Source organism: Balaenoptera acutorostrata, chromosome 15 (assembly GCF_949987535.1).
Source record: "Balaenoptera acutorostrata chromosome 15, mBalAcu1.1, whole genome shotgun sequence".
NCBI classification, from domain to species: Eukaryota; Metazoa; Chordata; class Mammalia; order Artiodactyla; family Balaenopteridae; genus Balaenoptera; species Balaenoptera acutorostrata.
Window position 1 is genome coordinate 75,392,370 of NC_080078.1, and position 285,253 is coordinate 75,677,622.

The 285,253-nt window shown below is 49.7% G+C and overlaps 4 protein-coding genes and 1 pseudogene across 14 annotated transcripts in view; all 5 read right to left on the bottom strand.

Annotated features, from left to right (window-relative positions):
• Positions 1 to 4,205: 4,205 nt before the first annotated feature.
• Positions 4,206 to 128,256, bottom strand: CDH22 (cadherin 22). Of its 3 annotated transcripts, none has more exons than XM_057530117.1 (12): positions 128,006 to 128,256; positions 74,295 to 74,922; positions 64,303 to 64,597; positions 51,432 to 51,551; positions 41,853 to 42,020; positions 37,230 to 37,423; positions 34,414 to 34,667; positions 25,503 to 25,639; positions 14,103 to 14,224; positions 13,867 to 13,984; positions 7,815 to 8,066; positions 4,206 to 4,889 (listed from the first exon to the last, which is right to left on the bottom strand). In XM_057530117.1, exons 2-12 carry the CDS (start codon positions 74,544 to 74,546, stop codon positions 4,333 to 4,335), a joined length of 2,469 nt encoding a protein of 822 aa, XP_057386100.1. In that variant the 5' UTR covers positions 74,547 to 74,922; positions 128,006 to 128,256; the 3' UTR covers positions 4,206 to 4,332. The 3 variants fall into 3 exon arrangements, with proteins under 3 accessions (XP_057386100.1, XP_057386099.1, XP_057386101.1); XM_057530116.1 differs by having other exon boundaries at positions 7,815 to 8,069; XM_057530118.1 differs by lacking the exon at positions 4,206 to 4,889 and adding an exon at positions 5,032 to 5,117 and having other exon boundaries at positions 7,815 to 8,069.
• Positions 128,257 to 167,837: 39,581 nt separating this feature from the next.
• SLC35C2 (solute carrier family 35 member C2) lies at positions 167,838 to 180,126 on the bottom strand. 6 transcript variants are annotated; one of them, XM_057529553.1, is made up of 10 exons: positions 180,048 to 180,126; positions 175,988 to 176,369; positions 175,456 to 175,606; positions 174,440 to 174,503; positions 173,714 to 173,786; positions 173,014 to 173,182; positions 172,854 to 172,937; positions 170,363 to 170,538; positions 169,111 to 169,240; positions 167,838 to 168,782 (listed from the first exon to the last, which is right to left on the bottom strand). In XM_057529553.1, the coding sequence occupies exons 2-10, from the start codon at positions 176,105 to 176,107 to the stop codon at positions 168,649 to 168,651; spliced, it is 1,101 nt and encodes a 366-aa protein (XP_057385536.1). In that variant the 5' UTR covers positions 176,108 to 176,369; positions 180,048 to 180,126; the 3' UTR covers positions 167,838 to 168,648. The 6 variants fall into 6 exon arrangements, with proteins under 6 accessions (XP_057385536.1, XP_057385537.1, XP_057385535.1 ...); XM_057529554.1 differs by lacking the exon at positions 174,440 to 174,503 and having other exon boundaries at positions 175,456 to 175,535; XM_057529552.1 differs by lacking the exon at positions 174,440 to 174,503 and having other exon boundaries at positions 173,714 to 173,907.
• Positions 180,127 to 181,751: 1,625 nt separating this feature from the next.
• Positions 181,752 to 220,485, bottom strand: ELMO2 (engulfment and cell motility 2). 2 transcript variants are annotated; one of them, XM_007185358.3, is made up of 22 exons: positions 220,360 to 220,485; positions 209,075 to 209,198; positions 208,717 to 208,757; positions 208,179 to 208,251; positions 207,754 to 207,804; positions 203,789 to 203,970; positions 202,132 to 202,231; positions 200,872 to 201,023; positions 198,252 to 198,330; positions 197,047 to 197,082; positions 195,049 to 195,099; positions 190,936 to 191,058; positions 190,485 to 190,619; positions 189,784 to 189,888; positions 189,581 to 189,689; positions 189,103 to 189,239; positions 187,519 to 187,682; positions 187,294 to 187,406; positions 186,990 to 187,097; positions 186,152 to 186,234; positions 184,453 to 184,530; positions 181,752 to 183,277 (listed from the first exon to the last, which is right to left on the bottom strand). In XM_007185358.3, exons 2-22 carry the CDS (start codon positions 209,150 to 209,152, stop codon positions 183,077 to 183,079), a joined length of 2,199 nt encoding a protein of 732 aa, XP_007185420.1. In that variant the 5' UTR covers positions 209,153 to 209,198; positions 220,360 to 220,485; the 3' UTR covers positions 181,752 to 183,076. The 2 variants fall into 2 exon arrangements, with proteins under 2 accessions (XP_007185420.1, XP_057384844.1); XM_057528861.1 differs by lacking the exon at positions 197,047 to 197,082 and adding an exon at positions 213,030 to 213,119 and having other exon boundaries at positions 220,360 to 220,396.
• Positions 220,486 to 228,720: 8,235 nt separating this feature from the next.
• ZNF334 (zinc finger protein 334) overlaps positions 228,721 to 285,253 on the bottom strand; it is a 57,477-nt gene continuing 944 nt past the window's right edge. The window contains exons 2-9 of one of the 3 annotated variants that reach the window (XM_028167298.2): positions 284,740 to 285,076; positions 282,878 to 283,004; positions 282,486 to 282,579; positions 260,054 to 260,272; positions 256,065 to 256,123; positions 248,771 to 248,897; positions 248,417 to 248,509; positions 242,952 to 245,791 (exon numbers count right to left, since the gene is read on the bottom strand). In XM_028167298.2, the coding sequence (XP_028023099.2) occupies positions 244,014 to 245,791; positions 248,417 to 248,509; positions 248,771 to 248,897; positions 256,065 to 256,123; positions 260,054 to 260,272; positions 282,486 to 282,579; positions 282,878 to 282,916 (2,409 nt within the window). In that variant the 5' untranslated portion in view covers positions 282,917 to 283,004; positions 284,740 to 285,076 and the 3' untranslated portion in view covers positions 242,952 to 244,013. The other 2 variants (XM_057530179.1, XM_057530180.1) reach the window with 2 other exon arrangements.
• LOC103012418 (methylsterol monooxygenase 1-like) lies at positions 229,691 to 230,868 on the bottom strand (annotated as a pseudogene).

Here is a 285,253-nt window from a genome sequence, read left to right on the forward strand (position 1 = left end):
GGGGTGGGCAGTCATGACGGCTGGTTGACAGATGCAGCGCTTAGCCGCCCCCACGACAGCAGCCAGCTCTCCGAGCCGCCTGAAGCAGGAGGTGGGAGGTTAGTTCTTGACCTGTGTGCTCGGCGCTGCCTTCCCACTTCTCCGGTGCGTGCCCACATCCACGTGCAGACACACACAGCTTGGGACATAGCAGTGACGCAGACCCGGGCTTGGACTCCACCTTGCTGCCCAGCTCTGCCATCTGTCTCAAGTGCCTCCCCTTCTCACCACCTGCTTCTCTCCCCGCCCCACACCCTCCCAGAAACTGCACTCAGAATCCGAGCTGTCCTGGTTCTGCTCAGAATCGTGGTGGGGTGCGTGCGAAACGGTCCCAGCCCTTATAAGCCCTGTATCCCAGAGCTAGCCCCTCCCCAACTGTGAGCCCTGGGTTCCTCATCTATAAAACGGGGCTAATGACGTACCTGTTTAAAATTAAACAAGGCCACTTAAATAAAGCGCTAAACACAGTAAACAAAGAGTCCACCCTCCATGGGTTTTACCTGTATTCGTAATAATTACATACAGGGCTTAGAACAGTGCCTGGCATGCAGCAAGCGCCATGTACGGGTGCTGTCGTCATCCTCATTACCATCATTGTCATTGTCATTAATATCCCTGGTTCTAAAACTCTTGGCCAATTATATATCAATTCTTGCTCATGACCCTGACTGCTCTTTTATCCCGTGCTGACGACAGTGACGGAGATGATGACGATAAAAGGGAAATTTTTTTCTTTTCATTTTCTCAGATGCCTTGAAAGGGGGGCAGACATGGGAAAGGGAAGGCCCTTTGTTTTCTGAGCTCCGTGATAGAGTCGGGTGTGCCCAATTAGAGCCTGGAGCTGGGGTGGCTGTGCTCTCTGCGTAACACAGGGAGAGGAAATGGAGCTCGTGGGGGAAATTGGTGGCAACCAATGAGGGCGACGGTTAAAGGCTGTGTACGCCACAACCAGGCCCTTGTCTGTGACCCCAAACCATCAGAAAAGTGTACAAAGCTCACGAAATGCTTGGCGTTAGTGGACACCTTGTGGAACCCAGAGAAGGGGCCGGACTCACGTATTTCACTCCTGGGTTGGCTCAGGGCCCAGTGGAGAAGGCAAATGCAGGTGCAGGAGCTGGAAGCAGAGGGGATTAAGGGAACGTGATCTATCCCTCCATCCCCACCCCAGTATTAGCAGAAATCACGGGGAGGCCTGAGGACTCCCACAGGCTGTAGAATGTGGCGGTGAGTGAAGTTCTCCCAGGGCACAGACGGGGGCATCGGATACTCCCAGGCCACACGCCCAATGCTTCCTGTGCGCCAGGCACTGTGAGTGCTGCAGATGGTGTAGGTTCTGGGGGCCAGAGCGCTTCCATTAAATCTTGGCATCTCCACTTATTAGCTGTTTGATCTTGGCAAGTTACTTAACCTCTCTGTGCCTCACTTTCTGACCTATAAAATGAGGGCTACCTCACTGGGCTGGTGAGGGATTAAAAGAGTTAATTCACGTGAAGTGCTTAGAGCAGTGCCTGGCGTGTGGGAAATGCTCGGTAAGTGTCAGTGGTTATTTCTGCATTTTATCTTCGCTGCAACCCTATGGAGTAGGTGTTCTAGTGGGTGCACTTTTTGGATAAGAAAACGGAGGCACAGAGAGGGTAAAACGCTTGTCCAAAGTCACACAGCTGGAAAACGGAAGAGCCAGAGGCTCAGAAGGTGACTCTGGATGAATAATGTTTTTTATTTCTGTAAGCTCTTTAACCCTGTGTGACCTTTAGAAAGTCATTCCCCACGTATGGGGTTTGGACAAGATGTTCAGGGGTTTTTGTGACTCTGTATTTGTTCGTCCCTCTGGACACATAACCTGCCTGTAATCTCCCTCTCAGCAGGGTCAGAGTCTGTCAAGGCAACGGTCATATGTGGAAGGAACAGAGACTTGGAATCAGAGGTCCTGTGTTGTCCCAGCTCTGTCCCCTACCAGCTGAGTGACCTTGAGCGCATCACTTTATTCCTCTGGGTCTGGGTCTCAGTTTCCCTCTCTACAATGGAGATGGCAATAACCAACCTGAGAATAGTTGGGATTCTGTACGTGAGAGCTGGGCACACATGGGTGAGAGAGGGGATCACACATCACCCCAGTGGTCCCCAAATTACAATACCCATTCATCTCATGAGCTACAGGAACCGTGGGTTAAGGCTCCTATATGGATGAGGGTCCTGAAATGTCCCCACTTGGGCTAACCACACTAACCCCCTATCCCTCAGTGGACTTTAGGAGACATGGTCAAGTTGAACAAAGCATCCTTTCTTAGCCTGGCCTTAAAGGTCTTTTCGCAACCCGCCTCCAACCAGCCTTCCCTGCTCACATCTCACTATTCCTCCTCCCAGTTGTCCAGCTCTGGGGACCACACACCACTCCTGAAGCTGCCACATGCTTCCTGATGCCCCCCTGCCCCCAGCCTTTGAGGATGCTCTTCTTCTTTCTGCCTGGAATGTCTTGCTTGCTTGGCCATCTCGTACCTCTCATACTCATTCTTCAAGATTCAGTTGGAGTCACCTCCTCTGAAAATTATTCAATCTTTCTTCGGTGTTTCCAGGATCTTTTTCTGTTAATTCTGCTACAACTCTTACCCAGTGCATTGTTACTGGCTGCTTCTGGTCCCCTGCCTCCTGCCCCTACCCAGGTTGGAAGTTACTGGAAGGCAGAACTACTCATGCTCTGTGTAACCTTGCACAGGTTACTAGTTTCTGAACCTCAGTTTCCTCACCTGTGAACTGGGGCTGACAGTATCTAACTTAGGTGAGATAATACAGGCAAGGCACTCAGGACATAATGACTATCTCCGGATCTGTCACACTGGACCTTGGCAAATGTGGAGGGAATGAATGAATGCTCCCTGGGAGGGTAAAAGAATAAGGCAAATGAGCATTTATTTATTGAGCACTTTCAATGTGGCAGGAAGGCACTGGGATCAGAGCTTAACATTCTTTATCCCCTTTAAGCCTCTTAACATCCTTTAAGGTAGGGGCTATCATTAACCCCATTTTACAGATGAGGAAACTGAGACTTCAGCAGTTGAGAACCTTGATGAAGGATGCCCACCTAGCAGGAGCTGGAATTCACAGCCAGTCAATGTAGAATGAATTAATCACTTGGGTGTGGGGCAGGAGGACAAATAACCTATATCTTATAATCAAATGCTTTCAGAGCCGGAGGCTCTTAGAGGTGACTTAGCCCGGGGGTTCTTAACTTGGGTCCATGGATGGGGAAACTGCTGGGTTCCCAGAACAAACAGATAAGGTCCCCATCACACTCAGTGGCTTCTGACCCTTCCATCTCCCATCAACCCTCCCACTTCATCCAAGTCCTGGAGCTGCCCACCTTGTCCTCTTTTGGCACGCCTGCCAGGTGTCCTATTCCAGTGTCGCCTGAGACACCGGAAGGCTCTCCAATTTCTGGGAACGTCCCTATCCCCGACTCAGAGCAGGAGCAACACCAACAGTCAGGTTTTCTATTTCCTTGGAGATGTTGGGAAAAGGCGGAGAGAGCTCAGATCTGCGAGGCAGACACGCTGGGCTTCTAATAACGACAAAGATAATAACAGTATCAAAGGCTAACATTTATTGAACACCTACTATGTGCCAGGCACTGTCCCAACCACTTGACACATATGACGCCTTTTAATCCTCAAGACTCTTCGAGGTAGGTTCTGCTATTTGCCTCGTTTGACACAGGAGGAAACAGGCCCAGAGAAGAGAGGTAACTTGCCCAAGGCCAGGTAGCCAGTAAGGTGTCCTTGGACAGTTCCCAGCCACTTCTCTGGCTGCCTTTCTCCAACTGTTACCTGCAGGGCCCCACCTCGAGGTTTGTGTGATGACTAAGATGGTCTTTGTACAGGCCCAGCACACAGTAGGTGCTTAGTAAATGAACAGCCCTTCTTTCCTCTTAACTCTGATGGGGCATTCCTGGGGGGGCACTTCTGCAGCGTCCTCCCCCCAGCTTCTCCCCTAAGCCAGGAGGGATCCACACCACCCTCTCTTCCTGTCTAACCCCAGAGCCACGCAGTGCCCGTTCTCGCTGCAGTTTTAATGATGTTGGTCATAATTCCCGCACTTCTGGGCAAAAGCTGCCTAACCCCCCCCCGCCCCCCTGCCCCCCCTCCCCCCGCCCAGGGGAGGGATGCCGTCGGGGAGTCCGCTGCCCGAACAAGGTCCCCCTCCTGTCCGGCCGCCCTGGGAGGGTTGGGGGAAGGGGGTGAGCAGGGGACGTGCCTTGTCCTGGGGTCCAGTTGGGTCCTGGGCTGCAGGGAGGGCGGGCTAGGAGGCCGGGGCCTCGCCTTCTGGGCGGTGGCCGGCGTAGAGGGCGGCCAGGGGCCGGAACCGGGGGCCCCAGCTGCTGAGATAGGCAAAGTCCTGCTCGGAGCCCGACGAGCCGCTGTGCAGCGAGCTGAGCGAGGCGGCTGGCGAGTCCGCGCCCTCGAAGGCGTAGGTCTGGAAGGCGTCGTAGGGCGGCACCGACAGGTCCCCGTCCGCCAGCGCCACCTTGCGGCTGATGAAGTCCCTGAACACCGAGAAGTCCGGCTCGGGGCTCGGCGGCCCCTGCGGCAGCGAGTGGCGCTCCGAAGGCAGGCGGGCCTGCGGGGGGCTCCCCGCGCCTCCGCCAGGGCCCACGCCGCCGCTGCCGTCGCCGCCGCCCTTGAGCTCGCCGAAGTCGTAGAGGCTTCGCAGCGCCGACATGTCGTAGGCTTCGGTGTCCTGCTCGCCGCCCCCCTCGTCGTTGTATTTGATGACGTTGTCGCGCATATCCTCGTCCTCGTCCGAGCTCAGGTGGCTCTTGTGGTGGCGCCTGAGGGTGAGGATCAGCAACACCAGCACTGCGCAGGAGACAGAAGGGGGCGCGTGAGGGCCGAGCCCCACCCAGGGCAGTCCGGGGACCACCCCTCCCCTCCTCCCCAGCAGAGCTGGCTCAGCCTAAATGCTCATGCAAATTTCCTAGATTTCTGTGCAACAGTACCTTTCTCACAGTCAGACCGTAGCTGGCTATCTGGATAGGTAGTGAGCTGCCCGTCTTGGGAGGTGTGCAAATCAAGCCTATGCCACCACTGGGGGTGGGGTGGGGACAGAGAGCAGTGTTAAGAGATTTCATGGGTGTTGAGGGCTGGACCCAACCTCTGAGGTCTCCATCCTTAACTCTATGAAGAGATACATCCCCCTGAGGTCTCTGGGTGCTGGGGTGGGGGTGGGGCGATGGGAATGGGGCAGCTGAGGTCTGGGGGGAGTGAAATGTCCTTGACCCTGACCTCTCTTTCACCCTTGCCCTCCTCTGTCCACTCCAGAAGCCCTGATCACCCTATTCGCCATTTGGGTCTCTGGTCCAGATAGCTCCTGCAGGAGCCCTTCCCTGAGAGCTTAAGGCCGGGTTCAGGATATCACCTCCAAGCTCCCCTGATGAGGGGTTGCTCTCTATCACCCTGGTTCGGACCCTGGACCAGCATCAGCATCTCCTGGGAACTTGTTAGAAATGCAGATTCTCAGGTCCTGTCCTAGATCTACTGGGTGGGGCCCAGCAGTCTGTTTCAATAAGGCCTGCAGGTAATGCCCAGGCAGCTCAGGTTTGAAAGTCACTGCTCATTCATAGCACAGACCCTGCCATGTTAACATGTCAGTCTCACCCCACCTCAAAATACACACTCTGAACTGCCCTCGAGGACCTGGGGAACTTTCCCCTAGAGTGGTGCCTGGCATGCAGTAAGCAAGAGAACCATGCTTGTTGAATGAATGACTGAATGAAGAATTGGATGGAGACCTAGGTGATTCAAGGATGAGATTTTTTTGGCTTTCTTCACTTGCCTTCCAGGACTCTGCATACTCTTCCTCCTCCCACCTCACTGATAACTCGTTCTCAACCTTATAAGCAAGCTTCTCTTCTCCTCTCCTCTCTGACTTCTTAACATCAGATGTCCCAGGACTCAGTCCTTGGTCTTTTTTCCACACCCCCTCTATTGTCGCTTTCCTTGTCTCGTGGCTTTAAATTCCATTTAGAGGCTGACAACTCCCATATTGCAGCCTCCAGCCTGGACTTCTCCCCTGAAATCTAGATTGTACATCCAGTTTCCTCTCCAGCAAGTCCTTGGGGTTGACCAGGAGAATCGCAAACTTAATGTGTCCAAATGTGAAAGAATAATCTTTCCCCCTTCCCACCCTCAGTCTCCCAGTCTCAGCGATGGCAACCCCAACTTTCCAGTTACTCAGGGCTTTTTGTCTCTTTCATTCACTGATGAATCCCAGTGCCTAGAATAATTCAGCACATGGGTGGGGGTACTCACTGGATGGATAAATTAGGAACCGATGAGCAAATGAGAGGATTAAATGGATAGGTGGGTTGATGGATGGACAGACATATGTTGGGTAGGTATCCTATCAGGCACTGGATTCTTCTTGCAGCTCCAAACAGCTCAGGCCAGGCCAGTGGCCAGAACCAGCTGTGAGGGCCATGGGGCAGGGTGCTGGCTCACGACCTAACAAGGTGGATCATGACAGGGAAGGAGGTGGGATCCAGGGACAGGTTGGGAGGGAGGAAAGGTGTCAGGAGAGAAGTGGGAAAGATGGATGGACGGCTTCTGAAGCTGGAGGCCGGGAGCTGCGGAGGGGGATGCCCGTGAGAGCAGATGGTGGGGAGCGCGGGCAGCAGGCGACAGATGTGCCAGGCCTGATCAGTGATTCCGCCCGTCACCTTTAGAGCACTGATGTGCACTTCATTCGTTTGTGGGCAATTAGGCAGAAATTTGTTTGCACTGCCTTGGAAAATGAAACCGCTGTAAAGTGCATCCTCTGGAAAAAGGGTTTCTGAGCCATGGGCTGGGGAGCGGAGAGGAGGGGGGGCCTCCCAGCTAGGAGGGGCCTGCCCAGGACCTCTTCAGGTCCCGGGGGTGGGCGGTGAGGCGTGGGAGGCAGCTGAATCTCCCAGGGAACTGAGCAAACCTGGGATCTGCCATCTGGCCCTTCCTTGAGTTCCTCCAGCTCTGGCTGTTCCGTGAAGTCCAGTAGTCAGGACTGAGGTGAGGCCTTTCTGCTTTAACAGTGAGAGGTGGCATTGTGGCCACCTGAATCCAGTTTAGCTCCTGAAAATTGACCTCTTCCCTGGGGACACTTTGGGGGTTCAACTGGCTGCTGGTGGAACTGATACCCGAGTAGACTTTGCCCCCTCCCCAAGTGTCTTGAGATTTTACTCCAGCTGCCCCAAAGTTTTGCCCCCAGTTTAGATTCCTAGCAGGTGGGGTAGTTAAAGGAGCAGGGAACACAGGGTGAAAAGACCTGATTTCAAGTCAGAAGATTAACTGGGTCCCCTTTTGCAAGCCACTTAACGACTCTGAGCCTCAGTTTTGTCATCTCAAAAATGGGGATGATACATCTGGCTGAGGGGTTGTGAGGTTCACAAGAGCCCTTTTTTTTACTAAAAGTACTACATAAAGACTAACATAGGACAATAGACATGAGAGAATTTTTAAAAATAGGCTTGGTTTTTAAAAATTAGAGAGACTTTGGGCCATGTAGAGGGTGGGCCAGCATGAACTTAGTCTCAGCTGGGGGCTGACACCTTCTGGAGTTGGTGGTAGGGCTGGTCTGTACTTAGGAGACTTCTCGTAGGAGCTGCAGCTTAGAACTTGGACATCAATCAAGCCAGCCCTTCCTAGGATGGGGAGGGCAAGTGAGACCCCCATGGGGCCACCTCAGGAAGGAAATCCAGGGCCCAAGGATGGGGGCCAGTCGGGCAGGGGGCTGGCTTTTGGCGGACTCACCGATCAGGATGAGGACACAGACCAAGAGGGCGATGAGGGCTCCGGGGCTGAGGGAGGCGGCCACGACAAAGGCCGTGGTGTTGCAGGACTGGATGGTGCCGGAGCTGTCGCAGCCACAGATGCGGATGGTGAGCGTCCCCGTGCTGCTCAGTGTGGGCGGCCCGCTGTCCACCACCAGGATGGGCAGGAAGAACACGTCCTGCTCCTGCCGGTTGAAGCCCATGTGCTGCGTGTGCACCGCGGCTGTATTGTCTGCTTCGAAGAGAGGGAGTGGTGTGTGACTTGGGTTCAGCCTCCCCCGTCCCAGCCACCTCCCGATTCCACCTCGGGATTTGCCTCGCTCTGCCCCCAGCTGCTGTCTCCCGGCTGACCCATGGGTCTATTCCCTGATCTCCCAAAATTCTGTTACCGGCTCTCCCCAAATTCTGCCCCCAGCTGCCTGAAGGTCCTGTCCCCAGCCGTAGAGCCCTCAGTTCTGTCCTTAGCTGTCCTAAGCTTCTATTCCCAGCTGTCTCAAAATTCTGTTTTCAGCTATTCCAAGATTTTGTCCCCAGTGGTGCCAAGGTCCTGTCCCCAGCTCTTCCAAGATTCTGTCCCCAGCTGGGCCAAGGTCCTGTCCCTGGCTATGTCAAAAAAATATTTTTTTTGTCTTTTGTCTCAACAGCCTTTTTTTCTTTCGGATTCCACCCCAGCTGTCCAATGCATCCTGACCCTGGGGTCCTGTGGTCCTTGGGTTGTGGCTTCCTGGGCACTGACAAGTTCTGGGTCATCAGAGAAGACTGGGAACAGGGGCTGGCACCTGCCTTTGGCTGAGGCATCTTTCTGTCAGGAGTCTCTTTAAGAGCTGAGCCTGGAGGGCTGGGGGCATGACCCTTGGGGCCTGATGAGGACACCCCAGGGTACCAAGGTCACCTCACCCGTCTCCTTCCTTTTGATGCATAATGGCCAGAGGGGACAGTGAACTCACATGAGTCATACTCATCGCACTGCTTCGGCCTCGTGCTGGGAGTGCCAGTCAGGACTCGGGGGGTGGGTGTAGAACACGGGCTGAGGTGTAGGCGAGCCCACTTCCCCCGCCCTCGTGACTCCTCCACACCACCTCTCCTGCAGGGGCCAGGCCATCACTGACCCTCTGTCATTTTGGTGGCTGCTGATGTGGTGGTCGAGAAGTACTCAGAGCCCAGCTGCCTGCTCTCCCATCCTTGACAGCCAGCTCCACAAAAGGGGTCCTGCTTCCTGCTGGGGGCCCAGGCCTCCCTCCTGAGTCCTTCTCTCTGCCCTCGCAGGCTTCAGGCTGGTCTCCCTGACCTCAGACTTTGACAGCCTGGGTCCCTTCCCCAGCTTTGCGGTCCCAGTTAACTCAGCCTCTTCCCCACAGACCCCAATTCAGTGCGCCTGCCTGGCCTTCCCCATCATGAACACAATGCAGGAAAAAGAGCCCTTGGAAGGGCCGACTTGTGACCTTGGGCACACCTGAGAAGTGGACCGGAGGTCCAGCTGAAACAAGACTGGTCACGGGTTAAAGCTCATGTGATGGGCACATATGAGTTCATTGTGTTATTTTATCTACTTTTATACATCTTTGAAAATTTCCATTAAAATGTTAATAACTAATGCTGAGTTGGTCATTTACTAGCTTGGGAAACTCATTTAGCTTCCCTGGATCTCAGTTTCCTCATCCGAAACGGAGGAAAATAGCATCACGTAGGTTTGAGGATTAAACAGTGTAATTCGCACATAACCCTTAGAACAGTTCCTAACACGGAGAAATGCTCCATGAATGCTGGTTGTTAATTTTTTCATGCCCCACCCCCACGTGCTACACCCCGCGCCCGCTCTCTGTCTAGGCTGCCCTGCCTTTATTCACTAAGTTCCCGCTAGCTGGAACACCCTCTCCACTTTCTTGCCTGGGCAAATTCCTCATCCGTCATGCTCCAGCTAAATGTCACCTCTTTTCTGTGGCCTCCTTTCTACGCTTCCCTGGGAAGGAAGGATTTATGGCTTCCCCCTCCCTGCTCTGACTGTGCGGGCGCCATGCATACTTCTGTTACAGCACTTGTCATGCTGTGTTAAGGTAGCGTGTGCCTGTCTCTTCCCTGGCACTGAGCCAGCCTTGAAGAATGATGCTTGAGTGAACCACATCTTTTAGGGTAACTGGTGGTCCTGGGTCAGCTCCTCAAGCTCTGGATTGAACGCTAGCCCTCCTGCCAAAGGGTAAGTCAACCCCAGCTGTGACAACATCTGCCTTCCCCTGGGAAGGAAAGAAAGGCTCAAGAGCAAGATGAGGAAAAGAAGGAATGGTGTGGGACTCCTTTGCATTGGCTGCATACTTCTTATGTATCAAGGACTGGGTAGATACTTTAAATACATAGAAATGTTTAATCCTCACAACCACCAAGAGTTGTAACATTATTCCCATTTTATATACGTGGAAGTTGAGGCTCAGAGAGAAGGGACTTGTCTGAATTTATCCTGTGAATTGGTGGCATAGCTACCTTTTCCAACCATCCATCGAATCATCCATCCATCCATCCATCCAATAAATCTTTATTGAGTAACTACTCTGTGCTTGGCACCATGCTAGTCATGGGGGGTGGGGAATAATGGGGAGCTAAATCAACCATAGTCCTGGATCTGGCCTTATATTCTGATGCGAGAGACAAAGGTTAATCAAATAAACTCACAATTTAGTCTACAATTGCAAACCATGGTGAGTGCTAAGAAGGAAAAGTGTAGGAAGAGCATCTAACAGAGGATCTGACCAGTCTGAGAGATCAGGGAGAACTTTTTGGAAGAAATGATATTATTGTGAGCCCTGAACAATGAATTCTAGGAGAGGGAATAGTCCATGCAAAGGTCCTGAGGTTAGAAGAGGCATAGGAACTCAAGGAACTGAGAGCAGTCCTTGGCGGCTGGAGGGATGAGGGTGATGAGTAGAGCGAGTCAAGAAGAGGCTGTAGGGGGAGGCAGAGGTTCATAATAGAAAGTCTTAGAGGCCATGGTAAGGAATTGGGTTATTTTCTTAAAGGCAATAGGAGGCCATCGATTGATGGGCAAAGAAGCGACCTAGTGACATATCATCCATCTATTCAATAGCAAATACTAATTAAACACCCTCTATAGGTCAGGATTATTCTAGCCCCTGAGGATACAGCAATGAACAAGACAGACATGGTCCCTTTCTTTGCTAAGCCTACCTTCTAAGCAAGGGAGCCTCTAATCTAAAATACAGCAGTGGATGTGGAAGACCAGTTAGGAAGCTATTGTGTGTTTTAGATGTGAAATAGCAGTGGTAGTGGAGGCACAGAGAAGTGGACAGATTTGAAAAATGAGTGGCTGGCTCTGACTCAGCCTCTAATTCCCAAAAGCAAGAACAGAGGAGAGGAGAGGACATATTTGTTTCTCAGGGTTGCTGTCTTTGGACATGGAACCATATGTTTGGAGAGCTCTGGTCCCTGCTACTCTTTCACCCCAGAAGAGGAAATCCGTCAGCATCATGCCTTTACCTCTTAGCTGCCCTCCTGGGCAGCAGCTGGCTTCATTTGGGGAAGCCAGTGGCTACCCCAGGCCCCTACCCCACCCTTCTAGGCAGGATCTGCGCCCAGCACTGCATCCATCCATCTGGCCTGACATACATCAGTGTCAATCCTGGCTGCAAAAGCAATATTTATAAATCACGTTTCCAAACTGGCTACAAATTTGTACAAAGAAACAGATGGCTTGGGGTAGCCGTTTGTCAACTGGGATATTTATATGGTGAGGAGGAGGGGGCTTGGCACACCGTGGGAAGGGGCCGGGGGACTGGAGGAGGAGCCCTTTCCGGGCTGTGCTGGCCTCAGCACGCTGCTGCCAGCCTTGCTCCCAGGGCTCGTATGCAGGTGGTCACACTGGATGGGAGCCCTGGTGGCCAACCCAGCCCCCAGCCCCCAGCCCCCGTCAAAGAGAGGCAGTTGGGGCAGAACCTCAGGCCCCTTGGGTTGGAAAGATTGTGAACTTGGCGAGGTCAATCCAGGGCTATTTGTGTCTCCTGCGCTCAGCTCGGGGTACCACTACCATAATGAGCAATCAGGGCAGCACTAGTTGTTAAAGTTGTTAAAATATTGAACTACTTCCAAAAAGGTTTAAATAGGCATGACTCTGAGTCCCCCAAGTCCTTCCCTGCTGCCTCAGCCTCTCCCTCAAGCACACCCCCAACTTTAACACGATCAAGTCACTAAGGGGTTAAAGCCTGGCTCAGCAGAGGCTCCATGGTCCTACTCCAGATTACTTATGATCAGGGTCCTTTCTGATTGATTATCTGAGCTGCACTGGTTGTTAAATATTTTTAATATTACTCCTGGAAATACAGATGGGTCTGGCTTCAGCAGCCACTGAGGGAAGGGGTGTCAAGGTCTTGGGGGTGATCCCAGACCTGGAACAGGATCAGAAGGAACCCACATGATCTGGCCCCTAGTACCTCTCTGACTACATCTCCTCCAGTACCATCACTCACTCACCCCAACTATGCAGGTCTTGAACATCCCAAGCCTGTTCCCACCTCAGGGTCTTTGCACTTGCTGTTTCTTGCACTTGGATCATTCCTTGCCCAGCTATCTGCATGGCTCACCCCCTTACTTCCTTTAGATCCCTACTCACTATTGATTCCTTCAGATCCCTACTCACTATTGATTCCTTCAGAGAGGCCTTCCTAGATCACCTTATTTAAAATAGCTTCTACTCTTGCCTTGCTTTATTTCCTCCTGTTTTGTCTAACACATGTTCTTGTTTTTATGTTTTTCTTTGGCCACGCCGCGTGGCTTGCGGGATCTTAGTTCCCCAATCAGGGATCAAACCTGTGCCCCCTGCAGTGGAAGCTTGGAGTCCTAACCACTGGACTGCCAGGGAATTCCCTAACACATATTTTTGAATACCTACTATGTGCCAGGCACCCAGGGTCCAGCACTGAATAGAACAAAGTCCAGACTCGTGAAGATTGCATTATTCCTCCCTGCCAGCCACTTATCAACCCCATCATAATATTTATTTGTTTAATTTCTGTTTCCCCTCTCTAGAATATAAACTCCACGAAGGCAGGGATTTTGTCTTGCATGCCGCTGCATTTTCAGGACCTAGAACAGTGCCTGACATGTAGGGACTGTGTTTCAATAAATGGTCAACAAATAATTACTGAATGAAGGAAATGCCATGTTCTAGGTACTGACAATATACCTCAGTAACCCACATCTCACTGGGACCACCTAGCTGCCTGGCTGGCATCTTCAGCCCCATTTTACAGATGATGAAACTGAGGCAGGCATTAGGGTTGCATAGAAAGCTTTCAACTGAGCCTGGGCTGGGACCCAGGTCCCTCACTCCCAGTCCATTGACCACCCCGTCCCCCAGTCTACTCCTCAAAGGTTCAGACTTCAACTTCTCACTGAAGGGGAACTTGCAGGGGTGGGTCTCACAATGGGATCAGCTCAGGATGGGAGGGGCAGTTTGCTTTCAAGGTAGCGAGCAGGAAGCACATTGGAACTGAGATAGGTGTCGGTTTGAGTCCCAGACTCACCACTGATTCCCTATATGACCCTGGGTAGGTCCCTTATCCTCTTAGAGTCTCATCACCTGCAAAATGGGGGGAGGGGTAAGAAAACCACCTCCCAAGGTGACCGTGAGGATGCAAAGAGAAATGCGAGTGGGATAAAGCACTTTTTAAACGGAGGGGTGGGAGTGTGTGCGTGTGGCTTATTCCAATCCTCACTTAGATCAGGGGCTCTTTCCACCCTGGATGCTGGGCCACCCCCCCACTCCTCATGTATTCCCTCTCTATATCTTTCCATCTACCATTCTCTATCCTTGGGCAGCCCTCCTCCACTCAGCCAACCCATCTCCTGCTTGTTCTTCAGGGTCTGGCTAGCAGGCTGGGTAACATCCCCAGCTTGGCTCAGACTTTCTGTGTGATCTTGGACCCACCACTGGCCCTCTGGGCGCCTCTATAGCATGGGAAGGGGTTGAGGAGGCTAAGCCCCTCCCTCCATGCATCCTAGGATTTGGTTGTTCTGAGATAACTCACCTTGGATGTTGAGCAGAGAGAAATGAGGGTTGCTGGGAGCTTCAGGCACCAGGCGGAAATAGAAGCGGTGCCCGCTCTGGGGCTCGTCTCTGTCTACCACACTGATGGTCTGGATGAGCTGAAGGGTGAGGAGGGGGCAGGGAGCTGATGTGAGGCCAAGCCCACTCTGGGCTTGAGTAGAGGGTGTCCTGGCCAGTCCTGGCAGCGACCCCCAGTCCCCAACCCTTCTGTGCTACCTGGCCTGGCTCGGCATCCTCACACACGGCTGCCTCGTAGGGTGTGGCCAGCTCTGGGGGATTGTCGTTCACATCCAGGATTCGGATCCTCAGGGATGCCCGGGATAGCTGGGCATGATTGTCTGTAACAAGAGCACAGCGTAGGGTGGGAGGCATCAAGCGTGAGATTTAGACAACCCCCCCCATCTACTGCTAGGACAAGAGTAGGCAGTGAGGTCACACTGAGAGATCTGTGGGTTGATCAAGCTCATATTAGGACCAGGACCAAGGATGTCTGGCTAACTGGGTCATCACCACCACCACCATTGCTATCATCATCACCACCATTAGATCATCACTGTAACCATCGCCATTACTGTCACTATTGCCACCACCACCACTGCCATTAGCACTGGTACCACTGGCATCATCACCACAACCTCCATCACCATAATCACCAGAACCACCCCATCACCACCACCATCACTGTCACCATCTCCACCATTACTACCTTCACCATCACCATCACCATCACTAGTACCACTACCACCATTAAACCATCAACACCATTAGCATTATTATTGCCACCTCTACCAACATGACTATCAGTACCACCATCACCATCCTCACCACTATCACCATCACCAATGCCATCACCACTCTTTTGTTACCTTCACCATTAGATTATCAATACCATCACCATTAGAATTATCGCTGCCGCCATCACCACTGCATTGACTAATACCACCTTCCTCATCTCTACCATCATCACAAACACTAAGGCCATCACTCTCACCGCCCTTACCACCACCATCACCCCCCTGTGGCCACCATCATCAATATTACCACCATCATCATCACCAATCATTCACTATCTCCACCATCTCCACCACAACTTCCATTACCAGCCCCACCAATACTACCATGACCCCCGCCATCATCACCCACATCACTATCACATCACCACCCACCACTCCCACCTCCAACAACACTACAATCAACATTGCCATCTCCATTCCATCACTGTGGAGTGCACAGATTTCTCCTGGAGTATCCATATCCGTTATTTCAGGTATCCTTGCAGAAATCCTATGGTTTGGTACAATTTCTATCCCCATATTGCATAAGGGAAACTAAAACATGTGAAAGTTTAAAGAATTGGTCAGCTGACAACTGAAGTCCCAAACCTCTGCTCTTTTAAGACCCGATCATGAGAGGGCAAGACAAGTCCACTGGAGGGGGGTCTTCGCCAATGTCCTCAGGAAAGCCACGAAGTCCCCACTCCTCCAACTGCAATGTCTTGAGGTCAAGGCCTCTGTTGTATTAATCCCTGGGTCCCCAGCATTGTGGGATGTGGCACAGAGTTGGTTCTAATAGATTTGTTGAATGAATGAATGAAGCCTGGAAACATTCAGACAGAAAGAGTCTTGAATTTCAGGCATGGCTCTGTCTCTGACATAGTGTTTGACCTTGGGTAAAACTTTTCCCGCTCTGGTCTCAGTTTCCACACCTGGAAAATGAACAGAGCATAGTGATTAAGAGAAAGGACTTGGGAGCCAAGTGGTTCCAATCTCAACTCTGTCACTTAGTAGCTGTGTGATCCATGCCATGGCACTTGACCTCTCTGTGCCTCAGTTTTCTTACCTACAAAATGGGGCTACTAGTAACAAGTTGGTTAAGAGGAAAAATTGAGTTAATAGGTGCAAAGCACTTAAAACTGTGTACATAGCACATAAGTGTTACATAAGGATTTGTTAAATCAGCAGATATCCTTGAAGGCTCCTTTCAGCAATGACATTCAGTGACTCTAGGCTGTTGGGATACCTCATCCGAGCCTGTCCTCTCCGAGAAGCACCCTGAATGTTGGCCCTTTATAGCCCCCAACCCAGACCCCTGAGTGCTCACTGGTGCCCTGTCCTAGCTATCTCAGCCATGAGTTCATTACTGACACGTTCTACCCGCCGGTGAAATCAAGGACATCCCCTGGGAGAGGAAACTACCCCCTTCCGAGCAGTGACTTGATGGCTGGGTCTCTGACCCGGCTGACAGGGAGCTATTTTGGGGGCAGCCTGGAAGCTTCCAGGCATCCAGGAACCCCATGAATTTTGGGGGCAAGTGGGGGCTGGTTGGCTGCTTCCTTCTCTGAACTCAGGGCCCCACTGGATGCCGACTGCAGCTGCTCCTGTGTTGATAAGAAGAGAAATGGAGATTGGAGGCAGGTGCGGCCACCTCCTGGGGGGGGGCGGTCAGGGAAAGGAAGCGGGGGGAGGGGGGAGTCCTTAATTAACTCAGACCCCGACTCCTCTCTGGAGCTCCCCTTAGGCAGGGGTGCCTTATCTTCTCAGCTCACCCAGATCTGCTGCTTCAGCGATTAGAGGGGGCCCTTCCGGGGGCGGGAGATGGGAGTCGTGACTGGGAATGTCGGGTGAGGTGTTATTTTTAAGAGTGTTTTGCCAGAGAACTTAAACAGCCAGCCGGTGGGTGCTTAGGAGGGGAGGAGGGGAGGAGGGGAGGAGGGGAGGAGGGGAGGTTGAGGGCCGCTGCCTGGATCAGGCACCTCTCTCCCCACTGAGGCAGAAGGAGGGTACGGGGTGGCCAGGGCCCCCTCCCCTGCAGTGGGTGGGGTGTGCAGGGCTGGAGGGAGAGACAGGGTCCTATGGGGCCATGCAGAAGGGGGACCTCAGAGTAGGATAAGATCCTCAGCGGGCAGACACCCTGCTGGAGGGCTGGATCCACTGCTGGTGAGACCCCCATTATTGTACCATTCCTCTGGGTTCTGCTGGGCCTCTCCTACCTCTTTTTTCCCCCAGCTTTATTGAGATGTAATTGACATATAACATTGTGTAAGTTTAAGGTGTAAAATACACGTAGATATTGCAATGTTTGTCACAATAAGATTAGTTAGAACATCCTTACCTTACCGTCTTGTTGTTGTCCTATCTCCTCCTTTCAAATGTCATGGGTCACCTCTTGGGAAGGCCCTGAATCCTTTTTGGCATGAGGATTTGGCAGATCTGAGAGGCAGGGCAGCCGAGAGGTGTGCCTCTACGCCTCCAAAGTTGCCACCCACAGAGCTTATCCCAGAGACCCCTGAATTGGGGGCTTGCCTGGACCCCTCAGAGCTTGTGGTCCAGCCCTAAGTCAGCATCCTGTGCTCTTGACATGGCAGTCTTCAGCTTGGCTATTAGAATCACCTGGGAAGCCTTTAAAACGTTCTAAGCCCAAGGCTTGGTCATTGATGGTTTTTTAACAGCTCCAGGTGAATCTAATATGTATCAATAGCAAGTGTTGCAAACTACTGCCTGGGGGTGACTGGCAGGTGCTGGGGGAGGTCCAACCTGGCATCTCGCCTCTGATTGGCTTCCTCCAAACCCCTCCCCATCACAGGTAGCATCATTTGTAATAACTGATGATAATGCATAATTTTTACCAACTTAAATGTTTCTGGTATAAAATAAGAAATCCATCAATTAATTAACCTTCCTCTTTGTGCAGGACTTTCCAATTTATAACAAACTTTCTTATCTATGACATCATTGGATCCTCAAAACAACCCATAATGGAGGTCTTGTTAAACCCATTTTTTTTTTAAATTTAATTTTTGGCCATGCCACATGGCTTGCAGGATCTTAGTTCCCCAACCAGGGATCGAACCTGGGCCCCGGCAGTGAAAGCACTGAGTCCTAACCACTGGACTGCCAGGGAATTCCCTAAACCCATTTTGTAGATGGAGAAACTGAGGCCCAGAAAGGAGCAAGACTTTGTCCAAAGCCACAGGCAAGTCAGTGGCAGAACTGAGGTTGGGTCCTATGTCTCCTGACTCTAAGTCCAGTGCATGGTCTAGATGCAATTCCAGTGGGCCCTCCTGCTGCCTGAATATTTGTCCATCCAGACGCAGCTACGGCTCAGACTGAGGCCCAGGCTGACCTCACCCAATGCCCAGTGGCAGGTGCTGTCTCTGGGGGCTGGATCCCCCATGGAGCCCACGCCCCTCCCTTGGCATTTCAGTTCAGCTGACTGACATGCAAATTAGTTTAATTATTTCTTCTTCTGAAATAAATTATATTTTGCAGTAGCTGCAATATGTTGTGTCAGGCAAAATTACATTCAATATTTTTAAACTAATTGATGCAGCCTTGAGGAAGGCTGATTGACAACCCAGAGCTGAGCAGGCCCGCAGTCTTAACCGATTCCTAAATTAAAATTAAACGTGCTTCAGCCTGGTGCTTCCTCTCTGAGCTGGCTCACCATTAATCCGAGGAGGTGTCAGGTATAGCACTGGGGGGCCGAGGGGCAGAGGAGGGTGGGCAATTCCTTGGGTGCCTTGGGAAGAGAGCAGGCTTGGGCGGGAGAGCTGCTGTGCAGTGTGGGCAGGCCCCTTACCTTCTTTGGGCCTCAGCGTCCCTTATGTATAACAGACGGGGGATTGGATCAGGCAATTTGAAACTGAGACTTCTGGTTTTTGCTGACTATTACAGTTTGAGCACCTCCTTTGTAACAAGAACACAACATTAAACAAGACCAACACGGCCTCTTGGTCTAGTGGCAGGGACAGATATCACTCTAGACTGTGATAAAAGTAGAGAGAAAAAAGTCCAGGACTGTGAGTGTATGAGGCAGGGGTTCCTAGGTTCCTACCCTGGTGGGGTGCAGGGATATTTGCCCTGGCGTAGGTGACATTTAGGCTGAGATCCAACTAGGAAGTAATCAGATGAAGGGGATGGGAAGGAAAGTGTGCTCCAGGCAGTAGGAACAGCATGTGCAAAGGTCCTGGGGTGGGAGGGGAGGCTGTAGATAGTAAGATTCTGGATTCCTTCTAAGGAAGACCCCCACCCCCTAGCAGTTCCTAACCTGGTGTCTGGACCAAACTGGACCTGGAGGGCTAGAGGCCAGTAGGAAGTGTAGGGGTGATGGGGCCTGGCCTGGTGACCCTGTTAGGGAACTCCTAGGGATATGCTCCTGCCAGAAGGACACAAGCAAACACATATCGAGCACCTGCCATGGGCCAGGGGCTGTGCTGCCTCATTTCATCCTGTCAACCATCGTGGGAGGTAGGGATTTGAATTATTGCCGTTTTGCTGATGAGGAAACTGGCTCAGAGAGGGTAAAGAACTTGCCCGAAGTCTCACAGGGAACCATCAACGGAACCTGGGTCTGGGTCCAAAAGGGGAGTCTTAACCATCAAATGGTACTGCCTTTCTGACCATCTTCAGCTGCCAGAATCCGACTTGCCTCAAGGCCCCAAACAAATGTCTCTGCCTGCTCCAGGAAGCTTTCCTTGACTGCCCTAGTCCTGGGCAATCAGACTATAAGCCCAAGACCTACATGCCCATAAGGCCCTTGTGATCTTCCTCCCTGGCCTCGTCCCTCACCTGGCTCCGCCTTTTCCTCTGCTCCAGGTTTCCTCCTTTCCCTCCTTCAGATCTTTGCCCAGATGTCTTCCCAGAGAGACCTCCCCTGATGACCTTATTTAAATTTGTTCCTTGTCATCCCACCAGCTACCCACTTCCCTGCTCTACTTTTCTCCACAGCACTTACCCAACACCCGCTATATTTTTACTCACTTAACTTGCCCATCATCTATCTCCCTCACCAGAAAGTAAGCAGAATTTTGGTCTCTTGTGTTTGCTGCTGTATCCCCAGCCCCTCTGCGCATGGCACACAGTAGGTGCTTAATAAAGACTTAGCGAATGAATGGATTTCACCGTCTGTGGCATCCCTGACTATGCTGGGGTGCTGTGGAGGTGACAGGGAGAGATGAGACCTCTGGATGGACTAATTCTGTGAGGGTTTCACGCCCCCCCACCACCCAGATCCCACCATCTAGGGAGCAGTCAAGCTGTGTGACCCTCTTCCTGCCTCTCTCTCTGGACCAAGCTTTTCTCATCCGTAAAGCAAATGGAGCTGGACTCTGAAGTTCTCCTTGGCTGTCACAGAGAAAGTCAGAAGCCCACAGAGAAAGAGAGAAGTGGGGTCGCAAGAGTGGGAGTGGGAAGGAGAGTGAGAAGTGGGGAGAAGGGGGAGGAAGGGGGGCAGAGGGGTGGGGGGCAGCTGGAAGGTACCTCCTTGCAGTGCTGCAAGGGTGGGAGGAGCAGAGCCTGGACCCTCTTCTCCACCGTCCCCTCAGCGCCTCCCTCCTCTCGAGGGAATTAAATTGCATCCAAACACCAGGCTCTGATTAGCGCTGGCCAGCTGGGCAGGAAGATTTATCATCCCAATTACAAGCTGGCCAAGACAAGCAGGCAGGACGGCGAGGGGGGCTGGGTGAGCAGGCGGGAGTGCTCCAGGGGAGGGGTGTCAGGGCTGCCAGGGGCGGTCGCCTCGCACTCCCTGCCCCGTCCCCACTCACATCCAGTGGGAGCATGAGGTTAGGGTGCCCTTCTCTGTTTCTTTGATTATCTGTTTGGCTTCCACGTGGAGATTGGAGGTTTGACCTTGTTGGGGTGGGGATGTTTGGTCCTCCGAAGGGTGCGGGAGGACTTCTGGGTAAAAAAGGGGCCCTGGAATTGGGGGGTGGGGTGGGAGAAAGTTTTCGTCCCTAGGGCTGAGTTGGTCCTGATACTCTGGGCTGTCTTATGAGACTCCATGGACATCACAAAAATCTTTGTTCCTGGTGGCATCTGTTAAGTACCTAGGTGGCACAGGATCTCGGGAGTTACCCAATCCAAGAGGAACCCAGGCCTCATTTACACACCTCTGGTGACGGGGAGCTCACTGCCTTCTGAAGCAACCCCTTCCATGCAGGGCTGTGCCAGGCCTCTTCCCAGATGGCACCACAGTCAGCCTCCCTGGCACTTCCTCCTGCCCGTCCCCACCCTGCCCTGCGCTCTCAGCACATGTCCAAGCCCGAGTCTTCCTGACAGCCTCCCATCTGTTGCCTGCTCCGGGCTGCCCCGCTCCCGTCCGCCCTCCCCCACCAACCCGAGTGAACGCTGGGGACTGCACATCTGACCATCTTCCTCTTCTGCTCTAAAGCCTGCACTGGCTCCCTGTCGTCTCCAGGAGATGTCCGGCTGCTCACAGGACATCCGAGGTCCTTCCTGTAGAGGCCCAGTGAGCTTCTGCACACTCACCTCACCCCACCTACTCCAGCCATTCTCTGGCTCCAGCCTCTGGCCACACCAGACTCTCCATTCTCAGAATGGACAGGGGTCTTTCTGCCGGCCAAGGCTCCAGGCCTGAGCATGTGGGGCTCTTTCTGCTGGGAGCTCCCAAACCCCCTTTCCTTAGCCTTTGAGACCCAACTCAGATGTCCCCTCCTCTGGGAAAGTCTCTTGCCTTCTCCTCTAGGGGGGCAAGTCCCTGGCTACACCTCCTGAGTGCCCACCGCCCCCTTCCTTGCACTCTGCGTTGCCACTGACAGTTGATGTGTCTCTCTCTGCCCAACTGTGAACTCCTGAGGTCAGTGGCCAAGACTTTTTATCACCAGATCCCAGTGCCCGGAGCAGGTGGGTGACAAGAGGCCCTCAGCAGACACTTTATATAAAGCATTCAGCACAATATCTGGTATATTGTGAGCTTCAAATAAATAGAAGCCACTGTTATTAATAGTTAACAATAGAGTTATTATCCTTATAGCTATCCAATACGGTACCATTTAATAGATGAGAAAACTAAAGCAAGAAGAGGGGAAACGGCTGCCCAAACTCACAGCTGGGAGCCATGCCACTAGAAGCAGTTTTTCTCCATCATGTCGCCCTGCCTTCCTAACTGGGTGGGCAAGCCCATTTATCCATCCATTCAGGAAATGTTTATACACACTTACTAAGTGCCAGGCCCGGTGTGAATGCTACAGATACAGATGAGACCCTGCCCTCATGGAAGGTATTGTTTCCCGGGGAAGAGAGATTAACTAAGCACGCACACGAATGCATATATAAATCATAAAGCGTGCTCTGTGGTATGAAGGAAAAAATCAGGGGGCTGTAAAACCGTGACTTGGCCTGGGGTGACCCAGATGGGGAAGCTCTAGCTAATCTGGTTAACTCTTTGCTGTCCGGGACAGCTAGAGACCACCCCTCCAGACCTGGAAGAGGGGGCCGGATGCAGCCCCCTGGCACCGCCCACTCCAGCACTGGCTTTCCAAGTCTCCCCCCTCCACCCCGCCATCTCTTTGAAGACTGTCCCTTTACAACTGCCCTTTCCACTGAAGGATTCAGACACAAATTGTACTTTAAATTCAATATCGGTCATTAATATTTCATGATTACAAAACGTTAAAGATAATGTCAGTGGAAGGAGCGTCTGCATGGGCAGAATGGATGACTCAGAAGTTTGGGGAGGGGGGAGCCGGCATTCTAAGTGGTTCGGGAGTCTTTGAGGTAATCCGGTGTGACAGGTGGCTGCTCCCGGCTGAGTGCCGCATCCTCCGAGGTGCTGGCAAAGCTCAGCTGCTGTGTATAAATATTTCCCCTCTGATTCTTGTCACCTCATGTTTGTTACACCCGGAGCAGGCGGGGCACCGTGACCCCACCACCATCCCCTGTTTCTGAGGAAGCCAAATGGATGCTTCAGCAGGAAGGCACGGGTGTTGCACTTGGGGTCCCGGCTGGCTGCTGGGAGCCCTGACCCTGCATGGACTTCCTCTGTGACTTCGGGGCCATCGCTGTTCCTTCCTGAGCCTCTATTTCCTTGGCTGTAAAGTGGGGATAATAATTTGTCCTTGTCTCACAGAGATGGCAAGAAGCCGGAGTGGGTGGATTATTTGTGACACTCCTGGCTTCGTGCCTGGCATCAAAGACATATGACTTGAGGGGCATCTGGGTGACAGCGGGCTGTGCAGTCAGACAGGCTTGCGCCGGGAATTTGGACAAATGACTTCACCTCTCTGAGTCTTAGTTTCCTCATCCACACACTGGGGATAACGGCAGAATCAACACCTGATAGGTGGGACGATTCAATGAGCACAGCATTGTAAAGTGCCTGGCACAGAGCTGGTGCTTAAGCCAAGTGCACAGAGTCAAGATCGATAGATACCATTAACTGAGAGCTAAGTACTAGGCTAAGTTCTTTCCATGTATTATCCTATTTAATCCTCCCACCAGCACTGTGAAGTGGGAACCTTTCATTTTCCCATTGATTAATATCCTCGGTGAGGGTTGGGCAGGGGTTGTGAATTGCAGCTCAGAGGGGAGTGATCTCTAGCCCAGCGACCAGTCCCTTCCTTGCAGAGACTCATCTCCTTCCCCAGCTCAGTTGCTGGGGAGGGTTGGGGCTTGGGGTGGGGTCCCGAGAGCAGAGTACCAGGAAAAGGGAGGCCACGTAGCAAAGCTGTGGAGGAAACCAGGAACACTTGGTCCAAATCCCAGTTCTGCCACCGCACGTCCTTGGACAAATCTCCTAATGATCTGAGCCTCGATTTTCCCATCAGTAAAATGGGTGCTGCTCTGTAACAGATCATGATCAATAAAGTACGTGCTAGAAAGCATGGAGCTCAGTAGCTATTAGGTAAACATTGTAAAATGTTTGTGGGGGACAGTCCCCCGGACACGCTCTCTCCTGTGAAACGGCAGCACTGCAGACTTCGTATGTGGCTCTAGCTGCTTTCTGAAAGAGACTCGCTGGGTAGAAGCACAAGGCTTAACCCCAGAACGGCCTTGCTAGTGGTGGGCCTTTGGGCGGTGTGACAGCTGGTAGAGGAGATGTATCTGGGGGTAGGGAGGGGAGGCATCTCTGCCCAGCAGCTGGGCCAGTCCCCATGGTTGCCCAAGAGGCAGGTTCAGGGAGGTAAGGAGGGGGAGCTGTCTTCTTTCCAGTCCAGCCGCCACTTCCTCTCCAGCCACCTTTGTTATCTCCCTTTCATGCGGTGGAGAAGTGGATTCAAAGGCTCGGGAGCTGCAGGCCCTGAGGTTTGAGCCAGCTTTGTATTTTCTTTTAAACCGAATTTGAAAGAGACGAAGGGAACTTCAGCCTAGGGACTTCCTTGGCTGGAATGGGCTGGTGGGGCCTGGGAAGTGGGAGGCACCAGCAGGAGGAGGAGGAGGAGGAGGAGGAGGAGGAGGAAGGCCACCAGGAGGCCTCGAAGGGGCAGGAGGGGCTTGGGGCCGAGGTATGCAGAGGGGAGTTTGAATGGCGCCCACCCCACCCAAGGCTCAGAGACTCTGAGTATTCCTGTTGTCACCACTGCTTCCTGGAGGCTTTGCTGGCTCCTGAGACCTGGAGAGCTGACAGGGCGGGGGAGCTTGCAGAGCAGGTTCAGGCAGGGGCAGCGGCAGCATTGCTTTGGTTGTGGAGGAGGTCTAGAACTGCCCTCTCCCCACTCCCGGGGTGCCGTGACCCTCCACGCTCTTAGCTCCTCACCTCCACGGCCTGACTTGTCTGGACCCCATGTCCCAGGGCCCCCTCTTTCTCTCTCAGCTCACACTCCTCCTCAGCTGCGCCAAATTGCATGTCTCTCACACACACACACTTCCAGAAACTCAGGCCAAGCACCTTGGAGTCATCCTTGACCCCTCTCTATCTCTCCTCTGTACCATCCCATCAGCAGGTCCTGTGGGCTCTGTCTTCAGCCTGTCTCCCAAAGCTGACCACGTCTCACCATTAACATGGCTAATCATCCTGGGCCAGGCCACTGTCTCATCTTCTGGGCACTGTCGCATGTAACTTCTGGCTGAGCCCCTGTTCCCCCTCCACGCCCCCACCCCCTCCTCGGAGCTCCCAGTCTATTCGCAATGCAGCAGCCAGAGGTATCATGTCAAGCAACCTCCCTCCTCTACTCAACACCCCCCAGTGACTCCCACCTCATTTGGAGTCAAGTCCAAAAACCTTGCAATGGCTGACCACTTTGCCCCTCACCAACCACACTGTCCTCCTTGCTGTTCCTCCAATGCTAGGCAAACTACTACCTCAGGCCCTTTGCACTGGCTGTTCCCTCTCCTTGGAACACTCTTCCCTCTGACGGCGGCATGACTCCCTCACTTTACTGAGCTCTCTGTTGAAATGTCTCCTTTTCAGAGAGGCCTTCCCCTAAGAGAAACAATCCCCTCCCGATCCCCTTCCTCTGCTTTCTTCTTTCCCAGTTTCTTGTTAGCACTTAGCATCAGCTGACATGCGTACACCCTTTCTCTCAGTTTGTTGATGGTCTAGCTCTACCCCATGGAGAAAGGAGTTTTTCTATCTTGTTCGGGGCTGTATCCCCAGCCTCTAAAAAAGGGATTGGTGTGTAGCAGGTGCTCAATAAATGCTGAGGTAAGAAAGCCAGACCCGAGACTGGCCCTGATTTTTTGGCTTGGGAACCTTCCCAGATCTTTGTTCCTGCGGGTCAGCTTCTGCTGACCACTGCCCCACCCCAGCTTTGCCCAGTTTCTTACTCTTTGTCCCGCCCCCAGCCTTTGGCCCCTCCTCCCTGGGCTTTGCCCCGCCCCAGCTCCACCCCTCAGTCATCGCCCCTCCCTCCCATATTCGCCCCGCCCCCTGGCTCACCCGCCTCCATGGCCAGCACAGTGATGTTGTGCCAGCCGGCAGTCTCTCGGTCCAGCCCCTTGCCGGTTACGATGGCGCCCGTGTCCGCATCGATATCAAAAATCTGGTCCAAATCTGAGTCGCGGTCAATGGCGTACCTGAGGGAGGCAGGGCGGGGCTGATTGAAGGTGCCCTGGCGCCAGTGGAGCCTGTGCCCATGTCCCTCCACCCTACCCCCAAAGAGGAACCACCTGCCTGGGAGACACAAGAAGCAGAGGAGTGGAAACGGATCTGAGTTTGCATCTCAGCTGCACTGGGTACCTGCCATGTGACCATGGGCAGCCCTCAAGCTTTCTGAGCCTCAGTTTCCTCAGCTGGGTAATGGGGCTAATGATTTGCGTCCCACGGTCGTTGTGAGGGCTGGAAGAAGGCAAAGGGCCCAGCATAGAGTTAGCACTCGCGGGGTATTTGATTCCTATCTTTCCGTAAGAGGTGACCCTAGAGCTGGGCTTGAGAAAGGGACAGGACGGCATTCCAGGAAGGGGGAACAGAAGCTGCAAAAGGCGGGTGAGAACTGTACGGGTGAGAATTACTTAGGGAATGGCAAATGGTGCAAAAACGGCCAGGACTGGGAAGTGGGGAGGAGGAGGCATCAGAACAGGCAGAGTGCAGAATTCAGGGGGCTGAGTGTCCTGGGGCGCCAAGGGGGATTTTGAGCTGGAGAGAGTGGGTCGGCTCTGTAGCTCTGAGGCTCTCCGGAGGCCCCAGACAGGGCACACGGGCTGAGCGGAGGCGGCGGGAAGGGATCTGGGGGGATGGCCGCCGGCCCCTCCCCGCCAGTGTAGCACGCCCGTGCTAATCTGCGGCTTTTTAGTTGCCGCGTGAAAAAGCCCTTTGTTCCGCCTTCTCCCCCGGCCTTTGTGCGGCTGCTCCAGGCCTGAAAGGCCCGTGTCCAACACATGTCTCAGGCGGCGGCGGCCCAGAAAGGCCCCGCCACCTCTGTCCGCCGCTTCCCGGCGCTGATAATGCGGGAGGGGGCGCCGCCAGGCTGCGCGGCCGACGAAGGCCCCTAATGCCTAGCAAGGGCTCTTTGTGAAGCGGGGACAAAGGAGCGTGGTGGGGTGGGGCTCCGCCCCAGCGGGGCGCCCCTCCCCGCTTCCACCAGCAGAAGGAAAGGGGCCCTTCCCCCATCTTCCAGAGCAGGGAAACTGAGGATACCAGAAACACCCTCTGTGGGAACCCGAAGCCCTGAGATGACCCTTCAGTGGGGCCTTGGCTGCATTACCAAACCTCTCTGGGCCTCAGTTTCCTCATCTGTTGAATGGGGATAATGATGTCCAGTGGGACTGCACAGATCTGGGAGCAGCTGGAGCTGGCTTTGAATCCTCTGCTTCTTATTCCACCTGTGTGACCTTGGACAAGTCACTGGACCTCTTTGGCCTCTGTTTGGTTGTCTGGAAAATAGGGTGATTCATACTCACCTCACACTGGTGTGGGTTAGAGGAGGTAATTCATGGAACTGGGCAGAGGTGACAGCCCTTATTCTTTTCATATTCACTGTTGTAGTGGAAGTGGAGGCTCGTGTCAAACTGAAAAGGCCTGGGCACGTGGGTGTAGTGGGCATTACAGCTCATCTCCTGAGTCCCTAGTTTATTGCCCCTTCCTGTCCCTAAGCTGCTAAGCCTATATTCTCCTTGGCCCTGATCAGCCTGGGTCCTCCTGACCTGGGTGAAAGTGTGGGGAGGTTCAGATCTAAGATGACAATTCCTCTCACCGGTATAGCACTTAGCAGTTTGTAGCTTACTTTTCCTCCAGCCATCCCTCCCTTCGTTCCTTTATGCCTAAACATTAACTGAGTGCCTTCTCTGTGCTGCTATGTGCTAAGCCCTGGGGATAAAATGGCAAACAAGACAGACAACGTCCCTCCCTGCCTGGCATCTTGTGAGGCTGATGTGATCTCACCCCATTTTGCAGATGGAGACACTGAGGCTCAGAGAGGAAACCTGCCAATCTTAGGGCTGCCAAGTATGGTTGTGCAGGTTGTGTCCTGCACAGAGTTACCAGGCTGAAGAGGGGAAGTGGGGGTGAAGTCCAGCCAGTGTTCTGCTTGCCCAGCCATGTGTCCTAGCCCAGGGAGCATCTTCTCAAAAGGCAACTTTTTTCTTATTTACGAAAGGTGCCGTACGGGCTAGTGATAACCCTGCCCAAGGTTGCACAGGGACTGTCACAGAATTGGAATCTGTACCCCAATATGGGCCTCTACACCCAGAGTTCTTTCTAGCGCATTGAACCATCCAAAGTGGCAATGCATGGAGTCTCAGGTTGCCTTTGCCCCAAGCCTGGCCTGTCGGATGTTTGGGTCCAAAGGAGGTAGAACCAGACTCTGAGTAGTGTCAGCTCAGCTGGAAGGAACCGTGGAGACCTCCTCCTGATTTTACAGGTGGGAGAAGTGAGTCCAGAAGAGACCCAGGGGCATGACATAGCCTGGGGCTCCTGATCACCTGGTCAGGGCTGGGCGTGAGGCCGGGCTGGTGGGAGGATGCCCACCGCCTTCTTGTTTCTCCTCCCCTCTCGGCTCAGACCTGTTTGCTCTCTTCTCCCTCCTCCTCGTCCTCCTCCCACTTATTCTTTTTTGTTCCCTCCTGGAGGGGAAGGGGGTGCTGGAATCTAAGTGGAGGCAGCTGTTCCCAAGGCCATGGGGCGGGAACTGCGGGGAGCCTCCATTAACCAGCTAAAGACTTGGGGCTGCAGGTCAGTGTGGCTGCCGAGCCCAGGTGGCTTTGTTCCAGCTCAGGGAGCCAGTGAGTGACTGGGAGGGAGGGGTAGAGGGCGTGGTGTGTGGCAAGGAGTGTGGCCTGGCAGACGTGGGGGCAGCGGGGGATGCTCGTGTACCCCTCACGTGTAGGTGCAAGAGTTGTGTGTCTGTGTTGTGGGTGGAAACTGTGTGTGACGCTGTGTTGCAGTTGGAAGGTACAACAGGCAGCCGCTCAGCCCTGGGTCTGGCTCCTCGATGTCCCCGGACAAGTCACTTCATTTTTGAGCCTTAATTTTCAGCAAAATGGAACCGATTTTACTCCCACCTTGCAAGTGGTTGGGAGGATTAAGTGCCTAACTAGGGGATAGGTGCCTAGTTGGGTTCCAGGAAAATGACTCCCTGAGTGAGAACTATTGTTATTCTAATGAGCGTTCCGAAATGTCTGGTAAGGGGGACACAGGTGACCCTTCAACCCAGTGTGTGGTCTGCGTGCCTGGGGGTGGGAGGCACCATGTATGGACATGGCAGCATTGCCAGCGGTCTGAGAAGGACAGGAGGCATCTGTGGTCTAGAAGGTTCTGCTCAGTTCTCACTGTCCTACTTCTCATTTGGTCAGCCAGGATCTGGAGGGCAGGAAGGGGAACAGCAGCAGGTGTGGGTAGAAGAGTGCAGTGACAGAGTGTGGGTATGTGTCTGCTAGTGTGTGTGTGCGTGTGCACATGTGCAAAGAAAGCCCGGGAATGACAGTCAGCAGTGCAGATCTGGTGGCCATCTGGCTAGGTTTGAAACCTAGCTGTGTGACCCTGAGCAAGTCACTCAACCTCTCTGGTCTTTGGTTCCCTCTTAGAAATGGCGCTAATAATAATACCTACCTCACAGGGTGGTTGTGAGGATTAGACAAGTACTACCAATAAAACACTTTTAACAGCGCTGGGCACCTACCACATGACGTGGATTAGCTCTTATTTTCATTTGCTCAGCAAGACTTTGTGACAGGCCTGTGTAAGGGCTTCACATGCACGAGCTCCTCCAGTCCTTGCAGATAACAGTCATCACTGCCGCTGCCATTTTACACATGAGGAAACTGAGGCTCAGAGAAGCCAGGTGCCTTGCCCTGGGTCAAAAGGGCTGGTTAGTGGCAGAGCCAAATTCCCAAGCCACGTCTGTCTGTCCAGATTCCCAGATCTAACTAAGAGCACCCTCCTCAGGACAAGCCAGGTATACCTGTGGGTGTTCCCACATCCTGGGAACAGCACAAAACACTGCTGTTGTCAAGGTCAGGGTGAGAGAAGTGGGGAGGGTACTTCTTCCTGCCTTGAGTGCGCATGTGGGTTTTCTCCACATAAATATGTGCATATATAGCTCACACAGGCATGATAAATATGAAAGTCTGCAGATTCATGTGTGTCCAGGCTGCCCGGTGCTCCTGTGTCCGGGCTCGTGTACATACACGTGTACACGCAGCAGGCTGAATGATGCGGCCCCCACCTGAGCTACTAGTGGGGGAAACTCTTCAGATGCAAAAGGGGCTGCTCCCCTGACCCGGGGATTCTTCTCTGCTCACCCCATTCTATCTTCGACTCCTTCCCCTCCCCCTAACCCTTTTAAAGCACACACTCAAAGCCTGCACATGACACCTAGAAATTTGTGTGTGGTTAGTTCTGGTTGCAGAATGAAGGGGAGAAACAGGTGTACAGAGCACCGAGGAAAATGGTAATGTTCATTTCCTGAGGACCTGTTATGTACCAAACACTTAATCCTCCCTCCAATCCCAGGACCACCGAGCATAGAACCTGGTCCATGATAGACATTTAGTACCTATTTTTTTGAATAAATGAATGAGGCAAGAACTACCATGACACCCATTTTAGAGATGGGAAAACTGAGGCTTGGAGTGGGTGCAGTGATTTTCCCACAATTCTACAACTGAGGTAGGATTCATGATTCTAAAGCACATGTACTTTCTGCTGCACCCCACTGTGGACTGCTGGGAGGAAATGAAGTGTTCGCTCTCTCTCTGGTCCGGTGTGGGCTTTCCTGTTTTTGGCATTCAAGGAAGACTCACGAGGGGGCTGGGGCTGGGGCTGGTAGGGCTGGGGCTGGGCTGATAAACAGCCGGTCTATCTGCAAGGCTGCCTAATCCAGACATGGGCCCATCTGAGCCCTCTCCTCCTCCTCTCAAAAGCCTTCCAAGACTTCCCACTGCCTAGGGATAAAGTCCCACACCTTCATCTGACATTCAAGGCCCTTCACAGCTTGTCCCCAAGTGCCCCCCTGACCTCATCTCCAGCCCACCCCCCTCACGTGAGCTCATCCAACTGACCTCCCTGCCCCTGAACTTAACCTCCTGGCTCCAGGATTCTGTTCCTGCCACCAGGCCCTCACTATCACTCCACCCTGGAGTGCTGTCCTCCCATTCCAACCTCGTCCTCTTCATCCTTGCTCGGGGGCCATCCCTCCTTGGTGCCCAGAGTCCTTGCCCCTGCTTGGAGCTCCTTAGTCCTTAGCCCCTGCCTCAGCCCACTCAGGCTTAGGTCTGTCACTAGATTCACTCACACGGGGCCCCAGCCTTCCCATCGCCCCCATCTGACTCTCTGGGCCTCACGCACAGGGAAGGGCACAGTGTAAGGTTGGAAATAGTTCTAACTAAAAAGAGAGTCAGAAGCGGGAGTGAAATGGCAGGAGGCTGGACTCAAGAAGCAGACAATCATGGGTTAAATCTCATCCCTTCCCCTTTCAGGCCGAGTGACACTGGGAGAGTCACTTCTCCTCTCAGACCCTCAGTTTCTTCATCTGTAGAATGAGTTAACATTCTGAGGGCCAAACGCCACAGTATGAGGCATCTTCCACTCTCTCCAGTGCAGCGACTCAGAAGAATCACTCTGTACATCTGTATTTCTGTATTTCCCAGGTGCCTACTGTGCTAGGCAAAATCTCCCAGGATACCACTTCATTTCCAGGAACGCACTAAGCTTGTTCCTGCCTCTGGACCTTTGCACTTGCTGTTCCTTCTACCTGGAAAGCGCTTCCCCACATCTTTGTTTGGTTGGCTCTCTCCTGATCATTCTGATGTGAACTCATTTGCCAGCTCCTTGACAACGTAAGCCAAAGCAGGCCCCTGTGGCCCCAATCCTCCTTATCCCATTACACAGTAGTCTATTTTCTTCATAGCTCTTATCAGCAATGATCCCTTTTAACCATTTGCTGATGTGTCTCAACAGCTACTTGTTGACTGTCTGACCCTCCCAACTGCCCGCAAACTCCATGAGGGGAGGGACTGGGTCTTATCACCGTTTCCCCATTTCCTGGATCAGTGGCTGACATGACATGACTCAATGCGTAGGTGCTGACTGAGTCTAGGACCTTTGGAACTGGGGGAGCTGGAATATAAGCCGGGCTCTGGGCCGCACATGTGGCCTGTGAGGACCCCTTCTCTGGCCTCCCATTTCCATGTCTGTCCCCTATGGGCTGGGCGCTCCTCTCCAGCTCTGCCCTTGGCTGAGTCATCTCAGGCCTGGCTCAGGGCTGGGCATGGAGGAGGAGTTGGGTAAATGTTTGTCGTATGAAATTGGACCTGTCTCAAGCTCCTCACCGCCCCCACATCTGAGGGGCCCCAGGGAAGAGGCAGCAAGGAGAGATGAAAGGAGGTGAGAGCAGGTTTCCAAGTTGGCCCTTTCAGTGCAGATAAAAGCAGGGGGGGAAAGGAAGTCAACGGAGGGCGGGAGGGAGAGGACTGAGAGGGGGTGTGGAGAGCGGTACTGGAGAGGAGGGGGCCAGGCAGACTGAAGCAGGGACCTGGGAGGCAAGGGTGAGGCTCCTACTGCTGGTTCTTAACTCCTCCCCTCCCTGGGCCTGAGTTTCCTGCCAAACATGGGTGATAATGCCCTCCTGGGAGAGGTCTGGGCTGAGCCAAAGGCTGATGGGGATGTTTAAAGACTGTACCTACCAATAGCAGGGATGGGAGGGCAGTGGAGGAGTTCAGAGGCAGTGGAGGGCAGTTTTGGCCTTGAGAAGGGTGGAGGCAGCCCAGGAGGCATTCTGGACCTCTGGACCAGTCTGAGCCCCTTGGCCTACCTTTGAGGCCTGCCAGACTTCTCTCACTAGCTCATCTCCCTCCGCCTCCTGTAGCTATCACAGTCTACTCTTTTCCAGGCACACCTACCACTCCCCTGCCTCCATACGCCTGCACCCGGGAATGGCCTTCTCTTCATAGTTATACCTGACCAGGCTCAGGTACCCAGCTTAGTTCAATTCCTGCCTCCTCTAAGAAGTCTTTCTAGACTCCTGAGGGTAGCTCCTAGTCTGGAAGCGCATGGGTAGTTAAGCAGGATGGCATCTTTGTGTCCTCACCTCGGGTTGCCATGTAAGGTTGCACAGCCTGTGCACTGTACAAATCTGAGCCATTCACACGGATGATGGTGGGAATGTTACGCATCTGGAGTTATGTGATGCAGAGATCCTCAATGTAACTTCCCTTCCCTCTTTCTCCAATGCTCAGCACAGAGCTAGGTACATAGTTGCCTGAGGGATCATTCACTGACTATATAACAGGGGTTTTAGGGAATAAGCAGGAAGCTCCAGGCTCTTTTTCCCATCCATCCAACAATGCCATCCGCCCCACCCCGACCTTCTCCTCTGGATCACTTTTTATCTGACATTCTTCCAACTTGGGCCATGGTCGGGGACTCCCTAACCGCTGTAGCTCTCAAACCCTTCCTGGGACACCGACAGTACCGCAGCACCCCCTCCCCTCCATCCACCTGCCCCGCTCCCTGCTCTGCCTCTCTCTCTGTGTCTGATTCTATTTCTTCCCCTTTCTGGCTTTCTCTCTAAGTCTCCTCTCTCTGTTCCTACAGTGCCAGGTAGGTCCCTCTGTCCTTTAGTTACTCCTGCCCTCTTTCCACCGGCTCTCCTCCTTCTCTGGTCACTTCCTCTCATTGTTGGTCTCGCTACCCCTCCATGAGTCTCTCTCTTTTCTCAGTCTTTCTCTGATTTTACATGTCATTCATTTACCATGCGTCAGGGAGTGTCCACCGAGCGCTAGGCAGTGGGTGAGGTGCTGAGGATACAGCCATGAACACAGACATGCATCCCTACCCTCCTGGTGTTTATCTTTTAGGGGGAGGGACAAACGAAGTCATCAGGAAAATGGGTAGCAGGTTAGCTGGTGATGAAGGACAAAGGAAAATGGATACGAAGTGTGGGGACAGGTTGGGGTGGGGTTGACATTTTAGAAAGAGTGGTTGGGAAGGTTGCACTGAGAAGGTGATACTTGAGGAAAGTCCTGGAGGAAGTGAGAGGACCAACCATGGGGATATTAAGGGGGAGAACATTCCAGGCAAAGCGATCAGGAGCTGCAAAGGCCCTGGGGTAGAGGCGGGCTGGGTGTACCTGTGGAGCTGGGCGGAGGCCAGTGTGGCTTAGCAGAGTGAACCAGGGAAGGAGGGTAGTGGGAGGTGGTGTCTGAGAGGTTACAGTGAGGCCACACCGCATAGGGTCTGGTGGGCATTGTGAGGGTCTGGGCTTTTATCCTGAGCCCGAGAGGTGCCTTTGGAGAGCTTTGAGCAGAGGAGGGCCACGCTCTGATTTACATTTGGATGGGATCAGTCTAGCTCCTGTGCCCATTCTAGATTGAAGAGGGGTGAGGACAGAAGCAGGGAGTCCAGCGAGGAGGCAGTAATCCAGGCAGGAGAAAGAGGTGGCTTGGACCAGGGCGGCGGAGGAGGTGAGAAATGGCCCGATTCTGCTGATGTTTTTAAAGCAGAGATGACAGGGGTTGCTGATGGAGGGAGATGTGAGAGAAAAACAGAACTCGAGGATGGTTTTCAACATTTTTGACCTGAAAAGCTGAAAGGATGAAATTATCTTTTTTTTTTTTTTTGGTGGAGGACTGAGCTTGAGCCCAGGTCACTGTGCTGTGTCTGTCACACCTGGTTCTCTCTCCTTATCCTGGGTCCCTTGTCTCTCTGCGACTGTTCTTTAACCTGTTTGCTTTGTCTCCTTGGCTCCCGGCCTGTTTCTCTCCATCTCTGTGTCCATCTCTCTCTCTCCCCTCCCCCCACACCATCTTTTCCCCCTCCCCTCCCCGCCCTGCCCCCTCCCCCTCTGCCCGCCGTCTGTCCGAGGGCGCTGGCGGGGTAGCAGGCAGCAGGCGTCGGCCCCGGGCGGGGGTCTCACCGGACGGGCCGGTTGGCGGCGTCGGGGTCCCGCGCCGTCACCACGCCGACCAGGGAGCCCACCTGCGCGTCCTCCTGTACCTCCAGGAGACCGGAGGGCTGCTGGAACTCGGGGGGCTCGTCCACATCGGTCACAGCCACGCGCACGATCGCCTGGTCGCGGAACGTGCCCAGGTCAGCGAAGCGGGGGTCCACGAACTTGTTGAGCGCCTCCAGGACCACGGTGTGCACGGGCTGGGACTCGAAGTCCAGGCGCTGGTGGGGAGGAAGCAGAGGGCCGGTGACTGGGTTGGGGTCTGCTCAACACCTCCAGGCGGACAGATCCCAAGTCAGGGGGGATGGGCCCCGAGAGGGCGGAGCTGGCCCAAGGTGACAGTTGACTCAGCAGGGGCTCCGGAGTATCAGGCTGCGCTGCGGAACCGGCTGTCCAAGACCCAGACCAACCCTCTCTGGTTACAGGTGGAGAAAGTAAGGCCCAGCTGGGGACAGTCTTGTCCAGGGACACAGGGTCAAGTACTGACACCCAGACTTCCTGCTACAGGGCACAGTAGGTTGGGGCATTAATTTATTAATTTACAAAGCACTATGTGCCAGTGTTCTAAACATAGTGGCTCATCTATTTTACAACATCCCAAAGAGGCTTGTATTATTATTATCATCACATTTTACATATAAGGAAATCGAGGCCCAGAAGGCTCTGTAACTTGCCCAAGGTCGGCTCCCAAGTCCCAGGCCCATGAGAGGAAAGGCACTGGATCTGCTGCTGACTGGCTCTGTGTCTGCGGGCAATCTATTTGGCCTCTCTGGGCCTCAGGTGGGAGGGTTAAATGACACGTTCCTGGTATATACCGGTGGCAGCTGCTAATGTGAGTTGAGCCTGATAAGCCTGGCTGCCTTAGAGCTTGCCTCAGAGATCTGGCTAAAGCCATGCTGAGCCCTGCTTCTCATCAGAGAGTGCTGGTGGGTGACCCGCTGATGGACAAGCTCCATGGCTGTATGGGCGCTGGCCTCCTAAGGACAATGCCTTAGAGCAAAGAGAAATCGCACTGGTGGGACCACAGGCACCTCCGTTACATGGTGGGGGAGCTATCTGAGCAGCAGGGGCCACCTTCCTGGAGACCTGCCCTGTGTGTAGGGACCCTCCTTTCCTCTCAGAACCTCCCATCCCCTGCCCCCTTCTCCAGCAGCAAAAAAAAAAAAAGGGCTACCTCCTACCTCCTTCCTCCATCCTGTTGCCTGGGAAATCAGGATGCAGGGAGGCAGGCACAGGCCTGGCCTGGGAGTGAGCGATGGGCTCTGGAGCCAGGTCATCAATCAGGCGGGGGCTCTGCTCCCTGAGCCAGCACTGACTCCACAGAGGCACCTCGGGCGCCACTGCTGGAGCAGGCAGGAGAGGGGCCCAAGAGCCAGGGAGGAGAGGCGGGGGCAGGATAGGGGCAGCATTGTGGATGAGAGCAAATGCTGTGCTGGGGTCCCCAGACTGGGCTTGGGGCCTGATTCTGTTGCTGTGTGATGCTGGGCTTCTCTGGGCCTCCAGTTCCCCATCTGTGAAATGGGCTCATCTTACAGTGAGGACAAATGGACGTCAGAAGACTGAAAACCACTTATTGCTTAAAAGGTTGGATCCTGGAGCCAGACTGCCCGGACCCATAGCCCTACAACTGCTCTGTAAGATGCATGACCTCGGATGCAAATGTCTGAAGTTCTCAGGGCCTCAGTTTCTCATCTATAAAATGGGCAATAATAGTACTTCAGAGGGTCGTTGTAGGGATTAAATGAGTTAATACACGGAAAGCAGTGGAAGGACTCCTGGCACACTGTAAACACTCATTATAAGTATTAGTATTATATTATTATCCTTGTTGAAGAAACTGGGAGTTTTCTCTATCCTCAAGCCCTCAGGCCAGGTAGAGAGTTTGCTTATTGAGTGAATGAAGGGCCGTCGGGGGGCAGATGTTTCTCTGGGTCCCAGAGGGCAGAACCTGGGCTGATAGGAGCAGATTTAAGGAGACAGATTCTGGCTGAGTGGGAGGAGGAAGAGCTGGACAACAGTAGGGAGTGAGCATTCCATCCCCGGGCATGTACAAAGGCCTGTGACCATTTGTGGGCCAGGGCAGGGGACTTAGACCTCCCATGGGACAGCAGGGTTGGGGCAGACAGGCTCAAAGGCCTGCGCAGCCCTGAGTTGCCAAGCCCATGACCAAGTCCTGGAAGATGGATTTTTGCTTTTTTATTTGACCTCCGTCCGCTTTCCCTAGGGGTTGCTGACTTTGCTGTTTTAGCTTCTGGTTCCCAGGCTGGCCAGTGGCGGAGGAGGCTGTTAGACGCAGAAAGGAAAGCACTCTGGGCTCACCAGACCTGGGTTCAAATCCCACTCTACCCTTTACAGGTGTGCTCCGGGGCAAGCCCTTTTACCTCTCTGAGCCTCTGTTTTCTCACTTGTAAAAATGGGCATAATATATTTCCTTCAGAGGGGAACATGAGGATTAAAGGAAACAATGAGTGTGAAGGGCCTGGTATGAACTTGAAGTAGCTCAGCCTAGTGTTGAAGAGCACAGATTCAAATCTGGATTGAATCCTGGCTCTTGACAACTAGCTGTGCAACCTTGGACAAGTCACTTAACCTCTCTGTGCTTCATTTTCCCATTTGTAAAATGGGAATGACACCATCAGCGTCTTCCCAGGTTGGTCCAGAGTTTCCGGAGAGACTTAATCCCTGGAGTGGAGTGGGGTGGGGATATTTGGCCACTCAACGGCCCCCCTGACCCTGCTGCCCTGGGGCCTGCCTCCCCCGTCCCTCCTGGGGCAGCCCCGCACCTTCTGCACTACGATGATGGCCTCCTGAGTGTCGCTGTCTGTGGTGACCTTGAACACATGGCCGCCGCTGCCGCTCTCCTCCCTGAGGTGGTAAGTCATGTCTGTGTTTTCACCCACGTCCGAGTCCTCGGCCTTCACGCGTCCCACGGCTGTGCCGATGGGGGCCGACTCCTGAATGCTGAACTGGTACATCTCTGTAGGGGATACAGCTGTGAGCAGGGATGGAGTGGCAGCCCCTCCCCCAGCTCCCACCAGCTCTAGGGGAGAGGAGGGGGTGTCTCAGATGGGCTCCTTGGAGGGCAGTGTCTTAAAGGCGCTCCCTGCTTGGCCAGGACTGATGCTGGGAGAGGCGCGTCCTCTGCAGAAATGTGGGACACTGTGCAAAGAGGAGGGTTTTAATTCTCACCCTGGCTTTATTCTCTGATTGATTTGGGAAAATGCCTGCAGTTCTTTGGGACTCAGTGTCCCCATCTGCCCAGTGAAGGGACAGAGGAGCACAGTGATCAAGGCTAAGGCTCTAGAGTCAGTCCCAGCTGTGTAATCCCAAGCTTTGGTTTTCCTCATCTGTAGAATGGAAATAATAACAGTGCCTTCCTAACAGCACTGTTCATCCTGCAATTAACTCAGATGATGATGCATGTCAGTTGCTTAGCATAGGGCCTAGCACCTGGTAGCTACCCAATAAATGGAACAAATTGCATTAGAACAGTGGGGCTTCGTGCTGATTTTTTGTTGCTGTTGATGTTAATGATATTGGTTCCTTCATTTCCACATATTTATTTAGTATCTATGATGTCCCAGATGCACCTCTATGCACTGGGGTTCCAGCAACAAGCAAAACAGACCCAAATCCCAGGGCTCACAGTGCTTTCCTCTTAATGGAAGGAGAAAGACACTAAACAATCACATCAGTAAAACAGTACGTCAAATGGTACTTTGGAGAAAAATAAAGCTGGGAAGGGAAATGGGAGTAATGATGAATGTGTGTGGAGTTTTAAATAGGGCAATCGAGGAAAAGATGACATTTCTGCAAAAGTCTGAGGGAGGTGAGGGAGTGAGTCAAGCAGATATTTCAGAAGGAGCATTCTAGAGAGAGGGAACAGCAGGTGCAAAGGCCCTGAGGTGCGTACAATGCCTGGCATGTTTGAAGAATGGCAAGATGACCATTGTGGCCAGAGGAGGTGGGGAAGCAGGGGGAAACCAGAAGGAATGAGGGTCAGGTGGGACACAAACAGTTCCCTGCTCTCCTCCCAGAGCCGAGATGAAGGTGAGGGTGATTTGCTAAATGATGGGCCAGCAGGGCTTGTGGAGATGGGGATGTGTCTCTTGGGACCCCCTCTGGTCTGGATACCCTTGTGTGGAGTGGCTGCCTCTGATTCACTGTCACATAAACAGCCGGGGTGGGGGTGGGGCTTTAACACAAGCTGACCCCCCCGCTCCCCTGCGTTAATCCTTGCCGTAGCTCCCCGCTGCCCTTGGGATGGAGTTGTACAAGCCCCTTGGCCTGCCCTGCAAGATGCTTGCTGCCTGGCCCCTGCTGACTTCTGCAGCCTCATGCCCCCAACCGCCTACCCTAACTTGAGCTTCAATCCGGCTGAAGTTCTTGTAATTCCTTAAGGATGACTTGCTCTGTCCCACCTCTAGACATTCCCTCTCTTTATTCTCCTCTCTGCCTTCACCTCCCCTGTTCCCACTCTTTTTTAGTCTCACTGAATATTACCTCCAACAGGGAAGCTTCCCAGACCTCCAGGCTCTGCTCCTGTGTGTCCAGGGCCCCCAGGCTCATCCCGTTGTAAGGATTACTGCATTTCCCTATCATTTTCTGTTTATTCTCTCTCTCTCTCTCTCTCTCCTCCTCCCTCCCTCAGGGGTGTGAGCTCCTGCAAGGCAGGGACCACATCCCTTATTCATCAGGCATTCACGGTGCCTGGCAGAACACCAGGCTGTCACATAAATGAAATGTGTGAGTGACTAGTGAGTGAATGAATGAAAAGCAGCATGAGATACTAGTATACACTCACCAGATTAACACAAATGAAAGAATCTGACAGTACCAACTGTTGGTGAGGATATGGTACGATGGACACATGCCTTTCTTCGTGGGGGAAAACAATTTGGCTTTATTTAGTAAAATTGAAGATGAGTTTACTCTGCTCCTCTGTACACTAGAGAAATGTATGCAAAATGGCACTAGGGCAGATGCAACAATGTTCAAAGCAGTATCCTCCATAACAGCCTCAAACTGGAAACAACCCAAATGTCCACTGACAGGAGAGTAGATAAATCATGGAATACTATACAGCAGTGAAAATGAATAAATTATAGCTACAAGCAACAACATGTGAATTCACAAACATAATTTTGAGAGACGAAAAAGCAAGACACAAATCATTTGTATTGTGTGGCTCCACTTAGATAAGGTTAAAAAACATGAAATTAAACTATAATGTTAGGCGATGCCTACATGGGCGAATCAACCCTAAAGGAATGGATAAAGAAGCTGTGGTATATATATACACAATGAAATACTACTCAGCCATAAAAAAGAATGAAATTTTGCCATCTGCAGCAACATGGATGGACTTACAGGGCATTATGCTAAGTGAAATAAGTCAGACAGAAAAAGAAAAATACTGTATGATATCGCTTATATGTGGAATCTAAAAAATATAATGAACTAGTGAATATAACAAAAAAGAAGCAGACTCACAGATATAGAGAACAAACCAGTGGTTACCAGGGGGGAGAGGGAAGGAGGAAGGGGCAAGATACGAGGAGGGGATTAAGAGGTACACATTATTAGGTTTAAAATAAGCTACACGGATATATTGTACAACACCGGGAATATAGCAAATAATTTGTAATAACTATAAATGGAGTATAACCTTTAAAAATTGCAAATCACCATATTGTGCACCTATGATTTATATAATATTATACATCAACTATACTTCAAGAAAAAAGAAAAGACAAAAGAAAAGCAAGGAGGTGATCACAAAAGCAGATGGAAGTTAACTCCGGAGGAGGGTTTGGGGGGAGAAGTTATGATCAAGAAAGGGCTTGAGAGTGGCATGGACATATATACACTACCAAATGTAAAATAGATGGCTAGTGGGAAGCAGCCGCATAGCACAGGGAGATCAGCTCGGTGCTTTGCGACCACCTAGAGGGGTGGGATAGGGAGGGTGGGAGGGAGACGCAAGAGGGAGGGGATGTGAGGATATATGTATAGGTATAGCTGATTCACTTTGTGATACAGCAGAAACTAACACACCATTGTAAAGCAATTGTACTCCAATAAAGATGTCAAAAAAATAAAAAAAAAATAAAATAAAGGAATAGCTGGATGGGGAAAAAAAAAAAAGAAAGGGCTTTTGGGGGCTTCTGGGGTCCTGGTTGGTGGTTACAGGAGTGTTTGCTTTGTAATTATTTGTCGAACTGGACATTTCTATTTTACATACTTCTGTTTGTGTGTGTATTTCACAATAAAGAAAGAAAGAAGGAGTACATGAATGAATAAACAGGAGTCTTCTGGGGGACCCTGGCCCCTCTGCTCTGCCCTACCCCTTCCGGCTCAGGGCTGGCACAGAGCATCACACAACTGGGCAGAAGACTGGGTGGTCACCGCCCCTCCACACAGTGCTTTGAAGCTTCCCATCGGTGAGTGGGGCTGGGCTGGAGGAGTGGCTGGGGGCGACTGCGGTACCAGGCTCCCTGGCAACGACGTGGAGCTGGCTGGCGGGCTCTGCCCACCCCGCTGTGCGTCTGGACTGAGGCGCTTAGGCTGCGATGTGTTCTCAGCTAAGGGATTGGATTTCCTTATCTCTCGGGGGTCAGTCCCCTGTGGCGAGACCTAATGTGAGAGCAGCAGACCTCAAGTAATGACTCGCCCGACAGGAATCAGCCCAGCTCCCCACCGCATTTAGTCTCTGCCAGCTTCGGCGGCTTCTCCCGCGCGGCTCAGCCTGAACCTGGGACAGAGGGGCTGGCTGGGCTGATGGGGAGGTGGGGGACTGAGTGAGAGAAGCCGCCTCCACCCTGTTGTGCCTGGGGAGGCAGAGAGTGGAAAGGCCTCTTAATTCAGGAGCACGGAATCCTGCCCTCCAGGCTCAGAGGAAAAGGGTAAGACCTGTCACTCCAGACCTTGGCACCTCCGTGCACAATTATAGGTGTCACTCGGCTTGGGCATGGCTGCAGCCTCTGTCTATATCCCTAAGATATCCTTGTATCTGTCCTCCCACCTCCAATGTCCCTTTGCAAGCTTGGGTCAGTAGCAGATCACACACACAATAAGCAGGACAGGGGTGTGTGCAAGGGCCAGTAGGGGTGGGTGGACAGACAGGGGCTCACTCTTGGCAGGAAGCAAGGTGAGAGGTGGGAAGGTAACCGCGTTACTTGGATGTACGGAAAATCAGACAACTTTGAGGCCGTCCCCTGCAAGAAGCGTGGCTGGAGAGGGGGGCAGGGGGTAAGTGCGGGACTTGGATGGATGGACACAGACAGATGCGGGAGTCCCTCTATGGCGGGAAGCCTACAAGGCAGCTCGGGGTCAGTGGGTGGCTTGGAGGGATGATCAGACAGACACACGGATCTGCCTCCTCCCTCTGGGGAGGCCTCACTCACTCTGCGGGAACCGGGGCGGGTTGTCGTTGACGTCGGTGACCACGATGGTGACGGTTGTGGAGCCGGAGAGGCCGCCCAGCTGGCCCGCCATGTCGGTGGCCTGGATCACCACCTCGTAGCGCTCCTGGCTCTCGCGGTCAAGGTCAGGCACGGCCGTCCGGATCACGCCTGTGGATGAGGGAGGGTGAGGCCAGGGATGCCCCCCTGCCAGCTGCCAGCTGATATGGAGACCCCTCCCCAGGCAGAGGCCGGGCTCGTTCAAGTTCAGGAGGGGAGCGGCTGATGCAGAAGACACGGATATGGCCACTGTGCAGGTGTGGGGCCCAGCAGCCACGACACACAGACACACCCACCCCACACACACACGTGCTTCTATAGATATGCTCACAGATAACTCAGATTCTATGGTACACACACACACACACACACACACACACACGTGCTTCTATAGATATGCTCACAGATAACTCAGATTCTATGGTACACACACACACACACACGTGCTTCTATAGATATGCTCACAGATAACTCAGATTCTATGGTACACACACACACACACACACACACGTGCTTCTATAGATATGCTCACAGATAACTCACACAGATTCTATGCTACACACACACACACACACACACACTACTCTTTCACACATACACATACACACAACTATCAGATTCACACATACACACTTTAAAACACACCCTCCCACACACTTGTACACATACACACACACGCATGCTTATATATACTCACAGATAACTCACACAGATTCTATGCTACACACACACACACGTGCTTCTATAGATATGCTCACAGATAACTCACACAGATTCTATGCTACACACACACACACACACTACTCTTTCACACATACACATACATACAACTATCAGATTCACACATACACACTTTAAAACACACCCTCCCACACACTTGTACACATACACATTTATATACACACATACTAACACACACTCTCAAACGCACACTCACACGCAACACAAACGCAGTAGAATATAGACTATTGGGTTTACTAAAAAGAGGCGTAGGGACTAGAACACCAGGCACTGTGTGACCCCCCTGGGCTACCGATCCCACCTGTGGGGCTTCGGTTTCCCCATGTGACGGGGAACCTGCGATAACTCTCTGCATGAGCCTGGCCCGTGTCTGATTTGTCTCTGGGTCAGTGGCGCTCTGGACTGGACTGAACTCACACCCACCCTCAGACACACTCACTATGGAGTCACACTTACGTGCACACAAACACTGATATGTCTCACACACTTATGTACTACATACGTAACACACATGAGGTCACTCGCACATGCACAGCTACTGCACACACTTATTCCCCCCTGCACACCCCTCCACGATTAAATCATCCCCCTGCCCTGGGGGTCCCAGCCCCTTCCTCTCAAGCCTGGCCCTAGATTCTCTGTCCAGGCACCAGCTAATCGCTGATCAGACAATCCTGCAAGCTGTTAATGGAAGCGGGGGAGGGGCGGCAGGAGTCGGGGTGGCCACAAGATTGATTCTGTGCAGGGGAAGCCTGGGCTTCTTGTCTCCCTGCCAGTGGGAGACCAGGGGGGAGGGGGAAGTGGATGAGCCATTCAGAGCCTCCCCCTCCCACCCCCCACCCCGCGACCCACTCCAACCTGCGAGCGCCAGGTGGCGACAGGTGGTGCCCAGGGCCTGAGCGCCAGGTGGAGTCACGCACCAGCAGCCCCATGATGCTCCCCATAATACCCGATCTCTCACTCCTGATGTCCCCAGACAGCCCCTAGATGCCAATAAAGGCAACGGAATGCGAGAAGAGGCTGGAGTGTGTGTGTGTGTGTGTGTGTGTGTGTGTATGTGTGTGTAGCTGGGGGAGCCAGGGGTGGGCACCTAGGGGGTGACCCTGCTTTTGAGGGATCCCATGGAGATATGGAAAGTGTAGTCTGTCTAATCAGGGGTCATACAGACTCTCTATCAGAAGCCTTCAAGACTCCTCAGTAAGCTCCCTCTTGACCCCTCCTCAGCCGGGACTGGTCTTTCCAAGGGCAGGGGAGACTTGGAAGCAGACAAACTTGGGATAAATCCCAGATCTGCCGTTTGTTGACCATGTGATCTTGAGCAAATCCCTTCACCTCTCTGAACCTCAGTTTCCTTATCTGTAAAATGGGACAATCACAATACCTCCCTAAAGAACAAGATTCTCCAACTTGGCACCATGGACATTTTGGGCGGGATAATTCCATCCACTAGATGCTGGTAGCAGCACCCTCCCTGCCCAACCCTAGTTCCAGACACTGTCAAATGGTCCCTGGGGACAAAATCGGTTGAGAACCACTGGTTCAGAGTTTCATCTCATGAGAACTGCATGTGACAATAACAACAATAACTGACACTGATGTGCATCTGAGTGAACTGCCTCATTTGATCTTCTCAACACCCCTAGGAGGAAGGTGCTGTGATTATACCCAGTTTACAGATGAGGAGATGGAGGCACAGAGAGGTTAGGTACTGGCCCAAGGTCACACATGTAGAAAGCGCCCAGTCAGGATTCCAGCAGGCACTCTGGGGCCAGGGTCCATGCTGTGGACTGCTCTGCTGGACCACTGTAAGGACAGAGGGTCCCCGCCCAGCCCGCCTGGTATCCCCCCAGCCCCCCACCACCAGGTACAAGGGGAGAGCCCAGGCCTCTGACAGAGCAATGCTGTTTATGTGGTCCTGTCTCAGCTCATGAGATAGCCCCCGTGCTCATCTCAGTCCTAATCAGGCAAGACATGCTTCCAATCACGCAGCAGGCCCCTTGTCCCTTCCCCCTGGTGCTGCACCTCAACACTGGGATTGTCAGAGGGATGCCCTTCTAGGGATGAGGATGGGGCCCAAGGCCTTGGCTGGTCTCTTAGTTGAGTGTTTGCAGTCCTGGACAGCAGGGGCTGTACTGGGAAGGTGGGCCTGTCATGTCCTCTCCCCTGGGGGGCTGGAAGGAGAGAAAGAGCAGAAAGGGAAAAGAGAGGAGAGGAAGAAGGATGAAGGTGGCAGAGAGGGAAGAAGAGAGAGAGAAGAAAGAGACAGACAGAGGGCAATCTAGTGAGCATTAGAGGGGAAAGAGACAGAGAGCCACGCGCTCAGAGGCAAAGAGGAAGGGAAAGGAGGGGAGGAGAGGGAAAGGGAGACCCACAGAGACAGAAAAAGAGAGAAGGAAAGAGGGGAGCAGTAAAGCCAGAGAGAAATACACACACGCAGGAGGAGGCAGTAAGACAGAGATCCACAGAGAGACAGAGACCTGGAGAGAAACAGAGAGCGAGAAAGAGGGGGAGAAAGCAAGACGAAGAACAGCAAGGGCAGCGTGAACAGAGCTTCTCAGGGACACCAGAGAGGCAGACGGACAGCAAGGGGTGGAGAAAGAGGGTGGGAGGGAGGAAGGAGAGGGCAGACAGATGGACTGATGGGGGAGTGATCACCGGGCCAGAGACATGGTAGAGGGCTCCCAGTGTGAGCCAGGCAGAAAGGCAGGAGGGGTGCGGGCCAGTTGAACACTTACTACGTGCTAAGCTTTGTGCATGTCATTTACACCTAGGATCTCACTGCTGCGGAGGCTGGTGATGGGATCGGGGCCGCTGTACACCTATGAGCTTGTGGACCAAAAGCTCAGCGACCCTCACTCTGAGTGGGGCTCGGAGCAGGGGTCTGGCTGAGGTGTACCCCTGTGGGTGAGGAGCCATACTTATGTGGCCGGCCTCCTTGCTGCCCTGTCACTTCCAGCTCCAGGGGAACTGGGGACACTGAAGTCTTCTTACCTGGAAACAGGTCATGAAGCCGTATTGAGTGTGTGATTAGATGCCATCTCTGGGCAAATAGGAGGTTGGTACCCTGAGGCCATGCTGCCTCTGGACCCTGTTCCTGGAGTCACACCCAGTGATAGGTTGCTATGGTGATAGCTCCTGATGAACTAAGCCTGCTGGGATCCACATCCTTGGGTCATCCCCTCCCACACTGACTCTGGCCTTGGCCGTGGGACTTGCTTTGGCTAATGGGACATTAGCAAATGTGACAAAAGCAGAGGCTTGATAAGCCCTTGTGCACTGGGGCTTGTCCTCTTGGAACCCTGAGACCACTGTGCTGTGAAGAAGGCCAGGATGAAAAGTCACGTGGTAGGCCCAGCCATACCAGCTGTCCTAGCTGACCTGCCAGCTGACTGTTGCCGTGGGAGTGACCTCTGCAGAAGAACTGCCCGTCCATCCCACAGAATTGTGACACATAATAAATCGGTGCTGTTTAAGCCACCACGTTTGGGGACGGTTTGTCATATAGCGGTAGATAGGTTAACAGAGAAATCGAGCTCCCCAGGCCGTCCCTCTTTGGGGCTCACTCACACAGCTGCGTTTCACTGCAGGGTCATCTGGCTGGAAGGTCCAAGATGGCCTCATGTACATGCCTGACAGTTGACCCTGGCTATTGGCCAGACCTTCTCTCATCCTCCAGTGAGCTGGGCTGGCTTCCTTACATGGTAGTCTCAGGCCCATGTTCCAGGAGAGAAGAGTGAAAGCTGCAAGGTCTCTTAAGGCCTAATCTGAGAATTTGCAGAACATCACTTCTGCTACATTCTATTGGCCCAAAGCAAGTCATAAGGCGGCCCAGATTCAAAGGGCAGGGAAATAGACGCCTCCTCTCCCACTTGATGGGAGGAGTGGCACAGTCACTTTACTAAGAGGCCAGTTCAGGGATGGGAGGAACTGATGACACATTTTGCTATCTACTCTGCTCCACTTCCCACTCCTGATGCTGGGAGAAGCATATTGGAGGCTGGTGCCCTCCTGGGGGGCCTGGGGGAAAATTCCCAAATCAGCTGATGAAGTTGTTCTTAAACCATCTGGCTCCGAAAATTCATTCACTGACCCATTTATTCGACCCTTACTGAGGGCCTACTATGTGCCAGGGCTACACAGAGTCAGTCATATAAGAGGCACTTTGGGATTTTGAAGGACTTTGGAGTCAGACAGGTATGGGTTCAAGCCTTCTTTCCACCATTTATACGTTATCTGACCTCGGGCAAGTTCCTAACTCTCTCTGAGCCTCAGTTTCCTATTCTGTCAAATGGGGATACCCAGTTGGAAGGGCTGTTAAGAGGGTTAAATGAGACAAAGCTTCCAGCAGCAGGTCTCACATTTTGGAGATGTCTTGATGATTGCCCCTCCTCAAGTCCTGGGTTGAGGACCTCATAAATCAGTTCCACAAGGGTTGAGATTCATGTTGGTCTTGTCCACCCATCATCTTATCTCTATAGGGTCCGGCATATAGTAGGTGTTCGATAAACATTCTGACTTACTGACCTCTAACCATAGACCCTCTGCCCGCCTCTCGCAGCCTGGGTGTAGTTGTCTCTTTGTATTTGGCTTCTCTGTTGGAACAAAAGCACCATGAAGGCAGAAACCAGATCTAGTACATCATCCTGATCAGGATGTGGCACTTACAAAGGTTAGTTTCATTCCCTCCCAGGAAAGCAAACGTCTCTGGCTCAACTGAGAATTTTCAGCAGCTATCTTGAAGTCTCTGAGAGAGAGAGGCTTTCTATTCTTGTTGGGGCGGTGGTGAGCGGGGGCTGGTAATGAGAGCCTGGCCCCGGCTCCCCACAGCCTCGTCCTCACCGGTCGCCCCCAGTTCCACTGTTGTCCTCCCCGCCCCCGCCGTCCCCTCCAAACGCTGCAGAAGGGGCCCTGGAGCCCAAGTGACGCCTCATTAGCCCTCAAATGCCATCCCTGTTTTCCCTGTTGGGGGGTCTACGGGCAGCCCTGGCCTTTAAAACACACAAGTTAATTCTTCCTCTGGCATGAGCCTCGTGGCGCCCCGCCTCCTCCCTTCCCTCACACCTTCCTCACAGGCCCCGTTCCGGCTCTGCTCCCTGCTATCTGCACAGCGAGAACAGACTGTACCTCGCAGCAGCTGCTAAATATAGACCCACATGAGCGGAATATTCCTGGCTGGGGAAATGGAGCTGGGGCTGCAAATGGCATCAGGGTGGCTCCAACAATGGGGCCGAAGGAAAGGGGAGGAAAAATCGGGTCCTTCCTGGGCAATGTCTACAGAGACCCTTCCAAACAGAGAAAGTTGAAGGACCCTAGAAACAAGGACCCTGTTTGTGTTTCTTCACTTGCCTTGCCTGGTGCCCACTTTCTGGCTTCTTGAGAACTGTTTCTGCCCTCCCAGGCTCCATGGCCTCCCACTTGCCACTCTCCCCCCGACTCTCTGCAGTGGGGGATGTTCTTTCTTAGAACCTGGCTGTCCTCCTCACTCTGGAGTCTGATGCTTCATCTGCCCACCCCTGCCACCTCCCAGACTCAGTCCTGGCCCTTCCCTTATTTCTGTGTTCTGTCTTTTCCTCCCCACCTTAAAGCTGATCAGCTCTGACCTCACCTCCTCAGGTTGAATGGATGAAGGCTTCATCATCATCATCCCCATCATCCCCCTGGTTTACGTTTATGTACCAGGTATTGCACTGAGCATGTCAGTATCTCTCCTAGATACGAAGTGGCTCACACCCTCACTTCATTCAGGACTCAGTCCCAACGTCACCTCCCCAGAAAGGCCTGTCCTGATTTCTTCATCTAAGTCTACTCTCTTACCCTGTTTATGTGTCTTCCTAGCACTTATTGCTACTCCACATTATGTTGTATGTTTATGTGCTTATTTTCTGTATTTCCTACTTAAATAAAAGCTCCATGAGGGTAGGGTGTTGGGTTTCCCTGCTGCTGCCTTCCTAGAGCCTAGAGCAGAGCTGGGCATGTACAGGGCTCAATAAAGAGTTGTTGAATGAATGAATGAACTGTCCCATTTGATCCTCACAACAATCATGTGAGATGAGTATTATTATCTCTGTTGTGTACATGGGGAAACCAAAGCTTAAAGAGCCTCAACCATTCTTGAAGCTTTAGGCCCATATTTCAGGCGGCCCATTCTAGATGTTTCTTTCCTCCTCTTCTCTCATCTTAAAGCCAATATAGTTAAAATTGAATTAATTAGCTCTATATCAGAACCTGGAACACATTCAGTAATTCCTCTGTCCCTAGACAGTTTTCTTAATCCACGTTCCTCCTTCTGTTTCTGTAGGTGGTGCCCCTTCCCATCCTAGGTTCCAAAGTTAGGAACCCCCAGATTCCTCCCTGAATATAGTCCCGTACATTCATCCAGGCCTCCAAGGTTTGCCCTTTGTAGAGTCTCACTGTCATCCCTCATTCTCCCTCCTCAGTATCTCAGCTAACCCTCTCTACCAATCCCGTATCATCTCTGGCTCCCTAACTAGATGAAGCAGGTTAAGGAGTCTGGGTAGGTGCTGAGAAAGGGTGCAGGCTTTGGCTTTTGTCTTTCGGGGCTCTCTGCTGGGCACTCCAGGCTCCTGGGTCTCCCTGAATTCAGTTCCTGCCTCTGAGCCACGCTATACAGTGGCAGCCCGAGGGATCTTGTTAAAATGAAAACCTGAGCATGTCACTTCCCTGCTTAAAAGTCATCAGTGAATCCACAGTGTTGGTGAGGGATAAGGGAAACAGGCTCTCTTGTAATCGGGTCTTCAGGAGTGTAATCTGGTACATTTCCTCATTATCTATCCAGATTCCAAACGCACTACACTCTTTGACCCAGCTTTTCCACTTCCTGAAAATTATCCTGCAGATACATTCACACAAGCACAAAATGATATATGTATGAGGTTATGCACTGTAACACTGTTCATCGTAGAAAAAGATTGGAAACAGTGTAAGTGTCCATCAATAGGGGACTGGTGAAATAAATTTTAGTGTATCCACAACAGCTGTTAAATAAAAGAATGATAAAGCTCTTTATGTACTGATATGGAATAATCTGCAAGATGTATTGTTAAGCGAAAAAGGCAAGCGGTGTGTATAGTGTGTGTTTATAGCTACCATTTGTGTAAAAAAAACCCAAATACATGTACCTATTTTCTTGTACATGCATAGAATAGCTCTGGAAAGATACACAAGAAAATTACATTGGTTGCCTTGGGGATACAGATTGGGTGGCTGGGGGACTAGAGGGGGTGAAGAATTTCTACTAAATACGAATTTGGACTTTTTGAATTTTGAACCTTGAAATGTATTATCTATTTTTTAAAAAAAACCTCAATATTTTTCAAGTGAATGAGTTCAAGGTCTCATAGGATATATACACCAAGTGGCTACCTTTGGGGTTGCAATTACTGGGGATGAGGGTGGGAAGCCCTTTCTTCCCTCCTTCGTCTCTTTTAAAAAACATTTCTTTAATGTTTGAATGTTTTCTAAAACGTATTAGTTTCACAAGGAGAAAAAAATAATGCGGATATTATGTGTAAGAGAATGCAATTATAGACTGGACTCCTCAACCCCTCCCCCTAAACAAAACAAACACACACAAAAACCCCAAACCCAAATCCATCAAACACCCTCCCACCCCACTACCCTTAGAATAAAATAAGTGCTTCAGCCCGCTTCAGACGGGGCAGTCAGGCCCCTGCCAGCCTCTCTACATTACCTCTCAACAAGCCTCTTCTCCAGTCCTGAGTTGCTTACAATTCCCCCCATACCTCAGGCTGTTCTCTTCCTCCCAGTTTTGCCTGCACCATGCCCTCTGCCTGGAGTGCCCTTCTTTGAATCTCGGTCTGGCCAACACTTTCTTATCCTTTGGAGATGGCTGCTCCCGCCTCCAAGAAACTTGCATCCTAATTGCCCACACAGATGCCTGTCCTCCTGCCCCCACTGGACTGCGAGCCCCATGACGGCATTTGATAAACATTCTGTGGTGTCTGATGTCTCATGCCCTGCCTTCTCCTGTCCCTGGGACAGTGAGAGCACTGCCCTTGTCATCGGCAGCCGCTCCCAGTTGTGGAACCTTGAGCGAACCACTTCATCTCTCTGTTCTCCCTGCCACTCTCACGAGGCCCCTCGGAGATGTACTCAGGTTCTAGCCTCAGAGCGAGTGACGTGGGGGACGGTGCGTGGGAGCGCTGCACCATTGCTTGGTGATGGGGGGGAGGGCAAGGAAGTCAAGAAGCCATCCTTCCCTAACGGTCTCGGCCTCCGTCTTCCCATCAGATCCTTAACAACTGCCACCTGAACAGCTTTCACAACTGCCGCAAAGGTGCCTTTCACCGGCCGACGGCCGTCCCCCCTTACCTCCGGCCCCCAGCGACACTTATGACCATGACCGACCCCGTCTGGGCTGCGGACACGCCTGCCTCAGTTTAGCTCCAACGGCAAGAGGGGCCACTGAGTTCAGACCTCCAAAGTCCTTTCAGGGGGCCCATAGTGATAGCCTCCCGCCTTTTTGTTTCCGCACCAGTCTTGCAGGCACCCCCCACTCTATTTTTTTTTTTTTTTTCTGTTCCTCGGTCCTTCTCTCTTCCTGCCTGGCCGCCCTCCCTCTCCGCGACCCTGGGGTCTCCTGGAGCCAGAAAGATGCCTCGGTGTCCTCTGTCCTAACCTCAGCACTGTTGGTTGGAACGCTGAGAGAAGACTTCTGCCCGCCCCCTCCGGCCCCGCCCCTTGCGCCACGCCTCTGGTCCCGCCCCGGCTCCGCCCCTTTGGCCTGGCCCCGCCCCTCACCGGTCTTGGGGTCCACGGTGAAGTGGTGCTCGCCATCCAGCACGCTGTACACCAGTCGAGCGCTGCTGCCGTACGTGGGGTCATCCGCATCCGAGGCCATCACCTGCATCACCGACGTGCCTGGGCCCGGGGGACCAAGCGAGACAGGGGTCAGCTGGGGCCGCTGTGCTCGTCCTCCCCATCGCTCCCCACCCCCAGAGAAGCTGGGAAAGGAGACATAGGCTAGAGGTCACTGAAGCCAATCCCCTCACAGTCCTCATCCCCACATTAAGCCCCAACCCGCTTCCAGACCTGGGGCCTTCCCAGTGGCATGATCATGGAGTCAGATCTGGATTCAAATCTCCCTTCGGTGGTTCCCAGCTGTAAAACTCTGGCAAGGGAAGACAGCCTCTCTGCATCTCAGTTTCCTCACCAGCAAAATGGGGACAGTCCTAATCCTTGGTTCATGAGGGAACACATTTTATACTCCCAGTGCAGAACTCAGAGCAGTATCTCAGTGGGTGGTGGAAATGGTTATTTTCACCAATTAAGGTCATCACAGAGTTAGAGCTAACACTGGAAACCAGGCACTTTACTCCCAAAGCAGGGTCCTTCTACCCATCCCAGCCCCTCCTGATTTCTCAAGGGAATTCTGCCTCCTTCCTCCCACATCCTAATCCCCCCCATCCCGCCATGGGGGTGTGTGGGCATCCCAGAAGGACAACCAAGTTCACTGGGGCTCAGGGGCCAGTGTCTCTTGGGCCCCAGGCAGAAGAGCAGCAGCCAGCTTTCCCTTTGGAGGTAGCTGGCTGTGGGTCCTGGTGCCCTCCTCGCCCCTCCTCCCGGGTGCCCAGACAGTTCCCGCCCCGGACACACACACTTCTCCTCATGCTCTGCACGTAGGCTGCTGGGGAGAGTATAAATTGGATAAAAGTCCATCAAACAGCGGCAATTAAGTTATTGATTTTTGACGCTGCCTCATTAAACTGGGAGCTCCTCTCGGCCTGTCGCAGAGATGGCTCTAATTTGACATCATGTTCAATTTGACGAAAGCAGGGCTTGGGATGTGAGGCTGGACAGGGTGGGGGTGATGGAAGGGGTGGGGGAGGGGTTGAATGGAAGGATGGGCAAAGCTGTGTGGTCCATCCAAACCTTTCCAGATAGGAGGGTGTGAGATGCAAGACCCAAGAGGGAGTCTTGGGGGCTCAGGATAGGACCCAAGGGGGATGAGACTCAGACCTCACCTCAAGGAGATGCCCTCTTCTGGGTGCCCTGATGGTGAGGGGACGGGGCCCAGGCCTCCTGAGGTTCTGGGTAGGACCCTCCTGGTGGGTTGGGCTCTCTGGGCCAGCGGGGCAGCATGCTGGGGGGTGAGGCCAGTTCACTGCCTGGCTAATGAGTGAGGCTCTGGAAGTGCTACTGCAGCAATTCTGCTAAGCCCAGCTGGCCACCCACCTCTCCCACCTCCAGCCTGGGGCCCTCCATCACTCCAGACAGACACATGTACTTATTTTTCACTCTTTTGCATTTCTCATTTCCCTCTCCGTGTCCCCCCTCCCAGCCTCCTAAACCGGCCCTGCAATGCACCTCTCTCTTTGGTGGCTGCAGCTCTCCATCAACCATGTCAGAGTTGCCTGGAGAAGCTGGGGAAGAGGTTTGGGCAAGCCCCCTCCTTCTTGATGCGTGGTACTCAGGGGTCTCCTATTCAGGGCAAGGGCATGATCACAGGTGCCTCCTCTTAAACAGAGAGAGGAGAAAGAAATAAACCCTATTCAGCGCTCACTACATGCCTAGCTTCCCAGCCACTTAAATCCATCATCTCTAATTCTCATAGCATCTCTGAGAGGCAGAGTGGGCCCCTCTAAATTACAGGTGAGGAAAGAGGTCAAACGGGGGAAAAGACTCGACTGAGGGCACAGACTGAGGAAGTGGTGGGATCTGAACCCAGGACTCTCTAAGGCCAAAGTCCTCTGGGAGCCAGAGTCAGCACACACACACACAGTGACTCTGGATGGTGGCCTGTTGTACTGAATCACAATCAGTGACTCTGCCGCTTATTAGCAGTTTGGCCTTGGGCCTGTCATGAACCCCATTTTTGCCTCAATTTCCTCATTTGTGAAATGAGGGTGAGAGTACCACCAAACTCCTGGGATTGGTTTCAGAATTCAAATAGGTTTCTGTATTCAGCACCGAGGACAGCGCCTATCCCATACTAAGAACTCAATAAACGCAGGTTGTTGCTGTCCTCTCAGCAGACGCTGCATGCCTGTATACAGTGGCACAATCAAGCCTCCCTCACAGACAGACTGAAATGAGAGACGATACATAAAGCATCAGGCTCATGGTGGGTGCTCAATAAATAGTAGCTGTTGTAACAGTTATGAGAGAGGGTCTCCCTGTCACTCTCCTCTGCACATTCCCCTCACCCCCTGGGCAAGGCACAGTGCTGGGCTGAGTGACTCCCCAGGGACAAGGATGAGCTCTCTCTCTCTCTCTCTCTCTATCCCTGGCTGCATCCCAGGGACTCCCGCGGGGATGATGGAATCATTTCCCCGATCTGGGATTCTTTATTGCAGCCATTACAGTTAATGCCGACACGTGGGGATGGCAAAGGGTCAGTGATTCACCACTCATTCCCCAAGGCCCCACACGCCCTCCCACCTTCTTCACAAGTCAGCAGCTCCCCAGAATCGGCAGACAAAAGGGTGCCAGGCTTGTGGCTGCTGTAGGACCACCTTGTGCCGTCCCCCTAAGTTCAGCAGTTTGCATTTTGCAATGCGCCTTCACGGCCATTCTCTCCTTCAGTCCTCACACCAATTCTCTGATGTAGATGCAGTGGTATGCTGGCAAATGTTTAACCATTGGCTCTGGGGGATGGAGGGGTAGGGAGGAATTCCCTGCTTTGTAGTGTTTGCTGATTTCTACGGGGTAAATACTCTCACCATGGCCAATTTCAAGCTATGAATGTGGTATCAAGTGGCTCATAAAACTCCTGAAAGTCAATATTTGGCTCTCATGAGCTGATATGAGCCGACTCCAGAACAATCCTGCATCACTTTCATTTTACAGATGAGGAAACTGCTATGCACAGTGAAGGGTGACAATGTAAATTAATAATGAATAATAATGAAACCCATTATTATATACCCTTATTCAATGATAATGATAGATTAGGTTTATTAACTAACTTCTTTGTGCTACATACTATAATAAGCCCTTTATGTATAGTAGCTCATGGAATTCATATAATAGAGCCTTGAAGTAAGCTCTATTAAGATTTCCACTTTGCAGATGAGGAAATGGAGGCTGAGTGAAGTTTAGTAATGAACCCCTTTTGCCTCAATTGCATCATTTGTGAAATGGGGGTAATATTACTACCAAGCTCTCAGGATCGCTGTGAGAACTCAAATAGATTTCCTTGTTCAGCAGCAAGGACAGCCCCTGGCTAAATTCATCTGGCAAGGAAATAGGAGAGGCAGGATTCAAACCCAGGTCGATCTGATGTCAAAACACACATGTATCTTGCCTTATAAGGTTGTAGGAGAGGGAATCAGTAGGAGCAGAAGTAGACAGGCAAATGAGAGAAGATTCAAAGAAAGGAGAGGGAGGGAAGGGCAGGGGAATAGCAAGGAACTGGGTTCAGGATTCTCGCTCTCTGCCAGCTGGTTCAAGCCCAGACTTCCAGAAGCAGGGACGGGATTGGCTAGAATGAGCCATTTGCTGTCCATGGTGCTGCCACCCGGTCCTGCTACGCGGGATTAAGGGCCTAATTCCAGGCTGGCATAGGAAGGGCTGCCCAAAGGATTCTCGGGTAAACAGTATCTCAGAGCCCAGGGCTCCATGTGGAATGCTGGCTATGAAAAGGCTGGTCCTTGGAGAGCACAGAAACCAGTGGTTCTCAACCTGGCTGCACATTAGAATCTCTTAGGAGCTTTAAAGTAAAACTGATGCTGAGCCCCCATCCCAGACCAATTTAATAGAGCTCTCTTGGGGTGGAGCACAGGCAAGGGGATTTAAAAAGCTCCTGCAGTGATTCTAAAGTGCATTCCAGACTGAGAACTGATGCCCTAGACCCAGCCTTTGATTGAACTGATGAGCAAACTGAGTCACAGAGAGGCTCAATGACTTTCCCAAGATTAGGTTATTAGTAAGTGGTAGGAAAAGATTCAAACCCACAACACTGTAGCCAGCATGTCACCCTCCTGGACTCACTGTGCCTGTACTGAGACTGGCACCCAGAAGGAAGCAGCAAGGATGACACAAGCCACCAAATCAGCATGAGAAGTTGGACACTCCTACAAAGAGATGCCCCTCACAACTTCATGGAGACTGGGTGGACTTTGGCATCAGAGAGTCCTGGGTTCAAATCCCACCACTTCCTCACTCTGTGCCCTCAATCAAGTCTTTCCCCCTGTTTGACCTGTTTACTCACTGGTAATTTAGAGGGGCCCACTCTGCCTCTCAGAGGTGCTATGGGAATTAGAGGTGATGGATTTAAGTGGCTGGTGAAGCCAGGCATGTAGTAGGTGCTCAATAAAAGTTTATTCCTTTCTCCTCTCTCTGTATGGTCAGAAGATCTCTGGGTCTGTGTCCTTGGCCCTGAGCAGGAGACCCGTGGGTACCAGTATCAGGAGGGAGGGGGCTTGCCCACTCCTCATTTCTAGTTTACCTGGTTTCTGACATGGTTTGTCATGGGGCCAGAACTGGAATCCATGCTCTGGTTCCCAGGCCAGAATTCTTTCCCTTCTTGTCCCTTTAACCCTTGCTGTCTGTGAAATCCAACGGAAGCCCAAAATTGGGTCCCAGGACCTCCAGCTGCTCAGGGAGAAGGTGGTGTCATGTGGAGTGGATGTCAGGGATTGAAGACAAATTCTTATTCCAGCCCTCTCCTTGGCTCTCTGTGTGGCAGTGGGAAAACTACTCGGCCTGACTGGGCCTCAGTTCCCCTTCCATAAAATGGAGACAACACTTTACCCTTCCTGCCTCCTGGGTGAGGGATACCCCTTAATAAGACGAAGGAGATGAAACGCTCTGGAAAAGAATAGAGTCCTCAACTGAGGTGACCAAGTGTCATGATTATGAAGATGTTTGTAATTATTATCATCCTGCCTCTTCCCTACCTCCCCTTGCCGCCCTGCTGGGCCTGGGGAAACCCTTGGCTCCCATTTAGCTTCTCAAACATTTATGAAACATGAGTCCCACCCCCTGCTGCTGCCGGAACTGCATGGAATGCTTTCTATTAAAAATTAAAAACCACTTGTCGAGTCCCTGGGAACATTCAGATTACACAGGAAACAAGCCCCTTCTCAAACTCCCCCCTCACCACGCCCCTCCCAACTCCCTCTTTGCTCATCGCTTACAATGCCAGCTCGCTGGACTGGCCTCAACCGCACTTCCGGCTGCCCACCCAAGGCAGCCTAATGCAGATGAATGATACACAGGAGATTCAGGAAAGTGGCTGCACGGGAAGGGGAGGTCGGAGGATAGAGGGGGAGGAGGCAGGTCCAGAGACAAGTGACAGAGAAGGAGGCACAGAGAGATGGAGCAAGAAAGTGGGTCAGAAACAAGGGACAGAGAGACAGAGATGCAGAGAGATGGACAGAGAGAAAGTGAGAAAAACAGAGGTACCCAGACACATAGGGAGAAATTAGGACAGAGACAGAGAGATGAGGGTAAGAGAGGCAGAGATATATAGAGAGACAAAGAGAGAGAGAGTGTGGGACAGAAAGAAGTAGCCACAGACTCACCCAGGCAGGCAACACTTGCGTGTGTGTGTGGATCTCATCTGTCCCCCTGAGAGAAGGGACTCCCCTACTATCCCTAACTGAGTCCCAGAGGCTCTTCTATCCTCTCCACATTTAACGGGACCCTCTGTGGAGTAGTCCGGTCACCCTGTTTGTTCGGGACAGCAACGTTCTAAGTTCCTGCAGTAGCATTCCTCTGCCAGTTGCAGAAAGCAAACAGTTTTTGGCTTATAATTCAGTTCCATTCAGTCGCCCAATATCTACGGAGCACCTACTATGTGCTAGACCCTTGAGGGCAGGATGGTAGATTTGTCACCTTTGCACCCACTGCCACGTGGGCACGGGGCCTAGCATAGCGAGGGTGCTCATGTTTGCTGAGTGATTTGTTGATGGAAAAGACAAAGAAAGACATGGGGCCGACTCCTGAGGGCCAGGGCCTCTGTTCTTCTCTGCCACCTCTCTCCACCAGAAACCTCCTGTCCCTTTTCTCCCCATCCTGGGTGGTGAGAGCCAGTGCCGTTGCTAGGCAAGGAGATATTGCACATATAGATCTTCCTGGACTTTAATTAAAAACATCTTTAGAAGTTGTCTCTGCAGAGGCCAGCGATTGATTCCTGGCTTGGGCCTGAGGGCTGTTGAGCCATACTCTCTCCAGCTGCAGATGGGACAATCGGAGGCTCCCAGCCAGCCACTGCCCTCCCCAGATGAGACCCTTGGGGAGCACACTGCCTCCTGCCTTCCTCCTTTCCTCTCTGCCACCATCCTCCCAAGCACGGGACCTGGGAATCAGATAGTGTGCCCTCCTGCTTTTATTTCCCCTCCCCTCTTGAGCCTCAGTTTCCTCAGCTGTAAAATGGGGGTGTCAACATTTAACCCAAGAGAGTTCCCGGGAGGATGAAATGAGATTAGGGATATGAAAGTGCTTTGCAAGCTGTAAAGTCCTGTGCACACTAAAGAGATGGTTGTGACTGTTTCCCATGTACACAGAGCCAAGTAGTTTAGGTTCTGGTTCCAGGTTCTGGGTCTGGTTCCGTCTCCAGCTCTTAGTATGGAACCTCAGGCCTAAGTTATTTTATCTCTCTCTGCATTTATCTCCTCATTGGTAAAATGAGGATGGAAATACCTGCCCTGCTTATTCCCCAGGACTGTGAGAATAAAGGAAAATAGCTTTGTGAAAGCAGTGTTGGCCGATAGCTATTATTTAGTGAATGTCCCAAGAAGTGCAGACTGTACTACAAAAGTCTTTTTCCATCTATTAAAGATGCTGCTCACAGAAGGGACTGGAATACATGGGAAAGCAGCTGTGGCAGGGCCCCTGCCCATTTCGACAGTCTGTTGAGCCCCAATCCCATGGCCCAGTAATGCCCATCCTATGGTATATGTGCCACCACATACACGTTCTCCTTCACCACCTTCTCCTTCCTTTGCTCCCAGCAGACATCACTAATCGACTGTGGCATTCTTTTCTGCTGAGCCCAAATGAGACCTCAGACTCCTCAACACAGCCCTACAGTCACTACCAGTTGATCAGAGTTGGCACCACAGATGAAACTGATCTGCTACCACATTGAGGTCAGTGGCAGTATCTTGCTTATCTTTGTATCCCCACATACCTAGCGAAGTGACACGTACAGAAAAAAAAGTGACATGTACACAGTAGGAACTATTATGTATTTACTGAATTAAACCAACTGCTTATTTTTCTATCCCCTTGGGGCTATATATATATAAAGTAGGTGCTAATAAATGTTTGCTTAGTTGGGTGACTCATCTTTGCAACCCCTCCAGAGCCAAGTACACTGGAGGCCTTGTATATAATGGGTGCTAATAAACATTTGTGGATTTAATTCAATTACTTATCTTTACATCCCCTGCAGTGCCCAGAATAAAGTAGTGGCTAATAGATGTGTGTTGGATTGAACTTCTCATTTCTGTATCCTCAACAGTGCCAAGTATTTTGTCTTATACATAGTTGGCATTAATAAATAGGTGGAGTTGAAGTGGGCACAGGAGCTCTGTGAAATTCTCTTGTGGTCCACTGGTCGGGTTGCGACAGCCTAGGGAAGGGGGTCTAGCCCCCTAACATCAGGAGGTTACCTAGTCTAACTCTTCTCTACCAAAACTCACTCCCTTGTTGATTTCACCCAGCCTCAAGCTTTAAATTCTCTCTCTCTGCTGATGGCTTCCAAAGTTATAACTCCAGCCCTGATCTTGCTCCTGACCTCCAGACTCAGAGATCCAACTGTCCCCTTGAGAACTCCACGTGGATTTCTAGTAGACATCTCAATCTTAACGTGTCCAGTAATGAATTCTTAATTTTGTGCTGCAAACTTGCTCTTCCTGGATCATTCCCCATCTCAGCAACAGCAGCTCCATCCATCTAGTTGCTCAGGTCAAAAACTTCAGCATCATCCTTGTCTTCTCTCTCTCTCACTTCCCACATCCAATCCCTCACAAACCCTGTTGGTTCTACCTTCAGCATACATCCAGAATCCAAGTCACCATCACCTCTTGCCCCCAAGACTGCAGTTGTCTCCTCGTTGCTCTCCCTCTTCTATCCTTGACCCCTACAGTCTATTTTCAACATGGCGGAGAGCAAATCATCTTTTAAAAATCTACGTTAGATCATATAACTCCTCTGCTCCCGATCTCACTCACAGTACAACCAAAGCTTTCAATGGCTACAAAGTCCTATGTGGTCCAGCTTCCGGTACCTCTTCTGACCTCCTTGGATCCTCTCCCCCTCATTTACTCTTCTCTTCAGCCACACTGACTTCCTTGCTATTCCTCAAACATGACCAAACACATTATTCCTCAGGACCTTTGCACTCGCTGTTCCCTCTGCCTGGAACATTCTTCCTCTAGCTTAGTGGTTCTCCAAGTGTGGTCCCTGAACCTGTAGCATGAGCATCACCTTTGACAGCATCTTTGTTAAAAATGCAAACATTTCTAATAGCCCAGACCTACTGAATCAGAAACCCTGGGGCGGAGAGGGGAGCCATCCATGTTTTAACAAGCCCTCCAAGTAACTTGGATGCACAATAAACTTTGAAAACCACTGTTTCACATAGCTCCTTTGTCCATTCCCTTGGTTCCTTCAGATCTTTGTTCAAGGGTTCCCTTATAAAAAACAAAGGCCTTCCCTGACCCCTCTAAAATAGCACTCCCCCAATATAACTCCCAATTCCCTTATTCTTCACAGCACTTACACCACAGGGTGCATTTATATGTTGACTTGTTTATTTCTTTCCTGTCTCTCTCCTTGCTCTAGATGTAGGCTTTCTAAGAATCCCCAGTGCCTGGAACAGTGCCTGGCACAGAGCAGGCACTCAGTAAACATCTGGGCGTGAATGAGCCCCCTCCGTGCTCAGAAGGGAATTTGGGGCCCAGAGAGGGGCAGGGACTTTCCCAAGGTCACGCAGGGATCCAGGCCTCCTGACTGTCAGAGGCAGGACCCGCTTCACTGCATTAGGCTCAGCATGGCTGGCGTGCCCCTCCTCAGAAGCATGGCTCATTGGAGGCCCCCGGCACACTTCCCTTCCCTTTTAAGCTGTGAGTTGTTTAATTTGTGAGCGCTGCTGCCTTTCATGTTCCAAGCTGTGTTCCCGCTCCTTCTGATGTCCGAAGCTGCCCAGACTCTGGTGCTGCTTGTCGGCCCCGCCCTGCTCAGCCCAGATCAGGAGGCTCAGTAATTGTGACTGATTTTCAAAGCCGCCTGGAGCCTCCGTAAGCACCCCGATGTCGGATTTGCTTCCCCTTCAAAAAGTTGCTCAAATGAAATAAACTAATTTAATTTCTGCTTCCTCTTTCCCCCTCCTGGGTTCCCCTGGCTTGTCCTAGTTAAGTCCCCACTTTTTCCTGAGCGGAATGTCAGAGTCAGTGGACTGGGAGAGGAAGGTGAGGCAGGGCTGGGGCTCCGTGGGGCCGTGCTCATGAAGCTGGGGGCTGGCGCTGCCTCCTACTCTCTGGGTGACCTTGAATGAGTCCTTGCCCTCTTCTCGGTCTCACTTTCCCCACGAGTGACACAAGAACCTTGCTGCTCCAACAGCCTGGGAGGCAAGCCCAACTTGCTCAGTCATTGACTTGCTATGTGACTGTGGGTGCATCTTCTCCTCTCTCTGAGCCTTGGTGTTCCCATCTGTTCAATGGGGATGTTGACATCAGTCCTGCCACCACTCAGAGTGGAAGTGAGAGTGAAGTGGTGGTGATGGGCAAGCCAACATGGCACATATGGGGCTGGACCTCCCTCTGGACCCCTCATCCCCATCCACTGTCCACCCCACAGTAGAGGGGGATTTCTAAAATGCAAGTCTGCCCACGTTATTTCCTTGCTTAAGCCTTTCCCAGGCTATGTGCTTCCCTCAAGTCCTTCGCATATGATTCCAGCTTCCTTCTCCAGCCTTATCTCTCTCGTCATCTTTCTGGCCTTTTCCATGCAGAAACATGCAGTTCAGTTTTGGGTGAAGAGAGAGAGGGCCACGTCTCCTTCGGCCAGAGTTTGAGTCCAGGAGTGAGGGCTGCTGGACCTGGGAAGTCAGGGGTTTAAGCTGCTTCTCACTTGCTGTGTGACCTTGGACCCATCACTCCTGCTCTGAGCCTCAGTTTCCCCACTTGCAAAATTGAGTTCTAAGTACTCCCTGGGTCTTTGCCATGGACAACCTCCAGATTTCTCTCTCTAGCTCAGACCTTGCTGCTGAACCTGTATACTGAACTGCCTTTTCCAAGATCTCTCCTTGGCTTTCTAATAAATACTTCCAACTTAGCAGGTCTGAAACCAAACTCCTGATTTCCCTCCATCCCCCCAAAATCTGTTCCTCCCACTGTTTCTCCCATCTCAGTAAATGGAGATTCCATCTATTTAATTGCCCAGGTCAAAATCTCAATAGTCATCCTTGAATTTTCCTTCTTTCACGCCCCACATCCAATCTATTAGCAAATGCTTTCAGCTCTACTTTTGAAATATATCCAGAAGTTGACCTCTTTTCAACACCCTTGCTGGTACCACCTTGTTCCAAGCCACCATCATTTCCTGCCTAGGTAACTGCAATATCCTTCTCAATGGGCAATCTGCTTCTGCCTTTACCCCACCTCCCCATCTAATCTTCATGCAACAGCCACAGGATCCTGTTAAAATTAAGTCACATCACGTCACTCTTCTGAACAAGCCCCTCCACTGACTTCCCAGCTTGCTGAGCCTAAAAGGCAAAACCCTGACTATGACCACGTGGCTGCATGATCTGGTCGCTTTTCTGCTTCCTCTCAGAGGGATTCAACCTTGGGACCTTTGCATGTACTGTTCCCACTGCCTGGAATGCTGTTCCCTAGGGCCCATGCCCTCACTTCTTTCAAGTCTTTGCTTCAGTGTCATCTTCCCAGACCCATGATCTGTTAAGTTGCTTCCCGCCTGTCTTCCTCGGCCAGAACGTCCCCTCTGTGAGAGAGCAGGGAGGCTGGTCTACCTTCTCCTCACTGTGTCCCCAGTGCCCATGCATATTTGTTCAATGAATGAATGAATCCGTTCAACAGACACATAGCCTGTCACATGCACACACGGGCCTTAATGGCCGTGCACGTGCACACCTGTGCACGTGTGAGATGCATAGGCGCACCAGGCACGCGTGCACCGTGTGTGTGTGAATGCCAGCCCACACCCACATTCACACCCTCGCCATTCCCTGTTCTCCCACCATTCCTTTGTGCTCACCATTTTCTCCGGTCCTCTCCCTTCTCTTCCGTTACCGGCTGCCCGCTCACTACCCACCAATCTGCCAGATCTGGCCCAATCTGGGGAAGCCAGGGCTGACTGCACTCTTCCCCAAGAACCCAAATTCCCCCAGCCTCTGACATGTAGCTGCAGAGCTGGAAGGCCAAGTGAGAGGCAGTGCCAAGCCCTCGGCCACAGTCTGTTAGCGGCAGGACGTGTTCTAGGACCTAGGGCCACTGTTCCCTGTCCAGTCTGGCTTGCAGGTGACTTAGCCTAACGCGGTGGGGAAGGTGGCAGCTACTGGCTTGCTCCTCACGCCACGACTCCAGCTTCTACCAGGAGCCCTCGGCTAGGCGGGGCCTTGATAGTCAGTCCACTACCTGTGGGCCCTACGGTGGGGGAAGGCAGATTCGTCCAACCTTTCCTTTCAGTGTCCCGCTGCTGCGCAGCTGTGTTTCTGAGGATGGCTGTGTCTGAAAGCTTCTTGCAGATGTGTGTTTCGGTGTGTGTCCTGCCTTTTCTATTACAACTGTGTGTGTGCGGCGCCCCTGGTGTTTACAGCCACACCTGGGTAGAGGCGGCTGAATCTGTGTCTGGGGGCTCGGCCACCTCTGTGAGCCTGTGTCCCCAGGTGGCTGGGTCTTGGTGTGCTGGGGCTTCCTGTGGGCCGTGGAGGAAGCCGTCTGGAGGTTGTCGCGTCTGGCTGTGCCCAGGCCTGTCTGCGGCTACGCTCTGGTGAAGCCCAACCCCAGGATAGTAAAAATGTCTGGCTGTGGCTTTTGCCTGTGTCTAGGTACGTGTCTGTGCATAAGCTGCATCCATGTGAGGGGCTGTTTCCTGGGTGACGTTGCATGTCGCTGTGTCTAGTGTGAGGCCATGTGTGGTTGTGTGGTGGGGTCTTGTTTCAGCTATGCCCACTCTGGTTGATTTAGGTTGTAGGTGTGCCCGTGTTCGGTTGTGCCTGCATTTGTGTGGGAGTTGCGGCCAAGGGCTGTGCTGTGTCTGGGTGAGTTGAAGTCTGGGGAAGGGCCGTGTCCAGGGGGACAGCCATGCCTATGTGTGTGACCGTCCCGATGCTGTCCATGCCTGGGGCCGTGCCTGAGCCGGGCTGTGCACAGGTGGACAGCTGAACTTGTAAGTGGGTCTTGGCCTGTGTGATTCTGTGTGGGTGTATAAGCATGTCCAAGTACGTCTCTGTGTCTGCACGTAGGTCCATGTCCACATAGGGACTGTGCCCGTGTATGTGCCTGAGATCACGTGTGTGTCTCTGCCCGGAAGTGCAGCTGTGACTGCCCGGACTGTGCCTGAGTCCGTGTGGGCACCTGGGCTCACACCTATACCCTGTCTCCCCTGCCCCTCCCCGCAGCAGGCTCCTTCTCACAACCTGGCAGCTCCCCTTCCCCCACTCCCCGGCTCACCGCGCCCCTCAGAGCCGGCAACCCACCTGTGGGCGAGAGCTCGGCCACGCTGCCAATGTAGGGGCCGTGCAGGAAGCGGGGCTCGCTGTCGTTGATGTCCTGCACCTTGATGATGAACTCCGACTCAGGCTCCAGCAGGCGGTTGGTGGCGCGGTCCCGAGCTTGAGCCCGCAGCGTGTAGAAGGTTTTCTGCTCCCGGTCCAGGCGCTCCATGGCGTGGATGTCGCCCGTCAGCTCGTCGATCAGGAAGATGGTACCAGCGCCCTCGCCTGAGATGGTGTACTTGATGGCCCCGTCACCCTCGTCTGAGTCCGAGTGGATCTGGGGAGGCAGGGAGGAAGGCAGGGTGGAGGCTGGGGTGGGAGCTCCTCTTGGCGCTCCCCCTGCCCAAGTCCCACTGGGGGCCTGTGCCTAAGCACATCTCTTCTTTGACATACCCATTCTTCAGTGGAGACACTGAGGCTGGGGAAGCCACTCGTCATCCCAGTCCCAGGCCTCACTGTCTGGTCTGGAGTGTTTCACTAGCCCGCCATGGCTCTTCCTGCTCCAGCCCTGCCCCTGTAATCTACCTTCCCCTCTGCAGCCAGAGCTGTCGGCCTCAGGGGCAGATCTGAACACGTCCTCCCCTGCCTGCAACTCTTCCACGGCTCCCTATTGCCCTTACAAAGAAATCAGAACCACCTCACAACTCTCTGCTTCTTCTCTGAGCGCCCTGTCCTTATTTCTCTGTCTACTGAAAGGCTACTCATCCTGCGAGGCTCAGTTCAGATGCCACCTCTTCCCAAAAGCGTTTACGGATTCCCTCCCTGCGCCTACCTCCAACCCCACCATTCCCCTCCAAGATCCTTGCAATACAGCAAGTCATCATTATCATGTTCGGCCTGTAGGATTGCTGTAGCCATGCTTCTCAAATCTTAATGTGCATGCAAATCACCCGAAGATCCTGGTAAAAAGCAGATTCGGATCCAGGAGGTCTGGGGTGGGGCCTCAGAATTTGCATTCCTAACAAATTTCCAAGCTGCTGTCCATGACCTCACTCTGAGTTATAGGTCCAGGATCCCTAGGCTCTGAGCCCCCGGAGGTATTTTCTTACTCATCTGGTACCTGGAGAGCCAGCCTCAGGGCTTGGCACATGGTGGGGACAGGGAGTGGAGGGACAGAGGGGGAAAGGGAATGCAAACTGGAGGCGCACCTACTATGTGCCAGGCAGTGTACTAAGCAATTTACATACTTATCTGGTTCAGAGTTCTTTAAAAAAAAAAAAATCCCTACTACGGGACTTCCCTGGTGGTCCAGTGGTAAAGAATCCTCCTTCCAATGCAAGGGATGCGGGTTGGATCCCTGGTGGGGGAACTAGGTTCCCACATGCCGCGGGGCAGTGAAGCCCGCGCACCACAACTACTGAGCTTGCGCGCCTCAACGAGAGAGCCCGCGGGCCGCTAACTACAGAGCCCACGCACTCTGGAACCCGCGTGCCACAGCTAGAGAGAAGCCCGCGCGCTGCAACGAAGAGCCCGCGCGCTGCAACGAAGAGCCCACGCGCTGCAATGAAAGCCCCCGCGTGCTGCAACTAAGACCCGACGCAGCCTAAAAAAATAAATAAATAAAAACAAATAAAATAAATATTAAAAAAAAAATCCCTACTAGAGTAGGTTTTGCTATCTTAACTTTGCAGATTTTTTTTTTTTTCATTTTCCCACTGAGGTTTAGAGAAATAGGATGATTTGCTCAAGGTCAGACTGCTGGAGGAACCGGCCTGGTCCACAGCCTGGGCTTTCTCACGCCATCCTCAATCCTCCTGGGAGGAGCCCATGGCGGCAGAAGAGGCAGTCCAGCCTGGTCCAGCCTCGGCTATAGCATCACCTCCCTGTGAGTCCTTGCACGAGTCACTGTACCTCTCTGGGCCTCAGTTGCCTCCTCTCTAACATGTGGGTCATAATAGCACCTCCTCCTAGAGGTACTGGAGGGCTAATTGAGTGTAAAGTCCACATAAAGCCCTTAGCACCTGCCTGGCACCAGGTGACACAATACGTAACGGCCAGCCCGGCAGAGGCACTGCCCATGGAGTGGTACTGCAGCAGGGCCCCTGCTGGTTCAGGTGGGAACCCTTTGGATGCTGGATCCCAGAGAGGTCGGAGGGGCTGAGGAAACCGAGGCAAGGGAGAGGAAACAGACTGTTTACCACAGGTAGGGAGCTTTTTCACTATGTTAACAACCGGTACAACTATACCATTTTGTACTAGCTGAAAATCAGCCCTGCCTGTGACATAATCAGTGTCCCATAAACGGTAGCTATCATTATTATTATATTATTACTAAATGTTAGCTATATATAACTGGGATTCAATCCAGGCACTGTTAAGCTCCAGAACCCAGGCTGTTTTCACTGCACTGAGATCTCCTGGGCAAGGAACCAGCAGAAGGACTGTTCTCCCAAATAGAAACACCCAAGTCCTTATCCTCCAACGTCCAAATCTCTGAGGCAGCTCTGAGCAGAGGAAAATGCATCCAGTGAAGCTGGTGACCTTGGGCAGGTCCCTGCTCCTCTCTAAGCTTCCGCAAAGATGGCGCGTGAACAAGAGAATCCCTAAGGCCCCTTTCGGGCCAGGACGGCATGTACCCCAGGCCACTCAGCAGGATAACAGGTGCCAATGAAGTCACCATGAAGATGGATGAAAGCCCACCCCCTGCCATGCAGGAGGAGCCTGAGTATAAATTCTGCTGGTGGAACTTTGTGTCTGAAAGGTGGATTATAGAAGTGCTATTTGGAAGATTGAATGGTCCATAAACATTTTCATATTTCATTAGCCGATTAATGGGCATCTCTCTCTTTTTGGCGAGTCTGCTGATTCTCAGCAGAAATTGCAGGGAGTAAATGGAGGTGTTGGGTGGAACCTTTCCGGGTCCCTGTCCTGTTATAGATTGCCCCAATTAATGCCCGTCCTGGGCTCCACTGAGAAGCCTTCTTCCTGTCCAGTTACTGTTAATAGATTTCTCATAAGTGGCTGGATTGTAAAAACCTCATAACTCAGTTTAATACCCCCAATAAAATTATCTCAAGACATCAGCCCTGAATCATCGGCAGTGCTGGGGATGAGGAGACCTGTCTCTCCTGTTTGCTGTTTATGCTCTTCCTCCACCTTTGCCCAGGGGAGCTGGGGACAGGAGAGGGCAAACGTGTTCCCTTTTAGGGTGCCTCCACCCACTTCCCAATCAGACCTGTTGCGGGCCTTTATTTAATCAGTAAACATTCCCAAGGAGTGTGGTAGAATAGATACCATTTGGGGGAATGCTTAACACCTGTAATCTTATTAGTCTTCATCACCGCCCTATGAAACATTATTATTATTCCCATTTCTCAGATGAGGAAACTGAGGCACAGGGAGGGGAGGTCATTTGCTTTGTCACCCAGCTAAGTGCAGGAAGCCAATCTCCTGATCCCATGGCTCACTAATGTTGTGATCAACCTGCATGGCTTGTTAATTTTACCCCTCTGGGTCTGTTTTTCCACCTGAGAAATCAGATCAAGCCCTACCTCGCACAGATGTGGTGAAGATGAAACGTGAGCATGTTGGTAATGACCTACACACTCTGTAAGTGGCTGTCTCCTTCCCTTTCTGTCTCCATCATGTCCCCGCTGCCCTTGACATTTTATCTCAGACCCTGACCAGGGATCACTTACCATCGAGTATGGGGGAGGAGGGAGTAGAACACAGTAGTGATGTCACTGATATTCTTCTGTAAAGCATGACACAGAGCTCACAGTGGGGTCCAGTGGCTACTCTCTGGGGACTGCAGAGTCCGAACAGGGCTGGTCGGCCTGCGGAGGAGCTAAGAGCTCAGAGCTGCAGATTTGGGCTGGGTTGGGGCTACTCGCCCCACCTGCCTGGGTCCTGGCTCTGGAGTGGAGAGGAAGTGCCTGTGGTTCTACTCCAGGAGGATATTTCTCAAGAATCTCAGCTACGAGGCTGGAGGACGGTGCTCTTATTTACCGAGCGCCTACTATGTGCCAGATTGCAGGCCTCTGCAGAAATCTAATTTAATTTTGTGGCATACGTAAATGTCTCCCTATTTTCCAGGTGAACAGACCGAGATGGGCTTAGTTCTGTTGGATTCCAAAGCGCAGGTTGGTCCCTCTGCAGCCTTTGGAATCTGGTTAGTCCACTTACAACGTTTCTGGCTAAAGAAGCGGGAGAAAGGAAGATGGAGTGGGCTACAGGGCGTTCACTGGGCTTCACGGCTGGGAGAGAGGCCTGTACCACCCTGTACCTGCAGGCCGTGGTTATCGGCGGCCTTTTCAATCTGAGCCTCTATTTCATCATTTGGAAAAGGACTTCACGACACAAATCAGGAGAGCTGATGGGCCTTGTATTCAGGAATGGCCGGGTGCCGGCGTCAGCTTTGTCACCCACTTGTTGCCTGGCCCTGAGCAAGAAGCTACCCTTCTCTGAGCCTCAGCTTTCTCATCTATAAATGAGACTGATAATGCTTCCCCATAGAGTCCAAAGATTCATCAGATAATATGTGGGAGCTCCTGGCACATAGTAAGTGCTTAGTAAAGATGAGTTTTCTCTCCTTTTCTGGCACCTGGTCTCAGAAGAGATTGAGGGTCACCTAGTTCATCCCCCCATCTCCTGACACAAGAACCACAGGCTCAAATCCTGACCCACTGGAGACACAGGGGCCATCATGCAATATCTTCTTGTCTTTTAAACTCAGCTTGTTTCCTCCTCAGGCAGCCCTCCCAGATGCCTTCCCATTTGCCCTCCCGCTGCTCTGTACCCCTGTCCCATGCACACTCCCCTCTGCTCCACACTCCCCTGTATCACCTCCGTGTTGCAATCTGTCTCCTCAGTTGTCATGGGGCTCAGGGGCAGGGAGTAACTTTGATTTGTCTTTGTCTGAACTCCCCAAGCCTGGCACACGCTAGTTGTCCTGAGAATGCATGCAGAGAAAATACAGGGGGAGTGGGACAGGTGAGTGTGAGTTTGTGTGTGTGTGTGTGTGTGTGTGTGTGTGTGTGTGTGTGTGTGTGAGACAGTGAGCTCCCTGAGGATCAAGCATATGGCTGTTCGTTGCTCCCTGGTCCCCAGGATAGGCCACAGCACCAAACATTGAATACGTGAATAATGAAAAATACAACTATCATTAGAATTCTCCAACTGTCTGCTGGGATTTCTGGAGGATCCAGTCACTCTGTTAAATCCCAGGTGCACATGAGCTAGACTAGGAAGGTCAGTCACTGGGCACACTTCTAGACGCCCTACTGTTACCTCCTTGATAGCTCATAATGATCTTGTGACTCAGAGATTATCCTCTCCCCATTGTACAGATTGGCAAGCTGAGGCTCAGAGAGGGCCCATATCGTACCTAAAGCCACACAGCTAACAAGAGGCAGCCCGAGGCCTGTCTGGCTCCACATCCTGGGTTTTTTTCTCTGCATCGAGTGTAGACAGCCCCTGAGGGAATTCCCCCTCCCTAAGCCCCAGCCCTGGATCATAAACAACATGAAAAACACCACAGTGATGGCTTCTCATCCTGGGGGGCTGAAAAGTGGGATTTACGAGGCCATTAATTACTTCCTCCTAATTAAATCAAAATTAAATGTGAGCAGAGGTACGTTTTCCTTATTAAAGACAATTAAACGGACAGTGCGGCTACACAAATAAAACGAGTCCAGGATTTAAACGGAAAGCAACTCAAATAAAAAGCCTCCCCTGGAATGAGGGGTTTGTTCATGCCTGTGCTACTCGTAAACCAGGAGTTCATCAATTTTCTTTAAATATTAGCAACTTAATTAAATCTGCTCTCCCCCTCACCTTAATCCTGCCGTATATCTAAAATAGATCTCACCGCCCACAGGAGTTGGTCATAAGTGCTGACCCCATAATTCTCTCTTTAAAAAAAAAAAAAAGAAATTAAAAATCCTACAAAATCCACATGCAGCCGACAGAAGCCTCGGGGGAAATTACAGTTCGGAAAAGGGATTAGTCCAAGTACCCAGATTGTATGGAAATGTTGGTAGGTTGCTTTGAGGGTGGGTGTTGTGAGAAGGTGAGGGGAAGAGGTGAGCCAGGCTGCTGGGGGTGGGGAGTAGGGGGGGCAGGACAGCAGAGGGAGCTGTTGGTGTGGGGCCCTGGTGACAACCACGGGGGCCAGTGGTTCCTGCAGGTGCCGACAGGAGCCTGGCGGTGAGTGATGGAGGAGGCAGTTGTAAAATAGGTTACCGTTGGGTGCCCGGGGTTCACTCGGCTGATGGTGCCGTTGCTAAGCTACCTTTGGAATTTGGCAAGGACAGATGCTCCCTATGGCTCCCTGGGGCGGGGGACCGGGAAGCAGTGAATTAACTGAAACCGTGGAGAAGTCCTTTTTCCCCGAAGAGCGCGAGAGAGTGGTATGAGTGTGTGTGTGCATGCATGCACACAACCACTTGAACAAATGTGGGACTTGGCTGGAAAGGGGACAGGTGGTTTTTTAAAAGGCCGAGCTCATATTCCTAGAGCGAGGGGTGGGCTGGCAACCACGTCCCCCTACTTCGCGGTGAGAAACTAGGACATCAGGTTGCCCAGAAGGCTTTCGGGATTGGGGGCAGGGGTTCATAATATCTATGCATACTCTAGGTGGTGGAAATAACAGGTGAGACCCATCATAATAAAAGCTAATACTTACTGAGCATATACCAGGTGCTCTCCAGGTTCCTGACATATGCTAACTCATTGAATCCTCACCGCAACTCTTTGAGGAGGTGCCAGGTATAGCCTCACTCAGCAGATAAAGAAACTAAGGCACAGAGAGGTTAAATAATGTGCCACAGTCAGAGAGGGAATCAGCAGCAGAGCTGGGATTTAAGCCCTGGCAGTCTGGCTCTGGGTGGCCCGCCTGAACCACACACTACACCACCTTTCACAAGAAAGGGTGCTTTGGGCACATGTTTGCAAAGAGATGGAAACTTCTCTCTCCTTCCTGCATGGAGTGCTTTTCTGGAGGTGGCCTTGAGATTAAGCAAGGAGGGGTTCTGGGTGAAGATGATGGAGGGGGAAGATAACGTAGACGTGACAGCAGTGGGGATGCTGCGAGAGGCTGGTGTGAGGAGAAGACCCCCGGGGCCGGGCACAATGTTTGGCTCATAGAAGATGCTTAATATAGGACGGTACTGTACAGCACAGGGAACTCTACTCAATAATCTGTAATGATCTATATGGGAAAAGAATCTAAAAAAGAGTGGATATATGTATATGTATAACTGACTCACTTTGCTGTACAGCTGTACAACATTGTAGATCAACTATACTCCAATAAAAATTTTAAAAAAAAATTGCACTGGGCCCAGACCCGGTGTCAGGAGAGCCTTGTCTCTTAGGGTTGGTTCTACCACCGTGTTGGTCTCACCCCATCTCTGCTAATCAAAACTCTCTGGAAAGCTAACTGGCCTTGGCATGATGTTCTCTGCCTCTAGCCTCAGCTACCCCATCTTATAAGGAAGGGACTTACTAGGGTGCCCCCATCGCCGACAGACTGTGGTTCAAGGCAACAGGGGTGGCGTTTGACTCATGATGATAATGGCTAGGTGGATGCAGGTTGGAAGTGGTGAATCAGCGGCTGGTTTCTCTCATCTTTTCAGGAGGTGAGTGGCTGAGGAGGCCTTCTCAGAGCCCCAGCTTCCAGGTAGACAACTGGGCTGAGGTGCCTGAGACCACTACAGCTGACATTCAGGGAGATGTGTCAGAGTCCTTCCCTGACTTTCTGGGGTTTCCTGGACCAAAGTCTCTCTCCCAGGCCTGGAGGTCTTGGAGATGTTTGGAGAATCAGAACACAGGTTCCAATCCTGGCTAAGCCACTTGCCCACTGTCTGCCTGCCCTCTCTGCGCCTCGAGTTCCTTGCCCACAAAAGGGAACGATTTCTACCTTGCAGTTTAAGGGTTAAGTGCTTCATGTGGGAATAATGAGAAAACAACAATAAACTAACAACCAGGCCACAGGCCGAACACTTTCTGTGCTCAGTTTTGTTCTTTAATCCTTTCAACAACCCTTGGAAGTGGGCTCCCCTAGCCCCACTTTTACAGACGAAGAGACTGAGGTCCAGAGAGGTGAAGTAACTTGTTTCAGGTAATATGGTTAATGGGTTGATTGGCAGAACCGGGCCTCGAGCTCAGGCGTGTCTGGCTCCAAAGTCTGCATCCCTAGCTACCTCACCATTAGCTATTGCCCAGCTGGCACTGGTTCCTCCTTCCCCCTCCCCTCACCCCGTTCTACCAGCCCCACCATCTCACCGCCCTGGCTGGGAGTCAGGAGTCCTAGGCTCTGCCACTAGTTTGCTGGGTGACCTTGAGCAGAGACATGAACCTCTCTGTGCTTTGTCAAATCTTCACTTTGCTCTGTTGTGGGGATCAACTTCAGCCACATGTATGGAGGGGAGAGTAGCCAAGGACCAGGGATAACTGTATCTAGACCAGTGAGAATCTGGGTTTCCTGCAAGACAAACCCACAAGGTTTACATCAAACTTTCCTCTCCTCCTTGTCGAGGGTCCTGAGCCATGAGCCTTGAACTGAGCAGCTTGGTCAGCCTCCCAATTCTCAGACTCATTTAAGCACACAGGAAATTCCACAGTTGGTCCCCCCTCACCTCTGCCGACCAAAACTTCCTGGAAAGCTGACTGGCCTCGGCAGAAGCCAGAGAACTGTCCCTGGGCACCGCGTTGCTTTTCCTGCCCTATAAACACCCTCCACCTCAACATCTCAACTGCGGACAAGTCTCTGAAAAAGCCAGGTTCCGTCAGGCCTCCATGTCTTTTGATAGGCTATGCCCTCTTCCCCATCAGCCCAAACTCCTACTCATACATCGAAACCCAACTCAGGCATTTAGAAAACACTTCCATGAAGCCAGCCAACACATACCATTTATTAAATGCCTACTCAGTGCCAGGTGCTGACCTGTGAAGCTTTTTATGTACCAGGGTGTCTTTGCCACTCTGGGGAGCCCCCAAATGGCAAAGGCTGGATCTCACTTGTCTCTGCCTCTCCAGCATTGCACTCATGAGGGGCTCAGGGATTAAATGGATGAACAAAAGTCCTTCTCAGCTCCTTATACTCTTAGGGCACAGATCTTCCGCCACGTTAAGCAACATTTACTCAGAGAGTTTGAGAAAGCAGCTTTCATTCATTCAATGAACAGTTTGTGAGCAATGTCTGTGCCAGGCACTAGGGATTTTATGGTGAGCAAAACACACAATCTAATAGAAAAGACATGCATTAATTGCATAATCAAACAAACACATGCATAATTAAGTGTTATGAAGGAAAGATACAAGGACCTAGGAGGGCACATAACAGGGAGGGATGGCCACATGCAGAGGGGTCTGTCCCAGCCTGGTGTGGTCAGGGGCAGCTTCTTTGAGGAAGTGGCATTTGAGCAGAGGCCTGAGTGTGAGATAAAGTAAGCAGCAGAAGTAGTAGAACGGAGCAGGACAGAGCAGTTGAGGAAGGCAAACAATCTAGATAAGGGGGGACGGGGCTGGCAGGAGCCTGTGGGGGCATCGGAGGGGCCATCAGAAGGGTGTTGTGGTCGGAAACTCAGAGCGAGCGTGGCAGCAGATGAGGCTGGAGGAGCCGGATCCTTGCAAGCAGTGGGAGGGAGTTTGGATTTGACCTCAAGTGCATGGGAAGCTACTGAAGAATTTTAAACACAGTGGGGACAGTTTGTGTGTGACATGATCAGATTTGCAAACTCGTTTCTCCATTCTAGATGCATCTAGCTACAAGACGGACTGGGTTTCCCTCCCTACTAGTACTCTCTGCTCTAAGATGCAGAAGGAAGAGGGACTAGAGAAGGATGTGGAATAGGGATGGGAGCAGAGTGATGACCCTCTTGGCTGCTCCTGACCAGGGGCAGCTGGGAGGAGGCAGCGGGGACTGGGATTTGGGGGGGGGGGGCGGAGGGGAACTGGGGGTCCCTTGCGCCTACCAGCGGGCGTCTCCAGGGTCCCAGGCGCGGGACAGCGGGTGCGGGGTGCCACTTTACCTTGCCCACGTACAGGGGCTCGGTGCCCGTGTACTCTTCCACCACGAAGAACTGGTTCCACACCCAGCCGCGCTTCACGCGGCCCGCGCCCGGCGCGCCGTTCTGCGCAGCCCCGGACGCCGAGGGCGCAGGCGTGCCCGCCGCCCACAGGGGTCCCGGCGGCGGCGGCGGCATCAGCAGCAGCAGCAGCAGCATCGCGGGCGACAGCGCCGCTCCCACCCGGAGCCCCCGACCGTCGGGCCGCGGCCTCATGCTTGGCCTGCGAGGGGCCCCGGGCCCAGGAGCATGGACGGGAGGTACCAGGGCGTCGCCGCTTGGTGGCAGGACGGAGCGGCGCCGCGTCACATGGCGGCCTCAGCGCGGCTGCCGGGGCGCCGCCCCCGACGGGGCACCCGGACAGGCCTGCGGCCCTGAACGCCGCCCAGCCGTGGAGGCGCCCGGCTGGAGGGGGAGGGGGCGCGGCCGCACCCGGGGCATGGACGGCCCCCCGGGGTCCCCGCCCGCGCCCCCCTGGCGCCGCCGCGGCCGGATCACCAGGCAGCGCCTTGGCAGCTCCGGAGTCTGGGGTGCGCCATGGTCCCTGAGCGCAGGGGTCCTTCGGGGACGAGAGGCCGTCCGGGCCAGGAGCCTGCGAGAAAAACAAGAAAACATCAGAGGAGGCTGTCTGCGGGGACAGGGCAGGTTGGGTCTACCTTTTTGTCCTTTAGGTACTAATTAAACACCTACCATGTGCCTGGCACTGTGCAGCGTGGGGCAAACAAGACAGAGTGGTTCCGGCCTTCTTGGCCCACGGCCTAGTAGCCCTGCCCCTCCCCCTCCCCCAGCCCTGGATGCTTCCTTTCCACTCCCACCGCACACCTCTCCTCTCCCCCGCTCTCCCAGCACGCCCCCTTTCCTCACAGCCCCCGCATCCAGCCCTTTCTTGGTGGTTCTGGGCCAGCCCGGGTGCCCACAGGGGCAGGGACCTTATGAGCTGCTTTCCCTGCCCCCTGGCTGACAGCCTCTCCAGCCCAGCCCACCCCATAGAAAACCCCCATCCTAGAGAGGAAGCTGCCCCTTCCAGAAGGGGTCTTCAAGAGCTCCCAGGACCCAGGCCTCCTGGGGGCACAGAGTCCAGCACGCAGCCCGCCACCCACCACTCCTGCCTCCCCACAGCAGCACAGAGAGGTCATTCCATCCAAACCAGGGGCCCAGGGAAGGCCCGCTGACCTCATGTGAGTCCCTCCACGCTCCCTTTCACAGGTGGGGCACCTGAGTCCCAGAGGGCCTTGCTTGGAGGTTCCCTCTGTGGCTTTGGGCAGGGTCACATCCCCCCTGAACTTGCCTTTGGTGTCTCCACACTCCCCAGAAAAACCTTCCTTTCCCAGAGTCTGAAAGACACTTCCCCTTCCTGGACCAGCACTGCCTCCCCAGATCAATCCATCTCTCCTTCCCTCCCTCCATCAGATTCTGCTTTCAGCAAGAACGGATCTGAGGGACTAACTCCTACTCAAGCCATAATGATGAATAATGGCTTAATGTGGGTGTTTACAGGGGACAGCAATGCTGCTTTCATGGAGGAGTTTCAGGCACTGAGAAGCATTAGCGGAGGTGAGGGGCTCAGTCCCCACTTTTCCTCTCCCCAAGCCCAGTTCATTTCAACAACTCCATTCCACTGAGCTTTGACTCTGTGCCAGGTTTGGGCTGGATGCTAAGAAAAAGATTAAACATATCTACACTACCAAATGTAAAATAGATAGCTAGTGGGAAGCAACCGCCTAGCACAGGGAGATCAGCTCTGTGCTTTGTGACCACCTAGAGGGGTGGGATAAGGAGGGTGGGAGGGAGGGAGATGCAAGAGGGAAGAGATATGGGAACATATGTATATGTATAACTGATTCACTTTGTTATAAAGCAGAAACTAACACACCTTTGTAAAGCAATTATACTCCAATAAAGATGTTAAAAAGAAAAAAAAAAAGATTAAATAAGCTCAGTTTAGTGGGATGAGAGACAAGACCCCCAGTAACGACCTAAATGCCAGGTTGTTTGTGATCAGAGCTGTAAAAGGGTGTGCAACCTGACACCTGTGGGCCTCAGGGAAGGGAGTGGGCACAGCTGTCTGGAAGTGGCAGGTGGGTGGGAGGGCATCAGGGCTGCTTCTTGGAGGAGGGGGCATCTGATCGGTGGGAAGAAAGGGATGGGCATTCTGACAGAGGAGTATGCAGCCAGGCTAAGGGTGATCTGGCTAGTTTGGGGAATCAGGTTGGAAACATGAGGTGTGTGGCTAAGCAGAGAATCTGTGAGGGTCTGACCTGGCCCCAGCCAGGTCCTCCTGTGTACAAAGGAAGTGGCTGGACTGTTTGGGGCAGAAGACATGCTGATCACTTCCTGTGACCCAGAACCACAGCAGGTAATTCTCCTACCTTTAACTCAGTAACTCACAGGAGTCACAACAACTGTGAAAGTTGGTGTCTTATACCCATTTTGCAGATGCTCGACTCCCCAGTGCTCTTTCCCACTATCAGCTCCAGAATTTCTTTATGGAAGGGGTTCCAGGGTAGGGAGTCATCTGTTGGGAGGTGCGGGTGATGGTGCATTTCAGGGCAATGAGAATAAGAAAACATCAACGGTCCATAGGGAAGAGCAGAGGGGAGGAGTCCTGAGCCAGCCCTCTTTCCCTGTAGGACCCACCCTGAATTAATGGACATCAAGAAGGCCCACGACCCTGCTGTGAGCATCCGCAGCTCCCCTGTCCCACCCCCTCCTCGCCCACTCCATGGGGTCTAGGGATGAAGGCACCGCCCAGGGATGTTGGTGGACCTCCCCCCACCCAAGTGGCCCCCTCTCCGCAATCCCTGAGCTGTGCTGCCGCCTCTGGGGATCCAGCGTTGATTCCCCACGTTACGGCCTGGGCTGGTTGTAATGAGGCTGGAGTCATGGGTGAGAAGGAGGCGCCGCTCCGAAGCCTTCATTTCCTGGAGCTTATGACTTCCATGCGCGCTGCAGGAACTGGTCCCCAGGCTCCATCAGGCAGTTTCAGGGCCCATCACAGCCTTGCAGGGACGCAGAGGGGAGGGGCTGGTGGGAGGGAGGGTTTGGGGGAGGCTGGGGCCATCTCTGGGGAGGCCTGGCACAGGAAGTGGGAACAAGGGGAGATCCCCCAATGTTTGCAGGCACCCTGTTGTGGCTCTTTCTCCCTCCCTCTCTCCCTCCTTTCCTTGATTTCTTTCTTTATAACACCTTTTACAAGAGGGGGACATACTAAGATTCAATCATTCACTCGTTCATCATACATTAGCATCTACTACAACTAGGGAGACAGAAATGCATTTCATTTACTCATTCAACACACTTGAAAAACAGTTTCTCTGTGTAAGACAGCAAGATGCACTCAGCTGCTCAGCTATACGACAGGAGAGAGATGCATTTCTTCTGGTTATTCATTTACCCTTTCTACAAATATTTACTCGTGCCTCCCTGATGCCAGCCCCTGTGCACTGGAGACAAAGCAATAAAAAAGTCCCAGCTCTCATGGAGCTGACCTTCTGGTAACAAAGGAATGAAATCTACACTATAATTTCGGGGATTGATAAGAAGGAATATAAAGCAGGAAAGAGGGAGGAAGAGGATGATGGAAGGACTGGGGTGTGTGTTATTATAGACAGGGTGTCAGGGAGGATCTCTCAGAGGAAGTGACATTTGGCTGCTCTGGAAGAATGAGAAGGAGCAGGGTACAGCAAGGTTCGATGCAGAGGGAACAGCATGTACAAAGGTCCAGAGGCTGGAACACGCTGAGGAACAGTAAGGAGGCCACTGTAGCTGGTACAGAGCAAGGGGGTGGTTGAAGATGCATCAGGAGAGGGCGGGTACAAGGCAGACTAGAGGAAGGAAAGCAGTGTCCATTTTATTCTGAGCCTGCAGAGAAATATTAGGAGGGACTTCATACAATAAAAACCATGGGAGACTGAAATGGCACATGGCCGTAATCACGAATTTCATGATGCGAGTCCTTCACCTTCGGAGGGCTAGGCATAGTGGGTTGCAGAGTAGGGACAGCATCACAGAGGAGGTGGCACTTGGAGTTAAAGCACAGGAGGGATTTGGGTATGTGGAATTTGGGGTGTTGGGGAGGAGAGGGAGTGCTCTGTGGAAGGGCTACAAAGGTCTGAGGTCAAATCCCACTTTAGAAAGGGGCAGAGTCCAAGAGTGTTATCCAAAGTTGCATAGGATACTTGGTGATGGAGCAGGGCCTCGAACCCAGGACTTGGATTCCCCTTGGGGGAGGGCACCTTTGAGGGGATGGGAAAAGACGCCCCTCTGGGTGGATGCAGCCCAGTGCCAGGAGGCACGCTTGGCAAGACAAGGGTGGCTGCATCTCTGTGCCCACCTACCCCCTTGTACAGGGCGCATCCTGTGCTGCCATTTGAGGGACGAGGCCCTCACAGCCCCATCCCTCCCTCCCTTCCTTTCTCTCCTGCTCCAGCTGCTTTTCCCAAGTGGGTGTCAACTACAGGACCCTGTCTTGGCATTCCAGGTCCTTCAGGGGAGGCAGCTGTGGCACCTTGGAGCTGCGTTTGGCTCTGCTGGGCCTCCCTGTGAGATCTTGGGCATGTTGGTGGCCTTCTCTGGGCCACACGTCTCAGCCTACTGCACAGTTGTTGAATCCCAAAATGGGATGAAAAGCCGAGCCCCAACCTTACTCAGTAAATGTTGGCTTTGCCCTGTCTGCTCTTCAGCCTCACCTCCTATAATCCATGTGCCCTCGGGCCCACGTAAGTGCGTGTGGTTCCTACGTGCGTGCGGGCACAGGTCTGCAATCGTGGATGCCAGCGCACGTGTGTATCTGGTGCCCATTCCTTCACTCCACAGATATTTGTGAGTTTCCACTCTGTTCTGTTCTCAGCACAATGAAAAGAAACAGACTCCTTGCCCTTGCACGTCTAGTGGGTTCAGACGATAAACAAATAACATGTCAGATGATGGTAAGTGCTACGGAGAAAAACAAAGCAGGGTAAGGGGCAAAGGAAGTGCTGGATGGGGATTTTCTCTCTCCCTCTTTCTCTCTCAATCATGTATTATAAATGATAATTTATACAAGGTGGTCAGGGAAGGCCCAGCAGGGAAAATGACATTTGAACAGAGATCTGAAGTGAGGGAAGGAGAGAGCTGTGCACATAGTTGGAAGAAGAGCATTCCAGGCTGAGGGAACAGCAAGTGCAAAGGCCCTGAGGTCAGTGCATATTTGGTGTGCCGGAGAAAAGCAAGGAGCCCGGTGTTGCTGAAATGGAGTGAGTGCAGGGGGAAGCAGGAGATGAAGCCAGAGAGATGTGGAGCTGGGCATCAGACCCTGCAGGGTCTCCTTTGGGTTTTTCTGAGTGAGATGGGACCCAGTAGGAGGGTTTGAGCAGAGGAATGACATGATCTGATTTATGTCTTAAAAGACCACTCTGGTTGTTTGGCTTCTGTATTCAAAATAGAGAGAAGATGGGGCTGGGAGGGGGCAAGGGAGCTATTTCAGTAATCCAGACAAGGAGTAAAGGTGGCTTGGACCAAGTGGGAGCAGTGGAGGTGCTGAGAATAAGGCTGTATCACAAGATATGTTGATGGGTCAGAAATGGGGTGTGAGGGAAAGAGAGGAACCGAGCATGACCACATCTGCAGCCTAGGCGACGGAAGTGATGGGGTGTCCTTTCACGGAGCTGCAGACAAGCATGGGCAGAGCAGATTTGGGAGACAATCAGGGACTCATTTGGACATATTACAATCAAGTCTTGGACGTGCTACATCCAATGCCTATTAGACATCCAGCAGAGACGTTGAGCAGGCAACTGTACTTAACAGTCAGGAGCTCAGGGGCGAGGTCCCGGCTGCAGATACCAGTGAGGGAATTTGGATGATATTTAGAGCTGAGACTGAGTGAGCTTATGAAGGAGTGAGCGTAGATGGGGAAGAGGTCCTGCACCTCAGCACATAGAGATCGGGGAGATGAGGAGGAAATAGCGAAGGAGGCTGAGAAAGAGGGGAGAGAGGGGGAGGGGAGGGGAGGAGAGAGGAGGTACCTTGGAAGCCCATAGAAGAAAGAAAGAAGGAGGCATTAACTGGTGACTGTCTGTCCACCTTTGCTTGTGTCAGTTCCACTTTACATCTGTTGTCCTGGCATAACTATGAATAGTGTCATACCCTCCTTTACTCTCAGATTGGATGATAAATTATATGGTCATCCTACTGATAGGTCAAGTCAGATGCGGACTTTGAATTGACCATTGGATTTAGCAACACGGAGGTCATTAGTGGCCTTGATAAAAGCTATTTTGGTTGAGTGGTGGGTGTGCAGGCGTGACTGAAGTGGATTCGGGAGAGACTGGGAAGAGAATAGGTGGAGACACGTGTGAGTGGGCCGCAGCCCCTCTAGGGATTTTTGGAGGTTCGTTTTGCCTGCTCCCCCAGCTCCCGCCCCTACCTCAGCAGTCTGGCTGGGTTTTATGGTGTGTAAAGAGAGCGATGGGAAATATAAAAGATGGGCTGGCTGCTAAAGGCTAATTCATTCCCCCATTCTTCTTTCTTGTTTCAACTTTCTTTTGATAGCCACTTTCCCACAGCTTGGCCATGTGTACAGCCCCTCCACTCTGAACAGTGATTAGTCTAAGCCAATAAGAGCCATGCCCCCATCCCCACCAGTGATTGGTCTAGAAAGTATCATGTGACATAATTCTGGCCAGTGAAATATAACTCCTGAAGAGCGTCTGGATACATATTTTTTACTCTTTAAAAAGAGATGCCTTGAGGAGAAATTTTTTATTTTCTGCATGTGTGAGAAGGTGATGGCCAGAGCAATAGCAGCCATTTTGGGACAATGAGGGGAGCTACTCCAAGAGGCCAAAGGGACCTACTAAGAAATGATGGAACAATCTGTATCCTTGATGATATTGTTGAACCACCAAAGTTATCCATTCTGGGCTTGGATGATCCAGTTCCAGCCCCACTTCCTCCACACTCTCATTCTCTCTCTCCTCTGAACCCCCTCAGACCTCTATGGCTGGGTCTTCCTCTGGGGTTTGGTGTCAGCAGTGATGGCAAGATTCTGGAGGACAGAGATCATGCCTGTTCCTTCTTCCATCCCTCCCTGCTCCTTCCCACACACACCTGGCAGAGCCAAACAGGGAGCTGGGGTCTGGGAGGGACTAAGGAGAATTTTGCCTCAGATAGATTTGGGGAGCTGCTTGGGCAACATGCCTTTCCTTCTCACTGAGGAGCTGCTAGACTTGCTGATTTGCTGCAGGCATCACTGCCACTGCCTACATTGTATACTATCAGAATCTGGGCTGGGTGACCAGCATGTCCTTTCTTGATTTCTCAGTGCCCTAGTACCATTGCTGCCAAGGCTGTATCACTGCAAGCTCAGTGGCTCCAGGCCTTCCTTTGTCATCTGGCTGTCTCCCTGGGGTCAGAGGAAGGAATTCTTATCCTACCCATCCCACATTTGTTTCCCAGACTCTCACTCTGCCAAGACCAAGAAGAGGGGCTGGGCTCAGTGACCCCACAGGCAGGACAAAGCAGGGGAGACTTCATGGTGCAACCTGGGGCTCCTCACCCCTGCCTCCTCCCCCAGATTCCTGATCATCTTCTTAGCCCCTATCTCTGGGGCAGAATTTAACATTCAGGGGACCTAAAGCCATGAGGTCCAAAGTCAGACCAGGGTTTGAGTCCCAATTCCATTGTTTTACTGTATGCATGATCTTGGTAATTTTCTCCATTTCTCTGAGTCTCAGTTTTCTTATCAGAAAAATGGGGATAACAGTGCTTACCTTCTAGACCTAGTGTGAGGAATAAATGAGATGATGCATGTGAAGGGATCCACAGTGTTCGGCAATAAATTTTAGCTAGTATACCGATAATGGCTACTGTTATTATTATTATTTCTGGTCACTTGAAAAATACTACTGGACCCCTATTATGTACAAAGTATCCTGACCAGGTAAAAGGGGTTCATAATTATCTGTCCACTCAGTCACTCATTTATTCACTCATGCATTTATTTAACAACTGTGGATTTCCCTGGTGGTCCAGTGGTTAAGATTCCGCGCTTCCAATACAGGGGGCTCGGGTTTGATCCCTGGTCAGGGACCTAAGATCCCACATGCCACACGGTGTGGCCAAAAAATAAACAAATAAATAAATATTTAACAACTGCTATGAGCCCATGAGTGCACCTTGTTCCAAGAAGAGTGAAGACTTGTACCGGGTCAGGGCAGTTCCTCTGGCTCCAGGGCTAGGCTGGTGCCTGGGGGATGCAGGAAGAGGCAGCTCATTCATTTGCTCATTCATTCATTCACTCCCTCCATTCTGCACACTGGTTTGGTGTGTATATGTCCTTTCTCCGTGCCCACCTGGCTCCCAGGTCTGCCAGTGGGAACTGTGTCTGGCAGCCTGGCTCCTGTCTGCCCTGCCCGAGTCCCAAGGGCACCATGCCGGCTGGATCCTGAGCCCAGATCTCTCTGTGCTTGGCTGCTGCCTTCTCCCTGGGGGGAAATTATCTCTAATAGCTCAGTACTCTCCCTCCAGGCCAGAATGGATCCCAGAGTAATGCAGGAGCCGTTGAGGTGTGGAGGGGTGCTGGGCAGGGTCACCTGTCTCTGCTCACCTCTCATTGCTCCCCCGCCCCCTGCTCCAAGGAAGGCACGGTGAAACCATAAACAAGAGAGCAGACCAGTTACGGCCTTGGCCTGCCTTGACATCCATGAGCACGTGTGTGCCTGAGCACGTGTGTGCGTTTGCATCAGTAATGGTGTGTGCAGGGGAAGCACGCGTGTGCACTGCATCCCAGCACCTAGAACAACTTCCTGCATGTGGTAGGCGCTCAGTAAGCGTGGAGCGAGTGACTGGATGGGGGCCTGCTCTGTGTGGGCCAAGTCCGTGGGCTGTCCCTGGGGTCTTGGGGGTGATGCACGCGTCCTATAAGCTCAGCGTTATATTGCTAGGTGGGGTGGCGACTGCCTCTCTGGGTGTTTTTGTGGGGGGTCAGGATATGCCAAAGCTTCTGGGCTTGGTAGCTGGACCATTATCCAGGGTGGCAAAGGTGGGAGGTCAGGGGAGAGGGACGAGCAGAGCTGGGGCCATATGTACCCCATATACAGGGTCACCCCATCTGCAAAGGCTGGTCCAAGGGCCCCTAGTCTTGCCCCCAGTCTATGCTGGGCATGCTGCCAGATGCAACTTCATGAAGCCCAGCTCAGTCTGGAAGGTTCTTTTCAAAATTTTCCCCAGCTCCCTTTCACCTTCAAGATAAAGTCCAGACTTGGGCCTGGCATTCGTTCGTTACCATTCAGAGTAACAAAGAATTTTTCCTGTTCAATGACTCCACACAGACATAGTCCTTTGAGGTGGGGACTGTTATTTGCCCTCATTTTTCAGATGAGGAAACTGAGGCACAAAGAGTTCATGAAACTTGCCCAAGATACAACCGGGAGGATGTGGAGCTGGGATTTGAACTCTGGGCTGTTGGCTCCAAAGCCTGCACACGTGGCCACTCAAGGCCCTGTGAGATCTGGACGCCCCACTCTACGTTATTGTCACTGCATCTTTTCATGTACTCATCTCTCTGGGCAGTTGGCACCAACCACTGTTGACTACTTTTGTGCCTCTAGGCCTTTGCTCCTGCTGTTCCCTCTGCCAGGAATACCCTTCTCCCATGTTGCCCCACATCCAACACTGACCCACCTCTCAGGGCCCATGCCCTCTTCTCCAGGCAGCCTGTCTGCCTCCCCCAATTCACCCACCCCCGACCCCAGTGAGCTCACTTGTCTGAGTGCTGGCTCAGAACCACACTCTCTCTTGTCTCGGTCTCAGCATCCTGCCAGCTGGCCGTGGGCACCTCCCTCACTGCTCTCTGCCCTTCACCTCACACCTCTGTACCATGCTCAGAGTGGGTGCTACTGAATGTGTGAATGAACAGATGAAAGAATGCATGGCTGGATGGATGGAAGGCCAGGTGGTGGGGTTGCCTGGTTACAGCCACACCATCTCCCCTGAGACTGCCCTTCTATGGCATCGTTTCCTTCTGTTTGTTCCATTCATTGATTCATTAAATATTTATTGAGCACCTACTCTATGCCGGACACTGTGCTGGAGGCTGAGGATGTAGCAGTGGACAAATCGAAGTCCCTGCCCCCATGGCCTTCTGTTCCGTGTGTGTGTGTGTGTGTGTGTGTGTGTGTGTGTGTGTGTGTGTGTGTGTGTGTGTGTGTAAGGAGGAGATAATCATCAATCCAATCATCTCACAAGTAAATGTACAATTACCAACGGGGTCAGGTTCCACAGAGGGAAAGTACAGGGGACTCCCACATTTAACAGGGGCACAACCGCATTAGGGATGGGTGGGGCCAGGGAGGGGCAGTTCCTTGAGAAAGGGGTTTTTGAGCTGAAACGTAAAGGATGAGAGAGACATGCTGGGCCCCAGGTAACAGAATGTGCAAAGCCGCATTTGAGGGCCTGAAAACTCAGGGGCCAGAGCACAGCGTGTGAGGGGGAGAGGCAACATACGAATGGGCTTAAGAAGTTTGGATTTTTAGCTCAGAGCAATGGGAAGGCATTGAAGGGTTTTTAGCAGAGGAGATGTGGTCAAACTTGTGTTTTGAAGGAGATCACGGGCTTGAGGCTTAAAGGACAAACTGCACATGTGCAGGACCAGAAGCAGGGGCCCCAAGAGGAGACGGTGGCGGTGTCTGGGGGAGAGACGCTGGTGGTGGCTCAGACCAGGGAGGCCGTTGTGGGATGGAGAGAAGGTGACGGATATGAGATATTTAGGAAGTGGACCAGTCTTGCTGATGGGTCCGACGCAGGGGATGAGGGAGAGCGACATTGGGCATGACCCCTGGTTTTTGTTTTAAGTGACATTTATTGATCACCTACTAAAACCCAGGCACTGTTCTGGCACTTTATGGGCATCACCTTGCTTATTCCTCACAATAGCCCCCTTCACAGTCTCATTTCACTCTGCTAAGAATGCAGGGGCGGATGGGACCCAGTGGGGTTCGTCCCAAGCTGTGTTCCTTTGGGGGAACAGCCTTGGCAGACCAAAGGAATAGAGAAGGAAGAAAGGGAGGCAGGTTGCATATACTGAGCTGATTCTGAGTCAATGAGAATGATGATAGATAACATTTTTAGAACTTTTACTGTGTGCCGGGCACAGTGCCATCCAATTAGCTAATAATAAGAGGTAACACTAAATTCCATGCAGGACACTTTATATCAAGGATCTGATTGAAATCTTGCAACAGCTCTCTTTAAAATTTCTATTACAGAAGAAAGGACAGTGGCTCAGAGAGGTTGAGGGACTTGCCCAAGATCACACAGCTAGCTAGTTGGTAGTTGTGGAATTCAAATGGGTTGTGGCAGAGGGAGGGGCATGAGGATGGGCAAAGAGGTGTTTAGTGGCTGCTGGGAAGGAAGGAAAGGCCTGCATCTGGCTCTAAGCATGGACTATGTCCCTCCCCCCAAACACCTCTTGACACTGCTTACCCGAGGCCTGACTGTCTACTGAAAGCGTGACCTCCCATGAAAGTTATGAACACACACGTGTATGCACGTTCACAACTACACACACATGCACACACACACACCTTAGCTGCCACTGCTCACCTGCCCCGGGGTGGCCACCTGGACCCTCCACCCCAGGTGCCCGGGGCCTGCACCTGTCTCCCCGCCCTGCCCCCGCCCTGCCCGCCTGCTGGTGCCGCAGGCAGAGCCTGCTGTACATCATGTTGACAGTAGAAATTACATCCGAGCTGCTGTTTTACACCTCGCCCTGTCAGAACTCACTGCAGCCCAGTGATCAGGACAAATTGAATACCATCCCGGCCGTGTCAATATTTATTCCATTTTACAAATGCAGCCGGATGGGGGGCAGGGCCCTGCTGTGGTGCCAGCCAAGCAGAGCCCCGGGAGGTCCTTCTTCCTCTCACGCCTGAGCTGCTCCCTCCTCTCTCTCCTCCTCCCCTTTCTCGACTTTTGTAATCAGTTAAAATTGTGAAATTCGACATTCGTACCTAAAAGTGCACAAAACATAAATGCAGAGTTTAACAAATAATTATAAAATGAACCCCATGGTTCACCCTTTGATCAAAACACTGAAAATTGTCCCCCCTTCAGAAGCCCCCCAACTGTGTCCCTTTTTTGACCATAACCAACTGCTTCCCTTCTCCCTGGCTTTTACGATAACCAGCCCCTTGCCTTTTTATATGCTTTATCATCTAATTATGCCTTCCTAAATTCTTAGTTTAGTTTAGTTTTGTTTTTAAACTTGAGATAGATGGAATCATGCTGTATACACTCTTTTGCATCTTGTTTGCATTGTGTTTTTGAGATTCATCTTTGTTCTTGCGTGTTTCCTTTTCACTGCTGTATAGTACTCCATTGCATGAGTATACTATGAGTTATATTTCCATTCTAGTCATTCTCCTTTTCCCTCTGCTTTCTTCCTTTCTCCTGCTCTTCTTTCTAGTCTGTCTCTTCCTTCCCTTCTATCTTCTTCTCCCCCTGTATTGCCTCCTTGTTTGTCTGTCTCCCATTGTTCTATCTGCTATATCTATTCATATCACACACACACACATACCTGATCCCAGCTCCTCCATCCTACCAGGGGCCTGGATGTTCCCTCTGGGTCTCTCCCTCCCCCACCCAGTTCCTGGAATACGTGGCTCCAGCCACAGGGAGGTTTCCCCAGACCTGAGTCTATTAAAGTTTATCTGTAGCAGAGGATCGCTAGGGACAGAGACTGGGGGTCCACAGCAGGGTCCTTTGCCCCTGTGCATCAGCTTCTATTCTAGCATCCGTAGGGGAGAAGTCCTCACCCATCACCCTCACTCAGACAGTAAAACACTACCATCTGGGCTGGGGTGAGAACCGAGGTGGTCTCGATGAGGATGCACCTGTAAGATGCACAGATGAGTTGGGAGGGGGGACTGGAACCGGGCCGGCCAAGGGTGAAGCCCCACCCTCAGCTCTGCTCACTCAAGGCCTCTTGGGGCACCCATCCCAGACCTAGCAATGGGTCTCACCCAGGGCATAGCAGAGGAGACCAGCTGGCTTGTGGGGGTCCTCATAGAGTGGAGGGCACTCCAGGGAGTCATTAAAGAGACTGCTTGGATACCCCAGGAGCATGTGTGACACATCTCATTTCCGCCCTTATCTGTCTTGGAGCTGCGTTGATGATGCACATATTCAGGGTAGTTAATTTTTACTGCAACCCAAGCAGATGACACTAAGGGATCTGTCCCTTTGCAGCACAGAAGGAAGCTCTCCAGGCTGGAAGGCAAGTGGACTAGGTTGGAGCTTGGCTGTGATCCCACCGTGCTGGGTGACCTTGGGCAAGTCCCCGCCCTCTCTGGGCTTCTGTACAATGGAAGGTCAAACTGTGGTTCCCAGGGCTCATCAGAGGACCTGCTGGGAGCAGGGTCATGTTGGCAGCATAACAAGAGGGACTCTTAAAATACATATCCCCAGGTCCCCGGGGCATCTGATTCAGTAATAGTGATAATAATATTAATAGGCAACATTTATAGGGTTCTTTCTACGTGCCAGGACTTGTGAATTTCATGAAATAAAAATAAGAAGCTGTGCTTGTTAACCGCTGTGCTAAGCACTTTACAAGAGTTCCCTTGTTTAATCTGTGCCACAGTCTGTTTTATTATTATTATTTTACAGATGAAGACATTGGGGCACAGAGAGGTGAAGTAACTTGCCCAAAGTCATAGCCAAGAAGTGGGGATCCAGGACTTGAATTAGGAAAGTCTGGCCCCAGAGCCTGTCCTAGGTCTGGGACAGCTCCCTAGCAGGTTCTGATGCTGACCCGGGAGCCCCTGGATCAGGTGGTCAGAAAGTTGTGTAACAAAGATCAAGCATCATGTACCTACTACGAGCAATATGTTTTCACAGTGATTCATCAAGATGTGTGTGAAGGGTTCATCCAATAAACAACCAGTGCAAGCTCTTATTATTTTAAGCGAGCCTCACCCTATCCTCCTGAGATGGGCTTTAGTCTGTCCAATTACTGATGAAAAATAGAAGTACTTAAGAAGAGGTGGCTTGCTCAAGACACCATGTGGCTAGGATCCAGCTCCAAAGCTGTGAGCTTTCACCCTAGCATACTGCCTCCGTGACCCCACTCTCCCCTGTTCCTTGTAATAGATGCTGAATTGCATCCCCCCAACTCTCTGGTCCTCAGTCTGCCCATCTGTAAAATGGAGGAGTTGGGCTAATGGGCTGGGAGTCTGGCATCCCAGTTTTTGCCCCTAACACCAAGTGTTCTCGGGTAAGTTTCTTGCTTCTCTGGGCCTCAGTCTCCCCATCTGGAAAAGAAGGTTCTGTGATCCTCTTACAACACAGTACACAAAAGCTGTTTTACAACAAGCCTCCTGGTGATGGAAAGCCTTAGGTCCGCTTCCCTGGAAACAGGCTCCAGGGTAGAGATTTGCTTCCGGGAGGTTTATTGAGGAGAGTTGAAGGGAACACTGTGGCAGGGGTGAGAGAGGCAAGGCTGCGCAGAGGGAGAACTTGAACTGTGAGACTGTCATAGCAGAGGCCCCAGCTGCTTCCACGGGGCGCTCTGGAGCTGGGATGCTCCAAGTTGAGGCAAGGGGCCCGGCCTTTGAATCCATGCATCTACCAGATATTGGACGTGACTTGTCCACCCCTCCAGGGGGTGTGACCTTGAGCTAGACAGCTCCCTTTGGCTGAGGGCAATCCTGGTGAAGGGGCTCAGCTGAGGGCTGTCGGCAGCCACTGTCACAGCTGTCTTGCGCGGTACGTTCCACTACATAAAACTGGCTGAAAAATCGGGGCCTGACCTTGGTTCTGGAGATGACAGCAGACAAGACTTGGCCTGAGCCCTGGGCTTAGCCAGCTGGGCCGGCCCCGCTCAGAGCCCTGTGCCCCCAGTCTGCTGCCCGCTGTGATCACAGCGGGATCAGCGCCCCAGATCTCGCTTAAACCCTGGCTGCCACCACCTGCCTCGCGGCTCGTCTCCCGCGGCTCCCCGAGGTCCCAGTGATTATGCCACTGAAAATTCCGCTTTCATCTTGTCAACCTCGCAGTAAATTACAGGCCCCGGGAGGTGTGGGCCTCCTCCTTAAACAAGATTCAATTCCACTTAGCTGCCCCTCTTCCCACCCCACACACGGGTTCCTTCCCTCCTACCACCCCAGGCTCAGGATTTATGGCCTCTCCTTGCAGGCAGCTGGTAGCCATGGCAAGCTCCTTAGGGAGGCCTCAGGCTGGAGACTCGTCAGCCCCAATCTCCAGTGTGGCCACTTCCTCCTAGAATGGGAGAGAGGAGAGGCCAAGACAGCAGAATAGGCTTCTGGAGGCCAAGGCGGAGAAACAACAGTAACCCCAGCAATAAAGGAGCACATTGATGCTATTCCATCTAATCCTCACACTGACCATGTTGCAAGACACTACCATCACCCCCATTTTAGAGATGGGCAAACTGGGGGCAGGGAGCGTGGGGTCAACTGCCAAGGTCACATACCAAAGAAGCAGTTGACTCCAGGGCTGTGGCACTTACTACCGTGGCCACCGCCTCTTCCCCCAACCACTGTTCCTGGAGGGCTGTAGTCTCTTAGAGGGTTTCAGGCCCTCTTAGACCTTGACCCACCCATCTGACGTCTGATGTCTCTTAGATCTCAGCCTCTGCTCGCATTCCTCTGGGGATGGGGAGATGCCTGCCTCTCTGAAGGACCCATGTCTAATGATTAGACACGGTCTCCAAATCATTGATCAAGACCTGTCACCTCTCAGAAGCATTGTTTTGGCATTTAAGGTTCTCTGTGATCCAGGTGCCAGCTCCTTTCTGGAAACTTACCTTTTGTGGCTCACCAACACGGTAGGCTTCCTGCGGTGGTGGTGGTGGTGATGGGGGGGTTGGTCTCCACCCTGCTTAGGGCCCAGCTCTGCCCCTGGGTCTTTCCATTCCCCCAACCCCTCACAATTACTACCCCCCTTCATTCCTATCCCAGAATATCAGAGCTGGAAATGGAAATCCACTACTTTCCTCATTTTCCTGTTGGAGAGAGGCTCAGAGAGAGGATGATTTCCTTAGTGCACAGGGGGAGCTGATAATGGGCCCAAATCTTCTGCCAGTGAAAATAATAAATAGTAATAAAATAGCTCACATCCATTGAGTGCTTGACACCACCATCCTAAGCACCTCATGTGTAATCCACTTAATTCTCAAACAACCCTACAAGGCAGGCCCTATTTCTATTGCCATTTTGTGGATGGGATGAGGCACAGAGAGGTCAGGTGACATCCCCAAGGTCGCACAGGTGGTCTGACATCAGAGCCAAGCTCCTCACCAGGTGCTCCCACTGCTGCCCTCCGCCTGGCTTTTTTGTGAACAGTTGAGCAGACAGAAGATGCCAAGAGGAGCCAACATACCAAGGAGAAGTACAGGTGACTGCTTTGTCAGGGAAACTGACCTGTCACTTGCATTACGGGGCCTGGGGCCTGAGGTCAGCACTCCCCCAGCCCCAAGTCTGCCCATTCGGGGTTGTCACTTCCCACCGTCTCTGCAGCTTCCCGTCCAAATCCCCAGGGACTTCCAGCCTTGCCACTTCTTCCTACTGGACTGCAATCCTGGACCCCTGGAGGCTAGGCCAGGATCTGACGCATCTCTGAGCCTAACCCAGGGACTAGAACATAGTAGGTGCTCAATAAAGGCTCGTTTTCCTTCTCTAAGGAAGTCACATGGGGCTCCCTGTAGCAGGTGACATTTGAATTGCTCCTTGAAGGTTAAGTAGCAGTTCACCATGTAGAACAAAGACGAAAGGGATAACCAGGCAGAGGGAACTACTTGGGTGATGTCTTGGAGGAAGGAATATCCAGAGTGCGGGGCCAGGGTGGGACTGGGAGGTGGGGAAGAGGGCAGAAAGGTAAGGTGTGGCCAGGCTAAGCACCTTGGCAAGGGGCTGGGTCTTAACTTAGAGGTGGAAATACTCATTATGACCTAGCTTTGCCTAGAACAGATGGGAGAAGGGAACAGGGACAGAATATTTCTCACGGGTCCTACATCCCCGTGCTGGGACTGCTGGAGCTGAAAGCTGCAAGCCAGTTTGGCCAAATCACTCCCCAGACTAAGAGCAGGGCCTCATCTGGGGTGACAGATAGGCAGCACTGATGCCAGGCCTGAAGGAGGTTTCACTTTCTTCTCTCTCCTGACAAGCGATGGAGCTGGCAGATAGGGCATTTTCTTCCCTAATCTCCTGTCTCAGGCTGCAACAAGAAAGCAAGCCGAGCTCCTTGTTCAAACCTTAATCCTCTCCTTCCTGAGTTTAAAGCTATAGATTTGAGTCATGGATTCCCCAGCCCTTTCTCCAGGGGACACTGACACTGCAACTGTTGAAGAAAACAGAGCTCACACATAGGGGCTGCATGTGGGGAGTGGTGAGACCCTAAATACGAGTTCTTCTTTATGGAGAAGGCAGGAACTGGCGTGGGGGGAGTAGGCTTGGGAGTTGGACCTGGACTGGACTCCCAGCTCTGCTACTGCCAGCCATGTGACCTCAGTCAGGCAAGTCACTTCACCTCTCTGAGCCTCAGCATTCTCTCCTGTAGAACAGGGGAAATAAATCCTCCCAGGTTTGTTGTGAGGCTCACATAGATGGATATCAAAGTAATCCTCTGGAAAGAGTTAAGTGCTATAACCAGGTGAGGTTTGATGATTATTATCCACAAGCGAGAGTGGATCAGAGCTTTGAGAGTGAAAGATAATAATAGTGGCTGCTATCTGTAGAGCTTTAACCACCCGCCATTACTACCCCAGGCTGAGCCCATTATAAGCATCCATTCGTGGAATCCCCACCCCACCCACCCCAGAGGTAGGCACTATTATTATCCCTATTTTATAGATGAGAGAACACATCTCCCCTCTCCTGTTTCTTGCTCTTTTCAACAGAGAAAACGTCTCTTGTCTGAGGACAGGCCCCTCATCTGGGTTCGGAAGCCCACTCACACCTTCCCGGCATCTGAGAAACCTTACACTACAAATTCTCCCTTCTCCTGCCTTATCTTCACCTGTCTCTGATGGGCTCCTGGCATTTACATGTGCTCAGGAAGATTCCATCTTAAAGCAAACAAAAATAGGCACACACCTCTTGACACCTCTCAGCCCCTTCCCTTAACAGCAGAACTTCTCTGCAGACTGGGTGTTCTCAGGAACTCCTTTACTCACCTCCCACTCTCTTCTCAACCCACTGCCATCTGGCTTTCATCCCCAGCACTACATCAAGACGGCTCACAGAGGTCACCAATGACCTCCATCTTGCTAAATCCAATGGATGTTCTCCACTCTTCATTTTACTTGACCTCTCAGCAGCATTTGAAACATGAAACTAAACAACTGGGTTCCTTCCCACCTCTCTAACAATGCTTTCTGCATCTCCTTTGCAGGCATATCTGCCTCTATCCCATGTTCAAACTCCTCAATCTCTTCCTGGGCAATCTCAGCCATGCCAATGGCTCCAATTACCATCAATACTATGATGACCCCCAAGCTTAGTCTCAACCTCCCTTCTGAAGTCCAGAGATAAAAAATACAATTGCTTCTCAATACTTCCACTTGGATGCCTCTGAGAGACCTCAAACCTAACATGTGAAAAACCAAACATACGTTCTTCTTCTTCCGTGCTGGTCCTTCTCCTGGGTGCCCCATCTCAGTGAATGGCATCCTTATATGTCAGGTGGTCCAAGCCAGAAGGCTGGAAGTCATGCTTGATAACTCTCATCCCTGCAGCCCCCATGGGCAATCTATTATTAAGTCTGGTTCACTTTACTTCCTAAATAACTCTCTAAGTTGACCACTTTGCATCATCTTTATTACCACCCTAATTCAAACCAGGGATTCAAGATGATTCTTAGATTCCTGGCTTAACACTGTATGGTGTGACACTTACCGTGATGGAGCAAATGAGGGAAGGAAGGGTTGGGAGAGGAAGCAAGAGTTCCTATTTAGGTATCTTATGTTTGAGACATTGATGAGATCTGCAAGAGGAGATAAGTAGCAGGCAGTTGGGTGGAACAGTCTGGACTCCAAGGAGAAGGGATATAAATCTGAGATTCATGAGCATGTAGGTGGTATCTAATGCTGAGGAAATGAATGAGATCACTTGGGAAGAGACAGAGAGCAGACCCAGAAGTGATCCTTGAGGCACTCCAACATCAGAGATGAAATAGAGGAGGAGAAGGAAACAGAAAGACTGAGAAGAAGCTTCCAGTGAGGTTGGGGGCCATCCAAGAGACTGTGGTGTCATGGAAACTAAGAGCATTAACTAGAGGTCAGCGTGTTGAAAGCTGCTGAGAAGCAAAGTAAACTGAGGATGAAGAAGTGACTCCACTAGGCAATGCAGAGGTTGTTAGTGGCCTTGATAAGAGTGTTTGATATCTGTCTTCCTTGCTGGACTGTAAGCCCTATGAGGCAAAGGGTGTCATTTGTTTGCTCACACTGTACCGCTACTGCTTACTTAGCTCATTAGCATTGCTTTCTGGCATGTCTGGTTATTTTTGACTCTGTGTTGGCCATTGTATTGGTCGGCCAAAAAGTTCGTTCGGGTTTCTGTATGCTGTTACAGAAAACCCGAACTAAATTTTTTGGCCAGCCTAATACTTTGACTCTTATTGTTTTTTTAGGAAGAATTTCATGCCTAGAATAAAGGTATTTGCTTCTAAAAAGGATTTGCATTTGGCTTTGGTGCTACCATACTGGGATTGCTTTAAACAAAATTCAAGGTTTGAAGTTCCCTGGAATGCCCAAGTAGTGTGGATGAGGCTGCCAATCTATGATTCAAAGCTGGGTTACATTTGGTTCACCCTTACTGCAAGGGTGAAGCCCTCCAGAGTCCCAGCTTATTTCGGTGAGGGTCTCCTACTTGATTACCCACTTTGTATGGGCCATGGACTTTGATTTCAATTCCCTTTATGCTGGGAGATCATCAAAAACAAATTCAAAATTTCCGAGATCAGCAAATGCCCTCAGGACAAAAACAGATTCTGTGCTCTCAAACTTCTCTGGGTTTCTCTTTTCCCTTCAGTTTTGACCTAATAATTCCTGGTAATTCCTTACAAAGAGCTTACCTGTCAGCTCTTTGATGATTTAATAAGATGCCTTTCCTATTTTATCCAGTATTCTTAGCTCTTTTCAGCTGAAGGGTTGTTCCAAAAAATCTAGCCTCCTGTTTCTAAACACAGAAATTGCTAATCCCTAGAGCTTGGCAACATGCATGGCACGTTGTAATGACTCGATGAATATGTGTTGATTGAATGGATGCAGTGAACCCAGGTCTCCAACATCCCATTCTTTCTAATGTGTTGGACATCACACTCCCAGGCCAAGATACTAACAGAGGGCTGTGGTCAGAGCAGTGAGCTGTGCAGAAAGGTAGAGCTGTGAGCTCAGAGCGAGGAAGATCCCTGTGGGATGCGGAGGGACAATAGCAGTGGGTTGAGGATAGAGCCAGAGGGAGCACAAAGATGGAAGTTCATCTTGACAGATGAGCCATCGGGTTGGGAAAGGAGGACTCACAGGAAGTGACATTGTAAGTAAAGGCCTGGAGTGAAGTCTGGAATGTGTGAGGGATCCAGGAGCTAAGAGTGGGCAGTGGACAGAGAAGCAAGGACCAGCCAGGGAAAAGTTTTGAAGGCCAAGGGAGACTTCTGGGCCCAGTGTGAATACGGAACCAGAGCCCCGGCAGGGGCAGCTCCCTGCAGCCAGCAGGAGGGGGGAGGAGAAACAGCTTTTGTTGAAATGCACACATGGTAATTGCTAAGAAGAGTATTTCCCCTAGTTTAAAAAGCTTTCTCCTCTGAATTTTCCTTGGTCTCAGTTTCAAAGGAATTTTAATTGCAAAGAAAATGTTGTCATCTCCCTGGGGGGGAGAGGGCGCCCTTGCTTCGAACAGTCATGCCTGATGCTGATTCTTTTCCGTACTGGGGATTTTCACGCTTTGGCTGCGTGGAAGCTGTCTGGGGATTGGGTAGTGTGGAGGGAGGGGTGGGCGTGAGACAGGCCTCCCTGTATCTTTCTGGAGCTGGGAAGGCTGCGTTTGCAGCCCGGGGTCTCCTGGCCTGGGTCCTCCATGAGGGTCTCTGGTGCCAATCGGATGACAGTCCTAATTCCTTTCTCCTCAGATCCAGTGGGTTTATTTAATTAATTATGTTCATGAAACAACTGGTCTCTCAGCTTCCACCCTTGATCCACTGTAGACTATTCTCCACATAGCAGCCCATTTGGGAAAGAGTTTGGGAGTTTCTTAAAAAGTTAAACATAAATTTACCATATGATCCAGCAATTCCACTCTTAGGTATCTACCCAAGAGAAGTGAAAACATAGGTCCACATGAAGATCGTAAGCAAATGCTCATAGCAGCATGATTCAAAATAGGCAAAAAGTGGAAACAATACAAAAGTCTATCAAGGGACTGCCCTCGTGGTCCAGACTCCACGCTTTTACTGCAGGGGGTGTGGGTTAGACGTCTGGTGGGGGAACTAAGGTTCCACATGCAGTGCAGTGTGGCCAAAACAAACAAACAAACAAACACAAAATCTATCAACTGGTGAATGGAGAAACAAAGTATGGTATAGCAGCACAAAGGAATACTATTAAGCAATAAAAAGGAACACACCGCTGATATGTGCTATCATGTGGAACGCATCTCAAAAATATTACACTCAGTGAAAGAAGCCGGACCCAAAACAAAACAAAACAAAACAAACACATACTGTATGGTTTTGATTATGTGAAATGTCCAGAAAAGGCAAATCTACAGAGACAGAAAACAGATTAGTGGTTGCCTGGGGCTGGTGGTGAGAATGGGGATTGACTGCAGGATCTTTCTGGGATAAAACAAATGTTCTAAAACTTGATAGTGACAGTGGTTGCACAAGTCTGTAATTTACTAAAAATTATCAAATTGTATGCTGACAATGAATGAATATTGTAGTCTGTAAATTATACCTCAATAAAGCTGTCAAAAAAAAAAGGCTCTCATTTCTCTCAGCATAAAAGTCAGAGCTTCTACAAGGCCCTGCATGGTCTGTGAGCATGGCCTCTTTGATTTCATCCCCCCTCCCACCCTGTCCGTCCCTCCCTCCCTCTGCTCCAGCCCCGCTGGGCTTCTGGGTTTTCCTTGAACACGCAGACGTGTTCCCACCTGACAGCATTTGCACTGGCTGTTTCCTCTGCCTGTAATATTCTTGCCCTAAATATCGGCAGGGCTCCCTCCCTTATCAATTTTAATATCTTTGCTCAAATATCATCATTTCAGTAGAAAGCAACGCAATCGCTCCATCTGAAATTACAGCCCCTCTCCAACCCCCTTTTCCTCCTCCTGATTTTTCATGGTGTTTATCACCGTTTCATATATGATTTACTTATTTATTATGCTTATTGCTTGTTTCTCTCTCATCCCTAGCATATCTGCTTCACTGGGATAGGAATTCCTGTCGGTTTGATTCCCTGATGTACCCTTAGGGCATAGAACAATACCTGACACAAAAAGGAGTTCAACAAATATTTGTTAAGTGGAAGAATTAATAAGTGCTTCAACAAACGTTTTCTAAACGCCCTCTCTGTGTCAGGAGCTGAGCATACAGCAGTGAATGGGTAAAAAAACTCTCACCCCTAAATGGCTTGCGTTTCAGTGGTAGAGAGACCATAGGCAAGAGCAAATTTTAAACCAGTAATGGAAGGCAACCCCGAGTCCCATCACCAAGAAACCACTGAGTGTGATAAACTTTACAAAAGGCTGTTACGGGAGCAGGATGAGGGAGGGGCTTCCTGGAGAGTGACCCGTTGGATAAGTAGGAATTGGCCATATGGGGAGGAGGGAAGAGGGTTTCAGGCCCAGGGAACAGCATGTGAGAAGGCCCAGAGGTCAGAGAGGAAATGTGTCCTGTTTGGAGACACGTAAGATGTTTATTCCAGTTGAAACCTGAACTGAAAGGGGAGTGGCTGTAATCAGGGTTACAGAAGGGTCACTTAAGAACAGAACAGATTGGAGGGGCCCTCGATGATTGCGGGGGAGCTAGACAAGGGCCTTTAAGCCAGTCTGGCTGGGAGAATGGACAATCGCAGATGATGGATTGGATGTGGGTGATCGGAAAAGGGAGGGAACATGGATAATATCCATAACCACAGGACACACCAGGAACCTGAAACACACGGTGTTTCCACAACCGAAGTGGTGCATCCAGGATTCAGACACAGACCAGAGATGACGTTAGGCTTTCAGGGGTGACCCCAGGCTGCTGGCTTGGATGAGTGGTAGAGCCATTTGGGGAGACGGGGGTGGCAGGGCTGGGGGTGGGGGAGGAAGATGCCAAACCCACAAAAAGTGTGAGGTGCCACGCAAGTGGAGATGCCAACTGTACCGTTGCATGTGTGGGTCTGGAAGCCAGAGAAGAAATGAAAGCCGGCAACAAGTGATGTGGGCATCACACACCCCAAGACACCACCTTGGCTCAAGCATGGGGAGTGAGAAAAGGCCAAGGTCAGCTCCAAGGTTTAAGGGGTAGCCGAAGCACAGAATGGGGTGTTAGGATGATCCCTTTGGGGTAAATAAAAATAATATAAAGACATATGTGCTGGAGTATGAACAAAACATTTTTCTAGAAGGAATTATGAGACGGGGGATCAGGGTTTGCCTCTGGAGAGCGGCTGGAGGGCGGGGGAGGGGCCCTCTGGACCCAGCATATTCCTGGACACGTGCTTCACGGGCCACATCTATTTCAAAAAAACATCAACGAGAAAAAAAACAAAAACAAAAACATCAACGAGGAATAACTGGTGAGATTTCAAGTCATTTTGGTTCATTTTTCTCTGTATACTTTTTTGTATTTTTAAACAAATGGAGGAGCAGGGGGAAGAGGAGATGGCAAAGGTGATGGAGAAGGAGCTCTCAGAGAGGCAGTTAGAAACCAGCAGAGAGAGGGGTCTCGGAGGTCAGAGGAGGGAGATTTTGGAGGATGCCGTGGCCACAGGCGTCCAATGTCGATAAAGGACCAAGGTGATGATGGTGATGGCGCAGGGATCGGAGGTGAGGAACCGAAGCATCGCAGTATAGGAGGCCGTGGGGACCCTGGGAGAGTTGTAACGGGGAGGGGGGCCGACGCCAGGTTGGAGTGGGTTGAGGAGTGGGAGGGAGTGAAACGGAGGCAACTTGATTAGTGGGGCTGGGAAGGGAAGGAGGGAGGGGGCAGTAGATGGAGAGGAACGTGGCGGGGGAGGGAGGGACTTTTAAAAGAGAGAGAGTTGAGTGTGCTCAGGCTGATAGGGAGGACTATAGAGCCCTCGAGGCTGACACACTGAAGACTGGGGGCAGAAGCAGGAGAGCGGGGCCTGGAGCTCCGGCAGAGAGAGGCTGGCTCCTCTGACAGAACAGGAGGGGAAAGGGTGGAGCTGGGAGCACGAGCGGGGCCTCTGCTCCCTGGGGCCGCCTCTCCAGCTCTCTCCCATGTGGTTGTGGCCTCCTGGGGCCAGTAATGGCTTTGCATTTCAAGTACCGCTAATCCAGGCCCAGGCTTCCAGGTCCCTTGACTCAACTGATTGGTCCACTGGACGGGGCAAGGCAGCCTCCTGATCCGGCTCGTCCCCTGGCTGCCTGTGTGGCCTTCAGCAAGTCCTCCCTACCCCTGCCCCGGGCCTCAGTTTCTCCTCAAAGGCCCAGCTCCAGGATCCTACAATTTCACGGTTCAATGTCCCTGCCAGTCCCCGCCTCTGCTGCCTCAGCCTCTGATGTCCCAATTAAGGAAAACTCAGGAGGGGGGAGGGTGGTCCTCCCAGCTGACACGTCGAGCCTCCTGTCCCAGAAATGACCTGGAAACCTTTATCACCAGAGGACACCTGCCACTTGGAATTTTGTGGATTCTGGGCTCTGAGTGCAGACTAGCCCAGTTGGTTTTTCCAAATATTCTTGCCCTAAACCCCCATGAGCAGAGGGGGACACCACTGCTGGGGCAGGGTGTGTGCTGGGCTGAGGAAAACCAGGGCCTGGTGGAGACTCTGCCCCAACCCAGCTGTGTGACTATGAATAAATTCTGCATGTCTCTGGGCCTCAGTCTTCTCAGCTGAAAACTGGACAAGATCTTCGCTCACACGAGGTTTTAGGTGAGGGTTAAATGAGATAATGCATGTGACACTTCTAGAACACAGCAAAAGCTTAGTATAGGACAACTATCATCATTATTAATAAGCCCCGCCATGATCTATTACAACATCTGTGCTAGAGAAACACCAGCATGTGCTCCAGGAGATGCGTACATAGCTACAGAAGCACTGCTGCTGATAAGGGAAAAAGAGAAAACATTCTACATGTCTCTTGGTAAAAGAGGGGACACATAAAATAGGCAATTTTCATACCCTAGAACACAGCAACTTAAATGGAATGAACCAGATCTATCAACATTGATAGCTTTCAAACACATCGCAGGAGAGAAAAAAGCAAGTTGCCGAGCGATGATATATCTAGTAGGAATCCATTAACATTAAAATAATACAAAATAATGCTACTTATTTTCTGTAGGTACATGTCATGTATGCTCAAGTATAAAAATGGTATGCAATGATACAGATCAAACTCATCACAGGAGTGGTTTCTAAGGAAGTGGGGAAGAGACCAGATTGGAAGTGGCGATAAAGGGGACTTTAGTTTCATCAACAGTGTCCTGGTTTCTAAGAGAATGGATTCATGTATTTCTTATAAAATTAATTTTTTAAAAGAAATTAACTTTAAAATATTCCTGCCCTGCCTATTTCACAAAATTGTTTGGAGGACCAAATTATATGTGCACAGAGAATGTATAATTTATTTTCTAGCTGATAGAGCATGTTTTTACCCATGTGACCTTACTCCATCCTCTCAATGAGACTTTGAGGGATGGATTATAATTTGTGTTCTAGTGAGGAGGAAACCAGGGCACGGAGAGGTGAAGTGATTTTTCCCAGGTCACATGTATGGCATGTGGGGACAGAACTGGGATTCCGGACTTTCTTTTTTGGCCAGGCTGCACAGCATGTGGGATCTTAGTTCCCTGACCAGGGACGGAAACCGTGCTCCTTGCAGTGGAAGCGCCGAGTCTAACCACAGGACCCCCAGGAAAGTCACGGGCCCCTCTTTCTACTTCTTCAGGCTCTACGGTGAAAATGCCTTTTGAACTGTCTCCGGGCCACTCGTGTCTTAGGATAATCATAGTGGAGGCACCGTCCTGACTCGGAGCCCCCTCTCAGGAGGACCTGCAGCCTCTGCCCAGCAGTGCCACAGCCCCACCTGAGCTGGCCCCAAACACCTCGGCCACATGGTCTGGGGGCTGCCCTCTATCTGGAGACCCTCACCCACTAGTTTCTGGGAGGTAGTGTTAACATAGACCTTGAATATCAGACTCAGAGAGACCTGGATTTGAATCCCAGGTCTGTCACTTACCAGCCTGCAACCTTGAACAAGCCACTTCCTTGCTCTGCAAGATGTTACCTAGTTTGCAGTTTGCAGTGGGCAAAATGTACACAGGAAGTGCTCCGTGAATGCTGGTTCCTGTTCTTTCCCTCTTCCCACAGCTTTCCGGACTCTAAGCAGGGGCCTGACTCACCCCTGAACCCAGTGCTAGGCACAGTACATGACATAAAGTAGGCACGCAGGGAAGCTGTGGCTTGGCTTCTCATAGGATTAAATTATTGATGACAAAAGAAAAAGTCTCCACCATCTAACTGGCATGGCAGACCCCACTCACAATCAAGGGCCAACCTGAACTCTACTTTGAGGGCAGCGGGAACCACTGAAGGTTTAATCAAGAGAGTGATGGGGTTAGCTAGGTCTCAGAAAGAACGCTCAGTGTGGGTATGGCTTTGGAAGGGACAAGCCCGGAGGCAGGGAGACCCGTGGTGAGGCTCTGAACAGTTCAGGTGACAGACAGGGCCCTGAGGTCCCGTCTAATCCTGTGAGATACCTGGCGGACTGGGGAAAGCCAGGGGAGAGTGGGGTGGCCGGATGGATTTTGAAAGATGCTAGAATTTTATAGGAGATTGAGATGAAACACATGATGTATATGAGAATATGTTTCATAAACTTTTTAAAAAATCGCATATCCCCACCCTAATGCTCTGTTGTCAAAATCACAGGCTTTCTTGGGCATACAGCTTCCCAGGCCCTTTGTATTCAGAGAGCATCCACAAGGTCTCAAGTAAATTCCCAGTTCACCTGAATCACTTGGCAGAAACAAGTTTTTATGTCAACTCACAAACCGACTAGTGTAAGCCCTCCGACAAACACAGCACGTTATTGCGGAAGCAGGTAGCCAGCAAAAAAGGAATGGCCCGCTTTTCTTTTTCTTGTTTGTCACAGACACATCTGTTGACCTACACCCAGCATTCAGGATACTATCACAAACGCCCGAAACTCAGCCTCAAGGGACAAGCAGGAAGGGCAGGTGGGAATATGGACAGCGTTGAGAGAGAGAGAGAGAGACTGAAGTTTATAATAAAAATAGCAGCTGCCAGTTTTTGAATGCTTACTATGTGCTGGGCGCATGCACTAATTCTTGTATCAGTCTCTGACATGGGTGCTATTTTAATGTATGCCTTTTACGGGTGGGGGAGTGCAGACCCAGGGAACCGAAGTATTTTACCCACAGTCACACAGAGGGCAAGTGGCAGGGCTGGGGTTTTGAGCTTGTCTAGTCCACAGTGACAGCTTGGTCTCATCACCAGACTTGATGACTACCAATACTTTCCTTTTTGTCTCCAAAGATACTGAAAATGATGTTGCTTCATTTATTCATTCAAAAAAGTAATTATTAGAGGGCTTCCTCTGTGCTTGGTAACAAAGAAGGAGGATGGCAGGGAAGGGCATGGGCTGAGGTCCGGAGACAGAGGTGTGTGTGTATGTGTGTGACATGCCCAGACACCCTGGACTTGGCAGGTGAGACCCACAGTAGGTTAGCCTGGGTGGGTGGGGAGCAGATCAGGGGAGAGAGGGGTCCATAAACAGTGGGTGTAGACAGGGGTGGGGCAGGAGTGCAGGGAGAGAGCAGAGACAGAGTCCCGCTTCCTTATTTATTACCTCTGGGCTCTCAAATGCATGAGTACTAGGCAGAAGTGACAAAATAAAAAGGGAAAGGAAAAAATGCCAGCTACAGCCAGAATAAAATCAGGGCAAATAGAATAAAACCTGACAGCCAAGTATAAATAAATATTCGTAAAAGAGTTAAAGGACAGATTAAAATAAAAACACCAAATGCAATTCTTACCCCTTGACAAATGCAGTGCGAATTGGGTTCTTTTAATCAAATGTTTGGCAGGTGTATGAATTATTTATAATTCAATATCAGGTGGTTAAATGGAAAATGGAAGATGTACCCATCATCTTCTCAGAGCTTATCCGCCTCCCCCAATGAGTTTTTCCCGGAAGAGGGGGTGGGTGATGGCCCCTCCCCCATACCAGGTACCAGGCTGGACGCTGGAGCCCATAATCCCTGCCTCGTTCTGGGCGTCGCCATTTGTCAATCTGCCTTCCTGCTGCTCAGAGCTTTGTTCCAAAAGGAGGCCCCTCAACACTGGGGACAGGAGAGGCAGCAGCTGACCAAGTGTAGGGGAGCTGGGAGTGCAGACACCTGGGTTCTTGTCCCCAGCTTTCGCAGACTCCGAGGATACCTTTGTGCAAGTCTTTGCCTCTCCCTGAGTCCTCCGCCCTCCAATAAGCTTCGCCGCTGCCATCCTTCACTCGGCCCCCTCACGTTTCCCTTCCAACATGTGGGTCTTGCCACATCCTTCTATGGTGGGAAGCATGACAACCATCCCCATTTCACAGAGGAGAAAACTGAGGCTCAGAGAGATGCCTGGAGGTGTCACCACTGGTATGAGCTCCATTTGGGGTTGGAGCCCAGGTCTTCAGACTCTGTGTTCTCTGGGAGTGCTATTCTGGGAGGAGATGGAGGTCTGCAGTCCAGGTAGAGTGGACAGGGCCTGAGCTCCAGAATCAGACAGACCCAGGTTCCACCTGCAGCTCTGAACTCGCTGTGTGCGTGACCTGGGGCATGTTCCCTAACGTCTCTGATCGTCCACTCTCTCCTCTGTACACTGAGCTAGTGACGATGGCTGCCCTTGGGGCTATAGCCAGGATTAACCGGGTCACCTGTGCAGTGCCTGGTGTCCATGAAACCCCGAGAGTGCTGTTACTGTAGCTATGGGAAATCACCCTCATTTTACTTTTTAAAAAAATTTTTTTTTGGCCACACCATGCAGCCTGTGGGATCTTAATTCCCCATGCAGGGATCGAACCCAGGCCCTCGGCTGTGAAAGCTCGGAGTCCTAACCAAGGGACTGCTAGGGAATTCCCTACTCTCGTTTTACCGATGAGAAGATGGGCCCAAAGACACCAAGCGACTTCCCAAAGCCATCCAGTGAGTCAGCGGTGGGGAATCGAGGTCCCTGGGGAGGTGCTTGTTAGGAGCTTGCGTGGCAGAATCCTGCCTTCACCCCCCCCCCCCCAGGTACCCACTCACCCCTGACCCTGAACAGGACCCCACTCTCCCCCCACCCCCAGACCTGCCCATGGGACATTCTGCTCTTGTCTGTGCCCACTTCCCATTTGTCTCTCTCTCTCTCACACACGCGCACACACACACCCTGTGAGTAAAAGCAAGAGCGGAGAATCCCATCGCAGCCAAATGTTGACGGCCTTCCCTGAGCAGCAGATGAATGAGACCTTGCCACTAACAAACGGCTGTCAGAAAGGTGGGAGAATGAAGGTAATTAGTCCCCTTAATGCCGATTTCAGACTAATCTTTCACACTTAAGGAAATCGTTCCAATGATTTTCTTATTTTCAGGGGAGCTCGTTAAGTAAGAATTAGAAAAATAGATATGGTAAGGAAAAAGAAAATGGATTTCATGATGACAAGCTGCCTAAACATACCGAGAGGGGGGCTGGCTGGGCCAGGATGGAGTGACAGATCCAGGTTCTCCTGGGACAGGTGACAGTTGGTGTTCCAGGGCCCCTGGGCAGGATGGAGACCCCTGGGGGTAAGGGTCCAGGGCCCACAGCCTCAGCGCGCTGGTTGTAGTTGATGTATTTGGGCCCCGTGCATCTCTCCAGCCTGTGCTCCTGAGCCCTGGAGGGTTGGGGCAGTGGGGGAGGCGGGGCGGAATCATTAGAAAGCTTCCTCAACATCTGGAAAGAGAGAAGTCTTTGCTGGCATCCAGGGTCCGCTGCAGGGACCTCAGCACCTTCTGGATCCTCTGGGGAAGCTAAGGCATATTTATTGATTGCCTGCTGTATGCAAGTTGCTGTGCTGGGCACTTTCCCTCTATTTCTTCCCATAGCCGCACAGCGCAGATGTGTCACTATTCTGTGGAGGTGGAGTAGAGGTGCAGAGGCAGGCCTGATGGTGTTCAGCCAGCACTACTGTTTTTGTTTTTGTTTTTTTTCCAGGTGTCATCTGCTCTGACTGGTCAGTGCCTGTGCTGTGTCAGTTGTTAAATATTTTGACTGTCAGTCACCCTCCGTCATATGACTGGGCCAAGGCCACAGGGCTGTAAGTTCCAATCTGCGATTGAAACCCTCGGTGTCCCACACCAAAGCCTCCACCTTTCCTGCCCCTCCAGGCCACCTCTGTGTAATGAGTCCCAGTGGGAAGGAGGCTTGGAGGGAATAACTTGGAGCTAGGAGGAACTGTGTACCTGGGGGAAAAGGGGTAGCTTCCTCAGGTGGGAAAGTGAGAGGCAGGGCCCGTTGGAGAAGGAAGGATGTCCTTGTGTCTATCCTTCTGGGATGGGTACAGGCCATTTTTTCCCTCACTCCCTACCACTGCTCACTCCTGCCTCCTCATCTTTGCTGAAGCTCTACCTGCCCCCTGACCTGTCTATGGCTTTCTCTTGTCTCCAGATCCTCCAGAGTCTCCCTGGAGACCAGCCCAGATCATTCCTAGGCTTCATCCCCAACAGCCTCAGATCTTCTCTTCTTCACCTCTGAACCTAATAGGGACCTAGCAGTCCCTGGTTTTAGCTGCAATGCATTCTGGGAAATTCACCTTACACAAAAGGTAGTGACCTTCTGTGTGTGGACCAGGTTAGCATCAGCAGCAGAAACTGCCAGGCGATTGGCTCTGACAAACAGAATTGCCCTCTAACAGGCCAAGTGGGAAAATGTGACTCTGTGAAAATATCAATATGATATGTCCTCTTGGGTCATGGCTGGGTCATGAGTTCAAGTCTCGTCTCCCCGCCAGACTTCCACGACATAACCCTCTGTTGTGCAGAGGTTGTGTGATGTTTGGAGAAAACTCTTAGAACAGTGGTTCCCAACCAGGGGCGATTTTGACCCCCAGGGACATTTGCAATGTATGGAGACACTTTTGCTTGTCACAGCTGGAGGGGTGCTACTGGCATCTAGTGGGTGGTGCTACTGTGAAACATCCTGTAGTACACAGGACAGTCCCCCCCACACACAACAGAGAATTATCCAACCCAAGATGTCAATAGTGCCGAGGCTGAGAAACCCCTCCCTAGAGTCATTTGATGCGATGTCCCCATTACATAACTTACCCAGGAGGTGGGGGGTAGCACCCAGCTCTTCTGACTGTGTCTACCCCTGGGATTCAACATGGAAAGGGCAGTAGGCCTCCAAGTCAAAGATTCAGGGTTCTGACACTTTTTGTTTGCAACTCAACAATCATTGTACTTCTATTCTGTGCCAGGCATTGTGCAAAGTGCTGGGTACTCAGTAGTGGACAAAATAGATCCAATCTCTGCCCATTTGGAACTCACATTGTAGTGGACTTTGAGCTGGGTCGCCTTAGTCTTGTCTCTTCCTCCTCTGAGCCTCAGCTTTCCCATCTCTAAAATGGGCACGATACTATGTCTCTCCTTGTTGTTGTGAGGCCTTCAGAAATTCAAATCAAATTGCAACCATAGGTCCTTGATAAACATTGAAGTGGATTGACTGCTTCTCCTTCCTGGAGAGGACTGGGCAGGTGGTGGGGAAGTTTTCCATTGAAAAAAAGAGATGGGGGAGAAAACGAAGACGTTATTGAGCCCTTACTGTATGCGTCTCACGGATGCTCCTAACAACCCTGCCATTTGGGTGTTCTTTTACTCAAAGTGCAGATGAGGAAGCTGAGGCTGGGGCGGGGGGGTGCGGGGGAAGAGACAGCTTCAGTCGGCCCAGTGTAGCGGCTGGGATTTGAAGCCAGCTCTCCTGTCTCTTTCAGCTCTTCCTTTTTTGTAACCTCCAGGGCCTTTTAAGATGGTGCTGGGCAGAGAGTTGAGGTTTGAGGCTGACCAGGCCTGGCCTTCAAGCCTTATTCCCCAGCAACCCCCGGGGTCTCGGTCTCGCCCCATTAGCGCTGCTTTAAAAAGTGCAGACTGACCAGGGCGCATTATTGCCCACATAAATCAGGCAGTTCCAAGTACGGAACACCTTTAAACAAACAGCTGATGGGAGTGAAGTTCCAGGATCATTATTAATAGCTTTTCATTTCGGTGGCCGCTGTGCTGTGACATGCCTTCCTAGCAGAAGCCCCGCGCAGCCAGCCCCCGACTGGCTGATCCCCGAGTCCGCCAGTCAGAATGAATGACTGTACCTTTGTGTTAATTGTGGAGCCCAAGCCACACGCGGAATGCTAATAGGGCCAAGTGGGAGGGGGCAGGTGCCAGTCTCGCCTGGCTACTGGGCAGGAAAGGACCCCACCTCTGGCTCTCCTCCACAACTGCCAGCAGCGGGATCTCTCTAACATACTTATCGGAGCTCCACCCTCCTCTGCTCAAGAAAGCGCCATGGTTCCCATGAACCAGAGCCAAGTCTGGACTCCTTTGGCTGCCATACAGGGCTTTTCATGTCTCGTCCTGTCCATCACTCCAGCCTCCTTGCTTGCATTCCCACACCACAAACCCTGTACTGCTTAAACTCCTATTCATTCATTCATTCATTCAACATTTACCGCACCCTCTGAAGGATGCGGGGGACGAAGCTGTGAGCAAGATAGACATGGTCCCTCATCTCATGGGGTTTAACATCAAGCAGAAAAGACAGACGTTTGCGGGCTCTGGAGCCAGGCTGCCTGGGTCCATATGCCGGTTTGGCTCTTCACTATCTGTGTGATGTTTTGTTTTGTTTTTTTAATTTTTACTGGAGTCTAGTTGCTTTACAATGTTGTGTTAGCTTCTGCTGTACAGCAAAGTGAATCAGTTATACATGTACATATATCCACTCTTTTTTAAGATATCTGTGTGATCTTACAGCCCAAATAACCCCTTCTGGGCCTCAGTTTCTTCATCTGTAGAACGGGAATAAGAATAGTAGCTACCTCATTGGGTTGTTTGAGCAATTAAATGACTAAAAATATGGGAAAACATGTAATATACTATCATTTATTATTGAGCACGAAGTACTCAATAATTGTTAGCTATTATTATCCTTATTAACTCAGGACTGCATTAATACAAATGATGATGGGGCTTCCCTGGTGGTCCAGTGGTTGAGACTCTGCGCTTCCACTTCAGGGGGCACAGGTTTGATCCCTGGTCGCGGCCAAAAAAAACAAAACAAAAACGATGACGATGACTAAATAAAGTTATGGGGGAGCAAGTAGGGCATCAAACAGGGGGCTGGTCCAGTCTGGGGCTCTGGGAAGGGTTCCCTGAGGATGTCCGGTTTTCTCAGACTGGAGAGGTGAGTGGGTGTTAACTGCAGTGGTGGGGTGGGGGAGGGAGAGCGCGGACAAGTGGAGGGAACAGCACCGGTAAAGGCCCTGAGGCTGGATGGACTGCGGAGTTGAGAAACCTGAAAGGCAGCAGGAGGTTGTCGCATCAGGAGTGATGGGGAAGGAGGGCTGAAATGAGGCTAGAAAAGCAGGCAGGGGGCCACACCACGAAGGGCCTCGCGGGCCTTGTTAAATTTTAAATTTTGTCCTGATAATGATGGAAAGCTGTTGAAAGCTTGTGAAGCAGAGGATCGCCATCAACCTTATCCCATTTTTAAACACCCAGGCTGTTGTGCGTGTAAAGCAGATGGGCGCCCCTTACCCTGCGGGGACCCTCACGGGGTGGCTGAGAAAGAAACGGGGAGATGGAAGAAGCAGCTGTTGTCCACGTGAGTGATAACGGTGAGCCCGTCCCGGGTGGGGGCAGGGAGGGTGGAGAGGAGAGGGCTGTTTCTAGAGATCTGCAGGAGGCAGAATCCTCAGGACACAGCAGGAGTGCTCCAGGGAGGTAAGGGAGAGGGACCTGTTGGGGAGGATTCCAAGGAGGACCCAGTGGTGATGTGGGGAACAGAGGCGGAGTGAGTCATGTAGGTTTGGAGGGTCAGGAACCATGAGCTTGGTTTGTGTACCCTGGTGTTCGTAGGCCTCTGAACCTTTGCATGTACTGTTCCTTCTCCCTGCAATGCTTTTCCCCCAATCTTGTCTGATGGGGGATTTTTTATTAATTGCTCAAAGCCAGGCTCCAATGTCACCTCCGATACATGAAGCTTCCCCTGGCTGCTCTAGATTTGGTGTCTCTCTTCTCTTTTCCCTTTGCCCAGTATCAACTCCCTTCTCTGTCAGCAACTTCTCTGTGTTAACTCATGACTTCATTAAAAGGTAGGATAACAACTGCAAAAGAAAGGGACCGGGAGCAAAGACAGCATCACGCGCCCCTCCCAGCACCCTGTACCTCACTACCTTGTCCATTTCACTGTCCCTTTTGCTGTTTCTACCTCATCTCCCCCATATGCTGGTGGGGCCCAGAGCTTAGTCCTTGGGCTGCTCGTCTTTTCTGTCTACACCTACTCCCTAGGTCATCACATGCAATCCCACAACTTGAAACCTCATCGATTTATTGATGATGCCGAAGTGTCTGCGTCCAACTCAGATTTCTCCCATAACCCCAACTCCTAAATCCACCTGCCTGTTCAACGTCTCCACTTGGATGTCTAAAATGCACTCCAAACTCATCATGTCTAAAGCGGAACTCCTGACTTCTATCCCCACCCCTCACCAAATAATAGTAAAAGAAAATCAATTTAAAGCTGCTCCTCTTCCAGCTTTCCCATTTCAGTAACTGGCAACTCCATGATCCCAGCTGCTTCCGCCAAAAGCCTTGGAGTCCTTCTTGACTTCACTCTATCTCACACCCTCCATCCAATCCATCGGCAAATCCCGCCAGCGCTACCTCAGAATAGATCCAGAATCTGACTATTCTCACCACCTTCTTTGTTCACAGCCTGGTCCAAGCCACCCTCATCTCTCACCTGGGTCACTGCCTCCTCGCTGGTCCCCCTGCTTCTGCCTTTGCCCCCTACAGACTGTTCTCAGTGATGGTGTCAAAACATAAATCAGGGCTTCCCTGGTGGCACAGTGGTTGACACTCTGCCTGCTAATGCGGGGGACACGGGTTCGAGCCCTGGTCTGGGAGGATCCCACATGCCGCGGAGCAACTAGGCCCGTGAGCCAGAATTACTGAGCCTGCGCGTCTGGAGCCTGTGCTCCGCAACAAGAGAGGCCACAGTAATAAGAGGCCCGTGCACCGCGATGAAGAGTGGCCCCCGCTCACCACAGCTAGAGAAAGCCCTCGCACAGAAACGAAGACCCAACACAGCCAAAAATAAATAAATTAAAAAACAAAAACAAAAACATAAATCAGATCATAACACTCCTCCTCTCCAAATTCCTTGGGTTTCTCGTCTCACTCTGGATAAAATGGTTCATAAGACCCAGCATGATCTGGCCGCTTGTTACTTCCCGACCTCCTCTTACCATCCCTGCTCCCTCCCCATTCCAGCCACACTGACCTTCTATAGCTGTTCTCTGAATGTAACAGGCATGTTCCCACCTCAGGGCCTTTGCATTTGCTGCTCCTCTGGCCTGGAACACCCTTGCCCCTGATATCTGCATGGTTTACTCTTTCCCTTCCTTTGGATGTCGGCTTAAATGTGAGACCTTCCCTGAGATAGATAGAACTCAGCACTGGTTGATATAGCATACATTTATTGATTTATTATCTGCCTCCTTGCCCTTTAATGGAAGCTCGTGTAGGAGCTTTGTCTTTTGTGCTCACAGCTGTATCACCAGCACTTAGAATGGTGCTTGGCATATAATAGGTGCTTGGTGGTCATTTCTCGAATGACTCTGGAATCATTGTTTTGAACTCTCTGTCTACTTGTTTGTCTATTTCTTTCTCCTCCCCAGTAGACAGTAGGCAGCAATGGAGCCAATTCTCTGCTGTTTTTCTAGTATCCAACACAAAGCCCGGAGAGTGGGTGCTCATTAAATGTTTGAATAAGCAAATGAATAAATAATAGGATTTCCAGATGGGATGCCCGGGGTAGTGTGAGGGACGGGTTATGAGACAGAGTTGCCTCCTGGAGCTTCTTACTCCCTGGCCCTTCCTGCCTCTCCCTGGGGACCTGGGGCTACCTTGGAGGGGAGGAGGCTAGAAGCTCGAACAAAGAATCTCCAGAGGCCAGAAGGGACAGGGACCGGGATTAGGAGCTGGTGCCGGAAGGATCTGGAAATGTAGGTTTCCTATTGGGGCTAACCTGTGGATTGATTGATGGATTGATTTCTCTTTCTTTTTAAATCAAAGTATAGTTGATTTACAATGTTGTGTTAGTTTCTGGTGTACAGCAGTGATTCAGTTTTATATATATTTATGTCTTTATATATAAATATATATATATATATATATATTATACATATACATATATGTATTTAACCTGTGGATTTCGAATTCTGTTTGAGGTTAAGAAATCTGAAGTTTTAGAACAGGTCGAGGGTTTAGGATTAGAATTTGAATTAAGGTGTGGGATTTCGGAAATAGGTTGAAGTTTTGGATTTAAGATTAAGATTCAGGGTTTTGGGTTAGGGCCTAGAGTTTGGGAGTTGAGCCTGATGCTTGTGGCCAATCGATTTTGCCAATGGGTCAAAGGATTAGAATTTTGGTTGTAAAATGGGATAAAGTTGAGGGTGGCATCAGGGGCCCAATCTGAGGACATTCATTAGGTTTTAAAAGCATCTCTGCCAGGATACCATAAGACAGAAACTCACATTTTATAACAAAGTTCTAGAACAGTGATTCTCCACCAAAGATGATTTTGCCACCCAGGGGACATTTGGCAATGTCTGGGCTCATTTCTGGTTGTTGCATCTGGAGGAGGGGTGCTATTGGTATCTACTTAGTAGAGATCAGGGATGCTTTAAACATCCTACAATGCACAGAGAAGCCCTCCTCAACAAAGAATTATCCAGCCCCAAGTGTCAGCAGTGCTGAGGTTGTGAAACCCTGTGCTAAAGGATTTATCCATTCTCTGAAGGGTTAGCCAAGGGCTAGTCCAGGTGGGCCAGAGCGCTCAGGATATGAGTGTTCAGGGCTGAGAGCTGGTGTAACGGGGCCTGAGTTATAGAGTGAGGTACAGGTGCCCATGTCTCCCTTCCCATGGATTCAGCTTCTCACAGCCATCTCTGGCTCTGGTGGACTCAACAGGAGAGGAGGAGGGTAAGGGTGGAGACGGGATTCATGAAGCTATAGACAAGCAGGGAGGGAGCTGTGGAGAGGGAGACCAGCAGCCTCGGCAGGGTCGCAGAGGCCCTAAGCCGGGTCCATGGGAGGCTTGGGTAGCGGGGGAGGGACAGGCAGAAAATTGTAGAGAGACGGCATCTGGAGAAGCTAGTGTCTGAGGCACCTTTTGCAACTTGTGTGAGTGCCTTGTTCCAGATAGAATCCATAGAATAATAACAACGACAACAACAACATAACAACAATAGTAGCTAACATTGGCATAGCACTTACTCTGTGCCATTCTAAGTGCTTTACGTCTGTTAACTCATTTTTAACCTTCCCACCAAACCTATATGGTAGGTACTATTGTCTTCCCCATTTTACAGAAGAGAAATTGAGGCACAGAGTGGGTAGGTTGCCCAAGATCCCTTAGCTCTGCATGGCGGAGCTGGCTTTGCAGTTTGAGCTTAAAGGCTCAGCATTTGCGTCTGCAGTAGAGGGGTTCAGGGTGGGGGCCCCCCCCAGCTTCCCGTGTTGCCGTTTTCCTCTGCCATCTGCATACGTGGTCTCATCACACCCCTCTCAACAGTCTCCTGAGATGGGTGCTATTATTACTGCCTCTGTTTCACTGATGAAGCAACGAAGGCTCAGAGAGGTTAAGTACTTCTCAACACGGCCAGGTCTGCCCAACATCAAGGTCACTTCTGCTTCTCTACGTTACGGCTTGGGGTGCACCTCTGCACAGCCCTCGGTGCCCACCCTTGTGGCCTCATTTGATCTTCACAAACAAGGCTCGGACCGCAGGACCTCTCCACCTTGGCACTGTTGACATCCTGGGCTGGATGATTCTCTGTGGCAGGGGGCGGTCCTGCTCCCTGTAGGCTGTTCAGCAGCACCCCTGGCCTCTACCCACTAGATGCCAGTAGCACCCCTGTCAACCAGACTGTTTCCAGACACTGCCAGATGTCCGCTACGGGTCCAAGTCATGGCCCCTTCCTCCTCACCATTAAGAACAACTGCCCCAGAGAAAAGGCAAGGAGGATACTCCTATGATATAGATGACTGTGGAAAGTAAGACCTGGAGAGAGGTAATGTCTTGCCCAAGGTCACTCAGAGAGTCGGGGCAGCACTGCAAGTAGGACCAGGCTCACTCCAGCCAAGAGGAAGGCTTGCTGCTGAGCTTTCCTGCTGGAGTCGTGCTCTTCCCGTGCAAGTGCTAAGTGCCAACAATGGGACAGGAGCTGGCCCAGGCTGCCCATCCCACGCCAGGGAAAGGTCCCGCTGGGGCAGCCTGACCTTGCCCAAGCCCTCTCCAGCTGAGCTGAGGTGGCACTCACCCTGCTCCCAGCTTTTGTTCTGTGAACACAGGTCAGGCTTTAATATCAAACAGACCAGATTTCAAATCCCAGCTCTGCTACATCCTTACTGTGCGATCCCAAGCACAATACTGAACATCCCTGACCCTCTATTTTCCCATCTGAAAAATGGGCAGTTTGGACTAGAGTCTTTCAAAGACCCAACTAGCTCTGAAGTTCTGGTTCTCTGACAAAGTAAGGTATCATGTTTTAGCCCTAGCTGTGCCCCAGCTCAAGGTGGCACTTTGGACAAGTCACTGACCTTCTCCAGAACCAATACTTGAGCCAAAACTTGAGCCACACAGAACTTCTCACTACTCTCTAAACTATGAATACTTCCCTTTCTTTTCTTACGCTGCCCCTCTGAAATGCTATTTGCTCCATTATCCACCTGGAGAACTCCTATTCATCCTTCAACACTGAGCCCAAGTCACTTCCCCCACAAAGGGTGTGTGTGTGTGTGTGTGTGTGTGTGTGTGTGTGTGTGTGTCTTCCCCAAAAGACTGAAAGAGCCCTTGAAGATGGAGACTGGGTGTCCCTAGTTCTCATATCCTCATGGCCCACACAATGCCTGGTACAGAGTAGGTGCTCAATAAATGTTGAATAAGTAAGAATGAATGAACGGAGGGAGTAGATGGTTGCCAAGACCCTGAGCAGTTCCAGCACTCTAGAATCCAGGGAAGGAAGCCAGCCTCTTGCTGTTACCCAGTCTCACATTCAGAGAACTGTCCCCACCCCCAGTCCCAGCAAGTGCCTGCTGGCCCAGCCATCCACAGTCTGCAGACCCAGTGAGCACCTTGGACAGCTACCAGACACGCCCCCCCCCCCTTTTTTTAAGTGCTTTTATCTTCAGTGAAGCTGCCAATATAGGGAGCTGTCTGTGCAGACCTGCATTCCCACATGTGCATGGAGACATTTACTAATAGAAGAGGTCTTGCTTCTTCCATTTTTCAATCCATCCCAGGCTGAGGATTGGGCAAGGATCTGCGTTGCTCATGTTTATGCTTCTGAATACGCAGCCTCTGACTAGGGGTGGATGGTGGGCGGGGAGCGGGGGCGCGGTTTGGTACTGCGGAATTCCCTCCTCCTATTATCTCCTCCAGGAATCCGTCCTCCTCTTCCTCTAAGCCACACGTCCCCACATCGCTCTCAACCCCCTTTTCCAAGAAGTCCTCTGACTGAAGAAGCCAGCTCTTAGTTCCTTGTTGGTGGGGAGGGGAGTGAAGAGAGAGAGAAGCGGTCTGTGCTCTTTGAGACCACCCATTCAATAGGTATTTTCTGAAAAGTTATAAAAAACACGTGTATTAAGCTTAACTTCTCAGGTCCTCAGTTAATTCACCTGTAAAATGGGGGTAGGAGTAGGTAAGGATTCATACAAGCTCAAGTCCTTAGAGAGGGCAGTTCTATGGACTTCTATCAACCCCTCAATGCAACACATCAACTCCAACCTCCACTGACGAACAGACGTGCATGTCTTAGTTCAGCTGTTTCCTTCCTGCGTGACCCTGGTTAAGCCCCTTCCTCTTCTGTGCCTCTGGTTGCAAAAGATGGGGGGGGGATTCTGGTTTCTAAGTTCTGGTTCAACTCTGGGGGCCTGAGTTTCTAGGATTTTATAATAAATTTACCTCTTTTTTCCTCCAACCCAAGGAAGGGGCTGGAGTCTCAGACAGGAGATGGAGAGGGACCAGAGCTTCCTGGGGTGGGCAGGAGGGTGTAAGGAAAGGAGACTCTGCCCCAGCCGGAGTGTGAGAGACGAGTTAACAGCTCAATTGTTATTTCAATTACACGGATTATTTGAAAACAATGTTATGAGTTTCATCACTGACAATTCCAGGAAATGGCTGCTATGGCAACCAGGGAAAAGAATGGCCCTGACCAGCCAATCAGAAGTTCCAGTCATGCCCCCAGTTTGTACAAACTCTCTCTCCTCCCTGGGGGTCCCTCCCATCCTCTGCTTGGGGAGGAGCCTTGGGAGGAGGATAAAAAGAGAGGGGCAGGTGGAGGGACCACTCTGTAAAAAGGAAGAGAACAAATGAGGAAACTGAGGCCCAAGGAGAGGAGGGACTCCAGGAATTATCTGTTTCTCCCAAATTTCCTCAAGGGCAAGGACCATGCCTGGTCCACTGTACTTTCCCAGTGCTGCAGTGAGCAGCGGATCCCAGGACACACCCTCCACTCCCTGCTCAGCCAGCCTGTGGGAGGGAATTCTCTGAGACCCCCTGACAAAGCGTCTTGGTCCCCCTCCATCATAGGAACCAGCAGTTGGTCTCACCTGTCATTGACAGGAAGAGAATAGTCATGCCAGGAGGGAACCTCCACTGGGCCACAGAAAGGGCAGGTGAGACCCTCAGGGCTCAGAGGTGCTACTGAGAGCCCTGGATCCCTTTCCCTGCTGCCCTCTGCAGAGGCAGCCTCTGTGTGCAATGTGCCTGGGCCCATCCTTCTCCAAATGAAGCACTCCAGTGATCTCCAGAAAAAGCCCTTTTACTTAGAGAGCATCCCGTGCTCTCGTTATTTAGAAAGAGGCCAATTTGACGGGCAACTGGCTGGACTCTAGCGCTGCAAAAACCCAATTCTGAAAACCCATCTCCTATCCTGCTTGAGCCTCCCTGCTGTCCTATGTCCCCGAATCCTTCATCAATTTTATTTGACAAACCCTTTTCTAGAGTTTAGTAGGTACCAGACACTGTTCTAAGCACTTTACAAATATTAGCTCTTTTAATCCTCACCGCACCCTATGAAGCAGGTACTGTGATTATCATTCTTATTTTACAGATGGGGAAACTGAGGTGGTTAAGTCACTTGTTCAAGGTCAGGCAGCGAGGAAGGTGCAGACTTAAACCCAGGCAGTCTGGCTCCAGAACCCAAGATCTTGGCTACTGTCCTAATTCCTCCTGACAGAAGATGGTCTGGCTTGAGTCTTGCCTGATGGCCAGAAGACTCATAAAATTCAACATCTATTGCTTCATCTTCTTATATCAGGAACCCCCAAGTGCTTGTCCTGAAGCTCATGTGCCCTCTTTTTGTATCTTCTCCATAGGGGAATGATGGACAGACAGGTACAAACAGGGCAGCTGGGGATGTTGCTGATAAGTGCATATTCATAGATAAATGCAGGCTCCCATGGCCCACTGTTCTGATCTGGCTACAAGATGCAAAGGGTCATCTTCATTAATTTGATACCTATAGTGAGCAGGGCACTGTGTGCCCCTTACCTCATTCATTCCCAGTAACAACTCAGCAAGGGAGGTCTTACTCTTCCCTCTTTACAGATGAGGAAACTGAGGCTCAGAAAGTCAAAGAGACTTGCCCAAGGCCACCCAGCCAATATGTATCAGATGAGGATGGGTGCCCAGATCCATCTGCCTGTCTGCTAGTAGTACAAGACGTGGTTCCTGTCCTTGAGGGACTTTCAAAGAGTCAAGACAGCTAACAATGGTTCGTGAAGGACCGGAAGGAAGCGCTCACGCTAAATGGGTGGAAGAGTTCAGCCCAGGTGAGCAAAGTTCCGCAGGTGAGAATGGACCTTGGAGCAATGGCTTAGCTGGACCAGGTGGGTGTCAGCACTCGGCCGGTGACCACGCTTGCGGCCTCGAACGCCAAGCAGATGGTCTGGAGCCGATGGGCGAGGCCACGGGGAGCCATTGCTGGCTTAGGGCCTCTTTCCCTCCCTCCCAAGGCGACCTCCTCTCAAACAGCAGAGCAATTTCCCAAAGCATTTTCTCTAATTTGTGATTGTTTTCCTAACCCAGAAGCAGCAGTAGTCTCCAGCTTCTCCCAGCCCACGAATCGAGCTGAGCTGCCAAAGCTGCTGGTCTCTGCCCCCAGTCCAGCCCACTTGGGCACCTATGAGTCCCTCCATCCCCAAAGCCCCCCAGGGTACTGCACAGGCTGTGGGGAGGGTCTTGTGGGCTGACTGGGTTGATGCAGAGCCCCAGGGATGGCTGTGGAGCTGAAGCCACTGCCTGCTGCTCGACAGAGGCTGGAGAGCAAGGTCTGGTCCCTGAGATGCGGGCGGGCAGGAGGGCTCCATGAGGGAATGGGGCCTCAGAGAGGAGAGGAGGGTTCAGAACAGGGACAGATATTCTGTTAGAGAACAAGGGAAGTACATGCAGAAAGTGGCCCGGAGCTAAGTGAAGTGGTAGGTACTCTGCGAGGGACCTGGGTGTCCAGGACGGGATGGGGCCCTGTGAGAGGATCTGGGTCTCCAGGAGCGGGGGTGGGGGGGGGTGTGCTCTGCAGGGAGCTAGGGCTCTTGCAGAGGGGAGCGAGAGCTCTGCTGGGGCATCTGCCGTGAGAGGAGAGGGCTTCCACAAAGAGACCAGGGCTCAGAGAAGAGGTGAGGGCTCTGAGAGTGGGGGATTCCGGCCAGGGGCTCTGCTGAGAGTCTGGGATTTGCGAGGAGACTGGGAGTCTTGAGGAAACAAGGCTCAGAAGAGAGAACAGGGGCTCAGTGAAGGGATCAGGGCTAAATCCAGGCTGGGGAGACGCTTTGGGAGGGGTCAGGGCTGTGTAAGAGGCGGGGTGCTCAGAGAGAAATGTTGGCTTGTGAAGGGATGGAAGCTGAGTGAGGAGAATGGAGGGGCCCTTCCTCTAAGGGTTGCTTTGAGAATTAAGGTGCCCTATTTTGTCCTGGCTCATCCCAGCCACAGGTTTATCTGCTTCCCCCGAAGTTCCCCTCACCGTGGTCCTCTGCTCCTCCGCCCCGCCTTCCCTACCTTTCTTCAAGGCAAGTCCTGAGTCCTTCTCCACTAACTGCACCATAAATGCCCCAGTCTGTACTCATCCCCTCTAAGTCACCCCTATAGATTTTGTGTCCCCCTTTAGCCTAAACACATGATCAGGTAGGTACTTCAGACACCTGTAATGATCAATAAGGCAGTCCTCCCTCCAAGCTAACCACAGTCCCTCCAGCTGCAAGAATAGAACACAGCTGATCTGCAGACCACCTTCTTTCGGGGAATCCTCCGTACTTTGGAGACATAAAGTGTCCTCTCAAATTTCTTTCTTCTAGGTAAAAGAATTCTGGTCCCTTCTATTGGATTTTCTAATCACTATCTTTATTATCAATCAAGCATCTCTAAAGGCTTGTGATAAGATTTTACCAGAGCCTGGCATATTGTAGGCTCACAAGAAATGTAACTTGGATGGATGAATAAGTTGGAGGATCATGGATGAATGAGTGTGGATAAATGGATGGCAGAAGATGGAAAGAAAGGCAGTGGTACCTCTGTGGTGGATGACGGGTGGATGGATAGAGGGGTGGAGGAGGGGGAAGGAGGGGTGGACTGGGCAGATGGATGTTCAAATGGAGGCAGGTGGGCAGGAGGAAGACGGATTGGATGGTGGATGGATGGATGGCTTATATGGGAGGCTGGATGGATGAATAACCTTAGCTGGCATCTCAGCTTTTCCCCAGATCTCCCAAATATAGACCCCCAAAGTGGTTGATGGCATGCCAGTTCTCCCAGACACCCAGGCTTGAGACCATCATTTTTTACTTCTCCGTCTCCCTCATCTTCCACGACCAGCAGTCATGTTGATCCTATTTCCTCGGTGCCTTTTCCCTCTGGCAGCTGTTCTCCACGACCTCATTCAAGCCCAAACCTCACTTGTCTCTGGGACGATTTCAGCTGCCCCTGCCTGCTGCTTCCTTTCTCTTTCCTTCCAGTCGATCCTAAAACAATGCCATCAGCGTGATCTTCCTAAAGCTCTAGTCAATAGCTCCCCATGGCCTGCATCCCCCGGCCTGGAGGCCCACCCTTCTGAATTCTGCTGAATCCCCCCTTTCTCAGCCTCTCTCGTTCCTCCCTTTTATGGTTTCGGTGCTCTGGTCACAGCAGGCAATGATCTGTCACCAGACGTTCACCAAGCTTCCCAGCTTCGCTCATGCTGTCCCCCAACCTGGGATGCCCACGCTGCCGCCTCTACCGCCGCAAAGCCATCCTAGACCCCAACACACAGCTCCACGGCCGCCACCCTCTGATGAACCTTCCCTAAGCCCTTCAACCAGATATAGACCACAAGCCACTTCAAGACGCATTTATTGAGCACCTACTATATATGTGCCCAGCTGGCTAGAGGGCCCTGGTGGTGAGAGGTGAAGATGAGATACAGGATGAGAAAGACACATTCTTTGCCTTCAAGGGGATACAGCGTGCTTGTGGAGGCGCCTGTGAGTGTGCACACTGACACAGAATTCAAAGGAAAAAAATAAGGGCAAAATAGTGGAATATTAGTAATTAAGGCTCATGGAGCACTTAGTATGGTCCCAGCACTGTTCTAAGGACTTTATTAACTCCTGTAATCCTCTCAACAAACCTCTGAGGTAGGTACAGATGAGGAAACTGAGGCATGGGTGGGGCAATTTATCTGCGGTCATTCAGCTAGTAAGTGGCAGAGCCACGGTGGGTCTGTGCTTTCAACAGCACACAGTAGGGTGGCAGAAGCAGAATCTTGGGAGGAGGATAGATGGAGAAATTCATGACCAGGCTCACTCTGACCTCCCAGCCCCCTTCCCCGCTGGGCCATAACCTGCCTCTCTGCCAACCTGTTCCTCTTCCTTTCAAGCCCAGGTGGGAGGATCATTTAAAAAAATGGAAATGAAAATGGACTGAATTAGAGGCAAAGGGCTCAGTCCGTTGCTGAGACACTGTAGGACCCTAGGCAAGTTCCCTTCTCCCCTGGGGCCTCTGTTCCCCATCTGCATAATAGGGTTGGGCCCATCCACACTAAAGATCCTTTCAGCTCTGACATGCTTAATCCTAAACAGCTGCTTGGATGACAGAAGAATCCCTGGGAGCCTCTTGGCCTCAGGGCCTGGCTGCATCTCCCAGGAACTCCCCCATGTCCCTGAATACAGGATTTCAGCTCCTGGTTCCTGTGGGCTCCACTGTGAGGCCACTGTCCTGTGTCTGGTCCCCTGAATCTTTTTTTTTTTTTTTTAATTTATTTATTTTATCATTTTATTTTATTTTATTTTTTGGCTGCGTTGGGCCTTTGTTGCTGCGCGTGGCTTTTTTCTGGTTGCAGCAAGCAGGGGTTACTCTTCGTTGAGGTGCACGGGCTTCTCATTGTGGTGGCTTCTCTTGTTGCGGAGAATGGGCTCTAGGCGCATGGGCTTCAGTAGTTGTGGCATGCGGGCTCTAGAACGCAGGCTCAGTGGTTGTAGCACACGGGCTTAGTTGCTCCGCGGCATGTGGGATCTTCCCGGACCAGGGCTCGAACCCATGTCCTCTGCCTTGGCAGGCGGATTCTTAACCACTGCGCCACCAGGGAAGCCCCTCCCCTGAATCTTTCCAGCCCGTCACTGCCCATCATCTTGTCTGCCCACTGACCTGTATCTGTCCGCCTCGGCTACCCATCCATCAGCCTGCCTGGGGCCCCTCCACCTTGCGTCCCCACCTGCCCGGTACCTGTCACTCTGCCCATCACGCACACACAGAGTCCACCTCCTCATCCCCGGTGCCTCGCTCTGCAAGCACCACAGTGACAACACAGAGATAGGGTGGGGCTGTTTCCGCTCATAGAGAAGCCCAGCCTTAACATCAGAACCTGCTTTCTAGGGGCCAAGAGAGTTCTCTGCCATCGGGCATCCCCTCCCTTCCCCGGGGACCCCCAGCCACCTCCTTGCTGGGCCCAAGGGCTTCTACTTGAGGAATCTGGTCAGGGCCACATGCCTCCTGCCAAATATGTCCAAGTGGTCCCCGAGGAAATCATCGGACAAGAGCGTGAAGATGTTTGTACAAGGATGTTCATTGCAGAATTGTTTGTAATCGCGAAGGACTGGAAACAACCCAAATTTCCAACTGTGGGGGCTGGTTGAATGAATTACGGTCCAGCCACACAATGGAGAACCGTGCAGCTCTTAAAAAATGACGATGTGGATGTGTATTTATCGAAACGGCAAGACATTCACAATATATTATAGAGTGAAAAAAGCAGGTTACAAAGGCCTATGTATAAAGCAAGATGCCATTTTTATTTTTTAAAAATCCATGCATGGCAGAAGGATATGCACTGAAATGTTAGCCAAATGGTGGATCATGGCTAATTAAAGATGCTTTCATATACAAAAAGACACATACATGTATATACATACATATAAATTTACACACACACACACACACACACACATATGTAGTGACTCTGTATTGAAGATTTCCTACAAGCCCAGCCCTGGGCTAAACCCTTTGTCTATATCATCTCATTTACTCTTCCCTACAATCCTACAAGGCAGGTTCATTAAAACCATTTTACAGATGAGGAAACAGAGGCTCACTCTGTTAGTTAGTAAGTGGCAGAGCCAGGATTTAAACTTGGCTTTCTCTGACTCCAGAGCCCGTGCTCTTAATCAGTAGGTTGTCATGTTTCTCCTATTGTTTATCTGTAACTTGCCTGTTAAAAAAAAATAACATATATTCACTTGGGAGATAAAGAAATGACAGAAGTTAACAAGACAAGGAAAAAATGAGGCTGGCAAAATATACACAGCAACATGCCCTCAATCTCTGGGGTCTTTGGCAGCTTTTCAGCAGGTTTGCCCCATCGGCTCATCCTTCCCTCCATCCTGTATCGTGGGCTGGTCCAGCCTGCTGGAGATGGGCCAGGCAACCCTGGGTAGGGTTGGGTCTTAAACACTGTAGGCTTCACTGCTGCATGGACTGAGGCCCTCTCCTCAAGCCCAAATTTGGTTCAGTGAGGGTAGTGAGCCATATGTCATATGCCATGCTAGACCCTGGGGAGACCAAAATGGAAAAAACCCAGAGCCTGCCTTCAGGATCTTCTCATCCATGGCTGGGCTTTTCAACCTCTGTACTATCGACATTCGGGGCTGCATAATTCTTTGCTGTGGGGCGTGTCCTGTGCATCGCAGGGTGTTCAGCACTCCTACCCACTAGATGCCAGTAGCAGCTTCTTACCCAGCTGTGACAACCAGAGAAGTCTCTAGACATTGCCAAATGTCCCCTGGCGGCAAAATCGCCCCTGGTTAAGAACTGTGGAGCCAGTCGATGATACAAGGCAGACAGGAAAAACAAAACAAAACAAAACAAAACCTAAACTAATTGCTAGGGGGCTCAGTGTAGATGGAAGTCATCTGTGCCTGGATGGACCAGAGAAGGCTTCCTGGGATGTACCTGTCCTTGAAATTTGAGGGTCCCTCAAGGTTCTTTGCATTCTACAGACTTATTCTGGGGGATCTCATCCATCCTTGTGGCTTCAAAGATCTATTTCTGGCCTAGAACTCTCAGGGTGGCCCAGTCTTTTCTGCACAACTGTCCATCGGGCATCTCCACTGCATGTCCCACCAGCATCTCACATACACTCTGTCCACAGCTGGTCTCCACCTCTTGGGAGACCCACATAGCTTCCCAAGTCAGAAACAAGGACTCCTCCTGTCCCCCACATCTACCAAATCTCCCAGCCCTGCCCATCCTACTCCTCCAACCTCACCATCCTCCTCTACTCCCCAGACCTGGCCACTGGCAGCTCCGGACCCCATCTCCCCCACCAATCCGTTCTCCATCTAGCAGCAAAGTGAGGCTTCTCAAGGCAATCCCATCATGCCACTCTCCTGCTGAAAACCCCTCAGTGGTTCCCCAAGGCTCTCAGAATGCAGTCCAAGCTCCTCCTCGTGGCCCTCAAGACCCACAGGACCGGCTTCCGCCCACCTCACTGGCCTCGTTTCCTGTAACCCCAACACCTGGACCCCAGGCTCTCTGTGCTCCATTTCAGCCAACTGAACTTGCAGCTCCTCCAATATTCTCTCTCAGCTCTGGACCTCGCACTCCTTGGCCTGGAGCCTGTTCCCATCTGCCCACTGCCCCGCCCCCTTCGTCTCCTAGATAGCTGCTAATCAACCTGCAGGTCTCTGCTTAACCACTACTTCCTCCTGGAAGCAAATGCTGGCCCCTCATTGGCTCTTATCATGGTTTATGAGAATTGTTTAATTGTCTGTCTCCTTCCCAGGACCGTCAGATTCCTGTCGGCTGGGATCGTGTCTGCTTGTTCTCCGTTGTATCTCTAGCATTTAGCACAACGTTTAGCACATAGTAAACATCTAATATGGATGTGTAAAATTATATTTTAAACTGGATAACGAATGGATGGACTGTTAGACTGACGACGGCTGGGTGGATGCAAGGTACTATTTGAGTTGGGTCTTTAATGCTTTGAAAGATCTTCAGGGGAAGGGCATTCAGGTAGAAGGGCAGGTGTGGCTGAATGCAGGAGTGTCGGATTGGAGGCACAGTGGGAGATAAAGGAGGATGCAGACGGATTACAAGGACCTTGAATGTCACGGTGCAGAGTCCAGACTTAATTCAGTAGGCGATGGGGAGCCATAGGAGGGTTTTAATCAAGCAAGTGACACGATCCCACCTGCGTTGGCGAAAGATCGCTCTTCTGCAGCAGGGATTGCGGTGGGGAGGGGATCAGAGGCTGGGAGGCCAGGGAGGAGGCTGCCACAACGGCTTAGGCAAAGCCAGTGAGGTCTGAGCCAGAGCAGGGATCGTGGGATGGACGGGAGAAGAGAAAAGAGGTAGAGACTAGGGGGAAATGAATCCGGGAATCTAGAACGTGTTCTGATGCCCCAGCCACATGCAGGCACTGGCCAGTCCCTTGAAGGATCCTGAGGTCAGAGACAGATCCTGGTGGTCCTGACTCATCTTCACCCTCCTGCAGGGGTGCAGGCAGCCAAAGTCATGCACAAAACCAAACAAGAGGAACAGCTGCCTTCAGCCCCACGGAAACCAAGGGACACAAACAGAGGATAATAACAGTAACAAAACCGCTTCATTGTTTGAGTGTCCTGTGTGTCGGACACTGTGCTAAGCATCATACATACTCATGCACATGTAATCTTCACAACAACCCAATAAGGTAGGTATTACCATTCCCCCCCCCCCATTTCACAGTGGAGGCAACTGAGGCTCAGAGAGGCAAAGTAACTTTCCCAAAGTCACACAGCCAGCAAGTCACAAATCCAAGCTGGTCTGACTCCAATGCCCATGTTCTTCATCAGCTATTTATATTACACAAAAGAGGGAGCTAGTAGCAGTGGATGGCTGAAGGCTGTGGGTCTGATGAGGAAGCAAGAAGCTCCCATCTTAATCTCTATGTGACAGCAGGAAGGGGCCTGCTGATGGGGTATGGAAGGAGACATGGGGCAGGAAGGGAATCCCTCCAGGTCCCTGCACACCATGTGTTCAGACCCAGACTCCCGTATCCAGAAGGGTGTCCACACTGTTAGAGAATTGGGCTAAAGAGTAAGTAGTGTGTATATCCTTAACCCCCAGTTGGGCAACTCTGTGGGAATTAAAAAAAATATCCTCCTCTGGGGGCATGTAGTGCTACAGGCCCATGGCCAGAGGGTATATGAAACCTATTTTGCAAATTAGAGAATGGTGTCCCTTCCTCCAAAGGAAGGACACAGTCTGCCTTTAGGGCACCTGATTTGTTGAGTGGAGCTTAAGATGGATTTCAGCCCCTAGTCTCTTGTACTGAGTCCCCTTGGACAGTCAACAACCTACCCAACTGTACACAACAGCCATGCCTCCATCCACCCTGTCCCGGCAGCCACTCTACATCATTCTCAATGAGAAAAACATGCCCTCTGGCAGATACCTAGAGCTCAGACCATTTTGCAAACAAGTTTCTTGTTAGTCCTTGTCTCCTCCATGGGAGAAAAGGCAAAATTCAATTATGCCCATTGCCCTGATGAAAAAGTTGAGGTCAGAGCCTGTCCTTCATAGTTTAAAAAAGAAATCTAGGCTTTCTCTAGAGAGGCCTATATCAAAACACAAGATTCCAGGAAGCAAAGGCCTCTAGTCAAGAGCTCCACCTTAAGGGCACTCTGAGGAGTCCCGTGGGGGTGTGGGAGGTGGGAGGCGTGGAGGGTACACCCACCTTCTCTGGGGGCATGAAGTTTTTCTTCCTGAGCTTGGCCTGAGGCCTGGGTCTCCTCTTGGACTGACAGGGGTGGATTCCCTGTCCCCAATCCCTAGCGCCCTGTTTGGGTTGCCCCAGGACAGGATGGGGAAGCCCCCAGGCCTGAAACCCCAGCCCAAGGCAACTCCTTATGTTCTCCTCTTTCCTGGAACAACACTGACTCCATCCTCAGCTCCCACCCCCTCCCAGGCCGAGCTGCACTGGCTGCTGCTCTGAGTTATATAAACGGGAATCACTCACTCTCTCTCTCTCTCTCTCTTTCTCTCTGAATACCTGAGGCTGCATTTCCGAATGGAGCTTCCTGATGGAAGAAAAAGGGGGGGGGAAAAAAAAAAAAGAACAGAGAGAGAGGCAAGGAGATTTAATTGGCTGACTCCTATCGCCCATGTGGTAAATAAACTAGCTGCTCCAAACTTTGCTGACTCGGAGGAGACAGGCGCTCCTGGGGTCCCTGCCCAGCCCCCCTCAGAGGGCCGGGGAGCACAGAGCTCCTGCGAAGTCCTCGGAAAAAGCAGAGCCTTGGGAAATGGCTGGTGAATTGGAAGTCCTGCCTCTAGGCACAATTATTCCAGACCAACTGAAACGGCTGGAGATCACAGCCACCCCCTCCGTGCACACACACTTTTTATAGAAGGGCTGGGACTTGCCGGGGGGAACACTGAACATTTAGGGGCCGAGCTGCGTCCTCAGTGTCTGTTATTTAGGCTTCTCTGCAAAAGGGATTTCAACAGCTTTCCCTGGGTACTGGCGGAGGAGCATGGGGGTCTCACTTAAACACCTCTTTCATTTAAGCAGGGGTCTTCTTGTTCTGCTTGCAGTGTGAAGGCAGGAAACTGTTTCGTCTCCCCCCAGACCTGCCCGACATATAAGGAGAATTGGTAAGGCCTGGAAGTCAGGACACCTGGGTTCCTATTCTGTCTCTGGCTATAGCTTACCGTGTGACCTGGGATTCTGAAAGTGGAAAGAGCGGGGTCCAAGGGTCTCTAATGTGCTCACAGTCAGGAATAGGGGAGGGGGTTCCTCATCGCCAGGAGCCAGCTGAGAGGGCTTCTCAGGAAAGGCAGCTGCCCCTTGGTTGAGAGAGACCTGGCTGCTTTTGCAAAGCACCTGCCCCACAGGCACTGGAGGGGGTGGTCTTAGGTGGGTACGCAGACACCCCTAGGAAGCAGGGTTAAACTGTCAACAGTGGCCTTTCCTTCCAGGAGGAACGGAAGAGGAGCATCCCAGACACTGGGAGATAGAGAGGAATAGGGGCTGGAGAAGTAGCTGGGCCGGGGTGGGGGGGCCTGCTGCAGAGGGAAACTGAGGCAGGCAGGATGGAAGATGGGTGGAGGAGAAATGGTCATAGCTGGGCAAAGACCAAAGGATGGGTGTAGAGACAGAATCCCCAAAAGGACCGTTGAATAGGGGTAATTAAGGGGGACGGAGTGGGCATTGATAGACAAATATATGGGGTACTAATGAGGGACAGAGAGCCATGATGGTTAGGGAGGAGCCTATGGGTTCCAAGGCAATGGTGATGCTGATGTAGGGCAGTGGCGCTGACTAGTGGGGGAGAAAGAGGAGAAGATCCAGAACCTCGCAGGAGGGGCCGACAAAGGGCTGGCAGCAGGTAAAACCCTCAGATGAGCCGCTGCCGGTGCTCGGGGCACCTTGGCCAGACGCAGGGACCCACAGAAAGCTTGAATCAGACACAGAAAAGACTTGGTTTGGGCAACCTTAGGCCAGCCCCAAAGGGGTGGTAGAGAAGACACGAGGGTTCCCAGAAGCGCGAGTGTTGGAAACGGCGGCTTCAAACGGCGGCTTCTCTGCCCGCCACCAGGGGGTGCCCCTGCAGCTCGGGGAGACCCCGAGGGACTCCGGATTAGCTCCTTCTGCTGCAGCCCCGCCTGGTGGTCTCCAGCCCCACCCCCCGACGCCCCGCCTGGGGAAGGCGCCTGGCAGCCCCAGGGAAGATGGAGAGAGGAGGTCAAGTCCGGAGGCCCTAGTAAGATGGGTTCCGACTGTGCCCTCTGCGGGCCGCCCAGCACCCAGCGCGCCCACACAATCCACAACTCCCTCATCAGCGCCCGGGCGCCCTAGGGTCAGTCCCAAGTGACGCTCCCTTTAGACGTGAGGCTGTCGACCCTGTCCTTATTCCGTTGAAGGGACAGTGTGGCCGGAGCCAGATGCTAAGGGAAGAGGGCAGCGCTGCCCTTCGCTCACCGGCCCGACGGCCCCAGGGTAGAGAGGTCGCGCTGGTGGGGCCGGCGGGGGGGGTCCCCGTGGGCCAGCTCTCCCCCTCCTCCCGAGGTGGCCGCAGCCGCGCGTGTTGCCGCGGCTTAAGTCGGCCTCTGGGTGCCCCCGGACGCGGCACGACCTCGCGCGCGCGCGCACACACACACACACACACACACCGCGCACACACTCACGCCGTGCTGTATTTCCCGGCTCGGACCCCGCCTCTGGGAGGGGCCCGGGAGCCGAAACCTGGTAGAAGAGAGTGGGGGGCGCCGGGAGCGCCTGGGTCCGCGTCCCCGTGTCGAGGCTGTGCGCCACCTCCCCAGCCCCTTTCAGCGCGCGGGCTTGGCCCCCGGCGCTGCCACCCGGCGACCCGCGGGGGTCCCAGAGGCTCCGGGGCGCGCGGCGGATGGGGTGGGGGGCTGGCGGGGACCGCTGGCTCCGGGCCGACAGGCGGCTCGGCTCCGCGCCGGGGAAAGTTTGGACGTGGGAAACTCCCTCTCTGCCCGCCCCGCCGAGAAGAGGGGGCGCGCAGGGCCCGGGCGCGGGCAACCGGGCTCCTCCTGCGGCGGGAGGCTCGCCCCCCCCGCGCCGCCTGCCGGGCGGCTCCCGCCGGCCAGGGGGCTCCCTCCCGGCTGGGCAGCCTCCCTTCGGCGGCGATCCGGCCGCCCCTCCCGCGGCACCCCGCGCTCTTACCTCGGGGAGCGGCCCGGGGCTCTCCCAGTCCTGCAGCCTCGGGACGCTGCGTGGGGCGGGAGCCCCGGCGCGGGCGGGCGAGTCCGGAGCGCGGCGGCCGCCCGGAGGAGCCGGAGGGAGAGCGGGCGCGAGAGGGGGAGCCGCGGCGGCGTGTGCGCGCGTGTGTGTGAGCGAGGGAGAGCGAGCGGGAGCGAGGGAGTGTGCGTGTCTGACTAGGGGGGAAATGTGCAAGGGACGGATCCCTTCCTAGCTCCCGCAGCCTCTGGTGGAGACTCGGAGAATGCAGCGCCAGCCCGGCCGCAGCGCAGCGCCGCGCCGAGCCGCAGGCGGTCGCCCGGCCGGGACGCCGAAGCCGGGGAGCCCCGGCCCCCGCCCCCGGATCGCGCCCCTCCCCCGCCGGGAGGGGCCGGCCTCTCAGTCCCACTGGCGGCCTCGTTCCAGGAACCCCCGGGGGACGGTACCCCTCCTCCTTCCAACCGCAGATCCACGCGAAGGGAGCGCCCCCAGGAGGGGCACCGTCTCCCTCTCAGCTTGGCAGCTCCTCTGGAGACACCCAGTTTGAGACTCGCCCCTTCTCCACCACTTGACTTCACTGCGTCCAGGGTTCCACATTTTCTTCCCACTACTATGGGAGGCCGGCTTCAGAGGAGAGGGGCACAGTGGAGAGTGGGGGCAGGTTTCTCCAGTGGCCGCCCCTGGCTGGCTGCCAAGAAGGCCCCCCACCCCCGCACTGACCCGCCAGTTTCAGAAGCAGTCGCTGCGCGTTGAGGCCGGGGGCCCAATCTCCAGGGAGGTGCGAGGTCAAGTGTCCCGGGGGCTTTTCCTCTTGGGGGTGGGGGATGGGATGCTGGACATCCTGCAACCAACAAAGTAAACAGGAAAGACATCCCCATCCTAAATTTAGCGCCACCTTGGCCCCCAGAGCCGCCCAATAAAATCCCCCCACCCCCATCCAGCCCCTCCCCTGCCCTGAAACACCGTGCAGGTGGATTTTCCAATCTCTTTCAAATCCAGCTAGCCCGCTGCCTGAGGTCTTTCTGCCTGGCCCAGTTTCTTTCTGCTGGCTGCATGGCTTTCTCTAGTCTCATCTCTCCAGGATGAGGCCTTATGGAGGAGACCCCTGGCCCCTTAGCTCTCAGTATGAGGTTGTTGCTGGTGGGCTAGGACCGATGAGTTCCATAGACCCATTCTTTTTCTTGGATTGGATGTCCCCTTAGGAGCCCCCCCCCAGGGCTGTTGGATAGGGGGTGAAGGATAGGAGGAGCCAAGACCCCCATATACCTCTGTCCTGCCATGCTGTCACTGACCAGACACATAATGATGTATGAAGTTCAAGGCCAAGAGGGAGCAGGGAGCCCCAGGGCCCCTGGAGTCCTGTGGGTCCTCAGGGACCCAGGCTCTACCTCACCCCATCCTGCTTCCTCCTTTGCCTCCTTCCCTAATTTCCATCTCCATCCCCATGTCCTGGTCCTTCCCTCTCCTCCCTGGTGATTGAAATCACCTCTCTCATGCCTGGCCCTCTGGCCCCTCCCACTAAACTCCATCACTCTTTTATTTATTTTGAGATTTATTCTCCATCTTGCCAGCCTGTTCCCTCCCTTAAGTCCTTCTGTAGGTTTATTCCCCTGCATTGATCTCTCCCAGCCCTGTCTCTGTATCGCCCCCTCCTTCTCTCGCCTCTCTCCTCCCCTCTCCTCTCTATTCTTAGCCTCCACTCTTTCATGCTTTCAGAGACCAGAGGCCAGCCCTTCCAGATGCATCTCCTCACTTTCTGTTCTCTTCCTCCCCTCCGACTCACTTTGGCCATTTGCTCCAGCTACCCCTCTCTCCTTTCCTCTCCCTCCAGACCCTGCTGTGTGCCGCTCATCTCAGGAGTCAGACCTGTTTAATTGTCCACAGGTTGTTCTGGCCTGGGACACTGTTGCTCTCACACCTGCATCCACACAGTAGGTGCTCCATAAACGTTCATTGAATGAACTCCTCACGCATCTTTCTTTTGATCTCTCTCTTCTCCCCATGACTCTTTATTAGATCTCCCGGGTTTCCTCTCTCAAGGACTCCTCAGACTCACTTCCATGATTATTTCTAATCCTTCCTTCCTCCAACAAACCTTCTCTGAACATCCACTCTGGGCCAGGCACTACGCTAGGCCCTGAACACACACTGAGGTCACCATCAGCCATGATTGAACACTTCCTGTATGCCATGATTTTGCTTTTAAGTCCTCGCAACAATCAGATACTAACTAGTATGAGCCCCATTTTACAAATGGGGAAACAGAGGCACCAAGTGCTGAAATGTCAAGCTCCCACAGCTGGCAAGTGGCGAGATCAGGTTGGTGCCTGGCACTTGGGCCTGACCTTGCACTGTGGTCTGGGAGAAGGTAAGCAGGAACTTCTGCTGCAGTGTGACAGGGGCAGCAAGAGGTTGTGTAGTGTGACAGAGGAAGCACACTGGGCTGAGAGCAGGCTGTGTGGTATTGGGCAAGCCACTTCCCTCAGCGGCCTTGTGCAGATAAAATGACATGATAATAACAGTCGTTAGCATTTAGCAAGCTCTTGCCACGTGTCAAGCCCTGTGCTAATTGCTTTACATGGATCATTTCATTTGATTCTCATACCAACCAACACACACATTTAGAGATGTGGAAACTGAGGCACAGAAAATCTCTAAACTTGCCCCAGGTCACACAAGTAGTTTGTGGCAGAACTGGGATTCAAACCACACCAGAGCCCACATCCTGAGCTGGTGTGCCACACGTCCCCAGGCAAGCAACGTGCCTAATGCATTGTAGGTGCTCAGTTAGCGGTCCGAACCTGTGCATGATTACATTATAGCCTGGTGAGTGTACTTCTAAGGGAGATGCTGCTCTGCCAGGCATGGGGATGGGATAAGGAAGGGTGGGAGAGGGTGGGGGGAATGGCTAGAATGATTCCGGAGAGGGGGTTTGTAAAAGTCCTCCTTTCACTTATATCAGATGCTTCCAACACCGTCCTGAGACACTGAGCATGTTTTCCTTTTGAGTAGTCACCCGGGACCATAAATATTCCCCTCCCTCTAGCCCAGGGTTTCTCCACTTTGGCACTCTTGATGTTTGGGGTCAGACAATTCTTTGTTGTGGGAGGCTGTCCTGTATATTGCAGGGTGCTTAGCAGCGCCCCTGGCCACTACTCACTACGGCCAGCACATCCATCAATCCCCACTACCCACCCCCGATGTGACAACCAAAAATGTGTCCCAACATGGCCAAACCTCCCCTGTGAGGCAAAATCACCACCACCACCCCGACACACACACAACTGAGAACAGCTGCTCCAGCCTGAACGCCTTAATGGCAGGGTCTGCTCAAGAGTTTGAACAGGTGTCAAGGAAGCGGGCAGACTGCCCTCAGCTCCAGGCTCTGCCCTACTCCCTGGCTCTTCTCTCCTTTTCTACATTTCCTTACACCGTGGCTGGAGCCCACAGGGCCCCACTTCTCTCTGTCTCCACCTGCAGCCCTTCTCTATCTTTCTATCTCCTTGTTCATTTCTTTATGTCTGCCTGTTGCCTTCTCACCCACTGTCTGTCTCCCCTGCTCAACCCCCCTCTGTCTCCTTCTGTTCAGCAGTGTTTCTGGGTCTCCCTGACTCTTTCTCTCTTAGTGTCTGTCTCCTTATTTGTCTCTTTCTACCTGTCCTTCTATTCTTCTCTCTGGCTGTTCTTTCTTTCTCTCTCTCACTCTCTCTCTCCCCCTAGCTGTGTCTGTCTGTCTTTCTCTACCCACTTCCTACTCCATCTGTCCACCCTCCCTCACTCTCTCTGCCTCTTTCTCTCTGTGTCTCTCTGTCTTTTCCTATCTCTGTTTGTCCCTTTCCCTCAGTCTCCCTCTGCCTCCACTTCACCTGTCCTATCCTGGCTCTCTCTGTCCCCATCCTCCTCCTCCCTCTGTCTCTCCTCCCTCCTTTTCTGCTCTCAATGCCTCCCCTCCCTTCCTTCCTCCCTCCCTTTCCCGCACTCTCTTCCTCTGTTTCCCTCCCTCTATTTTTCCCCTCCACCCCATCCCTCCTTTCCTCCCCCTCCTCGAGTTTTGTCTCTAGAAGCCGGAAGTTAAAAGCTTTTCCGAACTTGCTCTCCAGTCGCTGTTCCTGGCGCCTTTCATCTCGCCAGCACATTTGTAAAACTGCGCAGACTGAAAGGCCGTGACATGAACAACCAAAGAAATGTCAGCGCGGGGACTGGGGCCGCCAGCCCGCCGGTGGGCGTTGTGTGTGGGGGGGCAGTCAGGGCGCCCCCCAGCCCCTCCCAGGAAGGGACCTTGGACCCAGACGCGGATTCAGGGTCCCCCACGAGGGGCTCGCAGCGCTCCGAGCCTCTACGGACCCCAGGCTTCCTCCACCGGGGCGACTGGAGCGCAGGGGCGGGCGGGGGTGAGGTAGGGGGGAGGCCCCGCCGCCCGGGAGAGAGCCGGTGGGCTGCAAGCCTGCAGGGGAGACACAAGCTCCGAACGCCCGCTGCGCACTTAAACACCCCATCGCGTTCATCCTGGGGCACACTGTCTGGGTTCAAACCCCATCACCCCACTTACCGGTTGTGTCACCCGGGGCAAGTGACTTCACCTCTCCACGTTTCAGTTTCCTCATAGGTGAAACGGGCATGGTGGTAACAGTGCTTAGGTCAAAGGGCTGGGTGAATGCGTGAACCCGTGTAAGCACTTAGAATAAATGTTTGCTGTAATTAATAAGGAGAACAACAACTCGGTAATGTGGGATTAGCAGCCGCACGCTCCAGATGGGGAAGGTTTAGAGGGGGAAAGTGACCAGCCGGAGATTCAGAGCAAGTCAGTGACAGAACAGGGGTTAAAGCCAGGCTCCCTCTCCCTTCTCCCCTTTTCTCCTCAAGGGAGGGAGCGCAGGGATGGAAAACAAGCTCCAGGATTCAAAGAGTGAGTCTGGGGACTTCCCTGGTGGCGCAGTGGTTAAGAATCCGCCTGCCAATGCAGGGGACATGGGTTCAAGCCCTGGTCCGGGAAGATCCCACATGCCGTGGAGCAACTAAGCCCATGCGCCACAACTACTGAGCCTGCACTCTAGAGCCCGTGTGCCACAACTACTGAGCCCGCGTGCCACAACTACTGAGCCTGTGTGCCACAACTACTGAAGTCTGCGTGCCTAGAGCCTGTACTCTGCAACAAGAGAAGCCACCGCAATGAGAAGCCCGTGCACCACAAAGAAGAGTAGCCCCCGCTCTCTGCAACTAGAGAAAGCCCGCGTGCAGCAACAAAGACCCAACGCAGCCAAAAATAAATAAATAATTTTTTCTTTAAAAAAAAAAAGACTGAGTCTGTTTTGTTCACTGATGACTCCTGTGGATACCGCATAGTAGATGCTCAATAAATATGTGTTAATGAGTGAAGGAAGGAAGGAATGAAAATGGCTGGAAAGGTGCCAAAGCTAGAAAATGGAAAGCCTGCTTTGTTTGCGGAGGGGTAGTTTGGGTTGATGTGGAAGAAGGAGCCCAGTGCCTGGGGCAATTCTGGGTGAGGAGAGCTTGTCCAAGTCTGGGTCCAAGCCACCGAGACCCAGCCTGCGGGAGCAACATGGACAGCAGACATGCCCCCAGGCCCTGGGAGGCCTCTTCAGCTGCCCTGCCTGGCCCAGCCCTCCATCTCTGATTGCATCCCCATCCCCTGACCTGGCACTTGGAACATCAGTCTGGGACTAGACCTCAAACTTCTGCCTCCCACACAAACTGTGTCCTTTTTCTTCTCTTTGGATCCAGATCCAAGCAGCCCACTGGGAAAGCAGCCCATCACCTTTCCCTTCTTCCCCTCCCTTCCCTTTGGCCCTAGACAGCGTCTACAGCCCTGAGACCCCACACTGCAGGTGGCTGCCTGGAGATGGGAATAGGGCTCCCCTGGGCTTTCCTGAAAGTCCCCAAAGACACAGTGAGAGTAGAACAGGGCCCGAGCACCTGGACCATCCCTCCTGAACCCCTTCCCTGGGGTGGGAGAGGGAGACAGTCCTGCCACACACCCCCCTCCAAGGCTTCAAACACTCCACTCTTCCTGAATTATTCACCTGCCTCTCCCCAGGGCTGCAGCAGAGTGCCCAGCCCAGGTGCTGAGGAGGAAAAAAGCAGGAGGGCCCATTAAATTTAAACACCGCTGAGGATTGTCAGATGTGAGGTTCTATTCCTGGCCTGGAGAAGAGCAGCCAGCAGGAGGGGAAGGGGGATAAGCAGGGGGCTGGGGGGAGAGACCCACGATGGGGTGAATGACTTGCTGAGCTCCAGTAGAGGAAGGCCGTGCCACTGGAGAAGCCTGGCCTTCCCTCCCTGCAGGCCCTCACCCACGAGGAAGTGGCCCTTGCTGTACCACCTCACTCACCTGATTCTGATAAGGCAGGAGGACCCATCTTAAAATAGCTTCTTTGCAATTGCCTGAAAGCCAACCATTGCTGCTTCAGCATAGGGAGCAGGGCATCACCTCTCCAGCTCTATCTCTTTTATAAATTTGTTTATTTTTGGCTGCATTGGGTCTTCATTGCTGCGCGTGGGTTCTCTCTAGTTGCAGCAAGCGGGGGCTACTCTTCATTGCGGTGCGCGGGCTTCTCATTGCCGCGGCTTCTCTTGTTGCGGAGCACGGGCTCTAGGTGCGTGGACTTCAGTAGTTGTGGCACATGGGCTCAGTAGTCGTGGCTCACGTGCTCTAGAGCGCAGGATCAGTAGTTGTGGCGCATGGGCTTAGTTGCTCCGCGGCATGTGAGATCTTCCCAGACCAGGGCTTGAACCCATGTCCCCTGCATTGGCAGGAGGATTCTTAACCACTGCACCACCAGGGAAGTCCCTCCAGCTCTATCTCTTGCTACTTCCTTCTTGAACCTTATATCCTGGTAATGCCAAATACTTTTAGTATATGTTTAAAAAAATTGCACTCTGAGCTTTTATGAAGCCATTCCTGCCCCCTTGGATATCTCTTTCTTCCTTTGTCTCGCTGGAAAACTCCTATTTATCCTTCAAAACCCAGCTTAAGTACCACCCCACCAGATGTCATTAAGCTCACCCACTTCTGTCCTCCATTGGACCTGGAATACACATCCCCTGTTGCTTCCCTCTTTGTGCCCCACGTGGGTGTCTTTGACTGTCAGGCCTGATGGGGTCATCATAGATCCTGATCCTCTAAGAAGCAGCAGAGAGGGAGATAGTCACCCTGAGAAGTCTGAGGTCTCCTCCCAGTCCTGCGTCTGGCCCCAATTCTCTGTGTTTTGGGGCAAATTCCTGGTTCTCTCTTGGCCTTTGTTTTCTATTCTGTAAATTGCAGGAGGAGTGGCAGGGGATAATTTCCCGCTGGCTGAGGACCCTTCCAGTTATGAGTCCAGGATTCTCTGCTCCACATTTGGAAACCATTCCTTGCTCTTTCCCCAGGTGGAAGTTGTCTGGCCAGCCCCCTTATTGATACCTGGTGTGCTTGGACTGACTCATCAGAGCCAATTGTTGGATTTTTCAGGAATTTTGCAAGCCAGTTTTACAAGCCCTTGAAATTGACCATGTGGAGATTATTTACACTATGGAAATTGGCAAACACTACAAATCAGGGCTTCCCCCCCCACCTTCCCCCAGAGCCAGGTTGCTCTGCCTCAGCATCTCTACTCCCTCCTCCAGGCCTTTGCTCCCACGGTACCCCTATTTGAGAGGCCCCTGCCTCATCCCTTGCTCCCAGGGGATGCTCCCACTCAGATTTCAGGCCCCAACTCATTCACTCCAAGTGGGTACTTCTTGCTTTGATTTATGGTCTCCTCACTGTCACCTCACTCCTCACGGGTTGTCTTCTTGCCAATGGCATTTCTGCTCAGGCTCCTTCTTCTAGGGGGTCTCCCTGACCCTCTCAAGTACAGTGGTGCCCCCCACTCCGCCTCACCCCTGCCCTTACCCGTCTTGTCACCTTGATTTATTTATCTTCTTAGCTCTTGTTACTTCCTGGCATTTACATTCGTTTGTTAAATTGTCCAATGACCATTCCTCCCTCTGGACTGTAAGTTCTGTGAGGGCAGCGATCTTATCTTCTGGGTCACTGCTCCTAGAATAGTGCCTGGCACACAATAGATACACAATCATGTCACTAAATAAATAATTGTGACCTTGGGCAAGTCAATCCCCCTCCCCTCACCTTGGTTTTGCCAGGGTGTCGTCAGGTGAGATGATAAGCTGGACCAAGAAACCATTTCAGTCTTTGGGTCCCATCTGCTGTTCCCTCCCATCCCATCCCCACCTCATTCATTCATTTCCATAAATATTTACTGAGCATCTACTATGTCCCAAAGCACTGTGGATACAGCAGTGAACACGGGGATGCCCTTATGGACTTCCATTCCAATTAAGGAAGACAATAAATAAATTAGTGGGCTTCCCTGGTGGTGCAGTGGTTGAGAATCTGCCTGCCAATGCAGGGGACACGGGTTCGAGCCCTGGTCTGGGAAGATCCCACATGCCGCGGAGCAACTGGGCCCGTGAGCCACAATTACTGAGCCTGCACATCTGGAGCCTGTGCTCTGCAACAAGAGAAGCCGCGATAGTGAGAGGCCCGCGCACCGCGATGAAGAGTGGCCCCCACTTGCCGCAACTAGAGAAAGGCCTCGCACAGAAACGAAGACCCAACACAGCCATTTAAAAAAAAAAAAGATAAATTAGTAAAATAAATAGTACATTAGATAGTGCTTAGTAGAGATTTAAAGCAAGAAAGGGGCACCAAGAGTGTCAAAGAGGAGGCTCCTGTTTTGGGGAAGGGGGCGGGGCCTGGAAAATACCCCACTGCTATAGGTGAGATATATGAAGAAAGAAACAAAGGAGGTGGCTTTTTAGGGAAAGAGCCTTCTGGGCAAGTGCAAAAGCCAGGAGCAGAGGCTGGCTGGGTGTGTCTGAGAAAGAGCCAGGAGGCACATGTGTCTGAAGCCCAGCGAGCTGAGGCCAATGACGGAAGGACAGAGAGTAATGATGGCTGATTCTCTTCCTCCCTCCGTCCCTCCCTCAGTGGGAAGATGGTCCCTAAGTTTGTGGCATAGGAGGCTGGGGGGGCTCCCCTCCCTCCGCCCCTCTCCTTCCCTCCCTCCCTCCCTGCCTGCCTACGCTTCTCCTGAGCTAGTGGGGAGCCCAGCCTTGCTGCAGGTGCCCACAGCTTCTGGATCCGTCATTTATCTCCCGGTGCCGTGAGCTTCCTGGAGCCGGGCACTTCCTCCTCAGCAGCCCCGCTCCCCTGAGTGGCAGAGACAGGTGTGAGGAATTAGCTGTGGGGACTGATGCCGTGACAGGAACCGGCACAAAAGAAGAGGACAGAGTATAATGTTTATTATGTTTGAAGCAAAGCAAACACACGGCCTATTTATGTATCTATAGAGAATTAATTGGCGAGCGGCAGCAAGAAGCAGATTATAAATTAGAATCATTTTCTCCAACTGAAACCCATTCATCTTGCTTCAGAATGGGCCTGTCACCTCCTCCTGACTAATTCCTTTTAAAGTCGTTGCTTTTTCTCACCGGTCCCCTACAGGTCTCACCTTGAGATCCGCCCAAACCCTGAGCGGGGGGAACTCCCTGTTGGAGCTCCATGCTTCTGGGAGGCCCCGCGCTCCTCACTCCAGCCTCCTGGAGCCCTACCCACACCCTGCCTGTCCTGGGTCTGAGCCCCTGATGCCCTGACCTTACATTGTTTTCCCTTCTCCCCCGTGGCCCAGAGCCTCTCTCAGCCCATCTCCTGCTCTGGCTGGTCCCCAAGAATATGGCAGAAGGGGAGCCCTGGCAGCGGCCCCGGCTGAGCAGGTGGAAGGGGGCAGCCCACGGCTGCCATCCTGGGGACCCCGAGGCACTGGCCACTACTGCCTGCTTTTGATTCTGGGTTTGGAGCAGGCAGCCTCCAGGGGAGTCAAAGGGAAACCACGCTGCTGGGTCCCTGGCGGACCTGGCTCCAGCTTCTCTCACCTGGAGCCCGTGGAGGTGAAAGACTCGGGTGGGTGCCAGCGGCTGCCAGGCCTGAGGGTGATGCCATGACTGCCCCGGGGGTGTGGCCTAGTTAACCCTTCCCTTCCTCCCGCCTAAGCTGCCGCCCTTTGAGCTGGAGGCTGCAGCCAGGAGGCCTATGTCAAGGCTTTTTGGGCAAAGAGAAAACAGCCAGAATGCTAAACCTAGGAGCCTCATGATAAAAGGTATGAGCCAGATCTACGTCTGAATTCAGGTAGCACCTCCTGACTAAAGGGGCAAGTCACTGCATCTCCCCAGACCTGTTTCCTTGACTGTAAAGTGGAGATGATAATAATAGTACCCATAACCTGAAGTGATACTCAGCTGAGATTGTTAAAATATTGCAATACTTCCATACTGGTCTGTAAATAGCCCATGGACTCAGTGCTCTTCCCCGCTACTACCCCACTCCCACCTAGGGTGCCTCTCCTGCCCACAATCCAAAAACTAAAAGCTCCTCTGGGCACCTCAAGGACTTGCTCCAGCATCAGCGGTGAATGTTCTGATGGACCCACACATGCTGTACTGGGTATGAACTATTTTGCCCTGCCTGCATCCCACAGGTATCATGAAGGTTAAATAAAATGATGGGAGTACAGTACCTGGCCCCCAGAAGGTGTCCAATAGATACTGGTTGACACTATTATTAATCTGGACCAGGGCTCTAGGCCTGGAATCCTGGGATCCCAGGCCCCCACTCTTCCCTCTTCCTCGCTATCTTAAAAAAAGCCTGCCGATAACTTCCATTCTGCACCAGGAATCCCTCACCCTTGCCCCAGCTGCTAGCTTCAGAGAATCACTGTGCTGACTCCCTACAGCCAGCCTGAGCACACACCTCCTGGGATTAGAGAGCCTTTGCCTTTGGGAATGTTGTTTCCGAGGCAGAACAGAGACCCCTTGAGGGCAGGACCCCAGGTTGACTGACCTCTGTGCCCCCCACCCGCCAGATCAGCTGAAGCCTGGATATCTACCAAGGGCCCGCCCATCACTGAGACGGAGGGACAGACTTGGGTCCAGTTGCTAGCAGGACTCAGTACCACATGTGATTGTTCAGGCATTCAGAAGGGCCTTTGATCTTCTTGTCAAGGGCCTACAGAAAACTTAGAGACGTGAAAGGAAAAAAGGAGAAAAAAAGATTAGCTCCAAAATACAAAATGAAAACTGCAAAATCGAAATTAATGAGTGTTTAATTAAATGTCTACAAAACCTAGCATTTTGCCAGCTCGTCAACAGAAATTCAGCTCACCTCTCCCATGCTCGTGCATAAAAGATGCATTAGGTGGGTGTGGGTGTGTTTTACCGCCTGTGGTGTGGAGTGGAGACCCCTCAAAGCAGGAGTCCGCTGGGGTCTGTCTCCATCTTCAAACACTCTTGGGTCCCAGCTCTGCTCCTTACTCACTGTGTGACCTTGGGCAAGTCATTCCCACTTTCTGGTCCTCAGTTTCTTCATCTGTCAAATGGGGAGAACCACACCCTAGCTCTCAGGGTGGCTGTGGGATTATGCAAGCATGTTTCCGGAGGGCATGGCAATCCCTAAAGTGCTGGTCTTGTGCTGTGGGAATCCAGTAAGGGGAGGGGGTGGCCAGAAACTGGCTGGGGAGGACTTGATCTTCAACCCCTGGGGCCCTTGTCAGGCTCTTTCTCCTACACAAGTTTATGGACAAGGATAATATTCAAAATATGTAATAGTGGGGAATGGACATTGGGAACCGGAGCAGGACCCTGGAGGCCCTTTCTGGGTGAGGTATAACCCATTACTTGCTAGATCCTGGGAAAAGCCAGGGGCTCCAGGAGGAGCTGGAGGTCAAGGAGGGGGGCTGAGCCCTTGGGAGACTCAGAAGACAGGGAAGTAGCTATTTAGCCACCAGAGTGGAAGAGTGTCAACATTTTAACACCTGGAATAGCCTTATTGGTGCATCCTGGCTCTACATGGCCTGTCATCTCCCAAGATGGGCTGGGACACCCTTGTGAGTGACGTGGGATTTAGAGATCATTATTTATACGATGACCCTAGGACCCAGGGGTTCTGCTCCTGGATATATATCCCAGGGAAATTCTCAGCATGTCCACAAGGGACAAGTCTGGGGGTGCTCATGCCAACATCGTCTGTGGTGTGGGGAGCTGGAGGCAACTCCAGTGCCGTCCCCAGGGGAGTGGGCAGGAGGGCACAGGGGCACACAGCGCGGAGGTCTGGGCAGCTGTTAGTGCTAGAGACGTGTACACAGTGACAGACATGGATGGGTCTTTAAAACACAAAATGAAAGGAGTAAGAAACCAATGGGGGGAATTCCCTGGCAGTCCAGGGGTTAGGACTCGGTGCTTTCACTGCTGGGGCCTGGGTTCGATCCCTGGTCACCAGGGAACTAAGATCCCGCTAGCCTCAAGACTCGGCCAAAAAAAAAAAAAAAGGAAAAAGAAACCAGTGGAGGTTCTGTGGCATAATACCATTTATGTGAATTCAAAGTGCATTCAGACGGTGGTTACATGAATCTATAAGTGTTGAAATGTATAAAGCTGAACACCAAAAAAGAGTCAATGTTACTGCATGATAAATAAAATAAGACAAGAGACCCCCTTCAGAGGGTTAGGTCTAGAAGGGGAGACACACTTAAAAAATTGCATTCATGCAAAATTGTCCTCATTTGCAAAAACACAAACAAAAAGATCCCTTGTCACCTCGCCCCTCCAGGAACTCCCAGGCTAATGCAGCGGACAGCGGGGAAAAAAAAAAGCAACTCACTCTAATATCATCAGGGCTGTGCAAGCATACAAGGCACTCTGGCACCGCAGATGAGGGAAGAATTTATTCTGCCTGGGGGAACCCCAGAAAGTGGCCCCTGAAAGAAGATGATATGTAATTTGTCTACCACGCTGTGTAAGAGGAGTTCAAGGCATAATACGATCTCCCCATCAGAGAGCAGGCAATGATTTACCCAAGAGAATCAAGCTGGAAAGGTGGGATTTAAGGTGCCAGAGGAGGAGATATAGTTGGCTGGGGGGTCTTTCAGGCTTGGGCACTTCTTGCCTTATCAGCTGCTGGTGGCTGGGCCCTCTACCAGCCAAGCTGGGCTTGAATCGGCCTGCTGTGCCCCCTCCCCAAGAGGCCTGGCAGGGCTCCCCTGTGCCTGGGGAGAAAGGCGGTCTCCTCCTGCCTGCCTGGAGCCTGCTGGTCCCACCTCCTGGACTCTCCCTCTCTTTTATCCTCCCTCCGCTTGCAATCTATCACTCATTCTGCCCTCTTTTACCTCCAAATCATTTACTGAATTTGCCTCCTCCTCTCCAATCCCTGGCCAGCCCTTTCCTGGTCCGTCACCAGTCTCCCAGGTGTCTCTCCCTACAACGTCCCCCTTCATCCTAAAGTCAGCTCTTCTCTGCTGCTCTTCCTGCTCCGCATAACATCCAGCACCTCCAGTGTCCTCAGCTTGGTTTCTCACGGTTCCCCACCTCACTCCTTATCCTCAAACATCACTAGACCATTTGAATTCTGCCCTTTCTTTTCTCCGTGCTTTGCTCACGATGCCCTCTCCTTTTGGAATTCCTTTCCACCTCCAGTTCCCCTAGTGAACTCCTATGTACCCCTCAAGGCTCTCTCAGACCTCACCTCCTCCTGGAAGCCTTCACTGATCACCCAAGACTGCATGGCATGCTTACTCTGTGCTCCTGCAGCCCCAAATGTACCCTATTCTAGCATGGTTCACAATGAATCAAAACTGTCTTTTTACTTCCCTGTTAGACATTTTATGGTAAAAACAGGTGAGCTTTGGACCCAGGCTCCCTGAGTCTACTAATGGTTCTGCCTTATTGTGACTGTGGACAAATTACTTGATCATTCTGTGCCTCAGGTTTCTCATCTGTAAAATGGGGATAAAAAAGAGTACCTATCAAAAAATTAAAAAATCAAACCCCAATCCAAAAAAGTACCTACCTCATGGTGATGTTGGGAGGAATCAATGGATCTGTATAAGTTCTTAGCACATAGTAAAATCTCCATAAATGTTGGCTGTTATTCTCCATCTCCACACGCCAAGCTAAGAGTTCCTGGAGATCATATGCCTAGCACCTCCCTGTGGTCTGCTTGTTGAGCAGTCATCTGCTGGAGACCCAGCTGCTGGTGAGTTAAGAGATTCCACACGGGTGCCCACCATCCGCCAATTCTGAGCCCCAGGTCTCAGAATTGATTCTTAAATTGATTCTTTTAAAAACTTTTTAATTTAGTTTGGAGTACATTTGATTAACAATGTTGTGTTAGTTTCAGGTGTACAGCAAAGTGATTCAGTTATACGTATACATGTATCTACTCTTTTTCAAGTTCTTTCCCCATTTAGGTTATCACAGAATATTGAGCAGAGTTCCCTGTGCTATACAGTAGGTCCTTGTTGGTTATCTATTTTAAATACAGCAGTGTGTACATGTCAATCCCAAACTCCCAATCTATCCGCCCCCGTCACCCATGCCGCCTGGTAATTAAATTGATTCTTAAATGCTTTTGACTCAGGGTCCTGAAGTGCCTATAGCTGTGGTGAAGGGGCCATCACTAGCTAGATCTCTTTTCCTGCCTCCTGGCCCGGTCCCAGCCCCACCTCAAGCCATCTGATAGGCTCTGAATGATGTAGCCTATGAAGCAGAGGAAGGAGTCCTTCATGGTAGGAGCTGTCTCTGGCCAGACCATCCTCGGTCCAGCAAGCTGACCCTCCTTGGTGCCCTACCTCATGCCCGGCTCCCCAGCATAGCTCCAGCGTTCCCCATGGCTACCCCAACTAGGCTCTCCTGCCTGGGTGGTCCTCAGCCTCCGTCACAAAGAAGTTTTTCTTGCCAGTACTACTAATTAGCAGAGAATGATGATGAGTGTCATTAACAGCCTCAAAACATTTGTATTATGAGCTCCTTGCTGGAACTGCAAGGAACTCATGATACAAATGAGCTCCTGTCCCGGGTTGCCCTGGATAGAGGTGGGGTGGGAGCCTTGGAGAAATCAGGCCTGAGCGGGAGCTGGCGGGAGAGGCAGGGAGGGAAGACATTGGTAAGAAAAAACGAAATTTAAAGTGGATGAATTATTTACTGCAGGAAACAATCCCGAACTCACTTACTCTCACTAGGAACATCCCAAACTGTAATCCGTGGCATTTTTCACATCTCCCTAGCGTGCTGAGTGATTTTCTTTACGACTGGATATCAGAGGCCAGGATAATCTTGTAGGAGATTGGCTTAGTATTGATCATGTGTGTCTTCCTGGGCTCCAGGTTCTCATCCAGCCTTGATGCTGGTGTGCCCAGCTTGGATCACACCCCAAGGCTGGACAGGGCTGGGGTGAGCCCCAGGTGGGAGCTGAGGAGGTGGTCATCTCCCTGGCGAGCATTCGGGGCCACCCTGATGGACCCCTTTGTCCACGAGCTGAACATCTCTGCCTGAGTCACCGCCGCCAGTTTTGGTCTCGTCCCAGGATGGTCCTAAATGAGCCCCTGATATTTTGCCATATGCTTTAGATCCGTCATGTCATTACCTCCTCTCAAGAACCCTCAGGTAGATGTTATTAATCCCATTTTTCGGATAACAATAGCAGCAACTTTTTATTGGCCTCCCCCTATGTCCTAGGTACTGTGCTAATACCTTTCATTTATTCTCTAAATGTTTCTTTATGACAGCTCCGTTCACTGAAGAACACAGAGAGGTTACGTGGCTTGCCTGGAGTCACACAGGAAGTGGCAGAATCTGGCCCCAAGTCCTGATCTCCTCACCGCCGGCACCGGGCACACACTTACTCTTTTTGAGAGTGATGGAAGAGGAGTTATCATGATAAAGGATATCAAGCACACGATGAAACGGAGCAGGTGTGCGGTAGGACTTAGGTGCCCCTCTGGGGACTTCCTGAAGCGGGCAATGCTTAACCTGAAGGGCCACGTGGCTAATAGCCACGGGCAGTGTAGGGCGTATCACTCACTCAGGGCCAGGGCTTGTCTTCGGAGCAGAGACAAAGGGAGTCCGGCTGGCTGGGGGACACTGCTGGCCTGACACCTGACAAGACTCTCCTGCTGTAAGGATGCTTATGGTCCTGGGGGAGGGATTTCCATGGAATCAGGGAGGAGGAGAAGGAGGCTGGGAGATGAGGGCAGGGAGGCAGGGAACTCCCGGTAGCCACAGAACTCTACAGCTGTCTGTGGCCTCTGCTTCCCTTTCAGGGAGAAAGAGGAGGAATCCAGGGACTGGGGCTCTATTCCTGACTGGGGGCCTGGGGAACTTTACGTGAGTCCCTGCTCTTCTCTGGGCCTCTGACTTTCCACCTGTAAAGTGGGATCTCTGTCCTAAGTCACGTAAAAGGACTCCTTGAGTTCCAGTTGATTAGGTCAGCATCTACCCTTCTGCACAGAGATGGGGGCAGGGAAGATGGTTGGTGCCAAATCTCCCCCTGCCACTCACCCCTCCCCCCCGAATGTTGGCTCATCAGTGTCGGAGTGACCTCTGATATCATTGGTGCCAACCCACCCATTTTACAGACAGGAAAACTGACGTCCAGATTACACAGTCAGGAGCAGGGGCAGGCGTCCTGACCCCCCAGCCATGTTCCTCCTGGGTGTGCCCCATCCAGGCTGCAGAGGCAACTTGACTCGAAGGCCACCTTGCTTGGGACTGAGGGACCACAGGCACAGGGCTGGGAGTGAGGGGGCAGGGAGTGGGTCCCAGCACTGGGGCCATGGCTCTGGCATTTGGCCACCTTCTTCTGCGATTGTAACTGTAAATAAGGCAGCTGGGAGGACTCCCAGCACGTTAACAGGTTTAACAAGCAGTAATGTGTGACCCACACTACAAATGGATCTTTTAATAATTAATAAGCATTTATTTAACGAGTTATAACAGTTTTACCACTCTTGGGATCCTCAGAAGTCCAAAGCTCTGGCATCGACTCCTTAGACTGGTGTCCCCTCCTCATATCTTTTGTCCATTATTTTTTCTGATTGCCTGTTTTTCCCTTATTGATTGGTAAAAGTTCTGTGTATATTAAGGCTATTAACCCTTAACCTGCTATATACAAATATTTTCTCCTACATCTGTACATTTTTTCCCTTAGATTGTACAGAAATTTAAACATTTTATGTAGTAAAACCTGTGGGGTTTTTTTTTTTTTTAACGTTGAGACTTCTGAGTTTTGCGAATTGTTTACGATGGATCCTCTGTTGGGGAACTGCAGGGTAAGACCAAGACACAGGCTGGGCTGGGGGTTGGGGCTAGGGGGTGATGCCCAGCAGAATTCAAATACAAGAGCCCTGGCCCTGGATGACAGCCTTGGGTGAGTCCCCGCCTCTCTTGGGCTTCAGTCGCCCCGTCCATAAAATGAAAGTGCTGAAATACACAATCTCTCAGCTGCCTGCTACCACAAATATCCCAAGATTCTATAAGAAGAAGACCTTGTAGGGAAGATGTCGCAGTGCATTCTGTGAGGAATCCCAGCCATATTGTCTTTCATGCGTCTGTCTCCCCCACCAGATCTCCAGCCCCTGTGAGAGCAGGAACTGTATCTTTTTATTGTGGTGTCCTTAGCACCTTGCGGAAGGCTGCCTGCCCCGCCCTTGGGAGAAATTCTCCCAACTGAGCTGTTGGTCATACCTGGAAGTGGATCCTGGCTTCATTTCACACCTCTGTGGAGTGGGCTGCCTGAGTTTAGACATTGACTCTCGTTTGCTGGCTGTGTGACCTTAGGCAAGTGACTTCACATCTCTGAGCGTCTGTTTCCTCATCTGTAAAACTGGGACAAAACGTTCCAGAGACGTCATTCAGCTTGCATGAATAATTGATCCAGGGGCAAGAAACACACAGTCCCTGCACATAGTAGGCATTCAATAAATGTCAGACCTCTCCTGTACCTCCGTTGCTGACTACAGTGCATTACCTCTTGAGCTGCTAAAAAAATGTTTGGTGAGTGTCTTAGTTTGGGCTCTTGCAGAAAGAGACCCAAAGAAAAGCATTCAAGGTCAAGTAGTTGATTGGGGAGGTCATCTCAGAAAACACGAGCAGGAGGGTGGGCAAGTGACGGGGGAAGGGAGACAGCCAATAAGGTGGGATGATCAAGCCCATTACCATTGAGGGCAATTGGAGCTTAACTCCACTGGGGAATCCTGGGAGCCAGCATAGAACTCATACTTCAGAGTATCTACCCCCCAAAGAGTCAGTAGTTAAGAGCTACTCCGTGGACATTATCTCATGGCTCTTCCAGTCTGCCATCTGGGCAGCAAACTGGCTCCGAAGGCCCGAGCAAACCTCAAGTAAAGAGGTTCAGGTGTTGGCAGTTGGAAGTCAGGCAGGTGTGCATGGAAATGCTGAGAGCCAGGGAATAGAAGTGGGGTCCTGGCACTTCTTCTGGAAGGGCAGGTGACCATGTCTCAAGTAGGCTGGCCCCACGGTGTTTAAGGGAAGGATGGAGGGCAGAAGAGGGTTTACCAGGACCTGGTTCTTCATCACTCTCCCCTCCAGGTGCTGCCTGAAATTGATAGCTGGTACCAAAGGGCAGAAGTGTCACCTCTCAAAAAGATGAAATCTATGTCTCAGGCCGGGTGGAGGCCACAAGAAGATTTATCAAGGCCCTGGCAAAATTAACATTTGGACGGGGACACAGCAAGAGCACCTCCAGAGGGGGGGTCTCTTTGCATTTATTCAGGTAGGTTCCTGCCAGCGCGGCTGGACTAAAAAGGGCTGCCAGGGTGGCCTCCTACGGGAGGGACGCCTGGATGGACAGATGCGGGCACACAGGGCCAAAGGAGAATGGAAAAAGAACCGTCCCCCTGGCTGGAGCAGGGAAGCCACCAGGAGCCTCAGGGGTGAGTCCTGGCCCTGCCACTTGCTAGTTGCAACCCTGGGCCTTAGTTTCCCTATCTGAAACATAGGGCCTAGCACTTGATGCTTCCAGCACTGACAATCTCAGACTGTGGAGCAGGCAAAGCTCTTTCCCATGTGCTTCTCAGTCTTGGGAGGCTGGTGTGAATTCATGATGGAAATGATGGCTAGCTTTGATCGGGCACCTACTATGGGTCAGGCACTGTGATGAGTGCTTTGCTTTTTTAATAGTTCCTGTGATACAAACGCCCCATAAGGTAGGCACTATTATTATCTCCATTTTGCCATTGAACTGAGAAGTAAAGTATCACACAGTGAGCCTGGGGCCAAGTAGAGATGTCAACCCAGGTCCCATGGTTCCCAGCCCAGGGCTCCTTCCACTGGAGTCCTGTTCTCCGGTCCTGGTTGCAAGGCCTCCATCGCTGGAATTTCCGAGTCCTGACTCCCCCTGCATGGGAAAGCGTGCTTTTAAGAGCTCAGCTTCTGGATTCAGACAAACTTGGGTCTGAATCCCAGCTCAACCAGGTCCTCACCATGAGACCGTGTACAGAGTACTTCACAAGAGCCTCTGTTTTTTTGTCTGTAAAATGGGTGAGCGAGTGGCATGGCTTATGGGACTGGCTTAAAGATGAGACAAGGTAACTCGTGTAAAGGACCTCGTTCTAGGGTCACTAGGGAACAGGATCCAGTGGAGTTTGGCGCTCTCACCTCTTCATCCTTCCACTCTGGACCTGCAGAGGGGTGTGATTTGCCTCTGGGGTTCATCTGGGAATGAATTTGTCCTCAGGAGGTGAGGCCTTCCCTCCAACTCAGCCCTTGTGTGGGACAAGGGGCCTGAGCAGGCCTAGAGAATACTAGGATTGAGACCTGAGTCCAGGGAAGGAGAGAGGTAGGAAGGATGGAGGGAGGGCAGGTGTTGGGCACATGGACCCCTGCCCTACCTCAGACACTGGCACCGAATACACCATCTGAAAACTCAGCCTTCTACCCTGGAAATGCCAGCCCTGAACCCTGGGAGGGAATGAAAGGGAGCCTTCATGAGAGTGACATAATCCTAAAGCTAAAAACAGCTGTGGACCAGACCTCCATTTCCCCATCTGCAAAATGGGCACAGGGAGCACCCCCCTGCCCCCACCCAACCCCGGTTTATTTAGGTGTAACTGGGCTTTTAAACTTGGGACTCCAGGCATGTGACAAATCTGAAATGTTCATTGTGGGTACTATCCAGATTCTGGGGAGGTTACTGAATGCCTCTGTGCCTCAGTTTATTCATCTGTACAATGGAACATACTTAGCTCACTGGGCTATTGTTGAGACTGGAGGCGTGCTGTCATATAGAGCACTTTGAACAGTGCCTGGTACCTAGGAAATGCTGTGTAAGTGATGGTTGCTGTTGCTGCGATTGTTATTATTGTCATCATCATCATCATCATCATCATCTCAGATGAGGGGCAGAGGCTTGCTCAAGGCCACACAGCAGTCAGGATATAACCAGGGGTCTGGACTCCAGGATCACAGCCACCCACACTGAGTCCAGCCCCAGCCCAGGTCCCCAGCATCCCCCCGCAAGTCGGAGCTGCCCCGCCCCCTTCCCATCCCCTTCCTCGCCCAGGAATGAGAGGAAGCCCAAATCCAATTAGCCTGGGGGCCTCCTGCAGAGCGTCACCCCTTTAATATAGCTGGAGGAGCTGCAGAGATAAATGGGAAATTAGAATTCTGCCGGGGTCCGTGAGACCGCCCAGCGGCCTGCCCTGAGCTGGGGCTGCAGCAATTCTCCTGGGGACGGAGGAGCTGCCTGAGCCTTAAAGGAGGGGCTGCCCCTGAGAGGCGCTGGTGTGGGCCCAGTTCACACTGGCCTCTCAGCTGGCCTGCCAGCATCTCCCACTCCCGACCCTCCCACGGACCACCCACCTTCCCCACTGCCATTATCCCACTCCCTCCCCTCCCCCACAGAGAGAAATAACTGCTCCCCTCATGATTCCCCCTCCCCTCCTCCTTCTCGAGCCCCCTCCCTTCCCAGGACCTAAGGGCAGTGTTTGGGGGGAGCGGCGCAGGGCATCAGGCCAGGGTCTGACCCTCAGTTCCTGGTGCACCCTTCCCCTTCTCCCACCTCCTCAGCCCTCACGAAACCCCATCCTTCCCTCCTTTCCATGGTGTGGACCCTGGGAGGGGGGAGCTGGTGCCTGGGCCACAACTGCCTCTGGGGCTGAGGCCTCCGCTGGGCTGGGGGCTCAGCCATCTTTGGGGCTGGACCAGGCCTGGGGGGACTGCTCTAGTCACCCTCAAGAAAGGGTGGTCTGTAACAGGGGCTCCTCCTGAGGGTCCCACAAATGCGGCATCTGCAGCCTCCCTCTCTAGAGGAGTGTGGCTTGTCACAGGGAGTCCCTGATCACCACCACTGTCTCCCTGTGGGCTTCTACAGCTCCCTGCCCCGTGCAGGCCTCAGTTTCCCCTTCTGTACAGCGGGGAAGGGGTTGACATCCAGTGGAGACCTCAGATCGGGGCCTGGACACCTGAGGCCCAGATCCTGGGCAGCAAGCAGGGGGGCCCCCCACCATCAACCCAGCCCCACCCCTGCCTCCCCAACTCCCTCCCTCGGGGGGACACGTTTGCTGCTGGGAAAGTTAATCCATTACAGTTTAAAGGCTCCGTTCCTTGCTGGCAGTAAATTACCTACTTTGCATTTTGTAGCAACAACTTAACGGTATTAATTTATTGTGTTCTGTCTTTAACAAACATCATTATCATATTGCCAGCCAGGATTATGTAAATGGGAGGGACAGGGAGAAAGAGGCCGATTCTTGTCCCCAAAGTCACCTTGATTTATTAACTTTGGGGCCCTGCAATTGGCCAGGCCTGGGAGGCCCAGGTGAGCAGGGAGGCTAGGAGGACCGGGAAAGTCTGGGAAGTGAGTCTTGAGGCCAGTGGGTGCTTCTAGGGGAGGACCTCCTGGGAGAGAAGGACTGGCTGGGCACAGAGGGATTTCCTTGTCATGTGACTTTGGACAAGTCCACTCCATCCCCGGGCCTTGGTTTCCCCACCTGTAAAATGGGGCTTGGACTAAGAGGTGTCTAGAGTTGATAATGCATGAACTTGAGATTCAACAACACATTCTGAAAAAAAGGTGTTCGTGTGTGTGTGTGTGTGTGTGTGTGTGTGTGTGTGTGTGTGTGTGTGGAGGGGGAATGGGCTGAGTGGGGGAAGGTCTGGGACCACATGATCCTGGGCTGCAGCCCTCCCCGTGCTGGGTTCCCTGGCCCCAGTGACTGCCTACCCCCAGGCAGTCTGCACCAGACCAGTGATGGGTGGATACATGGGGGAGGGGGAGATGGGAGGGGGAGAGCAGGGGCTGAGGAGAGAGGGATGTGAGAGAGGGGACCACAGCCTGGCTGAAGGCCAAGGTGCCAGTGAATGAGAGAATCCTATACTTTCAGGCTCTAGATGGAGATGCTGTCTTGGGAAGGGGGAGCCAGACCAGCTCAGCTGGGAGGCAGCAACTTTTAGCTTCTGGCTTGCCATCAGGCCTGGGGGCTGGGCTGGTCGGTACCATGGGGGCTACAGAGGGTTATATACTGGGTCCCAGCCCCCTGCCCAGACAGCTGTAGCCCCTTCTGAGCTTCCTGGGCTCCGAGCCCCCTTAGGATGCTCCAGGTTGGCCTGCCTGAGGAGCGGAGGCATCTGGGGCCAGGCCCTCCCTCTGTTCACCTTGGCCCCACCCTGCTTACCTCGTGCCTGGGACTGGGTGTGGTGAGCGCCCGCCTGATTGCACAGCTGACTGCCCCTGGCCACCCGCGGCCCGTTCCCCACCACCTGCAGCCGGGCTCTGCCAGGAACTCACTGGGGCTGCTTCCAAGCACCCATGAGCTCCAGCCCAGGGCTCTACCCTGGTCACCAGAGCCCTGCCCTGGGCCAGCAGGAAGGAGAGGGCCCCGAACCTCCAGCTGGGTGCAGGGGCAGGTGGGGAAGTGAGAAGGGAGGGGCGCACCCTCCTCTGTGCTGAAGTCCCACGCTACCCTCTCTTCTCCCGTCTCTTCCTTGTTTCTACCTCTGGCGCGTGGCCCCCCAGGGGCGTGGGGTCCCTGCCCACCCCACTTTCCTCTCTACCTTTGCTTCTCTCCCGTATCTCTGTCTCTTGGTCTCTCCCGGCAGGGCCTCCAGAGATGCGGGTTGGAGTGTGGAGAGAACGGACCCGAGGGAAGGGGTGGGGAGGGGAGGCAGGAGAGGGGGGAGGCAATTTCATTTCCAGAGTTGGTCCTGTCAATTCAGGTCGTGGCGTGATAAGAAAGTCATTTCTGTGATGGGTTTCTAATCCATACCCTCCTGCCCTGCATCCCTGCATCCCGAGGCTACCCCCTCCCTCTGCCCAGGGCCAGAGGCTGGAAAGGACCCCAACACAGAGGCTGCTCCCCAACACAGAGGGGCCGTACTCACTCCAAATGAACCAGGCTGAGGAGCATCCGCATGGCTGGGGCGAGGGCCTAGAGAGACTTTTGTGAGCAAAAGGAGCAAACCCAGAAGGCACCGGGATTCCCAGTCACCTAGGATGAAAAATCCCTCAGATCGCTCCATGATTCACATCGGTGTGCACAGTTGTGATCTAACTTGGGCCCCACAGGAGCCCTTGAGATAGAAGGGATCACCCCCATTCTGCAGATGGGGAGACTGAGGCTCGGAGAGGTTTGATGATTTGCACAGTGAGATGGGTAGAAAGAAGTGCAAGTTGAAGTGTGCAGGGTGGGAGCTGGCTGCCTGATCTGCTGAGGGGGTGGAAAATGTTGGGAAATGAGAGGGAAGCGGAGGGGCAGGGAGGGGGGGGGGAGAGGTATGTGCTGGGAGCGTTTCCCTCTTCCCTCCAGGGAGAAGAGGAGCCCCTCCCTCACCTTGGGCCCCCTTCAGCTCATCTGGATCCACCTGGGCCGGCTACGTAGATGGGGGAGGTGGCAGGGACTTGCCATCCTCGGCAATCTCAGGTGCCAATCTCAGACCTTAAGGGGAGCAGCGCAATGGGCCCCCAGCCAGGCAGGAAGCCCCAGGGCAGCTCAGGACCACCGGAGTGGACTTAGGAGCGGACTCAGGAGCAGGTTACTCCTGGCTGGGCAAGTAGCCTGTGAGATGGAGAATGGGGAGAGATGGGAACAGGGAGGAAGATGGCTGCAGAGAGCCAGGTGAGCCTGGGGCATGGTCGGAGGCAGCTGCAGCTGTGGGCAGGAGCCCTGGGTGGGGCCGTCCCTGCCGCACCCTCAACCCTTCAAGAGACACCTCCACCCAAGTCCTGACATCAAAGGCATCTCACACCTCTCCCAGGGGGCCTGGTTGGGAGCCCAGGCTTCCCCCAGTTTCCTTCACAGACCCCTGGAAGCTTCCTGGGCCCCAGGGGGCAGGGACTCCAGCTAGATTAGGGCTGAGTGGCTGAGCTGGGTCCTTCTTCCTTCCCTGACCAGGAGAACGTCAGGGAGGCCCAGGGCTGGGCCACAGTTTCATGCTTGATTCCCAGTGGCCCAGGGGAGCAGAGGAAGAGGAGTGCAGCCGGACTGGCCCCTTTCTCTGCTCGCTCCCCGCTCCCGGCCGCTCCCACCCCCACTCGGGGCTTTAATGGGAGGAGATGTGGCCAGGATCTCCTATCCACTCCCTCCAAGAGGTCTGATGGAGAATTGGCAAGGGATACAAAGCAAGGAAGCATCCTTAATCCTGTTTGTCTCCCTCTGCCTGCCCCCCTCCCCCAGCTGACTCCAGAAGGGCTATTGAGAGAGAGGAAGCAGGGCTATAAAGTTGGGCAGGATCCTTCATCCTCTTTGACCTGCCACTGGCTGGCCTGAATTCCATGGGGCATGGGGTGTGGGACGAGGTGGCAGAGGCCAGGCTGGGCCCACCAGGCTGTGGGAGGCTCACCAGAACAGCTGGGGGCCGCGCAGGGCTGTGGGTGGCGCGAGTGGGGACTTGCTTTAGCCGGCAAGCTAATCTCATTTGGTTGCTGCAGCCTGCACAACCGGGCCTGCATGCTAAGTGGCCGGAGGAGACAGCAGCCTTGGGACTCAGGACAGGCCCGGGAGAGGGGACCGGACACCGTGCACACCCAGGCGAATCCAGAAGCCAACCCTGACTTGGACGAGGAGCCACGCTGGGCAGTGGTAGAGGGGCAGTGACGAGGACAATGTGTCCTGTGCTGTCAGAGGTTCCTCCCTGCGGGGGGACCTGCCCGAAGCTTGGGGGCACCAATGTCATCCAGCTCCTCTCTCAATTCTCTGTCCTTGCTCCACACAGCCCTCCTCCTTTGGGGTCCCAGGCGTGGGGTTCCTGCAAATCCGTGAGCGCGTGCCCCTGGGCAGGAGACATCTGGAGAGTGAGCGGGTCCTGCTTGCCAGGGAATTGTGATTGGAGGGAGGGACCTGCGGGCATGAGGGAGAGAGGAGTGGGGAGGGGCTGGGGAAGCACTGGAAGGGAGGAGGAGGGGGACGGAGACTTGAGCCTCAGGGCCCTGCTCCGTCACCCCACTGATCTGCACATCCAGTGGCTTATTTGGAGGGAGGACCAGTGAGTTTCAGAAAGGACACAGGCTGCTAAAAGATGACTGTGGCCAGAACTCTCGTGAAATGCTCTGCATCCATCTTTAGCTCAGATGGGGAGGGACAGAAGCTGCAGGGACGTGGGGCTTGGGTTGGTGCCAGGCTGGGATTCAGGGTCTCCTGACTGCAACCCACACTCCTGGCCCTGGCTGCCACCCCTTAGGCTACCAGCACCCTCAGCCCCCTGAGAGAATCCTGGAATTGCACAGGTAGCTCCAGCCTTTGGGCAAAGATCTGTGGCTCCTATATGGTGTACCGACTGCATCTCGGCAAGAGGTGGAGGGCTGTTGATGAACACAAACCCCAATGCTCACAGTCTTGGCGTTTGGGGTCCCTTTATGGAGTGCTCTGTGACTCAGTTTCCCCATGTGTACCCAAGGGGCTGCTGATGAAACGAGATTATGCATCTCTTGTGTCCAGTGTAAAGGAAACCCTGTTATGACTTTTCAGCATCACACCCCGCACCCAGGAGGCACCCCCCAAAATACTCAAAGCACCACAATGCTCCATCATTGGAGTTTGATGGACCTTAAGAAAATGGCTCTGCCCTTCCCTTGCTGTGTGGCTGTGGGCAAATATCTTTACCTCTCTGAACCTCAGATTCTGCGTCTGTAAAGAGGGACAAGATTGCTTACTTTACAGGAATGTTGCAAGGAGCTAAATAAGAATATAAAGATAAACATGAATCAGCAATAAATATAAATATAGACAGTGTCTGGTATGCCATAGGTGCTCAAAATATCTGTTCCCTCCTGTAGAAGCCCTGTGTCCAACACTAACTCTCAAGGGGTACATGGATTGGGGTAAAGGCTTACCCAGGACCCAGGGCTGGAACAAAGGTCTCTGACACCCGTGGGGAGAACACGAGAGATGAAATCTCTGGCCCTCACATTTGCCACCTGTAAAAAGAGAGGGCTGGATTGATCTCTGGTTTCCAGCTTGGCTCTGCACTCTCAGGGCCCACAGTTGGGGTCAATGTCAAGCCCATTGGTCTCCAGGCCCATCTTTTCTAATTCACCCAGACCACCTTCCTTTCAGTCACTGGGGGTCCACAGGAGACTCTCTTTGAAAGAGTTTCAGGGACTGCTAAGTCTCAGATATGTGAAAGCCCCTGACTTGTTTATGTTCAAAGGTCCTGGCAGCTCAGGACATCCGGGACGGACATGCCTCTCCACACCCCTGCCCATGAAGACCCTCCTCATCCCTGCCTGGGTCAGGGTTGGCTCACCTGCCCGGCAGGGGGTGACTGGACAGAAGTGACCCCACCCCATCCCCAGCCAGCTGGAGCCTGGGGTATTGGATGCGGGCTCCGTTGGCAGTTAAAAGTCCCCTTGGTTGTCTAATTTAATCACAGCTGTGTGCACAGTGACTCTATAAATAATTTTTAGTGCGACGTAACCATTATTTCGCTAATTGCTTCACGCGCACCCCTGGCCTGTGCGATAAATTAAAGTTTGCTGAGTCAGCATCTTTGGCCGATGCTACTTTGGAGCTTGGGAAGTGCAGCCCAGCAACTGGGCTTTCCCACCCAGCCTCAACCCAGCACCCTAAGGGGAGGCTGCAGTTCCCATGAAGGGGACCAGGGTGGAAGGAGTGAGGAGGAATGAGGAGAAAGAGGCTAACAAGCATTGCCATGTACAGTTGCACAGGTTGTAACCTGCACAAGGATAGCTGGCCAAGGAAGCAAGTGGGGGCTAAAATTCAGGCCCTGCAATGCTTTATCCATCCATGGGCCCTCACGTGGAATTCTGTGGATCCAGGAGAAGGAGGCACCGTTCTGTAATCTGTACAAAGGCGCTGCATGGACAAGTAGACACAAATAACACCCACCCAGTAGGTTGTCAGGGCCGCCCCTGTCAGAGGGGAAGCAAAGTGGCACATGCCCTAAGGACGACTCTCATATGCGTGGAGACCTGGATCGTGGGTCTGATGCTGAGTGACCTTGGGCAAGTCACGTCCCCTCTCCTGGGTTATAATGTTTCCACAGTTTACCAAGTGCTAATCGCATCTAAGGCTGGGCTTCAAACCCAAGTTACTGGCTCTAGACACTGTGCTCTTTCCACTGCCCTGTTCCTAATTCCCAAGTTAGTAGGTGTGGCTTGAAAAAAAACTGTTCACATGGTTAAGGGCATTTGGGAAGCATCGTGTTAAACAGGGTTCTTTTCTGCAGGACTTTCCAGGGAGCATGTAGTATGTGCCAAAGCAGTGTGACTCTCAGCGAGGGTGAGAGATGTGTAGCTTTTCCTGAACGCATCTGGCTATGGAAACCTTTATTTTAGGACTCTTGTTCATGCTGGGATCCTGGTGCAAATCTCTGGGCTTTTATTTATTTATTTATTTTTGGTCGCGCTGCGCAGCTTGCAGGATCTTAGTTCCCCGACCAAGGATCGAACCTGCATTGGAAGTAGGACCACCAGGGAATTCCCAGTATCTGGGCTTATTAACGAGTGGATTTCATCCCTGAGGGCAGAGAAGTCTTCTATTCCTGGCCTGCTCACTGCCCAAGGTGGGCACACAAAGCCATGACTCTGAACTCAGTGTGCTTCCTGATCTGCGTCTCTGAGCAGAACTGGGTCTTCCTTGCGATTGGTGCAGCCTCGGAAAAGGTCTCTGTGTCCTGAGCCACCAGGCTCCAAGTTCCTCGAGGGCGGAAGTCGTGTCTGCCCATTTACTGCCTTATCGCTGGAGCTTAGCTCAGGGACCGTCTGTTGAGTGGATGAATACCTAAGCGGCTGATCTGAAAAGAGACGGGAGTTGAGATACCTGGCTTCGTGTCCATCCCGAAATCTCACCGGCTGTGTGACATTTGAGCAGATTGCTTCCCTGAGTCCATCGCCGCTTGAGCTCTTGTGTCCCCGTTTGTCAAATGTGGATCAAACTCTCAGTCCTGTTCATCCTGAGGTGCTGAAGTGAGGCTCCAATGAAACGATGGATGGGAAAGAGTGCTTTTGAAAGTGTAGACCTCTTTTTTTTTTTTTAAAGTGGGATGAATATCAGGAGTCCCACTTTTTTTTTTTTTAATTAATTAATTTATTTATGGCTGTGTTGGGTCTTCGTTTCTGTGCGAGGGCTTTCTCCAGTTGTGGCAAGCGGGGGCCACTCCTCATCGCGGTGCATGGGCCCCTCACTATCGCGGCCTCTCTTGTTGCAGAGCACAAGCTCCAGATGCGCAGGCTCAGTAGTTGTGGCTCACGGGCTTAGTTGCTCCGCGGCATGTGGGATCCTCCCAGACCAGGGCCCGAACCCGTGTCCCCTGCATTAGCAGGCAGACTCTCAACCACTGCGCCACCAGGGAAGCCCCTCGAAAGTGTAGACCTCTTGACAAGAGCAGGGGATTATTACCATTGTCTGTCTCCTCCTCCTCCCCCCGCACAGGGCTGGGGTTGTGATCACGTATTCAGCGGCTCTGCTGATTGAGCGCTTACCTCCACACATCATCCGTGCCCAGTAATCCTCACCGCACTATGAGAGGAAGGTACCATCCTTGTTTTCTGAATGAGAAAACTGAGGTTCAGAGAGGTGATGCGCCTTACCCAAAGTCACACAGCTGGATTTGAACCCAGATCTGTTTGACTCCAGAACTTGCTTTTTCTCTCCACTACCGACTTGTTTCCTCTGGTAACCTTCCCCCATCCTCCCCCTCCCTTTATGGGCGGGGTGATAAGGTGGATTGTTAAGGAATACTAGCAGTAGAGGACTCGGGTCCCATCCTCCCGTCACTTACTACAGTGACAAAGGCAACCGTTTGTTATCTGTTGTGCACCCGGCATTGAGCTGACTGCTTTAGACCCATCACTTTCCCTACTGAATCCTCACCCCACCCCATTTTGAGATGTGGAGAGGGAGGTGTGGAGCATTTATGTGACCTGTTCAACTGTGTGCAATTAAGGAACAAGTGGCCGAAGGCCGGCTGATTCCAGAAGTTTGGTCTTTCCCTGGATTTTCAGGTTGCTGTAAAATCCCTGGTTCTGAATAGCCAGCCACGGTCTGGGAGGGGTGACCCTTCAACAACTTGACCCCAGGGTCTGACACACCAGGACCCCCGCCCCGCAGTAGCTGCCTTGGGAACCTCTTCTCACCCGCCCACCCCCGTGCCTGCCTCCTCAGCCCCGTGGGCCCTGTCCCGTTGTCTGGCACATTTTTATTGCCCGGGAAACACTGAGAAACCATGGCTTCTCCAGGGTTCCTGTTTAACATCCGGGGTCGGGGTGGGGGACGGAAGGAGGAGGCAGGAAGGCAGGGAGTGAAGCAGCTGCTGACATTCACGAATGATGCTAAGTGGTTGACGCCCAAGCCTCCCTCAGAAAGCTGCCTCTGGAAGGCGGCCTCGGCCATCTCTCACCCCCCCAGTCATCCCAACTGTCAGCCTGGCTGCCGTGGGGACAGTGTTCTCCCCCAGGCCCATCCTCCCTCCCAGGGTGAGTCCATCACTGCCGGTCACAGCCATGCTCCTGAGTGTGGCATTCAAGGCCCCCCAGATCTGCCTCCAGCCTCCCTGTCTCTCCAGCCTCTCCAGCCTCATCCCTTGCTTGTTCATTTATTTAAAAATATATACTTATTGATTACTTATGTGCCTGGCAGTGTTCTAGGTACTGAAGATACAGCAGAGAACAGAAGAGATCAAATCCCTGCCCTCCTGGGCGGAACTGACAGTAAGCAAGTTAACAGATAAATGTGTAATGTCAGGCAGAGAAAGGGGCTTTCAAGAAAACCAAAACCAAAACCAACCAGACTCCTCCGAGGGAGCTACAGACAGAATACAGGGGGTCAGTGAAATCAAAGGGGGAAAATTTACATTTTTATTTCACTAAATTCACTGAAATATAGCATTTCTCCTCAATGGAAAGTGTTGGCAACACACAGTGTAGTATTGGCAATGCCTGTGACTTTGTCACCAGCAGAAATCAGATCTTTCCTATCACATTACAGTGGTCCCAGACGTTTCAAAATATCATTGACACTCATCACTGCTTCAAATTCGTGGGAGTTAATAGAGGTACTGCTAGATCTTGTCATCTAATGCGTTAATAGAGACGCACCTATAGTGCTGTATCACACATTTGTTTTGTAAATATTTTGAAAACAGCATTTCAATATAATCGGCTTCCTTTGTAATTCTACATGTCTTCTATGTATTTAAAAACATTATTCTGGGAAGGGGTCCATAGGCTTCTCCAGAGGCCCAGGGGTCCGTGGCCCCAAATGGGTTAAGTCGTGGAGTAGAGAGTGATGGCGAGGAGAGGGGGGTAGGTAGAAGAGGGGTGGGGCTGGGGGAGTCTCTGGGGAAGTGATATTTGAGTGGCAACCTGAAGGAGGCAGAGAAGCTGCCACGGGAAGGTTCAGAGTGAAATTCACTCCAGGCCTCAGGGGCAAGAGGAGGGCTCCGCAGTGGGAGGAGGCACGGATGGAGCAAAGTGACTGATGGTGGGAGAGGATGCAGAGGGCAGGGGCCATGTCAAGGAAGGCCGTGAAGGCCTGGGCGAGGACCTGGGGTTTCATTCTGAGTCAAGCTGCTGCTGGGAGTTAAGCAGGGAGTCATGCATTCTGATTTATGGATGCGGGGGTCACTGTGGATGCTGGGCAGGCAACCGAGCGCTGAGCATGGGGTCAGAGAGGGAGTGGGGAGACCAGGCGCCAGGCTGCTGCAGTCACCCAGGTGATGACGGTGGCCAGGACCAGGGGCAGGAGAAGTGGTACTACTCGGAGATATTTGAGGTGAGAGTCCACAGGATGTAGGTCGAATGTGCCGTGAGCTTTCATGCCTCTGTGCTTTAGTTTATGCTCTTTTCTGGGATGCGCCTTCCTGCTGTGTCCATTCCCGGGGCCCAGAGTCTCCACCCTGGGCAGGGGTGGCAGGGGCTATGAGTCGCCTACTCTATCCAGCTCCCTCTTCTTCCTTGCTAATAGATCCCCAATATTATCTGGGGGAGTAACATGCCCATCTTAAAAGCCATACATCCCAGCCTCCTTCGCTGCTAGGGGTTGCCGTGGAGATATGATTAGAAGTCATTTGGTGGGGCCTCCACGAACAGGCTTCTTATAGGAGGTGGAAGCATCCTTTTGCCCCTCTTCTTCCTCCCTGTAACTTGGACATGATGGTTGGAGCCCCCTCCCCCAACAGCTTTTTTGAGACCACGAGAGAAAGGTCAAGGACATCACAGTGACCTCAACTCTGGTATCCTTGAGGGCTGAACCCCTATAAACTTCTCATCACGAGAAAAAGAAAACTTTTATGGACTCAAGCCATTGTAGTTGGATCTCTGTTATTAGCAGTCGAATAAGACTCCTACCTGATACAAGCACAATCCCACTGCCTATTAAATGTCTCCATCTGAAGAACACAGACCCCTCAGACCGAACGTGTCTGATGCTGGGCCTCCATCTTCCTCTCAAGGAACTCCCTGTTGGGGAACCCAGACATCTGCGTGAAAAGGGAACTAACAGTACAAGAGCGGCACCCATCCATCCACCTAACCATCCATCCATTTATCCATCCATCCATCCATCCACCCATCCATCCACCCATCCATCCACCCATCCATCCATCCATTCATCCATTCACCTAACCATCCATCTATCCATCCATCCATCCATCCATCCATTCACCTAACCATCCATCTATCCATCCATCCATCCATCCATCCATCCATCCATCACCTGTTTGTGTGTCCAACTATCAGACAAACTTTTGTCAAGCATCTACCATATACTGGGCCCTGTGCTAGACACAGGAGCTAGGGATGTGACTAATATATTTTATTTGATGCCCATTTGCTTCTATATGAGTGGAATATCTCTGGAAGGATACATCGGAAGCTGGAAACCATGGCTGTCCCCATAAAGGGAGACTGGGCAGCAGGAGATATGGGTATTCATTCCTTTTGAACTTTGAATTTTGCATCATGTGTATGTATTCACTATGTAAACATGTTTTAATTAAAAATATATGTACATCTCATCTGGATTTTCAGAATTTGCCTTGCTCCTGAAAGGATTTGCGGCAGCTTACAAGAATACACAGAGATGAATAGATGCGGCTCTGCTGTCAGGGAGCTGACAGTCTCGTGGGGAAGACAGACAAGTAAACAATTCTGAAACAGTGTCGCGAGAGGGGTAGAGGGGCACGGGGTGCCACTTACACCATCTCCAAGGATCCTGGCGGCTGCACTCAGCCATGGCCCCTGAGCAATGACCTGGCACAAGGTCACCTTTGTCTCGCCCCTGGTTGGGCTTGAGGACCAAGATGCCCACCTCTGGATTATATGGCCAGGACGGCCCCCACCCCCACCCCAATCAAGTTTAGGCACTTATGTGAGCTGACCCCTAAGTCACAGAGCCACACTTGTGTCCATATCCCAGGTCGGGTGCTGGAAACGCAGCCCATGGTGGGGCAGCAGGGATCCTCCTTGCTGGCCTGTTGCTTGTGCGTTTATTCCACGAGCCCCCTGGGCCTGGGGGTGAACGCACAGAGTATGGAGGGAACTTGCCTCCAGGATCCTGATGTCCAGCATGGCCAGGACCCCTCCCACAACCCCGGGCCTGGAAGTGGGGCTGGGGGCTGAGGGAGGACAGGAGCTGGGACTGCACGGCCGGCCGGGCCAGGGGACAGATTGAGAGAGAGGACCAGCCTGGCTGCTTGGAGAATTCGGGTCTTTTCAGAGCAACCTTTGACAGAGCAAGAATAACTTTAAACAATAAGATGTTTCTCTCTCCCCCCTCGGCTGTTGCCCAGGCAACGCCAGAGTGCTCAACAAGTGTTTAGTTTTTTAAGAAACCAAATCTCCCTCCCTTTGGTCAGCTACCGCCAGGAAGATGAAGAGGCGGCGAAGGCGCCCCTCGCGGCCCATTGTGTGGGAACCCGGGTCAGCCGCCTGCAGCAGTGACATTTAAATCTGATGCTACATATTACAGACGAACCTGGAGCCGTACTCCTCAATCCCCACCCCAGACTCTTTGCCCACGTGTGGCTCTGGCAGTTTGGGGGAGGGGAAGGTCACAGCAGAGAAGCCGACCTTCACCTGCAAGGCAGTTCACAGCTGGCATGGGTTTTGGGAGGCCATCTGTCCCCAACCCTCTGCATCACCTGTCCCAGGAAAACCCTCATCAGGCCAGGGACCATCACAACCACGGGGGCAGTGTTTAACCCCCAGAGGCTCTCTGAAAATCCCTGTCTTTGAGTGGCCTTGGCGGAGGGCACCAGGATCTCACCTGTTTCATATTTTCCTGCTTGATGGCGGACGGACGCCCATCATCTCCAGGGGGCCTCCAACAACCTGGGGCGGGGAGGTTTTTTTGTTATCCCAGGTGCAGAGAGTTCTCAAGGAAGGCTACGAGGTGTCAGGCACTTTCAAACAGAAATCCTTACGACCATGCAAGGAGGTAGGTGCTACTGGGAGCCCATTTTGCCCGAAGTGGAAACTGAGGCTGCAGGGGCCAATGTGACAGCTAGCAGGTATGGCAGGGTTTGGACCCAGTGCTCCAGTGTCTCAGCCCAGACTGCCTTGGTGAGGCTCTGTATTGCACGCAGGGACAGAAGGGCAGATCTTTCCTGGCTCCTGGGACTTGGCCAATGCGCTTTTCTGGAGAAGAGATTGGCTCCCCATCTTGCCTCCATGGAAGGAAAGTGATGAGCTTTGGCAACATGAACTTCTGGGTCGAGCGTCCTTGAACAAAAGCCAAAGCACGCATGTAAAACCTCACTTTGCCCGTCTGTAAAAGGGCAGCGCAGTTGTGAAGAAGATAGTAATAGCAGCTACCCCTTAGAGAGAACTTACTATGTGTTCAGCAGGGTTCTAAGTACTTTACATCTATTACGTCATTTAATCATCACAATTACTCCAGACCCAGAGAGTATTATATCTCCATTTTCACATGAAGAAATGGAGACCCAGGGAGGCGGGGTCACTGTCCCAAAGACAGAGCTGAACATTAGAATGAGTTGACATAAACCAGGGGGACAGGCCCTCGCACATAGTAGGTTCAAAGCAGGTGCTGGCTTTCATTTCCCAGGAAGATAAAGAGGGGTTTCTGTCTCCAGGGAAACAAAACATGGGAGATAGTTAAATTTAGAAAAGCCAAACCAGGTTAGAACAAGCCCCTTATGCAGCTCAGCTGCAAATTCAGAACGGGAAATTGGCTTCAGCCACAACAAAAACCTCGCCCAGGAAGCCTGACACTGGTGAAATGAGAAGGGCCGTGTGGGGGAGGGAGGTTTGTGGCTCAGAGACGGGAGCGTCTGAGACGGGCTCCTCTCCGTCTGGGAGTCCCACACCTGGGACAGGTGGCCCTGCCCTGGACGCGAGTCCCTGGGGGCCGCGCTGGGTCCCCAGCAGTGACAAGGAACACAGGCTGATGACAACCGCCACGGTGTGGGATCACACCTCCCAGCTGGTCGTTCACCACACCCTCCTTGGGCCCTTTCTCTCGGAGGAAACCAGAGGATGTTCATCTGCCCCTTCTCACCTCCACCGGAGAAGACCCCTGTCCCCTAATCGCCCCCTCAGCCCCCCATTATTTAGTATCGCTAAATGGAGAGCCAGGAGGTGCAGCGACGGGAGGGGGGAATGAACTCCCACTGGCTTCTTTCATGAGATCACTGCCTTAATTTTCAAGGCCTGAGTGAGGCTCATTTCCCCAGTGCGCATTGAATAATTAACTATTAATAAAAGCATTACTGAGTTAACCACGGGGGCATGTTTGATTCATGGGGTAGCCCTAGAACGGGACGGAGGCTCTGGCTCAGTGGGGATTCCTCCCAGAGCAAAACATGGCCAGGGGGATGCTGCATCCCCCTCCGCCCCCCGCCCCCGCCAGACCCTTGGTCCCCTGCCCCCCCCTAACCAGAGGGGCTGAATCCCAGGAGGCAGGTGAGACTGCACGCATTCCAACTGGAGGGCTGCAGAGAAGTGGAAAACAGGGCACTGGGAGGTGTGAGTCTGCAGAGAGGGCTCCTGGCTGCGCTTGGGAGCCAGGGAGGTGACTGACCTTGGGCAAGTCACCTGGCCTCTGGAGCCCATTTCTCCTCTGGAAAGTGGGGCGGCTGGCTGGTAACACTGACCTCTCAGGAACGGACTGCAGGAGCAAAGGAGGATGGGAAAGGAGGTGGCAAGTGACCAGATGCTCTACACTTGTGTGGGATTATCTTTAGGACCTCCCCCTCCCCCCACCTGAAGACTGGGGCAATTGTTAAGTGTTAGTGGGGGGAGGGGAGATACCTGCTTGTTCAAGAAGTGGTTCCCATCAGGATACCTCCTTGGAACCTGTGGGCTTTTTAAAGGAGAAAACGTCCCTCCCCCTCCTCATACCCATGTGCACCTGTGGCCAGCCATGGTGAACTAACCCCTACGGTGCTGAAACACACCATCCCCATGTTCCCTCATACCTGGGTCTTTGCATCTGCTCTTGCCCCTGTCTGGTATGCCTATCTCCTTTTGTCTGCTTGGCAAGTCCTATTCAGTCTTCAAGTCTCACTTCAAAAGGGTCAGCTGCCCCTGGGAATCTTTGCTCTCCTCCTGCCCCAGGCAGAACTGGTTGCTCCCTTCTCTCTGCCTCCCATACATTCTTCTATGTGGTATCCATCCACCCATCCATCCATCCATTCATATTCATTGAGCACCAATAGTGTGCATCTCTGATCATGTTTTGAAGTTTTGGACAAGTTTGGCTTTCCCTAGACTAGTGGTTCTTAATCTTTTGGGGGTCAAGGAACCCTCCCCCAGAAAAATGATATATGTGCCAGATAATGCTTCCCTCTTCAGGGATCCCTGGTCGTCCCTGAAGCCAGACTGTGGACCCTACGTGTGGTGGATGCTGTGATGGGATGTTCAGATCCCCCCATTGGGAATGAGAGACTTGCTACCCCAGCGTGGCTGGAAGGCAGCCCTCAGCTGTCAGCCCTCTTTGGAGATTGTCTTGATTGGAAGAAAACTGCCAAGGTCGTGCCTCCTTCCAGGGTAGGCCCAATTCCAAGACAGATCAATGTGGAAGTGCAAAGGCCTGAACCTCTCACCCCAACTTGGGACAACTCTGAAGGGTCATCCCAGCTCCAAAGTTCCCCATGGGGTTGACTGAGGCCTTTGTCGGAACTGCCTCGAAGCTCGACTTCTCCCTCTGCCGAGACCTGCCTCCTTTGCCTCCCTTCCACAGGTGTTTTTCCCAAGGCCACTTTCTAAACAACATCTTACACTTTAATCTTTACCTCTGAGTGTATTTCCCAGGGGACCCATGAGATTTAAAAGCCCTGCAAAAGCTCCTGGGGGACAGCAACAGCACCTTAATGACTCCTGTATCTCCAGCAGCGCTCACTGGGCAGGGCATGTTGTAGATGCTCCAGAAACGTTTATTGAATGCATTTGAATGCATTTTCTCCTGCTTCTCTGTTCTGTCCCACTGTTGTCCCAGCAGGACAGTTCTCATCAGACATCCAGGAGAAAAAGATGAACCCACTGGCAGGATGCCAGCAGGACCAGGGCTGTGGGCCCGTTTCTGGGGAAATGTACTAGTTGCCAATGGAAGTGTACATAACCACGGGAACAGAAGTCAAGCTAATTGGTTACTACAAAGCAAGGTCAAAGGGGCCTGGCTGATGTCAGTGCTGTGTGGTTAGGGTGGAGGCTCAAGGGGATGGCTGGGAGGCCGGAGGCTGGCAGGGTTGGGTGGTGGTGAGGGACAGCCTTTTCTTGTAGAGCAAATCATTTAGAAGTTAGACTGGTCCCCGGAACCCAGAAAAACCCTCACTTTAGTTTCCACTATTGGAAACTCCTTCATGAAACAAATATCTATTAAGTGTCCACTGTCCCAGGCATTGCAGCAGGGACGGTGACCTCAAAAGGCCAGGACTCCAATGCTTGCTCCTCCTCTCACTTGCTTTGTCTCCCAGGCAAGTTATGTCACCTCCCCGTTGCTGACATTTGCTGAATGGTTATTACTATGTGCCCAGTATGTGCTAACTGCTTTATACACACGATTTCATTTCATCTTCACAATAGCTTCGTTAGGAGATATATATATATAGTCATTCCATCTTTATAAAAAAGGACACAGGTTCAGGGGGATCAGCAACATGCCCACCTCAGGGCCAAGGGGAGATGTGAACCCAGGTCTAGTGGAGTGCTGAGGCTGTGTTCTTAGGCACTATTGTGCTTAACGTCTACGAGCTTCGTTTCCACAGCTATGAAATGGGTACAATCAATTCCTACTGCACTGGGTTGTTAGCGATTACATAACCGACGTGAGAGGCCTAGGAGGTGCCCGGTCAATGTCCACTCAGTTCTCCTCCCCATTTCCTTCGTCCCCTGTGCCTCAACACTTCCCTGGGCTGGAATGATGGCCCCATTTGCTGTCTCTCCAAGGACAAACGTCTCTATCCCAGGTCCGGCGGTGCCTGGCACACAGCCAGCGCTCACTGAATGCTGTCGACCCAAATGGATGATCTGGGAGTCCCCACCCTCAGCTCTCTGGACTGCAAAGTGGGGATCCCACTCGGTCCGTCACTAGTCCCCGATGCAGCAGGCTGTGGCAAGTACCACAAAGACAATTCTCTTGGTGCCACGTAACTGCTCTCAAGCCACTGGCATTTTTAGTTTTTTCTCAGCAGAACGGAGCAGAAACAGATGGAGGTGATCCCCTGAGCCCTCCTGACAGAGGAGGTGCCAGAATTAACATGAAGGTGTTCCAGGTCCAGCCTGATGTCTCAACTTTCTCCCACAGGCAAACCCCAGCTCGTTCTCACCCCCACCACGCCCCCCGACTGCAGACATCCTCATATACTGGGGGCATTAACCTTCCTTCCACTGGAGGCCCCTGGGAGAGGCGGCGGCCATGTAAGCACTTAAAACTCAAACCAGTAGGTCAGCACCTCCTCCCTGGAGCTGGAGGCTTCGTGGGGACAGATGCCACAGCCTTGGAGAGACAAGTCACATCCTCAGCTTCCTTCAACCTGTGCAAGCACCAAGTTGCCATGGTGACACTGCAGCCCTGGGATGCAATGGCTGCAGACGGCATGGGTGCTTCCAGGGCTCAAAGCTGAGGGTGACGCTGTCTGGCCCCGGAGGCCAGGCAACTGGGCGGGCTGGGTGGGGGAGGAGGAGAGGAAGCCCTCCTGCAGGCTTGGCTGGTAATTGCTGCTAAGTGAGGGGCTGTCATTGAACCCAACATGCGGGTAGTGGGGGCCCCCCGCTCTGCACCCTATAATTACTGCACCAGACAGCACCTTGCTCTCTGTGCGAGGAGAGGGAGATGGAGGGAGGAGCAGACGGGAAGCTCTCATCCACCTGAGCCAGCGGGGCTCTGGCAGCCTCTCCCCACCGCCGGAGCATCCTGCGTCCCAAGCAGCCTCTCGGGCAGAGGCAGGGGGGACCCCGGCTCTTTCCGTCTGCTGGCTCTCCCCATGTCATCCGGTGTAGAACACAAGCTTCCTTTAATCCTAGCCTCTGAGCTGGCAGAATCCAAGGGGGGCAGAGGTGTGGGAACCGTCTAAGACACCACTCAGAGGAGTCCTGGGTGTCACACCTCCATTTGCAGGAGAAGTCTGCATTGTGAAGCTGAACTGGTAGCAAGAGACCTTGGTTCTAACTCCTCCTGAGCCAGAGGCTCTGGAGACCTCAGGCTAGTCACTGCGCCCTCCTGGGCCTCAGTTTCCCTAGCCGTAAGACTGAGAGTGGGACTCAGTCATTCTTAAGGACTCTTCCACAGCAGGTGTTGGCAAACTCCAGCCGACAAGCTGAACCCTGGTTTTATAAGCAAGCTTCCACTGGAACGCAGCCATCCGTGCCCTTTTGCTTCTGTATCTCTGTCTGTGGCTGCTTTCCTGCTACAACAGCAGACCTGAGTAGCTGCAACAGGGACCATATGGCCCCCAGATGGAAAATATTTACTATCTGGCCCTTTACAGAGAAAGTTTGCTGACCCATTTCTAAAGTATTAATGCTCTCCTAGGCTTGATGGACTGGGCTGGTGTGGCTCAGATCTGATTAGAACAATTCACAACAAGCCCCATCCTAGTCTCTCTACCCGAAGACACCAGGGTGGGTCCTCCTCCCATGAGCCCTGCCTGAGTTTGGACAGTGGTGGCAGGTCGGGCAGTTTCAGGAGCCGAAGCATGGTGCAATGGCGCCACCTGCTGTGAGCGCCTAAAAGCACTTGTGCCCGGAAGGACCACTGGCCAGCAGCTCTCACAAGGCAGGGCAACAGCTCACAGGGGCAGACCAGGCCTCAGAACCATCGCACATCAGAGCTGGGATCTCACCTCCTCCCTCTCCATTTTATAAAAGGACTGCAGTCTAGAGGGGTGGTGCGGCTTTCCCAAAGTAGGTGAGAAGGCCCAGGTCCCAGAGGCCCATAACCCTTCTGTGTATGGTCCACGGACAAGCACGCAGGCATACAGTCCTGGCCGGGAATCCTAGCATGGCCGCTCATTAAGGGTCTCGGTCCTGTGGCTGTTAAAGAATTTTCAAAATACATACTTAAATGACATTTAATCTGTTACCAATATTGACTTGATCCTCAGAACAACTCTGAGATAATTATCCCCATCTCACAGATGAAAAAACCGTGGTACAGAGAGGTTAGGTAATTTGCTTAAGGTCACACAGCTAGTAAGTGACAGAGTCAATATTCAAATCAGGCTGTGAAAGCATTAAAGTCCCCAGAATATGAAACTCAGTACCTATTTTTTCCTGCCTGCAGGTGTGGTGGGGCCCTAAGAGAGGGCACTGGGGCTCAAACAGGAGCACGAGAGACATGGGAGGCCTGGAGTATGACCAGTCCCCCCAGGAAGGCCCCAGGCAGGGAAAGGAGGGGAGAGGCCAGGCCCACACCGCCCTGCCTGCCCCCATACCTCCAGGCAACACAAGGTGGCCAGCAGACCGTAAACCCTTTATTTCCAAACTATAAATAGATCTGCTCTCTGAGAAAATATGCTCTCCAGGCGAGGAGGCCCCATCTTCTCCATCTCCCATTCCTAGCTGCCCCGCAGTCCAAACCCGGTTATACCTCTGAAATCACCACCTTGGCTCTCAGAGCCTGGCAAGTGGCTGCGACGCCAGCACCGCTTGGGCCCCGCTCCGGCCAGGTCTGAGGCTGGCCTGGCGCTCACCCGTTTGACCAGCTCCCTGCCCTGGCCCACCACGTGGTCACATGCTCTCGAGGCCCAGCCTGGGAGACCCCAGCCTGCTGCTCCCCAGCGGCTGGGAGGAGCCACCCGGGTTCCCAAGCTGCCGACAGGTGTGAAGGTTGGGGAGCAGCCTGCTTCCAAGCTGGTGCCCTGGCTGGTCACTGCTGCCCCTGGGCCACAAAGTACCCCTCCTCCTCCTCGTTGTCCTTTTCCTCCGGCTGGCTGGTCCGGAGCAGTAGCTCCAGGTCGGGGTTGGAGCCCAGCCCCTTCAGGGGCTTAGGGCCGCTGTCACCTGCGGACAGAGGCAGCCCAGTTACAGACCCAGGACCGGCTTTCTTGGTGTGGCCTGACGTGAGCGTGTGCTCAGGCCCCCAGGCCCCCACCCACCCCTGGGAGATGATCCCTGTGACTTCTCGGAGGAGTGCCGGTGGCGAATCACCAGGCAAACTTCCTCAATGAGAGGAACAGCCGGTGCAGAGGCAGCTGAACTGTGCAGACCAGACCGCAACTGCTTTGGGGAGTCAAGAGCCACCTGCCTCTTCCTGGCAGGGCTGGCGGAGGGGAACCTGTGGGGCTAAGAGTCACGGGGAAAATGTCATCAGGAGACAGGCTCTGGTTACCTCTGGAATGCAGGGCTTTGAGCGCGATGTGCAGGGATATTCCCGAGAGACAGAGGGCGAAGCCCAGCCAGTTCAAGAGACTGATCTGATCGCCCAGCAGATGAGCTGCCAACAGCAAAGTGCAGACTTCCTGGGGGCAGAGAAGCAGGAAGGGGACGTGCTCAGGAGGAGGAGGTGGAGGGCAGGGGCACCGGGCACACCCACAGGGTAGAGCCAGACCTGCCCAAACTCCCGGGGCCTGGGCAGGCTGGCCTGCAAGGCAAAGGCGGAAGCCTCCCCAAGCTCAGCGAACCAGCCTGTGACGCTTTTTCCCCCTTTGTGTTACTGAGATGCAGGAGGAGGTGCTTTTCACAGGGTTGTCAGGATTAGCAAACAAATCCAGGCTGGGAGCACAGGGTATCAAGCCCACAGCCATGCCCACAGGAATGAAGGAAGCTGCCCTTCCAGAAGGCACCTGCGGATGGAGAGCCTCTGCTGCCACAGGGGAATGAAGTCACACTGGGCTCTACAGGACACACATTGGTCACGGGGTTTTTCGTACACACTGACTGCAAATGGGACCTGTCAGATGATTCATTCTGAGAAGCACAGCTTATGCCTCATCATTTGGTTGGCAAGACCCTCGGGGAACCCTATACTTCTGGTTTTAGGTAACACTGCTCCAGTATCAGTGTCTGCCTGGTCCATGGCCCTGAGCAGGAAGGAGTGAGAGAGGGTGGGGGAAGGAAGGGGAGACGTGATGAGAGGAGAGGGTAAGGGTGCTGCTGGACAGCAGTAAAGGCAGGATTGGCGAACGCAAGGCACGCGTGATAAAACCATCCCTTACTGTGCCCATGGCAGACATTGCCAATCAATCACAGACCTCTACACTAATGAGTCTGACTGGGGGCTTCTCAATCCTGGCTCCAGGCCACTGCCAAATGACCAGAGTTGGCATTCTTGGTAAAACATAAAGGCATCCCAGGCCTAGTGGAGTCAGACCTGGCTTTGAATCCCAGCTCGGCTACCTCCTAGCTGCATATCCTTGGGTACGAGCAGCTCTTCATGTCTGTTTCCCCATCTGTGAAGCAGGGACGTGCACCCCCGCCTCGGAGGGCCACGGTGACGGAAGGAGTGCGGGTGACAGCAGAGTGCACAGCACCCTAACTGGGCACTTCCGTCTCTTCTCTGCAGGGCTCTGGGATGTAGGAGCTGGGACACCCTCAGGGGTCTCCCCTCTAAGACAGGGCTGGAGTCACCTCCGAGACTGTACCTTAAAAATGCCAGCAATGGAGAGAGTGAGGCTGGAGGTTCTGGAGACCAGGAGGAACTCAGAGAAGCCCAAACCAAAGGCGAGAATCCCACCAAGGAAGAGGCTGCCAAGCACGCGCAGGAGCAGCCCGGTGTCCTGGAAACGGAAGATCTTCTCAGATGTGGACAAATGGAGACCTGGGAGCAATGGGGGGAGAGAGTGGGAGGCCACGTCCTGGGTGTGCCTGCCTGGGTGGCCTCACCCTCCCCAGTGGCCGGGTGAGCTTTGCCACTGCTGCACTGCACACTCACTACACCTGCTGCCTGTCTGAGGCCCTGAGCACAAGGACGGAAGGTGTCAGAGAATCCCACGGAGGTGGCCTGAGACTTGGGGAAACCAGGGAAGCCCCGGGGCAATACAAGCCAGAGATCCTTATAGGGAGCGATGGGGAGGCTTCTGAACCTCTGGGCTAGAGTAGAGGGGGCTGGCACTGCAGAGGAAATCGGGCAGAAGTGCCTTGCTCCTTCATACGTCGTGTACCTACCCGTCTTTGGGGGAGCAGGGGTGGGAGAGGGTGACTTCATGTGGCCTTGGCAGCTGTGATACCCAGTGGGCCAAAGAGAGACGGGACAGCCCATCACATGAGGACTGTCAATGTCCTGGGCCACTGGAGGAGTACCTTAATTTCAGGCGGGTCACCTCTAAACAGGGATGAAACTCTTATCTGTACAAACCTTCTCCATTTAGTTACATAGCTGTGGGGTTTAGCCGAGACATGCCCCCTTTCTTGACCACAGTTTCCCCACTGATTAAATGAAAGGGTTGGGACTAGACTGGACAATATAATTTGATGAACAGTTCTCAAAAAGTAAACACACACGCGTACAAAGACATGACAAAACCGCAGTCCCTTGTTCCAGAGACACCCACACAGGCCTCCACGCACCAAGTTGCACTTAGACTTTCAGAGGACCCTTGGCCCTCCAACACTGGCCATCTGAGAGAATGGTTCCTTTCCCTGCAGGAAGGGCCCCTGGTTTGGAAGCAGGCGTGAAGCTGAACCCCAGACTCGGCAAATGGACACCTGTGGGAGCAGGAGACTGGCCGAGTACTGTAAGATTTTTGGAGGAAAGCGCCAAAGAAATGCAGAGGGACAGTCCCCCCGGGCAAACAGCCTCCTGAGGTAGGACATCTTGTCTGGTGCTGGGCTCAGCAGTACTGCGAAGGCGTTGGCAAACTGAAGGCAATTCGGGGAAGAGCAACATGAGTAATGAAGGCGCTTGGGGGATTAATTTACCAGAAAAGATTAAAGGAGCTAAATCCATGCAGCTCTGCTAAGTGATGACCACCAGGGTCTCTGGGATGAGGGTTTGCAGAGAATGGTGGGGAATGGTATAAACACCCAGGAAGGGAGGGAGAGTGCGGCGTTTGGTGCAGGGGGCATAAGGAAGGAATGGAGAGAGATTTTAAAAGGGAAGAAAAAATGAGGCTGCAGAAAAGAAGTTTCCTGGACAACGGAGCTGCAGAGTAATTTTCTCCAAGAGGTCTGAGACACTTCACTGCTTGGAACTTAAATGGATGTGGGACGGAATTCTCTGTAATGACCCCGAGGACAGAAGGGACTCTGAGAGGAAGGATAAACAGTTAGGGGATGAAGACTAATTCCAAAACACGGGGGAAAGGAAGGCGGTGGCACTGCCTGCCTCCCCTTCCCCCAGTCCCCCAGCCTAGACACATCATCCTGCCTCTGCTCTGGGAGACGACAGCCGAAGGGGACTGCTCACCTGCCTGGGCTCCTGTGTGCCGCTCTCTCCCCTCCCCCTCTCCCTTGCCCCAGAAATGTGCCCTCGGCCAAGGCCAATCCCCCACACGTCTCCCCACGTCTGAACCTACTGTTCCCTCTTCCTGGGACGCCCGCCCCCATCAGGCTGTCAAAATCCCATTCATTCTCCAAAATGCACTGTCTGGGAAGCCTTGACCTGCCTTTCCACCCCACCATCCTGGAGCAATTCATGACCCTGTGCTCCTTCTAAAAGAAAGAACACACCATGGTTAGGAGGAAGGACGCCGGAGCCAGCTGCTGGATCCAAGTTCAGGTGTGTTTATGAGCCATGAGACCTTGGGCAAGGCTATCTCTACTTCTCTCTGCCTCAGTTTCTTTCATCTGCACGATGGGGCAGTAACAGCACTGGCACACAGGCTTTGGGGGAGTATTAAAGGAGTTAATATGTTTAAATTGATCAGAACAGCCCTGGCATACCTTCAGGGCTGTCTGCATTCACCGTCATTACCGCCTGGTGTATTTTACATGCGCTTTCTGCGTAGCATTGATTGTGCTGGATTCCAGCCATTTGGTTGAAGTGTCTGTCCAGCCCCCAAACCAGGCACTGCCAGGGAAGAGACCACCATCTCTGACCCCCGTAACCTGTGCAGCTACCACAGTGATAGGCTTGGAGCGGGGATGGGAGCTTTGCTGCACTGAGGTGCCCCCGAGGTGGACGACCCCACGTACCTTCAAATACGGCAAAGAGAGGGAAGAGCCCCAGAAGCATGAGTGGCTGCAGGTGGAACATGGTGTCGACGGGGTTCTGGAGCCCTGCAGAGAGGGGCCCGGGTGAGCCACCAGGCCCGGCCCGCCTCCACCCCGCCTGGTGCCTGGGCCCCTCACTCACCAAGTTCCGCCTTTTGCAGGAGCATCTGGGTGAGGGTCCAGCGAATACCCCCGATGAACGAGGCACCCAGCACCAAGGCAAAGCCCTCAGCGTTGAACTGTGTGGACTTGTAGGTGAACATGAAGAGGCCCCCGGCGATGAGAACCACCACTAAGACCAGCGCCGCACGCTGAAAGGATGGGGAGCAGTTGCAACCACCTTGGGGGTCTCAAGTTCATCGCACCCGGAGTTTGGGGGCCAGCAGCCACCTTGGCTGCCCCTGGGGCGAGACACCCTTCTACCTGCCCCACCCTGGGGTCCTGGCCAGCCCCTGCCCGTCGATGTATCAGGGCTGACATCCAGCTAGCATGTACCAAGATCCTGAAATACGGCAGTGCGTCCCTACAGCTGTCCTAGGTCCCCATGTGGCCCCAATGGCCCCCCGGGACCCAGGAAGCAAAGGGCTCTTGCTGTACAGCGGGGAGCCTGCAGGACCCGCTGCCCCTTGAACCCTGTCTCCTTTGGTCACTGCTCCTGCCATACCAGTTTCTAAATACTCTCAGTAGTGCCCTGTGTCTAGGTCTTTCCTCAGCGAGTTACCACCACCTGGGCTGGGCTCGTCTCCTCGGTCACACGCAGTGACAAGCCACTGCTCAGGCTCCCCTTGTTATTCTTAGCATCTGTGGGGGCAGGAGGAACACAAGAAAAGCTGGGGCCTCACCAGCTCCTCCAGCTTGAAGATCAGAGAGAAGATCAGGATGAAGAGGACAGCCGAGGATTTGGTCATCGTGTACCTGCGAGGGAAGATTACCCACGACGTACCGCTGGAGCTGGGGGCGCGGACCCACAGCACAATCAGTGGGCTGGAAAGGGTCAGGGGGAGACCCTGGACTTCCCTGAGGGCAGCAGGGCAATCTGGATACAAAGACCAAAGGAAGGCGGCCTGAGTCATCTGGGCTGATACCTGATCTTTAATCGGAAGAAATCTATGCCTAAGAGGCCTCTGATTATCACCAGGGAGAAACTGAGCTTCCTGAGTCCTGTTATTTACCGACCCCTCAGTGCAGACCAGGATGAGGCGGGAAGAATGAGAGAAGGGGAGAAAGAGAGAAAGCAGAGACTGTGTTCGCTGAAGTGCAAAATCTGAGACAAGAAATAACTGTTCCGCCTGCCCCTCTGTGCCCCTTTCTCCGCTGCCCTGTCACCATTCCGTCTGAGCCCCAGGCTTCCCCAGGCCGCCTGGCAGGGAGGCACAACACCCCCTCCGTGCCTGGCTTACTGCAGAGGCTGGCGACTTCCAGGTGAGCTGCTGGGTGCCAGGGAGGCGCGGAGAGAGCGAGGGGGTTGGGTCCCAGAGGGCAGTGTGAAGGCTGGCCCGTCGGCCGGGCACACAGACACGCTGCTGGAATGAGCCCCCAGGGAGGTGGAGGGCGTGGCCGGTACTCACAGTGAGACGGTGATGTAGAGGAAGCTCCAGTTGGACAAGCCCACGTCAAGCGCCGTTGCCAGTGCTGCAGAGACACGGGCCCCACCGGACACGCAGCCAGGGCAGGCCGGTACGGGTGCACCAGCGGTGAGCACACCTCTCCGTGAGGCGCCTGAGTGCCCCCTGCCTTGGCCTGTAGGCCTGCCCTTCTCTGGGGTCCTCCCCGCCTCCCTTTCTACCCAGCAACTGAAGGGTTAACTCCTGGCCCCCCCAGAAGGGGAGGGGGCGGCAATCCTCCACCTGCTGGTTGCGGCCACTGCGGTCCCCACTTGTTGACTACTTGGCGCACTCCCCTGAGGAGGGAGCGGTGTCAATCGGACCCTGAGGCTCCCCCACTGGAAGCTCCCGCCTCCCTCAGGGTGAAACACACGCTCCGGAGGACCTGGCCCTCCAGGATCTGGCACCGCCCCCTTCTCGGGCCGCCTTTCTCCCCCTTCCTCTTACCAACGCTGGGCGCTCAGCCTCTCGAGACACTTTCAGTTCCCTCTCGGACCCACGCAGAAACCTGACCCAGGCACACGAGTGCCTCCCCTCAACTCCCGCCCCAGGTCTCAGCCCGCTCAGTCCCCGCTCCCGACACCCTCTCGCCCGGCCGCCAGCCGGTTCCCTCCCCTGTGCCCCGTGGCCCCCAGGCACCCCCTCTGCCGCCCGAGGGCAGGCGCCTGTGCCCTGCTCACTACTGTCTCCAGGCCTTGGTACCTGCTCGGTGTGTGTGTTCAAGGTTGCAGGAACAACCGGCCACTGCTGCACGGCCCCCCATCCCCGCCCCGGCCCCCCATCCCCGCCCTGCGGCGCGGCCGGAGTAAGAGGCAGCAGGAGGCAGCAGCCGGGGCGGGCTCGGGCCGAGAGGAGCGAAGAGGGGAGGGCCTAAGCTTCAAGCCACAGAGGCTTCCTTCCTTCTGGTCCGGGCCTCTGGCTTCCCGAGCTCCCTCCTCCTGCCTCCAGGGCCCTCCCGGGACCACCCCGCGGGCACGTACCTGTGGGAGCCACTCTTCTGAGGTAGTCGGTCCAGCTCAGCACCACGCGGGCCCTGTGGCTGGAGCACTGAACCAGGGCCCTGGACAGGGCAGAGAACAGGAAGATCACGGCCAGGTGCAGCATGGTCATGAAGAGGGGGAAGTGGAAGCTCTGCACGGAGCCCAAGCACAGAGCACAGACGGCGGCGCTGTTACTGCCTGCCGCCGGCCCCCCGGCTCCTGCCTCCCTCCTCGCCTCTACCTGGTGGAGGGGCGCTGCTTCAGCAGCTCACGAGGGCGCCGCAGTGTACGAGGGGCCTTAGGAACCCCACGTCTCCCCAGCTCATCCTCAGTGTCTCCCCCTCTCCTGATTTCCCCTCCATCCCTATATTTAAGGGGAATCCCTGGCGTGGCCCTGTCGCGTCGCTGGTGTGAGTGGCTTCCAGTGTGACTTGTTGAAGCCGGTGCCTCCCGCTGTTAAATACTGGGGGGCGCTGTAGTCCTGGCCGCAGCCACCTCCCACCCGGCCGGGCTGGCGGGGCCCCCGCGTTACCTTGGTCAGCCACTTGTTGTAGAAGGTGATGCCGATGGAGAAGCAGTAGTAGAGAAGGACCAGCCCCAGAGTCAACACCGCCCTCCACACGAAGGCCACGTCGAGGGCCCACCTCCCCATCCGTGGAAGCTGCAGCTCCCCGGCTCTGGTCAGTGGGGGCGGACCTCTCCTGAAGATGCCCGCAGGGCCCGCAGGAAGGGCCAGTCGAGCTGGACCCGTGACTTTCAACAAGCGCGTCTCCCGGCTGGCGCTCTCGCTGCCTCCATGATCGGGAAGCGTCCCCTGAGACCCAGACTCTGTCCTCACCTAAGGGGCTGGTGGCCCGAGCCGACCCTCTCCATGATCAACTGTGTACATGACTCGCCGGATCCCAGGGCTGAGGCTAGAAAGGGGAAAAGGCCGTTCCGGTGGCTCTGGCAGGGGGAGGGCTACCCCACGTGTCCACCCCAGCCTTGGCCCGCGGGGAGTGCAGCGGAGCGGACAGGACTGCAGGGCTCACAGCTCCCTGTCACGTCCACTCTCCTGTCACCTCAAGCTGTTCTCCATGAATTTCCACCAGAGTGACCTTTTAAAAATGTAAATCTGATCATGTCAGAGAAGACTGCAGCCCTTCAGTAGCTCCCAGGCTCTTACGACAAAGACCAAAACCCTTCCCTGGCTCAGAAGGCCTGCTCCGCCCTGTCAGACTCTTGGTGTCCTCATCCTGCCACAGGGCTTTCCTTTTCCCAAACACATCGGGCTCTTTCCTGCTGCCCCAGGGAGCTGAACGCTCTGCCCACCCTTCATTCCTTCCTCAGCAGATCCTACTTATCTTCAGCTCAAATGGTATTTCCTCAGGGAGCACCGCCCCGCCCTCCCCGTGGGCCCCCCTGAGATACAGGCTGCTGCCACGGCTCCCCTACTTTTCCTTCATCGTGCTTGTGTGAGGCTGTGTCCCCCAAGGGGCTGTGCGCTCCGAGCACACCGGAGCCAGTGTCCATGTCAGCTTACACCCACCTGGCACACTGTGCGTTCCCTGTATGGTTTGATGGCTCCATGCAAGAAAGGGCACGTGATTTTCAGAAGCCGGATCTCGGCTTTAAGGCGTTGAAAACGAACTGGTCAGTACTAGGGTGTCAACTACCAGTCAGTCAGAATTTGAGCTAAGTCTGTATGCCATAGTTTACATCCTTTACCAGAAAAATAAATTCATGACAAAAAAACAAAACAAAACAAAAACCAAACTGGAAAAGCCACACCTCCCGTGCCCTAGCCTCTAACAACCACTCCCACGGAGGCAGTGCCTGCCTGAGGGTCTTGCCAGAGGGAACCACTCCCTGCCTCCCTATCAATCCAGCCAAGCCTAACGAGTGTCCAGAGCACGCAGGCTCGGGGAGACCAGGCGGACTCGGGACCAGTGTGGCCCACCTGCTGCCTCATCTCCTCCTCTGAGACATTCCCCCCTTGCAGAAATGCCACCTCCTTCGGGAAGCCTTCCTAGAACCGTCCGATCAGACATACCTTACCTCCCCCACCCCTGGTCCTTTCTAAAAGGAGAAATCACATTCAGTTTTGTACTCTGGAACCTGGCTTACCGCGTTTCCTTCCCCAAGGCAAACTGGGAGCTGGCATAAGGCTTTGCCCAGAGGACACCTTAGGCTGTGGCTCTCTTCAGGAAACCCTGGAAACCTGTGCTGTTCTGGGGAGACTCTCCTAGCTTTTAGTGAGTCGGGAATATGGGAGAACAGTCCACATAACTAAGAACTGTTCGGCACCCTGCATTAACTTCAACATTCACAGAGGTGAAAGATCTATTTATAATTCCCTGAACTTACAACCCAACTTTGTTTCACATGTAACACAGAGCAAATTTTCCATGGGTCTCCTAGGCACTAAAATGTCCAATAATACCTATACCACGTACACTGAGGGGAGACTGAACTGTTTTTGATAAAACGGTACCACGAGTTCCCAGTCTGGAAAAACGACCTCATCTACAGACACAGCAGGCATGGTTTTCGAGCTGCCAACGCGACATGGCTGCAGCCACCTGCGCTGTGGCTTTCACACTCCCAGAGGTTCTACCAGAGGTGAAAGCACCCACTGCTTCTTTGTAGCTTCTAGTATCGCAGGGCCCAGGAACTCACCTATTGAAACATTTTATTATCAATTACCTTCCTTTTATTTCTCTTTTATATTATGGTTAGGGCATTGTCAATTAAAAAAAAATTATGTGTAGGCCATTTTCATTAACCATAAATTTCCTTTGTGAATAATAAGGGGGGTTGTTACTGAAATATCTGTCGTTCAAAAGAAGGTGTTGTATCCAGTGGGTTGAGAACCGCTGTGCTAGGTGACCTCATGTGGTCCCATTCCCTGAAATGTGAGCTTACATCTCCCCAATGTGGATCCCTCTCTCCGACCTCCTCAACTCCACAAGAATATCCAACTGCCTCCTTGTCCTTTTCGGTTGAATGTCTAACGTCAGGTGTCTCACACATAGCCTGTCCAGGGCTGACTCCTGTTTTTCATCCACTCTCCGTCCAAACCTCCTCTTCCCACCTCAGCCAGGGGCACCATCACCTGGTTACTCAGGCCAGAAGTCTTGCTCTCACCCTTGACTCCTCTCTTTCCCTCGGTCCACATTCAATCAGCAAATACTGTCACCTCTATCTTGAAAAAATATCCCAAATAAAGTCCCATCTCCTGACCTCCACCACTACCATCCGAGTCACCATGCTCCCTGCCCTACACAATGCACTGGTCTCCTATATGGTCCTCTCTGCTTCTGCCTGCACCCCTCACAGTCTGACTCCTCTCCCCCAGCCAGAGAGTGGAGCACGGGGGCACCAAACCTACATCCAACAGAACTTCAGGCCCACGCTCTTTCCTCTATACCAATGTTTCCCAACTTCGGCATTATTGATATTTGGGGCCAGATAATTCTTTGCTGGGAGAAGGCCTGTCCTGTGCATTGGATCCCTGGTCTCTGCACACTAGGTGCCTGTAGCATCCCTTCCCCTTCATCCCAAGCTGTGACAACCAAAAATGTCTCCAGGTGTCGCCAACTGTTACCCGGGGGCAAAACGGCTCCCTGGTGAGATCGACTGCCGATGTCCCACAGGCAACCACGGGGCGTGTTGGCACTAAGGGAGCTTTCTCCTGGCACTCCCTCCCTGTGGTTCCCCCAGGGCTCCCATGCCAGGGCAGTCTGCACTCTCCTGTGAATTGACTTCTTGCACCACGTGGCTTCCGGTGTGGTTCTTGCTCCAACACTGCCATGCCCTCCCTCCACCGTTCAAACCCTACCCTTCCTTCAACGAGCCAGTCCAGGTGCCCCACCTGCAGAAAGTCCCCATGCCCACCCCAGCCCACACGGAGCACCTTCTCAAAGTTAAGAAGGCTCCTAACTGGCGTCCCTGCTTCCTCTCCCCCGCTACAGCCTGGAGTCCACCTATCGGCCCCAGAGGTGGCCTGCGCACAGAAAGCAGGCCAGGCCCTCTGGGGACCCCGACTCCTCAGCAGGCCCAAGAGGAAGGCCTTCCACCCTCTGGCCTCTGCCCATATCTGCAACCTCATCTTCGCCCCCGCCCACCCGCCACGCTGGCCCCTCGTTTGTCCAACACATCAAGCCTGTGTCCTTCTCTGCATTTGCTGTTCCTTCTGCCCAGTACACTCTTCCACAGACCTGTGCTTGGCTGAACATCCTGCGCGAGGGCGAGCCCTCCTAATCCTCGTGGCACCTCCCACTACCTGACGTTTCCTTGTTTGTCCACGTGTTCACTGCCCATCCCCGACTCCCACCCCACCGCGGGATGCGGCCTCTCCAAGGGCAGGGCAGGGTCCGCGTGATGCCCGCCTGGATAACGTCGCGGGTGCTCGGGAAACGCCGGGGGGAGCGCACGCAAGCGGAGGCCCGGGCCCCTCTACGACCGGGACACTGAGGCCCGGGATGAGGAGCTCCCCGGGGGACCCCGAGCCGCGGCGCGCGTCGCCAAGCCGGGACCCCGCTCCCAGCCCCGCCCAGGTCCACCCCCCCGACCCCGGGAGCGCGCAGAAGGGCCGCCGCGGGCCCACTCACCTCGGCCGCGGCCGCTCCAGGCCCGGATCCTCCTGCCGGAAGTGCGAAGCCGAGCGCCGCCACGTGGGGGCAGTTCTGCCGGAAGCCGCTGAGGGCCGAGCGGGGGCGGTGCTGGGGGCCGAGCGGGGGCGGTGTCAGGGGCGGGGCGGCGCTCGGGGGCCGGTCCTCCTGTGCCGTCTGCGGAGCCCAGCGCTGTGCGCTTCCGCTGCTCGGGAGCTCCCTGAGGCCCGACGCCGAGCTCCCCCTCGTTCGGTGGTTGTTAGTGTCTCCTGCGCTCAACCAGGGTCTCGGTCTGGAGCCTCGGTGCCTGCTGCAGAGCCCTGCGCATCGCGGGCAGCCAGAAAACAATCATCTACTTACAAATTAAATATTTACCGTATTCCAACCCAGTGCTAGGCAACCATGGAAACACCGAGCTGGATCTCTCCTGGGCTTTTTCTTCTGGGAGCTCAAGCCAGCTGGGGAGTGATGGCAGAGGCATTAAATTTTAGGACTTACAAGATCCATGGGAGGGAATAAATAATAAACATTTGTGAAACATCTTCCGTGTGCCTGAAAACTTTATAAGAATGATCTTAATTTCATTAAGTTGAGTAAGGGGAGAGCATCCCAGACAAGAGGAAATAAGGAGGCGAGGAGAAGGCTGGAGCCTGGCTTGGAGTCCACTTGTTTATAAGGAGAGTTAACAAAAACCATGGTTGGAAAAGTAGCCAAGGGGCAAGATGCAGTAGTCCCCAAAATGCCAGCTAGGGAGTTGAGGTCTTACTCATCTTTCAGGATGGATTAAAAGGGGCAGAGCAGGTCGAGAGAGAGAACCATTTAGGCCAGGGCAGGCTAGGGTTGCAGAGTGAAGCCCAGTTTGGGACTTTTTGCCCCTCCTGGATCTGTGGCTCTAAGGCTGGCTGCAAACAGGAGTCCTCGCAAGTGACTCAGCTGGGCTCCCTGGCCTCTCTGAACAGAAGACTCAAGGCCAGAGTGGAAGCAGTTCTTTATGCAGACCGCTGCTGCCCCGCCCCCGCCAGCTGGCATCACCAGGCATTCGTTCATTCGGCACTTACCAACACCTACAATGGCACCCAAGCTCTTGGCTTTATTGAGTCCTCAAGGCTGCATGTACTTTCCATGCCTTTTGAAAGCGCTTGTCCTCACCCCCTTCTTCAGAGGCAAGATAAAGTATCTACTTCATCACCGCCCTCATTCAAGCCTCCCGGCTACCAAGGCTGAGGTTTGAGCGACAGAGACAGTGTAGAACACCAGCTGGCAGGCTGGGCACTAAGCACCGGCAACAGACAGGGTGAAGAACATGTCTTCTTTGTCAGGCACAAGTACTCGAGCTGTTCCCTGGCTGTGTCCCTGGCGGGGAGGAGAGGGAGGCCATGTCCTCGGGGGTGTACAGTGTGCCTTTCCCTGCTATACCGGGCGGGCCTGAGTGGAAAGCACTTTGTCCTGGTGTGACAGTCTGTGAGCATCCTTAACCAGCAGGCAGGTGTGTGTGCGTACGTGTGTGTGCAGGCATGTGCGTGGTGGGGCAGAGTCGCTGAGGAGGAGGAAGGGGCTCTGGGAAGGCGGCTGAGGGCTCTAGCTGGAGCTCTCCAACGTCTCCCAGACACAGTGAAATGAACGCTTGTCAAGGTGAAAGCTCCCTTGGGCAGGGAGCAAGTACAGAGAAACAGCTGTTAATGGGAACCAGTTTGTACATGAAAGAGTATTTATTGAAAACACGGTTACTGACAGGAAGCTCCTGGCCACTCTCAGGTTACAATCTTGGCTCACAACTGGAAGTGTCACCTTTTTCTTTTTTTTTGGCCTCCCATTTTATTTTCCCTCAAACGTTCCATCCTAGGATAGGTAGATCTTATATAAATATATATACATGTCTGTATAAGTATGGCCTATAGTAAAGAAAATATATAGTACACTCTTCATTGGGCAGTACCCACCATGCTAGGCTACCAATACTGAATGCCACTGTGTCCACGCGTGTCCAAGGAGACGGGCTGTGCGTGTGGTTTACAAGTGCTACAGCACCAGGGAAGCCTCACTGGCACACCTGTGGCCTCCGCTGGCCCCAGCGGGCTCCCTGAAATCATGGCCAATGGCAGAAACCACAGCGCTGGGGGAGGGAGCAAGGGAGGCTAACCTCCCGACGTCTGGAAGGCCAAAGGAAAGCAAACCGGAGGGGCCGCAATTCAGGTGAGGTGGGAGGTTTCTCCCTGCGGAAGGAAAAGATATAAATGGGGCGGGAGGGGAGTGGAATCTAGTGACCTCACCACAGTCTAGACCCAGGCTTCATCTGGGCTCTTCCTTGAGACTAAGAGGGTGGGACTTGGCCTGCATGTCTCTGACTTGCCAGGATGAGAGACCGAGCTTGTAGGGAGACACGTCCATCTGCCCAGACAACTGCGTGGGCAAGAGGATCCGGTGGCTCCAGAGACCAGAGATGTCAGAGATGAACCTCAGCAGCACGTTGGCCCTGGACGAGGCCAGGTGAGCCCTCACGAAGACGGCAAAAGCAAGGGCAAGGCATCTACTGAGCAAAGGCCAAGGCTTCCACTTAGATCTGAGACACAGGCCCGGGTCACCCGAAGGCAGCCTCTCCAAGGCTCTCAACATGCCCAGCACGTCTGTCCTCTGGGGCAGCCTTTCCTGGGCCAGCTCTTGCCCGCTTGGGGATCCAGGCAACTGGCGAGCAGGCTCAGGAAGAAAAGGTGAGTGGCCGTTGTTAACTCCGGTTCAAGAAGCAGTTTCTTGGCCTGGAAGGCAAGGGCGTCTGCTGTTTATTCCTCACGGCCCGACCCCAGGCTCCCCGGTGATGGGGAGGGCAGAGTACCCTGCCTTCACGACTCAGAGTGGGCAGGGACCAAGAGGAAGCTCCGGGTGGCCCGAGGTGGGTCTGAGGAGTGACTGGCATTGACTGGCCACCACAGTCACTATAGATTCTGTACAAGCAAAAGACAAGGCACCAGACTGTGAGTGTTCCTCCTGGGCCGCAAGTCCCTTGCTGGGTACCGTCAGCTCCGGCTCTGGGCTCAGCCGTAGTGATAGACGAAGTCATAGCTGCTGGGCTCCTTGGGCACTGGCGGCGGGGCCTCGGGGATCTGGATGTTCTCCAGGTCCAGCAGCCGCAGCTTCATCTCCATGCTCAACAGGGTGTCCAGGTCACTCTTGGTCAGCTCGCTGGACATGTCCTTCCCCAGAAGGGCACTGAGGCCGTCGATCCAGATGCAGTACTGTGGGTAGCAAGTTGCAAAATGTCACTGGTGGCCCCTGGTCAGCGGGAGATCCTGCCAAAGTCGCTTTGCTGACAGGGCTCACACAGCCTCTTTGGGCCCTATTCAGTACAGGCAGGACTTATCTGGGATAAGAGCAAAGGTAAACTGGGAGGTGATCGTTCACTTTCTCAAAAGACCTTTGGATTTTTGTAAGGGATTTACATTTAAACTCCCTAAGATAATATGAAGTGTGATTTTTAAAAATGCAATTAATAAATACAGCAAAACAAGAACTAAGAACAGGGACATCAACTAGTTTCTCTTTAGAGAAACCTGAAATTGCCCCCGAAATTTGTAATGGTCAGGGGGAACACATATTAGGTAAAAAGGCAGGAAACAAAAGGAATCTCTGTAGAATCTCAATTTTGTTTCAAAAAAACTTAAAAAAAAAACAACCATGTCAATAAATGTTAAAAATAAGTACTAGAAAAACTGAACTTGAGGGTCTCATGAAAAGAGGGAATAACAGAGAATTCTCAACCCATCCCTCCCTAACTCCTCCTGTTCCATCTTTTTCCTGCCTTTGCTCACCTGTCTCCCACCTGCTAGTTCTTCATTTCTTCCCAATCAAACTCCACTGGCAGCTCAGGCCCTGCCTAAGGGTCTCCTCTTCCAGAAGCCCCACCTCCAGTTCCCTCCACTGGCTCTCAGAGCTCACCAGACATGTATGCTCTCAACCACAGCTGCTTTTCAATATCTAGCATCTTCTAGTGCTACAGCTGAAACTGTAGTCCCCGTGTAAAGAGGACCAGATCCACCTGGCTTCAAAGCCCAGGTCAGATCCACTACAACATGTGCCCCAGAGCCCTGGAGAGGGAGGATCTGTCAGGCTCACTTGGGTGGGTGGCCATGCAGAAACTGAAAAGAGGAGCATTTTCCTAGTTCCAGGCAAATAAGTTATCCCTAGTTGATCCTGTCTTTCTAACGACAACCTACCACTGCTGCTAAGAGTGACCTGGAGAGCCCAGCTCGGGGGGAAGGACCCCCGGCATGGCAGATCCTTGGTGTCAGCAGCCTTCGTCACCCTCTGGGGCCCCTGCCTTTAGGGGGATGTTTCTGTTCTGCCCACTCCTCCCCTCCAGCTGCAGGCACAGAGAAGGCTTGGCTGTCCAAGGCAGCGTCACGCTGCTCACCTCATACTTATTAGGTGCAATGAAGTTTAAGGTTTCGTCGGGGTCATACAGGATGGAGAAAGCCAATTCCAGCACCTCCTAAAGGAGAAAGGGTTTCAGTTATTTGGAGCAAGGGAATGGCCTGAGCCCTACATACCAAGAGCTTGGTCAAAGTCCTAGTGACTTGGAACCATCGCCAAATATGCTGATTCAGATGTGATGTCATCAAGGTCCCAGGGCTCATGCACAAATGTGGCTGGAGATGAGGTCACCGGTAATCAACCCCCACTAACCCACCTAAGTCATGCCTAGGATGTGGTGATACTTTTTAAGATTGGAGAAAAATCATTTCTCAACACTCGGAACCTTTGAATGTCAGAGTCCACGACTGTATATTACCTTATATATATATCTGGGTAATTAAGCTGAAAGTCTTAACAGTTTAAAAAACCACCAAAACAAAAACAAATTGTGGCCAAAAATGGCACGACTTGAGCATCAACAACATAACTGTAATGACTGAAACAAATATAATAGGCTTAAATCCATGAGTTCACAATACCACTAAAAAACAAAGCAAAACACATGCACAAAATAGGTCACTGTTGGATGATACCAGGGAACTAAGTCCTTGTTTTAAAAGTAGGTACATAAAAGAAAAGAATCAAGCATTTATCCTCCCTTCTTATAAACTGTACCACTGGGAAACCACTGTAGATGATGGCAAGTTTCTCTTTAGAGAAGTAGTTCGACTAATAAAAGGGATGAGAGCCCTAGAATATCACTAGTTTGCAAACCTTAATTTACTAATGAAACGAGGCACTGAGCCTCCAGAGTCTGCTAACATCACAAAAAAGACAGACAACCAGACATTATGTGCCTCTTGATAGAACAGAATACCATCTAGGAGGGAGTCTGGCCAAAATAAAAAGGTCAAGCCTGAACTGGATCAAGCCTCTAGATCTCTCTACCAATTTACAGATCTGGGACAGAGGAATGGGCTCAACTACACCACAGGGAGACAATCAGCAGATTTCAGACTCTGGGAAACTACCAAACAAGCAACCTGGTTTCTTCAACTAATAAACTGCAAAGAGAGGGGAAAAAAAAAAGAGCTGCAAAAGATGGAGGGGGAACTTATGAATTAAGCAACTTAAAAGACTAATCACACTGCAGAGACCCTATTTGGATTCTGATTTAGCAAACAAAGTGGGTATGAGTGTGTGCATGTGTGTATGTGTGCATGTGAATACACATAAACACATATTTTTATATAGAGAAATGACGACATTTTTAAGACAATTAGTGGAAAATCAAACATCAATGGAATACTTGATACTAAATAACAACTTTTTATTTCCTTTTAGGTGTGCAAATAGTACTGCGATTATGTTAAGAGAGTCCTCATAATTTAAAGATTCATTCTAAATATTTACAGAAGAAACGATGTAATACTTGAGATTTTCTTCAAAGTAATAAGGGAAGAGGGACAAGTGGATGGGTAGACTTTGCCCTGGTTGATGAAGCTGGGTGAGGCGTCTATGGGGGTTCTATCTATCTTGGTGTCTGTTCAAATCGTTCTTAACAAAACATTCAGGATGAACTTAAAGTAAGACAGCATGGGGGCGAGAGGTCACGCACCTAGAAAGCAACCACCACCGACTACGCTCCACGTATCATTGTGACAGCACCTCAGACTCGGGGCTGCCTCTCCACTCACCTTGTTCTGTTTCAGCGCACTTTTCTCTTTCATGTGGGGACAATCTTTCCCAGTGACAATGGCCTTAATGTCTGCAACAGGAACTGATAAATGAGGGGAATTAGTTTCTGGAAGCTTTATGCTGCAAGTTGGTCCTTGCATCAGTGCTGGAAGGGACGGCCCAGCCCGCAGACCCACAGGGCTGTATGAGCTCAGGGAGGGTTCCCTGCTCTGTGGTTGCTTTGCCTGGACTCTGGCCTGCTGCGCTGTGTCAAGTCTAACTGGGGGTGGGTTCAGGGCTTTTGCACTGTCTGACTAAGGAAGGGGGCCTCAGACACTCACCTCACTTCCACTTCGTGGCGATAAAGATGACAACAGCCACCAGAGCAAAGGCAGCTAATAATTACTCTTACCCCCTGCCAGCCATTGTTCTAAGTGCTTTACATATAGGACTCATTCAATCCTCTGATGAGGGAAATGTGGCTATTATTCCCACTTTACAGAAGAATCCAAGGCAGAGGAGAGAATTAACTTGTAATTAATTAGAATTAACAGCAAAGCCAGGATGTGAATCCAGGCAGTCAGGCTTCAGAGGTTCTGCTCTTAACCACCGCCTTTCAATTTAGTCTTGTATCACCCTTTACAATCTGCAAAACCCATATCTGTGATCTCACTGAATTCTCCAAACAGCCCCTTGAGGTAGGCCAGGTGGAGATGACCTCTGACCAATGGGGAAATGGGTTCAGAGAAATAACTGGCCCAAGGCCAGATTACCAGTTTGAAGCAGCCAGGACCAGAACTCAGGTCTCCTGATAGCAAGTCCAGCTACCATGACACCCCAACAGAGAAATGAACTTACTTTTCTCCTGCAGGGATTCGAATGTCACCTCCCCTTGAGGGTTGTCGTCCAAGTCACCGTAGTGCAGGACCTTGTGGTTCAGGGCCAAGCGGCAGTACCAGAAACGCTCTGGAACACAAGGGAAGCCAGGCAGGTGAGCAAGGACACTTCCGGGAGAGGCCTGGGCACACGAGGGACAAAAAGACGACTTGTTCCCTGCCTGCTCCCGGCAGGGACTGTCCGGGCAGGTGCCCCCCCGCCCCCCGAGTACGGCAGCTCCGGGCAGTAGGGACAGACAGCCCCAGCGCCCAGGCCCTCAACTCACCTTGCCTCCGGCGATTCCCAATCTTTCGGAAGCTGCTCCCCTCACAGAGCCGGTTCAGGCGTTGCTGCTTGATCAGCTCAAGGATCTCGGGCTGGATCTTCTCCCTCAGCTCCCTGCGGTGGACGTGCACCGGAGTAAGGAGAAGGTCACGGGGACAGCAGGCCTTCTGAAGGGAGGCAGAGCTGGCACTCCCCCCCCTCCGCCCTCCCCCATCACGGCACTTACACAATCGGCGGGGACTGGAAGTCATCCTGACTCATCCTCTCGGACTGGCGCAGTCGCAGAATCTCCGAGTAGCTCAGGCTCCGCAGTTTGCTCTTGAACTGATCCAAAGAGTTGGGTTTGGAGGGCAAAGCCCGAGTGATCTGCTCCCGGACTACCTGCATAACCTGAGAGAGAAGAAGGCAGCCGCCTCAGCCCTGGTCTGATAAACGGATGCCAGGCTCTGCCCTCCACGGTCCTGAGCACGGTGGGTACCACAGGCATCCGCTGGGCGAGTAAGAACACTGATTCTCTACTACTATCTCTTCTTAGTTACGTAGGACAAATGATGGATGGTGACAAATGGATTTTTTTTTTTTTTGGCTGCACCATGGGGCATACAGGATCTTAGTTCCCTGACCAGGGATCAAACCTGTGTCCCCTACAGTGGAAGCGTAGAGTCTTAACCACTGGACTGCCAGGGACGTCCAGACAAGTGCTTTATTTCTCATACATTCTGGAGTCAGAGAGAAGCAGGTTCAGATCTCAACTCTGTGCCTTAATCTTTTCCTTCAGCAAGTCACTCAACATGCTCAGGGCCCCACCTACTCATCCTTAAAGCTAGAGAAAGGAAGACACATCTTCGATAGAGGTTGCCACAAGCATATGAGACGCTATCTGGATGCACAGTGCCTGGCACACTGTAGTGTGTTCAAAACCTGTGTTAGTTCCCTTAAAACAACAACAGCTAAGTAAAAAGCAGGACACCATCTGCACATCCAGTCAGCTCCCCACCAACGAAGGAAAAACCTATAGCAAAAAAAAAGACCAGAGGGGCTTCTCTGGTGGCGCAGTGGATAAGACTCCGTGCTCCCAATGCAGGGGGCCCAGGTTCGATCCCTGGTCAGGGAGCTAGATCCCACATGCATGCTGCAACCAAGAGTTCGCATGTCACAACTAAGGAGCCTGCCTGCCGCAACTAAGGAGCCCTCCTGCTGCAACTAAGACCCGGCACAACCAAATAGAAAAAAAAAAGAAGACTAGAGGGAAAGATAAAAATGGTCATTGTTGCTGGATAGGGAAATTATAGATAACTTTTTCTTCTTTATATTTCACAAATTTTTTACAATGAGATGAGCAGCTTCAAAAGAGCCAGCTCCTAGATAATCAGCTTTTGAGGGCCTAGCAGTGCTGTCAGAGAGTGGACTCAGAAAGCATCCAGAAATGGCTACTGGTAAATGGCTACACGCACTTCACTGCGGATCCACCCCAAAGTCTCCACAACATCTGCAGTTCACGAAACTGCCACAGTGCCTGCACAGGTAAGTGCTCAGTAACCCACAGCTATCACTGTTATGTTCATCCTCCTGCCCCCGAAGGAAGGCAGGAGGGGCCGGTACTGGTCCACTGGGCAAATGAGGGGCCCAGCAGGGAGACACCTGCTCAGGGTTACAGAGGGGACTGATGCTCTCAATGCCTCCGTCTTACGACTCAGCGCTGCAGACCACACTGTCCTCCAGCTCAGGTATTCCCCAGGCTCTGGCCAGCTGTCACAGACTGTCCTGGGATGGTCTCAGCCCACAGGCCTCAGAGCTCTGTGACACCGACCTTGTTGAAGTCCTCGGCTGTTGCCCTCATCTCCTTCCAGGTCTTGTTCAACAGCTGGATGCAGATTCCAAAGAGCTCTTCGAACGCTCGGTCATGGGTGAAGAACATCGGGTGGTAGTCGTTGCGCCCTTCATTTGCTGTGGAAGAAGAGAAACAGGGAAAGGATGAAGCTGGGAGCCCATGTCCAGAAACCTGGGATCCTCCACACCAAAGTCCGGAGGAACGAAACCAGACTGACGACCAAGAGGGGTGGTGGATGGGGGCGTAGCTACTGAACATGCTAAATCACCAGCTCAAACAAGCCACAGCCACGACTCCCATAAACAACTGGAGACGGATTACAGCTCTCTTGGTAATTTTTTAAAAAGTACAATAAGGCTGTCCAGTCCCACGGACACCTAACTCTATACCCTCGAGTCTCACCAGGCTCCTGAGTACAAGGAACGGCTGAAGGAAGGGGGAAGCCACACAGACTTACGCAGTTCCCCAACCTGTAGGATCTCACAGAGCATTTTGGTGAGCTCAATGGCACTGCGGCCAAAGGGGCACTCGTGTTTGTCTTCTCGGCTGCTGTTCTCCAAGACGATCTGTGGGGGGAAGAGGAAAGGGAGGGTGAGGGAGGGAGGGAGGGAGGCAAGCGATGTGGCATCAACACAGAGAAAGCTGGTCCCCGGCCTTTACCCGGATGTAGGTGTCCTGATGGACTTTCGCCAAGTACAGCATGTTGTCCAAGGCCAGCATGCCAGGAGGAGTCTGGGTAAAGTCCATTGCTGGGTTAATATGGTTCTGTAGAAATAAACACACCTGATTTGAGACTCGGTAGACCCTGCGTGGGAGCTCACCTGAGGGGGACCCCAATCACCCCTCCACCATATGCCTCCCACACGTCACACCTGCCTCTGTTGTAGCTCTTGTCACGTGCCCATCTCTACTACGAGGCTGTGAGCTCATGGCCACTGGACTGTGGCTGACTCATCTTACATCTCCCGTGCCTAAGTACTGCTGGGTGCTGAGTAGATGCCCAATAAGTATTTAACTGAATTAGCTCCATTCTCAAGCTGTAGCCTATCACAAAATATCCAGTCCAGATTTTCAAAGAACCTAGCTGCTTCCATGAGAGATCCCCTCTCCACTCATTTGGCCGACCTCCTGGGCCCTCCTACAGATGGGTTTGTTTCAAGGGGCCAAATGTTGACATAAACTTGTGAACCTGCCACGGCCAAAGCAAACCAAGTGTCAAGGCCCCTCCAGCTTCTTAGTGTCTTCTGTTCCAGGGCCACCATCATGTTATGAGAGAGGGTTGTCAGGGTTCTGTCTGGGTGGCCCTCTGACTCCCTGTCAGGGGAGAAGGTCTACCAGTGTCCATGCTCTGGGAAACTCACAGTAAATCCCAGCATCTTGTAGTCCTTGGTGTACATGGCTTTGCGTTTTTCAGTCCCACTCCCGGGGACGTTGCTAGGGTCAGACTCTGCATCAAATGCAATCCTCCTCAGTTCAAATATAATGTCTCTTTGAGCCTGGGAGGTGAAATAGACAGTCAGCAGGTGAATCAGCTAATCAAGGGAAACAAGGAAAAGAAAGAGTGGGTAGAGCTTTTCCAGGCAGAACTCTGGCCCCGATCGATCTTTTGAGGAGGCATCACCTCTAGCATCGCAGGACAGAGATGGGCTTGGCCCAGTCACCCAGCAGAAAGGGATCATGGTGAGGCCCAAAGCTGACACAACTAAGCACAGTTCCTGGCACACAGCAGGTGCTCAATACACAGGGTGGAATGCACCACATCAAACAGCACACGATGCCAGCCAGGAAAGCCCCGTCCCACTTAGAACCTACCTGGTCATTGGGGTCCATCTTGGTCATCATCCTTTCTTCCAGAAGGTTAAAGGTCAGGACTTGCAGGACATACAGCTGATGGGCCATCTCGGTTTTGATTGGGCGGTTCCCTCGGATCACATGCTGGAAAGAGCAAAGGCAGGGAGCAGAGGGGTGAACTGATTTTTACTGAAGAGTCACATCCATGCCGGTGAAAAGACAGTATGCTGGGCAGGGGATAGGGTTTCCTCCCCCACACAGGGACTTCAAGTTCCAGAAGGGGATGCAACATGAATGGGCCTGATTCAGGCAGAGATGATTCACTGCAGGCCACAAGGGCACCATCTTTTTTTGTGCACGCCCCTGGCCGGGGAAGTAACATTACGATGCGGGAGATCAGCGGCTGGACCTCATTCCAATCGATCCAGACAACAGAGTGTGTGTGAAGAGTCGCTTGTAGAACTGGACAGTACAATTCTTTTGTTTTCCCTTAGAAAAATAAAATGTTTTGGATGGCCTCACCAGGTAGAGGGGTTCTGAAAAGATCATTTTCTTTCAATCGTCTTGAGACACCTACACAAAGAGGGGCATCTAATGCTCCTTGTCCGGCCCCCTTCTCTCCTACTGGTGTCCCTCCCCTTCCCTCTGCTCATTCTGGGTACGTCCCCCTCCCCATGTCCCCACACCACATCCCTCTCCCCTCCTCTAACTCTATCCTCCCCACCCCCTCAGCTCACCACCTCCTCCCTGACGCCCACCCACCTGAGGTCCTTCTCCACCTCTCATGCTCCATCTCTGTCTTGTTCTACATGCCACATCCCCCGCTCTGTCCTCCGGGCTGACCAACGCTGGCTCCCGTCCTGTCTCTCGGTGTCCTGTTCCCTCGCCCGCAGGAGCCTCCTGCTTTTTCCTGCCTGCTCCCTTGCATTCCTCGCTCCCTCTGTCTCACTCACCATCTAGAATCCTGTCGTTCTTGGTCTTTTCTCGCCCAAATGAGACTCTTGCCCAGTTTCCCCACACGTACCGCCCTCTGTGCCCTTCGTGTTCTCTTACTCGGCCTAGCTCGTCTCTAGAGCTGTGTTGTCCAGTATGGCAGCCACTAGCCATATGTGGCCACGTGCATCTAAGTCAGTTAAAATTGATTCAAGTTAAAAGTTCAGGTCCTCAGTCGCACTAGCCACATTTTAAGCTCAGGAGGCACAAGTGGCTAGTGGCTACATCCAATGATAGAGTAGAAGTGGAACATGTCAGAAAGTTCTGCTGTACTCTAAAATACTTAGCTTTCTAACTCTAGATCAGCTCTCTCTAGAGCTTGCTCTGGTTCGGGATCAATCAGTCTCTTTAGATCTGTGCAGTCCAGTCTGGTAGCCACTAGCCACCTGTGGCTGGTGAACACTTGAAATGTGGCCAGTCCAAATTGAGATGTGCTGTAAATGTAAAATGCACACTGGATATCAGAGCCTTAGTATGAAAACAGAAAATGTAAAATACCTCATTAACAATTTTCCTATTGATTACATGTTGATATCATACTATTTTAGATATACCAGGTTAAATGAATTATATTATTGAAATTCATTTCCCCTATTCCTTTTTTAGTTAATGCTGCTACTAGAACACTTAAATGAAACAAGTGGCTCGCATCATATCTCCACTGGACGGTGCTGCCCTAGACTTCCTCTCCCCACTGGTGCAACTCCAGAGAGCTCTTCCTTTCTCTGTCTCTTTCTTTCCCTAGATCTGCAAGGCCCAATACAGTAGCCACAAGCCACACGTGGGCATTTAAATTTAAACTGAAACTTTAAAGAACTACAAATTCAGCTCCCCAGCCACACCAGACACATTTCAAGCGTTCAACAGCCATACGTGGCTTGGGCCGCCCTTTCTGCACACACCTCCACAACTACAGCAAGTTCTACGGGACAGCGGACAGGGCTGCTCCTGCTCGCCCCCTGGCGTGTGTGCCCCGCCCTCACCTCCTTCCCGCGCCCTCTCCAGCTCCCTCTCCTCGGGCGCGATCTCTCTCATCAGCCTCCTCTCCGCCTCCCCAGCTTCCTTCTCATGGTCTGCTCTGCTCCCCCCCCCCCCACCCCGCCTCCACCCAGCCTCTTGCAGCCCAGGGTCTTTTCTCCGCTTCGGCCGCTTCTGCCCCTGCACCTCACTCTGAGCCTCTTCCTTTCTCTGCGTCCCTCCCTCCGCCACTCTGATCTCTCCCTACCCGTCTATCCCTATTCCTCTCTCCTCACCTCTCTCCATAATTCATAAAACCACTCTGAAGAGAAGTTAAAGTTAATGTGATACTGGTTTTCATTCACTTTAATCCCCGTTTCTCAATCTCAGAGATGTCAGAGCGGGAGGGTACTTCCTCGAGTCATCAATGGCTTAAAGAAGAACAGCGCCAGTCTGATGAAGCCTTATTTGACTGTCAGGTACCTCGAGGCCTCGGCTCCCTGGCTCAACTCTGTTCAATCCCGGGACTTAAGTGAGCATACGTTAACCTTCTCCTAGCAGACCGGTTCGGCCTGAGTCCTGACACCGAACTGTCTTCTATAGTGGATGGAATCTTCGCTTGTTCACCAGGTTTGTCCAGAAATGAGCTGAACTTCTAATCCCGTTCAGGTAAATAATAAGCCTCGAAATGCATTAAAGTTCTCTGAGAAGGGCACCCACTCCCACACATGCAGAGGACGGCGCCCCACACAACCGCTCGGACACGGAGACAAGAATGAGGGAACCTGTGTGGCAGGCAGAGGGCGGAAGCGTCTGGCCAGGCCCTTCCTGCCGGGCTGGCAGCGGGGCTGTGTGACCAGGGAGATGGCCCGCAGGCAGGAGCTCGTTCTGCGAGAAGTCCAGTGGGCTCTGCCTGTTTAGAGCAGCTGATCGCGCCACCTCACAGGTGCCCACGGTTACTTCTTGAATTCTATCACCTCTGCATCTTGTTTACGGTGACGGAACTGCCCATGTGAGCAGAGCACTCACCAAGTGCCGGGGCCCCCTAAGCCCTGCGTATACGTATCAGCTCATTTGGTCCTCACACCCAGATGGGCAAACTGAAGCCCACAGGAGTTAAGCGAACTGCTCAAGATCAAAGATTGGTTAAAGGCAGAGCGGGGGCTGCCGACTCCAAAGTTCACGTTCAGAATTATGAAGCCTTTCACACTTGACTCTCAATATCTCATTTTGTTCCCTACACTGTGGTCTCCCAGTTGCACCTGGTTTTGGACAACTGATAAAATGGCCTCCTTTTAACCCAGCGCCTTGACTCTCCTTCCCGGCCCTCACCTCCCACCTCAGCTCTCTCCCAGCCCACATCCCCTCCCTGATGCAGAACAGGGGCTGAGACCTCCCTCCAGACGCCTCCCCCCCACACCCCCAACTCCCGCTCTACCCTCCTCCCTCACACACCCCTCAGGAAACACGGATCTTGGAGTGTGATCTTTCTAAAACGCCAGCCTGGTTATTTCACAATCCTGATTAAAGCCTCTCAATTGCTTTTGGGAAAAAGACCAAGGCCCTACTTGATCTGGTCTTGGCCGCCTCTCCAGCCTGTCACAAATTCTCACCCCACGCTCTACCGGCCCATGCACTCCTCCTAGGTGCCCCCCTTCCCCATGCAGGAACTCCTTTCTGACGGGTCAGCTGGCTTATCCTCAGCCTTCCCTGAAGACCCGCCTCTAAGGCCTCCTGACACCTCTCCTTGCGGCAGGACTGCCAGCTCCTCCTCTGCAACCTCCCAGGCCGGGCAGCCCTCCCAGCGCCCCGCACAACTCAGGGTTATGACTGGTGTTAGTGGAGTGAATTCCTCTTCTGTGCCTATTTTAACACATTCCCTCTGGATAAAAGTTTGTGGAGCTGTGAGGCAACAAACAGTAGAGCTGGCTAAGTACCTCCTTAGAGGCTCTGCAATTCCTGGTGGGACAGCCTCCTAGAGACAGCCCTGCTTACAGTGGATCAGAAACCATAAGCTTTCCAGCTTAGGAAGCGTTTAGTACCTATCGGTAAGGTCCCTCTGCGTGCCCATCCCACTCCATAGTGATTTCAATAATAATAATACAACTGTAATAATAGTGGTAGTTGCAGTTAATAGTAACAAAACAATAACAGTAACAAAATATAGCTTGTCTGGGAACTTACATTGAGGATTATGGACCGAAGGTGCTTCTGTGCGAATGCGTTGGCCATATCCTATTGAGAAGAAGAAGCGAACATAAGGCAAGGTGGCAGGCATGCAGCTGTGACAACTATCAAGAGAAAGGTGATGTCACAGCTCTGGGGCTTTTTCCCGTAATTTTTTTCCTTTCAAATGAAAAAAAATTCACAGACCTTCAAATACGTTATTTTAATACTCTGAAAAATTCCCGCACATTTTCTTTCGTGAGTACACATTAATGCAAACAGGGTTTCCTTTCCCAGTGGTACAATCAACCGTGTCATCTTCAAAGAGGGACAAAGACTGCTTCAGGACGAGACACTTGTGTTACAAGGATGCCAGGAGATGGACGAGCACAGGGCACAGAGCAGCATGATGGTTCCCAAGCCACATGCACCATCCCAGGCCCGAACCACTGCCAAGGCTGGAAGGGACTCTAATGAGACACTGACTCCAAACCGAGCAAGAGGGCTTGGGCCCCAGCATCCTCCTCCACCGCCCCCCACCCCCAGCACCACGCCAGCAGACGGAGCTGGGGTGGGATGCTGTGAAACAGTAGCTGGTCTATGATTCACTTCTGATCAGTTTAGAGAACAATGTGTTGGGTGCTTTGGAGTGATTTTTCACAACAGGGTCACCTTTTTTTATTTATTTGGTTCAGATTTTGACAGTAACACTTTATTTATTTAGCTCACTCAGGAAATAAAGTATCCTACGTTAAGTGAATCTTCCAGGGAATGAAGCTTTAAGGGTCCTCTCAGAACTGTTATTTTGACCATTCTTATGCTAATCTTCTAAGAATATATACACTTCTGTATTTCTGAAGAGACTACAATGATTATAATAATTTAATCACTGCCAAGGACTTGGCTTCATCAGGAAAAAAACAAAAACAAAAACCACATCAGTTATTATTCTGTGTTGTGACACTGTAATACCCTATGGGGCGTCTGAAATGTGGAGCTATTCTCCCCTAAACAAAATGGTCCCAGATTACTATGCTTTTACTTTTTCTGACAGCTTTTCATAATTCTTCTCTCTTCCTTCCAATGTCAGCCACCACTTCTTATAATGTTAATCAGTATGACTTCACTTTCTAAACTGCTGCCTTAATTTAATTTCACAGATAATTCTAAATCAATGGGCCTGAGGGAGCTGTCACACCTCTCCTATGGGGCAATATCCGTGAGTGTTGTCATTTTTCTCAGAGCTGGAAGGCCTTTCCCTCTCGCTTCTAGATTTCTAGCCATATTCCAAACGGCTGATGCTGCCAGGAACATTAAGTTTTACTTTGCGTCCCCTGAGCACACACTGACTGGCAGAGGAGGAAGGTGGACTAGAAACTTCTCTGGTGGCTACGGGAGGCCGACTCACGATTAAATCTTGCTGTCGATGACTCACAAAGTGGGTGATTGACAGTGGTCTGCTGCTGGAATATAAAGGCCTTCAACCAAAGGCTTCTCTGCGGTGCCGGGGGAAGCACTCACCCTTTTTCATATCCTCATACAGCTGACCTCTTTCAGCTCCCTCTAACCAAGAAACGAGTATCCAAATTCCCTTCTGTCAACTGTCTAAAGCTTTTCCAATTCCTAGGATCTAGTAAGCGTCCAAAAGGGCATGGATTTACCTTTACTCCTGGCTACAGCAAGCTGGAATGTGATGCATCTGGCATCATCTAGATGAAAGTCACAGGCTGTTTCTGAATCTGATCTTCCTGGCTGAACCACAGACCCATGTGAAGGCAGGTTACAAAGGAGAGAGTGGGCCACATTCCCCAGGGCAGGCATCCCCTTAATCCTTTATGTGACTCTGATCTGCGGTACTTCCCTAAGTGTCCTGACAAATGAGATTTACAGCACACAACCTTTTCCTGTGTCTTGCAGCTCCCTGAACAACTAGATCAGATCATGAGAGTCTCACCCAGCTTCAACCTCCCCACCTGGAAAAGAGCAGGGCCCTTTCCATATGGCAGTGCTACTTACAGTGACAGGCAGGTCTAGAGGATTAAGATGCTTGTCCTGCCGGCAGAAAGCAAAAAGCACAGAGAGAAGCAGATGGAAGAATGAGCTTTCAGCTTACATTCAAAACAGGACTAGGGAGGAAGAGATGAACAGAGCGAGCCATCCAAGAAGGACAAGGACAGACAGAACCACAGATGCTCCTGGTCCTCCCACCAGAATCTTCCAAGAACTTGGTACATAATCCCACAGGAATTACAATTTACTGAGCCCACGGTATTGACCGAGAATTACAAAGTCTTTCTTTTGTATATCACTTGGGCTTTGACCAGAGAAATCTAGAACAGTCGTGTTGGAAGGGCTCATAGTGATCTTTAATCTGGCCCTTGCATTTTACAGAAAGGGAAACGGAGACCCAGAGGGGTTAGAGCACTTGCCCAGCAGTGGCAGGAAAAGTACTCAGCCTCGGGGCCCTGGCCTCTTAGGTCAGCCCTTGCTCCACTGCCCAGCTGATCCCTGGTTTCCTCACTTGCAAAATAGGGGTCTGGCTTTTTCTCATGACATCCTTATGAAGTGAATGGGGCAGATGTTGCTCCCACGTTATAGGTGAGGAAACTGGGGTTTAGAGAAGCAGAGCGATTTGCATCATGTCACACAGCTAATTGATAGGGAAGAAAAAAGTTTAGAACCTGTATCAGAGGATCTTTATACATGAAACTTCAAGCTAAGTCCCTCCACTCTTGCTTCCTTAAGCAAGGATTGCATTTGTTTCTGTCTCCTGGGACCCGGCAGGGAGGCCCAGAGGGTCTCCTCTCCCTGCCCCTTGATCCTCTAACCCACGGGTAGTCGCAGTAAGGCCAAATGAGGCCTGTTGCCTCTTTGTGTCTAGAAGGTCTTATGGAAAGACAGCCACACCCACCTGTCTGCCTACTGTTTGAGGCTGCTTTGGCTACAGCGGCAAGGTTGAATAGTTGCCACGTAGACCACAAGGGCCACCAGGCAAAAAATATTTACTCACCCTTGAGGGGAAAGAGTTTGCAGGCCCCTGCCCTGACCTAGGACCCAGCTGGTTTCCCTCCTAGCTCTTCCCTGGGTCTTCCTTAGCAAAGCCGCTCTGATGGGCTCTGGCCGCAGAGGGACAGGAGGAAGGACTCTTGGGAAAATGACTGGGAGGATAAGTCTTCTCTTGGGAGAGCCCAGATGCAAAGCTTGAAAAGGCCCCCACAGACCTGTCGCTTGTCCTCAGGAGCCTTCAGAAAAAGTGCGTTAATCAGTGCAATGGCGTAGGTCTGAATCTCCTGGTTGGAGCTGTGTCAACGGAGAAAGAAGGCAGAGAGAGGTTAGAAGACTGACCAGCAAGACGATCCTTAGAGATGGTTTAAAACAATCACTCGCAGACTGTAATCAAACAATAATCAGAGGCTTAGTCTCAAAAGCTTAAAAGTGGGCAGACTCCCTGACCCAGCAATTCCACTAACAGGAATTTATCCAAAGATAGTCATCAGAGAGCTGTGCATGAGTTACTGGCAAGGTGTTTCATCCAAGTACTATTAAAAAAAGAAACAACAGTAAATAATGCAAATGTCCACAGTAGCGACTCTGTTCATATATATTCAAATCCTAAGCAGTCATTAAAAATGCTGTTTTAGCATAAAGGTTCTTCGCCTGGGGTTAGGGATGGGCTTAGAGTGTCTGGGAACCCTAGAAATGGTGCAGCCATTATTCCTTGTAGCTGGTTGACTATGTGATATATTTTTCCAGGGAGGTGAGAGTCCATAACTGTTACTGGATTTTCAAAGGCATATGGGGTGCAAAACAAAACAAAACAAAACAAAAAAAAATATATATATATATATATTTATATATATATATATATATATTTTAATGTTTGGCCAGGCCTCACTGCTTGCGGGATCTTAATTCCCCAACCAGGGATCAAACCCGCACCCTCGGCAGTGGAAGCTTGGAGTCCTAACCACTAGACCAGCACAGAATTCCTGCACAAAAAGATTTAGAACTACCCTTTCAGAAGGTTCTTTGACATGGGAAATGTTCAATACCTATTAGTCCATAAAAAAAAGTCAAGGCACGCATAGCATGTACAGTAAGATTCCAAATTTCTTAAAAATATGCATAGAAAAAAACCCAGCGGCACAGTCAATTTACTGTTAACAGTGGTTATGTCCGGAGGCGGGATAATGGGCAAATGATTTCCTTTTTGTGCTTTTCTGTATTTTCAAAGTCTTTAACTATGAACTTATTTTAAACAAATAAAATAACTACAACACTTCTCTGGAATCCTGTAATCCTGGCACTTGACAAGAGCTCTCCACCTGACACGTTGTGAGTGCATTCTGTGGCTCTTTCCAGAGGGGCTGCTGGGCGTCCTGGTTGGCCGGGGGCATCTTGGAGGTCTAGTGGAGGCCACTAATTGTCCCTCAGCCCAGCAGCAGAGGACATGACTTCTGGGGACAGCAATGGGCTGAAAGTGTTCACAGACTGACCCCTAAGAAATGCCACACTCCTCTATCATCTCTAAGGAGGTAACTGGGTCATTCCCAATGCAGAAACAAAGAAATAGAGGTAACTCTGAGGTCAGGAAAATCAGAACTCTCCATCTGGAGTTTACAATGTCCCCCTGACTTCAATCAACCTTTTTGGCTTTTGGGCATGAAAACAGAGGCTTAAGAATTCCTTAGAGAAGTGACAAGGAGAAATCAGAGCTGTAAACCTCCTTGTGCTTCCTTTTTACTTGGACTAGTGGGAAGGTACAGGCTGAGAGCATAGCTGAGTGAAGACAAGGCTGCTATAATCAACCAAGTCTGGGAGCTCTGGCTTCCCCTGGAACTGGCAGGGCGTTCTGTCAATGTCCCGTATGCTGGAAGGGAGCAAGGGTTAGGAAGGAATCAGCAGTGTCCCCATCCTTGTTTTGGGAAGCCCAGTCCCCTTAAATTGTGCGGAATGGTTGAAAGGGAAGTATAAAGAATGGGGAGGAGACGAACAGTGCTCCAAAGGCTTTAATCTGTCTTTGGCTTTTGTTTACTATCTGTTAAATGTTTTAGGATGTGATAAGCTTCTTAAAAAACAAACAAAAGCAAAAAAAACAGAAAACAAAAAACAAAAAACCTCCTCAATTTATTGCATACCTATTCTGTGCTGGCCCCTATGCTGGACCTTTTATCTTCTTTGATCCTCACAAGTCTGAGAGGTGGGGATGATTAACCTCAGTCTAGAGGTGAGGAAACTTAGGCCAGAAGCGATTAGGTAACTTGCTGAGGGCAGAGACCTAGTTTGCAGTAGATCCTGGATTGGAACTCACATCCTATACAATACTTCTTGTTACCCCCAACAGCATACTGTTAGTTCGGCAAGAGTTCATTCAACAAATGCTAATTGAACTTCTACTTAAATCAAAACAAGGGATACAAAAATGATTGGCCCCTGTTCCCAGACAGCTCAAAGTTTAAAATGGGAGACAGATAATAAAAATACAGTATTTTATATAAATATGATTATCACAGGTACAAACAGAAACTATTTGGCCCACAGAGGAGAAAGCATCTAATTCTGTCTGGTACCATGGTGGTACAGGAAGATTGGGAAAAACTTCACATTATCCTGAGAGGCAAGGAGAGTTACAGAGGATTTCAAGCGGGAGCATGACATGACCAGGTCTGAATTACGGGAAGAATTCTGGCAGTAATGTGGAAGAGGTGATGAGTGAATGAACAAGCAGATCAGCATCTCAGAATACAAGCAAAGCAGAAGTAGGACTGGAAGACTTAAACAGAGTAAGAGGGGAGAAGAGAACAGGCAGGGAAGGGAGGCTGGGGCAGGGTCTCTACTTACACCTGGAGGTGAGAGATGAGCTGGCCCACAGTGATTTCCTCTGCGATCTTCTGGTACAGACTCTGGCTGTTCAAGACCATGCTCTCCAGGATGGCCAGGGACCTCTGCAGGATTGACACGTCCACCATGGGCTGGCTCACGTACCCTGCGATCTAAAGCCAGAGAGGGCAAGTCAGTTAGGAAGCTCAGGGCCCGAGAGAGCTGAAGGCTTAGGTTTCAGATGCCCGCCGCCCCCTAACTCTCCTCTTAGGTGTGCTGCCCACATTTGGACAGTTGTCCCCAGGTGGACGATGGTATCTGCTATGTTGGCCAATGTGCCAGGGAGTCCCTAGGCATGGATAACTCAATTTCAAATTACAGCATCCACTCAACTATGTTTCCTTAAACCTAAGGGCTTAATCTTTTGTTTTCAAAATAAGGGTTCAGGCATGAAAAGGCTGAGTGTAAAAAGCAGAGGGTTTTACTGATGCTGGGATCTCATTTGCTCTCCATGTACTGTACTCCGGACATACATTTTGTCCCTATACACACGCAGAACAGCAGACTCGGGGACACAGAAAGGACCTCAAAGTCTTATAATCTAATCCCTTTTCTCAATCCCCATTATAACATCTTTGACACATGGTCATTTCACTTGTGCCTAAGTATCTCCAGCATCGGGAAGTTCTCAATGTCCCAAGCCAATGACAGGTGTAATTCTAGGTCAGCAGATATAGCATTCATTGGTTTTAGTTCAGTTTTCTGAGGTGACACTGCCCCTTCTTCTAGAAGAAAGGAGGATAAAACTAGAAGTATCTTCTCCCCCCGCCACTGAGTTCATCTGACAATCGAACAGGCTACCTTGCAGATTTGTAAACAGAAGGCAGATTAATAAACAGAAGGCAAATGAAATGAATGTTTTGTTTTGTTTTTTATCCAAAGAGGAGGCAGGGCTCAGGAAGCAGGTCAGAAGACTTAGGGATGGTACTGGCTGGCTGGCTGGCTGGTTGCACGCTATCCCGAGTCTCACTGACAATCCAATTCCACTTTGGCCATAATCAGTTCCGGGAGCCCAGTTCCATCTTCTCAGTGCAGGCCCTGCGAGTGTAACAAAGTACATCTTCCAGGAGCCACAGGAAGGCCGGAGCCTGAGGATGAAAAACCTGGCCTCGGGGATAGAACCCGACCCTCGCTGGAGCAGCTGTGTTGCCCGCACCTCCCCTCAAGCCTAGAGAACAACTGGCGACGGAGGGAGGAAAGACGGAATGCTGGAGGCCTCACCTGCTTAATGAAGGTGATTGAAACCATGTCCCAGGAGACAATGCCATGGTCCATGAGCTCTAAGAAGGCAGTCAGGGTGAATGCCAGCATCTCACTGTAGCTGAGACATGTGCAAAACACACACAAAACAATACAAAGATTCAGAACTGGGGAACACAGGTGTGAAGACAGCCACAATAGGGACAGATTTCAACGTAAGCACCGCCTGAGAAATCAGCGAACGCCACTGTGAGCCAGCGCCTAGCACACACCTAAGCTAGGTGTGGAGCAGATTCTTCCCTGCAATCGCCGAAGGAAAGGCTTCTGGGTTTGGCCTTGTCAAACCCCAGCACTTGGTGGGGTACCCGAGGGAGCTTAAGTCCCAGGTTCACTTTTAGGCTGGGAGGCGGCAGAGCACAGGAGAAAGAGGATGAACCATGGGTTCAACTCTGGTTCAACTACTTACTAACTGTGCAAATTTTATCTGTTCAAACTTCTATTTCTTTCTCTATGAAACTGAGTTCCTCTCACAGCGTTAACCTCACGGCATTGTGGTGAGGGCAGGGTGACAATGCATGCGAAACCCTACCACAGAGCTGACACAGAATGAGGACTGAAATGTTTTCTCCCCTCCGTCTCTGCTCTGTATACACGTCAACCTTTATACATCTGTACAGTGCTCTATAATTCACAAACTATATTTCCATTGCAAAGCATGTTCTGACGCATTCTCATCCACAGCACTCCTCATGACGATATGGCAAGGGAGGTATCCCCTCCATTTTAAAGAGGAGGAGATGAAGGCCAGCCCAACCCTGCACTCTCGGGAGACCACGGAACGTCCGGGTCAATGCTGATGGCAGCCAAAGGCTTCGAGATTTCCGTGCAGCCGGAGAATCCAAGACTTAAAACAAATACCCAAGACTAGCTGCTCAGTTTGGCTAAAAATTTCAGTAGCTGATCCATCAACTCAAAGGTTTCTGACTCCCTCTCTGCCAGCTTAGGTTCTGTGGGCTTAGAAGACAAACTAAACACCTGTTTACTCACTGCTGATAATGGCATGGCAGTTTCCCGCCACGTTCACCTTGACACTGGAGTACCACAAAGCCACTTGCGGTGCATCGCAAAGTTCTGGACGCCCCCCTGCCCCCGTGAAAATGGGTGACAGGGAGACAGTGGATGGGTGGGGAGACGCTCTGGTAAACACAGAGGAGGGCCTGTGTGTGTCTCTGTATAAGGAGCCTGTGTGCGGAGTGGGGAGGTGACTGGAGAGGGAGGGACGCAGGGGTGTGGTTAAGAACAGACACACAGACACCTGTTCTACTTGCTAATGGACAGTCTGCTCACTAACTTCCATCAGGCCAGTCATCGTCGGGAAATGATTTCAGCCGTGAGCTGACCTCTCTCTTCTTGACTTCTAGAGCCCCGACGTTCACGTCACTCAGCATAGTACTGTTTTGTACCGTCACTGAATTTGTGAGAGCCCAACTAGACTACAAGATTCAGGACCACAATAGTGAATTACACCCCTCTGTGTGGACCCTGGTGCTGGGCACACTGCTCTGTATGCAGAAGGAGCTCAATAAGCTCATTTGACTCAACGGAAATGAGCACAGGATGCCCTGCGGAGTGTCGTAAATCTCTGAGAGCTCCCAAACGAGACCTCAGCAACACTCACTGGGATAAGAGCTTGGTTCCGCTTTCCACAAGCCGCGTCAGCACAACAATGCCATCCATGTTGATGAACTCGGTGGCGAAGGTCACGTCCGCAGAGAGCTTGGCCAGCTCCTTCATGGCGTCCAGCCGGGTCTCCATGTTGGATGACTGGGTCCTCTCCATCAGCTGGCGTGCAGCCCGGGACTGTGGGACCAGGGACAAGACACATGCCATCTGCTCCCTGTGGCAGGTTACTGCTCTGTGAATAGCTCACAGGGGCCCTTCTGTGGACTCCCAAGCCCGAGACAGAAGTAGCTTTTCACACTGCTTCAGATTTGCTAAATAAATGTTTATTGGATCAATCAGGGAATCATCAGTATGACAAGACCGGTCTGCAGTTATGTGTATCCTTTCTGTACCACTCTGGTCTATGAAATAAAAAAAATTCCCACCGAGGGAATACAAGAGAGATCTGGGAGATGACAATCCACTAACTATGGCAGTCACAAAGAAACAGATATTGGTTCAATATCAGAGAGTTTTTCTTTCTTTTTTTTTTAATTGAAGTATAGTTGATTTACAATGTTTTGTTAGTTTCTGGTGTACAGCAATGTTATACACATATATGCGTGTGTGTGTGTGTATGTATATTTTCTTTTTCATATTCTTTTCCATCACGGTTTATTACAGGATTATTGAATATAGTTCCCTGTGCTATACAGTACGACCTTGTTGTTTGCCTATTTTATATATGGTAGTGTGTATCTGCTAATCCCACGCTCCTAATTTATCCCTCCCCCACCCCCTTTTCCTTTTGGTAACCGTAAGAGTTTTCTATTGATATTAACTAAAGCCATCAGACAGTGGAAGAGGTTGTCTCTTGAATACTGGCTCTTGGTCACTGGAAGCGATCAAGGAAAACAGGACAGGCACCTGTCCAAAGTGCTATGGAAGGGGTTCCTACAGTGGGTGGAGAATGAAATCTGATGACCTCTAAGGACCCTTTCAATCTGCAACTGTGATAAGCCTGACACGTTTTTTTCACTTTCCCTCAGAGTCCGTATCATTGTTCCTCAAAGTGCTAGCCCTGGGGAAACTAAGAATACCAAGGGGCTGGAAGCAGCTAATTTCAAAACGGCTTTTTGAAAATGACGGCTGGTGACAGAGCCTCCCCCGAGCACGTGAACCTTTCCCATGGGAGCACCTGCATCCTTCCTGCAACTGCGGCTGCCGCCCCTCCTCTCATGTTCACTGGTCTTTCCTGTTGCTGAACTTACTCACTCTACAGTCTGTGCCTCACAGCTTACCGTTCCATCATTCTCTATCTCTCGTGTGTTACTTTAATATTCTCGGTTGGAATGGAAGAATCTGGAGAGCACAAGCGCCCCGGGGGTCTTCGTTTCTCTTCCAGGGCTAAGCAAGCGACGGAGCCCAGGTACTGCTGCTGCAGAGGAGTCGGGCCTACCCACATCTCTCCCCTTCAACGGCACGCTGCTCTCGAGGACACAGAAACCCTCCCTCACCTCCACGGTGAGGGACGTGTGCGCCGCGAGAAAAGGTCACAGGATGGAACGATTTGAAGAGCACTGGTCTGCATCACACTGAGAGCCTTCCAACTCCAAATGTCACTTCTCCTCCCGAGACAGCATTTCCGGGCCACCTCCTGCGCCTCCTGCTTCTGGGAAAGTCAGCTACGCTGCGCGAGAGGCCTGTAAAATGCTTCGGCACTTCTGTAAAAGCGCACAGCTCCCAGGCCGTCACGTTAAATTAGCCGAGCTTGGGGAGGAGAAATGAAGTCCTTAGGACGAGAAGAGTTGAGGAGGAGAGCAGGGGCAGGCAGTGCCAAGAACACTGGCCTGGGGTCGCCCAGACCTGGGTTTGAGAGGCAGCTGCGCCGCGTTTTGAGGTGTCGACAACTGGCAGGTTATTTAGTCTCTCTGAGTCTCAGTTTCCTGGTCTGAAAAATGGGGCTATCAAGAGTACTCATCTCATGGGGTTTGTCGAGATTAAGTGATACCATATATGTAAAGTATTCTGCAAAATCCAGGCGTTCAGCCAATGTAGCTGCTATTACTCCACACTTCCCTTCCTTTCAGATGGACCAGCCTCTCACCTCACCAAGAGAACAGGGGCCAGCACGCCCTCCGTTTTCCAGCAGCCCTTCTACAAACCTACCTATGCTACCCCCGTATCACTGGTCCTGCTCCAGGCCAAGCAGTCAGGGCAAATCCCTCCCCTGGGCTGTGGGCACCCCCTGTCCTGTGGGCAGCAAGGTCCTGCCCCCGTCACTCACCCCCTCTTTCCCACACTGGCAACCTTCCTCTCTTCCATCTTAATGTATTTTCAAGGACACAAAAAACTGCAACAGGGCTTCCCTGGTGGCGCAGTGGTTGAGAATCTGCCTGCTAATGCAGGGGACATGGGTTTGAGCCCTGGTCTGGGAAGATCCCACATGCCACGGAGCAGCTGGGCCCGTCAGCCACAACTACTGAGCCTGCGCGTCTGGAGCCTGTGCCCCGCAACGGGAGGGGCCGCGATAGTGAAAGGCCCGCGCACCGCGATGAAGAGCGGTCCCCGCACCGCGATGAAGAGTGGCCCCCACTTGCCGCAACTAGAGAAAGCCCTCGCACGAACCGAAGACCCAACACAGCCAAAAAAATAAATAAATAAATAAAATAAATAAAGTAGCTATAAAATTAAAAAAAAAAAAAGATGGAACTTCCTCATTTAAAAAAAAAAAAAAAAACTGCAACAGAAGTTAACAACCGTGAAGGGTCAGAGAAGGTGGACAGCTGGGTAGGTGAGGACAGGAGTGGGAGGAAGACCTTTCACTGTATCTTTGCCAAACTCTTTTGATTTTAACACACGTGAATGTTCCACCTCTTTTTAAAAGGTGTATCTTTTCAACTCCGTATCCCTGAGCTAGTACCTTCTCTATCTACTTCCTTTTAAACCAAGCTTCCCGATAACGTGGCGAACACAAGGTCCTCGCTTTGTCACCTCTTAAACTCAACCCACTGTGATCTGGCTGCCACCCAGCTGCCCCAGCAACCGGCTGACCTCCCAGATCAATGGACCGCTCTTCTGTTCTCAGTTTACCTTCTCTCTGCTCACTGCAGACCAACCCGTCCTCCATCCGGACACTCCCCCTGCCCTCAGCTCCTAAGCCATTTCTAGCACCTGTTTTCTTTCTCCCTTTGTGGGTGCCTCCTTAGTCACCCGGAAGGGCTGCTCTTGCAGGAATCAGGGGGCCAGCTTGCATTCTCTCACTGCTTCCACAGCCAGTGTATTGCCTTCTTCGCCAAGTTCACCTGCAAATACTTTTCCTGCCCATCGTTTCATCTCCACGGCCACTGCCTTCACGGGCTGTTGACACTGCTCATCAGCTTCTTGAAGATTCCTCCTACCATCAACCTTCCTTTTTCAAGACCGTCTTCCACACTGTCACTAAAGTGATCTTCATAAAATATAAACCTAAGCATAATATAGCTTCCTGCTTAAAATGTTTCAATGTCCCCACAATAATGATCTTTCCCTTCTGGATAAAGTCCGACCCATAAGCAGGCCGCCCAAGAACCTTCCACTGGCTTCTGGCTGATGGCTACAGGCCCTCGGCCACCCATCACTCCCGCCTTCCCTAAACAAAGCACATCTCTCTGCTTGGAATACGTTTCCTTTTCTTCTTTCTTCAGCTGCTTCTTGCTTATCCTTCAACATCTGAGCCAAGTGTCCCCCTTCTCTGGAAGGGCTTTCTGGGAATCCTCAGTCTGAGTTAGGTGGACCCTTTTCTGAGTTCCCTAAGCAACCTTCTTTCAGGACCCTTGAGAGAGGCCTTATATTTGTTTGTTCATTCCCAACCAGGCTGTGAGAGCAAAGATTGACTTTTTAACCTCCAAGTCTTAGTTTCTAGAACAGAGTCTGGTCCATGGTAAGTGCTCACAGATGCTTGTCAAATAAAGGAATTCCTAAGGAAAGCCGAATACCTACCGGGGAGATAGCCAGCTGTAAGATTGTCCCATTCTTAATGTCACTGCGAGTCTGGGTAGTAAAGAGAAAAAAAGAGTAGCTAAGATAAAATATTAAAATTGTGCAAGCAAGTTGAATCAACAAGAACTTTCTGTCATTTTTAAAGTAGTTGTAACTGAGACTCTTCAGTCAGGGCCTCTTCTCCTGCTTGTTTCTTGGCAAAGAATTTCTAAGATCCTTTTCAAGCAACTCTCAGGAAGCAGAAGCCACATTTTTCCAGCCACCAGAGGAGGACAAGGGCTGATGCTCCCTGATCTGCCCAGGAAGCAGCTCTTGACCCAGGAAGTGGAAGCTCCCTGGATGTAAGGAGGGCAAACAGCGCCGGCCCCTGGGGTGGTTCACTCCAGAGCAAGGCCTGTGTTGGTTTGGCTTCTCCCTGTACTAACCTGTTCGGTGATGTAGAGCTGGGGACCGTCTGCATAACGGAGGGTGTAATACTCCGGGTTTGGCAGTGACCACCTATGTAAGAGAAAAACAGTACAGCCTGTGTGGCCATGCCTGGGGGCCTGTCTAGAAGCTGCAAATAAATCATTTTCAATAGAGTTGATTGAGGGATTGGGCGGTCTGTTTGATGTGCAGGGGAGAAAAAACACAAAGCTTTGGGTTGAGATGCTGAACAGTAACCTCCTAAGCCTCTGTAAAGGCTGGTACCACAAAAGGTGGCACATGTAATGCGGCGCAGGTCTCAGATCCCACCAGGACCTCAGGTGGGGCATTCCTGGGCTTAAAGGAAAAACTAAAGATTGACAGGTCTTAGGGACATCCCCACCAGCTATACTTTCTTTGTAAGACAACGATCCACAAAAGCCCCGGACTGGGGACCCGACTAACTGCAGATCCTCGGGCAGAATTCCTTTCAAGGTCTGGCAATGCTGCTCTGTTTTTAGCCTGTCACCGTCCAAAACAGGGGCAGTTTCAACTTACCCATCACAAACTTCCTTGATGATGGACGCCAGGGGCCGTTTCTGAGAGAGAGAGAGAGAGAGAGGGAGAGATCCTTCACCAGGAACCACATCCTGCTAGTGCCAAGGTTCTGATGAGAGGGTCTGCCAGGCAGGGTCATCCTGGGGCCAGAGCACGGACTTCTTCTCTGAGAGCTTCTCTCGAAGAGGAGGCCTCTCCCAGGCCATGGTGACCAGCCTTCCATAGGCTGGGACAGGGCTTGGCTTTCCTGTTGCTGGTTCTTACTCCTGATGCCAGCGGGCCCCACCCCTGAAGACATCCCCAGCACGCACCCCCTGGACCCTTCTCCTTGCATCGCTGCTGCTCACTTCCAGCTTACCTGGTCGATTTCGAGGAGCTGAGCATTAGCACCTGGCCACTCGATGGCCACTTTGACAATGTCTGATGGTGGTGGCATCGTTCCCAATGGGCCCTGCTTCTCCAAGACACACAGACACAGCTGCCTGGGGAAAAGAATCAGAAAAAAGGAAAAAGTCAGAGTTTGCCTTCATTTTTCACTCTTGTTATACATTTTGGAAAATCAGAAGACAGAGAGTGTCCAAAGAAACATATAGAACTCCTTGGTTTGAATTCTTCTAGATCATGCCACAACCTTTCCTTGGACATTTTGGCTCTTTAGATTAAATCAGCAAGTAGAAAAGGGACAAACCTATCTATCAACTGCAGATAAGCCAGCCGCAAGATCTGCCAATGTGACACTTCAGGTGAAGGGCCAGGAGGACCCCGGAGCAGAGGAGAATATTTACTGCAAAGTCCTGTCCTGGGACCTTGAGAGGGAGAAGCTTATGCCCTGAGACTGATAAGAACAGACACAGCCTCTTCTTGGCTGAGCAGTTAGCTGAAGGAGCCAGCCTGCTCTGCTCTGCAGTCATCCCAGGAAGATTCCAGAGTCAGCAGGGCCTGGCCACATGCTCTGTTGCTTCCTCCCTACTTATTGCTGCCACTCCTCCCCCCTCAACGGGACACAACGCAGAGCCTCCACCGTGTGGGATGACACAGACTTCAGAAAATGGAGGAGAGAAGCGGGACAGGAAATGCTATTTTAGTCCCAATTGCCAAAGGCAAGGGCTGCTGAGAGCACAAGTAAAGGGAGGTGAGGACACCCTCACACAAAGGCCCAACTATCGGAGGACAAGCTTCAAAAGTACTTCTGACCCACTGCTCTCCAAAATAAAGGAAAATAAATCATTTTGAACAAGTCTGGAAGATGGGCCCACGTGACTGGTATCCTAGGCAACTCTGCGAGCTTAGTGGTGTTCCAGGCAGTAGCTAAAGCATTCTCTCTCCAAGGTCTGATGAGGGGAAGTCACCCCGCTGATGGATTATTTCAATGTGTGTTTACACTCCATGCCTGCAGCTTCAGGAGAGGCCTCTCTCTTCACGAAAGAGGCCTTTCTCCTGCACCCCCAGGTTTAGCCACTTGCCCACCATCCACGCCTCACTAATGGAGACCGCCCGCCTCTCCTGGAACATGCGGCATAGCTGTGCTGAGCTGGTATTCGTGGAGGCCATCAATTTTTCAGCCCAAACACAGCTGTTATTTCTCACAGCCTTGTAAGTACTAACCTCTTTGGTGACAGGGGTACAAGTCCCTTCCCCTACAAACCCACAGGTCTCAGAAAGAGGGAAGCTTTCCTGGCCATTTCCTGATCAGGATGGGGTGCTTCAGAAGTCGACTGTCAAAAATACCAGCACTTCCAGAACATGGCAGCACAGAAGAGATGGTTTTCAACGTGCCATCACTTATTCTGTTGAGTCCTCCCAGCAGCCTTATGAAGTAGGCAGAACAGGATAACCTCCATTTGAAGACAACAAAACTGAAACTCAGTGTGGTTAAGGTGCCCAATTCACCCAGCTTAGAAGCAGTGAAGGTGACAGAACATGGAGTTGACTTTGGCCAGTGCTACCCACCCCCAACCCACCCCCACCCCCGGCTGAGCTAGCCTGAATTTCTGCTCACTGCAACTAAATCAAGCCTAAAGGTGAAGTGGGCCGGTCTCACAGCCCTGAGAGCTTCCACAACTTCTGCAGCTCCAGGTAGAATTTCTCACATGTAATTTTTATGTGCCTAGACACACAACAAACCTCTGAAAAGAAATGGGCCCATCAGAAGAAGTCCTGGTTGAGATGCTCTGCTCCAGTGACACAGCAAAGCAGGGGTGGTACCATGAATCTTGGATGCCTAGGGCAGGAGTCCTTATCCTTATCTAAATCTGCCATAATTAGGAGGTATGACTGTACAGTTGTGAGATCATTTTTTTTGACTGAGATACAATCTACAAATAATAAAATGCAGAGCTTATGTGTATATATGTGTGTGTGTATATATATATAAATATATATACAAAATAGAAATACACATACCATCCTGTAACCACCACCCAAAACAAGATACTGAACATTTTTACAACCCCCAGAATTCCCTCCTACCTCCTTCCAGTCAAGCCCCCACCTGCCAGCCCTCCAAGAGGCAACTTGTTTCTGATTTCCAACACCATGGATTTGTTCTGCCTGCTTTTGTACTTCATATATGTGGAAATGCACAATATGGCCTGTAAGACCATTTGTTATTTAGTTTAGTTTCTTCTTCTTTTTAAAATAAGTAAGCAGCATAGGTGCAAGAGGAAGAGCACTGGGCTGGGATGATTTTCCCTGCTGAAGCATCTGGATTCAGAGCCAGAGGACTCAGGACCTAGTCACAGCTCCATCACTGAGTGTCTGGGTGATGTACACATGTCCCTCTCCAAAAGAAGTTACACCCTTATTTCAATGGTGCTGCTAAGAAACAAATCATATTTTTTGGAACTCCTTTCTGTTTGTTTTTGTTTGTTTGTTTGTTTCTGTTTTCTTCTGTGCGTGGCATGTGGCATCTTAGTTCCCTGACCAGGGATTGAACCCGCGCCCCCTGCATTGGAAGAGCAGAGTCTTAACCACAGGACTGCCAGGGAAGTCCCTGGAACTCCTTTCTGGATACTGTCTTCAGAGATAAACAAAGCTAAAGTTCATTATTTTACAGTTCCACTTTACTGTGACACCACATGGCATTTCCTAGGTTGATTATCTCTCCTTTTTTTAATATTTATTTATTTTCCTTATTTTTTTTGGCTGTATCAGGTCTTAGTTGCAGCACACAGGATCTTTTCGTTAGGGTGCGCAGTCTGCTCGGGTTTCTCTCCAGTTGTGGCGCACGGGCTCCAGGGCGTGTGGGCTCTGTAGTTTGCGGCATGCGGGGTCTCTTGTTGAGGCACACGAGCTCAGTAGTTGTGGCGCGCGGGCTTAGTTGCCCCACAGCATGTGGGATCTTAGTTCCCCAACCAGGGATCGAACCCACGTCCCCTGCATTGGAAGGCAGATTCTTTACCACTGGATCACCAGGGAAGTCCCTATCTCTTTCTTTATTAAAGTCAGCCCTGAGTGATTCTTATATGTTCCAAAAATTCATATCCATTTTAAAGCACGGGGATTTGCAACCACCAGGACTATTCCAGAGATACCATAAGCCCCCATTCTCAGCGACTTTGCCCTTTCCTAATATGCCCAGGCAGCCCATGTGTCCTGGCACTCTCCCCACCCATGCCACACCAACAGGACTGAGGTGAACACTCAACCTTAGCTGGACTAATCCAATTCTCTCTCTTGAGCTTAAAGACACAGACTAAAGGAGATGGATGCCAATGGGCCCTGGAGCAGAAAGGTCACAGTCAGCCTCAGAGGAGGTACCGCGGCAGGCCAAAGATCCCAAGAAGCAAAAACCAAGAGCCTTGCAGAGGAAGCTATTCAGCAAGAAGAATCCAGAAATGTGTGGATGAGTGGAGGCCAGAAACCAGAAACCACAAAGTCCCAGAAAGAGGTGGAAAAAGCCTGTGTCTGAAGACTTTCCAGACTCCATGGCTACACCTCCTGCAATTGGGGTACCTGAAGTTCCCCTGTTTCCTGCCAATAAAACTCCTTTCAATTAAACTAGCCTGCGTTTCTACTCATTGCAACTAAAAAGCCTAAGCCTAAGGGTGACCGCCCAGCTTTGAAGGAGCTCTAAACGGAGGGCTGAAGAGACAGCAGCCTAACAGGCACAAGATGATGGCACTGAGCAGGCCCTTGATTAACACTGGCTGAAATAATGAAGAGCAAAACCCACTTAGCGAAGTCTGGTTTGTTTAAAACAGTTCAGTTTTGTGGTGACTTTACGGCAAGTCATCCTGTATGTAACAGTAATGTGCAGACAGCCTCTTTACATTTGATCACACGTCTGTAGCATTATTACCGCTGATGCTCACCCGAACCCTGGAAGTCATCCCATTGTAGATGAGGCAACTGAAGTTCACATGGGATGAGAAACGTATCTTCCACATGCCTCCTTCCCACCTCTTCCCCACAAAAAAAGAAAGAAAGAAATCACATCAGAACTGGGTCTCAGGACTGGGTGTTAGGACTTCAAAGTTGGCTCTCTTCCCTCTACATAATGCTTCCTTTGCTGAGGATGAAGACATTAGCTAACATTTACACAGTGCTAGGACACTGTTCTAAGGGCTTTACACATATTAATTCATTTAATCCACACAGCAGCCCTGTGTGATGTATCATCCCGGTTTTATAGACAAGAAACAGAGGGACTTCCCTGGTGGCGCAGTGGTTAAGAATCCTCCTGCCAATGCAGGGGACACGGGTTCGAGCCCTGGTCTGGGAAGATCCAACATGCCGCGGAGCAACTAAGTCCGTGCGCCACAACTACTGAGCCTGCGCCCTAGAGCCTGCGAGCCACAAGTACTAAGCCCGCGAGCCGCAAGTACTAAGCCCGCGAGCCACAACTACTGAAGCCCGTGTTCCTAGAGCCTGTGCTCTGCAACGTGAAGCCACCGCAATGAGAAGCCCGCGCACCGCAACAAAGAGTAGCCCCCGCTCGCCGCAACTAGAGAAAGCCCGCATGCAGCAACGAAGACCCAATGCAGCCAAAAATAAATAAATAAATAAATAAATAAATAAATAAGTGAATAAATAAAATTTTAAAAAGAAATAGAGGCGCAGAAAAATTAAGTACTGTGCTCAGTGTCACACAGCTAGGAAGCGGCACGGCCGGAATCTGACCCCAGCCAGTCTGGCTGTTTGAAAGCCACGTAGAAGCAGGTGGCACGGTTCCCACAGCAGGCGCTCAGCGGAGGATCTGGGTTCGCTGGACCTGAAGATGAAGCACACCGGGGCTCAGAGACCAACAACAAGAGCTCACCATTGTGACAGATAACGGAGCCCACTGTCTAAAGAAGGTGACCCCCACTCCCCTGTGCGGCGCTCAGCCCTTCACAGTCTAGCCAGACCTTCCTGGACTATTTGCTGTTTCTACGAGGCAGGCCATGTTCCTCCTCCTCCTCCGTATCTTTGCATTTTTTTCCTTCCTTCGACTGTCAGGAGAGCTCATATTCAAGCTTCAGAACCCCGCTCACTTCCTCTCTGTACCGGTCTTAGTTCCCCACCCCACCCCCGTTTCTCTAGCAAAGTGAAACAGGACGGGCCCGTGTTCTCGTGGCATTCTGTCCACAGCTCTGTGACGGCTCCTGTCCCACCCCATTATAGTTGTACATTCCCACAGCTCCTCCTCCCCCGGGGCACGGCCAGCCCTGCAGCTTCACTGGCTGGCACCGCGCCCGGCACACAGTTACGGTTCCATGAGCATCTGCTCAAATCCAACAGCTCTGACTTCCTCAACTCCTACAAACCAGGGCCGGCTCCACACGGCAGTGCACGGGCAGGAAGCACTCTGGTTGTGTGTTCCCTCCTCGACCCACCACCTTCCAACTCCACAGCATTTTCACTGTTTTCACATCTAACATTAGGACGTGTCTCATTGGAAAATCAGATTTAGCACCCTGACTCTAGTTAAAAGATGGGGGAAAACATCCCTCCGCTTTTCTCCCTATGGAAACGTCAGGAGATAGGAGACTAGAAGAATAATATTCTCCAGGTAACAGTCCCCAGATAAAGGATCTCCTCGTGGGGAGCCCTTTCAGCTCTCATTTGCTCACTCTTTTCATTTTCACTTTAGAAAGGAAGTGGAAATTAGGTCGAAGCAATTCAGTAACATTGCAAAATTCTCAGGGTTATAAATAGCCTCTTGCTCTACTGTTCAGCATCACTATAGAGTTCAAGAGCAAACAGCCAGGATGAGGGAGTGGTAGTTCCACATCCAGGCCCAGAAGGCAAAGAAGTAATCAACCCCTTCTGATTAAACGACTCTCCATCCCACCCTCCCACCCCCTTTCAAGTATTACAGATATAAAGATGATTGGGAAAGCTCTAAATGTCACCAAACAGGAGAGAGGCACACACTGATTTGGGGAAGATAATTCTACTCTAAGGCAGGAAAATGAAAGCCCAGGTTTTCAAAGGCAAAGTCGGGGAAACAAGAGAAAAACAGGACCTTCCGTGTCTCCAATGAGTGTTCTTTAAGTGGCTTCTGGAAGGTGTGCTTATAAAATCAGCACAGTTACAAAAGGCCCCACAAAGCTCCATCAATCAATCACCCCTGCAGGGGCGGCTCCAGAGAGCTGGATTCTGAGAGCCCAGCAGAAAGGAAGTGAAAGACAATCCCTTCCCATTAGTAAGGAATTCAGATGGAGGAAGGCCAGAAGGTTCCAGCTCTGCACTCTCCCCCCCTCATTCCTTTAAGGATAAGGATTGACGGGTGCTTTTGTTCTGCTCTTTTGCTTTTGATTCAGTGGGGGAGGCATGGGTGAGTTTGGTTTATGTTTCCTGCAAGAGAAAGCACCGCTCCAGGAAGGCAACCAGAGGTCACACCCTCTTTCTAATCAAGAGCACAATCTCAACAGAGGCTTCTCCCTCTGAAATCTTGTGCAGTGAGAAGTGACTTAACTTCCCTTAGTTCGGACCCCTGAATGCGGGTGAGACTCTGAGGTACAAGGAGGGAAACTGGGTTCGAAGATTCAGGTCCTGACATTTACTGCTAGAAACGCCGAGAAGGACCATCATACCAATGGCAGCTGAGATTTCTCCCTTCTGTTGAAATTTGTTGGACACAAGACTCACCCAAACACGTAGTTAAAAGCCACGAACTTAAGAGCCACAAGTGCAGTGAGGAAGGGCGTGGGAACAGGGTAACTGTTTGGGCTTCTTCTCACGTAACACCTACCCTAAGAAGCACGCAGCTCTCCTCTTCGGCTTAGAAACCTTCTGCAAGGTCCCTATCCTTAGAGAACTGAGCTTAGACTCCGCAGGAGAGCACACAGCTCCTTCCAGTCGCACCATGGCCGTCAGACCGCCCTTGTAGACACTCCGAATGTCACAGCAGACCACTCTGTTCCCCCAAACACCAGGCTCTTCTAAGTCTTACTCGGGCCTCTGCCATTACTCCCTCCACCTGGTGCAGCTGCCAAACTTCTACTCAAGCTTCAAGGCCCAGCTCAGACAGTCACTCTTCTGTGTGGCCTTCCTGGTCCTCTCCCCTCAGACAAAATGAACTGCGCCCTCATCTGCCCTCCCATCTTTTACACACACTGTCACAATCCCACTGATTCATAACTCTCTATGTGCAGCCTTTTCTCGTGCTATTCAGAGTGTGATCTGCACTCCAGCACCACCGATGTTGCCTGGGAGCCTGTAACACAGAATCACCCACTCCAGCCCAGACGCCCTGAATCAGAACCTGCCTTCAAACAAGATCCCCAGGTGCAGACTCTACACCAGTGGGTCTCAGCTCTGGCTGTGCCTCATCCGTGCCCACCCCAGGTCACTGCAAACCACCCCCTTACCCCCCACCCCCAGGTGATTCTAATGGGCAGCCAGGGCTGGGAGCCACAGCTCAGGGGCTGCTAGCTGAGGGCAGGGACTCATCTAGTCCGCATCTACTCCCCTGCCCACTGTGCCTGGCACACAGCTGTGCCCACAGAATTCCACACCAAAAATACCCTCCAGGATGCCCCTAGACCTGACCGCCTCTAAAAGAGAACAAAAACTCTAATGACAGAGGACGAGCCATTGCCTAGAACTCTACAAATCCCTACAGTCATCAAGATGGACGTAGAAGGGGGTCTGTGTTTCCAGCCCACTTGCCTCAGTTTCTGGAACTGAAACAGAAACTGAAGTGGAAAACACAGATGACAGAAGTACTGTCTGCCTTCACGGGACCGCGGCTGCCGCGGGAAGGCAGAGCCCGTGTGGGGACGGGGTGTGCGGGGCTGAGAAGCCCTGGGTTATGACTGAAACCCCGGGCTGGGGGCCCGACTCCTTCAGTACTGACCCCAGCCACACAGCATTGTTCTCACTGCAAAATCAGGCCAAGCCTCTCATTTTACAGATAAGGGAACTGAGGTCCAGAGAAGCCGGCAGGGCCACACCAGCAGTCAGGAACCAAAGAAGGCCTCGGCCCTCCCTTCTGGGTTAGTCCTGCCCCTGCAGCACAGGAGACCTGACTGCCCAGCTCTGCCATGAGCACAAGCCTCTTTGGACCTCAGGTCCCGATATGCATGAGGAGGTCGGACGGGACCTTTGTGAGGTCTCGTCCAACCGTGACCTTCTAGCGAGGCAGAGTAACTTAACAAGGTAAGGAGCTTGTGTTCTGGAGTGGAACAGACCTAGGTTTGGATCCCAGTTCTAAGAATTTCCTTATCTGTTAAATGGGGATTCGAATCAACCCTACTCTATAAAGTTGCTGTGAACATGGGGTGGGATAATATACGTAAATCATTTAAGCATAATACCTGACACAGAGTAAGCAGAATTCCAACAGTGTGAACTTGAAGAAGCTGCAAAAGCAATGTAACCATGTTTCCCTGGCATAAAAAAGCCCCACCTGCCAGGCTTCAGTATACTGATGACAGAATGAGAGAACACATGGGAAGGCAATCAGGGAGGAAAATCAATATAAAATTATTATTATTATTATTATTTTTCTCCTAGCAGAAGAACCTTGGAGAGCTTCATAGTCAGTTTCAGAGCAGTGGCCTACACAATGCCTGGCACATAACAGGTGGTCAACAAATCTCTTCTAGTGACTCAGTTAAAACCAGTATGTCTAATGGGTTTACAAACTCTGGCTGCTTAAGCAGCCAGACAGGTAAGTAAATATGCCAAGCAGCATCTATGTGGGAACTGTAGCAAACTACAAAGTACCCCCCCACCCCTGCAGAGGAATCCAAATCCACACTTGGAAACACATTACCCAGCGTGGCCTAGACAGCCACTGCAGCCTCTGCACACCACTGTTTCTGGTTCTTCACTACACCGCCCGGCGTCCTGCACCTCATCTAATCATTCTGTGGTCCGGTCTTGTCTTTCCAAGTACCCAGTAGGCATCCTGAAGATGAGGGCTGTGATCTATACTCCCCAGTCACCCTAAATGGCCTAGAACAGTGCTGGCCTCACGGTAGTGGGGACCTCAATTCAGTGAGCAACTGTTGAACTGAACAGCTGGACTGTTAACTCAGGCCCTGTACAAGATGCTGCGGTCTGGGTACATTTTTCTACCCAGGTCCTGGGACCAGGCTGAGTTGGTGCTGACTGTGCTGAGCTCCTGTGACTGGATCAAGAAGCACTGGCCTTGCAGGTTTTTTCTTCAACTGCATCAAATCCATTTGTTCCTGAGCCACCTAGGCAGGTGGTACTGATGCACCCAGACACACTGTCTCTGCATGGATGAAACCGAATATGCATATACCCACAGGTGCCATTGTTTTCTAGAAGTTTAGCCCCCACTTCCTGCACCCCCAAACTCCCCTGGCACTTCCTCGAGGCAGCATAGGGTACAGAAGGACCAAACTCCAGATGAACAGATGGAGGTCCTGGTCCTCATCTTGCCTCCTCCACTCACAAACTTTAGGATGATTGCTGGCAGGCAACATAACTTCTAGGAGCTTCATTATGTTTATTAGTAAAATGCAGACAACAATAATTATCTCAAAAGGTTAAAGGCAATTAAATGCCACAGGTATGTAAAGCTCCTAGCACTGCTCACCCCTACGTGTGGCTACTGAGCACTTGTAATGTGTTTACCATGAGCTGAGATGGGCTCTAAGTGTAAAACACAGGCCAGATTTCAAAGGCTTAGTACACACACAGAAATGTGAAATATTAATAATGTTCTTAACGTTGAGTATATGTCAAAATAATATCATTCTGGAATCTATTAGGTTAAGTAAAATATATTACAAAAAGTAATGTCGTTTGTTTCTTTTTGCTTTTTTAATGTGGCTACTAAAAATTTTGTAACTACGTATATTGCATTATCTTTCCATTGGACAGCATTATTCTAGCACAGAGCCTGGCACAGTTTTTGTGTAGGACATCAGACACGACTCACACCTTGTTCCTCCTGCCAGAGCCAAGTCCTCCATTCATTTAGTACATATCTACAGTGCCTGGCTCTGGGCAAGATGCTGGAGATACAAGGAGCAAAAGCAGACACTATCTTTTTCCTTGTGGACCTTATTATCTGGTGGGAACAGACAGACATGAATATTTTCATAAATAAATGTAAAACTGCAGCTCTTCAAGTGTTGTGAAGGAGAAGTACAGAGGGTGATGAAAGTGGGGAATTCACTTGGTGGGGGAATCGAGGACCAGGGACTCCCCCAGGGGAAGTGATACTTGAGTGGAGATTTGAAAGATAAAGAGGAGTTGACTGGAATAAGCCAGGCGGGGAAGGTAAGCCCAGGGAGCAGGAAGGCTAAGGGTGAAGACCCTGAGTTGGGCCAGGGCTTGGTATGTAGAAGGAACACGAAAAGGCCAGTGTGACAAGAGAATTGGGCAAGAGGGGTCAGTAGACTGAGACTAGGGAGGAGAGGTCGGTGGGATTCCATCTCCAGGGCTTGGGTGAGGATGGGGCCAGCCCTGCAGGAGGTGGAAGCCAGCCAGTTACAAGCAGCCGAGCGTCCGGATCTGATCTGTATTTTGAAAAGATCCCTCTGACCACGGTGCGAGGCCCGCTGGGGAGCGGCGCAAGTGCGTGTGTGCAGATCGGTTATGGACACTGCATCAATCCAGATAAGAGGCGAGAGAGGCCTGAACTGAGGGGGAAGCGGCGGAGATGCAAGTAGACGGTTTGGGGGGTAAATGAGCCGGCCGGATCGACGGGGCGGGGTGACAAGCAGTGTCTGTGTGTGTAGGAGGGGGTGGCGATGTCAAGGGAGACTCCGAGGCTTCGGATGGGTGCCACCAGCCCCAAACACTCTTTGGGCTCCTATCGAGCCCTCTCTCATCTGGTCCCTCTCCCGTCCCCTCCCTCCCCGCACCGTCTCGTCTCGCCCCCGGGTTCCATCCTCCCACCCTCCTCCTCCCCTACCCCACGACCCCTACCCGGCCCAGCCCCCGCTCCTCTAGGCCTCGTCCGCCCTCTTCCCCACCCGTCGTCGACCCTTCTGGGTCGGGGACCCAGTGACCCTCGGGCCCGGCGGACCCACTTGGGCCGCGACCCCTCAGGGGCTTGTCGAACCTGCGCGGGGCATCCCAGGCCCGCCCTCTCCAGCCCCCCAGGCCCCTGGGCAGAAGCAGGCCGCAGCCCTCCGCCTACTTCCCGGCCCGGCCTCTCTGCCCTGCGTCCCTCGGGCCAGGGCCCTCCCCGCGGCCTGGCGCGCCCCGACCCCCGGCGCGTCCCACACTCACCAGGGAGCCGACCTAGGCCCAGCTCCCGCGCCCAGGTCTCCCAGCCGCCGCTCCACTAGCCTCCGCCCGCCCCGCCTTCCCAGGGCCCCGCCCCACGCAGGCCGACCCGGGCTCCTATTGCTCCATTTCGCCATCACGCTGAACTCTCCTTCTCCAATTGGGTTGGTTGCCTGTCACTCAAAAGAGGGCGGGACCAGCTGCCGGGGCTGGGAGTGAGGAGCCGCCGGTCCCCGCCCTGCTAGCGGAGGCCTCTTAAAGACACAGTCAGTCTCCCCCGCCGCGGGCTCTGGGTTTTGGAAGAATGGGATTTCTCAGCAAACGCAAGAGGCAGCATTTCTTCCCCCCCATCCCCCCCCATCGCTCCCCGAAACTTTTCTTTTGGCACAGCCCGTGTTCCTTGTGATAAATCAGAGGTTTTGAAGGCTCAGATGTCCTCTGGTGGCACTCAGCCCGGTGCCCAGCAGGCATGTAACGCACTCAACAGTGGGATAACTGTGGTTTGGAGAACTGAGTGGGAGGTGACAGTCGTGTCAGAGGCTTTGAGCAGCCGCGGCTGCTCACCACCGAGCCGGAGCTAATTATACCGGCACCCAGGGCTGACCGTGGGCGCGGAGCAGAGGCAGAGGGGTACAGCTCAGCTGTACTGTTGATAGGGACCCGTGGGAGGTAGTATTCGTCACTGCACCTGCAGATCGGAACAAGGCCGGGCACTGCGCCAGCGCCTCACTCGTGCCACGTCCCTTTACACTCACAGCAACTCTGATGTAGGTGTTATGTGGGTCCCCTGATCGTACAACTAGGGATGGACAGAGCAAGAGGCCAGCCCGTGCTTGTTTGATTCTAAAGTCTATGCTCTAACCATTTTGTCTCACAGATCCTTACAACCACCCCGAGGGGTGGGTATTTTGTTGTCCGTTTTATAGATGCTCAAGGGAGAGACTAAATGATGAAACTGATACTCAGCAAAGACACTAAATAACGACTGCCATTTATATAGCACTTCACAGTCTGCAAAGCATCTGAAAAGCAGTTTTACATATATTGTTTCATTTGATCCTCAGAACATCTTGGAACTGAAGATGGTATTTATTAGTCCTCTTTTACTGGTGAATACAACGATGCTCACGGAGGTTGAGGCTTAGTGATAGCTAACATCACTACAGCCCTTGCGGAAGTCACCAGCAAACTTTCCATAAATATCCAGATAGTGAATGCTTTTCGCTATACAGTCTCTGTCAAACTATTCAGCTGTGCTGTTGTAGTGTGAAAGCAGCCACAGACAATGTAAACCCATGAGGGTGACTGTGTTCCAGTGCAGCTTTATTTACAAAATAAATAGGTGTTGGCCTGTGGCTGTAAGTTGCCCACCCCCAGTCTACAGTGCTTTGGTTACCAAAGCCTTTTACAGACCATTGCTTTGTGGAATCCTCACAGCAACGTTGTTATTATTCATACTCTTCTTTTTAATTATTAATGAATTATTATTGTTTTTTAAAAATAAAATTTATTTATTTATTTATTGGTTGCGATGGGTCTTCGTTGCTGCGCACGGGCTTCAGTAGTTGTGGCGCACAGGCTTAGCTGCTCCACGGAATGTGGGATCTTCCTGGACCAGGGCTCGAACCCGTGTCCCCTGCATTGGCAGGCGGATTCTCCACTGCGCCACCAGGGAAGCCCGAATTATTATTGTTGATGATGTTATCATCCTCATCATTTTACAAAGAAAAATCAAAGGCTTGGCAAGGTTAAGGAGTATACCTGAGGTCAACTCAGGAACTAGAACTCAGGTCCAGCTTTCCTCATTCCCAATTTCATCTTCTGACTACAAAACTGGGTTGTGAGAAGGCATGAGAGTTCCACCTTCGTCTAGCAGATCTTTTTCCTGCCCCATTGCAAGATGACAGGCCAAGTTCATTTTACCTTTCCCAGGCTCCAGGGGTAACTCCTGTAGTTCCCCTCTTCGGGAACATTCTCCCACTTCTTCCTGCCTTCCCCATTTACTGCAGCCCATAAAAACATCTCCCTCCCTGAACCCCCAAGGGCTTATACCTAGCAACCTTTTATATTTTTATCACTTTTTAAAAACTTTTTATTTTACATTGGAGTATAGTTCATTAACAATGTTGTGTTAGTTTCAGGTGTACAGCAAAGTGATTCAGTTATACATACGCATGTGTCTATTCTTTTTCAAATTCTTTTCCCATTTAGGAAAAGAATAATATTATTTACATAATATTGAGCAGAGTTCCCTGTGCTATACAGTAGGTCCTTGCTGGTTATCTATTTTAAATATAGCAGTGTGTACATGTCAATCCCAAATTCTCTAACTCTCCCCCCCTCCCCTCCCCTGGTAACCATAAGTTCGTTCTCTAGTCTGTGAGTATGTTTCCCCAGCAGCCTTTTATTACTAAGAATAGAATCTGCTGGAAAATAGGCTCCACGTGGGCAATGACTTCCATGGAGTCTGCTAGCTGTCCGCCAAAACCCCTTCTCCCGGCCTTGTGATGATGATAATGTGCTAGGGGATGACAGGATCACCAAATAGAAAGTGCCAGTGTCCCTGAATGGAGCAGAATGCTACCTGCTGACCTGGAACAATTCTAGATCACTTCATACTCTCATGTGAAAGAGAAGTAATCCTTGTTCTTTAAGCCACTGATTTTTTTGTGGGGGAGGGGGTTGAGTGAAAGCTTCCTTAAATTTGGTGCCCTGGGTATCTCACTTGCTTCACCCTAGCCCTGGCCCTGCTCAGTACACATTTATCCAAGGAATAAATCATTCACTTTAGCTTTACAATACTTTGTCTCTTTCCCCGCCTGATTTGCCAGTGCAGGTTCTTTAATTGCAAGTTTCAGGAACCAACTCTGGCTAATTTTAGCAGAAAAGGAGTATATTGGCAGGCTAGTAGCTAATTCACAGAGGTGACAGGAAGCTGGAGGACTAGGCTTAGACAAGGACAGAGCCTGGAGATGCTCTGGGCGTTTAGGTAGGCAAAATGAATTAGTTCCATCCTTTTCTCCCCTTTCTTGATCAGACCTTTCTTTGATCAGAGTCAAGGTCCCTGGAGCAAGAGTCCAGTGGCTGTGCTCAGGTAACATGCCCTCCCCTTAGCTAAGGAAGGCAGGTGCCCTGACTGACAGCTCCACCAAGACTACTACACAAGACAAGAATTCCAGATCACTCTACCTCCACTTCCAGCTGCTACCCCTGGGCAACTGAGGCCAAATGCCTTGTTTTCAGGCTGAGATCAACTGAGAGAAGTACCTGAAGCTGAATGTTATCATTATACGAACCCAGCACAGTGTCTGGCAGCTGGTATGGCAAAATAGTTACAATCCCTCAGCCTTGTAATTATACAGAGCCCTTTGTAACTGTTGGACTGCTCCTCGCAGGCCCCTAAGACCGAAGGAAGAGTCTGGAGACAGAGACAGAGACATCAATGGCTTATTGGGCAGGGGTCTCTTACACAAAGGGTTCCAGAGTGACACCCCACTGTGTGTGGCAGATGGTGGGCAAGACATGGCAGCACTCTCCCTTTGCAACCTGGGGGAGAAGGAGGGTACCGTTTATAGGGGGAATTGGCACATAAGTTACCAGGGACTAATTAAGCCCTATAATTAAGAGAATTGGATAGTCATGTGAGTGAAGCAGGACCTGGTTGAGCAGGGGATGTAGAGAGAGCAAGAAAACAGCCATCTTGAATGGCCTAACCATACAGTTACTTACCAGCTGTGCGTTCTTGGGTAAGTTACTAGATCTCTCTGAGGCTCAGTCTCCTCATCTGTACAATGGGGATAACAGGGCTCGAACCCGTGTCCCCTGCATTGGCAGGCGGATTCCCCACTGCGCCACCAGGGAAGCCCGAATTATTATTCGAAGAGTAGCCCACTCACTGCAACTAGAGAAAGCCCAAGCACAGCAGCAAAGACCCAACGCAGCCAAAAATAAATACATAAATAAATTTATAAAAAAAAAAACTGCCAATTTTCAATGGAGCTCTAGGGTGTCCTTTTATTTATTATTATTATTTTTTTATTTCATTTTTGGCTGCGTTGGGTCTTCGTTGCAGTGTGCAGGCTTTTCTCTTATTGCAGCGAGCGGGGCCTACTCTTAGTTGCGGTGCGCAGGCTTCTCATTGCGGCGGCTTCTCTTGTTGCGGAGCACGGGCTCCAGGCATGTGGGCTTCAGTAGTTGTGGCACACAGCCTCAGTAGTTGTGGCTCGCAGGCTCTAGAGCGCAGGCTCAGTAGTTGTGGTACACGGGCTTAGCTGCTCTGCAGCATGTGGGATCTTCCCGGACCAGGGATCGAACCCGTGTCCCCTGCATTGGCAGGTGGATTCTTAACTACTGTACCACCCAGGAAGCCCCAGGGTGCCCATTTTACAGATGAGGAAGACTGAGGTTTAGAGATGCAAAGAAACTTGCCACACAGCCTGTTTGGTACCCAAGTCAGTCTGACCTCACAGTACATGACCTTCTCTTTATACTCATCACTGAAAACAATACACCTGGGCATTTCACTCTTTTTGTCAAACACTTGTTAGGCCCGGATACATATGAGATTTTGCGCTGAGTTCTTTTCATGATTTATCTCCTTCGATCCTCACATTCCTATGAGGTACATACTCTTATTACCTTTATTATACAAATGAAGAAACTGAGGCACAGAGAGTTAGCCATTTGCCCGGGGTTATTTGGCGGAGTGGTGAAGCCAATATTAAAATCCAATTCTAATTTCAAGACCTGGGTCTCTCCTGCAACATTGTGCTGTCTCCCTTAAGACATCTCTCTGCCTCAGAAAGAGAAGAAAAATGACTAAACCAGGCGACTAAAGCGTCATTAAGAGAAGTCATGGTGACTTGGTTCTTTCAGCGGGAAGCAAAGGGCAGGAGGCAGACAGTAAGTCTAGCTTCAGCTCTTGCAGGTTGGGGGTTCACATAACTCACGATAACTTAATTTGCGAAGATCATTCTTCCAGGAACGAGGGGCTTATCTTGTATCTGTGTGAGTGGAAGCGGAGCAGGGCGTGGGAGGTGGAGGCCTTGGTGAGCTGTCAGCTGTCAGCCCCAGCAGGGACCTGCTCCAGCCGCTTGTGTGAGCCCGGAGCCCTCTGCTGGCGTAGGAAATCATCTACCAGCATCCGTAGCTCTGTGTGTGCGCGCGCGGGCGCGTGTTGCGGCAGGGCATCAGGGGACCGTATTCAGTGTATTCAGTGAGATTTGCAAAATGGCTAGCACACCTAGTAAATAGAACTAATAGCTACCACTTACCAATATAGCATTAGGGTAGGGACAGGCACTGTTTTAAAGATTTTACATTAATTTTATTTACTCTTAGGGACGTTTACATACTGCCTCTAATTGAACCTTCACCCCAACCCGCTGAAGTCAGAATTATTATTATTACTCCCATTTTTCACAAGAGGTAACTGAAGCACAGAGAGGTTAAGTCATTTGCTCTATGGCTCTTAAGTGGCAGGTCTGGGGCTTGAGCAACTGGACGCTAACCTTGGCGTCCATGCTCTGGAAACCACCAAATGGCCATTCTTTAGATCCGGAGCGCCCTCCTCAGCCCCCCGCCCCGTCCCTGCTAGTACCCTGTAAATGGCTTCAATGAGAGCGGACACACAGCAACGGCTCGATAATTTCTTAGAAAATGGTAAGCAGGCTTCCCTGGTGGCGCAGTGGTTGAGAATCCGCCTGCCAATGCAGGGGACACGGGTTCGAGCCCTGGTCTGGGAAGATCCCACATGCCGCGGAGCAACTAGGCCCGTGAGCCACAACTACTGAGCCTGCGCCCCGCAACAAGAGAGGCCACGACAGTGAAAGGCCCGCGCACCGCAATGAAGAGTGGCCCCCGCTTGCCGCAACTGGAGAAAGCCCTCGCACAGAAACGAAGACCCAACACAGCCATAAATAAATTAATTTACAAAAAAAGAAAAGAAAATGGTAAGCATACTAGGGTTTGGTGGTGAATCTGCTGCTTTCTGGACTCAAGCGGGGGCGGGGGCGGGGAAGGGGGACTGCTCTTACAGCCCACTGCATCCCTCTGAACCGGAGATAAGCCCCTGGCCAACGCGAAGCTGGGCTTCCTGGATCTACTTCTCCAGCGGGAAGATCTTAGTTACAACAGAAGCAGAGAATCCTAAATAATAATGTGAAATATTTAGCAGCCAGTGAGGCATGAATACTGCCGGCTCAGAACAGACAGCTCCTGGAGAAGATTCCTAGAGGATTTCCCTGCCCCTTCCAGGGCCGCTTTGCTTTAACCCTTTAGTTACTGGAATGTGGGGAGGTGAAGGGGTTAAAGGTGGCGGGAGAGGTCAGGGCTGCTGCGGGAGTGGAGAAAACGCTCAGGGGTTTGAGGCATCTACTATTTACCAGCTAATAATGCGTGGGAATTTCACTACTTTAACGATTGCTATGGCTATGCAGGCTGAGTATTGCCATCTTTACCGTGGGTCCTCAGGCAGTTTGCTTGACCTCTCTGAAATGTATTATCCTCATCTGTAAAATAGGGATAATACTAGAAATTGATTCGTGGGGCTGGTGAGGGAGTTATATGAGGTAAAGCCAAGTAAAGTTTCTGCTTGTAGCTCTGAGTAGGCGTTCAGTCATTGGGGGTTGTTATTAATGGCCAAACAGATGTGGGGTGTGTGTGTGTTGGGTGTGGGGGGAGAGTGAGGTAGCCTTGCTGACCCAGGGCCCCTTTAACTCATCATCCCTTGCCTTCATCCCTCTAATTGTAAGCCCAGCCCTAGAGATCAGAGCCTGGGTGTGGGGTGAGGGTTCCTGTACTGGTCGGTGCTTCCTTTGCTCCCTAAACACCTCCATGAGTGTTATTGAACTGGCCTGGTTTGTCTGGAGCAGGTGCCTGTTTCTTGAGAAGCTGAGGTGGCCATGATAGAAGAAATGAAGACCCACTCTTGGGACTTCCTTAGAGGTCCAGTGGTTAAGACTCCATGCTTCCACTACAGAGGTCGTAGGTTTGATCCCTGGTCGGGGAGCTAAGATCCCGCATGCCATGGCCAGAAAATTAATCTTGCTAGAGGGCCTGGCCGTGGAGTTCTGGCTGGGGGAGGAGACCATGTGGAGGGGCTCCTGTTTATTGTAGGAAGACTTCCCTACTTGAGAGTTTATCTTTTCTTTCCACAAATATTTGCTGAGTGCTTGGTGTACGCCAGCCATTGGTTGTATAGCGGTGAGCAAAACAAACGTGGTCTCTGCCCTCAGAGCATTCAGAGCCCTGCAGGGAAGATAGACAGCAAACAAACAAGCAAATAACTAGCTTAATTAATTAATTTAAAAATGTGTTATTATAAACAGGGATAAATGTTATAGGAGAATGATTAGGCTCATTTCCCCACATTTCAGCAACTAAAGCAGGAGGACTGCACAGTCATGGAGGTCCTCTCTGAGGAGGTGATTATATTGAGACTTGATGGATGAATAGGAGTTTTCCAGGTGAAGGGTGAAGGGGAGAGTGTTCCAGGCAGAAGGGCCAGCAACGTGGGAAGCCCTGGAGGTAGGCGAGATCCTGACTTGAACTGGGTCGTTAGATCAAACAAAGGGAAGAGAAGGGCAGGGAGAAGCCAGCTAATGCAGGTCTTGTCAGCTCTGCTGTGGAAAGTTTCAGTTTTGTTCTACGTGCAACAGGAATCCATGAGAGGGTTGGAAGCAGGGGAATGACACGATCCAATCTGAGTTTTGCAAAAAGATCTCTTGGGTGCTGTGATCAGATTGTGTTGAGAATGGCTGGTAGGATTCAAAGATGGAAGCAGGAGGACCAAATGGGATGTGAATATTAAAAAGCCTGTACACTCTTAGGAAAACACTGATTTTTCTACAGTCCTAGTAATAAATAAACAACAGAATTGGTCTTAAACCTGTCTAACAGGTCAAGGGCAACTCACGTCACTGATCCTGCCTCTGAAACCAACCAATCAGTGACAGTCTGTGCTTTGAAAACCAGCCAATCTGCAGTGGATTCACTGAAATGAACATGCTTCTAAGGCTGGCATCACCCCACTCCTGCTTTTGGAACCAACGCAGTCCCAAAGCAGACTCTTCCCCAAACCTGTGTAAGATTAACCCTTTGCTTTGCTCATGAGACTATGCTGAGCGGCCATGCGCTCCTGTACACAAGGAAGCACTAAATCTAGCTGGTCGCCGTGCTGAGTGGTGGGCTCATCCTCCAACAGAGCTCTTTACGGTCATCCAGGCTACAGATGACGATGGTTTGTCCTCTTGTCACTGCTGAGGATGTCCTGCTGGGGTTTGTGCTGCTGGCTCTCGCTGGTCCAGTCTTCAATGGCTGACCAATCCTCTTTTGAAGTTCACCCACTTCCATTGGAGATTTTATGTCTTCATTCAGGTGTACGGTCACATCTTGGCCTGGGGGATGGTCCACCCCTTCCAGGGTATGTATGAGTCAGGGTCTATCTAGTCAGGAGTTAGAAACCACACCAGTTATTTAAAAGAGATCAATCAATATAAAGCATCGTTAGCTAGGTATAAAGTTGTTAAGTGGATAACTAAAAAAGGATCAAAAGAACTCGAAGTTCTCACAGAGGCAGTGACTTCAGGAAGCATCTACCACCCCTAAGGCTCAAGGAACAAAGGAAAGACATTGGCGTTATTAAAACTTAGACGTGGTTTCAGAAACCTCTGAGGAGGGGTTCCTGGCCAGCTTGTGCTGGTGTCTGAGCTCAGAGGAGGGGCTATGAGGGTGGGATGCAGACCTTTGAGGACGGGGTACTGCACAGCAGGTGCTGGTGTCTGCAGGGGCATAAGAAGGCTTCTGTAAGTGTTTAAAAACTGGCAAACTGGATTCAACTGGTGTTACAGGAAGAAATGGCCACTGCCAAGGTCAATGAGTGATGCTGGGGTGATGCTCACAGGAATCCCACGAAAGAAAATGGGAGGGCTTCCCTGGTGGTGCAGTGGTTAAGAACCCACCTGCCAATCCTGGGGACACGGGTTCGAGCCCTGATCTGGGAAGATCCCACATGCCACGGAGCAACTAAGCCTGTGCATCACAACTACTGAGCCTGCGCTCTAGAGCCCGTGAGCCACAACTACTGAGCCCATGTGTCACAACTACTGAAACCCACGTGCCCAGAGCCCGTGCTCTGCAACAAAAGAAGCCACCGCAATGAGAAACCCGTACACCGCAACGAAGAGTAGCCCCCGCTCACTGCAACTAGAGAAAGCCCGCTCGCTCAGCAACAAAGACCCAATGCAGCCAAAAATAAATAAATAAAAATAAATTAAAAAAATAAAATAAAATAAAAGGTTTGAAGGTCAATTTCAGCTTCAGGCCTATAGTACAACTTGGGGAAAAGACCTACATTAATACTCCTTCCATTACTTAAATCCTTTTTGTGAGGTTAGCAACATGGCCTTTAAAGCTTCCTCAGGGAAACTGTACTTAAACATATAAAAGTTCCCACTAGGAAGATAATTAAAAGTTGTTAATGTTCTTTTTATCACTTAGCAACCAAGACATATTTATTTCCACTCCCCAGAAGCAATGTTAGCTACTAGCTTCAATTCAGGAAATGTGTATCTTCAGGAAGGTTTATGTGAGATGTTTATTCAGTCTTTTTCTCAGCCTTCATCTTCTCATTGTAGGCAATAAATTGAGAGTCTGTTCCAAAAAGTCTATCCCACCATGTAAATGTCGAAGCATAGTTTCCAATGAAGTTCATGTGGTGGAAATCGTGACACCGAGAACCAGCATAGAAAGGAATGAGATTTAAAGGGTTGAGAGGAATGTCATAACCACTATGGACATGAACAGTTTCTATCAAACGAATGGTCACCCAGGCCCAAAGAAGAATAACATGATCACATAAAAGCATGATTCCAGTGAAAAAATCCAGTTCCAAGAATTAGGGTTTCCAGAGGATGTGCATATACAGCTTCCAATCCAAATGGAGCCTGAAACTCATAATGAATTTTATGGATATGCTTATATATTGTTTTGCGGTGTAAGAGCCTATGCAGGAAGTAGTGCCAGGTATCTCAATCACTGCACAGCCAAACCATCTTGCCAAAAGCATGTACCATCTTGGCATTGTTTCCCAATCATAAGGAGTATTGAAATACTCTGTACAATAATAGGTTCCACAAATCAAAGGAAGCTGGATACAAAAGTGATTAAAGAGAAGTACTTTAAAACATTTCCATTGATATCCCCACGTTTCTAGCTTATCCTTTTGAATTTTGTACTTTTTCATGTAAGGTATAAATTGAAACAAAAATGCAGGTAAACAGAACAAGAAATAAAGGACCTCATGAACTATGAGGGATCCCCATGTTGCCATCTGGAACTTTGTATAATTATTCAACATATAGTTCCAAGCATTTTAAAATGGTTCCTGCAGAGGATTCTCAGGTAAAAGTGAATCTACATATTCCACAGCCAAGGATGCTGAACTAAAGATGCTGATACTTTCATTTGTTGCCATTTTTCAAATCTCTGCAGACAGCCTTATAATTCAGCACGCCGCTGGGAAAGGTTTATTTTTAAATCTAAATAAATATCTTTACTTATAATAATTAACTAAAAGCTGAGATGATAACATGGGGTGGAGAGGTATGAAATCTGGGAAGGAGGTAGGCGAGAAAAGTAAAAGCGTGCTAAGATTCTCATTTTATTTAGTGGGAAGATACAGATGTTAATTAACTCTAGATGTTGATTAAGAATATGCTTAACTATGTGTGTCAAAGATATAAAGATTGGGGCTTCCCTGGTGGCGCAGTGGTTGAGAATCTGCCTGCTAATGCAGGGGACACGGGTTCGAGCCCTGGTCTGGGAAGACCCCACATGCCGCGGAGCAACTAGGCCCGTAAGCCACAACTACTGAGCCTGCGCGCCTGGAGCCTGTGCTCCGCAACAAGAGAGGCCACGGTAGTGAGAGGCCCGCGCACCGCAATGAAGAGTGGCCCCCGCTTGCCACAGCTAGAGAAAGCCCTAGCACAGAAACGAAGACCCAACATAGCAATCAATCAATCTAAAAAATTTTTTTAAAAAAGATATAAAGATAATAGGAACAATATATATTTTCCAAGTCATCAGAAGAAAAATTAATTGAGGACAAACAAAATGCCATCAACTAACCAAATAGCAGGGGTGAAAGAGAAGCATGAAAACAGCATATGCAATAGAAAATCCATGGTAAATTGGTAGAACATGTGCAAATATATCAATAACCATAATAAATGTAAATCTATTACATTCACTGTTAAAAGACAAAGACTCTTGAATTGAGTTTAAAAAGTCAAACTGTGTGATGTTTTATAAGAGACAGCAAAAACAGGGCAATATAGAAAAACTGAAAATACCGAGATGGAAAAAGGTATTCCAGGCAAATGCCAGCAAAGGGAAAGCATCAATTTTAGCATTAGGCAAAATGGATTTCAAGGCAAAAATAATCAGTATGATTTGAAAAGACAAAAACAGATATTGATGAAATATTTAATCTACCAATAAGTTTAGTCTTTGTGCTTTTATGTGCCTAGTAACATAGAATTGAGATATATAATACTAAACCTGATAGAATTACAAGAAAAAACAACAAATCCACAGTTTTGTGAGAAACTTTAACTTACCTGTTAGAAATCCACAGAACGAGTAGTCAAAAAATCAAGTAAGGTGTTACTATGATTAACAAGATAGATTTATATGGAGATACGTTTTCCCTTTCACACACACGTGATAACTTTTACAAAAATTGTCCTTATTTGAAATAATAGTTATTTCCTTTTAACTCCCCTTCTCACTTTTCTCCTATTCTCATATTTTCTTTCCTCCCTTCCTGTTTTTCTCTCCATCTGTACCATCTGCTTTTCCTCCTCCCAGGTAGCCTTGCTAGCAGATGGATCATATTCTTCTATATTTTTTCATGCTCGTAAACTCAGATGCAAATGTATATACCTATGTAGATTTCTGTCCGTATCTCTTACAGAAATAGAACCGCAGTTTATAGTACATTTCTCTGCCTCTTGCAGAGATGAAAGATAAAAGTTCCCTCAAGTCACTAGATAGAGGTTTAAGAAATTCTTTTTTAATGGCTGTGCGACATGTCATGATATAAAGGTACCACAAAGTATTCAACTATTCTTCTGAGTATACACTTTGTTTATAGGGTTTTGTTGCAATCATGTTCACTGTTGATGTGAATAACCACAGCCACATATATTCTGGTGCTTTTACTTCAATGGGATGGATTCCCCGGCATGAGATTGCTGGGTCAAAGAATATGTGGAGTTGTTTTATTTTGATATACATTGCCAGATCGCTCTCCAACAAGGTCATCGCTACTGGAATGTGGTGAAGAGAGTTCCTTCCCAGCTTGTAGTAGGTGTTATCACGCTCCCGATTGATTTGCTAGTGTGATGTGAGTAAAGTGATATCTCATTTTTATTTAACTTGCATTTCCCTGTCTCCTAGGGAAGTTGAACATCTTTTTAGGTTTATTCACCATTTGGATTTGTTCTTCTATGAATAGACTAGTGGTAGTGTCTAGCCAGTTTAATTTTGATACTAATTTGCAAATGCTCTTTGTATATATAGATATTAACCCTTTATCTGCCATCTGCATTGCAGATGGGTCACAAGATCTGACTGAGGGCTAAGTAGGTATAGTGTTACAGGTGTTCTAAGATTTTAATGGTTTGATTTTTTAGATTTGCCTTTAACTCATTTGGAATTTATTTTTGTTTAAATGATGTGAAATAGGGTTCTGATTTTATTTCTTCAATCTCTACACTATCCACTATGGTATCCACTAGCTGAGTGTGATGATTACGTTATTTGAAATGTGACTGGTCTGAATAGAAATGGGCTGTAAGTTTAAAATATACACCGGATTTCCAAGACTTGATATAAAAAAAAGAATGAAAAATGTCTCATTAATGACTTTTATATTGATTACATGTTGAAATCATAATATTTTGGATATATTGGATTACATAAAGTATTAAAATTAACTTCATATATTTCTTTTTTACTTTTTAATGTGGCTCAGAGAAAAATTTTAATTACATACACAGCTTACATTATATTCCCATTGCACAGCACTATTCCAGATCATCAGTCATGCCAGAACTATTTTTAAAACATTTTTGTTCTCTTTCACTTATCTTTTATCTGCCTCCTGAGAGGTGTATCTATTTTATTGCTTATAGTAGACATCTGTCTGATTCATCACTTCCCGTCATCTTTTGAATAGCCCTTTTATATTTGGAGAAATTATTCATCAGAACTCAAATTCCCAGCCTCCCTCACCATTAGGATGTGTGTATTTGACCTTCATGGAATGAATGGGAAGTGAGCTACACAGGGAATCAGGTTCTACGTGGAGTTTCCATTTCCATGGGTCCAGGTGGCACAGGCAATGAGCTTTGACAGTGCAGCCCCGACAGTGGTTTCAAGGTCAAGGTCCTGGCTTTGGGAGGGTGGTGACAGCAGCAGCAGTTTCCTCATAGGGAAGAACTGGGTATGGTTCGGGGCATTGCTTAACCTTGAGTCTGGCTTTTCAGCCCTCACAATGACATTGTGAGCTACTCGATATCTCTTTAAAAAACTTGCTTGCTCCTTAATCATCAGAATCAGCTTCTTTTGCAATATAGAACTCACTATAGAACCCTGACTGGTGTACTGGGATGGTTTTCCTCCAAGAAGAGCTTTGGGATTTATTTTTTCTTACTATTTAAAAAATATCTTCCATCTTAATGATTTCTCTCTTCCTACTTTTTTTCAGCTTATTTTCTTGTTCTTTTTCTATTTCTCAAGGAGACTACTGTCTTAGCCTGGGTTCCCCAGAAAATAGAGGCTGTGTCAAAAGTTTACGTGCTGACACTTCACTGGGTTTGTGCAACAACAGAAACCAGGTTGAAGGAAAAAGTGAGGAAGGGAGGGAGGAGAGCAAAGGTAAGAGGCTGCGTTCCTGAGAGGCTCACAGTTTTGTAACCAGTGTGGCTAATTCCTTGGGCTCACAGTATATCCTCAGAGAGGTTGTATGAACTCCTCTGTCTTGGAGCATCCCTCAGCAGGAGAAGGTGAGAAGAATTTATCCATTGGGTCCTTCCTGTCCCCCATCTCCTATGGTTCAAAGTCTGCCCCACAGGGCATTAACCTGATGCATCCAGGCAGTATTACCTCGCCTCTGGGGAAGCCAGAGCCTCCTGGACCAATCTGGCCACTGCATATAGTGGTCTGTCTCTCCCTTTCTGTCTGTGCTACTGTGGGGCTCCTCAGTCTTTAGTGCAGTCGATGGCAGAGGCCATGACCTGGCTTAATGACCAGGAAATAGCTTGCTGTTCCCTGTAGAGCCTCTCCATCTAGGAGTCAAGGCAAATGATTTAGGGGTGAGGTTGGTGAGTAGTGGGGTTGAGGGGGGAACGCCACAGAGATCCTGTGGTGGTGCATAACCTAAGGCTAGCAATTCTACCCCTTGCACCATTCAGATCTGCTTTCACCCTCTTGTAACCTTGGAGCACATACAAGAACAAGATGCCCTCATTTCTGCTCTAAGAGGGAAGATACAAGTCAGTCTTTCAAGGTGGCAGCTGTTCATTGAAGCAGGGCAGTGCCTGGGGACAGAGAAAGTAAGGGGGTGACAGGTGGGGAAGAAGAGTATGGTGTACCGTGTGGCTATGGATCTGAGCAATGCTTAAACTGAATCATATAAAGTATCAAGTTCTTTCCATTTATTGATGAAGTTACTTAAGGCTAAAAAATTTCCTTTGAAATTTTTTCTATCTCCCATAAGTTTTCCAATGAAGAATTCTCCATTTCTTTGTTTTCTAGATAATTTGTAATTTCATTTTTCTTTCCTTTGATTCAAGTGTTCCCAAACAGTGTGTTTCTTAGACTTAATTTCCATGCAGTTAGCATATCTTGGTGACTTTAAAAATCATTTACTTCATTTTTATTGAATGATGAGCAGAGATGATAGCCTATGAAATATCTAATTTATTGAATTTTCCAAGATTTTCCTTATAGCCAAGTGGGTGATAAATTTTAGTAAATGCTCATGTATGTATAAAAATGTACATTCTGTATTTGAAGAAACATTTATTTATTTGAGTTTGTAGATTGCCCTTATTCTTAAGTAATACATGCTTATGAGTGAAGGGTCATAATATTGGTAACTTATTTTCAAATGATTCAGAAAAAAAATGTGTATGTATAAAAAGAGAGAGAGAAATAAAGCAAATATGGCAAAATCATAACAATTGGTGAATCTAAATAGTTCGTATAGAGATGTTTATTGTAGCATTCTTCTGCCTTTTCTGGGGATTTGAAATTTTACAAAATATAAAGGTGAAAATAAAATCCCTTTACTCTATTTTTAATAGGCATCTCAGTGGGACCAAAATTAGACTTGAATATTTCATCTGCTATCTTTCCCTGGGACCTCTTCATTATTTTAAATCTTTTATTTGTTTTTCTAATAAAGTTATTTAAATCTGTAATTCTTCCTTTGAATTTTTGTTTGGTCACACTTCAAAGATTTTTATATTTTGTGTTCTCATTGTTATTCATTAAAATAATTTATAATTTCTATTCTGATTTTCTCTCTAACCTGATGGTAGCTAAAAGAGTGAATTTTTGATATTCATGTCTATAGGGATCTTGGTAGTGGTGAGGTTTTGTCTCTTCTTTGGCTATTCTGGTTGATGTTTTCTGGTTTTATTGCATTATAGTCTGTGAAATGGCCTATAGTATTTCTGCCTTTTGACTACAGTAAGTCCCCTACATACGAATGAGTTCCATTCTGAGAGCAAGTTCATAAGTCCAATTTGTTAAGTCCAGCAAAGTTAGCTTACATACCCAACTAACACAGTTGGCTATACAGCACTGTAATGTAATAGGTTTATAATACTTTTCACACAAATAGTACATAAAAAACAAGCACAAAAAATAAAGAAAACATTTTTAATCTTACAGTATAGTACCTTGAAAAGTACAGTAGCACAGTACAACAGCTGGCATACAGGGGCTGGCATCAAGTGAACAGGCAAGAAGAGTTACTGACTGGAGGAGGGAGAGAAGGTGGGAGACGGTAGAGCTGAAGGATCGTCAGCAGTAGGATATGGAGGGTGAGCTGCAATTTCACTCACGCCTGATGCTGATGGAACGCACATTCGCATCTTTGAAAGTTCTCAACTTGAAGGTTCCTATGTAGAGGACTTACTGTATACGGAAGTATCCTCTGAATTCTGGGGAAATGGTTGCTTGAATACACCCTTGCTGCCCTCATCTTTCAATTTAAAACCAGCTACTGAACATTTTTTGAGGCCAGCAGCTTTTTTTTTTTTTTTTTTGAGGCCAGCATTTTTTGAGGTTTTAGGATAGAAGCAAGATCTAGTGATCTCTGGGGGCTAGTCTGAGTTCAGTGAGAGCCGGGCCACCAGAGGCCCAGGCCCCAGTAGTGATGGTCAGAAGGAAAGAGGTAACATCTGGGAACACTTGACTTATGCAAATCCAAGAACTTCCTTAGGGAGCTGTGCACCTGCCCCTGTGACTCCAATGCTCAGAAAGCTGAGGGGGAGGAAATCGGTGTGCTCAATCCTTTCGACCCTGGGCAAATGCCAGCTGAGGAGACTAAGGAGCAGAGGCAGTCCTTCTGGGACCAGCGACCCACCAGCCGGAGCACTGCTGACCCAGAAGAGCAAAGACTGCTGGGCGGTCCATGACTCAAGAGCCTGACCTGCTGCAGATCCCCAGCAGCTGAACACGCACCCTGGGGAGCCAGCAAAGGAAAATACCAATGTACCTGCGGGGTCTTCGAAATGAGAAAGAGAGAGAACTGGTGCATCACAGAGAACAGCCAGTACAAACCTACAGGAGAAGAGAGAAGGTAATCTGAACAGAAATTGATGATGAAAACGACACCCGAAGGAGCCACAGATACAGTGTGACGCGCATGCACACACACACACACACACACACACACACACACTCATGTTCTGGATCGAAGGAAAATCGCACATTCAGACTAAACATTTCAGGAGATGAATCAAAGGAGAGGAAGGTTACTGGTGCAACTGGTTGTGGAATACCAAATGGAGAAATAAAACACATATCAAAAATTTAAAGAGATGGAAATGATGAGGTGAAATCAGAGAGGTTGGGGGGATGATGGAGGCAACCAAATACCTGTCTATTTGAATTATTCAATATTGGAATTATTATTATTGGAAAAACGGAAATTCATCAAATGGAGGAAGTGGAAGGCAGGCAATAAAGAAACAAAACAATGGAGGAAATTTTCCCTGAAAATTTTCCAACAAAGACCTGATCAGAAGATTTTAAGGAGTCACTGAATTCCAAACAGAGCTTCCCCCCCACCAAAAAAAAAAAAAAAAAAACGAACACCAAGTATACATATAAAGCTTACCAACCTCCAGAGAGGGAAAATAAGTAACTTACAATGAAAATCAATGAGCCTGGCACTGGACTTCTCATCTGCAATACTGGAAGTAAATGATGATGCAATAATATCTACAGACTTCTGAGGGGAAAAGGGAATCCTAAAGGAAGACTAATAATAATAAGGGACTATAAATACTGAAGGATCTCAGCCTGCTACTTGGGGAGGGGCAGGTGGAGAGGAAAAAAGTTAAAGCATTTAAATCTCGTTGGGGCTTGGGGAGCATGATGTAAAAGAATTACAATCGGTCATCTTAATGTGAAGAAATAGATGGTGTTTTTCATATAATGGAAGATTATATAACTGTGATTATGTATTTTTTTTTCTGAATATGAAAAAGAAAAGGTAATTGCTAGCTCTATAGAACACCAAAATCTAAAAGAAAAACAGAGGGAATTCCCTGGCTGTCCAGTGGTTAGGACTCCATGTTCTCACTGCCAAGGGCCCGCATTCAATCCCTGGTTGGGGAACTAAGATTCCACAAGCTGTGAGGCACAGCCAAAGAAACCCCAAACAACAACTACAAAAAACCCTCATTAAACTGTATACCTAATATGTGTGCAATTTGTTGTATGTAAATTATACTTTAAAAAAAAATAAAAGAAAAACAGATAATAAATGGCCATATTATCAAGCCAGCAAAAGCAAGAAAAAGGAAGAGAAATAACAAAGTAAATAAATAGTAAGCTCGAATTAAAATGGAAGGAATAAAATAAAATATATCCATTTTTACAGTAATCTCAAAGGGACTGAATTGTCCTATTAAAACCCAAGGTGGGGGGCTTCCCTGGTGGCGCAGTGGTTAAGAATCTGCCTGCCAATGCAGGGGGCACGGGTTCGAGCCCTGGTCCGGGAAGATCCCACATGCCGCGGAGCAACTGGGCCCGTGAGCCACAACTACTGAGCCTGCGCGTCTGGAGACTGTGCTCCGCAATACGAGGCCACGATAGTGAGAGGCCCGCGCACCGCGATGAAGAGTGGCCCCAACTTGCCACAACTAGAGAAAGCCCTCACACAGAAACAAAAGACCCAGCACAGGCATTAAAAAACAAACAAACAAACAAAAAAACCCAAGGTGTGCTAAATAGGATTAGAGAACAAAACCCAGGCATATGCTGTTGTTAGGAATACTGTGTCAGCCAGAAATGCGTGTAACAGAAACTGAATCACAGTGGTTTAAACATATGAGAAATTTGTTTTTCCTTGTGTAACAAGAGGTAGGTGCAGAGCTGGGGCAGCTGCTCAGAAAAGCTCTAATCTCTACTGTCAGTTCTAGATTCCCCTCACCCTTAGCACCTCTGCTGGATATGGTGGCTTACCTGGTGGTGTGACCTTCAACCCTCATTCCTAAGGGATCTGAGCCCTTCCTGGTAACTATGCTGTTCTCAGTTTGAGGCCATGATGGATGGATATGTCCATCTACCATCAAAATTGGGCACCTCCTCCATATACCAAGGTCAGGCTTCTTCCTCCTCTGTCAACTGGTCATAAGGGACCCACTTCCCACTGCATGCAGCCATAGTTTTTTTTTTTTTTTCTTTTAGCAGTGCCAAGCAGCTTGCGGGACATTAGTTCCCTGACCAGGGATTGAACCCGGGCCCCCAGCACTGGAAGCTTGGAGTCCTAACCACTGGACAGCCAGGGAATTCCCTCAGCCATAGGTTTAAGCCAAGGGGCAGGCAACAGGTGGATGAAATGGGGGTCAGGGTTGCTTACTCACTCAGCTTGCTTGTGCCATCTGGCCCTCCTCTGCTCAATCTTGGCAACTCCGGTGGGAGGGTGAGGGCATGTGGCATCTCTGAAGAAGTCCTCCCAGGAGAGACTCCTTTTGAATCACTGAAAGTGGTGTCTCTCAGAGGAGTCGGAAAGGGGCAGAGGGACATTCTGAACAATGACAAGACCTCCAGTTAGGAATTGTTGAGGTTGGACACTGCCATGGCTGTCCCCAAATTATAGGAGAAAGAATTATGCTACGTGTCCCTAACTTCAGGTGTGGTACAATGATGGCATCTTCTCTTGATTCATCTCCCCTTATTCCAGTGTTTCCCAACCTTTATTTTTTTAAGTTATAGCTCCTCCAAGGGGACTTTTTAGATATTATTTTTCCTAATTGTCCTCCCCATAAAAATTTAATACCACAGATATACTGCATATCTGTTTATGTACTATGGTCCTTTGAGAGCCACAAACCATTGTAATAGCTAAGATTTTTTTTCAGGCTCCAAGAACAAACTTTCACCCCCTTGGGGGCAATATTGCCCCCGTTGAGAATGCATGTCTATTCCGTTAAGAAAAAAATTAAAGCAGGCAGGAAAAAAGCAGTATTATAACTTAAATTATCTGATACGTTTGACAGAAACGCAGTGACACACGTAACTGTGAAAAATGTCTTCCCAGCACTGTGCATTAATGTCGGTTAATGAAACTGGGTGGCTGAAGTGAGAGTGGGGATTGGAAGGCAGACCGCTTTCAGTCGGAGCAGAGACGTGGTGGAGTCTTTCATGTGCGACTAGAGCCCTCTGCTGGCCATTTTGGGAACGTACCCTAGTAAATTAAATGGTAGCCCATTCATTCACCTTCTATTTCCCTAGCATCCCTAATGTGTCATTGATGAGCTCTAGGCTTGGGTTTGAGGCTCAGCAAGGTTTAAAAACCTTATGAGAAAAGGTTATTAAAGCCAGAACCACACAGTGGTAAGTGGCAAAGCTGGCATTCAAAGTCAGGTTTGTCTGAATCCAAAGCCCATACTTTCCTCCTCAAGAGGTTGAGGTTCATTTATTCACCTATAGCTGTCCAACTGCTCCAGCATCATTTGTTGAAAAGTCTATTCTCCTCCACTGAATTCCTTCTGCACCTTTGTAAAAAATCAGTTGGGCATATTTGTGTGGGTCTATTTCTGGGTTCTCTATTATGTTCCATTGATCTATATGTCTATCCATCCACAAAAACCACACGGTCCTGATCATTGCAGCCATATAATAAATCTTCAAATCAGTAGACTGATCATTCCATTTTATTATTTTTCAAAATTGTTTTAGCTATTCTAGTTCCTTTCTCGTTCCACATAAACTTTAGAATAATCTTGCTTATATTTACAAAAACATTCCTACTGGAATTTTGATAGTGATTGCATTACACCTATATATCAGTATGGGGAGAATTGGCATCTTTACTGTGTTGAGTTTTCCAATCCATGAACATGGTATGTTTATCCACTTTTTAAGATATTCTTCAATTAGCATTTTGTAGTTTTCAGCATGCAGGTCTGGACATGTTTTGTTAGGTTTACACCTATCTGTATAGTTTTTTGGGCAATTAAAAGACAATATTGTGTTTTAAATTTTGATACCTATGTGTTCATTTCTGGCATATAGAAATGCATGTTTACCTTGTATCCTGTGAACTCACTTGTTAGTTCTAGGAGGTTTTCTGTTTTTGTTTTTGGTAGATTCCTTGGGATTTTCTTCTTAGACAATCATGTCATCTGTAAATAGGACAGTTTTATTCTTTCTTTTCTGATCTGTATGCTTTTTGTTTCCTTTTCTTGCCTTGTTGCGGTGGCTAGAACTTCCAGCACTATGTTGAATAAGACTGGTGAGAGCAGATATCTTTCCCTTGTTCCTGATCTTAGGCGGGAAGCATCCAGTATTTCACCATTAAGTATAATGTTAGCTGTAGGTTTTTATAGATGCTCTTTATCAAGTTCCCCTCTATTTCTATTTTTCTGAGAGTTTTGTCATAAATTTCAAATACATTTTGGCAAATACTTTTTCTTCATTGGTGGATATAATGTGATATTTCTTTGGTTTGTTAATTACACTGATTTTGGTGGATTACACTGATTGATTTTGAATATTGAATCAGCCTTGTATCCTTGCAATAAATCCCATGGTATAAAATTCTTTTATATATTCATATGTCTTTTCATATAATTAATAAATAATTCTATTTGCTAATATTTTGTTAAGGATTTGTGTGCCTAATTCATGAGGAATATTGGTTTGTATTTTTCCTTTTTTGTACTGTATTAAATTTTTTTTTTTTTTTTTTTTTTGGTTTTGGTTATCAGTGAATGCTAGTTCATAAACTGAACAGGGAAGTGTTTTCTCTTCTTGATTTTCTGGAACAAAATGTGTAGAACTTGTGTTATTTCTGCTTTAAACATTCGGTAGAATTCTCTAGTGAAACCAACTGGGCCTGGAGATTTCCTTTTTGGGAGTTTTAAAATTACAAATTAAATTTCCTTAATTCTATTTCATATTGGGTGAGTTGTGATAGTTTTTATTTTTGGAGGAATCGGTCTTTCTAACCTAAGTTGTCAAATTTATACAAATAAAGTTGTTCACAGATGCCCCTATTATCATTTTGATGTCTTCAGGGTCTGGCATGATATCCCCTGTTTCATTACTGATATTGGTAATTTATGCCTTCTCTCTCTTTTTGTCAGTCTTTTTAGAGGTTTTTCAATATACCACATCGCCTAAAACCCAGACATGTATTTTAATAACCGTCTTTGAATTCTTCAGAGCACTTAGCCTGATGAAATGCCCTTCAGTGACCCCAGGAAATCAATGTTGAATTAAAACTGACTCCTGCCTTCTCCTCCTGGAATATCTTGGTGTTTCTTTGGAGTTTGAGGCCAAGCTGCATTCCTGTAGCTTGAGGATGGCTCATGGACTCTCCAGCCTGTTTTTGTTTGTTTTTGTTATTGTTGTTGTTGTTCTTAGTGGCTCTGGTTTGAGTTTGTCGGAAGCTAGGTTTGAGATTCCAGGGGCCAGTGGGTGCCATTAGAGACAGACATTGGTTACCAGGGTGGAGGTTCCATCTAAAGCAAATTTGTGCTTGGGGCCCAGATACTGACTGCACATGAATACACCAGCTCTTGCTAACATTATAATGCAATTATTTCAACCTGTTTCTTGAAAATTAAATAGCTTATAAACAGAAATATGTATGTATATATATGCATATATATAAAGAAAAATAATAAGAAATACATGTATACTCATGACCCATTTAAGAAACATAAAGCTTCCTCCCTAAATGTAAGCCCCTCCTTCCTCCATAGATGTAACTGCTATCCTAGATTTTGTGTTAACCATTCACTGGCTTTCCTTTGTAGTTTTACTACTTATATATGTATCCCTCAATAGTGTACTGTTGAATTCTTTGTTTTTGAACTTTATATAAATGCAATAACATGGTATTTATAGTTTCCTTTTTTATTAAACATTATTAAGATAATAATTTTGATATGTATAACTGAGGTTCATTTTCATTGGTGTATGTTATTCCCATTGTATAAACATACCAATATTTATTTATCTAGTCTATTGTTAATGGACATTTGCTACTTTCTCTTTTTTTCAATTGTCATTACAAAAACCTGAAAGGTTGCAATGAACCTTCTTGTACATGTCTGTTGGTGCGGATGTGCAAGACTTTCTTTAGGGCAGGGTTTTCCTGTGATGGAGCTGCTGGCATCCTGGATGAGCCCCTTTTCCTGTCCTTTCTCTGACATGGTGCAGGGTATTGGGTATCTTTGGTCCTCCCACACACTAAATGCCTGAAGCACCCTCAATCATAGTGACAACTAATCATCCCAGTATTTCCAAACACCCTTTAGAACACCCAGTTGTTTTAGGGTATGTATCTAGAAGTACAATTGTTGAGGCACAGGTTATGTCACTGTTCAATTTTCACTTATATACTGTATTGTTGAGATTCAGAGAGAGGTAGGTTCCCTATGTAAATCCAACATACACGTAATTCATGTTATATAACACACTCATGTACTATATACCTATCCATATACTTCAGAAGATCTTCACATATATATTTAACACTGTTGTGCCAATGACCTTAACTTATTCCTGACAAAAGCTCCACTTTCACATTCTATTAAGAACTGAATATTTTACTACCTTTTTTTGTAACAAGTTTGGTATCACATCTGAAATACGACTTCTATTTCCACAAGAACATTTTCCCACAAGAACATTTTTATCCATATTCCTTAAAATAATACATTTGCCTTCCATATCTTTGACTACTTCTTGAGAGCTTTCACACAATCAAAGCATTCACAGAGAGCTCCTATTTCACTCCTATATTACTTCTCTAATTCCAATTAGCTCTAACCTATTGATAAAGACTTTCCTACGTGCGTTGACATCTAAGCGGTTCTGCCCTGTGATTTTGCTGATGTTCAACGGCTATGAACCGCAGAGGATGGCTTCTCCACATGGAGAGTGTTGGTGGGAGTTTTCTTCTTATGTTTTTTTCTTTGATGTTTGGTGAGGGCTGACCTCTGGCTGAAGGTTTTTCTACATTCATTACATTCATAGGGTTTTTCCCCTGTGTGAATTCTCTGATGTTTTGTGAGGGCTGACTTTTCATAGAAGGTTTTCCCACATTCGGGACATCTGTAGGGTTTCTCTCCTGTATGAGTTCTCTGATGTACAATGAGGTTGGATTTCACGCAGAAAGATTTCCAGCATTCATTACATTTATAGGGTTTCTCTCCTGTGTGGGTCCTTTGATGTTGAGTAAGGTTTGACTTCACACAGAAGGTTTTCCCACATTCATTACATTTATAGGGTTTCTCTCCCGTGTGAGTTCTCTGATGTATGGTGAGGGCTGACTTCTGGCAGAAGGATTTTCCACATTCATGACATTTGTAGGGTTTTTCTCCTGTGTGAGTTCTCTGATGCTCAGTGAGGTTGGACTTTACAAAAAAGGACTTCCCACATTCACTACATTCATAGGGCTTTTTTCCTGTGTGCACACTCTGATGTTGAGAAAGGTCTGGTTTCTTAGGGAAGCTGTCCCCACATTTATTACTGTCATAGGTTTTCTTCCCTTTGTGAGCCCTCTGATTTTGAGTGAGGTGTGATTTCTTACTTAAGACCCTCCCACTTTCACTACACTCAATATTTGGTTCCCCCGAACATGTTCTCTGATGTTGACTGAGTTTCAAAGCCTTGTGGAAGGATTTCTCACACTTACTACCTTTAAAGCTTTTCTCACTTATGTTAATTCTCTGCTTTAGAGCGAGGTAGGACTCTTTTTTCACAGCTCTCTCACTATCATTACACTTACTGGGTTTTTCCGTTGTGTGAGTTCTCGGATGTTGAGTCAGGTGTGGCTTTTTGTGGAAGGATTTCCCACACTGGTTACAGTCATAGATTTTCTCTTCTGTATGAGTTCGCTCATTTTGAGTGTGGGATGACTTCTGCAAGGCTTCCTCACTTCTGTTATACTCATCAGGTTTTCCTCCTGTGTGCATTCTCTGATGTTGAGTAAGGTTCGACTTCTCGCTAAAAGATTTCCCCAATTTGTTACATTCACAGTGAGCTCTCTGATGTGCACGTTTTGACTTCAAGCATGAAGATTTCCTATTTTTACTGGATTCGTGTGGTTTTCTTCCCTTAAGGGTTCTTGGACAAGCACCAAGCTTTAACTTTTGGAGGAAGGCTTGTCCATATTTGTTACCTTCAGAGGGTTTCTCTCCTGTATGAGCTCTCTTACATGCAACAAAGGCTGTTTTTCTGTGAAAAGCTTTCTCACAATGATTATATTCAAGACATTGCTCCAAAGCTGAATTCTTCTGACGTTGAATAAAGTCCTCAATTTGCCTGTGGGATTTCCTCTTTTGATCATTTTCACTGGGCTTGTTCCCTGTATGGGTTTTCTCATGCACAGTAGTAAGGAATCCACATCCATTGAAATCATTAGATTTTTTTCTCACACTGCTTCTATTACTAATAACTAATTCAAAAACACTTTTCAAGTTTGTTACAAATGGGTCACATTGATAGGATCCTTTTTTTGAGGGCACTGGATTTGTGGTCATATTAAGTGTTTCTCTGAAGGTCTTATTTCTCTCCTCAGTCAATGTTTTGTTGTTGATGAATAAACCTTGCCTCAAATACTTATCTTCATTTTCTTGGCTTATCTCTTTTATGTTATTGGTTCTTTGGACTTCTAGAAATATAAAAAATTAACATACATTATAAATCTTAACACATTTCTTAAGGAATAGGCTTGTCTACAAATGCCCTAAGTTGAGTTAATTCTTAGGTTTCAGACACAGTCTCCTGGGATGAAGGAACTCCTAAGCACATCTTTACCCTACTCTTTTAGTTGGCACATGAAAACAAAAACAAAAACACATATTGCAGTAGAAAAAAGGGAGAGAAAGCTGAAAATTAATACGAGTACCTTTGGCTTGTTACAAAAATTACCTCAAAATGTGTAGAGAGTTTGAAATAAAACACAAGGAGTGGTGAAGTGAGTCCAAAGGATGTCAGGAAAACAAATGATCCAAGGATGGAGGGTATTAAAAGAATGGGGCAAAGATAAGGGACACTGAGTAGGGAGACAAGGAAGACTAAAGGGTGATCAAGGGAAGAGTCAGAGCAAAGATGGAGGATAAGCCATGCTTGCACATCATTTGATTCTATCAGAGCTAATCAATAGTTATTTGTCTTGATTGACAACTCTACTTTTCCCTCTTTCAATCTGCTGATGTACTGTACCAACTGACTGTGCCCTGTCACATACTAATTTTTAATTTCACTTTTAAAATACTGAAGTATAGTTGATTTACAATATTGTGTTAATTTTAGGTGTACAGCAAAGTGATTCGGTTATGCATGTACATATGTATATACCTATATTCTTTTTTGATTCTTTTCGATTATAGTTTATTACAAGATATTGAATAGAGTTCCCTGTGCTATACAGTAAAACCTTGTTGTTTAATTCTACTTTTACATCGTTTTTTCTTCCTCTCTGATTTCTCTTTTTTTGTGAGAACTCAAGCACCTGGCTATTCGACTTGGTCTTATGACCTTTATTAATCTTTGTCTTAAAAAGTTTTGGCTATGAGTGATTATTATTATCTACTATTTTCATTTTATGCAATAACATTGGTTGTATGCTTAAAAACTTAAGACTTTTCTGTAGCAGATAAAACAAATAGAAGCCAATATGCTAGCAAGAAAAATCTGATATTGGATTTTCATACTTAAACTTTATAATAGATTTTTATACCTAAATTCACAACACATGTTCAACTTATCATCCCAGAAGTCTACAGTATTGTCAGCTCCTATCAGACCAGGGTATTTAATTCCATCAATTGTGTGTTTCCAACAACAAATACACTCTCATGGTCTTCACTTAGCACATATTATGTCCTTAGCTCTACTCAGAACCTAGATATCCTTCAGAGTACTGCTACTATCCCACTGTTAAAAAAAAATCTCAACACTTTAAGTTCCATTTGTGGTAAAATCGGCAAGTAAATACTGTCTGTATAATATGTTCTAACACTATTTCCACAGCTATGATACTTTCTCTCTATTTCTGTGAAAAAACCTGACTTTCATTGCTTGTGGCAGTTTTTCCACTTTTTTTAAAGTTTGGGATTTCAGCTGCCTCCAACCTATAAAAAAAATGGAGTTGACATTAAAATTTTTTTCCTTGTGGCCTTTGGATAATTTGCAGGGGAAAAAAAAGGGCGATGCTGACTACATTTGCATCTGCATATTGGGAATTCACTTTTTCCTTCTAAAAAACACTTTTTTTTCACGTGGCTCCTGGGAAACCCCTGACTCCTGATTCTCCCTCTACCATTGTGGGTGCTCCTTCTTGGTCTCTCTTGCTAGAGCCCTATGTCTCCGTGACCTCCAAATGTAATGCTCAAGGGTGCAGTCCTTGACCTCTTCTCTTACCTACTATCTCACTCAGAGTAGAATTCAGTCTTACCAGGCCTATAAAGCTTTGTCTCTAGCTAACGCTCTGACATCATCTGTTGCTTTCTCCTCACTGAACCCCCTCTGGTCCCACCAACTTCCTTGCTGTTCTCTGACTACACCAGGCACGCTCCTGTTTCAGAGGCTTGGCATCTGCTGTTCCTTGATCTGGAATCTCTCAGATAATCCGTCGCTCACTCCATCCCTTCATTCAAGACTCCATTCTACTCTCCTGTTCAAATGTCCACCTCCTCAAAGAGGCCTTCCCTGACTTCCTTCTGAAAAAGGACTCCCTTTTGGTCTCCATCCCCTTCATCTGACTTTAATTTCTCAGAGTGCCAATTACTACCAGACATGTTACATATGGATCTGCTATTCGGATCTACTGATAGGAGCAGAGACTTCGCTTGTGTATCTCCTGTGACTTAGAACGTGACTGGTGCATAGCTGGTGCTTCGTAAATATTTATTGAATAAAATGATCCATCAATAAATGCATATTTACAGAACATTTGGCACAGGAGGGAACGTAAAGGATGGCCATTATTGAACAGAGAGAAAAACAGAGAAATAAAGGTCTAGGATGAGGAAGTCAGCAACTGGATTCTATAAAAACCAAGCGAATCTCTCTCTATAAAACTCAAACAGAAAACAAAGAGCATGTATATATGAGAGTGATATATGGAGGCTTGATATCTAAGGTATGGTAGTCATCTGCCTTTAGTCACTTCTAAAAGTCTGGAGCCTCTAAAAGAGATTCCTAAAACCCATTTCAAAGATACTACCCCCTGAACTGGCCACTTTGGATCCAGTTTCCCCCGGCTGCCTTCTAGGTGACCTCATTAACTCACCTGGGTGGCTCTCACTTGGGAGTTGTCCCTTTAATATCCATGGTTCTTCTCGTTCCAACTTGAGTATCAGCTCAGGTTTGGAAACACAGTGACCTGTTGTGGGAAATGACGTGGGACTTGGCAAAGTTGCTTAGGAGTCAAGCCCTTTGAAGAATCAGAAGGGAGAAGCTTTAGGAGCTGTAGAATGATGGGGACCCTTTCACTAGGGAGGTGAGAATACAATATCCTTTCAAGTTCCCTAAAAGGGTTTTGAATCCAAAATCTCAAACCCAAGATGCATGATGCACTACAGTGACTTGGTTCCTAAGACAGGAAATGCATGCTGTCGGGAGCTGCATGGGAAGCTGGGCTTACCCAGGGACACCAGGTGCCCATAGTTCTCCAGCATCACATCCCTGTACAGGAGCCTCTGAGCACGGTCCAGCAATTGCCACTCCTTCTGGGTGAAGTCCACCGATACATCCTCGAACAACACCGATCCCTGTAATAGCCCAAGGCTGCTCAGTCTGCAGTGCACAAGACCAGATGGCACGGGAAATATGTAGGGGTACTGATTCTACCGTATTCACTGTAAAGAGTTGACCAGAAAATGTTATAAAGGTCGACTATCACATACCTTCCATCATGTTATACAGGCAGATCCCAGAGATATTGCAGGTTTGGTTCCAGACTACTGCATTCGAGTCACACGAATTTTGGGGGGTTTCTCAGTGCATATAAACATTATATTTATGCTATTTACTAAGCGTGCAATAGTATTATATCTAAAAAAGCAACGCACATGCCTTAATTTAAAAACACTTTATTGCTAAAAAAAATGCTAACAATCGAGCCTTCAGCAAGTTGTAATCTTTTTGCTGGTGGAGGGTCTAGCCTTGATGTTGGTGGCTGATCAGGGTGGTGGCTGCTGAGAGCTGAGGTGACCATGGCAATTTCTTAAAATAAGACAACAATGAATTTTGCCACATTGATTGATTCTTCCTTTCATGAACGATTTCTCTTTAGCATGCAATGCTGTTTGACAGCATTTTACCCACAGTAGGACTTGTTTCAAAATCGGAGTCAATCCTCTTAAACCCTGCCACTGCTTTATCAACTAAGCATGTGTAATATTCTAAATCCTTTGTTGTCATTTCAACAATCTTTGCAGCATCTTTCCCAGGAGTAGATTCCATCTCAAGGAACCACTTTCTTTGCTCATCCAAAAGATGCAACTCCTCATCTGCTAAAGTTTTATCATGAGATGGCAGCAATTCAATCACATCTTCAGGCACCACTTCTAATTTTAATCCTATTGCTACTTCCACCATCCCTGAAGTTACTTCCTCCACTGAAGTCTTGAACCCCTCAAAGTCATCCTTGGGGGTTGGAATCAACTTCTTCCAAACTCTTGTTAATGTTGATATGTTGACTTCTTCCCATGAATCACAAATATTCTTCATGGCATCTAGAATGGTAAATGCTTTCCAAAAGCTAAACTACTAAATGCTTCAGTAGTTGTGGCACATGGGCTCAGTAGTTGTGGCTCACGGGCTCTAGAGCACAGGCTCAGTAGTTATGGCGCACGGGATTAGTTGCTCTGCGGCATGTGGAATCTTCCCGGACCAGGGCTTGAACCCATGTCCCCTGCATTGGCAGGCGGATTCTTAACCACTGCACCACCAGGGAAGCCCAGCTATTGCCTTATGAAGTGTACTTCTTAAAGAAATTACTCCTTGCTCCATGAGCTGCACAATGCATGTTGTGTTAGCAGGCATGAAAACAACATTAATCATGTCGTCCATCTCCATCATAGCTCCTGGGTGACCAGGTGCATTGTCAATGAGCAGTAATAATTTTAAAAGGAATCTTTTTTTTTTTTTTTGGTGCAGTGGGTCTCAACAGTGGGATTAAAATATTCAGGAAACCATGTTATAAACAGATGTGCTGGCAGCCAGGCTTTGTTGTTCCATTTATAGAGCCCAGGCAGAGTAGATTTAGCATAATTCTTAAGGGTCCTAGGATTTTCAGAATGGTAAATGAGCACTGGCTTCAACTTCAAGTCACCAGCTGCATTAGCCACTAACAACAGAGTCAGCCTGTCCTTTGAAGCCAGGCATTGACTTCTCCTCTCTAGCTATGAAAGTCCTAGATAGCAGCTTCCTGACCTCTCTCAGCTTTCATAATATTGAAGAGAGTTAGGGTCTTTCTCTAGATTAGTCTTTGGCTTAAGGAAATGTTGTGGCTGCTCTGATCTTCTATCCAGACCACTAAAACTTTCTCCATATCAGCAATAAGACTGTTTCACGGGGCTTCCCTGGTGGTGCAGTGGTTGAGAGTCTGCCTGCCAATGCAGGGGACACGGGTTCGAGCCCTGGTCTGGGAAGATCCCACATGCCGCGGAGCGACTGGGCCCGTGAGCCACAATTACTGAGCCTGCGCGTCTGGAGCCTGTGCTCCGCAACAAGAGAGGCCATGATAGTGAGAGGCCCGCGCACCGCGATGAAGAGTGGCCCCCACTTGCCGCAACTAGAGAAAGCCCTCACACAGAAACGAAGACCCAACACAGCCATAAATAAATAAAAAAAAAAAAAAAAAAAAAGACTGTTTCACTTTCTTATCATTTGCATGTTCACTGAAGTAGCACTTTTAATTTCCTTCAAGAACTTTTCCTTTGCATTCACAATTTGGCTAATTGTTTGGCGCAAAAGGCCTAGCTTTCAGACTGTCTCAACTTTCAACATGCCTCCCTCACTAAGCTTAATCATTTCTAGCTTTTGATTTTAAATGAGAAACATTCAATTGTTCCTTTCACTTGAACACTTAGAAGCCACTGTAGGGCTATTAAGTGGCCTAATTTCAATAGTGTTGTATCTCAGGGGATAGGGGGGTCTAAGGAGAGGGAGAGAGATGGGGGAAGAGCTGGTCAGTGGAGCAGTCAGAACACACAAAACATTTACGGATTAAGTTTGCCGTCTTATATGGGCAAAGTTCGTGGTGCCCCAAAACAATTATAATAGTAACATCAGAGATCACTGATCACAGATCACCCTAACAAATACAATAATAATGAAAAAATTTGAAATATTGCAAGAATTGCCAAAATGTGACACAGAGACACGAAGTGAGCAAAGGCTGTTGACCGATAGCCTTGTCTGATGCAGGGTTTCCACAAACCTTCAATTTGTGGAAAAGAAAAAAAAATGCAGTATCTGCAAAGTTCAATAAAGCAAAGTACAATAAAATGAAGTCTGCCTGTATTTTGTTGGAGAAAGAGAAATCATACCAGAAATACTCTGCCTCTATCTTTAGTTGGTGATTCATAAAACAATTTGAGTTCCTCTACAGGCCTACAATTGTCCTAGCCATAGAGGATGCTAAGGTAAGACACTTGTCCTGTTTTTTGTTTTTTTAATTTATTTTATTGAAGTATAGTTGATTTACAATGTTGTGTTAATTTCTATTGTACAGCACAGTGATTCAGTTATACATATATATATACATACTTTTTCATTCTTTTCTATTATGGTTTATCACAGGATATTGAATATACTTCCCTGTTCTATACAGTAGGACCTTGTTGTTTATCCATCCTATGTGTAATAGTTTGCATCTGCTAACCCTGAACTCCCAATCCGTCCCTCCCCCACTCCCCCCCCCCCCTTGGCAACCACAAGTCTGTTCTCTATGTCTGTGGGTCTGTTTCTGTTTTGCAGATAAGTTCATTTGTGTCATATTTTAGATTCCACATATAAGTGATATCACATGGTTTTGTCTTTCTCTTTCTGACTTACTTCATTTAGTATGATAATCTCTAGGTCCATCCATGTTGCTGCAAATGGCATGATTTCATTCTATTTTATGGCTGAGTAGGATTCCATTGTGTATGTGTGACACTGGTCCTGTCTTTAAGGAGTTTACAGAATGATGGGACTTTCTACATAAACATACACATGCAGTAATAAATTACAGGAACCATGAAAAAATGTGTGTACGAGGTAGAGTGAGGTCACAAAGGGAGAGGGGGGTTAAATCTCAGTTTTTTCAGGGTATGCTTCATGGAGGAGATAAAGATTTGATTGCACAACCTAATCTCCTCTGCCCCCAAAACTACAGCAGGGAGAGTCATAAAAACACCAATACACTTCTCAGAGCAGAGGAAGTTTCTGGAAGATATAGAGTAGGAGGCAGATACTGGAGGCATTGTGCTCGTCCCTTAATGCAAACATAGAATGCACAAAAGTCTCAAGTTCTGTTCAGAGCCCGGAGAGACCTCCCACCTCAGCAGCAGCTGCAGCTGGAAGCCAAGATAGGCTCTGGGCTGAAGAACAGGGAACGTGAGTCACGGAAGGGCTGCCACACTCCTGACCCCCAGGAGGGGTGGGCTGAGGGTTAACACTCAGGAGAACGTTCCCTGTAAAAAGCAAGGAACTTCAACAAGGACTTGCTGTATAGCACAGGGAACTCTACTCAATACTCTGTAATAACCTATATGGGAAAAGAATCTGAAAAAGAATAGATATATGTACATGTATAACTAAATCACTTTGCTGTACACCTGAAACTAACACAACATTGTTAGCCAACTCTACTCCAGTATAAAATAAAATTAAAAAAAAAAAAAAAGCAAGGAACTGCCTCAAGGTGTCTGCGTGAACTTTGCATCCAAACAGAGGAGCAGGGTACTGTGCTTAGTCCCCTGATTCGGTCACAGCTTTTGTTTTAAGGCAACTCTGGGGAAACAGACTATCATGCTCTGCCATCAGGTAAGGCACTACCCCCTTTGGCAGGCGGAAGGGGGTCCCCTCAAGCTTTGTCTCTCTCTGGAGAGCCTAAGTGAAGCCTGTTCTGTACACATAACCCAATAATCTGTGTAAGAGGCCCCAAGTCAGTCCTTTCGTTCAAAGGAAAATCTTGCCAAGTAAACAGACCTCTGCCTTGCTGAGCATCACACATCAGCTGCCTACATTGATCTAATGAGGTCTTTACCTTTCTCTTCACACAGAAAACAGCAAACGGTCCAGATGCTGGAGGGAAAACAATGATCTGAGAAAGAAGCATCAGGAAGAACAGATTTGAAGACTGCTAAACAAATTTAATGCCAGTAAAAAGCGACAGCCTGAAAGATAAGTACCAAGACCAACAGATTGAAGACTATGAAAACAAGTGTAAGTAAAGATACTGAAGAGAATAATTTTTAAGTATTCCCATTGGTGTCTGCAAATCATATAGGAGAGTCTTATTTCCCTAAAAGGAGAAACGTTGGCTATGAACACAGAAAAAGGATACAGATATTAAATATTCTTTTGCTGACTTAGGACAACAACAAAAAACCCAGAAACTCTTAAGATAAGACTTGAAAACAAAATGACCCAAATGACAAAAATGAGCAAATCTCTCAATGCATAGAATAAAAACACAGAAAAATGGAAATGATGAAAGTAAAGGAGCACAGAGGGCCGACTGGGGAGAGGCACTGACCGTCTCATGGGATTTCTGGGTGGCAGGAACAAAGAGGGTGGAGGGAAGGAAATAATCACAGAAAGAACTGAAAATGTCCCAGAGCAAGTCAGTCTTCATCTCCACAAGATCCATCCAATTACCAAGCAGGCACTCTGAAAAAAGACAGGCAGCCAGACACACTGCCTGTGGAAATATCTGAAGCTCAAGGATAATGAAAAACTTGCAAGAAGAAAAAATAAAACCGGTTACTACAAAGGAATGAGAATCAAGCTGCCACACGACTTCCCCTCAGTCTCCCCACATACTAGGAGATAATGCAGATCATCTATAATCTTCTGAAGGAAAGGGATTTCAACCCCAAATTCTATAACCAGTCAATCACTCATGGAGTGGGGCAGAATAAAGGCCCTTTCAGATACCCAGACTCAGAAGGCGTATAACCACATAGTGATTCTGTAGACCACTCCAGAGGCCTCTATCAAAACTCAGCAGAACCTGGGAAAGAAGGCGTGCCATACGGAAATCGTGGTGGACGTTCAGAGCTGCAGGAACTGGTTCTTGGCGCAGCCAGAGAGGGTGGGTGACTTACAGACTGTGAAAGGGAAGCGTGCATGGAGCTAACGCAAGGAAACATCTTTTGAAAGTTAAGGAAACATCTTTTGAAAGTTATTGATGAAGGGTACGCAGGCAAAGATTTTACATTTTTGGACAAAGCTTCATATTGTGGGTACCAAGCCTGAGGATTCCTGAAACTTTGGAAAAGGAGTTGTTACGGTGATTGACAGTGATGCTGAAGCAGGCAGGCCATGCCCAGTTCAACAACAGGCCATCTGGAGTCAGGTAATAAAATCAGCCACTGAAGACAGAATGGCTGGTCCTCTGGATGGGCTGGGGCTGCCAGAGCAGAAGGTCGGCAGAAGGCACCTCAAACTGTCTTTCTACCTAAGTAGGGTTCCCAGATTTAGTAAATAAAAATACAGGGCTCTCAGTTAAATTCGAATTTCACATAAGCAACAATTACATTCTTTGTATAAGTATGTCCCATGCAAGATTTACTTTATTTTATACGTCCTGTGTCTTATCTGGCAACACTAGGCCTAAGAGATCTCCCATTCCAAGATCTTGGGCTGGTTGGAACACAAGCAGATGATAACTTACTCCCAACAGAGGGTGGAAAGTTTGCAGTGGACTTGGACTCCAGGTCTCCATCTGGCCAAATTTCTAATGATGTATCCTTAGAATGATTGCAGTTACAAGCTCTTGAGAAGTTCTTTACTTTTACTTCAGTGAAAAGGGGATAATAAAAGTGCTTACCTCCTAATGCTGTTGTCAGAATTATATGAGCTAATCCAGGTAGGAATTTAAGAGTGACTGGAGGGGCTTCCCTGGTGGCGCAGTGGTTGAGAATCTGCCTGCCAATGCAGGGGACATGGGTTCGAGCCCTGGTCTGGGAAGATCCCACATGCCGCGGAGCAACTAGGCCCCTGAGCCACAACTACTGAGCCTGCGCGTCTGGAGCCTGTGCTCCGCAACAAGAGAGGCCGCGATAGTGAGAGGCCCGTGCACCGCGATGGAGTGGCCCCCGCTTGCCACAACTAGAGAAAGCCCTCGCACAGAAACGAAGACCCAACACAGCCAAAACTAAATAAATAAATTAAAAAAAAAAAAAAGAGTGACTGGAGCATAAGCAGCCCTAAATTGTAGGTAATATTATAATTCTGTCACTTTATCTTCAAACTTGGGACAGCAAAAATAAGCAGGAAATGTATATTAGCATTGAAATAATTATTGTTCAAGTAGCTAGAAGATGTGATACGATTGTTAACAAAGAATTCTAAGAATACATAATTATTATGTAAAGAGAAAATGAAAAAAAATATTTAGAGCATTTCCACAAAGCCCGAGGTAAGGGAGGAGTGTATCTTATTTGGATGAAACTACAGATGAAAATGATTCCTGCTGTTGGTAGAAAAAAATGTGTTCACATATGTGTTAAACACATCAAAGGTAATAATGGAATAAAAATAAAATGTAGACCTTCAAAACCAGTAGAAGAAGAGAGGAGGAAAGTAAAATAATAAAACAGGAAAACGTTGGGAAATGAAAAAATGAAGAAGGACAATTGACAAGAAAGCTTGGTTATTAAAAATGCAAAGCAACTCTTAGATGTCACTGAAAAATATTGAGTAATAAGTAAACAACTCACCTGGGCTGTGTTCATTTTCTCCTGCTCCTGGAAAAGTTTAGGGAACTGTGAAGGCAGAGCTGAAGGAAAGGGAAAGAGCAAAGAAATTGTGAGAAATATGATCAACCTTGAAGGTCCTTATAGCACTTGCCTAGAAATCCCTACGTATTAGCTGACAGTCACATGGTGGGAGATTGTCTCTGACCCTTCAGAAGGGGCAGGCATGCTGAGGGGACTCTTGCAACCCTGGTATAACCAGGGGGAGCTAAAAGAAGCAGGCTTTTCATTGTGGAGAGTAAATATTTTTTCCTTATTGGTTTCTTACAATTTATAGCCTTCTTTGATTTAATAGCAGACAAATATAAGATAAGGTAAAATCCAACTAAGAAAGACCTGGTTAAACCCAGATAGCATAGCAAGGATGTCATGCTGTGCTTTTGGCTGTTATTAAACCTGTTACATTTCTGAAGTTTTTGATGTCTGGGATTTACATTAAAATAATCCAGTAGAGGGCTTCCCTGGTGGCGTACTGGTTAAGAATCCACCTGCCAAGGCAGGGGACATGGGTTCGAGCCCTGGTCCAGGAAGATCCCACCTGCCGCGAAGCAACTAAGCCCGTGCGCCACAACTACTGAGCCTGCACTCTAGAGCCCGCGAGCCACAGCTACTGAAGCCCGTGCGCCTAGAGCCTGTGCTCCGCAACGAGAGAAGCCACCGCAATGAGAAGCCCGCGCACCGCAACGAAGAGTAGCCCCCGCTCACTGCAACTAGAGAAAGCCAGCGCGCAGGAACGAAGACCCAACGCAGCTAAAAAAATTAATTAATTAAAAAATAATAATAATCCAGTAGAGGAAGGTGGAAGGCGGAAAGTGTATGCATGCGTGCGTACGTGCGTGCATGTTGGTGGCAGGGAGGATCTATATGTTGATAATTGCTGAAGCTGTGACAAGTATATAGAGTCATATTCTTTTCTTTACTGTTGTATGTTTTGAATATTTCCATTTTAAAAAGTGCATAAAATGATGCAACAACCAAAACCTGATAGAGATTCTACTGATATTTTTAACTCCGTGAAGTTAAAGAATTAATAGGAACTTCTGACAACAGGGATAGGGGTGCTTTAACAAGTCTATTTTTTTAAAAAGGGATTTATTCTCCTTTGGTTCCAGTGTCTCCAAAGGATGTTTTACTAAGACACTTGTTTTGACTTAACTGAGATGCGGTGGGCAGAACAGTGGCTGGGGAGGCAGGGGCCCTGGATGCACCTTTTGGTTCCACCACTTACGAATAATACAAAGCTAGATGATAAGAATGTGGGTATAATAATATTAGTGATACCAACAATACTTGCATAGTGCTTACTATGTAACAGACATTGTTCTAAGTCCTTTACATATATTACCTCATTTATTCCTTAAATGGAGCAAGATGAGGAATTTGGGAATAACATCTACACACCAGTGTATATAAAATAGATAAACAACAAGGACTTACTGTATAGCACAGGGAACTATACTCAATATTTTATAATAACCTACATGGGAAAAGAATTTGAAAAAGAATATATATATGTATAACTGAATCACTCTGTTGTACACCTGAAACTAACACAACATTGTAAATCAACTATACTTCAATAAAAATATATATAATAGAAAAAAAACAAAAAAACCCCAAACAAAAAATAAATTAAAGCAGAAATTAAAAATTTAACACACACCTACAAAATTCCAAGTCCATTTGTGTAAGCAATTTTCCCCAAACCTTCAAGAAAAACAATAATCTACAGAATACATGCCAGAAACAGAAAAATAAACTTCCCCAATTCAATCTGTATGGCTCCTGTACTCTTGAGGCCAATGTCAGTTTAGGATAAGTGGAGAAAAACTTAGTCACTTGTTTCCCCGTATAAACTTAGATGCAAAAATCCTAACAAGGATTAACAAACTAAATAAAGCAATTCATTTAAAAACATTTTTTAAAGAGCAAGCTGTAGGTACTATTATTACCCCATTTTATAGATGAGGAAATTGAGAAGTTAAAGTAATGCGGTAGAGCTGGGCCTTGAACCCTGGCGGTGTGGCTCCAGAAACCCTGTATTTAACCCCACGCTAATCACTTCCTCAGGCCCCCAGTTGAGGCGGGATTACAGAACTCCTGAAAACTCTTCCTGTACCCGGATAAAGTCAGGGATGGGGGGTGGGCAGCGTATCTCTAAATTCATGTGATGATGGGCGTGGCTTGAGGGCTGTGCAAAATCCCGGAACAGGGGCTGGAGAATTAAGGGCATCCGGGAGGAGTTTCTGGGAGGAGTGGAGAGAGTGCCTCCCTATCCCTCCTCCCAGATGTGTCCTCATCAACCGTCTTCAGAATTTCCTCTTCCCGAGAAGCCTGCCTTCTGCCCACCACCCTCAGCCCAACTCCCCCTCTCTTTGAAGACCCACACCTCACGGACCAATGGTTCTCCACAACCTCTGGTGTGGTGGTGTTACTCAGGGCAGAAGGATCACGAATTGCTTCCAAGCAAGCAAATAGAGAACCTGCTTGTTTCTGGGATCTCTGCCCTGCAGCTGTGGTGAGCGTGTCCGGGTAGCGTGAGGATCTCCCAGGTGAGAGTCCTGCTCCTGGTAAACCCCCCCCCCCCTCTTTCTTTCCTCACAAGAGCTGTGTGATCCAGGGAAAACTTGTACCTGGCTGGGGAGCGGGGAGGGTAAATTCAAACAACTGGAATCTTCAGCCCCAGTCCCAACTCTCTCTTGCAGTGAATTCACCATCCTCTACAACAGAAGTTCTCACAGAGTGGTCCCCAACCAGCAGCATCAGTGTCACCTGGGAACTTGATAGAAATGCAAATTCTTGGGCCCCTCCCCAAACCTCCTGAACCAGAAACTCTGGGGGTGAGGCCCAACAGAGCTATTGGGTTTTAACAAGCCCTCCAGCTGTTTCTGATACATGCTTTTTTGAGAACCACTGCCAGAAAATCTGGCTTGGGAGTCTGTAAACTGCAGTGGGCAGAGGACAGACAGACAATGAAAGGAGAGTCTAGAAGCCTCAATTATGCAGTAACCCAAGGGCTCTGAACAGAAACCAAGAAATCTCCAGAGCTTCTGGAGAAGACTCAGTCCCGGTGCACTCCAGGTCCTTCCCTCTGGCTCTTAGGGACGTGCCACTCTGCTTAGTCCTGTGAAGGATGTGCTGCTGGACAAAACCCAGCATGGGATTTGGAAATAAAACTGTTTGAGGTTTGTAATCCCAGCTCCTTCAGTTACTGGCCTGGAGACTTCCCCTCCAGAGTCTTGGTTTTCTTGTCAGTTAAAATGGGATGGGTAATACTGACTCTCCAGGGGGTCTTTGAGAACCAATAACGATCTTAATGAAAAGAACAGTGATAAAGGCAGTTAACATTTCCCGGGTGCTTAGTGAATGCCAGGACCGCTGCTGAGTGTTTACAGGTTATCTTAATTCAATCCTCAAAACAACTTTGAGACAGGTTTTTGGAATAACTTCCTTTGGCAGATGGGGAAACTGAGATTTAGAGGCTCATCATTTTGTCCATGGAGACTCAGTGGCCAGGCTAGAATTTGAACTTGTCTTAGTTCAAATTCAGGCTCTTAAATCAACCTGCACATAATAAATGTTATCAGAATTTATTCTCACCCCCGCCAGTGTCCTGGATTTGACTCGATAATGAATGGCTGGCCAGGGCACATGCAAATTCGAGGAGCTTCTGGAAACAGCTCGTTACCATTTGGATGCTTTTTCTCAGCGCACTTCATTGTGACCTAGTAACCCGCGCTTCTCCCTTAGCCTCTTCGTGGAACCTGTAGGTCCGTAGCCAAGCTGCTCTGTCACTTGGCTTTCTTTAGCGGCAAAGGCAGACCAGACTCAGGAACAAGTGCTATACAGGGTCTCAGCCTGCGTGGGATTCGCCCAAGTTTTTGCTTCCACCAGGTGTGGGCACAAAACCTACCCCAAGCTCAGCAAAAACCCCCTCCATACCAGGTTCTCACCTGTAGCGCACATCCTTCGTGCAGGACCCCTCACTGAGCAATGCGTAGACCGGGAGGCTCCGGAATTATCTGCCGCGCGAAGCTGGAGACCAGGGAGCGGGCGAACAATGAGGAGAACTGCACATGCGCCGAAGGAGCTGTGAGGGACCAGTTCCCTGCCCTCTCCTCCCGGTAATCCATCAAATTCGGGACTCCGTTTCCCATAAGTCTCAGCGTCCCCTTCGTTAGAGAATGTCAGAAGAGTTCCTGCTTTACTTGGTGAGTTGGATAATTTGTCCACCTCCACTCAAAACTGGATTTCAAAAGTAATACACCAAAACTGTGGCTAAAACGGCAGATACACATAAAACAAACGAAGATTTGATCAAAGGAGAGTACACATAATCTCCTCTCCCAGAAATGACCATGTTAGGTGATACCTTTATTAAAATAGGACCCTAAAAGTGCAGTGTTATTTTGACCTTGTCATTAAACAAGTGGTTAATAACTTTCTTATTCTTTTTACATTTTTATTTTGAAAAATTTCAAACTTACAAAAAAGTTGCAGGAATGATTCATTACGAATGAACACCTGTAAAATGTTTACTTAGCAACAATTGTTATTATTTTGCCACATTTGCATTCTCTCAATTCCTCTCTCTCATCTTCCTCACCATTTGAGAGTAAGTTCAAACATGAACTGTCACCCCTAAAATTAGCATACATTTTCTAAGAGTAGAAAATCCTTTTACATAACCACCACAAATCAAATTCAAGAAAGTGAACACTGATATACTATTATTATCAAATATGTAGACCATATTCAAATTTCACCCGTTGTACCAATAATGTCCTTTATAACTTTTTTTTTCTGATCTAGCATCTGATTCAGAGTCATTCCTTACATCCAGTTGTCATGTCATTTAGACCTCTTTCATCTAGTTCCTCAGCCTTTTTTGTCTTTTATGACATTGGTAACTTTGAAGAGGACAGACTTGTTTTGAAGTGTTCCTTCATTTGGATTTGTCTGTTTCCCCACAATTAAATTCAGGTTATACATTTCTTGGCATAACATAATGGATGTTACGTTCTTCTCAGTAAATTATACCAGATCAGTTTCATACACATGATGTCAGTTTGTCCCACTTTTGGTAATATTAACTTTGATTCCATGATTAAGATGATGTGCAGGTCAACGTACTTTTATATCAATTGTTTCTCTTATGCCAATAGTAGTAATAGGAAATAAGTTCCAGTCACAGTAGCAGTCAGTATCTAGGACTAGGTTAACAAGAACTGGGCAGAACTTACACAAAAGAAACTATTACACTCTACTGTGTGACATTAAAATGTGAACGGAGACATGTACTGTCTTCCTAGATAGGAAGACAACATTCTTTAACAAAATTCCAATCAAAATCTCAGTAAGTTGAGTGATGTGGTTTCTTTCTTTAATTTTAATTTTATTTTACTTTACTGAACACATCTAAATTTCATCTGGAAGAACAGAAAAAAAAAAAACCTAGGAAAATAGCCAGGACTTTAAAAAGAATCAAAATACCTGTATTTCCTATCAGATATGAATATGAATAATATTAACATAATATTCAAAAAGCTGCCTCTGGCTCATTAAAGAACAGGTACCCAAGAGTTCATAAGAATTTACAGTATGATAAAGGTGGAATTTCCAAGTAGGGCACCATGGGGGGAGGGGAGAAATGAGGTAGTCAAGAAATCATGTTAGGAAACTAGAGGCAGTGTGGGGAGAGGGGAAGATTATCTCTCTCACCCTTTAAACCACATAAATTTACCCTTTATACCACATAAATTTCATATGGATTCTTGATTTAACATTTCAGTAGTTAAGCCACCAAGTACCCAGAGAAAATAGAAAAGAATTTTCTCATTTAATCTCTGCGTAGGGATGGCAGGCTGTCAAACCATAAAAGTAATGACTATTGAATTTTTTTTAATTAATTAATTTCTTTTTGGCTGCGTTGGGCCTTCGTTGCTGCGCGCGGGCTTTATCTAGTTGCAGTGAGCAGGGTGGTTACTCTTTGTTGTGGTGCGCGGGCTTCTCATTGCGGTGGCTTCTCTTGTTGCGAAACACGGGCTCTAGGTGTGCGGGCTTCAGTAGTTGTGGCGTGTGGCCTCAGTAGTTGTGGCACACGGGTTTAGTTGCTCTGTGGCATGTGGGATCTTCCCAGACCAGGGCTCGAAACCATGTCCCCTGCCTTGGCAGGCAGATTCTTAACCACTGCGCCACCAGGGAAGTCCATGACTATTGAATTTTACTGTAGAAAAATTTAAAACCTTACTTTCAGAAAAAAAACCTAGGTGAAAATATATTTGTTAAGTATATGAAAGAAATGGTTTACTGACTTTATTTAATTATCTCTTACACATTTGTAAGAAGATCACCCTACCATAAAAATGATCTATGGATATGAAGGAAAAAGTAATAAAAGGGAAAATGCAAATGAGGGATAAATATGTGAAAGCAGCCCATGAACTACAAATAAAAAATGCAAATTTTTAAATACATTTTTTGGTTTTTACACTCGGCAAAGATGATAAAGAAAAATGATATCCATGGGGGCATAAATTTGGGGAAATGTTTATTCTCATAAATTTCTATTTGGAATGTAATTTATAAAACAATTTGGAGGCCACTCTGTACCAACATTTTAAAAAAGCCTGCACTTTAATGGAGCAATTTTATTATTAGAAATATGAACTAAGGAAATGATTGTCCAAAGATACAGGTATAAGTACTTCTTAAAGTTTATGTTAACAGCAACACATTGTCAAAAATCTAAATGTAAAAAAAAAAAGAAAGAAAGAAAAGAAATGAGCTTGTAGGAGCCCATAAGTTGGGGTATTAGGAAACCATTAAAAAAATTATAATGCAGAGATGTATTGACATGGGGGAGTTTACAATATATTTTTAAATAAAATGCTCTTTACACAAGAATACAAGCCATTGATTTTTTATTTTTTTGGTAAAAATCATAGATGTCTTCTAAGAGTATAAAAACAAATGTAAAGGGCTTCCCTGGTGGCGCAGTGGTTGAGAATCCGCCTGCCAATGCAGGGGACACGGGTTCGAGCCCTGGTCTGGGAAGATCCCACATGCCGCGGAGCATCCCACTAGGCCCGTGAGCCACAACTACTGAGCCTGTGTGTCTGGAGCACTGACACGCTCCAACACGAACCAACAGAAAAAATTAAATTTAGAATACGCATGATCTCCTTAATTTCGCCTTTTTGTTTTTTGTTTGCTCTAAAACATTATTGAACTTTTCATAAATATTTTGATTTAAGGTATCTTGGATCTTGTTACTTTGTCATCTAAGACTCATTATTTTAATACAGGGGGAAAAAAAGATTAAGCAATTTCTTTTTATCTTGCTAACATGTAAAGTTTGCCATCCAGTCATTTGAATGTGATCCCTAGGTCCTTGGCAATACGTATTTGCATTCATGTTATTTCTGTTTTACTGCAGTTTTTAAAAACATATAACGTGCCACCAATCGTCATGTGACGATTATAGAGGGCAAACTATAAAACTGTTTTTAAAAACAAGAAATAACCTGATAATTTCCCAGAATTAAAGTGAAAAGACTGCAAATTGAAAAGCCCCATTGACCACCAAACAAGATAGAAAAGGAAAACCCAAACCAGGTAAAAATATCATGAGTTATAAGAACAACAGAAATGAAAATTCTAAAAGCTCCTAGAGAGAAGGTACAGGTACAGGTACACTCTTCCCATTGATTAAATCGGGAAAACTGATTTAATGGTACATGGGATCTCTTTCTTATTTCTTACAACTACATATGAATCTATAAATATCTGAATAAATTGTCAATTATTAAAAATAAAAAATAAGAGACTCAAAAGGTCTTCATTTTTTTGTGCAGTCTCAGGTTATACTTGCAGAAGCTCAGGTATGTTTGTATCATGCTCCTGATAAACAATGTGAAAGAACCCAACACCTTTATTTTAAAGATGAGAAAACAGAGGTACATCAAGGTTAGGTACCTAAACCCCTAAAGCTTGTTAATATTAAGCAGATTATCATTTCTGCCTCTATAATTACAGTGATGGAGAATTTGGTGGCAACTGTCAAGATCTCCAGCCCTGGGTTCAAAGACCTTTGGGATACATCCCATCAGTACTACAACTGGCCGTGTGATCTTAGAAAACTAATCTGTTTGGATTTTCTACTCATTAAAATGAGTCAATTGTACCTACACCAGTGGGATTTCAAGATGCTGAAATAAAATAACTCATGCTAGTACAATGGATGCGTGGTAGGAGACTCTCAAAATAACGCCTTTTTTTGGGCATATTAAGTGCTAGATGCTAGAACTAAAGGCTTTGTATAGAAAGATAAAAGGTACAGTCCTGGCTCCATGAGCGAAGTCTTGGAAGAGAAAATAACATCTATTTTTAAAAACTGTGCAGCACGAAGTATAAAAAATAAGTGGGTGCAGGGAGTTGATGAGCCTGGCTAAGTAAAAATGTGGCCAGGTGAGGAAGGGACAGCCTTAGAAATGTGAACTTTGCCCAGGATTATGCCCTTGAGGGGAGTGCCAAAGAGCCCAGTCTTTTATTTTTTTAATTAAAAAAAAATTTTTTTTTTCCTATTTTTTGGCCACACTACACAGCACGAGGGATCTTAGTTCCCCCACCAGGGATCGAACCCACGTCCCCTGCAGTGGAAGCGAGGAGTCTTAACCACTGGACCACCAGGGAAGTCCTGATCCCAGTCTTTTAGAGTCAGACAGATCAGCGGGTGAAGCCCTGTGCTGCCCCTCAGTGCTATGTGACCTTGGGCAAATCGCTTATATCTTGAATCCTCCCTTTCTTTGACTCCAAAATAAGAATGATGATTTCCTTAGAGGGAGACTGTCAGGAAATGAGGTCACGAGTATGGAAGGGCTTAGCACCTGCTAGGTTCTCAGTATCTTCCTGCAGCCGGCTAAAATGGCCACAGTAGATGCAAAATGTCACCGTCTTTACTTTCTGTATAATCCAACTCTATTTGCTCAGCCACAAATGATGGCAGGAAACATGTATTTATACCGCTCTAAGGTAACTGCACACCTTCGTTCTTAAAACAGACTCTTCTGAAGCTGTCAGCTGATTGCGAAATGAGGCTCTGATTTTAGAGATGCTCTCAGGCACATCCTCTCCCCACATGTGCTCCTTCCCTTTCCTCCTATTGTGCCTCTGAATTAAGTGTTCCCTGCATGAAGGCCAAACAAGTGAAGGAGCAGGCGGATGTCTCAGGGCTGGGTGCTGTCTGATCGGGCTACTAGAACAAAATGTCATAGACTCAGTGGCTTATAAACAATAAATATTTCTCCCAGTTCTGGAGGCTGGAAAGTCCAAGATCAAGGTGCTGGCAGATTCAGTGTCCAGGTTTGGCTGGCCTCTGCCTGGGGCATCTCACCCTGCTTGGGCTTCGGTTTTGGCTTCTGTCCTGCTGCACCGTTTGGTCCCCCTGGCTTTTAGAGAGAGTGAGCATCTGGACCTGACATCCCCCTTCACAGCCTCTGGTCCATGAATCCACCCTCTATGCCCGCCTCATGCCAACCTAGGCCAGTCTCAGTCTCTGGCCCTCTGCACGTTTCCCCTGCTGCTATCACAACCCCCCACAAACATAAGGGCCTTAAAACAACACTAATCTGTTATCTTACAGTCTGGAGGTCAGAAGTCTGAAATGGGTCTGAAATAGGTGAAAAAACCAAGGTATTGGCAAGACTGTATTCCTTTGGAAGGCTCCAGGGAGGATCCGTTTCCTTTCCTTTTTCAGCTTCCAGAGGCTGCTTACCATTCCTGGGCTCTTGGCTTCATCACCTGACCTTCCTGCCTCCTTTTTATAGGGGCCCTTTTGATTCTATCTGGACCACCTGGATATTCCAGAATACTCTCCCCATCTCAGGATCCTTAGCTTACTCACACCTGCAAAGTCCCTTCTGCCATGTAAGGTAACATATTCACAGGTTCTGGGAATCAGGATGTGGCCCTGTTGGGGGTGGTGATGGTCATTATTCCGTGTACCACACCCTTCCATCGTTCCCAGCCCCTGCGTGGGGCAAGCAGCACATGCTGGATTCCTCCATGTCACTGACGGGCCATGGGAAAGTGGAGGTGCTATTTGACACCATTTCCCTGCCAAATGCAGGTAACTGCCTCTCCTCCTCCGGGCAGCTGCCTCATGTGGGGGAGGGGCACCACATGAGACCCCCCTCATCTCAAAGATCCAAGTGGGAAGAGTATCAAGTGGAGTGTGTGTAATATGACATCATGATTGGGGTACACAGCAGGCATGAATACGACCACTGGGGAATTTCCACCCTAAACCTTGACCAGACCATCCTACATCCCTTAATCCTTCCTGTTTCCAATATACTCAGGATCAGAAGTTTTCCATTTCTGTTATGGTCATGACCAATGACTTCATGACTTCAATTTTCAAGTCCAAATTGATACGTTTATATCTGCCTTCATTTTAAAAGGGTATCTTCACTGGGTATAGAACTCCAGGTGCATGGCCTCAACCAAACACCCCATCACCCCATTCTCCACTCTGGCTGGAATCCCACTTTCTTACCAGCACTGTGTGACCTTCAAAACTTCTCTTTGACTCAGTATCCCCGTCCTGTAGGCAGTGACTGGCCTTGATTGGGAAATGAGAAGATCCTGGGTGTGATGGTCTGGACTCTATATAAGCAGGCTCAGGTGTGTGCCAGGCTTGCTGGCCGTGCTGGGGCTGACCTCTCTGAGAGGGTGAGTTCACGCCCTGTTTCACTGCAAGGCAGAGGAAGTTTTGTTCACTGCAGATCTAGGAAATAGAGCAGCACACTTTGGCACGGGGGGACAGGCCCAATATACCTGAAATCCCAGCTACTGCAGCATCGTGTGTGGGCTCCTTGTAGGGCCCAGGAGAAGAGGGGAAACTTCAGGCCCAGGTTGGGAGGCTGTCGTGCGTTCCTGGTTTCCTCTGTGTATGTGGTTGAGGTGGTAGTGATTTGGGGTGGGGATGGGGGACATGGGTGCTTGATCTCACATACTTCTGCCCTCAGTTTTAAGGTGTGAGCTCACTGGAGCCTGTTTTGCCCTGAGAACAGAAGGACGAAGAGGAGAAAAATGGATCTTTCATTTCTAAAGGTGACATCACAGGTGAATCACTTACTTCTGAGTTCCTTCCTAAATACCAATTTACAGGCCTAATAACATTTGGCTGTTCAGGGCTGTAAGTAAGGGAGTATCTGTTGCAGGCCTCTCCCCTGGCTTCTGGTGGTTGCTGGCAGTCCTTGGTGTTCCTTGGCTTGTGGGTGCATCACCCTGGTCTCTGCCTTTATCCTCGCATTGTGTTCTCCCCGTGTCTCTTCACAAAGTTGTCCCTCAGTGCATGTCAGCCTCTGTATCCAGATTTCCCTTTCCTAAACCATTAGATTAAGGCCCATTTGTATCTCATTTTAACCTGATTACTTTTGTAAAAACCCTATTTTCAAGCAAGGTCACATTCTTAGGTCCTGGGGGTTAGGACTTCCATGTATCTTTTTTCGGGGACCACTATGAATCCATAACAGACTGATACAAGAAAAATTAACAAGACATTTCTTCTGGTAGAGAAGTTTTCCATTTCTGTTATGGTCATTGGTCATTCAATTTTCAAGTCCAAATTGATACGTTTATATCTGCCTTAGTTTTTAAAGGATATCTTCACTGGGTATAGAACTCCAGGTGCATGGCCTCAACAAAATGCCCCATCACCCCATTCTCCACTCTGGCTGGAATCCCACTTTCTTACCAGCACTGCATGACCTTCAAAACTTCTGTCTGACTCAGTATCCCAGCAGCTGTTCTTCAAGCCTGGCCCCGTGTAGGCACAATTCCAATGACAGCCAAGGACCCAAGGGAAATTTTCATACAAGCGTTTAAGGCTCCCTGTGTAGCACCCTGCCCTCCAAATGCCAGCTATGTTGGAAGCTCCAAACTCCGATGCCCAATCCCTACATCCAGCAAGGTCACTGCTTTCTACTTGGGTTCTATGTCCCTGCACTGTGGCTCTAGAAATGCCATCAAAGAGAATGCCAGGATGACGTGCTTTTCCTCTGTCAAGGATCAAAACCCTGAATAGGTTGCTTTCCAGGGCGTAAAAGTAGTGGTTGTATATTTATCTACCTTTTTCCGCCCTTTCACAGTGAGAGGGTAATTCAGAGCAACTATTCCATCATGGCTAGAACCAAAGGTGTCTGTCCTTTCATATAAAGTACAGTTCAAACTGATTTCATTTTTGAAGGTCTCCCTTGATGCCTCAAGCCCATATAATCTCTACCAATCCATACTGTATGGCACTGAACAAGTGATTGTATTAATCAGGGTTCTCTGGAGAAACAGAACCAACAGGATATATCCATACATATAGATACAGATATAGATAGATATTGGTATATTATATAGATATAGATATAATGACTAATTATAAGGCTGAGAATAATGTAATTATGAAGGCTGAGAAGTACCAAGATCTGCAGTCAACAAGCTGGAGATCAGGAAAGCCAATGGTTTTGTTCTAGTCCAAGTCTGAAAGGCTGAGAACCAAGAGAGCTGATGGTGTAAGTTCCAGTCTGAAGTCTGGCAGGCTTGAGACTCGAGTGGTGTTTCAGTTTAAGTCTGAAGGCAGGAAGAGAACGATGTCCCAGTCCAATGGTCGGGCAGGAGGAGCGTCCTTATTATTCCACCTGGCTGGGAGTCCGATTAGAGGCCGGCAGTCATAATCCTGCAGATGGTAGCTTCACTCCGTTGACTCCTCAGCCAAACACATACACAAAATGTATGTTTCTTTAGCTGTTACTTTTTCATGAGGATAGGTAATTTTGCCTTCCAGACTCTACAAGGACAAAGTTTATTTCTTACAGTTTCCATTGTGTATATGTGTGTGTGCGTGTGTGTATGTATATATTCATTCCTTATAGTCTGCCTGCCTCCCTATTATGGACAACTTGAAAGATATCTACCAAGGGCCACATGAAAGCATGTACACCTATAAAGAATAAATTGTTATTTCAGGAGTCAGTGAAGTTTAGAGACGTGGCTGTGGTCTTTTCTCCGGACCAGTGGGCTCATCTGAGCCCTGAAGACAGAGAATTGTACCGGGATGTGATGCTGGATACCTGTGATCACCTTGTGTTTTTGGGTAAGGAGAGCTTTCTTTGTTAGTTTAAAACTGCCCAGGGTAGAATTTTTCCTTCCATGGGACCATCTGCAAAGTCCCTGAAAATGCTTGGCTGAATTTCAACTTGATATTCCTCGGTAAAGTATTGGCGCTGGGTGGTGATAGGCATTTTCATTTCGTGATGACGGAAGCTTCATATTCTCCAAACCATCACACCTTCCTTAAAAACCATGCCGCTGAGGCTCGTGTCTGCCTAAGAAATAGCTGGGGAACTGTTAAAAATGTAAATGGCTTTTTTTTTTTTTTAAACAGAACAGTTCCTGAGAGATTTTTGAGGTGATATGAGATTCATTATCACCAAAAGTATGGGTCTAAATTCTGTAATAACCACAGCATGGTCAAGGTCATTTATTTTTCTTAGGACACTGGACTTACAAGGCAGAAGTGACAGCCTCTTTGAGGCGAGGGAAGGAGCCCTGGATGGTGGAGAGAGAGGTGACAAGTGCTCCATGCCCAGGTAATTGACAAGCAACAAGCAGGTGGAGGCCATCCCAGCTCACATCCCAACTGGTCAGACTAAGCTGGACCCCTCAAGTGACAGGAGAGGAGCTCCCCCACGGGCTTCTAAAGAAATCTTATTTTTATCCCACATTCATCCCTCCCCCTGTACTCCTTTCCTTGTTCCTCCAGTCTTAGGGTACTAAATGGTGTGCTGGTTAAAATTTTTGAAGGGATAGGAGTATGAATAGCTGAACTGGTCAGATACTTGGGAGGTACTCCCATCGGTCCTTTTGTTCAAAATCAGTTACTCATCCACGAATGGATTCTTTCATTGATATTTGTAGTGTATCTCAATACTTCTACGTTATACTTAATACTTTAAAATTGAGCCTATCTCTGCCTTGATTCTTTTATTAAAACTCTATTTATTCAGAGTCTGTACTTCTCTTATAAATTCTGAGAATACTTGAGTTTCAAAAATGAAAAATACAGCTATTTTAGGATGCTACTGAATGCACAGTTTAATTCGGGAAGAACTGCCATCCTTCTTCCCATTGATGAATATTGCTCTACCTTCTATTCAGATATTGGTTTACATTCATTAATACATTTATTTTTTTCTCAAATGTTTTGACTGTATTTTAGATTATTTTATGTATAACCCATAGATCTTGTCCATATTATGAAATTTCAAGCATACATTATTAACTATAGTCACAATGCTATGCATTAGGGCCCCAGAATTTATTCATGTTATAAATTAACATTTGCACACTTTGACCAACGTCTATTTTTCCCACCCGCAGCTGCCCCTGGCAATCATTGTTCTTCTGTTTCTATGAGTTCAACGTTTTTTTTTTTTTTTTCTTTTTAAAGATTCCACATACAAGTGTGATTACACAGTATTTGCCTTTGTCTGGCTTATTTCACTTAGCAGAATGTCCTCTAGGTTCATCCATGTTGTCACAATGGGAGGATATCCTTTTTTATGGCTGGATAATATTTCATTTTGTATATATACAACATTTACCCATTCATCTATCAATGGACATTTAGGTTGTTTCCATATCTTGGTTCTTGTGAATAATGCTGCAATGACCATGGGAGTGTTTATCTCTTCAAGATACTCATGTCATTTCTTTTGGATATATGCCCAGCAGTGGGATTGCTGAATCATATGACAGTCTTAATTAAAATTTTTGAGGATCCTCAGCCAACACTGTGAAAGTATTACTCCATTATCTTCTTGCCAAATCGCTACCATTGAAAAGCTTCACATCAATCTGACTCTTAGCATTATTGGTGATCTGTACCTTCTCTCTAGGAGCTTTTAGAATTTTCATTTCTGTTGTTCTTATAACTCATGATATTTTTACCTGGTTTGGGTTTTCCTTTTCTATCTTGTTTGGTGGTCAATGGGGCTTTTCAATTTGCAGTCTTTCCACTTTAATTCTGGGAAATTATCAGGTTATTTCTTGTTTTCAAAAACAGTTTTATAATTTGCCCTCTTAGCACAGCTGGCAGTACATCAGTCTCATAAAATTTTATTAAGGTATAATTGACTTAAACTGTGCATATCTACAGTATACAATTGGATAAGTTCTGACATAAAGATATACCTGGGAAGCTGTCCCACAGTCAAGATGGTGAACACAGTAATCATCCCCAGAGGTTTCCTTGTCCCCTTTCAATCCTCCCCTCCTCACCCTTCCCTCCTGTCCCCTCATCCCCAAGCGACCACTGATCTGCTGTCACTCTAAATTGCATTTTCTGGAGTTTTATATTAATAGGATCGTGCAGTACACACTTTTTGTTTTTGATTTGTCTGGCTTCTTTAACTCAGCATAATTATTCTGAGTCACCCATGTTGTTGCATATATCAGTAGTTAATTCTTTTATACTGCTGAAAGTAATCCATTGTATAGATGTACAAAATTTGCTTATCCATCCATCTTTTCACAGGCATTTGGGTTGTTTCCAGTTTGTTTGTATTTGGAGGATGTCTTTCTTGTAGTTTTAATTACTCCTTTTCACCTAGAGTGAAAACACTGCATTGCCTTTGGCACCTTAGTGAAAAAAAAAATCAGTTGTCTATATATGTCTTCATAATATACCCTTACTACTCTTAATGGCTAGAGAATCTGTAGTTAAGTCACCTCTTTCATTCCTGACATTGATACTTTGTGTCCTCTCTTTTGTCTTCCTGATCAGTCTGGCTAGGTTATCAATTTTACTGATCTTAAAGAACCAGCTTTATGTTTTATTGTTTTTTTCTGTACTGATTTCTTGTTCTCTATTTTATTGATTCCTGCTTTGATTTTTTTTTATTACTTCCTTTCTTACTTTGGTTTAATTTGCTCTTTTAAGATTTTAAGGTGAAAGCTGATTGATAGTTGTGTTCAACTATATTTGATATTGTGCTTACCTCTTGAATCAATTATTGAGAGTGGGGTATTGAAATTTCCAACTATAATTATGAATTTATTTCTCTTTGACGTTCTTTTTGCATCATGTATTTTGAAGCTCTGTAGGTGCATAAACAATGCTCCTGATTAACTGACCTCTTTATCATTATTAAACAAACTTACATATTTAGCATGTAGTTATGATTGTTTTTTTTATTCCTTTGGTTAAATCCAAATTTTGTATGTCTGATTTTTTTTTGCTTTCATTTTTTAAAATTATTTCTTTAAATTTATTTTTATTATTTATTTATTTTATTTATTTATTTTTGGCTGCATTGGGTCTTCGTTGCTATGCATGGGCTTTTTCTGGTTGCGGTGAGCAGGGAATCTCTTCGTTGTGGTGCATGGGCTTCTCATGGCGGTGGCTTCTCTTGTTGAAGAGCACGGGCTCTAGGCTCACGGGTTTCAGTAGTTGTGGCGCATGGGCTCAGTAGCTGTGGCTCACGGGCTCTAGAGAACAGGCTCAGTAGTTGTGGCACATGGGCTTAGTTGCTCCATGGCATGTGGGATGTTCCTGAACCAGGTATCAAACCCATGTCCCCTGCATTGGCAGGCGGATTCTTAACCACTGTGCCACCAGGGAAGCTCCTTTGCTTTCATTTTTGAAAGAGTTTAGCTGGACATAGAATTCTGGTTGATAGGTTTTTGTTTTCTTTTTCTTTTAAACATTAAAGATCTTCCTTTTTTTTTTTTTTTTTTTTTTTTTGCTTGCAGTATTCCAGTGAGAAATCTGATGTCATCCTTATCTTCATGTACAGCATTTTTTCCCCCTCTGGTTGATTTTACAGTTTTCTCTTTATTACCGACTTTGAGCAATTTGATTGTGATATGCCTTGCTGTGATTCTCTTCATGTTTCCTAGGCTTGACTTTGATGGGCTTCTTAGATCTGTGAGGTTATAGTGTTCACTTGTGTTTGGAAATTTTTTGGCCATTATTTCTTTAAATATTTTTCTTTCTGGTCCTTCCATCTCCCTTTCTCATCTTTTTCAGAGATTCCAGTTGCCCATATATTAAGCCATTTGAAGTTGGCAAATCTTCTAACATTTTTTTTCCTTATGGGACTTATATTAATGGATGGTGATACTTCTCTTTTAATCCTGACTGTTCTAACTTTTGAGTTACATATTCCATTTCTTCAGTCCTTTTTCCTCTGGGTTCTCCAACCAGGTTTCCCAGGTTACTGTGTTGTCTTTGTGTAACTTTGTCTTTGGCCATACCATTTTTCTATACATGTGAACTATTAGGTTTATTTAAATATTATATCTTCAAATCAATTTTCACTTTGTTCTTTTTTATTACCACCTGATTTCATCTTATGTTGCAATGTCTTTTAGACAGTATTAGTCATGTATATATTTAAACTATTTCTCTGTAGCCATATATTTTCTAAGTACTTCAGTAGCATTTTAAGATCTAGAATGATGAGGGTAAAAGAAACACATGCTAGTTTTCCATTGTTAATTAACCTTTTTAATTAAAAAAATTTCCTAGCAATTAACCCATTTTCATTTAGATTTCTTTATTACCCAAAAAAATAAATGTTAGAAATTATCTTTTTGTCAAACTGTGGGGTCATAAGTTTGATAGAGTCTAGTGTTATCAAGATACTAGAAAGTAAAGATGTGCTCATGCAATATAAGAACTTACCTGAGTGTGGTGTGTGTATACATAAAAAAATAGGACTCCTTTTCATTTCTAAGAATCTATGCCTAGAATACATTTCAACAAATTAACAAAGATGTGTATATATGATTGTTCTTAGTGTTCTCGGCAATAACAAAAATAAACAGAACTCAAATATCCAAGTAGAGCACTGGCCCAATCAATAATAACCCTGTCATAAAGTAAAATATTAAATATTAGTAAAATTGATAAACCAGGTTAATATTTACTCATAGAGAAATCCCCAGTTTTGTTGTTCAAAGGAAAGTATTTAAAGTATAATCACTTTCACAAATTGCTGTATCTATAGAGAGAGATTTTAAAGGACCTTAGTGAAAATAAAACTTTAATCCTTGCTTAGAATTTCATGTGGCTCTTTTTAGAGTCTTTAAACTTTTCTGTTTTGGTGATTACAATTTCAACGAGTCATTTTTCAGTTACAAATGTTAAGTATTTCAAGTTGAAATAAATTTTTCACTGGATACACGTTGATCACTTAAATTATCCTTGTACTTGGAGAACACTTCTCTCTCATTCCTCCCCTAACAAACTCCAACTTCTCCTCCTACCCCTCCAAAGTCCTCAGTCACTGAACCCTTCTCTCCCTGCTACCCCACTAACTAGTGATCTCATTTGTTGTGATGCCTGGATTTAATTTTATTTTTCTCATACTGTCTTCCCATTAGCATGTCAACCATCACTGGTGAATTATCATGCCTTTTATGAATCTATGAATACCTTCAGGCAAAGCTCTCACCATGCAAAATATCAAAAACCTTCTACTTTTGTTCAGCGTTATGAATGTGGTGACTGCAGCATGGCTTTTAGCTATAGATCACAACTTACTGAACACCAGAGAATTCACAAGGTAGAGAAAGTCCACAGATACGATGAAAATGCAAAGGACTTTAGGCATCCCGCATCATTTACAACGGTCCAAAGAATTTATATTCTGGATAAACACCTTGAATGTAACCAATGTGGCAAAACCTTTAACAGAGCTTCAAAGTTTATTCAACATCAGAGCACACACGGCGGACTGAAACCACACAAATGTGATGTGTGTCAGAGGGCCTTCAGGTTTCTTTCATCCCTTATTACACATCAGAGATTTCATGCTGGCAAGAGATCAAATCTGACTCAGCATCAAAGAACTCCTCCACAAAAGAAACTCTTTGTCTGTACATTTTGTGGAAGAACCTTTCACAGTTCCTCAGAAAAAATTCAACACCAAAAAACTCATACTAGAAAGAAATACTACACATGTAATCACTGCAGAAAGGACTTCAATCCATATTCACAGTTTCTCTTACATCAAAGAGTTCATACTGGAGAGAGACCCTACAAATGTAATGATTGTGAAAAATCCTTTAAAAGCCAATCGAATCTTAACAAACATCAGAAAATTCATACTGGAGAGAAGCCCTTTTCATGTAATGAATGTGAGAAGACCTTTACCCAGCTCATAGATCTTAATCGTCATCAACAAATCCACACTGGGGAGAAACTTTACATCTGTGATGACTGTAAAAAGACCTTTGTCCGTTTCTCAGATCTAACGCGACACCGAAGAACTCATACTGGAGAGAGACCCTACAAATGTAATGTTTGTGAAAAAACCTTTAAACATCAGTCAAATGTTATTAAACACCAGAAAATTCATTCTGAAGAAAGGCCCTTTACATGCGACGGATGTGAAAATACCTTTCGCTATTACTCTGACCTTAACCGACATAAAAAAATTCATACTAAAGAGAAACCCTATAAATGTAGTGAGTGTCAAAAGCTTTTTAACCATAGTTCAAACCTTAGTAAGCATATGAAAATCCATACTGGAGAGAAACCCTTCGTATGTAATCAATGTGGAAAAGCTTTCAGTCTAAACTCTAAACTTTCTCGACATCTGAAAACTCATGATAAAAAGAAACCCTAAGACTATAGAAGATGCAGGAAGGCACTTAGAAATCACTTACCTTTTACTAGAAATCAAAAATCTAAACCAAAGAGATCAATGTGGAAAGGGTTTTAGCCAAAGCCCATTCTTCCGCATGAATTCATCCTGTATGGAATATTTTAGAAATTTAAATACATGTTGAAGAAACGGGAAGATGTGATCAGAGATGTACTTTCTATATTATAATTGACTCAAATCTTTGAGCAAAAATAGTTAAACATGCTCAAGCAAAACATGAAACTGAATGAGGCAGTTCCTATGATGGGAAGTAGGCTAAGAGGCAGCTCAAAGGGTGTAGTAAAAAGAACAGATTCATTTTGCTGTTTGTTCATGATCTATTTTCACTGGGTGAATAAAATCATATTTTTAATAGAGGTAGCTCTCTAAAAGTGTAAACTTTTGTATGGAGAGGATGAAACCCTAATCTAAGTGTAAGTAAGGAAAACAAAACCCATCTCTTTGGAATTAAAACTTCAGACTGAAGAAGAAGAAACTTTGCCAGTGAACAATGAAAAACAAAAAGTGGGTCACTATTTAAAAAACTAAAGGATAAAGAGTTAAGAGGGTAGACATGAGAAATCCAAAGGTTGTGGGTCAGTGGTGAGAAGATGGTCTCTGCTCCTGTTCTAAATGAAAACAACTCGGAGACACCCAGCCTCCCCAAATAGCTGGCACCACTCTTGGATGTATCTGGAGAACCAAGAGGAGATGGAGAGATTGCAACAATTCTAGGACTTAGATTCAGGACCTGGAGAATTTATTACTCATAGTGTTATCTGTAATAAGTTGATTTCCTGTATTCCCTGATGACTAAATCATAAGTTTTCTAGTGCATGCTAATACTGGTGTGTAATGCTGGATACAATCAGGCCTTGTGTCAGAAATCTAGACTTTCCTGAATTGGTTCCCATAATCATTGGTGGCAGCTTAACCCTGTTCAGCCAAGTGGGATGGGCGTAGTCTAACAAGTCTCTTTAGGACTGGCCTCAATCCATAGAAAGTGATGGAAAGACAACACTTGTTTCTTCGAGGGTCATTTTCTCATCTTTCTGACCTCTGCTTTCCCAGATATTAGAGTATAATAGTCGCTGCCACAGAGCTAAATTGTTGTAATCCCCAGATGCGGCCCCTCGTCTCATGATCGTTCCTTATGTGCTTTTTATCTCTAAGAAAAGGTGGGTACATAAGTTCACTTTTTGCAAATAACTTATAAAACTATAATGTGTCTGTTAAGTTATATATGAGCTGAAAATGCAACTGAAATAAGTTTTAAAATGAGTACAAAATAAATGTTATAAATACAATTATAAAAATGTAAAATGGTTATTGGGATAAGGAGGGGAAAATTTGGCAATTACTCCTAATTTTGGTCTTTAAAATTCTGGTTTAGAGTCAAATTTAACAGGAATTATTTTATGTGCTTAAAAACATTAAGGAGGCTTCCCTGGTGGCACAGTCATTGAGAATCTGTCTGCCAATGCAGGGGACACGGGTTCGAGCCCTGGTCTGGGAAGATCCCACATGCCGTGGAGCAACTGGGCCCATGAGCCACAACTACTGAGCCTGCGCGTCTGGAGCCTGTGCTCCGCAACAAGAGAGGCCGTGACAGTGAGAGGCCTGCGCACTGTGATGAAGAGTGGCCCCCGCTCGCCCCAACTAGAGAAAGCCCTCGCACAGAAACGAAGACCCAACACAGCCAAAAATAAATAAATAAATTTTAAAAAAAATCAAGAATTTCCAACATGGCCCCTAACTGTAAAGGCTATACTATAAGGAGAAAAGAAAGAAGCTTAAGAGAACAGAACAGCTTGTACTGAAAAGTCTAGTATTCCAAATTTGCTAACACCAGACTCAATAGAAACCTAGATTCCAATAAGAAATGTCTAACATATTCTTTTTATATCTGTTGCCATGTTTCCTGTGAACTATCACTAATTATAAGCCAAAAGTCTCTAATTATATGAAAATAAAAAGGATAAAAGGATAGCCATTATGCAAAAGTTAGGCCATTCAAGACATTCTCATTGGCAAGTTTCAGCTGAAAAATCTTAATTTCCTATTGGATTTTTAATATTAAAACACATATTTCCACTGTTTAAGCAAATAATAAGAGTTATTGGTATGATAAGTGGAGAGAGAAGCTAGAAATGCTTATATAGAGGCTTCAAATGTCATCTAAACACTAACATAGTGTGTACAACTTCCTTTTTTTGCTTTTAATAATTAATTCCTTATTTAAATTCACTGTCACACGTTTGAGGACAGAATCCAACAGGGTGTTGTAGGTTGATGTGAGTCGCTCCAAAAGATACACTGAAGTCTTAACCCTTGTGTGCAGGAAAAACTCAGTTCTCCTGTGTTTCTCCTTTATCCCACACTACCACCACATTCACACTTGTGACACCAGATGTGTGGGTTTTTTTCCCACACAAAGCAATTCTGTGATACTGGTTGAGTGTCTTATAATTTAATTCATTTCTGACTATACCCACCTGGGGATAGTGTCAGATCCCACAGGGTAAGGGTACAAGTCCCACAAGACTGCCCCTCAACCCCAACTTCAAATCCCAAGTCCAGGTTGTCACCTGTGCTTCTGACAGGTTGGCTATAAATCAGAGGTTCCCATGACCCTCTCCTAGAGTTTGATTAACTTGCTAGAGCAACTCACAGAACTCAGGTGAACAGTTTACTTGCTGTTTACCAGTTTATTATAAAAGGATATGATAAAGGATACAGGTGAACATTTAGATGGAAGACATGCGTAGGGCAACATATGTGGGAAGGGGCATGGAGCTCCTGGGGAAGCCACTCTCCCAGCACCTCCACCTGGAAGCTCTCCAAACCCCATACTGTTGGGGTTTTTATGGAAGCTCTATCATGCAGGCAGGATGTGGAACCAGGAGGACGGAATACCATGGTTAGTCCCCTTATTACCACCTCTGCAGATGAAGGGATTTGGGTCCGTTACTAGAAGGCTATGGAGACAGAGTTAGAACACAAAACCCAACCTGTGCAATCTGAGAATTTAAAGCACCATAAATTAGGAAATTATAAGCTACTAAATTATCATAAGAACAGTTGGTTTTGATGTGGAATAAAATAAGGTTAGATCCTCAAACCTCATACTGTCACACAACAATGTGGAAAGGAACAGATTAACTTAAACATCATCTCTTTCATTATTTTAAAAGGGAGGCACACGTGGCATAATGTTTGAATTGTTGAACGTTTTCATGGTGCCCAGTGAATGTTACAACACATTTATTAAACACGCTCTATTTCTCTCCTGTGTGAGTTTTCTGATGTGATAATGAGGTTTGATTTATGGCTGAAAGTTTTCTCACATTAATTGTGTTTATACAATTTCACTCCTCTATGCCTATCCACAGAGTTTTAGCATTGTGTAAATTACCTGATTTGTTCCTTTGTTGATCACCGCTTTCTCGGAATTCATTCCTTATGAGTTTTCTGATGTAGCAAGAAGTTTGATTTGTGGCAAAATGTTTTCTCGCATCCGTGACACTCATAGGGTTTCTCCCTGTGTGTATTTTCTGATGTTCAGTGAGAGTCCACAGCCGATGGTAGGCTTCCCCACACTTGTTACATTCCTAGGGTTTCTCTCCCATATGAATTCTCCGATGTACTCTGAAGCCTGACTTATGGCAGGAGGATTTCCCACGTTCAGCACATTCATACGGCTTCTCCCCAGTGTGAGTTCGCTGGTGTTCAACAAAGGAGAACTTCTGGTGGAAGGTTTTCCCACATTCATTACACTCGTAGGGTCTCTATCCTGTGTGTGTCCTCTGATGGCAAGTGAGGGCCGACTTCCGGCAGTACGTTCTCCCACACTCGCTACATTCATATGGTCTCCCCCATATAGTTCTCTGATGCTTGATGTGTGAGTTTTTGTTGATGGCGTGTCCACATCCGTTGCACTCATAAAGATTCCCCTTTGTGTGCACTCTCTTATATTCACTGTGGTTTGACGTCACAGCGAATGTTCTACCACAGTTATTAAACACACTGCGTTTCTCTCCAGTGTGAGTTCTGTGATGTATAGTGAGTGTTGACTTATGGCAGAAAAATTTCCCACATTTGTTACATAGGTAAGATTTCTCTCCTCTATGAGTTATCTAATGTGCCGTGAGGGCTGCTTTAATACATAAAATTTTTCCACACTGATTTCATTTGTAGGGTTTCTCTCCTGTGTGAGATCTCTGATGCACATGGAGGGCTGAATGACAGAAGGTTTTCCCACATTCTTTACATTCATTTGGTTTCTCTCCTCTGTGAGTTCACTGATGAACAGCGAGGTAAGATTCTTGTTGAAGGCGTTCCCACATTCTTTGCATTCGTAAGGTTTCTCCCGTGTGTAACCTGAAATGTTCAGTGAGGGCTGACTTCCAAAAAAAAGGTCTTCCCACATTCATGACACTCATAGGATTTCTCCCCTCTGAATTTTCTGATGCATGATGAGGGCCAATTTGTCAGTGAAGGTTTTTCCACATACGCTGCATTCATAGGGTCGCTCTCCAGTACGAATTCTTTGGTGTCTAGTAAGGTTTGTCTTTACACGGAAAGTTTTCCTACAGTCATTACGAACATAGGGTTTCTCCCCTGTATGAATTCTCTGGTGTACAATGAGGGTGGACTTCTTAGAAAAGGCTTTCCTACATTCACTACATTAATTTGGTTTCCTTTCAGAATGTATCCTCCTCTATGTGAAGAGGACTGCCCTCTTGAAGAGGTTTTCCCACATTTGTCATAGCCAAAAGGTTGCTTCAAAGCCTGAATGTTCTGGTGCAGAATAAAATCTTCATTTTGACTTCTGGCTTTCCTAACTGGATTATATTTGTATTGTTTCATTCCAGAACGACTTTTCTCTTGCTTAGAAACGAGTTGCGTTTTCCCACATCTACTGTATTCATCAGGAACCTTTTTAAAGTAGCTTTTCTTTGCAACGATTACTTCTGAATTAGTTTTCAAATTGTTTCCACATGGATATCTGTAGGGTGATTTTCTTGAGGGAACAATATTCATGCCCAGATTAAATGTTTTCCCAAATACAGTAGCTCTCTCTGTAATCAGTGTTTTATTGCAGAAGAATACAATTTGCCTCAAATGTTTGCCTTGGATTTCCTTGTCCTCCTTTAAGGCATCACCAGCTTCTAGGAAGGAGTACCATTAATAATAACATGTGATCCGTGACACACTTGCTATGAAATGAGAGTTCCTTACAAATGCCTTGTTGTGGTGGACCGGCCCAGCTCTTCAGGATTAAGGAAATGTCAAATACAAACATCTCCTACTGATTTGGGGGAAAGAAAAAAACAAAAAATAGAAAAAAAGCCAGCCCACCCACACCAGCCTGTTTAACAGGATGAAAGGAAGAGGAAAGTAGCAAAGAATACGAGTACCTCTGACATGGAAAAAGGAAAACAGTCACAAGGAACAGTAAGCACAAAGTATACTGCAAGTGTGTCTGACACGGTATTGAATAAGACAGATGAGACTCAAAGAAGCACTCAGAGACCGTGAGACCAGGAGACAGAGACTTCAGAGAGATGGTCAGAGTTACAAAGAGACAAAGAAGGAAGGCGTGAGTCTCAAATTTTGCTAGCGACATGGGAACTTCAGAATTTGCACAAATACAAAGAATAGAAAGAAAGATTGTGGGCTGAGCAGGGCTGGAACTAGGGTGAGGTAGGCGTGACCTCTAGGGCACATGCAGCCCCCCCCCCCAAGAGTGAGTGTCTTCTTAAGTTTTGTATCTGAGGCACCTTGGTTGTCTCACCCTAGTCCCCACCCAGTGGGACTGAGCATGGAAAGTGAAACTGGTCTCTCAGTTAAAGGATGGAGAGAAACGTGGAATGCAACTAGATTTGCAAATAGATTGTGTAAATCAAGCAAGATTTATTTTTTTAAGACTGACCTATGAATGTCTGAATATACAACAAGTCTATGTTAAAGGAAGGTGGGGTCAGGTAGGCAAAAGAGAATGCCACAGAACTAAAGTTCAGAGTATGCTAAAAGAGGGTCTGTATACCAGGGATGGATAAACTTAGCAGCAAAAATCTTTACAAATTTCGATTAAAGAAGTACATTTAGGACTTCCCTGGTGGTGCAGTGGTTAAGAATCCATCTGCCAATGCAGGGGACACAGGTTCGAGCCCTGGTCCAGGAAGATCCCACATGCCGCAGAGCAACTAAGCCTGTGTGCCACAGCTACTGAGCCTGTGCTCTAGAGCCCGCGAGCCAAAACTACTGAGCCCGTGCGCCACAACTACTGAAGCCCACGTGCCTAGAGCCTGTGCTCTGCAACAAGAGAAGTCACTGCAATGAGAAGCCCGTGCACAGTAACGAAGAGTAGCCCCCACTCGCCACAAGTAGAGAAAGCCCGCACGCAGCAACGAAGACCCAACACAGCCAACGATAAATAAACAAGCAAACAAATAAATAAATAAAAATTAAAAAAAAAAAAGAAGTACTTTTATTCGGGGACAATGTTTTTAAGTATCTACAGCATGACAGTCATTTGTCCTCAATTACTTCCCAAGGTCTGGGGCCTATAAAAAGAGATTCCTGAGGAACATTACAAAGATGCCAACTATGATCACTAACCACCACAGAACTCTCATTTCCACTGGTTTCCACCTGCTTAGTTATCACTCACCTGAGTAGTTCTGATTTGAGAATTCCTCTGCTGTCCATGGTTCTTCTCCTTGCTCCAGTCTGAAGATCACATCTGGTTTGCTAATGTTGATACCCTGTTAAAATGATATAGAACTTGGACCAAGCCCTTTGGACTTTGGGGACTTGAAGGATGAAGAAAGACAGCTTCAAAAGCTGTGTGATGAAGATGTCCAGCAACAGGTCATTAGAGCTAGAACATTCAGGGGAAGGGTGGAGGGAGGGCAGTGAGCACAAGCACGACACTAACATTGCCTAAAAGGGTTTAATCATCTCTCTCCCCTGAAACTCAAGGCTAAATAATGAAATTCAACATGTTTTTGCAACATAGAGCAAACACATCTCTTGGTAGTTACACAGGGAAGCTGTACTTACCCACCGAGATGCGGCTGCTGTAGTTCTCCAGCACCACATCCCTCTACAGGAGCCTCTGAGCACGGTCCAGCTGCTGCCACTCCTCCTGGGTGAAGTCCGCAGTCAGGTCCTTGAATGAAACCAATCTCTGCAAGAATACATTTAATCTGAGGTGAACAGAAGCCCAGTGGATCCCTGGGGTGCCCCCATCCTCCACTTTGGAGACCACTGTTGTGATCATGGAAAGCCATAAAGAGATATTTGTCAGCAAGGACTGTTAAGATTTGTGATCAAATTTGCATTTTGGAAGCAATGCTCCAGAGCATAGGGGTCGGCACACTACAGCCTGTGAGCCTAATCCAACCCACTAAGACCCAAATCCGGCCATGCCCATTTGTTTACACGTATTCTGTACTGCTGTCACACTACAGCAGCTGTGCTGAGTTGATTTGACAGAGACCAGAGGGCCAGCAAAGCCAAAAGTAGTTATTATCTGGTCCTTTACAAAAAATGTCTGCTGTCCCCAACTCTAGAAAAATGGGAAATGGCTTAAAGATCAAATTAGAGGGGAAGAAAACTAGGACGCCATGGTGAGACATGACCACAGGTAGCTCTGGTAGGGGTGGGAAGGAGGGAATCAATCCTACATGATGAGGAGCCAGAGGATTTGGCCACTAATTGGTTGTGCATGGGAGATATAATGTGCAGATTATTTTGTTCCAGATTATTTTGGGAGCATCATATGCTGAGATTAGGAATACAAAACAAAAGCAAAAAAAGAATCGAGCATAGGAAACTGATGCATTGCTGTTTCAGATGCCATGCTCGAGTCTGTGAAGGATACAAGTAGAGATGTCCAGTGGGCAGTTGGATATATGGTTCTGAAGCTCAGAAGAGAGAGTGGTGACCAAAAGCAATATTAGAAGGCATAAATAACAGGGCAGATCTCTATGGACCAATATGGAGTGATTCCCAGGCTATATTGGTAAGTGAGAAAGAGTATCTATAGTATGCTACCTTTTATGTAAGAAAGGGGATGTAAGAAAATACACATGTATCTGCTTATGTGTACAAAAGGAAATACAGAAAGGGTAGACCAGAAACCAAAGAAACTGGTTACTTTCAGGGGACAGGTGGGAATAATTGGAAAGAATGGGGGCGACAGGAATGGGGTAGAATGGGATGGGGGGAAAGCGGCAACTCTCTAAGTGTATCTTTGTCTGTGGCGTCACAGACATTCTCAGAGATGCATTTCAAGGAGGGTGTGGTCAGACTGTCAAATGCAACAAAGAGTTTAGTAAAGCATGAACTGGAAAATACCCACTGGATTTGAAAATATTTACTAGAACAGATTCATGAGTGTGGTGGCGGCAGACACAAGACTGCATCAAGTGAGTTGAAATGACATGAGCAGGTGAGAAACATGGTTCAAGCAACTCAGAACAATCAGAGAGTGGAGGGCACTTCCCTGGTGGGCCAGTGGGTAAGACTCCATGCTCCCAATGCAGGGGGGCCCGGGTTCAATCCCTGGTTGGGGAACTAGATCCTGGATGCATGCCGTAACTAAGACCCGGTGCAGCCAAAAATAAATAAATAAATGAAAATAAAATCTTAAAAAAAAAAAAAAAGAAAAAGTGGAGATTGCAGGGAATGACACGTATGTGTTTAGAAAGTAATCTCCTTAGCTACGCCTGGTACCCCTTGCCTCCAACTCACAGCCTCACCAATCCTCCAATGAAGTGTCTTTTCCTGACAAATCTGTACCCTGCCCATCCCCTTCCATTGCAACTCACATCTTTCTTCTGAAAGTTGAACTGAGGCTTTGCTGAGCCACAATAATCAATGGTCTTTGAATATGGTATGATCACCCAGATTCTGCTCACCCTGGAGAGGAAAATTCTGGTCCAGTAACTCTTGAATATGCTCCTTTCAGGAATTCTGTCTCAGCCTTAAAATCCTAGGGATTTCAGTTCAGAAACATGTTCTTCCAGGTGTGATTTCTGTCCTTGGAGGCTTCTGCTTTTTCCTTCACTGGGATGGTTTTGTTTCCACCTGGGCGTAGCAGCCACTTTTCCATTAGCTGGAATCTGCTCTTGGGGTCCCAAGGTTCAAGTGCCTGGTGAGCTGGACCTTTCCTAAAATCCAATCAAGGCCGCTGAGAAGTGAGACAATACCGCAGGAGGCAGAAAGAGCCCAGAAGCCTCGATTACACCTTGTGACCTAAGGAAAATAGGTCCAATGGTTTGATTATCAAAATACATAGTATAACTGCTTTCTAGGGCACACAGAAGGCAAGTCATCATGCCAGAAAAAACCCAATGGGTGTAGGCAGAGGGGAATGCATATTACAAAGATCATGAGACTGGGAGTAAAATAGACTTCATTTTAAAATCAACT

What these genes read in the sequence shown, in the direction of transcription:
- CDH22 (XM_057530116.1), bottom strand. Translation starts at nt 74,546, where the DNA reads ATGAGGCCGCGGCCCGACGGTCGGGGGCTCCGGGTGGGAGCGGCGCTG. An exon ending in TGTGCTGGCCATGGAGGCGG is followed by an intron (nt 14,225 to 25,502) that starts GTGAGCCAGGGG and finishes CTCTTGTTACAG; the next exon opens with ACAATCATGCCCAGCTATCC. An exon ending in CTCTCTGCTCAACATCCAAG is followed by an intron (nt 8,070 to 13,866) that starts GTGAGTTATCTC and finishes CTCTCTTCGAAG; the next exon opens with CAGACAATACAGCCGCGGTG.
- SLC35C2 (XM_057529552.1), bottom strand. Translation starts at nt 176,107, where the DNA reads ATGGGGAGGTGGGCCCTCGACGTGGCCTTCGTGTGGAGGGCGGTGTTG. An exon ending in TCTCTTTGCCGTATTTGAAG is followed by an intron (nt 170,539 to 172,853) that starts GTACGTGGGGTC and finishes CATTGCTCCCAG; the next exon opens with GTCTCCATTTGTCCACATCT. An exon ending in CCATTGCTGGCATTTTTAAG is followed by an intron (nt 169,241 to 170,362) that starts GTACAGTCTCGG and finishes CTCTGCCCCCAG; the next exon opens with GAAGTCTGCACTTTGCTGTT.
- ELMO2 (XM_007185358.3), bottom strand. Translation starts at nt 209,152, where the DNA reads ATGCCACCACCATCAGACATTGTCAAAGTGGCCATCGAGTGGCCAGGT. An exon ending in CTCCTGAGGACAAGCGACAG is followed by an intron (nt 197,083 to 198,251) that starts GTCTGTGGGGGC and finishes TTCTGCCGGCAG; the next exon opens with GACAAGCATCTTAATCCTCT. An exon ending in CCTACAGGTTGGGGAACTGC is followed by an intron (nt 189,240 to 189,580) that starts GTAAGTCTGTGT and finishes CTTCTTCCACAG; the next exon opens with CAAATGAAGGGCGCAACGAC.